A 288,358-nucleotide genomic window follows, 5' to 3' on the forward strand; every position below is an offset into this window, starting at 1 on the left:
AAACAGCTAGCGCCTTCTTCTCCGTAATTTGTCCCTCATCAATGATGCTTTATTTCAGCTATATAGATTACTAAAAATTATTTAGCAAAAAAATTATTCATAAATAATTTAAGTATTTGTTGATTGTTTGTTTTATAGTTTCTACTTTCTAACAATAACATGCATGTTACTTGATCTTTCTAGTCTGGTTAGGTAAGAAGGCCTTTTAGAATTAGATTCTAGATGTAGATAATCAGGTGCTCCAAGTTTGTTTTGCAATAATATTTTCTAATTTTTGCAGACTGACTTTTGCTAGAAAAAAAAAATTTGCTAGAATATAGAAGATAGATATTTTTAAAATACTTAACTGATTTGGGTGCAGAAACTCAATAAAGTCACTAGTGAGAGAGGAAAAGTGAGAGGCTGTCTCATGTCTACTTTAGATAGGGAAGCCTATGGACTTTCTGTGTCAAATCGTGGCTTATCACAATCAAAAAAAGAGAGGAAAAAGTCATCCACCTCCTTGGTGACACTCAAAGCATTTGGGCATTGAGTAAAATGTCTCATTGCCAAAGTCTTGTGTGCACAGGCCAGTCAGATAATTATTTTCTAACAAGAGCTACTGTACTGCCTGCAAGACAGGTAAAAGAACAGTCCCTTAGATGTGCTGCCATGGATCAGCTGCTCCATGCAATGAACGGTACAAGTGAGAGTTTGCCTACCTAGAGAAATAATCCAGAAATGCTTTGAGAAGGGATAAAGTTGCAAGCGCTCTGCAGGCTCTGAGTTCCTATGTGGGGAGTTAATACAGAAGAGCTTCAGCTTCACTCCTGCTGCTTAGCCCACACTAATAACCCCCGGGGCAGGGGTATTCCCCAGGGCCACTCATGGAAATTGGGGGTTTCGGAGCCTACCAGATTAGGCAGTAGCTCAGCAGGGGCTTTTAAAAATGTTACTGATCTCTTCAGTGTTGGCTCCAGGCACCTAAACTATCCTCAGCTGCTTAAATCTCTTTGCAAGCTTCAGCCATGGTGTTGCTGCAGGTCTGGAGAGAGGAATGAGCATTGTCGAGGCAGCGATGTGGCTCTGCCTGTCTGCAGCAGCCACAGAGAGCTGCCGGCGGCGAGGACGCGAGCCTCTGGCCTGCCATGCAGAAGTGGCCTGCCACTTCCTTAAGTGGCTGCTGTCTCATGCTCATTAAAGAAAAGATAAATTCCCAAGAGATTTTTTTTTAGCAGAATTTAAATGTAATAGATCATTCAAATACCTATTAAGGCATCTCATTCACTTTGACATTATCAAATGTAACAGTGGATATTTCACACTAGGAAACTGGGGTTTTAAAGGAACCTACTGGATTATAGCTACTGCTAACCTTAAAAGTCACTGTCATCAGAACTCCTAATATTTGGGTTACTTTCAGATTCCTGCTTTTTCCTTTTGTGTGTACAAGACTTTTCTCCTGCATGATAATCTTGGGCAGTCAGTGCTACAGCCTAAAGATGCTGTTATTTCCTCTTTATATCCTTTTAATAATGCTAATAGGAATAGGAATTAAGTCATAGGACCTAGACCACAGTAGGTCAAGAGGGTCATTTACTCTTGGTATCGCATGAAGGGGGGAACCAAAACTGGGGGAAAAACATGCCCAAACTGTGCCAGCTACAGCTGCCACGTTGGAAAGGGGGGGTGTCCTGCAGGCTCAGCAGAACACAGCACCTTCAGTCTCAGCAAGAAGGAAGGAGGTGGGCAGAAGGGCTATTCTGGTCACCAAAATGATATGTGGTTAAAACAGGAGGGCACATTTCCCTGGGTTATTTATAATTGTTTTCTATATTTAGTCTGCTCACCCTTGTGCTGGTTCTTGCAAAAAAATCAAATAGTTCGCCCAGCTGCTTCTTTGACAAAAAAATCTATTTCTGCCTTTTGTCTTGGGGCAATTCTGATTTCAGCAATACTATCCTTATTAATTATTATTATTACTGCTGTTGTTGATAATACTTAGAGTATTTTTTCAGGTTTCTGTTTCCCCAGAGGACAAGGGACAGAGGACTTCATTTCTGGTCAGTTTTGGAGAGCTCAAGGCTTGCACAGAGAACTGAAATAAAGTAGGCTGCTTTGGGGCCTCAGGGCCATCCCTTCCCTCAGGTGGTCAAACATCGTCTCCATTGAATTAGCCTCTGATATTTAACAAGCGTGAAAGCTTTTGATGCTCACTGTGAGCTTAATCTATGCGTATGTACTATTTCAAGCTCTTAGAACTGGACCTGCAGTGAGATTTAGGCACGTTCGCACTATCCGTAGGAGCAAATATCCCTGGCTTGCTTTCACGGGCTGCGAGGAGGGAGAGCAACACGACGATGCAGTAGCCAGGGTACCCAGTGCCCTTGTTCAGGCAGATCACGCTGGGCGATTTGCCCTACTTGTGGGCAAAACCATCTCAGCAAGCGCTTGGGAGAAAACTGCAGCCACTAACTCAGGGCTGAGGGTGCCGCTTGCCAGCAGAGCGCTTAAAACTATGCAGGGCCCTCGAAGCAGAGCACATTTTGCAAATAGAGGCCTGAAGGGGTTAATCCAACCTGTTATTATATCAAAATCACACCGGCAATAAGACTAAATGTCACACGAATATTTGCCTGACCTACTGTATAAATAAGCTCTGCCATCAAACACAGAAATCACACAGAGTTACTGGATTAAAAAAAAAATCAATATAATTAATGTATAATGAAACAAAGCAAAAAGCCAAGATTAGATTGTCAAAGCACTTTGTTACAGATGAAAGCAGAGTGCCTCTCTTTACAAATAGCTATTTGACTGCATTCAATGAATCACTATCATCTTGCCTTCTGTAGCAAAACCGTGTGGAAAAGAATAAAATTTCTAGTGACCCACAGCTCAGTGACTATGGGTCAGTTGCAAAATTTAAGATAGTCACAGACAGGAATTATTAGAGTGTCAAAAGCTGCTCTCTCCTGAAATCTGACTAATCAGGCATATGTAAAAATGCCTAAAGGGATAACTATAAATTTAAACCTTTGATTTGATTTTTGTTGTTACTGTTGTTATTGCAACCAGTGACTTGTTGACTGTGACATGTTTGTTTACAAAATATTCCACACACACACACTACCTCCTTTTTAATGCATTTTGCTCTATTTTCATTTGAGTATGTAGCATTCTTTTTTCCCCTGATTTGACAGCTTCCTTGGCCTCAAAGGTATCCAGTGAAAGCAAGTGCCCTAGACTCATTAAGCATATGCAACACATCGTGAGAAACCAGAACAGCTCATCTGCCGCTTAGGAGTCCTGAGTTTGCTGCCTGTGTTTTTGCTTGCCTTATTCATCTCTTCTCCAAATGAAGCTATCCCAGTCTCATCATTTGGCCAGTCTCATCTAAGGATTTTGCTCTGTGGTTTCCTTTAATCAAAGTTTTTCATCACCTAGCTGTGGCCAAAAAAACCCACCTGCTACTGAATATACTAGTCAAGGTCAGGATACACTATTAATTTATCTGCTTGCATCGTAACACTTGTAGTATAGTTTCAACTCCTATGCTCTCCGTGGCCGGTTTTCTCAGCTACCCAGGGAGATTTAGGATGCCAAACAACACTTTTCCTTTCTCCACCATCCCAGTTGCACCCCTTCTTTCTTCCCTCTAGCGCAGTTACAATTACAACACGTATCCAGCCACATTAGGAGAACGTCAAATGACTTCCCTTGCAGCATGGCAAAGCCTCTCTCTGTTGCTAAGTTATCCCCATCACCCGTCTAGCTGGTTTGTGGTGCAGTTCGTTTTTTTTTTTTTTTTTTTTTTTGAGAGGAGCAGAAAGTGCTGAAGCACCAGTCTTCTTTCTATGAATGTTCTCGTTGATCACTGATTTGATTTAATTGCATACTTTATGAGGCAATTAATTGCTCAGTGCTCTCTCAGCCGGGAAGTATACTTTGAAGCCCATTTTTCTAGGCATTTTGTAAACTTTTTTCCTGAGCCATTTCCTCTCCCAGTAATTTTGTCAGCAGTCCTGCTCATTCTTTCTTTCCTTTATCTGAAAACACACCACCTTTCCATATCTAGAAAGTTGGATTATTCTGTTTCCAGGACAGGAACCCATTTGCTTTCCTATCCTAAAGTCATGAAATACTTCTTTTTCCCCTTCATTACTGGTATCTCCTCTTTAGGAGAAGATGTAAGATGTCAGGTTTAGGAAGCTTACAGTATCTGCCAGTAGAAGAGGGTCCCTACAGGGGACAAACCTGCAATAAGATGACGAGCTGAAAGCAAAAGCCAGTTAGAAGAGGACATGTAGAGCTAGGAAAGGCCAAAAGGAGGAAATGGAGGACAACAGAAGTGACCAAAATGGCAGCAAAGGTAAGGAGCAGAAAAGACATGATTTCATTATTTCTTCTCCCCAGGAGTAATGAAGGATATCCCTTCCCTTTCCATTTCTTCAGTAAACATGAATTTTAAACAATCCAAGAAATAAAATATCAGAGATGCGAGACGGTGAGTCACTGACCTATGATGTAAGTTCAAGCTTCTTTTCTAATGAATACCTGGGCAAAGTAGAACAGCTCTGACAAGTGACACTGAAAAGCTCTGACTGCAAAATAAGGCTAGACGTGGCGATTACTGTCCTGTGACGCAGACTTGGTTTCAAGGTCCTATTTCACAGGAAAAGGGGATTTGGGATGAAATCTCCTACTTCCCATTTAGTTGTCTAGGGCCTTTAGGCATCTGTATAGTAATAAAACAGCTGAGCAACAGAGCTGAGGTTTACTGGACAGGGCAGGGATAACTATATGCTAGGAGAGGTGCCAGGATCCATGCCTAGATTTAGTTTTTAACTACATTGGAAAATGTTAACTGATAGCTTCAACTGGACCAACTTTTCTGAGGTGACTGCTTCAAATATTCCACATCTAAAATCTTGATTTGTTTGGGGTTTTTTGTAAATTCAGAAATGTTGAGGAGCAAGCAGTTTAAGAGGCATTGGTGACGGGAGCCACAGACGGAGCTAAGGGAGACTCTTGTGCTTGTATGTCTTATAGAACAAACTACACGGAGTGTGGACACTGCTGTGTTATTTATTACTCAAGGTTTTGTCTATAGCAGGAATGAAATTATGTTGTGATTTTCAGGGGGAAAAAAATCTGTTTTTATTTAAGAGAGTTGATTTTTCCACTTTTCCTTGTTATCCTAAAATTGTTCAGCTATGATCAGTTCATCTGGATCACCTATAGCAGCAATCCAGATGGACAGAGAGCGCCTAACTCTGTCAACAGTAGTGTTACCATTTCCTTCAGTGGGAACAAAACTGAGCTCATAAATCAAGGGTGAAGACATATCTATCTCTTCTTTCTGCTCTTGGTAGTGTTTTTTGTTTGTCTCCATCCAACATCATGCTTAGTCACCATCAGCAGGTAGATTGTGTAATATCCGTTCAGAAACAAATGTACTAAAAACAATTCCCTAGGTCAAGGTCATAGCTTAGCTTCTAAAGGAAAAATACTGCCCTAAAGGGGGACCCTTGGTGGGAAGGCTGTTCTGAACGTATAAACACGCTCCATGTTACATTTGAAAGAGCAAGGCTGAAGAACCTGTTGCAATTCTTGCTTCACATTCATCCATGCAGAAAATGGGCTTTTTATGTTCCTACATTTTTTCAAAACATGATGTTTTGGGGGCTAGGTTCTGATAAGAATCTAGTGTCTATATGATCTTTTCCAATCTCAGCACCTGCAATCTGTATTTGGGCTCGCTAATAAAAAATGCTAATTTTTTGGAAGTTTTGGAATCCACGGCTCCCTTTAAGGTTTATTTTTACACTGGGGCAATATTGCAATGTAAACATGCATAAAGGAAATGCAGATGAAATGAGCAGCTAACCAAACAGTAATTCATGGTTGTTGCCACTGGAGGATGAACATTAAACAACATTGGAACTGCATATTACTAGTGTCTCTCTCAAAGCGTGTTTTTTATATGTGTATACTGCAACAGAAAACTAACTGTGTCACTAAAACATTTGGAAGTCAGCTAGAGAAAGAAATGAAAGTGCAAACCCTGTAAATAAAACAAATGTTACTTTTTTCTTTTTCCCCCTTGTGGATATAGCTATATGTGAAGCATAACAATAGCAGTTATATGTCAGAGTTTCATATTCACTAACATCCTGGCTTTTAAATATTAGAGACAAGCCTTTATTTGGGAGTATCTTTGACTTGGGGATAACATGTGGCTTAGTACTGTGTGGATCTCATTGAAGTCCCCTAGTACTATAAATGACAAGTAACAATAACGCTGTTGATGTAGACAGTATATCAGTCACATTTCAGCAGTGCCCTGGAAAGCCAACTAATTCTATTCATATTTTCTCATAAATCATAAAAGGCTATCAGAGCAATAGTGTGACTTTTTCAAATTCATGAGGATCTGAATTACTGTGAGAGAAATGCTACAAAATATTTTTGCATTTCTTTTTAAACTTTCCACACAAAGGAAATAGAAGTGTTTTCCAGAATCTTGAAAGCCATCAGTTCTGTGCATCTGTCTGTCTAATACAGTTTCAGGACTTGCAAAGACCCAGTCAAAGTCAAGTCTGTGTTACCACTCTGAGCAATTTGTTTCTCTCCACTGAGGAAATCCTTTGGGACTTTACTGGTACCAACCAGCTCCAGAAATTTGGCAGGGAGGCAGCCGTTTTGTTCCCAATCAAACTCTCCCAGTGTTTACCATGTTCTAAATCTTAGGAAGTTTTACATTGTGCTTGGCACAAACCTGGAGACTTCCTATATGTTAGTAGCTATATTCCCTGGGTTTTTCCTCCATTTGACCTAGCCAAAAGTAGAGCCTGAGCAGGAAATTCCCAGCAATTACATCTCTGGCTTGCTAAGAGCCAGATCTTGGTGTAAACAGCCATTTATGACCTTTCTGCTTGGCCTAGCACCATGGAGAGGTCAGCCTAAGTACACAAAGGCACTTAGGGCTCTGACGGATGAGATGAAGAGTTTTGCTGGAAGACTGACGTCAAATGTTAGAGGGGGAAGCTCTGAAAGGCAAGGAATCCAGTCATGAAGACTGGGCAAAAAGACAAATAAGGAAGGAAGCCACTACAGGACAGACTGGATAAGACTTTTGATGGAGATATGTTAAGGTCGAGGGGCTGGATGGGCAGGAGCCAAGAGTGGCTTTGAGAGGTGATTTGGGGAAAGAACTGGCAAAAGTAAGACCAAGACTTTCTGAGATCCAGATGAGAAGCCTGAAGAAGGAACAAGTGGAACTGGCCATCTGGGAAGGTACAAATAAACAGGCGACAGAAGTGGGTCCTTTGGATTAAGTGTTGGGTCATGCGGTCAGACTAATCTGTGCTTGTCCCGGGGGTAGAGGAGGGCTTTATGATAACCTTGCAGTTGCTTGATCTTAGTTCAGCCCCTGGCGCAAATCATAGCTGCTGATGAAATGCCTGCAAACCCAAGGGTATAGCAGCACATCTGCAACCATGCCTATTTTATCTCAAGAACATCTTGGGATCTACATCAGCCAGGAGCTCTCTGGTTGCCAGAGGAACCTGAGGAGGCCTGGCAAGCAGCCGGGGTAACACATACAAACAAATACCAGAACATTAACTAAACTTCAAGCCAAGCGAGGGTGCCTTGGCCAGTGACCTGAGGGCAGCATCACTCTGCTGCCAGGCTACCACAGAGAGCTGAGACTGAGGACACTCTCTTGAGAAACCATGGAGAGTTTCATTTCAGGAATTGTTAGCAAAAACATCCTAATTCCTCTTAAATCCTGGGAAAGGTTAAAAAGCCATAACCCCCCTTGTACATGGGTTTTTGAGCATAACAACACAGCTATTTATTGGTCAGCATGTCTTGTAACACTGGTGTGGGCCATGTTTCTGCTTCTCTGCCATCTTGGGCAGGAGACATTACAAGTTTCAGTGTGTAAGAAGGAAAAGCAATGATTTCCCCTTTCCTTATTTTGCAGCTTGTGTTGAACAGAGACTTTCCTCTTAGCAGAGCCAGGTGCAAATATATAGTGCCTGGGACAGGCTGCATACCCAGTACTGTCAGGAAAGAGTATGTGCTAAAGCCCTGCTCGTGCAGGTGTGGGTGGACATAGTGCCATCAGATCCACGCTAGGTCCCTGTTGCTGATGGTCCATAAGTCACTTTGAAGCTTTAGGGTCTACCTTAAGTAACAGACAGCAGTAGGAACTAACATTAGTGCTATGCTTTTTGTCTTTCTTCTTGACTGGTGCTCCACAGCAGACTACTGCTGAGAGATAAAAAGCCATTTTGCCAATGTTGTCATCAGGGAGCCCTCCCTCACCCCTGCCCCATGCCACAGCTCCAGAGAGAAACAGAAAATCAGGAGCCCTTTGACAGGCACAGAAAAGCACCGAACACTGCCAGTGAGACAGTGTGGTGCACTTGCAATCCAGAACCAGAGCAAGTTCATTTAGAACCAACCATTCAAAACAAACTGTCATTAATTAGTAATCTCCATAGGCTGTCCCCCTCCTTGGTGCCTCTCACTATTTCCTCATCGCCCCAACTAGCAGCAAAAACATTCCCGATTGCATCAGTTTTGATTACTCTTCAGATGAGGAGATTCTCCTTTGGCTAACTAGCATTATACCCTCTGCAGCTACTAGGACAGCAGCCTCTGTCATTTGAAGAACATTAGCAATCCTAGAAGATTTGAGTACTATATGAAAGAAGGTGCTTGGCGTGAGCTTTGACAAGATCAAGAGCGATTCTTGCACAATATTTCCCCCTTGCTTCCTCATGCCAGGCCTTCAGCTGTTGTAAATTAACATTGGCCCCCTTGCGGAGGCAGTCCTCAGTTTTTACCTGGCACCTCCTAGATTTAGGAGACAAAAACAGAATTGCAGAACACCAAGAAGGGGGGGAGGGGGAGAACTTTTGGAAAGAAAGAGGAAGTCTAAGAAGCACTATAGTCTAGTCAGGTATGTGGTTTATTGGAACCAGCTATTCCTACCAGAAGGATGTGGTAATATTCATTCCAAAGATAATTCAGTCAAGCTTCTTCAATTGTAAGTTCATGTTCAGCTGCTTCCTCAATATTTTTAAACTGGCGGAGCTCCCATTCTCTTTGCTTCTTCTTCTGTTATGGAGAAAAAAATATTATTTAGCCAACCTAATCCACTCAGATGTCACATGTTTAAAACAAAACAACAATAAATGCAACAAAAACATTAGGAATAAATCCAACTAGATTCGGGATGAAGATTTCAATTCATTTTAAGCTAAGAAGGCTTTACTAGCAGAGCAGGTAGGTTTTCCTATGAGTTTCTAGGCTCCCCCCCCTCCCAACACACATATGAACAAAGCATTACAACTACACTAAAATAGCAACAGAATTTAATGGCTTCACACTGATACGATAGCCTTAGAATCTAATTTTGCTCTCTCCTCTTCCTTTGTATGGGCTTTCCACAGGGCCCTTAGCAATAACTGAAGCTGTAGGAATTTGAGATCTCACACTTCACAAAAAAAAAAAAAAAAAACTGTAAAATCTATTAAACTAAACTTTCCCCAGAAAACCCTACACTGACCAAAGGACTGCACCCAAGATATCATTTGCAACAATTGGGATGCTTTTTTAAAAAAAAAAAAAAAAAAAAAAAAAAAAAAAAAAAAGCACTGCCAAAGGAATTAAACAAGAATGTAGATAATTTCTTTCTCCATTTTTAATTGCTAACATGAAAATTCTCAAGTTTATTAAAGCCAAATCACTAATTTCTTCCCATTCTTAAGCTTCTCTTTAAAAAAATTATGTTTTTGCACTAGTGTACACAACTGGTCATGCAGGTTCACAAGGTGAAGCAAATACTGCTTTTGAAAACAGCATTCCACCCTGTCTGTGATCAGGACTGATAACACATAGCCCAGCTGGTTATGACCCAAGTCATACATTTATGCTCTGTGGATACTCATACTGCTAAAGTGGTAGATGTTCTGTTAGACATGCCCATACTACTAGAAAGATCTGGATGTACTCAACATTGTAGGAAGTAGCTTAGCTATTTCATAACATTGGGAATGTAATTACCACAAGAGCTTTAGCAATTTTCTTCTTTCTGTTTTTTGCTATTGGGGGATCTTTTATCCCTGGTATCCCAGTAACCAGCCATGAAAATCCACGCTTGGGAGCTGCTGTGACCTCCTCAGTTGTCTCAGTGGGAACTTCAGTTTTCACATCTAGGACAGCCTTGCCACTTGGATCTCCAGTTGATTCATCTGAGGCCGATACTGTTGAGAGTCTCCTTCTAGAAAATACAGCCTGAGAGCTTTGGCTTATCTTTTCACTTGACTCTTGTGAGTCAGATACTGTTGAAAGCCTTTTTGGGGACATAACTTGAGGGAAGTATGCTTCAGCACGTACTGATGATACCTGAGCTAATGATCTGCTTAGAACCGATTTTGGCACTGGGGATCCATAAACTCTCTTACTGGCATCTTGGTCCTTGATTGACTGATTTGTCAAGTCTGTAAGAGATGGCATTGTTCTCGAGAACATCGAGTCCACTGGAGTGCTGTGTTTCACCATTCTCTTTTTCAGAGATCTTTTAACATTTAGAAAGGAATCTTCTTCCTCTGACATCTCCAAGTCAGGTTTGTTGTCTTAAGAAAATAAAAAAGAAAAACTGGAATCTCCTGCTTTGAACAATGACGCTAGTGTAAAATACCTAACTATTCAAAAAACAAATCCAAGGTGTTCCTATTTTCATTGTGACAGTCTGTCTTTGATTTATACAAACAAAAAATTTCATATAATGTTCTTCAAGGGTTTAAAAGAGTCATGCTGAAAATTGAACACTAAAGGACAGCTTGCTACACATATAACACTTGCTCCTGTGCCAGCCCTCTGCATGTAGAGCTCCCCATACACTAGAATTTTTTTAAAATCAGTTTAACTGAAACTTCATTAAGACAGTGGTTTCTCCTTCAGAATATAGAGGTAACATGTTTTTGGGTTGCAGCTGCTAACACTGGCTAGGTAAATAACTGCTGCATGCAAAAGGAATTAGCATAGCATAGCAAAAGTGAAAGTCCTCTAGAAAGATGGGTGAGGAAGTTCTGTATTCAGGCAAACATCTCTTACTAAAATTTCCGTTTAATTATCCTAAAACAGGGGTCACAAACCTCTCCTTCCCTCCCACTTGCTCACTGTTTGACTTAGTTCTTATGCTGGCCCTGAACTTGAGCCTAATACAACTGTTTTATGTGCAAACCTGTTTTCTACTGAATCTACAACTCCAGCAAGATGTTTTTTTTGTTAAAGTGTCTGCTGCCCACTCCCACCTCCCCTTAAGAAAGGAAAGGAAATTGACTGCCTACATGTGAAGAAGACTAAGAAATATATCCAGTTATATAGATACAGTTAAAATAAATATCTTAATTAGGTGGCCAATTAAGTATTGCTAGTAATTGTTGAGCTCCTAAAACTCATAAAGGAGGTAATAGCTTGTAAGTTTATTCAAAACCCCATAGATCAAAGGCCTTTGGCAGAGAGGGGGGCAGAGAGAGACATTTGCTGAAGTCAAAGGCCTCAACTCTCCGCTCCTCGGGAATATCTTGCACCTGTGCAGGGTGTACAAGTTTAGCAGAGTTTCACACCCACTTTGTATTTCTAGAGAACACAGAGCAAAGAAAACAGAAAATTTAGACCCTTTAAACTCTTCAATATAGCAAAACAGTCTGTTCATACTCAGCGGGTGGGTGGGAGGGGGAAAAGGAGAGAGGGAGGGGGGAAGGAGGGGGGGAAGGAGGGGGAAAGAACCCCCTTTTATCAGTTTCATTCAAATAGCCATTTCTCCTTCTCCCACTCCTTAATAGAGATAGCTTGTGTGATGCCTTATAAACAGCACTTCCAACCAAGAGACACTACTTTGTCCTCAACAGACTTCTTTCTCCCTGTTTTGCTAGGTTGACTTCACTTAGTTGTTATTATAGGAGCTTGCTGGCAGTAAGTTTGTATGAATAATATCAGAGGGAATCAGTATAAGAAGGGGTTTGCAACTTTTTTTTTTTTAATCTAATCTAAAACATTTCTCAGCTGGACATTTTGATGCCTCACCTTTATTCACTAATGAAAAGCTTAAGTATTCAATTAAAAGCTACTTCTGCTTTTAAAGTTAACTTTTTAAGAAAGTTTCCTAACAAAGCTTCTGACAGTAACATTAAAAAGCCTTTTTTCTTTTCACAGCTCTTTTTGCACTGCAGAGACACATGCGTGCAACAAGCTTTTTCAGTTCAGCTGTTTTAATAAGACCATTATAGATAAAGTAGGGGAAAAGTCTAAAACAACAGAAAAGAAGTAAACATTTAAGAACGTTAGAGTCTACAGTTGGAGAATGTATCTTGCAGCAGCTTTCACAAAACAAAACAGCCTTACCACTCCTCCTAGGACCCCCTGATGTTTTTCACTGGTCTCCTAAATCTTAGGTGATCTGGCTTCAGCTGCTACTTCCATTCTTATAGCCCTCGTAGCTTCCCAGCATCCTTTGCTGCAGAGAGTCCCTAAATCTCACATTTAGCATTTTTGTAGAAGTTTCACTAGGAGTGTTGCTAACTGAGCAAACTGCTAAATTGAAGCCTAGGATGAAGTAATCATAGGGAAATGGGCTAGCCAGCATATCTAAAAGCTACATTTATTGCTATTTAGTGTCTGCTGCTTGCTGCTTATTTCAGTCATAGGAATATATCTAGTGATTTACTGGCTTCACATAGCTGCTTACAGCACATTGAGGCTCTGTCCCAAGACCATTGTTGATATAGTGTATCTGTTCCCATCCTGATTTTATTTTCTCTCTGTTTCTCTTACCCTAAATAAAAATGAGAAAATAAATGCTAAATCTGCCATGAAAAAATCTCTTCTTTTAAGAAACAAAGGTAGTCAGAATAAACTGACAATTATTTTGCTGTGTTCTGAATTTCACGGTGTTTGCAGCTGACGATTGTGGAAATGACTACGTTTTGTCTTGAAGCAAGTGGTGCCAAAATATCAGCTCCTAGATGACCATTGCACTGGTCTGAAATGGTATGGTTCAGGTGGAGGACCACGATTTTCATCAACAGAGAACTACAGCTGGTCTGCACACAGCGCCACTGAATTGCCAGTCTGCTCCCTGCTGGAGGGCAGTCAGCAGCAGATATAAAAAAAAACAGATATGAGGGTGTCGCGGTCCGCGGGAGTGACGGGAATGAATCATACGCATTCACAGAATGCAGGTTCAATTCCATCTTTATTCAGCAATTTGCCTATTTTATAAGTACAAGTATTCGGCGCTCTGGCCCTTGATTTGTGGTTCATACAGATTATGTCACAGGTAGCCAATCATTGCACCGATCACGCACGCAGCGGTCATGCCTTGTACCTTGCTACTTGTTTAGCAAAGCTGTCTAGCCCTTAACCTTGGTTCCCACTGGCTTCTGCTAGTTTATCTGTACTTTCTCAGGATGTATCATTCCCAACTGCACCGGTGTCCTTGGTAAAACTACTTCAAAGCACGTAGCAGTGGCTATAGCCTGAGGCCTAAGGCTTCAGCAAATTTAGCTACTTATGCTAAGCAAGTTGTGCTAAGCAACTAATCCTAAACAGTGTAGTTCCACAATCTATATTTCATATAGATTGTTGTTCTGAAGTACCACAAGGGCCCCAACACGAGGGAGCACATGTATAGATATTGGGGTAACCCCTCTCAACAAAACACAACCTGTAGACCTTTACAATCTTGGCTGACCAGACAGATCTAATTTCACAGCTGACCTGAGGTTGTAGAGCGCATTGAGCACAGCGAGGTGAAGGGCTGAGGTGATCTCGCCAGGGTTTGAACCTGTGGTTCCAGCGAGTCTAGGCATTTCGAACCTAATCACAAACCACCCTCTCTTGCTGTATTAATAATTGCACTATGAATAGAGAATTGGAGCTACCAGTTGAATATTTAGGAATAACAGTCTGTCAGTATATGGGGTAAGTCGCTAGGTTTAAATTATGTGCCCCTAAGGAACTGAAAGAGAGCTTGAGAAATGGAAGCACTTTACAATCACATGGATTGCACAAGTAAACATCCTGGAAATAAATAGTCTGTCCAGGATAAGCTATTTATTTCCTAAACTCCCAGGAGAGGTTCCTACAGGAATATTTCGAGAACTAAACAAAACCTATTTTGAGATATTTGTGGCTGGGCAAAAATAAATAAATAAAAAAATCCCCTGCAGTAAAATTCTCAGTCCTTTATAAACATAGATGAGGGTAGACCAGCCCTTACCTCATTTTGAATATTAGTAGTTAGTTTTCAAACTAGTGGCCTTGTGGCTTGGTGAGCAAAGCCACTAGGTCAGCGGCACTGTGCCTTGCAAAGCTCAGCAAGCCAGTGCCTTATATAGCACAGAGTGGGGAGTGATGTCTTGTCACAGTGTCGCAATGTTTGCACTGTCCTGCTGTGTCAGTGGGACATATCATCGCCTCTCCCAGCAAGGCAGTGATGCAAACAATGCTGGGCACTGTGAACCTCCACCAGAGCCTTTTCGGTGGGTCTGGGCAACATTGGCGTCGTTTCACAGGATCCCGTCAAAAACTCCTGGCCATGTCTTCAAGGCTTGAGGTTGCACTTTGCCCTCCCCGCCGTGTTTGCCTTCACTTTCTGGTACATCCTCTTCTTGGCATCTCCTGGTCCACCAGCACTGTCTGTAGTCGCACCATGTTATGCCAAGCCTCCTGCCTCAGTGCCTTTTCCTGCAAGCCCCGTGGAAAAGACCTCCCTCTCTCCCTTGTGAGGCCTTTACTTGCTGCTTGTTCCAGTTCCTTCCTGAGTGCTCTCAAGATACAAATTAAGAGTTTTGCAAGTTGTTTTCCCTATTATCCATGGCTTCTCTTACGTCATACAAATTTAGTTTTTTATGAAGTGATGTTACAGGGGACAGGAAGGACAAAGCCATCCAGAGATCAAAGAGAAAAGAGTCCAAGGTAAATATAAGCATGCTAAGCTCAGCAAACCAGCTGCAGTGTTGATATTACCTTGGCCTTAGTGTACTTGTAGCCTGGACATGAAATACCCAAACTTGGACATGAGTGGTGTCTTGTATGCTTCTTGCTGATCTTTAAAAAAGGACACATCATGAGTCCTTTCCTCACTCCTTTTCATTACGAAACATTCCCTTACTAAAATTACAGACCTACTGCAGTCTGTGGCATGGTCATCTTACTTCTCTGTATTCTCTACCTCATATGCTGGAGCAATAACTCATGGGTCTGGATCCAGCTGTTTGGTCTACGTTTATGTACCTTCTCCTCTTTTATTGTGCCATGCGAGATGGCACACAATTCCACCAACTTTATTATGCAGTCTCCATATATTTTATATCCAGCTTCCTGCTGCTTTATGTTTATGGCTTGAAAGATTGTTTTGTTGATCTCATTTTAGGAGATAACTTCACCTCCCATTCTAAACTGGTTCCAAAAATACAAAACCCAGATAGGAAATGATTTAAATGTCTTCAGTGCACTCCCTTGTGGGAAATATTAATTCTTAATTTCTTCCAAAACCAACAAAAGTGGGGAAAACAAAAGAAAACAGGGGTTTGTTCAAATTTCAACCCTTTCATTCCAATTCAAATGCAAGTATTCACTTCAGAGACATGGGAGTCTGTGATGACTAGCTGGCCTCATCTGGAAAAGGACAAAACTGGAGTTATTTATCAATATACCAAGGAATGGCATACATTGCTGTAGAACACCATTTCCCTTAGTGCTCTGCCCTAATCTGAGAAACCACCTCTCTTCAATTGCTGGTCCATTCATTGCTTGATTTCCAGCTCTGATGATGCTACCAACCAGTGCTTTCCTGGAAGGAACTTAGTACACTTGATGCTGAAGTGACCCTTAGTGCCTATGCTTCCCTAACATACTATGTTGGATTGGACATGTAGTTTTAGCTTGAGAAGTCATAAATCTTGCAAGTGTCCAAGCAGTTTTGAGCTAGGTGCAGTTTTGACTGCGCAGAACAGTGTTGTATTACTCTGAAGTCTGCCCTTCTTGCCACTCTTGCTACTATCCTGATGGCTTTTGATGCAAAGGGTGATTCCACAGAGATGTTTATAATGGACAGTGGGGAAAACTGTTAAGTGCAGCTCAGCCCTCTGCTCTGTCTGATGAATCATGATGGGATGATCATTATTTGGAGAAATGAAAGGAAGGAGGAAGAACCAGAAGAAAAATACAAGTGGTGGTGGTGGGGAATAAAAGGACAAAGAAATGAAGAGAGGGAGACAAAGAGGGAAATGTTTTCCGGAATTTACAGCCATACAGAAAGAATAAGTTAGAGGAAAGACTAAAGGAATGGATGAGAAGAAGGAAAAAATACAAGAAGAAAGGAAATTAAACTTTATTTCCTAAATGATTTAGATGACTTAAGCCCAGATTATTAGTTGTTTATGGATGAAAATCCCACTGAAATGCAAATCCAGTTGAAATGTTCGTAACTTCTTCTTCCTGTGTCAGTGTTTTTTGTACAGTCAAATCAAATAGGAATGCTCTAAGAACACTGGTCACATTGAACTCCTCAGTGAAAATCGGAGTGGAACATCTCATTTGTGAATACCAAGGTTGAAAGCAGCAGGGAGCTTCAGCATGAACTAACATCTACAGTTTTATTGCTTGCATTAGCCACTCCAATGTTATGATACAGTGGGCTACATGACAGGAACAGCATCTTCATCCCATTTAGTTGCAGGTTCCTCAGGAAGCCGCAGACATTGCAAGGGGAGCAGCCGAGCACTCCTTGTGGCCTTAGCCCCTCTACATGTACAAAGTTGCACATAGGAGCCCAGTGGCATTTTTCAAAAGCACCTTAGCACTTTATTTCCACTTATTTCAGTAGGAATTACATGCCTGAGCACCACTGAAAATCCTAAGATTCGTGATAGGGTATACAATAGGGACAGACATTTTATATAAGTGTTTGGAAGGCATTTTGCTGAAACCTTTGGAAGCCAAGGATTATATGAATCCTTCGTTAAGTAAGTTCTGTACTTTTCAGTGCTCGAAAAGCACCTCTGTACATTTTAGATCTTGTGCTCCAACAGCTTTAAAGTTTGGGTCTTTTGGAAAACTTTTCTCAGTCAGTGGAAAGCTGAATTATGATGTTACTGTCATCAGTGAAACAAATGACATTACTTATATCAGTAGCAGGGAAGCGGTACCTGTTGGAAAAGCCTCCTTTTCAGCGTACCAGTGACTTTTTATCTGGCCAGAGACAAGGTCAATATCTTCAGCTATGCTTTCCCGGAAAGGCCTAAGTGTGATACAATTCCCACTCCAACTCCTGCCATAGGAGCATCTCATAAAGAGCCTGAAGGGAAGGCTGTAGGGAATTCTAGACAGATGGTTTGGTGGTTTCATAATCTACCAGAAAAAAAAAAACCAACTCTCTACTAGCAATATACCAAGTTGTGGCTTGTGTTTCAGGTTATGTAGTTCCACTTATTTTGGGTAGTGTACCCCTGCTATGGCACAAAGACTGTCTGACTGGATAGCAAATCTGATTTTGAACACTCAGAAAGAGAGTCTTGATACCCTAATTAGGTTTTGTGGCTGCTCAGAAAGTCAAAACCTTATTTAAATGTCTTAATCTCCTTCCAGGTCAGTAATAGTTAGAAAATCAATGGGGTTTGGGTCATTGCCTCTGAACCATTGCAAATATTCTTAAGTGCTTTTAATTTAGACATTGAAGTTTGAAAATTTTCCTTTAGGTCCACCAATTGTAGAGAACTGAAGTTAGCTTTCTACTAGCCATTTTTTTCTGCTTTAATGTAGCATTAAGATTGAGTAAACAAAAGCCTTAAGGAGTGCACCTTTACCTGTGTGTTTTAGTTCACCTGGAGAGTATCAGAATTCAGAGGCAAGGACAGAAATCTTCAATTCCCTCTCTTCTGCAGGGCCCAGCTCTCCCATCAGAAACAGTGCTTAGCATCCATGTGGGAGGAGGATTGAGTCGTAAATATTTAAAGATGCTGCTATCTTCTAATCCAAAATCTTATAGGCATTAAAAATTGTTGACTGTTTTGGTTAAACAAGTTTATAATACACAAGTAGCCATTCTGAAAACATTCCAGGGAATGCCAAATTGAGAAAAGTCTCTTTTTTATCCAGAGGTCTGTCTGATTAATATTTGACTTTAAAAAGTCTAATTACCTCGGAGGTAAGAAACTAGGTACACTTTAATAGTCATAGAGGTCATTAACCTTCATAAAATCAATGTGCCACCATCTGCCTTTGTAATTACGTCAATGATTCCTCTTCATTTTATGCTTACCCACTTCAGTCTTAGCAGAATGCCATGATGTGTTCTATCTCCACGTTGTTTATTCACTAGACGGTGTCCTATACACTTTTTACATGTTTCTACACCCCAGAAGTCAATCTGAGTTAATATTCAACAGGGAGCTTTCCTCACTAATTTGCTGTGTGTTTTCTGATATGACTGCTCCTTTCTAATTATGTTGGCAGTGCTGCTGAGGAGCACAGAATATTATTGCCAAAGTTCAATAAATATACAGAGTAACTATAGAGTTTGGGGGAAAACAGTCGATGATGCTTTCATGACCTTTGGCAACAGTATGAGCACAGTTTGGCTAATGCCAAACAAATGTCTAACTTCAAATCTCTCAGCAATCAGAAAATGATGGATTTACTTTACCTTATTACATCTAATAATAAACAAAAAATGCTGTGTTTGTGCAGTGCAGTAGCGTGGCCAGACTGAGTGTAGTCCTGTGCAGGAGGTCAGGCCAGATGACTATCAATGGTTCTTTCTTGCCTTATTAGAATCACTCAGACAAATCCCCGGGTGGTCTGAGATGAGGGAATGCTAATGAAGTCATCGGAGTTGCACCGACTCAGGGAAGCAGAGCATTTGTGATCGGGTTGCTCTTCCACTTCGTCTGTGGTGGTGGAGTAATCAATATGGCATATGGTCTCTATGAAAGTACTCATTGGCATCTTCAGACCATGCCCACTAAATGAAAGGGCAAACATTTATAATAGTCATGACTGCTTCTTCATCACTAGCTCATTCTAATTCTTCATCGCTAGCTTGCTTTGGCTAAATCTAGCAATAGCAGACTAATGTCTGATTAGAAGTATGGAAACAGCAGAAGCCTAGGAGGTTCACATTAAAGCAACATTAAATGTGTTCTTTCTGTTTCCTCTGAGCCTTGAGCCTGAAAATGTATTCAAACCACAAAAATCTATGCAGCAGATAGCAGGAATAATTTGCAGAGGACTAGATGTTTAGGATCAGACCAGGACTCCTAAGCAGCCTGGCTGTACCTCCAGCTCCCCATCCTCAAATGTTCTCTCCACAGTTCAGTGGGTTTAATGAGAGCCAGAATTGTCACAGACAATTTACACTACATGGCTCCCTTTCCAGCTATGGCTTTTTTTCCATCAGAACAGCCCAGACCAGAATAAGGCCCGTGACTGGTACCTGTATATTTATTTCATTCCATTATACTACAGAACATCGTGTTCCACCAGCAGGAATAGTGAATTAGGTGACCTACTGACCTAGGGAATGGCTGCAAAACTGGAATGCTTTGACATAGATAAAATGGCAATGCACCAATAATGCCTGGACAATGTACACAATGTTCTCATTTTCCATTCTTCACTTCTCCTTGTTTCCAAATAACAATAAACCATTCCAGAGACTGCATTTCTATAGCATAAACCACCCAGGACTGGAACTAGCTTTCTTGTCCAGAATTGTTACCAGAGGATATGAGCAACCCACTGCTGATAGGACTCATTATTTACGCAATACAAATTCTCATAGTGTGTGATTTGGTCTCTGAGGTGATTCAGCTGTGTAATGGGGCATGACAGAAAACTGTTTCAAAGTACCTGACCATAGCCATTAATCCAGAATTTATACAAAGTACCTCATTAAGATACGTGTGTGTGTGCGTGCACGTGTGTATTAGAGATATATAGCTATATGTATATTTATACACATAAAATCCCCTGAAACAACACAGTGAGATTTTCACATTTTAATATTAAGAAAAAGACATAGAATACCAATATGACAGAATATGTTCAATTATTAAATATGAGGAGTAGATTTTGAATTTATTTAATTTATGGTATGGTCCTTCTGGCTTTAGCAGAACATTTCCGATTGACAGTTCTGAAGATCTGGCACATTGTCTTCCAGAGGGGAAGGGGAGACTCAAAAATGGCTATATAAGGGCACAGACAACTCTTCTCACTGGTGTTAGGGTAACCCAAGAACAGGTCCATCACATTCACTGTCATCACACTAATTCTATCCAAGCCACACTGTGCTCTTTCACCTGCAAGAGAAACAGCTGGGGAGCCTTTGTCCAGCATTTGGAATAAAAAGCCTTGCATCTGAGCCCAGGCTGTTTTCCATCGCAAGGGACTCTGCATTTCCAAGTTATCTCGGGGCATATCTGCATGGACAGGCGTGACGGACCCAAGCACCTCTGCTTTTGCTCTGAGCTGGCCAGATGGGAGTCTGCTGTGATCTGGAAGCAGTACAATCGAATTAATTTGGTACTGTGCCCAAGCTTACAGGCTCCCTTGAGGGACATGCTACCTGATATAACTTTATTAGTTTTCAAAACAATTTTAAGTTAACCTATGCAATTTTGCATGTAGGCCTGTTTTCTATCTTCTTGCAGTATTTGCTCCATATGAGTCGCCTCCGTGATCTACCACATCTACATAACTGGATCAAGTTGGCCAATTACTTCTGGCTTGTGGAAAGGGAGAGAGAGATGAGCTTCCCCTCCCTTTCTTCTGGTCTCTGTGGCCAGTATTTGCACATGTTTACTTTCTTCTGCTTGCACAACGGATGGAGCATTTGGCCCAAGTCAGCTTCCTGTGTAGTCAATGCAGAAAGTCCACATGACTCAAAAGGGAGCTGAATTGGTCCCATAAGGTTCTTTAGTCCAAGGCAATTGTGAAAGTAAAATTGCAGGATTTCTAGATGTTTATTCTTTGCTTGAAACCTTAAAAGCATCCTTTTGAACCCTCTGAAAGGCAGCTTAAAGTTTTATGTATATGTTTTATGTATATTACTTATGTAAAGTAATGAATGCAACTTGGTAAAAAACAAAAAACAAACAAAAAAATACCCAATCAGCTTTTTACTCAAGCAGATCTTTTTCCTTTATTTTTAATTAGATTCCAGAAATTATAATAGTGCAAACACTCAGTATAAAAGTTGCAATAAGAAATTTACATTCACATTTAACATTTCAGTCCATTCACTTTTTAACATAAAAATAGGACAAATATTCAATTGCTTTTCTCAGTTTAACAATCCTGAAAAAGACTGGAAGATACTCTACAATATTCTATTTACATAAAAATAGACCCGTATTATTAATGCAAATCTATCATTAGAAGTTACCCAGTGTTAAGTTATTGTATTATACTGTTTATATCACACATATATATACATATATATATATATATGGTGTGTCTGTGTGTATGTGTATATAGAAATATAAGCTATAGCTATATAGATATATAGCTATATATATCTATATAGCTATAGCTATATAGATATAAAAAATACTTATAGGTGTCAGTGGACTACAATATTTGGAAAAATGACATCTTGACTTACTAGTTCATTCCTTAAAGCTAGGACTATTCATTTTATTTACCTATGTAGATGTTTCTATTATGATACAGTAGACCTCTTCCCAGTCCCTTTGAAGTCAGTGGCAATACCCCATTTGACATCAGTGAGAGAAGAACAGACCTTGAAATAAGTTCTAACATTCACTGAAGTTAATGTTTTCATCAACCTTGCTGGGCTTTAAATAGAATAAAAGATATTCTGAAAGCTCTTATGCCAATTAAATAAAGAGAAGAGTACATTTGGTTTCCCTTTGAAGGAATGGAGTATCTCTACCTGGTGCAATCAAAGTCTAACTCAGAAACTCAAGATAGTTTGGAAGCAATATAGAGTTTATTGCAAATATCTGCAGGTTAAGCAGCTGACAGGATTCCTCTAGAATGATATTACTGAATAACTCAATTCAACCAACCTCATAAAACTCCAAAACTGTACAGTCAAGTATCTGTCTTTACTCTTACTTTTTGGATAAAAAGTGATATCAAGACACAGACTAAATGATGACCCTTGAAATGGGTTTGCATGTGCTTTGTGAGAACACTCACACATGCAGCTAAATAACCATCTAACATGATTTAGGCTTCTTTTCCCTTAACATGTGTTCTTTGAAAAACCTTAAAAAAAAAAAAGTTTGACAACCATGTGATGGAGGACCTACAGAGACCAACAGTAAGCATGCCTGAGCAGACAGTAACCTCCTGAGACAAACGTGTGAGGGAGTTGAAAAGCTGAGGGTGAGAGAGGGGCAGCAGTGACACAGCTACTTCTTAGCAAGCTGCGCAGGGTTTATGAGCTGCAAGTCATATTTTAATGTCCAGAGCAGAATTCGGTTGTGTTAAGAGGCATGCATGCATGCCTAGCTCTTTTTCCTCTTAGTATTATCGTGTTTATTGAGATTAAATATTTCTAGGATGCTTAAAATTATCCATATGGCTACAATGGAAATTGTACTCTCATTTGCAGGCAGACCAATTTTGACTGCAGAATACCTGCTGCATTTTTTTTTTTTTTGCTTCTTAGCTTAGTCTTTTCAATTAACAGAGCAGAGAAATGATTAACGATATCTCATTTCCAAGCAGAAGCTATGAACATATACCAATAGGGCAAAAATTAACTTCCTGATGCCAGAGAGCATGAGGAAGAATCAACAAGACAAAATCCAGACAGATAATGTGAGTGGCAACACAAGATTTAGTGGCAGGGATTTTGAGAGATGGGTCAAATTTGGTCTAGCCTGCTGAAATTTTGAAATCTGTGTGTTACTACTGTTTTGCACTGTTATTCCAATTCTGTGTAAAACCCAAAGATTTGCATGCTAATCTACAGATAAATATATTACATAAGATAAAACTCCAAGAAGAGCATAGTAATTCTATAAAATTTCGACTTCAGAATTCCACTGAAAATAGTGTCCCTGCTCTAAATTTCTCTATGTAGGGTTAAATTACTCTAGAAATGATAACTGCCATTGGACTCTGCTTTTTAGAGCAGTACCTATGAAAACATTACTTTCATTCCTACTGTACTCTATAACATTTTCCAAAGCTACCTCTGTGTAATAATTGGCTGCTTGAATGCCAAACAGAAAATTCACCATTTGCTTTGTCTACATCCAAATTTGTGCACACAAATGCATTTAAAAATGGGAGCAAGTTACACAATCACTTTACACTTTGGCTTTTAATTGAACACAAGTAGTATCACTGTAAAATAACAGCAGGAATTCTAAATGCAGAAGGATTTCTACTGTGGCTTTTAAAAAAATGTAATTATCATGATGCAATTTTGTGATTTTGTGATTAGTTCATCCTTATCTACATTTAATTGAAACTTCCTCATATATCACTCAAATGCCATTAGAAATGTAAAAACAGATACCCTTCCTGCCCATGCTCACTAAAGAGAAAAAAAAAAAGTGAGAGATCACCTAAATCACTTCCATGTGCCAGCTCAAATTTCCCACAACTGATGCCACCATTGACAAGTCTGGGATCAAAGTAGCAGGTCAGGCACTTGAACAGTAAGACACGATAGCGTGCACAACTGCAGTAATTAAAGCACACCTTGTCCTTGCCCACAATGAGAACTGTTAGCTGTTTTACCACCAGTAGTTTAACCTGCATAGGGCAAACATGACAGAGCAGTTATAAGCTATAGATAAGCATTCTGGATTTTTTTAATCATCAAGTTGTGTAAGACTGCTCTCAGGATGAGGGGAGCCAGCTCTTCCAGAGGAGCTTCAAACTATCTGGCCAGATTTTCTGCAAAACTCAGCTCACTGTGTACACTGAGCTTTTTAGAAAATTTGTTCTTATTTAGCTTGGACCCACATATAGCTGTGCGTGGCCTCCCTCTGTGAACACTTGGATCACCCCTTGCACAGGCACAGCTGCGCTGGTAGTAAACCAAAGTGGGAAAGGAAGCAGTAAAAAGGTTTCACAGTGATGCAGCACTGTTTGTTCCTTCAGTTTTATGCTTGTGTGACATGTCTAATGCCACAGAAGGCATAAAACGGGGATCCCAAGATAAAGAAGCAGATCCTCCAGCATGCAGTAAGGCACAAGCAAAGCAAAGTCCCTTCAGCACATTGGCTACATGTGTTAACTAATGCTAATTCAAATTTCAAGATGCTTCCCTGTGATTAGAAAACAGGCATCAGAGATAACAATCCCCAACCATTTCCAATGATTTTGTCTGAAATTCTCAAAGTAGCTCACTGAGAGATCTTGAACACTGTTGTGAATGTAAACAGACATGAAAACTCAGAAATGGATCCGGCCATGCACTTAAACACAAGTTTAAACTTTGCTGCATTAGGAATCTGGTCAAGTACTTTGCCAATGCAGATGCTCAAGGCCTGCCCTGTGCCACTGAGAGCTTTGCCATTGACTTCAGAAGGTGTACTGGTTTTTCACCTTTCCCTTTCAGCAACTGCTTTCTTGTAGTCTTCTTTTTGTTATTTTGTACCCCTGCTTGCTTTGTTCTTTTTTCCTTTTCCTGTTTTTGCCCTTGTTTGGATCAGATGCCCTTTAAGTCACACCATCAACCCATGCAGTGTGATCAGGAGTGAGTGATGTGAAAGCTCAGGGATAGATGGGCTTAAAAGAAATGAAGAACTAAAAAAGCCAATACAAAATTCTGGAAAAAGCCAACCATAAACAGGGGTAGGGGTAGAGAAGCAGAGTCCAGATTCTCATTAGTCACAACACTTACGCCCCACTAAAATTCAAAACCCGCTGAATTTGAGATGAATTAATTTATGACTGTTAGAAACCCTGAACTGCTCTATGAAGCCAATCATCAACGCAAGGTAATGGTTCTTGCATGCAGCCAACCGAGACATAATGTATAAATCTACATCTTAATGTACGATGACAAGGTTACTTGCAGAAACTGTACTGCTTAGTTAACCACAGAGTCATCTGATTACTTTAACTAAAGAAATTAAAGGATTTGTAAGTCCTATTGTAACAATAAAATCTGTAAAATGTAAGAAGCTCTTGTTAATCCATAGCAGACTATTCCCAGTCCACATGCTTCTCCCCCTGCAACCAACCTCTGCGTTCTGCTTCTACAATACTCCTGAATTATCATACAGCAGTTATTTAAGTAATTCATTGGGTAGTCCCTAGCTGTAGTGACATAGATACGATAACTTTAAAAATGATGCATGCAAAATATCTTCAGAATTTAAAGTTTTGTTTAGCAGCAATATGGGAAGAATCAGCTAGGAGACTGGATACTGATCTGTTATTCTCACATCACCAACTGATGTCAGGCTCCAGTTCTGGGCTCCGCTATGATATCTAAAGGACTCAAAGCCAGAGAACTCAGTGAATTTCTCCTAGAAGTTCTGTTCAATACTTTCCATTTAGCAATACAATTTATTTGGAAAATGAGTCAAGAAGTTAACAAAAATAAGGCATTAAAATGAATTTATGTGTGTGTGTGTGTATATATATATATATATCAATCATATATCATATATAGCTATATATCTAGGAAAAGAATCTATTTGCATTGTGTACTTTTCAGATACAATAACTTATTACCACATTAAAAATATACTCTGGGTAACATCAGTGGGCCAAATTCACCTCCTTTACCTTCGATAGTGTTGCACCTGCATACAGCAATGATGGATTTGACATCTGGTCCTTCTCCTTGATGACTGTACTACATCAAATGCAGTATCAGAGAGTACCCTTTGAATGTCAGATATTACACCATAATGAACTAGAATATCTGCTTGCTTTTTATATTACAGTAAATAGAGTTTATTGCTTCTAATGACCAAAAGGTACCTTATAAAGATAGCACAGATGTTGATAACACATTTCATATACTGTATTATGGACCTTGGAACACTGAGGTTGGCAGATCATGATCATTAAATTATTTTTCTTCTTATTTTGCTGTTTGCATTTTGATTTTGCTTTGCTGAACGCACATGCAACTAGTGAATTTAACTCTGTGCCAGAAGTGATATGTCAAAAACATTTAGGAAAACTTACTGTTTTGTTTTGTTTTACTGAAGTCAGGCATGAGTGGCATGCAGTAGATTGCAAGGAAAAGCAAAGGGATGTCCATTTCCAAAGGATTTATAATCTCCATGCACATGTAAAATGTCTGTTACAAAAATCATTAATATTTGTTAAAAGTGTGCCTTTTTGCATCTTTTTATACAAGTGTACATGCAATTACCTGTCAGAGCTAAAACTATTTACAAAATTTCATACAATACATCTTTTAAAGTGAATAATACATGAAAGGCCAATGTTGTTTGTTGTTTTGTAACACTGTACAAGATTAAAAATAAATAAGGCATTATAATACAGATTTATCACAAATTAAAAAATGTTGGTTTTCACTGTAATACAAAACTCTAACTTGAAAGAACAGTATGGCTAAATAGTCCTCCTGTCTGGGCAGAACACATACAGAATCTGGACTTGCTGATGTAGAGAAAATGTTTTGTTTCTGCTACAAGCCAGTAATCCACAAATGAAAATGATTCACACTACTTACTAATGTGTTCAAACTCCTCAAAGCACTGAAATGGCACAGGTCATATACTGCTTTCTTACAGTGACTCTCAAGTACTTTCTTTTGCCTTACAGCTACATTATAGGCAAAAGTGGGAAAGAGACTCAGGCTCATAATCTATTCTGGGTTACAGTGTTGTAAAATAGTGACCTTGGACCAGTACCATAGCGAGGCATCACTGTAACTCAAAGCAGAATTTTGCCTACAGAAGTTCAAATCCTGACTTTCCTCACCGTGCTAAGCTCCGGGTGATTTCTGCAGGCCTTGTGGGTCCATACGGAATGGAGGTTCAGCCCTAAAGAGCTGAAACGTTTGGCTCTCAGTCTCACCTAGAGAAAGAAGGGCGAATTTGCGTGTGTTTCGGCGAAGACCATGGAATGAGAATTGTCACAGCGGGAAGCCGCTACAAAAAAGCATTGTACAGGCTGGACAAAATAGCTTTCTAGTCAATGCAAATGCAAAATGTCTGGAAATATCTAGCCAGTAATTCCACTGAATGCCAGTTTGTAATCTCAGCAGTAGGACAGTAATTAAAAATCATTTAAAGATAAAGGTAGCATAGGAACATTTTGAAATTAGCTCCCAAGACAGTGAAGTAAGTTTGAAGATCTCTGATACTTATCTGCTTATATAAAGAACGAAAGACTTAATTTATTACTATTATCTTAAAGAGAAAACGTGCAAACTGATGTGAAATATTGTGCTTGCTACTGACAGACATTAACATGCCATAATGGCACCACTTTGTTGTAGGGCTCGTATCTGTTAATTGTTTCAAGCTAGCAGTTGCACAAAAGATTAAATAGAAATGCAGGAGGCTATTCTGCCCACAATACACCCAAGTAACCACCCTCAGTTAGAAGTGAGGGCCTTTGGGGCTCTGTGGGGCAGAAGTGACCCCTTGCTGGGGCTACAGCAAGATCACCCAGTCAGAAGTTACAAAGCTTGACCAGAAAATTAATGAACGCAATGTAGGAAACACTACTGCATGCGTTAAGGTGGGCCAGAACCAAATCCCACAAAACTCCAAGGAAATCGTTCAGATTGTTTTTATGGGTTTTGGAGTGGGCCACATATTATCTTCAGCCAATTACCAGTAGAGATGTTAGGACCAGCGTCTCAAATTTGTCAGATAATGTGCATTTGTGGGGTTAGCAGAATTATTATTATTATCATTATTATTATCTCTTTCCTTTCCTTAAATAAAACTTGCTAAAGATATCAAAGAATACAAAAGAGAAGGGAGATTAAATCTGTCATTTAAAGCCATTATATGAGAGTTGAAGTAAAACAAATGTACACAAAAATGAAATGAAGAAAAAATGGTATGAATAGGGAGGGAAATTATAAAGGCAAGAGCACAGCTTTATTATATCAAGATTTCAGTGGGTGTTTAGTCTTCTCTGCTGGAACAGTTGCTAAACACTTCCTATCAGTTTCACATGGCTTTTTATTCATTTGTGTCTAGGCTGGACTTTTTCATGGTTCTGCACTGCTCAGTCCTGGGCTACAAAGAAATAGGAAAAACATAGTTTTCCCCATGGTCAAAACAGCAACAGCAACATCAGCAACAATCCGAAAACGTTAAGGGTAGGACTCAAGCAAACAAAGTCTGCAGCCTGACTCCAAATCCACCATCTCTGGTGGTGCCAGCTAGTCTGTGCTATCTGGAGCGGCTGTGGCTCCAGAACCCGTCCTGGTCCACACGCCCTACCCCAGAGGCACTAAACTCCTGCGAAAGGACCCCATGAGGAGCTGGTGCTAGAGAGCCTCTATCTGATCCTTTCTATTCAACATGAAAAACGTCCTTACAGAAGACACGTCTTATCTGACCGTTGGAGAGAAGGATCAGGCCTAGAAAGACTTCTGAGTGATTCCACTAGCACCGGCTAATCTTTTAAAAAATTAAAATGGATGATCTACTTTTACCTTGTTTCATGACCTCCCGCACTAACCTTACTCCAGGACTAGACTGGGAATGAGTCTCCAGCTTTCATGTTCCTGCAATGGGAAGGAGTTTATCAAGACCTAGACAAAATACACAAGAATTCTTCCAGTAAAACTGCTGTTGCATTAGTGACAGCTGAAATTAGTAGGTCTGACACATCCATGCTGCAGTTTTTGAGGCATCTGCCACATGCCATTGTATTGTTAATTGGCTCTGTAGAACAATCCCAAAAATATTAGCAAAGGGAAAAGTTCACTGTCAGTTTAGTGATACATGAAACAATGGCAATATACTTCTGTTTTAGACCCATTCAAAAAGTAACTAAAAAATACTCTCATTGTAAGCTTTTTGAAGGGAGTCAATGGCTATATTTTGCCTGTGTGATCAGGTACTACTTGACCTACACCTAGGATCCAAAGATGTTTTGTGATAACAGCACATGTAAAAATAAAGTTTAATTAACATCAGTGAAGTCCACTGATTCGCAGATTGTGTAACTTGGGCTCTTTGTGAGTGGAGTTAGGTGATTAATGCTATTGCACATAATACTTTCCATTTTGGTTAAATATTTAACTTACTGTGGGATGGTTTAGTTCTTACAAACCTATTAGAAAACATAAAATATGCAGTGCACATTATGTGGATACCATTTATTCAGTTTAATTATGCAAATATTTGTTCTTTTAAATTTATGTTCTATAAATGTATTTATTTAAATGGCTCTGAATGCCTCAAAAACAGAATTTAATTATTCTAGAAGAATGCTTGTGAATTGGATAGCTGCTAGGAAGATAAAGAAATTCAGTGACTTTCTGCAGGTCAGTCAGGGTGCATACACCTAGTACAGCTAGGAATCAGTCCTTGGTTTCTTCAACTCACTCTAATCACAACACTAATTTTGCTGGTTTTGTAATGAAGCACCTAGCTGACAGTCAGTTAAAAACCCTGCTGAAAACCTGTGGAATCCCATAGCAGCCTGACGTGGCTATATGGGAACTGAAAACTGAAGTTTTTCTTTAATGCTTTGCATCTATTGACATAATGTTTTTCCATATAGTTTTAAAACAGAAACAGTGACTCCTCCCCCCCCCCAAAAAAAAGAAAAAAAAGCTGATGGCAGGACAATCGCACCCTGAACCCTCTTTCCACTGAAATCAGTTAACAAAATAGGCCCACTGAATGGGAAGGTAACATCTAGGACATGCAAGTTGTCAACTGTACATTGTGGACAACTTCAGCTTTTTTTTTTTTTTAAGCTAAATGGAAATTTTGCCTTTTTTTAGACAAAGTAAAGTTTTGCTTCTCTTTTGGAAAGCAGCAAGGCTGGTTAGCTTGCGTATCCCCACAAGGACCTTATGGCAGCAGTCTATGGACCACACCACCAGCCATCCTCAGCAGGATGACCTGGGACTGCTTTCACCTCAAATACAGAGCTGCACTCGACGTTTCACATCCAGATCAGCGTTTCAAGATGAAACCCTGCACAACAGGATATGGGCTGCATTAAAGGAAAAGCAGTCAAGATAGGTTCCCTTTTATGCAGATTAAGAGCAGCCCTCGCTCTCCTGGCAAGTTTACCAATGAGCTCATCATTTGGGCAAAGTTTGACTGTGCTTGTTTCTCAGAATTATAACTTTCTATAATTGTACAGCTTTGAAGAGTGAGCCCAGGTAGAATCAAGATATAATAAAACTGTGGCATCAATTTAAAAATCAATTAAGAAGGAAGAGTATGTTGGCAAACGTACAAATATCACAAGTCTAACAACAGCACATTTGCCACCAATATAGGACTACTCTTTGAGCTGTTTAAAGAGATACAGCTGCAACTGAGCCCCAGGACCTATGCTGTTTGTAAAAGTCTGAAATAATACCATCCTTCTGTTCTTCAAAAAAATTGGCATTGAACATAAAGCAGGAAGGAATGTTTCTATATTGTGTAAGCATATTGCTGTGCTGGCAGGCTGGCACTTTTGTCTCACACAGAATCAAATGACCTGTGAAGAAGCAGCAACTTTTAAAACTTTACCAACTTTTTTTTTTTTAACTGCACAAATAGCTATTGCTATCCTCACAAAATTTGAAGCCCTGTCATTTATCTACTTCATATCCTCATGTTATGATTTGAATTGGAAATTTTTCAAAGTTTTTGGACCATGCAAGTAGAATTTTAAAAAATACATTGGGTTTATCAGTTAGCTGAATCCAACACTCATTAATCTGTCACTGATAAGTTTTCATTGCTTGAATTCAAGCACTGGGAGCATAGTTTCTCTAATTTTTGCTACAGCCCTGGAGAGCTTCCAGCTGCCCAACACTCCCCAGTTAAATGCAGCTTTGCTAATCTCAGACCCAACAGTGCTGGCTATGACAGGAAGAGAAATCTCTTTGCTGTGTCATTGCAGGTGGCTGTGTAAATAAATACATTTTTTATATTTATATATATAAATCTCTATTAAGTCTACATAGGAGTGTTTGTATATGTGCATATATAGATTAAAACATATATATACACACACACAAAAAGAATTGCTTGCACGTTTGTCTCAATTTTTTTCATATACCCTTTAAAAATGCCAAGAAAATATTCCTTATTTCCAGAAAATCAGGTTTTGACTTTTCCTAACAGAATTGCTAGCCCTTATATGTTCCATCCCAAGAGTTCATTAGACGGTCCCCCAGTTCTCTTTGGTTGGGTTGTAGTGGTCCTTGGTTAATGCCACGGCCTATGACCTTTGACCTCTTGGTAAAAATTCAGGCAACCACTGCTCTCCAAATTCACTGCAAATGGCACAACCAAACCTCCCTTGCTCTATGCCTCCTTCACAGCTGGCACAGAAGGAAGATAATGTAGTGTTTGATTTGTGTGAGTAGCAGATGCTTGAGCTGCTCCAAGCCCAGCTTTTGCAGTAAAGCCAGCAACTGAGGACGCCGATGGACAGCTGGTGCCCAGTTTTGTTTGAATGTTTGCTCTCCCATAAGGGTACATTTTCCGCTCTAAGTTTAAAGACCGTGTTTGTGAATTATTTCCACTGGCCTTTCCTTCCAGGAAATAGGTCAACATTTCGCCTTTTCCCTTTACACTGACTTTACCTCGGCACACAAATTCATAACTGCACCTCTTTAATATCCGCTGAACTTCTTCTGTCACCTGAAGACAGAAAAAAAAGAGCTATTAGGTTTTTCTATTCATATAAGGTTAATCCTAGAACTGCCCAAACTTTCCTTGCTTTACTTCTGCTTCATGAAACACGTGGAGCAGAATGAATAAGCAGCTACTGCTGTTCTTGGGTTCACCGAGAATTTTCTTAAGGAATTAGGTATACCAAACTGGAATCTGAGAAGCAAAACTTTTGGTCTTGAGCTAAGTAATTACACAGGCAAACTAAACTCTGTCTATCAGAAATATGTAGCCATATTCTCTACTGTTGTAGGTTGGATCAGCTCCAGTGAGCATAACTTACTCCAGAAGAAATTTTGGGAGACAAAGCAGGTATTTTGGATAAAAGATGCCAAAAGTTCATTGAAATTTTCAGAAGTGCAGTATTACTTCTAGCCAAGCTCTAGTAGACCAGTAATGTCCTCTGTCTCTGTAGCCCCTCTGATCCAAAGTAACCTAAGAATTTTTAAAGCTACATAAAATGCAGCAGGATGGCAATGGACGTAGATCTCTTCCTTGTAGTCTTTATTCAGGCAAAATTCCTGCAGCTCAAGAACTGGCCCGTGCAGTGCCGGCATTCTCAGGCTTGACTCCAACTGAATAAAATGCAGCAGAGAGTTAAATGTGAAATCTGTTTCTTCAGATGGGAAATGATTTATGTGGGGATTTCATCGCCTCCAAATAGTGAAGCATATGTAATGGGAAATAACTATACGTCTGATGCCTGAATCATCTGGAGAATGTTGCTCTTTTCATAAAAACCACAAGATCAAGTGAGGCTGAATTTTCTAAGCAGTTTTGAAAATGTAACCAAATATGAACCAGGTGGTATATAAAACTTGCAAACTGCTCTCAGAATGCACTCACCTGAATTTTCCCCTGCACTCCAGTACTATCCATTCGGCTGGCAACATTTACAGTGTTCCCCCAGATATCATATTGCGGTCTTCTGGCTCCGATGACTCCAGCCACTACAGGCCCAACGTTAATACCTAAAATCAGAATAATAATGCTTTTGTTATTCTTTCAAAAACTACAGCATGTTATCTGAAGGAAACACTGATCCTGTAAATTAGATTTAACACAAGTGCCTCAGAATTTTTCCTGGTCATAGAACATAATATACGTTAAATTAATGCCATTTGGACTTCTGGATTTGTAAGGGTTTTAGAAACAGAACAAAGATGATGCAATATGATAGACAACATAAAAATTTTGCTCATCTGTGGATTTTCCTATTTGCTTGTTTTAAGAAAATAAGAAAGGTAGTGGCAGAGCAGAGTTGAGCTGTGGACGAAGTCAGGACAATTTGTTAAAAATCTCTAGTTGCTTCCTATGACTTCCACTGTGGTTGCTCATATAAAGCCTTCGAATGGGGGATTTTCCAAGTTAAACAGAAATAGTAGCCTGGGGAAAACTAGCTGTGTTAGAAAAGTTAGTGAAATGGGAACAGCACTGGACATACCATTGGAGAGCAGCTGGATGGATGGAAGCGAAGAGGAGAAACTGCCTTCTAAGCAGGCTGGGAGAAAGGACTCAGAAAGGTAAGATATAAGATAACATATAGGGGATTGCATGGGAATTCTGTGTCATGAAGGCCAGAGGATTTGATTTGTTGGAAAAAATAGCACCCATCCACCAAAACAGTTGGGAAGACTGGCAAAAAAAAAAAAAAAGCATAATAACAGCATAACAAAAAAAAAAAATCAAAGGGAGAACTTTTCAAACTATATACCTACACCTAGAATTCAACAGGAAAGTTTCCTTGTCCAGTGAAAAATTTCAAGATGTCTTTTTTTTTTTTTTAATTTAAATGAAATGAAATATGCATCCATATATGGAAAATATTCATATATCCCAATATGTCTTGAGCATCCACTGAATCTGGATCAAGTATTATAACTCGTGGGCTGCAGATTTGGTCATGTTTCTCTTTCAATCAATCAATTAATTAATATTTCATTAGTTATATGAAGCAGAGAAATGCCAATAGAAGACATTGAGAGTGCTTTTTGCCAGCACAGCACAATAACTTGGGGACTAAAACATGTCAGGGATTCAAAAACTTGGTCTGATTCTTCATGCCAAGAAACTGCCTTAGCCAGTCTCTTCTCTCTCCTCCTGCTTTCTCCAGCCAAAAATTCCATCTTGGAGCTAAAAAGTCTTTCCCATCAGAAAATTTTTCAAACTATGTCCTGACAAAGAGGACAGGTGATTTGTCATCTGTGGATGAAAAACTCTTGCCATGCTTTAATGCCAACACAGCTTCTGCACATGCAGGAATACATAATAGTTAAGTACAGCAGCCCCAGTTTGCAGCAGTTTAGCAATGCAAAGCAATGTGAGTCACAAGACTATGTACACTAACAATATTGTACAAAGTTATTAGTGCAGTTTCCTTTGAGGTGTGCTTTGATTAAATAAACACACTAGAACTGGACACAAGTATAAATCCTTAAAACTGATGCCCACCATTTAGCCTGCTTGTCTTCTATATGGATGTACATCTTCCACTAAAAGAGGCTTTTCAGCTCTACTCAAGAGTGCAGGACAGGCAATCCTTTGCAGAAAGCACAGGGAAAGCCAACAAACAACAGTGTTCCACTTGTGGGATAATTGTAGAAATGTGACTTACCAACTCGTAGGACAAAGTCGTTGTAAGACTGATAGTTGATTTCATCAAGAACGTCAAACATCTCTATTGCAAAATCTGCCAGTGTACTCAGATGGGAATAAATTGATTTTTTAGCCTAGATACAAAATAATGTTGCACATTAGATTTGCATGGTATTGAGAGGCAGGTGAAATACTGAACTGAAAAACAATGAAAGGCTCAGACTGGATGGCTTAAGAAAGGAATCTAACCTATTTTGCTGATTGTGAAAGGGAACTTTTGATGGTGACTAGAGCACATGCATTCTTTTCTCAAGTACTGAATTCTTTTTTTTCTCTTTTTGATTTCTGGGAAGAATGGAAAGCAACATTCCCGTGGTAAAGTGTTTCTGTTGCTAGAGAGCTGCAGATGTTTGTTGTGAGCATGATAGGGAATATAACCTGCTTTCTTACAAAACTGCTTTGCCTGATGATTATTAATAACTCTAGTTTGTGCCCTCTTCTCCCTTTGGGGCTTTTTCTAGCTCTTAGCTCCATGGGGTGCATGCTGTTCCCATTGACAAAATTCCTGTTAAGTTTAGTCCCATGAGAGGCAGAACATCCCTATTTGCTTTCCTTTTCCAGGCAAGCTGAAGCAATTTATTATGAAATATACCTAAATGAATGACAGCAAAAGGATCATAAGGAACCAAATGAAATGATGAAGTATCAGGCTTAAAAAAAAAATCACAAAGAAATACTTTTTATACCAATGGTCTAATTAAACTGTGGAATTCATTGCCAGAAGATACTATGGATCCCAAAAGTTTAGCTAGATTCAAAAATAATTTGACAAATTCATGGAAGAAATATTTGTTATATACTATTAAAAAGATACTATCTCTAGCTCTGGAACTTCTAAAGCTGCACATTGTTAGAAGCTGGAAAACAAAGATTTGCATGTTTGTCCTGTACCTTATGCCCTTCCCCCAGGAGCTTCGGCTGGCTAGCAAAGACAGGTTACCAGGAGGGACCTTTGACCTGATGCAGTATGGGTGCTCTTCTGTTGTGCTCTTATTCGAATAATAAATATGAATTCTTGAACCGCTTTGCAAAGTGAAAGTGGGCTAAAGGTAGGAGATGGTGAAAGCAATGCAGGGTCAGTGGCAGTATAGCTGCAGTAGGGTGTTGCACAACAGGGCTGTGGCAGCTGGCATGAGATGAGAGCTCACTGGGTTGTTGTCATGATAATGAGATTTTATAACTGGAGTAGCTGAGAGTGGCTGAGGAACCTGAGAAAGAGGTTGCTTTTTGCTTTATTTGGCTCAGCTAGAAAGAGATCCTTCAAATGGCTGGGAAATTTAAAAAAATTAGAGCAAAGCTTTAACAAAAAACGATGAAAGCCAGCCTTGGGCCATTCCCAGTTTTTAGGAAGGATATTTTTAAATACCTGCCTGGCTCTCTGGCATCCTGTATCTTATAATGTCAGCTAATTCCACTCTTTTACATCCCCAGCAAGACAAAGGAATAACAGGAGTTAAATTTAAAGGAGCTAATGGCCACACTTGCAACAGTGATGGTGAAGAGTACTGAAGGTCTGGAGGAGGAAGAGGGAGGAGTCTACAGTTTTCTTTAATCCTCTATTGTTCTTTATATTGCTTTTCCCTTAACATCTTTGCTGCCTCATGCAAACTTTGGTTTCCTGCAATGCCCTACATGCTGGCAGGAGAGAGGATTGGTGACAAATACGGGATGAACTCCAAGAGACAGACGTCTCTTGAAAGGATTACCACCAAATTCTTTTGCAGCCACGCTGAAGAACACTGTGAAGTTGGGACCCCGGTGAAAACACAGACATAATTTCAACGGGCTCCACATGCAGAAAGAAGCTATATGTCTACAAGGAGCCTGGTTTGTGTGCTGCCCTGGTGGCATAACTGGCAAGCAATTATTTATTTAATATTTCAGAGGAATAGTTATTGGAAAGACTGCCCAGAGCATCACAGCAAAATCACTCTGACAGAGGCAATATATATTTATTATAGTCACCTGGTGAAGCCAAGCTGCAGAAACAACAGTCCTGTAAAAAATGTGATTTAAACATTTAACTCCATCCAGTGTGCTAGGTTGTTATGTGCACCAGTAATCTTAGTTAAGAACACAGCTAAGCGCACCTACTGTCTTGTGCTCATGACCAAATCCTGGTACCAAATTGGTGTCACACAATTAGAGGCTGCACCAGAGTTTCTGATAAAGCTAAGACATCCCTAGCACAGGGCAGATCAGAAGCACTTGGATAAATTGCAGCTCCCCAACAACACGTCTGGCTCTGTGAGGTAACTACTGCCTAATGTAACAGCAGTCCAGGGACAGTGTGGACTCTTGGCAGTGATCCTCTGGGGATGATGAGCTACCCTGGATCACCATGTTTCTAATACACTGCTGCATGCTGAAGACCTAGCAGGAAACTGCCCACAGGAGGTGGATAATTTCTACTTATCTGTATCACACAAGCAGTAGGAAAAGATCACAGAAGAGCTGGAAATCTAAGTTACAAGCAAAAAGAAAGGCACAGTCCTGTACAAGACCTTCTGCAGTGATTTAAAATGCATTACTGTCATAAGCTTAGAGTGGTATCTTCAGTACTGGACTAACTCAGCTGACCCTTCAGTTAGCAACTATAAAATGCATGAGATAAACATGTTTAGGTTTTGGAACATATGCTGCCAAAGTTACCCAATAACACACTTGTTTTCAAGACTGTAGTTCAAAGAGCATTTATAGCAGACACACAGGCATGCCTTTGCCTGTTTGTCTGACACCACACTGAACAAAATTCAAAGGATCTTTTTTTTCCCTGACTCAGGACCCAGGAATCAAACATTTCTGCATAAATAAAATGTTTTGAAAACACATTTTTGTAATGTCTAGTTTTCTAAGCTAAGAATGATACAAAAAAGCATCAGTTGTAGAAACCCTGCAGATCAGAAAATTATGTGATATATTCCAACATGATTCTAACAGTTGATTCCGATGTGTCCTTGTTTTTTATTTACTTAACAAGGATAATTGTTGCTAGTAAGTTCACAGGCCATCTTCTGGCCCTTTTTTGCTTTTGCCCTTTAATTCAGTGTTATTTTGCAATGCTAAACCGTATGAATCAGCCGTACCTCTGCAACATATGTGCCTGCATATCAGACCAGCGGAGAAGCCTCTGGAAGTTCTGGGCAGACTGAGGACATGGACTGCTCTCATTTGCCTTATCCTACTCATATTATTAATTTGCATAATGCTCTCTGTGCAATTGATTCAGTACACTGCTCACAGGGGTTTCTGCTGTTCAAGATGCTGCATGCAAATTTAGGAAATCTCAGGACCCAACCTGAAGGTGAAAAACATGCACAGGAGCAGTAATGAGGAGACAGATGGAGAATTGTGCCCCAGAACCGGCAGCTCTGAAATTACTCTGACTTTTTTATTGCTGAGTCATTAAAGCAATAAAGAGAATGGAGCAGTGGAGACAAAGAAGAGCTAATTTGTAAGGGCTGGGATAAAATGCAGTAATGTACCTAGTGCTAAATTCCTGTCTGTGATGGGGGTGAAGAGGGATGTTTGCTTTGACTGTAGGATGCACCCAGGTTTCAATGTAAAAAAGAGAAAGAAAAAAAAAAAGAAAACTCCACACATTTTATTGTTCTTGTGTTTGTTTAGCAGCAATACATTACATCTAGATTCTTCCTTGCCCTGCATCTTTCAAGGTCATCTATGATGCCAGGTTTAAAACACCACCATTCTGACTTAGGAGCTTTTTACACCAGTTTGCTGAGAATCCAGAGCTACAGACAATCAAATCCCAAATTTAGGCTGATGAGGAGCTGCCAGAATAGCAACTTTTATTTGCAGGCTAAGGTTGCTATTTGAATTTCAGATTTAAGCTGTTGCAAAAAAATAAAGCAAATGTACATAATCATATGGAACTGGATGTTTCACATGTTCCTCTGGAAACTGGAGGAGCACAGTTTGTCCACCAAAAATTAAAGTTGTGTAAGATCTACTTACCTTGGTTCCCGAAGTAGGTACAAGTCCCACAGCTGCCATATAAGTACTTCCAATTGTCTTGATCTTTTCTATGTCCTTATAATATTCTTTGTCCATAAGCTTTGTTTAAAACATAAAACTGTTAAATATTACATAATATTTTAGACAAACAACCATAGTTATCAGATAACATGTGCACAGTTGATTAAACCATATTATTTCTGGTAAGTTAAGGCTTTCTCTCTTTGAGGTCATTGGGAAAATTACCAGTAACTTGCATTTTAAAGACTCTAAACATATCAGAGGAATTTGAGGACAGGTCTGGGTGCCTAAAAGTACAAAACAAACTCTTGGAGAGGCCCACTGGGCATCAACTCCCATTAATTAGGAAGTTCACAGATGTATTTTATTAGAAAGTGCAAAGTAATCTAAATTCCTATAAATAATTCTTGTTTACAGCAGTCTGGTAGAACTGATATGGTCAAAAGACAATGCATTTAGACCTTACCTCATCAAAATCAGCAATAATCTCATTTAACAGGCGTAAACATTCCACTCCCATATTATTGCCATCCAGTTCGATGTAGAAATCATTGAAATTTGGGATGGAAGCAAACATCACTCCCACTTGTGAATATGACTGGTAATAAAGGTCCTGCGGTTCATGAACAGATATAATTTTTATTTTAAAAGATTAATTAAAACAGAAAAGATTATTATGATATCTATTCTAGTGCTAAGCAACAAGAGAGGTTGCTTTGCTAGCTAGGACAAAAGCCATCAATTTTGCTAGAGAGAAAGTCAACAACAGGAGTTGCAGACTCCCTCCCTTGAAAAACACAGATGAAAATTAATGCCTAAGTTATCAATCAAATCCATTTAAGTCAACTTAGTGGTTTTCACTGCTTAGGCTGGGAAACACTGACTGAAAATGTAGTAGGAAATAGAAAGTCTGAAGAGTTTTAGAACTTTTATTGTACGAGAAATTTCACTAGATTTTCCCAGTTTTATTTTAAAACTAAAATAGGAGACAAAACAGTTTATTTTTTTCACTGTGGTACAAAATCAGCCTCACTCCTTTACCTCTTTCTCCTCTGAGTTGCAGAGACCTGGATTTGGCATTAACCATATAATGTTGTTCTGCATTGTAAAGCTTCTGCATAAGAATTCAGAGAGTGCACAGAAAGTAAAACCACTCTTCTATGGTCAAACACACTTGGCCAAATTCTCAAGCACAGAGATCCATTGCTTGGAAAAGCAGTGTCATGGCCATCGTGGCCACACCAGATACTGCAGCCACTCTAGAAGGACTCTGGCCAGACCTGAACCAGTTTATTTCATCACTGCAGCCTTTGAGATTAAAGCTACTGTATCTTCCTTCCCAATTTTACTTTTAAGTTGATAAGTTTTGTAATGAAAGCATACTTTCAGAACTAGAGCAGTTCCGATGGAAGTACCTGGCAGTTCACACGCTTCACCATCAGAACATAACTGACCTCTGTGAAATACTGCAATAAACTCAAGTCTTTTCACTTAATTGAAAAAGGAATTGCATCTTTTGCATGTAGGCATTCAGCTGCATTGATGTTGAATGACACAACATTCACTTAAACAAGAATTTATTAAAATCCTTCATAGAAGAAGGAGGACACTACAGAGAAGGCAATAATCCTGATCTAATTTCTAAACACAAGTTTTTACAAACCCATTCATTTCAACATGAATGATAGTAAAAAATTCCAACATTTTCTTGAAAACATATAGTTGAAAGGTGACCTAAGCTACATGGGGTCACACCCTTACAACATTCTCATGTATTTAAATTTTATCTTGTCTTTACCATATTCCTTGGATTAGACATAAGAAAGTGCTGTGCAACATGTGCTGGCAACAGGTTGAAGAGAATTCTTTTATTGTCCAGCTTGACTCTCTCCATATCGTCTCTCTCTTCTTCTGCCTGTTGGGACAAAGGAAGAAGAAAAAATCTTTTCAAAAAGCAAGAAGTTATCTGAAACCATCAAATAACTATTTGCATGTAGCATCTATTACTCCATGCTTTGAAATTAAACTGGACAAAATAATACGTATGAAATGGAGTGGGAACAGTTCTCCTACACCATGCTTTTACCTCTGGGACAAAATCCCTTAAAGGCCTTATTAATTCAAGCCGAAGTCACTGGGCAATCACTATTTTTAGGGCTTGACCAGCTAAGTGTTCTGGCATCTCCCATAGACCTCTGTTCTTTTAAATAGGCCCCACCTGATATTTTTATAGACTAAAAAACTGGAATAATCCCACTTAAGTCACATTGGCCTTGGAGAAGCCTGGAGAATCACCAGTGTTTTAAGCAAACCTATGTCATTTTGCAGCGAAATGGATCTGATGAGACAGTAGCTTCAGCAGAGAGAACTGTTTTACAATTGAACATCCTTAAGAAAGACATGCAATTTTAAAAATGATTTTGATAGAAACAGTATGCATTTCTAGAGGTGACTTTAACCATCCTGGTACTTGTCAGGAATGCATATACAATTCCCGTGCACAGAAATTCCTGTGGGCAAAAGCAACAGGGATTCTGCCATTCTTGTGAACAATGACATTCAGAAAGAATATCTGGGAGTTAATGGTTTGGGGTACTTAACCAAGGTTCTGGTGTCATATTTAGGTGACTTGACTCACAGGAGTCATTGGAAGCTACAGATTAGGAAGCAATTCTGAAAATTAGATACCCTATTAAAAAAACACTAAATCTTTAGGGATTGCATCTGGGGTACCTAGGTTTGCAAATTCCAGCCTAGTCCTTAGTAAACTCTTCCACAAAATTACTTTTTTAGAATCTATTCCTTGTTATCAGAGTGACTTTGGTCCCCAAATTCTCATTTTCAGCTAGAAAATGCTTGATCAGTACTACACAATTCATCTCATGAAAATCACAGCAAATACAGTTTTATTCTTTGCTCTTCAATCACACTCACAGAATTGTAACACAAAATCTGCAGTGATCCCAATATGCTTTTGTTTATCTAGTTACAGTCAGCAGAAGACTGGACGGCCAAATTCTCAGGTGGTATCAGTGAAACTAAGACATATAAACCACTTAAGGATCTGCTGTAATCTTTATTTGTGTCCCTTTGTATCTAGAATTTGCTATCCTGATCTATTGCAAAGTCCACATACTTTTCTCACTATCTACTCCCGTCTAAGTAGGAGAAAGCCAGTCATCTCGTGCCTGTGTATTCTTTTCATGTGAAAAAGCTTTTTTAGTTTTTCTAAGAGTTTATTACTCTGAGGACAAGAAATTAATTTTTGTTTTTCATGATAAAAATTTGGGAAAATCCTTTTTATTCACATAGCACAGTGATGCCACTTTTCTTGGCAGTTTTCTTTTATACTCTTAAAATTCTTTACAAGAAAAAAAATGCCAAAATAAAACTGTTTTTATAAATGTAACTTCTTCAGGAAATATTCTCTTCTAAAATAAATTATCAGCTTCTCCTCTAATTTGCATAATAAGGATTATAATTTATTCCAGAGATTCAGTAACCATTAAATAGCAGTTAAGCCCTGCAAGGAATATGCCTGAAATCTGTATCCTAAGCAAGTATCTGTCTCCTGCTTGTGAGGTGTTTTCTTGACACTTTTTTTGTTGCTTAAATTTGGTATGCTATTTTCTTAAAATATCATTCCTTTCTCCTATTTTGGAGCTGTAAAATCTGCCTCTGACTTATTGCTGCCTGTAAATGTGTGTAATGGCCCCCTGCATTGTATAGTATTATTGCTGGACTTTAAATATTTTAATAGTGGAATTAGAAAGCTTTTTCCACCTGAAAATCCAACCCAAACTTACAACTCAGTTTTTGCAACATACTGGAAATGGAGAGTTTGATTATGATCACAGCAATGAGATTTGTGAATTCTTGAATTCAGGCTCTGAATCAAATTCCAGTTTAGGTTTGGCATATGCCTGTGTATTCCTCTATTTTTTTAATACAATCTTTTTTTGTTACCTTCTTCCTAGGAACATTTGAGGTATAGTAATCTGCAGCTCCCGATACAATATGTGGCAGAATAGCAGTCTAAGGAACAATACACCTTTGGGTTGGGACATGGATATAAAAAGTCAGAATAATCAAGCAAGGGCTTGTAAGTGGAGTAATCAGTTTGACACAGCATGAACAGCAATATTGTTCAATTGCTGGTATTTGCTGTTCATTTCTGAGCTAGAAGTGTGCAGTCAGATTCTTCTGCCTTGCCCAGTCATGGACCAAGACTTTTGGATGAAATGACTGAGAAAGTTCTTCAGCAATGTGTGGTGTTTCCTAACATTGTGGCTGATTCACAATAAAAGGCTCAGAAAAAGCCATAGCACAAAGACAGAGCTGCTGGCACTGAAACATTATCTCCCTGTGACCTTGCTCTTGTTGCTGGACGTCTGTCCAGCCACAAGGAAATAAGAAATCTTTCTAATACACCTACAGAAAATAGTGGAGAAAGGACAGTGCAGCCTATTGGGTTTCCAGTCTTTTCCTTCTGCAGAATTTAGAAAGCAGTGATGGCTTTTCTTCTCTCCGCTTCACTTCTCTTCAATACAGTCATGAAACTACTGTGTGAGAGATGCCAATGATACTACCATGTTCACGCAGGTATGGATGTGACAATGTTCACAACAATGGGACCACAGTCATATCTAAGAGGCTGGCACCGAGCTCTTGGGTGAAGAGCTAATGGTTCAAACTGAACCGCCAAAGACATGACTGAAATGATGTTGTTTAGAAAGGGGAAATCCTCTAAGAGCAGGGAAAAGCATCATGAATGTCACCATCGCTATCATCACCTAGCCCATAGGAGTGTACTCTTCCCCTGTAGCTCAGGGAGAGATTTGCACTGGTAATGCCTATGATAGGCAATGTAGTGCCATGCAGAAAAATCTGCTAGCTCTGCATGGGCTAATGCAAGCATTACTTTCATGAATTAGCATAGTGCTCCAAGTCTCTTAGTCTTGCTGAAATGCCAGATACATTAGCCTAGACAAAACACTGGGTTAATACTGCTATATTGCTGCTAGTACCTAGACTAGAGCCTCTGCATGAGTTGTACTTAAGCCATACAGACACGCCAAATTTCTAAAGTTAGTGTGGATAATCCCAACTTTATCAAAATCACCTGCCAGGAAAGTGAACTGAAGAGTACCTTTTCTGCTATTACTGCACAGAATTTGAATATCCATCTTCTCTCCCTGTTCTGCCTAAGACAGCTCTCACATGCACTTCCTCAGGAGTTCCCTGGGAAAAGAAGAAAGATTCCCCTGTGCCCCTTGCAAGGGAAGTTAAGAAGTGAAGGTGAGGTAAAAAAGACTTGATTTCGTTCAGCAGTGAGGACTCTAAAACTCTCTATCTCTGGGCTCTATGGGGAAGAAAGTAAGCTGCTTACTTGTATTTTCTGGACTTTTTTATGGCTCTCTGCTTTCCACCCTTCAGGGGAATGCAAATGAAAACTGTCTTTCCTTCTTGTGACTCATGAACTCCTAGTGCCTTCTCTTTGAGTAGCTGAGATAAGGGAATGTGTAGGCATCACCCTTTCCCAGGCAAGACAGACACTGAGAAGGAAGAAGGAGTATGTGGGGCTGCAGAAAGAAGATTAGAATAACACAGATCACAGATATTTACATTCCTGGTAGAAATATTAGCCAGGCAGCTAAATAGCATCCAAATCTTCATCCATTTGTCCCTATTTCTATTGGTTAGCTCAGGAAAGCTGCCAGCATGTTATTTATGCAATAGCTGCTAGCTCAAAAAACAAGGCAGATTACTATGAACATGCACAAAAAGGAAACTCTATAGGAATGAGAGACATCATTTTTAATATTCTGCTTGTGCTTGTGCCTGTTTGGTATTCATGGCAGCTAGGTCATTTTGCAGAGCTTACTGTATTTGTAGAACTGCAGTATTTAAAAGCAGACTTGGCTTTTGTTTCAGGTTTGGTGATAAAATTTAACATGTTCTTTGGTACTAGAGCTTTTGACATCAATGTGATAAGCACCTACCACATTTTACACAGTCACATAACAACGCACTATTTTACAACACTGAGAACTTGTTACACATTCTATACTCAGGAAGTGACCCAAACTATTGTATCACCTGAGATATCAGGTGATTATTAAATAGGCATAAAAATGCTGTAGCAATGTCACTGACTAAAGAGTTATCTCAAAAATCCAGTGTTTCAAGATGCAGCTAAAAAGAAATTGGGCACCGGTACTTCAGAAACATCATTTTACCTGAAGGGGGCACTAAAACCACAGGAAGACACCCATGAAAACAGTTTCTATAAGGCCAGATTTTAAACACGAAGTGCAAGCCAGCCTTGAAATTACAGCCTGCAGATTGCAGAACAAATATTTTGTACAGGTGTCATGGATTAGAAAAGACAGCTGAATGATATTCTAGTATTCCCTAAAGAATGTGACAATCAGTCATGGCATATAATTATTCTTATTTTCCTCCCATGACAAATCTTGGGCAAGCAACTCCGTTTTTGGCAGTTTTAGCTTCTTCACAGACTTGTTACTTATATTTATTTGTCCATTTTTTCTAATTTTGTTGAATAATTTGTATAAGTAACATTATCAGTCACAAATAAGTAAAATGCTCCTACATTTGCTATTCACAATGAAGCATGTAAAGTTATTCAACAATTTTATTGAGAAATTTGTATTCCCCTCCCATTGCCTGTTAAAAAAGCAGATTTTTTTACAAAAAGAAAATACTGTGATATTCAGAAGAGTTAAATTTGGCACAGTATAGAAGTAACAGAAACAACAAGGACCTACATGACCCATGAGATGTGAATAGTAAGAACACATATAAATGTTTTAACAACTTGTCATCAATCACAAAATTTATTCTTCCAAATGATGTGCATAAATCACACTGTATTATCTCAGTTCCGGTTATGTGACCTAGATGCAAGTGCACTAGATTAACTTTTGCTTGAAAAGTATCATTTTTAACTGAGTTTTGCTTTTCTAAAATCTGCTTTTTCTCAAAACATGATTTTTTTTCTGATGCTGCAACTGCAGCTACGTGGGCTAAGATAAAGTTTGTGGAAATGGGTTTTCCTCAGACCTTAGCTCCTGTTCACTGAGAGTAGATAATCTGTCTATACATTCTTATCTTAATGGCAATACTTTCAGGATACTTTTGATGTTTAAAATATCATTTAGTTAGTACTAGACTCTTTGTTGTTCAGGATGCAGTAAAAAGAAATCTACAAAATCCTTTATATTGCAGCTTATGCCACAAATGGATTTATTCATCTGAGAACATTTTACAGGATTAGCCCCACAATGAACCTTAATAAAGCTAAGCAAACAAAGTGCTTCCAACTTCCAGAACAGCCCTTGGGCCTGGAAGTTCTTCCAACCAAAAGCCAACATCAGAGAAACTTCCATGTTGGCTTCTCACAAGTCTTTCATCTAGCACCAGCTGGGAGATCTGAGTCTTCAGCTCTATCAGTAGTTTGTGGAATTTAGTGTTTGCACAAAGAACCAGCAAATTCACTCCATAAAAAGGAAGAAATTCTGCATGGTCCCTGTGGACTAAGCAGTGGTGCTTCTAAAACTTTTACAATGAAAAATGTAACCAAGTAAAGACAACATAGTTCAGAGAAAAGTGATACTGAAGCCACAGAGAAACACAGCAAGGGATATTGTTAAAGCATTCATAAGGATCCTGGAAATCACATATAGGGATCCTGGAGTCCAGCAACTAGAGAAAATTGTCTCTCAATATGGTTCTTTTTTCCTTAACTCCTCTTAAAGATTGTTAAACCATTAGCAGTTTGGAACGTGCCAATTATTCACAGACAGTTTGAAAATACAGATACTTCCTACTAACAGTCTGCACAGAGCTTTTAATACTCAGGTTATTATGCTGAAGAACCTAATATGCACAAAGATAATGTTTTTTACTTATTCATTTGAACAGATAAGAACCATAAGCACTTCTATAACATCTATCACAATAGTATCTCTGCATGTTATGTTAATTAGCCCCAGCATTCAGTATCATTTCCACCTGGTACACAGAGCAGAAAACAGTTCAACATACCTTACAATATGGTATCCGCCCCTATTTATTGTACATAGAATAGTCTTCCACGGAGAATCAAGTAGAACAAGGGGGTGGTGTCTAGACCAGTAAAGAGGCTGAGTATCTACACAGGGCACTGATTTCAAAGAGTGGCAGTTATGATGATCCCTACTTCTGAATTTCCTACCTACACTGATGTTTTTCTTTCTGATTTTATCATGCAGATCTCACAGACAGGATGGCACCATTTAAGTACCTGTTTTGTAATTGAGGAAATCTGAAAATTGCATTCTATCTTCAAGGATGAAAAGCCCTTTTTGAAGTGAAGTTTTCTAGGTACCCGAAGATGCTGATAAACATTACTGAAATTTGATAGGCACCCATATCTCTTAACTCCCTTTATTGTCCTTTGGAGTAAGCGCACAATGGTTTTAAAGATTGTGGTAGATTGCTAGGCATTTCTGTAAAACCTGGCTCCAAGAAAACAGAAAAAGTTTATACATCTTCCTTCAGTATTGTCTAGTTCTGCTCTTTCAGCAGACAAGCCTCCCATTAGTTTCCTGGACTTTAATTTTTATAACTTACTAATTTCTAATTTAAAACTAAGGATCTGTAAGCAGTACCCTCCTTAGGGATGTGCAATTCACCATGCAAATCATGGTAGCTGCAATGATGAGCAGCATTTAATTCACTATTGACTTACAGACAGGCAACAGGATGGCAAAGCAGTATCTTCCTGCTTGTTACTGAACTTCATGGCTAGAAATACATATTTCACATAAGTAAGACTCATAATCGTTGATCAGATGGTGATCTCAAACCTCCATCATGTGCCAGCATATGTGAAGGCAGCTGCTATCCAGTAATTCTAGTTATGTGCTGCACTGAGTTGCAAAGTCAGGGGATATTATTTTCCTCTTGAAAACAGTATTTGGCACCACAACAAACAGAGACTACTATCAGTTGGTCCCACAAACTTCTGAGGCCAACATGCACAGCACCTATCAATACTGTGGGTCATATGACAAAAATGAAATGAAGTGGTCATGCGTTGTTGACTAAGTCAAACAGCACAGAGTCCACAGTAATTATAGAACAAGATAAACTTAAATCATAAAGGAGTTGGACATGGTTCTGGGCATCAAAGCAAAAAAAACATCCCAACAGAACATAACTGTTAGGAAAAAAAGCTTTGAGAGTAAAAGATAAGTAATATAATCTTTTATTAATATTTATTATATTTAATAATATAAATATAAATATATTTATATAAATAAATATATTTAATATATTTATTATATTTAAGACATATAAGATATATAATATAAGATTATTATATATATTATATTGAAGATATAAGTAAAAGAACTGAAATCTCCTGGTTTCTCCATCCTAAGCAAGACAGAAAAGTCAAGGATGTGTTTAACCCATGTGTTGCAGTCTTGTTCTTAAATGTAAAAGCAAGCACTATGTTGATTTTTGCAGTCCTCTTAACAACATAGTTAACGATGTAGGTGAGAACAGGATGTGACCACTAGGAAATACAGGAGTGTAAGATTTATCATCCAGGCAACTTCCAAATTCCATCAAACCAAACTTCCTTCTTTTCCAAACTTTATTTTCCACATTGCCAGTGCCAAACACTCTGGAAGTGGGAATAGGACAGCTGGGATTAGGGGAAGGTAGTCAGACATTTCCTAAAGCCCTTGCTTACGCTTAATATAGTTTTCATAATTTTTGCTGTAATTTTCTAATCAATAAATATATTTTTCCCAAAAAAGGTCCACACTCTTGGTATCTAGTTTCTGATCTTCCTTTGGGAAAGAGTTCCACAGTCTTATTCCATAATATGCATATAAGTATTTCCTTTTATCAATTTTATTCGCTAGTCTTCAGTTTAACTGAACATCAACTTCTTTCTGTCCTTTTTTGCATTAGAAGACAAAGTAAACAAAAACATATTTAATATCTCTGTCTCAAGTTTATGTTGATAATAGTCAATTTCCCACATTTGAAATTCTTTGTATTCATAATGTACCTTAGATATAAAGATATTACTTCATTGATGATGTACTGTTATGGAACAATTACAAACAAACAGAATTACTTCTCCAAAGCATATGTATTTTATAGGTCTGTGGAAGGAAAGCTGCAGTAAGTTTTCCACTGTAAACCCCAACAAATATGAAGGATCTTGAAAGTGTTTTAGTCCAAGCAAATTGTCCTGGAAACATTTGCAAGCAGTTTCAAAAAATCAGAGAGCATTTTGTGTACAGGAGAACTGGAAAGAAAAGTCCTGAGACTTGCCTGCACAGCCCAGAGGTAGTCCAGACGCAGCTTCAAGTCCACCTGTCTGGAATGCAGTGCCAAAGCACAAGAAAATAGCAAAATGGCTAGTATTGGTTCATAGCCATGCATATAAAAGGAGCCACCCCTTTAAAAACAAAAGGAAAGTAAACAGGTTATTCCATTTTTTTTAATACCAAACATTGGATATTTTTAATACCAAATCTTTCGTTTGGAACATGTGGGTACCCCCAATCACCAGCCTTTTTGGAAGAGGCTCATAGAGGCGGGGACACAGGTGACAGTAAGTCTGATCACTGCATCATACCAACATTCAACTTTGTGAGGAACTTATGATAATATGCATTATTGTAATGTGTGTGTGTACTTTTAATTAGGGACATAAAAAAATTTAAAAACCCAGAAGCTTAAATGAAATTGGAAGTAGCTGAGCGCTGTCAAAATATGGAAATGAAGGTTTTAACAGTTCTTTTCTATTTCATATTAGAATTAGACTGCAATGTGATCAGCTGAGTTATGTTAGGAGAAAACTACAGAATAACAGGGCAGCAGTTACTCATTCCCAAGAACTGATCTCCTGTTGATGAGTATCACCAGGTCCTGCAATTGCTGGGAGACAAAGGCTCAAGTATTTCTCAGGCACTACTGAGTTTATAGCCCTATCGCAGGCACAGACTGCTAGAGAACAGGTCACAGATGAGTAGCCAATGTTGTGACTGCCTATACAGAAATACTCGTTGCTTTAGCTTTGCAAGACACTTACCCCACTGCTTTTCTGTAACCACTGAGTTCCAGAATAACTATGTACAAAATTGTAACAAAAAGCAGGAGGATCATTTTTGGCAAGGAAGATACACGTAGAAATATTGCCAAGGTGAGAGTCCCCACTACGCAGGAAAGGAAAGCATAGTGGGCTGTGTCGCATGGAAGTTCATTCATCGTTTTGTTTGTTCCGCCAGGAGAAATGATAACTATGGAACTGCTGGAATTGGTGTTCCAAACCCAAGGCATGCAGCCAACCTAGCAAGGACAGCAGAGGAGAGAAAGGGAGAAAGTTAAATATGAAATAATCAGAAATGCAGTTGCCATGGAGGCTGACTGTAGTTCATTTCTGACCGGAAAAATATGTCTGTGGAGTTCTCAGATAGCCAGCTCTCTGCTTTAACAAAATCTCCCTCCTTTCCTGGAACGCTGTACCCAGTTTTAGGTGGGACACAGACTCTTTGTTCATTAGATGCCAGCAAGGCCAAGCAATTAAAGTCTGGGCTTAGTTAAATAGTTTCCCTTTCAGTGCTCAAAACCAAGAGATTCTAAAGCCAACATCTTTCTCCTAAACTAAAGAACTTCAGTAAACATTTTATGTGGCCATTTGGGTGAGAAAGGTTCTTGCACACATTACAGAAAGAATTGTGTTTGTTTTATAGACTGGGCAAGCAGTTCCAATTTCAATTAATCAAATCTAAAAACATATTTTAATCTTCGATGGACAAGCTAAGCATGAATAATGTCTTTTCTCCACCTTAGAGCTGCTTCAGCTATGACATATGATTCAAACACAAGGCTTCATCTTTAATTATCCATGCCATTTCAAATATCCAAGGAGCTCCGTCTCCTTCCTAGGCTGGAAAAAAAAATGGTGCATTTCCTCTGGGAAATTTGAGGAAATTTGATCTTATTCTTCCAAAGGCACTATCAGATACACATCCCAGATCCATTAGGCAAGGAAGGGAGGAATCTCTGGAAAACAGTGTAAGTCCCTGGAGCTCCATTTTTTAATTGCACTCCTATGTTCACCCCTTTATCAAAGGAGAGGATAAGAGTTAAAATAAAGGGGGAGAATGGGATGGTAGTGCAAAACTAATTTTAACAGGCACCTCCACATAAGCCCCACCTGTACTTAAGCATCTCTTTCAAAGTGTGTTATTAGACCTTTTTATTTCATCCTAGCCACTGACAATGAAATTTTATGGCATGCTGTAAAATAACTGATAACCTAAAAGGTGATTAAGCAGTATGTTTTACAGGGAGTTGTCATTTAAAAAGATGAGATGTAATAGATAAAATATGAGTTAAATTCATAATAGCTAACATTATGAAATGAGATCAGAAAAAGTGAAGCAAAAAATCCATTTAATGTCATTTTGTTCAGTGTTCTTAAAAATGCTGTTCATACTAAAGTCATCTGAAAACACAGGCATGCATGAGGGCTTTGTAAACGATGTGCAATCCATCCAGGAAAACACCATCTGCTGTGTAACAAGACAAGTGAAATCTCAAAACCTAGCTCCTCTCATAGCTGAGAATTCTAGAGGCATTATCTTGCAGGAACTAATAATTTCTACTGACTACACATTTTTCCTAAGCATTTCAGTGGTTACAGGATATTTTTGCTTCACTAAAGGATAAAATTATACTTATGAGGTGTTCTAAGGTAAAAACTGAACGACCACAGGTCTGCTGGAGGCCAGAACTTCTAATTTCTAGTCTGTGTTCTTCCACTGATGTGCAATGTTGCCCTAGGCCTTACAATGTCTATATTCCATTTTCACCGTCTTCAGGTGGAGACAGTGGTACTTGTTTCGCTTAGTCAAAGTAAGTATCAGATGTATTGGGGCTGATCCACAAAAAGTCTTAGCTGTCATAATATTCATCTAATAGCAAAGTAACAGAACCCTTGCTCAGATGCTAGCTAGCTTGGAGGCACTGCAAATCTCTATGCACTTAGCATGTTAGCAATCACATGCATGTCTATGTGCTTAGGGCTGTGTGTTTCTCACACAGCTGGTGTTCAGGAATTCCCAGAAATATCTGAACATCAGTAATTCCTGGTACCTCACTCAGACCATTGGAATTCACAGGCAAGAGATCCACAGGCAGATCGCTGCTGGTGATCCCAGGTCATAGGGATCAGCTTGGCAGATAGTCTAAGGAAGGTCCATGGACCAGTGAATACACAAAATATAAAATAAAGGTCTTAGCACTTCAATTGGCACCGTGAATCCCTCATGGAACGAGTGCCTTTCTATTGCTCAGAATACATTGCCTGTCTCCCACAGAAAAGCATGATGGAGACATCTGCCTCCTCAGCACATCCATTGCTGTTTAGCATGCTATTTTTGCATAGATTCTTTCCTTTGGGTGCCTTAACACGCTTAATTCATTAGCATTAGCAGCCAAAATGCTGCAATTGAGTGTTGGGAATCCTACAAGGCAACCAAATGCCAAATATTTAGGTGAAGTTTAAGCCCCATTATGACATGAAACCACCACATAGACTGAGCTGCTAATCATCAGTAAAAGCAGCTCACTTTTCAGAAGGATTGAGCAAATTCACTTCATACAAGAGAGCTTCCTAGGCATTAGATGCTAATGGATCTTCTAATTAGCACAGGGTAAACACCTCTTCTCTTTACACATTATTGTCTTGATTTTAAGATGTGATCATTTGTGATCTGCCTGGATTAAAAATATTGTGCTGTTATTATACAGAAATATGTTCTGTAAGTTGCCACATAGAAACAAGTAATGTTCCTTGACACCATGCATTCTCTGTCACAAAATATTAGCCATTAAACTAGTAAGCAAGCTGAATATTTAAAAATAGTTTTCCCATGAATAACATAACATCTGCATACTATGTAATGCTAAGGTCTGCTATAAACATTTCTATAGGTGTTGACTAGGTATTATCTGCACATTTTGCTAATGGTTTTGCCACTCAACACCCTGATTCATGGCAGTGAAATTTCAAATTACAGCAAAGAACTTTAAATTCAAATAAATGTCCTCTGCAAGCATAAATAATAAAAAGAGTAGGAATTCACAGAACAGAATGTGATATGCATTTAATAGTATCTGTAACTAGTTGTTCTTAAAAAGAATGCTAAATTATGCAATATTTGATTTAAATACTCACCACACATCCTTGAGCCACAGAGTATATTAAGATCACAATGAAAATACACAAAATGGTACGAATTTGTATAGTCAGGCACCCTGGAAAACACTAAAGAACAGAAGAATAAAGATTTAAAAATAAAGATTTAAAAAATATTTTCTAAAGTGTGGTTGTTATTGTTTAGTAGGCTACAAAAAAGAAGTGAAGAAAGGACAAGGAATTTTGCCTGCACTGTAAGTTGTGAAAAAGGCATGCAGTTATAAATGTGTACATGTGTTTTAATGGTAATTGCATTTTTGGAAATAATAAATGTGAAATTTTTATTACTGTATATTATTTTTCACTATACTTAAAATTCTTTGAAAGGTTAGTAGGATGTCTGCTCACAATAAATACATTAAATTAGGATGCCATTTGATTTTGTTCCCATGGGGAAAATACCCAAAAGATCTTTTGCCTTGCAAATTATCAGCTACAGACAGTGATCCAAGAGAACATACTGCAGTAGCATGGAATTTGGGAGTGATATTTCTGTCTTCTGCTATAACAGCCACATTAAATGCCAGGGTAGTTTTAATTATCAGGACCCATTAAAAATATTGAATTTCTTAGAGCGGAAAGAGTAGTAGAGGACAAAAAAGTCTGGTGGAGTGGAGTCTTGTGAATCTCTTGCTCATCTCCAATTTTACCCTCAATCCATCAACGGGAAGTGTGAAGTGCTGTGAGCACACATGAAGCCAGTGACAGAAGGTGAGAGAAGAAGGATGTGTCTGTCAAGCACTAGTACTTATGCTTGTTCTAGTCATACTGAGCTACTTTGATCTCAGGGAAAGCTGCTTTCCTCCTTCCCCTTCACAGAGGGAGTTTGGGACATCTAGGGGGATCTAGGGGATCCACAACATGTCTTTGAGACTACAGGAATTCTTTGGTGCCTTCAAGGGGCCAGAATCAGCTCTAGGAAACAATGAAATTTAAAGGGGGGGACAATTGTGTTTTGCTGAAAAGGAGGGGGCTCAGACTCATCAAGGCTGGATTTGACTTAAGATCAGATGGAGTGAGAGAAAGACTAATTTTTGGATGAAAGTCATGAGTCCTGAATAAAACCTGTCTATCTGCTGAGTAACAACAACAACAAAAATACAGCTTCCAGCAGGCCACAGAGTAGGGGCTTCTGTGGCCTTGAGACAACAGAAATCATGTATTGAAATGCCTCCTCTTCCTTTCACACATGCACAGAAATTTCCGCTGTGTATGTGACCAGAGTTCAAAGTCTGAGAGAGTCACCAGTGAATTGGCTTCACCTGTGTTGCAAAGCATCGAAATACAGCAAATAGAGAGGCAACAAAAAACATGTGTGTATTATGTGATTTACAAATACACTCTGGCTTCAATATGGATTAAGTCCACATAAATATAGCTGGGAAATAACCAGTGTAATATCAGCAGTAGATTTATATAAACACAGGAAAAACAGAACGGGCCTGAGTTAAATGGGTTACACCAGCAACTAGTTTAACTGTTAGTCAGCTTCATTAAAATACTCTGGGATATCTAGGGTATATCGCTTTTAATAAAACAATGATCATATTGTAGAATAAAAATCCTGAACTGTAAGAATCTCACATTGGAACAATTACTGTGTCTCAAGGAAGAGAATAGAGCAGTGTCAAAAATTACGAGAAGAAGGGATAGAATATTTCTGCACTTCATCATCATCATACCTCATCGTAGGATAATTCAGGTTGGAAGGGAGGCCCAAGAGTGGATGCAGTATACTGGATACGGCCTAATGAGTGCTGAGTAGGAGGGATAATCACTTCCACCGATCTACTTTTAATACCGCCCAGGATATTATCAGCCACCTTTGCTCCTGGGGCACACCACTGGCTCATGTGCACCTTGCGCTCTGCCACAACCCCCAGGGTCTTTTCCATGGAGTTGCTCCCCAGCTAGTTTGTCCCCAGGCTATATCATTGCAGGGGGGTCTTCCCAGGTGCTGGGCTTGGCATAGGTCTCTGCTGAATTTCTCATGTTGGCTCATTCCTCCAGCCTCTCCAGGTCCCTTTGAATGGCAGCCCTGCCTATGAGTGTGTTGGTTGTTCCCCCTAATTTGGTGCCCTCCTCCAAGTCATTCATAAAAACATTAAACAGGACAGGTCCCAGTACTGACCCCTGCAGTATTCCACTTGTTACTGGCCTCCAGGTAGAGTATGACCCATTAACCACTACCCTCTGAACTTGATCATCCAGACTGTTTTTTATCTGTTTAGTTGTCCAGCCATCTAGTTGTCCAGCATCTTGACTGAAATCCTATGCACATGTGACATGAAACATATGCATCTTTGTCCCTATAGCTAAAATGCCTTTATAATCATTTTGTACAAAGGAAATACATATATTCCATTAATTCACTTTGCAATAGAAGAAATTTAAGAATGAATTCCTTATCACTCATAGAGGTAAAAGCAGTAATAACAAAATGCTGAGAATCCCCATAGTTTGAAGATAATGTTCCATGGTTAATAACGACAAGGCAATAATGCTGATTCAAAGAGCTGTCTGACACATTGCATAGGCATTTTGTTTTGTGGTGCATATATGTTATAAAAGTCATCATGTTAGGCTACTGAGTTAAAAAGGAAAATAAAACATTAAAAGGTAAAGTATGAGAGACATGGCTGAATTAAAGCTCTGCCTGGCACTTAAAAGTTTATACTTCTGACTTTTGGTCCTTCTAAGATTGCATCTGCTCTTTTATGTTAGCATAGCATTTAGGGGGATTTTAGAGCAATTTCCTACAAACTTCATCTGTATTTCTAGCATTCATTCACAGAACAACAGATGATAAACTACTGTGCATTTCTGAGACAAAAGAGATCATCAAAATTACTCCCAAGTAGTTGTGTAAGTTTATAAATAAAGATCTGCTCTGTACCAGATACTCTGCTAATTAAACTATTTATGCGTCCATGAAAACAATTACTCTCCTCTTGCCAAAGGGCATTTTTTCTTAACTAAAACTGAGTGTGTGCTAATCAGCAGAACTGATTAACTGTGTAGGTGTTTTGTCCTGATATTTGTCTGAAAGGACTAAATTTAGATCAAGCCAGTAAAGATTTATTTCACCAGAAAATTAGTCTGCAATTCCTTTATTCTGACCTGGCAGGTTTTCTCTTTCTACAACTAAATGTCCTTCTGCTTCATTACTGTTGTGAAAATGTAATGTAGGAGAATTAATCATTACTAAAGGTTTTGTAAAGGCCAGGGGTGCACATGTAAAACATTGTCCTTTACAGTCAATGGGAGCTTTGGCAGGAAAAGTTTGGAAAACAGAAAGGAAGTTAGCAGGACTTTACACTCAGACATCAGTCAGCATGGAAGGGACAACTAGCATGTTTTGTAGTCAGAAAGGAGAAAAAGTCAGGTCAAAGCAGTTGTTTATCTGGGCACTGTAATGATTCTATAGCTAGTGGCAGATATTCAGGTAAGATGCTGCAAAAGAAAATGCATAGCATTAATGGCACAGAACTCATTCTGCGCTGCTGTAATGATGGCTCATGTAAAAAGTCTACCTTCATGGGAATCATCTTTCTTTCTGGAGTTCCTAATACATTACTTTGCAACAAATTAGGACACATAGATTTCAGAACAAGACTTCAAACTCTCTGATGCTGTGAAGCAGGCACCGATGCTCTCTGTTCCAGACAAACAAAGCATTGTCACCCAAAGGAAGAATAGTCATAAAATCTTAAATCACTTACTTGTACTCGTGTGACATGTAGGTACATAATACAAGCCACTAAGAAGCATATGCAGAACACCAGGAGAACAAGAACTATGGTACTCCTAGAATCAAAGCACAATAGAAATAAAGCAGTGCAACTCTGTAGTAGATGAGAACCAACAGAATAAGGGTCCTTCTGAAGGAGTATGTTAGATGAACACTGGAGGACTTCCCCCCTCACTCCTGCTGTAAAACTAACAGTCATAGGGGAAATTCTGCTAGTTTCTTTCCCTGTTGTTTTACTTCAAATCTGACAGCAAAATGTGCTGCTCTCAAGAAGAAGAAATCTGTAAATGTTCTTGTATGTGGTACCCACTAGGACCTTAGCAGGGAGATCAAAGCATCTCAAAAATTCAACTGTACAATGTCTCAGGAGTGAATCTTTCTAATCTTAGGTTAATGAAGAATATCCAGCACCATATCTCCTGTAAGTGGAGAGTGCAACCCAATTACTTGGCCTTCAGGCCTTGGCAGTTGTATAACAGATACCAGATTCTTTTCTTTTCTCATCTCTCCTCAAAGATTCAGAAATCAGAGGTCAGTCAACTCAGTCACTTAACAGGTCAAATACAATCAGACCAGACTGTGATCTCTTCTTTTTATGAAACAAAGCAATCCCTTCCTTTTGAGACTTTCTCAATGGTTAAAAAAATCTTAGATTTTACAAAGATGCTCTAATAAATCTTATAATTCTTAATCTTCCTTCTCCTGATCTTCCAAAATAGGTCTGCTCTATATGAGAAAAAGGGTATCGGCCTGGCATTTCCCTCCTCTAGCAAGCCTGTTATTGAAATAGTACCTTATGGATGTGAACAGCCCGGCTAAAATTAGACCACTAGTGCTGGTGCTCTGATTTATGCTAGGGAATATCCTGGTCCCATGCCAGCTATGGGACCAAGACTACATAACAGTAGCATAACATGACCCTCACACCTTTTTTCTAGTCTTGTGAGAACAACCCAGCCAGACCAAAAGATGTGAATCATGGCTGCATCTCAGAATCACAGAATGGTTGAGGTTGGAAGGACTTCTGGAGATCATCTAATCCAACCCCCCTGCCCAAGCAGGGTCACCTAGAGCACGTTTCCCAGGACTGTGTCCATACATGCATGCCTGTATGTATATGTGCCCTTGACTATCACTGAGGTGATAGTATTATAAGGTTATAACACTGGAAGAAAGAGAGGGCATCCCTCCTGCTGTAGAATTTCTCAGTATTTGGCCTTGATTCCAAACTCCTATAAGAATTCCCACTAATACACCAGCAGGGTAAAGGCTATTGTGTATTATGCATATCCAGAATAGGGAGGTGACTCTAAATGCTGTCATAGTACGAATTCTAAATACAAGTAATAATAGACAGCAGGCTCCCCAATGCTTTTAGACAACTGGCTTTTATTCAGGATGGTGGTACGCTACAAAAAAATGCAGGGGGTATGATTGCAACAGCGTCTTTTAAGGCAGCAACAGCAAACAACTGCTGCTTGTGCCGATTTGGACCCTGACAGAGATTTGGGTTGGCATTTGCAACAAAGAGTCACATTGTTTTTTAAAAATAAATGCAGCACAGGACATCAGAAAGGTTCATCACCAGTGCTTTTAGTGGCTACGCTGTATGTGTGCCTCCATAACTGGACAGCTTAGGTTGATGTGAACATAGCCTTACTTTCACCAGCTCCATCTGGGGACATAAATACCTCTTGAGCTGAGAAACTGTTTTGCTCAGATGATCACAAGAATTGTGAGAATGTCAAGTCCATTGCTTTTTGTGTATTTATGCAGCAACTGGCTTTCTTACAACATTTTCTCCTCCTTAGATTTTGAACCTCCTCCTTGGAATATTGTGATACATGTCAAACACCATTTTAATCACCTCTCCCATTATAGTAACACGTTACACTTCTTGTCTTGGCTGTTGCATTCTCTCATCATACTCATAACTACTTTTGGCAATCTAAACAGCAACTTAAAGTTCAAAGTTTTGTGGAGAGGGGAAATTTTCTGCTACATCCAAAGTTTCAGTCTATCTCATTGTTGCATCTGGTGTCACAGCTAGAGAAGGATAAGCCCAGGCTGGTACTTTGACGGTCTAAGTACATCTCCCACAGACACTGGAAGAAATAACTTTGACAATTCAGCAAGTGGCTTTTCTAACTGACCCAGCAATGAACCAATCCATCTGTGTGGCATTCAGTGGTCAGGTTCTGCTGGAGCTCCTGTGCCTGTTGGATTAGAGCTTCAGCTGTATCTCTCTCCAGCTGGTCTTTAAGAAGTGATGCTACCGTTTGGAAAGATTACAAACCTGCCATTTATATGATTCACTGAAAGTCATTCTAGTTTCAGCTAGGCTACTATTCTTTGTCTTTCCCTGTTCTAAAATGCTATGTACTGCAGCAAGTCTTTGCTTCAGAAGTAAGTGAAACAGTTCTAAACTATGCTTCAGCTAGTCAGCAGAGGTCTATGGTAATTACATGATTTCTGTAAGTGGCTTGGAATTCTTCAGCTGAAAGGTGTTATATAACAACTTCAAATGGTGACTATTACTATTTAGCAATAATGGTGTCTCTCAAACTTTCTTTTAAAAATAATAAATCCATATAAAAGTATTATTCTAACTGGGGATGTGTAAATAGAAAAGAGCTGGGCTAATAATGAGATTTTCAAAAGCATTATTCTGTGGCCAATTCTATCCCCATTGAAATCCGAATAATAAGTAAAAGTGGCGTAAATCTAATTTTGAATGTTTTTGATACTCTCAAATGAAAAAGGGTATTTTTAATCATTTTTATAACCTGAAAAATAATTACAGCTACTTATTATAACCCTTAGATGTGAAAGCGAAGTGTAATTAATTTTTTCTTTAATAGGCATTCATACAGAATGGACAAAACTGAGAATTAATTGCTAAATTATATCACTCAGAAATAAGGAATCGGTTAAAACACACCCCCAAATATGTCATGAGTATTTGGCTATGTCTATTTTAGTGCAGCCAAGGTCTGACTGTAGCTCATATATGAATGGCCAAACTAACCTTGCATTAGGCAGCTTGGGTAGTGAGAGCTTTGATACCAAAAAGCTCAATGCAGGCTATAAATTTGTGTTGAAAAGCTGGATGGATACTTCAGTGCTTAGTCCCTGATAAGCTCTGCATAGCTTTATCTATATTGCTATCAATATCCAAACTAATTGGTTCAAAGCCAGCTCACACGCATCTAGAAAAGCTACAGTAACACCTTTATTTTCAGTGTAGAAATGTTTTAAATTAAATCTAGTTTTGCAGATTTCAGCATTTTCTTCTTCCAAATGCATCTTTCCAAAAATTATAAAGACAAAAAGAAGAGAGCAGGGAAGAATTTGTTTTAAACAAGCCAGCTATGACTAATGCCACGGCTACTTTGGACAAATGGAAGAGATAACAGTCAGATTCAGGATATACCAAGAGAGACTCTCCAGTTTGAGAAGCTGCAGACCTGGCGCTAATAATCACTGTTTGAATTCTCATTCCAGAGACTTTAATGTTTTGATTTGTGTAGGATGCCTGAGGACGTTCCACTTTGAATTATAATGGCAAAAGACAGAAACTTACTGTGGTATTATTAGAAGGTAGACAAGGCCAAATAAGGCAGCTAGAATTAGTGAGAGAACTACAGCACTGGTGAAATACTCATCCTGAAGCTGGTGATACTGTTAAAGAAAGGAAACAGATTAAGACAGTGAGCATTTTACGTACACTCATCCACCCAGTCTTACTGATTCTCGGCAAGAAAGAACTATAGCCTAAAATAAAACAAGCCTCTAGCCTTTTAAAAACATAGGAATAAACATTTCTCAACTTACATAAAAAATGGATGAGGCAAGTCTACGTAAGATTTTCCTTGATAACCACCTGTTTCAGCTGTTCCTATCGGTCCAGACATTTATTTTTCAACTTGGAATTAGTCAGAGCTGGGCTAGGCCCAAGTATGAGTTTGTTTTTCAAAGCAAAAAGGATTCAGACATTTTGAAGCAGGAGGAGGAGGTGCTCCCTCCTTCCTCCACCTATTCTTCATAAAAAACCCACCAAAACCCCCTATGGCTGCCTGCAAGGGGCACTGTCACCACAGATGTTCTCAAAAGCACATTGAAAGGTAGAGTGGAAATAGCTCCTAATGGGAGACCCAGGGCTATTTTTTAGCAATTATTGTTTCTGATTTCACAAAATCATGATGCTTACAATAGAACACATTTCAGGGGCTAAAATTATGTCAGTTTTCTCAGAAATACTTGGATTTCAATCTCATTTACACCACCATAAACTAGAGTTTATTTCTATCAGTTAGACAGAGTTATTCTAAATTTACACCAAAACAACTGAGACTGGGCTGTGATTATAACCTTAGAAGGCAAGCAGTTGAGTGAGAATACATGCATGACTTTTAAAAATAAGTAGAAACTGAGGCCAGCATTTCACATACTCTAACCCTATAATACAAGTATAGCATAGCATCTTGCAACATCCTCAGAAGATTTTCTCAGGGAATAGAGTTTACAGCAAATAGTTCCAGATTATAACATGTCCGTATTATTGTTATGTACTTGCTACGCTCATGTCTTGTTTTAAACAGGAAAAAGTGTGAAATACAGACCTGTCTGGGAAAACACATTCTTTGCATTGAGAAATGACAAGCCATCTCCTGGAAGTTTGGGGGTATTTTGTGTTGCAAGATTAAAAAAAGAAAAAATCATCCATACGAAAGACAATTTTTGAAGTTCTAAATATTTCCAAAAGACACCGTATACTTGACCTGAAACATTCCATTCCCTTCAGTAAACCTCATTTACTTTAACTGTCATACACAAAGAACTTTCTTATTTTGAAAGCAAACAGTTAAAATTCAATAATAAATCACTGTGGAAACTTGAAACCAAAGTTAAAGCTCCAGACTTTAAACGAAATTCAGCCTGATGTGGCACACAACCTCCTGACTTGAAACAGTATCCTAGACTATCTACACATCTAGACTATCTATGGTATCCTAGACTATGACGTGACTTGCAGTAGAAAAATAAATTAAAGGCTTCTGCCAAATTATTCCGAAACCATATTACTTTCACTTTTTTCTCACTTAAAATAAAGCTTAAAAACCCAAACAAAACCCATACAATGTAGGAATCAACAACTCTACTTTGATAACTCTTCCACCATATATATACTTATAAAACTGAAGCAACTCCACTCCCTCCAGCACAGTCACGCTGGCATGAGATCACAACCTTTATCTGAGTTTTAGGCTTTTCTTTATATTTTATAGGATGGGTGGGATCAACCCTTATCAGGCTATACATGCAGAGGGAAGCTTCCTGCTGTCATTCTCCAGAACAGACAAGAAGGAGGCAGCCACATTGCCACAAAATATCATTACACAGGTGACACAGACCAGGCGCTTCAGGGAAGTAATAGGAAGACCAAAGCATGGGAAACATAATATAATGAGGGGAGAAGCTTTATGAGGAGAAAGATACAGATCTTTCTTTTTATCCCCTCCAAGTGCTTCCACAGAAGGTGGAGATATCGTCTTCCTCTTAGTTAAGAGAGTGCAGAACATTATTTGAAGACAGAGAGCAGAGTTTAGGTACTGTCTGAAAACAAGCAAGCAAACAATACTAGCTGGCCCATGGTCAGCAAAATCAGCAAAAATAATTTAAAGAAACTTACTTTATTCTCACGTTCAATTTGTTTATACTTCAGGGTAATGAAATTCAAGTCAGCCATCTCGGATTCTGTATGCCGGGCCTCTATCAAACGGCTGATATATCTGTTTACTCGAGTTCCTGGAGTGTTGTATACAACATTTGTAGAAAAAGAGGAACGATTCCTGAGTTTTTCAGAGGCTGTCCTTAATGCTCTCCTCTGTAGCACAGATGAAGAAAGGAGCATATATTTTATTAATATTGAAATTTATTATTGTTATTCATACTATCGCAAGTTCACAGACAGGATGAGGATTTCATTAAGCAAAGTACTACAAAAGTTGGAGATCTTGTCTCAGTATGATTACCACCTCTTTAAAATTCCTTAGCTGAAAACCTGATCTCATTAAAATCAATGACAAAATTGCCACTGCTTTCCAGGATTTTAATTCTCATCCTCAGAAGTTCCCTTTACATACTGTCCTTTCTGAAACTTCTCTTCCATTAAGGAAATAAACAGTTTGACCCCAATCAGCATGACTTTATCTAGCAAAATAGTTGGAAATGTTTACATCACGAAAGATGTGAAACTCTGGACATCATGAAGACAAGATAACCAGGCTATTCATGACAAAAGGGAAGTCCTACTGTCCAGAACTGTCCAGGTAACAATACATATCGGAAATGAAAATTTTCCTTAACCTCTTGCATGGTGATCATATATGACTTCAAAGAGCCCAAAATACCAAGTATTCCTACTTCTAACTCACCTGAGTGGCTCTCTTTTTAAGACCTCTTGGGCATGCTTTGAGGGCACTTGCAGATCCATCTGGAGCAGTCTAACAAATGATCAGAGTTATCCACAACTGCGTTTCACCAGGGTTAAGTCTTCCATGACAGCACAGCTGACAAGATGATCACTTACAGTTCTTTAGAGTGCAAAAAATTTATCTCAAAACATATCCAAAAAGGATTTTAGAAAATCTGTCTCACTTTTTATTGAGAGATACTAGGGCACTCACAGAGATGGTGAACAGCATCTCAGCCATGATGCTGTTAACCTTCAGCTGAGGGAGATGTAATTTACACCACTAGGGCTAGATCTGCACTAGTAGGTCTGTCCATGCCTCAACACACACTAAAAGGATCAGGACCTTCACAAAATGCTCTTGTAGCTGCAGCATTTCTTAAACATGGAGTAAGAATGATGTAGGCCAGTCTTTTAACAGAAAAAACAATCACCTAATGGTTATCATATTGAGCGGGAAGGAAGGGACATCATTAATTAAATATCCTTTTCACCTCAAAAGGGGTCAAGTCTTACTTTCCAGAAGGGTTTTAACATCCAGGCTATAGAGACTGTGCTGGGCTTGAATCTCCACACATTCCTACTGCAGGAATGATACCATTGTAAAGCAAATAATCGGAGATTCTTAAAGAGTGAGCAAGGAGACAGAAGTGTGACTTCACAGCACAAAATTTAGGGCATTCACCAAAAGTAATGAATGTCCTGAATTTCAGACCATCCTTCACACACTGTGCATTTTCTCTAATCACTACCTAAGGTGAAATAACAGATATGGGGGAGCCAGGACCAGGACACAGACTTCTCCTTTTGTCAGCTGAATGCTGTAAATGCAATTGAAGAGTCAAGGTGCCTCTTGTTTGCCCTTCAAAATAAGCCTATTCAGGCAAGTTAAACTACTTTTGTATAGTTAAAATAATTTTTTTTATCTAACACCTGCAGAGTTCAAGAAGACCATTCAAAACATGAAATGACAAGTCTGCTCAGGGGACAAGACACTTTTGGCTCAGGATATAATCAGTAGACTCTTTGGTGCTTCTGTCATCAAGCTGTTATAAAAGACACTTAATTTCTTGGTTCAGAGCAGTCATCATTTAACAGCCTACTTTTTAAAGGCTTTATTACAAAATATCCTTCTAAACCAGATGATAAAAAGCAGTGGTCATCACCATTCAGGTAATTCAGTAAGAATGGCAGTTTCCTGTCTTATTCCACATGAAGCAGTTCTTGTAAGATTCTCACTGAACAAGAAATGAACGACAGTAGTCCATTAACTAACATATCAGTTTGTATTACATGTATATGATATTTGAATACTTATGAACAGTGGAAAGGGGTAACTGCTGGCTGATAACTTAGCTTTGTGATCCCAAAGATAATGAATCTTAGCAAAGATAAAATACCTTTCCACGTCCTGTTTTGCTGGCTAGATATGTAGAGAGAAGGTAATATCAGTATTAAATGACTATGAGGCTACTTGAAGTACTTTTCTTCAAACTATCAGATCCCATTACTTGTAATGTTGTCTGTAGTGTAAGAACTAATTATTTCAGCATGGAAAATACTCTTGGGGATATACATGGATAAGGGCTTTCAAACCTGAACTTCTATTTTTTGTTGCCCACAACAGAAATCTTAGTCTGTCAGTGATCTACTTTTATAAACATTTCTAAGCCTAGATAAAGATATTCTCTCATAGGAGAGATTTTTTGTAATCCAAATGGAAGCCTACAGCATAGTAGTAGCAGTGAGAAAAACAATTTTTAATTAAAGAAAACACATTTATGTGAAAATCTGGAATAAATGGAAGTTATTCTCATATATGGAATAAACTCTGTTATGTATTATTCTATTCTAAATAGGGTTATAGTTACCATGCTTAATCAAATTAGCTATTGCTCACATATAATTACTTTTGCTAGGTCTCCTATTCTTTTTTTCTAATATTATTTCATACAGTAGACTTACATGATGTTCCATATGCGGTCAAGATACAGCATTTTGCCAGAAATTAAATAGATAAATAAATGCTCTACAGTATTGTGCTGGCTTCAAAGCCTTAACAGCCATAGCTAGTTTTACATGATTTGAGGACTAATGGTCTCTGAAGAGACCCTGGATTGCAACACAGTCTATTTATATTAAAGCCTTATGTCACATTCCATGATAAAAGTCCCCTATCAGGTACAAATACTTGAAAGAACAACTGGTTCAGTTAAAGATAGCATTTTAGAAATTCACTCTGAATGTTCTGACATGAGAAAATTTACATCAGATCCCTAGCAAACCCATATCTGGATTTTCTGTGTATACTACCATATTTATACATACATACACACAAGACACATCATAAAGGATTGCACATGTTTCAAAGAATGTGTGGGTTACTTTTTTTAAATACTCAAAGAACAGTACTAATTCACTATTGAAAGATCATATTCAAGCTATGTCTGCCCTGTCTATGGACAATTTTAAGAGCAAACTTGGTGTTTCTGAACATCTTCACTGAAATTCTATTTCAAAGGAACTAACAGAATATTTTACCCCCCAGAGGAAACACATGCATATACAAAATCCAAAGTAGAAAATTTATAATGGTGTTTGAAAGTAAGATTTATATTGAAACTTCAATAGATGTCTCTTACTAAAAAAAAGTAGAGTAACCAGTCAAGATGTATTCATCTGCTGACTTGGAGCATTCACGTAGCAACCTATGTAATATTGCCATCTGCTGGCAAAGAAAATGAAACCAGCAACTCTTCAAACTTTTTTTTCTTTCTATACAAATTTCTGGTTAGATCCATGCACAGAAAAGCAATTATGAGTTATAGCATTACACGTCATTCAAGACTGCTATGTTTAATATCTGTATTACGGACTAAGAGCAACCTTTTTTACAAATCACTTGTCTTTCATTTTTTAGAGAGCCATCTAGTGATACAAAATTACTCTGTTATTTTACATTTGGTGCTATGAGCTTGAACTGTGGTGGACTCAGGATACAAAAGACTAGCTCTTGGTAACTGCATAAGTAGCCTCAGAAACTCTAATCCCTGTGAAAGAAGTCCTCAACAGAAGCCACATAGGATGCCCGTGCTGACTCAGTCAAGTGGAGCTTCAAACTGGAGACCAGTTATATTTTAGCTTCATCTCCACTGCGAAACCCCTACATGCATTTCCTGTTGCTGTGAGCACCAGATGGCTCTAGGTCCAGGAAGAATCCCAGAAACTCTGCTATCAGCTGGCCAGGTCACCTCATGTTTTCTCAGAGCAAGGCTGGTTCATGTGGTCCTGAAACCCATGCCTGAAGAGCCCACAGGAATTACCTTATCGTCATCCTCGCATGTCATGACATTGGAGAAAGGGATCTCTGCTTTGAACATCTTACGACAGTGCATGAGCTGAACGAGCAGGTAGCAGACTGTCTTGAACTTCATTCTTTTGGCAGGCTTTATGTCTGAGAGAATCAGTCCAGGAAATATCTGTTGGTCAGAAAAATAATATTTATAACCATGATTACAGTCACATATGGACATACATACCTACAGACATTGACACCATCTAGTGGTCAGAATAAAGCAATATCATAACACAGTATTCTGATCAAGCAGCAATGCATCTTATATCTGCAGGTAGACTACTTCATTTTTTTTAACCTGATGTATAAAATCTATTGAATAGTATTTAAGCACATACCCTACATTTTGGAAACTGTTTTCCTATAGAAATAAAGAGTATTAAAAAAGAGCATTAATAACAAACACAAAAGAGGCAATATTTGTATTTCTTTAACCTTAAAATAATCTCTTAAAAAAAAAAAAAGGAAAAGTAAAGAGGAGATTAGCATTCTTATTAACTGCTTTTAAAAATATATAATTTCAGTCTTGTTCTTATGTACTTATTTTCTTAATTTAGCTTCTGGGAAGCCCATTAAAAGCAGAAGAAGATAGCTTTTGCTTTTAAGATACATGTGCACATGTGCCCTAAAAGGAGACTTTGAGGCAACTGTGATTACATCTTACATCCCATTTCTTCAAAGCAAGAAGCATTATACCACAGAGAAATATTCTCACAGGGTTGTGCATAACCTACTCCCTTTACCACAGAGCTCCCAGTTCAGCAAGAACATGCTGACTTTAGCACACCCCAAGTACCTGTTCAAATGCTTTCATAGATCTGATTGAGGACCATCCTTTATTCTGTCCTCGGAATTTATACCAATCTTATTCATGCTTATGGCATGTGAACAACATCCACGAGAATTGTGAAAGGACCCCATACTATCACAATGTAAGATTAATCTATTCTGGAACAAAAAGATAATAAGAAGCAACACAGGATTTGGTGCATGTGTTCCTAAATACAAAAGACACAGAGCAAATCACACTTCAAAATCATTTTTGGAATGCTCTATAAAAGACAAATGGCATTGAGGATTTGCTGTCCAGTCTTCACAACATTATGATTTACCAGAACACTTTACATCACTACTTAAATGATCAAGGAATAAAGAATGAGGTAAATTGGAAGCATTTGCTTAATGCATTTTTTCATGGATGTCTAAATTCAGAGAGACTGGGGCAAATGACCACATGCTTATATCCTGAATGGCATCTCAGATATTGGTTTGCTATGCTGTTTAACACGTACAGCTATGCGTTTGCATCTTCTAGAGAATCAACAGTGTATCCTATTGAGCTATCAGAGCTCTGTTCAGTCAGTTACACCGTAACCATGAAACACAAAATGACTTGTGTAAGAATAGTTGTACATTTTTATTAGCATATGATTATGTTATAAACATGTGACATGTTTTAAATGGGGAAAGGTTTGTAGGTGTGCACGTGTACTACACTGTGCACTGAAAGGCTGAATAAAGCCAGGTAACATAACCTGCACTGTACTGCACAATCACCAGCTGGAGTCTAAAAGGACACTAGTGTAATGCATAATTTCTTGATTAAGTATAGCTTTAAAAGATCTCCATTAAGAGATTTCCAGTATGAACTCTCTCTTTTGAGGACTTTCTGGCAGAACACTCACTGCTGGATTGCAACAACTACCTATTATATTTTATAATACTGTAATACTATATAAGGGTATTCACATATTAAATAGCTTGGGACACCAAGTAGATTATTCCTAGTAAAGATGGGTGGTAGGTTGGAATATGGCGAATATGATCTAACATTTGCACTATCTAAAACATAGGTGCTAATAACTCTATTTACAAATGTTCCTAATGTAACTCCTCTCAAAGCACTATTTTGCTCAGTCTCCCTATCAACCTTTTGATACAACAAAAACAAGCAAGACTTTCTTTCTTGAAATTCCTTCCAGTTTTGCCTTTTGCTTCATTTATTAAGACACAGAGATAAAAAAACACAGAGATAAAAAGATGCAGATGTTACCAGGTGTATTACATCTCAAGAGATCATGAGCTCTCCCTTCTATACGTTGGTGACAAACAGCTCAAACCTTTCCACTGTGGACATTGCATTAGTTAGGACATCTTCATTTTTAGGACTCCACTAGGCTGGCTCAGAAAAGATGCTCCTAAAATGAGTACAAAGAGCTACAGAGACTTCCTGAAAGCCTTCATTAAGGAAATGCCACAGAAGAGATGCAAGAGTGGCAAAGACCAGGTACAACATCTTGCTAGTAAAAGATCCAAGAAGGTATGATTGAGAAAGGCAAGCACATGGACACAAACATAGTCTCCCACATGGACTGGAAGTCCTACAAAAAGAACAGAAATTAAACTTTCCTTGATGTAAACCTCTTACGGTAGCTGCATTTCTGTGTATAGTCAGAAGCTTGAAAACTTGCAGTGAATACATTTTCTCTCAGGCAGTGTGCTCCCTGCACACATGGCTTTCCCTCAAACATATGTTTTTACGTATTCCTGAATATATCTTTGAAGAATTAGGTAGAGCAAACATTTTTGGCTGACACCATCCACTGTTCTGGTCTTCTGTAGAGTTTATCAGCATATATTATTTCAATGGTGTACAGCCTTTGGATGCTGGAAATACAGCTGATTCAAATCAAAGTCTTTCAACTCAGATCACTCAAAAAAATGAAGTACTGTGTCCATTTTGGGGCTCCTCAGTATAACACAGACACTGACAAACTGAAGTGAGTTCAACAGAAGGTCACCAAAATGATTAGGGTGCTGAAGCATATGACATATGAAAATTGCCTGAGGGAATTCAGTCTGTTTAGCCTGAACAAGAGAGGGCTAAGGAGGAATCTAATAGCTATCTTCAGCTGCCTAAACAGCGGTTATAGAGAAGACAGAGCCAGACTCATCCCAAAGATGCACAGCAAAAGAACAAGAGGCAACAGACATAAGTTGAAGAATGGGAAATTCCAATTAGACATAAAGAAAAGGTTTTTTAACCATGAGGGTGATCAAACACTGTAGCAGGTTGCCTAGAGAGGCTGCAGGATCTTCACCCTGGGAGACACTCAAAACTCAGTTGGACAAGGCTCTGAGCAATCTGATGCAATTTCAAAATTGAATCAAACTTCAAAGTTGGCCTTGCTTTGAGCAGGGGTTTTGGCCAGATGACCTCCAAAGGCCCCTTCCAAATTAAAGTACTGTCTGATTCTGTGAAAACAGGTGGAACATGTATAGATTCTGCTCTTCACAGCAGGCCTAGGCCCTAATCACCCAAGTGACATTGCAGTACACACAGCAGGGTACACTGGCAGTTCCCAGATCATGTGTAATTTATATATGGCTTTTTTTTTTTTTTGATCTGGTGATTGCAGGACATACAAATTCTGCACTGGGAGTGGGGAACTTCCATTCTACTACTATATATACAGCATAAAAGCACACATAAAGAAAGGAATTCTCTCCCACTTTAATCTCACAAATCTCATCCCTTTAATTTTTTTTAATACTATTTTTACAGCAGAACAGTACTTTTGCCACAACGAAATTCCAAGCAGAATATTTCAATGAGCTCACCTTCTGCAGTAAGCCTCTGATAATAGCAAGAAACGCGGTAGAGTCTGTTGAAACAGACTTTAAAAAAAAAAAAAAAAAGCCATCTTTCACTCTGCCTTTTCTCTGAACTTGCTCCAGGCCAGCATTACAAGAAAGCCGGACTGCAGCATTCTCATTCCAGCTCATTCTGTCAATGCATTTTACTTTCACAATTCTTGTTTTGACCCTAGGGATCATCCCTTATTCTGTTCTCTGTTCATTTGCTTCATAATTTTAGGAAAGGTTGTTTGTTTGCTGCAACACAGCCAGCAAATCAGGTTAAGAGCTGGGATTTTCTTCCAGAGCACTATGAAAGCAGCCAGACAGACTATCTAAAGGTTTGTGAGGCTCTTTAAGCATGCAGAAAACAAACAATCGCTGATTAAAATTCTGGGAAAACACCCTAGTGTTTGAATCTCTTGTAATGCACTGGTAAGGGATTCTCAGAAACAGCAGCAGGCTGTTGTTCCCCTGACTATATTCAACCCTGGTGCTTAAAACGGCATGGGAAAGAAAATGCTAATGACATTCAAAATACATTAACAAAAACCATAAATGCTACACACTATGTCTGTCCTTGCTTTCAATCTTCAGTTAGGCAGGACTCTGTCTTTTGCTAGTAGTATCTGTTCCATTACTATCTGCAAACTTTTCTGGGTATTACTTTGTCCAGATATATGTGAGCAAACCTTTCTCTTTTTTTTTTTCTTGCATCTAAATCATTAGGCATTTGCTTTTCTGTCCTTCTCTACTGCCCTTATAATAGGTTTTGCTTATTACTTGGCAGCTAACCCTCAGGAAAGTATATTGTATTTTTTGCCAGTAGATCATACTGCTTCCATAAGACAAACTCCTCGCTTCACTGTTCAGAGCAGGGTAGCTGCTTTCTCAACACAGATAAAGAAAATGTTTTAAAGCAGCTGCAAAAGTTAAAACAATTTCTGGAAGATCATGAACAGAGAAAATCTTTTACTGATTCCCTATATTTCTCCCTTCCACAGATTCCACATTTCTGGAGGAAGAAAAGGAAGTCAGGAGAAGAAAACCTTAACTCCACCACCGCTGGCAGTGATGTAAAACCAGAGCATTTCCAAGCTGTGAGCTGTCACATTGGTAATGTAGCATTAGCTGCAGGAAAGATCTTGAAGCTGTAGAGTAGCACACGCTGCAGCACAAGCCTTGTTCCTGCCTCTCGTTTGCTCCGTGGCAGCACAAGCAATCCCGCTTCCAGTGCTGCGGTGTGCACGCTCTCACAGCCTGGGCAATGCACAGCCGCAGTAACAGATCAGCCACCGGCCGGAAATAAAGCAGCGCTCCCACTGAGCGGTCGAGTCTACCTCCTGCATCAGATCAGCTATGACCGGAGCAGCAAAACTTGAAATGCCTGCGTTAGGCATTCAGATCTGCAGCTCAGTTCCTCCGTGGGAGCTGTCAAGATGTGCAGAGCACCGATCACTCCAGCCTCACCCAGGCGTGATAGCAGTGGCAGCTGCAGGCCGTCATCACCTCTTAGAAATCATCAGTGCATGCCCAGCTACGGACTCGGATGCCTAACTTTGGGCATTTCGAGTTATAACATTTTTGCCAAATATACTTCTGCTTGTTGCAAGCTAGCAAAGAAGAATGTTTGTCTGAGGAGCTGGGAGAGCCTTCAAACACCATGCATTTATTATAAAGCTCTCCGGTCTGTTAAATATTAGTCAGAGCTCTCCTGCTACAAAAGTACTGGTAAACAAATGTCACCAATGTCAAAATATTCTCAGAATGAATTAGTCCAGAAAGCTGGCAAAGTATAACGACCGTGAAGACTTTCTTGAGACAAAGTGGACTGGACAAATTTAGTATAGCCAGGTACAGAAGGTCTTAGGGAACTGCTAGCAGTGTGGATGGATTTACTGGGCCGCAAGTGCTCTGAAGAAAACACAAATTTAGCATGCTCGAAAAAGAAAAGAATTTGAGAACAGCCGAACATGTTCACGTAGACCTAACCAGAACTATTCAATCAAATTTACTTTGTAGAGAAGGAAATTTCCTACAAATATTGATGGAACTTCAATTTGAATGGATATAATAAATTAAAAAGAACAAAGTGCAGTAATTTTAGTTCTATTACTTCACTCAGTTTACTCCTTTTCCTTCCCTAGCCTTCCTTTTCTTTTTTATTGCTCACATGAGGATGCTTAGAAATTTTTCAGCCTCTAATTTCAGATTATTCTTGAGAACTAATAAAGATTTATTTCCTCACCAAGACAAAATCTTTTAAATAGGTCAGAAAAGTCCAACAAGAACCTGCTGTCAAAAATCCAATTAATACATATACATCAAATTGCAGTAACTTTAAAACACTAGATGAAAGATTTTTTGAGACATGGTAGAAAACATCTCAAGAGAGTATATAAGCAGGTGTACATGTAAAACATGCTAGTTACTAACAGCGATTCACAGATAAAAGTTAAATGGCAAGCGCATGTAGTAACTGTGTATCCACCTATACAAAGCACAAAAGCAATCGTGAAGGAAGCCACGTTTATCACCAAATATTGCATCAGATCCTAAATTTGTGAAGTGTCTGTATGTGGTTGTTTTATGCTTGAGGGACCTCTGATTTAAAGTGAACACTTCAGTGCAAGATATGCTTGGCTAAATAGTTAAAAAAAAAAAAAAACCCTCTGCATATCCCAAAAGAATAAGAGCTGTTCTGAATGCTGACAGAGTTGTGTCTGCTCCGTGTTGTTTGCTCTGTGCTATATTGCATAAAATTCATTCCATGCTGCGGGGAGGGGAAAGAAATTAAATCAGCCACAGCAAAGACATAAGAAGACAAAACCCGTTGCTTTGTGGCAGAAAGATATGGAGCCTAGTAATTTATTTTACATAGAAGGAAGATCATCTGCTTCGTGCAACAAAGCTATGCTGATTAACAGTAGATGAGGATGCTATACTCCAAGTCAAAGTATAACACTGCCTTTTCAAGCAGCAGAGTGATAGAAAATTTGTTTACTTCCCAGCTACTCCTTGGTGACAGGGCTGCAATGCAGGAAGTTTAAAATCACATCTGTTATGCTAGATGAAACAACAACGTATGACAGTGATGTGACAGCCTTTGCCACTTTTCTTGCAGCTGCTGTCATGCAAGTTGGAATGAATCTCAGGTTGCTGAATTTCTGCCTATTAGATCGTAAGTCAAAGAAATTAACTGATCAGCCTTTTAAGCTGTTAAATGCAACTCTAGCTCATGATAAATTATGCCACAGGTGTGTGCTGCAGATAATTGCTTTAGATATTTCTGACATTTACATCAGTTTTTAAGTTTTAAACAGCATTTTCCAAAGAATGTTCCTAAGTTTTGTTGTCTTATTGACAGGATTCTTGAAGTTTCAAGTTTCCAACAGATTTTTCCTAAAAATCAGAAGACAAGGAAAAGTGTTCTCCACTTCCCCAGCTATTGCTTTAACTTCTATTTTCAAATAAACTGGGTTTGGCTATAATTATTTTGGGGATAAAAATGAAATAAAAATTGTAGCTGTCTATTTTGGAACGTTTTGGGAATGCTTCACCACAGCAAACCAGACTGGATACAGAGCGCCATAAACCCAACTGCCATTTACTTCCTACTAGGTGAGAATTTAGAAAAAAAAATTAGATCCTTTCACCTGAGATTTTCAGCATGGTCACAGTTTTACTGAGAGATCTCAGATAACAGAACAGGGAGGTCAGAGCTAGAGAAAGAATTTTCTGAGCTTGCCTGGCATGGCTGTGTTACGCACGGGGTAAGATAGGAAGGACAAACGCTAGCCCTTTCAAAGAAAGCAGAAATATTTAACAGAGAAAAAGTGAATATAAATATAAGTTTATATAAAATTTATATTTATATTTTTTTTGTAATTTCAATCTTTTTTTTCCATTAAATTCATTTTACAACAGTTTCCAAAGGATGAGCAGATGTTGTAATCACTCTGAATACAACTTTTCATAGGCGTCCATCAACATGTTCTATTCAAACAGTAGATGCAGATACCATGCAGTTTACATTGCCACAAATAAAAGTTAATGAACATCTCTGAATACACAGTTGGTGAATAACTCACCAGCACATTAGTAGAAATGCTGCAGATGGTGATTGGAAGCTAATTATTTATTATAATTGAGGGACAATTTAAAAATTCATGAGACTTCTATGAACATACAGGAATCACTTTTATGAAGATATAGGAATCATTTATAAAATGTACCTCTACTGTTTACATATGATTTTTTTAATTTTTATAACCCCCTTTGCTGGGCAGAGTTCTACTGTTTCCTGTTAATGGTCGATGGAACTATTCATCTTTGCTTTAGCTCTGGAGCCAGCAAAGTTATTCAGTGAAGCAGGCTGCTTTCACCTAGCAATGACTAACAATGACGGCAGGCCCATTTCTGTAAATGCAGACATTAAAACATGCTGAAAAATCTTTCACCTCACTAAAATTTGATCATTTCTGACCACTGCTTGGCTACCTGTAAAACTGCCTTAGGACTGTTGCCTAACAAACTCTGCTGGGCTGTTTTCTCAGCTAGTGAAATTAATGAGGCTTTTCAAAACTAGACAGGTACTGGCAGAGTGAATTGCTGCAACACCTACAAAGAAGTAAGGCCAAGAACAAAACCACCTGGCTATCACTAAGGTTGTAACCAAACCTTAGGAGGTGCTATACTGCAGGAGAACAGTACTTCCCAGAGCTGACATAATTTAAGTAGACGGTCCAGCTAAGCTCATGACTTCAGCTGTGCAGCTGGGAGCTAGCGAGAATCCATGCCAGAGGTAAAACTGAGGCAAAGATACACTGACTAACTCCAGTGGTGCCAAGGAAAGACCAATGAATCAAACAAAGAATTATGGTGAAAGCCAGATCCACTGTAAAATTTAATTCTAAGCACATAATTTGAAAGTCAGAACAGGATAAGTCAGATAGATTACTAAGGAATCATTAATGGAGAAAGTTATTTAGCTGGGTCTTAGCGGAGGTAGAAAGTTCTTGTAAGGAGCTCTGAGACTGACAGGGCTTGGCCTAGATTTCATTTTTTTCCTTCTGAAATAACATCCACATACTGTAACATTCACAGTATTTTAGAAAGGTAGAACATTTTGAAAACGAAGAGAATATCCACGTGTCTAAAGCATGGAGTTTGAATCTTCTGAATATTTGATATATGAGAAAGAAATGTGTTTTTCTAACATCACCAGACCTGTTTTAAATGTCCAAGACATTCATGTGTATGTTCAGACCTGTGGCTATTTACCTTAACCAAATCTTTCAAATCTTGTATCAGTACAATATTTTGGTCACAACACAAAGAGATTTGGTATCGGTATACAGCATTGTGAAGAAATAATTACACTTACTTAGAGAAATGTGTTGGCACTTTCATAACTAGAAACTTTGGCAGAGGCTTATATCATTTTGTATTATATTTTAAAAATGCTTTTGCATGAGTTTTTAACTACAAAGGCCAGCAAAATAATTGGGTTTGATTTGAAACAGTGCTATATGCCTTTGGACATCAAATGAATTATTTCAATGGGTTTAGAAGCTGAATGCTAGCCAGTCAAACTTGCGTAATTATTGCTGAATAATACAGTAATATCATTTCCACCAAAATAAAAACTGTAACAAAATAAAAAGAAAACAAAAATTCTCTCAGTGGCCATTTATAAAAGCCTTTTCACTTGCTAGCCTATATACCAAGCTAACAACCACATTAGACCACAAAATTCTGGTTGTTAGTGGATTCAATAAAAGATTAAAAGTTGTGAATATTTTATAATTTGCTCACATTTAAAATGTAACTGGTACATGAATGAGTCTTCATATACTGTTATTCTCCTTCTTGGCTTAGATGATGCTTGCGATGAAAGATCAGTCTGTGAGACCAAATATGGAAGAACGTGGGGTATGCATCTTCTATATTAAAAAAAAAAAAAACCACCTAACCGGGGCCTATTTACCTTTCAAATTCAACAGATTCTTGGCCATCTGTTGCTGATAACATTGATTTTCATTCCTCTTGGCATCATACCTGCTAAAGTCAGTTCATATTAATGTCAGAGATGATGCATAAAGAATAAAAAATGTGGTTGTGTTTCAGCTACTGAGACTCCAGAAGAAGAAATACAATATTAAACCAGCAGATACCTGAATTCACCTAAAGATACTTGATCTTGTCTGTGCTTCAGGGGAAACCTTCTGTTTCTATGTCTCTGAAGATTTAATGGTTGAATCAAGGTAGGAGGGGACAGCAGGTGTTTATTTTGAAGGTAAATATACTATTATGAATGTATTTATTAGTAGCTTGTGGTCCACCGATCAGTATGCAAGTATACAGCGCTCAGGGAAGGCTGTGATATACTGTGACAAACTGCAAAGTGACACATTGATTGATAGGTGAGCCCAGTGGAGAAGCCAGTCAATACCAGTAAAATTCATGAAGTGTTTTTTTCCTGCCAGTTTCCCAGACAGTCCGTTGATGCAACAGCTATTGTTGTTAGCCAAGCTGTACGGCAGCATCTGCCACTTCCACAAATCAATCAGTGGCACCGTAACGAGGAAGATGCCGTTTGGTTTCTGCAGCAGATGACAAACTGATCAGTAGTTTCTCAGTAGTCACCATGTTCCTTGCAAATACGAAGAAATGTGTGCTCACCTATTATTAGCCTTCATCCTTGCAAATAAAACATGTATTGGCCTGGATTACTTGAATATGTGAATGTCACACTTCCAGCGTAAATTCCTTAATCACAATTTTATATAGTGGAGAAGACAGGTTCTCTATGTAATAGCTGTATTTACCCGCTCTTCTCTCCACTTGTCTCTGTACACCAACCTATCAACACTCTTCTGAAATTCAGTTCTGACTTCTCGTCTCAGCATGAAATGAAATCCTATATATAATACAGTAGGAGTGAAAGCAGCAGAGAAACAAGACAAACAAATCTGGCACCAATAAGCAACAAACCTCCTTTCTTACTATTTCTTTAACTCCTTCCTTACTTTTTTTTCCATATAAGTGTTGGCTAATTCAGGAACTAATTTGGGGTTCAGAAAAACACTCACTGACTAGGGAAACAGAATCCAGCCCAGCGGTCCTAAAGTAACATGGCCTATTTTCTTTCATACTATGTAAAAACTAATCTAGCCATATATGCCAACAGAAGAACAAACCATGAGATTATACGATTTTCACAGTGGATGAGAACACTCCATCTCTCCAGTAACAAAATGTTTTAGAGGAAGTGCATAAAAAGCCCTTGCAACAGCCCTTCCAGGATAAAATAACAGGAGTTTTCACTCCCTGATTCAAATACCTCTGGGACTTCACCCCAGCATTTCTGTAGAAACTCCCTGAGTCACCAAGCTGAGACCAGAAAACTGACTGTAGGCCTGGAATTCAAGATTCTCAGTTTCCAGCTCAGTTTTCTAACCATTGGACCCTCCACATCCCCTAAAAGTTTTCCATGATCCCATTTCTGTCAAACACCCATTAATGGAAATTTGGCTAACACTCTCAAACATGGAGTTTTAACATGACTTTAAAACCTCTTCTTTACTGTTTTCATATTTACTTTTACAAATGCATATTATAATTTTCCCCCTAAAGATCAAATCCCTGAATGAAACTTGTTTAGGCAGAGTCTCAGAAGATAAGAGTGCAGAAGCCTGTATCCCAAGTTGTCTGAAAGAGATAAAGAGTAATAAAGTTCCTCTTGACCTGTAAACATGTCATGGAAGATGACTTGTGAGCTAAGCCTCATTTGATGTGGAAAAGGTTGAAACAAACTGAACATGTTTAAATGATGATTATGGACTTTCAAGGCTCCTAGTGAGGTCACAAAATATTTTTGTAGCAGAATAAAAGGTTGCCCTAAACAGGATCATTGCCTAGTTGTTTGCAGTGGATAATTCCAACGGGATGAAATTTCTATCCTTTTTAGGATTTACTTTTGAGATGCACTCAGTAACTGGCTTGAGGAAGAAAGGTGTGACTGTGCATGAACCTGTTTGTTTGAACACGGCTGCCACCAAGTTCATTGCATGCTGAGACTCAAGAAATTACCATCACACTGCTGGGCCTTTGTTCTCCTTATCCTTAAAGACCTGGCTAGAGCAAGGAGTCACATCCATCTCTCCATCAGGTGTGGCTAAATCCTGAGCAACATCTAAGAAGGGAAGTTCCTGCTCAAATGAGCTAAAATCTTCTCTTACCTTTTTCTTTCCAAACTTCCATTTTCTGTTCTCCACCAAAAAGAAGAAAAGAGCAGAAAACATTATTGCCCCTTCACAACAGCACTGACTTACTCCTCTTTTCCCCATTCATCTCTAGGGGCCTGACAAAAGGAAAAGGCTGAAGGGAGAGGGGAGCTTAAGAAAATTTTGGGGGAAGGACAGTTAGGATAGGAAAGGGATCACCAGCTCTTTGTAGGAATCTGTCTGAGGTAGAAGAACAAGCAAGGAAAATCAGGTTGAGGTTTTCGTGAGCAGCTCAGTTTAGCAGGAGAAAACACAGGCATGTTGCAGACAGAGTATATATTATTTGTTGCAATAATCTTAGAAAAATTGCCCTACTTCAGCATGAATATCTGATCTGCTGTACACTGGTATATACATTTGAAAGCAGCCTGGTTAACTCCAGTCATTTCCCCTCACCTTGATAAATAAGCTGGTGCTGTAGAGCTTACATGCCAACTTTTTCAGACTTTTAGGGGATGTTAGTTCAATCACTGCTGAATTAATTTCACTAACTTTTCTGCTGTGGGCATGACATGACTGTAAATGCTATTTTTTCTGCTTCTATTCACTTGGAACTCCTTCAGGCATAGTAAATGGACCACTAGTATTAAAAATGATTGTAGAAAGGGTTAGCAGAGCATGAATGAAAATGTTAACACGTCCAAAGGAAAAAAATGGGGATGGGAATATGGGAAAGAAAGTAAGGAATAATAGTCAAATTGTCAGCATTAATGTTCTGAAACTTTCTTTTGAAGGGAGGTGGAAGGGAAGAATGAATTAAGTTTCTGGAGTAACACTTTTGCCACATATAATTTTTGAGAGAATAATTACAGAATCTGAATAAACCAACAGTTTTGCTTTTGGTGGGGCAAAGAGGACAGTAGCTTTATTTTTAAGCTTCAAAGTAAATTGATCATCTTCTCTAAGTATCATTCAAGGTTAACATTTTTAGCATACCCTCCTCAATCAAAACCAAAAGATCTAATTTCAAGAGAGTTTGAAAAGCTTTTAAAACTAAGAAATACCAGTATTGCCTCTGCTTTCAGAATATGACAGAACAGTTGTTAAACTATGAAATTATACCACAGACTAAACTATAATTTTGGAGCCTACCTTCCTCCGATGGGATGGCACAATAAAAAATGTTTCAATATTATGCTTCTTCAAGAAACTATTCCTTTCATGGCCATATCCTGGTTCTACCTCGTAGTCCCCATTTAGGCACTCTAAGGTGGTCTTTGTTATGTGAACTTTCCTGGAGAGAAGAATTGGGTGTTGTCATTTAAAGCAAAGATACATTATGAGCTAGTTACTACTGAAATACACTCCTGTGCAGAAGATTATCACAGGGTCAAACTACATGCAAAAAATATTTTTGTTGTAGAGCAGATCTGTGTTCTCAGCCAACTAGAAAACAGAAGTATTTTTATTATACACATTTCCTAAACTTAAGCAGATGCTTTAAGCAAAGATATAAAACTGCTGGCTGTCCAAAATCTTGCAGAATTGTTGATTTGTAAACAGTGCAGGCCTGCACATCATCTTCTGTATTTAGGTGCTTTCTTAAGTGTTTATCTATCTGCCTGCTTGGGATAACAACCTGCTGTTTGAAACTTGTGACTTCACACTCTCAATCTCTGCATTCTTTTTCCAGTGCATAAAGGAGAAACTTCTTGTTCTTCTCTCTCTGTTCCCCTTCACAGCTCTGACTTGTTCTATTTATTCATTTATTCAGCTCTCTAATCCACTGTGCTATGGCAGCACAGCCATCTTTGATACTATTCATGAGTTTCCTTATCCCCAAAACTGTCTTCACACTTTCTCCCGCAAGACCCCTTATACATGAAATTTCTTCCCAGAAGATATATGAAAAGCTATTACTGCTTTCCTCTATTAAACATGTGCTCAGATTTTTTCACTGGGAAGCCTTAAAGTAAGGAACATACAAAAATACACTGCCAAAATTGTCTGAGACAAATACATATATAACAAAGTCACTCATCTAAATGACAAAAATTAAGAGATTCCACTGTCCTCCTGTTCAGCAGAACATTATCTTGTAAAAATCGAACAGAGGATGGTAGGTCCCATTCTGAAAGTGAGTTGCACACAAAAGCACATCTGCGCACCTGCACAAAAGTGTACTGTGTGCATCTAAATGGAGTCCAAAGAGTACTTAAAATCCCAAGACATGCCCCACGGAATGACTACAAGTTTATGTGCTAGTGTATGATTTACATATATATCTTGAATATTTGAGTGTGTGTGTGCATGTGTATATATGAATACATACACATATACACATATATTTGTATATATAAAATGCATTAAAATGCATGTATTCTTGCTATAGCACACAACTAGTTTTGGAAGTCTCATCTGGTAAAAGGAATAAGTCACACACTCCATATGTTTAGAGTTGCAAGGGAACAACCAGAGAGTTTTACTTTTATGAGATTTTCTGATGAAGGTCTAGCACTGCCTCATTCCTACTCTTTAAATTTGGCAGCTTCAGACAAAGAGTTTGTTTGGAGAATGTTTATGTATCAAGAGAACTTTTTAAAAAAATAATTTACATCTAGTCTAATCTATTACTAACAGAAATCTCAAGATCAGTTGGAGAATCCCACAGGAGACATGACGGAACACAGTGATAGCTCTTACCTGAGACAGCCCTTCTTATCAATTGCAATTAAATTGCAAAATGCCTCAGAGAACAAAACAGCTTCTTCACCTATACAGGTCTAGAGTTTTTTCTCAGACTTACCCAGGCAATCCTCCAGCTTCCATTACATTGGCTAAAGTCACGTCATTTGACCAGACATCGTATTGCCATTTCCGTAGACCCAGGACCCCACAAAGCACCCTGCCTGTATGTAATCCAACTCGCATGTTCAGATCGACCTCTGTGGCTTCTGCAACAGATCTGCAATAGATAGCATCAGAATATTAATTTTTAGGTAATGAGATTGCTCTCGATTTTCTTTCTATTTCTTTCTCCAGAAGTTAACACATAAATACATAACTGAAAAGAAAGGATCTTTTAAAAATCTCAAATGAATGATTTATCCAGGCTCTGCTCTTTTCCTTCACTCCCTAGGGTAGTTTCAAATCCCCAGTTGTAACTCTAAAGAAATAATTTTGTTGGTCATATTTTATGTGCTGTTGAACAAAATTTCATTATTCCTTAATTTCTTGGCCCAATTGTGTTATGATTTTATCTTCCAATTTTCAAGTAAAAGTCAAAGATATTATGTTTCTCTACATTTAATTCAGAAAAAAATGACAATAAAACAAGTGTGGTAATTAGCTTTGTCATGAAACTTCATTGAGACTATAACTTTGGGGTTTTTATTTGCCCCTTTTTCAGTATTTGCTATCATGCTCCTACAGAAATGTAGATATTTTACTGTGAGGTAAACAAAGAACTTTCTAGTTGCAACTCAGATAACTCAGAGACAGCCAGGTTAACTTCTGCACTTTCCTGTTTATCTTGTGTCTCATACGTATTTACTTTTTTTTTTCTCTATCATAAATGTTTCTTTTTCTCAATGCTTATTTATCTTAGGCAGGATGAGAGGTAACCACAAGGCGATTGCTGGAATCAAAAGAAGATTTTTTTAAACTATCTTATTGGGTTTAATTTTAACCTGAAAGGTAAGCAGACAAACATGTTTCAGTTCTCTCATTACTCAAGATTTCTTTCAGCTCAGCATTAAAATGGACTACATGACTCTCTAATTTTTTTTTAAACCAAAATCTCTGTTTATATGTCTCTTTATTATGATCGTGGTTTTATTGGCTCGTGGATTTTTCTCTCTCTAAGAGAGCTAAGGGCACAGACTTACACTTCACCACTTTCAATGGTTTCTGCAAAAAATCAGGTAGGCACTAGTTGAGAAGGTAAATGAAAAAGCAATGACTCCACTTTACCATGCTCAGGTACCCAGTTATGGGAGTACAGGACAAACAAGATGAAATCACTACAACACTTATGATGTATTCAAGAACAGTAGATAAAAAGTGATTATAAATACTAATATCTTTCAAAAGCTGCTACAAGAGCGGCCCAGCAATCACCAGTAGTTACGGAGCTCCACCTGTAAATTACACCTAATCTTCAGAGATTTTCTTTGTATAGCTGGGAAAGGAGAAATCAATTTGCAAAGTCATTGTTATAGGCATTTTTAATTTTGGTGCCACACTAAGGAAGGAATCTTCACCTCCGTGAATGGAGAACAAGCTATAACTCTCACCCTACACTGATTTGTGGACTCTTAAAAGGAGCCTTGAAGCTAATAATCTTGCACAATACATGTAAAGATAACACTGTGCATAAGTCTTTGCAGCTTTTTCTCCTACAGAGTCACCTGGCAGCAATTCCACAGCTAAGTTGCATTCCAGAAAGAAATAAAATGAGGGATGAAATAAACTAGCTAATCAGTGTAAAATTTAATTTTCTGTAGGGCTTTTAGATTTACTTTCTCTAACACATTTAAGAGGAGAAGACCTTAAACTGAGGCTCTGGCTATAATTTTCCTGTGGCCTTCATTGACTAATATATTTTTAAAAATATCATCCAGATACCCTGGACTTGGCAGAGAGGTCTTGGAAAAAACTCTGCAATGATTCCAGGCATATTTATTGTGTTTTTCTGTTGTATAGTTGTACTTGTTTAAATACAATTAATTAAAAGGGCACATGTGGCAAAGGTCAAGATGTGGGGTGAGCTGAATGAGATTCCTGGTCTTGATTTAAGTAGGGAGCTCTGCAGCCATGAAGTGAAGAAGTACATACCAAGTCAGCCATCGCTAACATGAGGAACATGGAAATCTCTTCTGTTCCCATAGGGAATCTTAGCCTACCAGATTTTTTCTGGTCATAATTTATGCAACAGCAGAGAGAGGCTTATGCACAGCTTTCTAAAAGTTTAAATATTTCCTTGTCCTATTTCTACCCACTGCAGGTCTGCCTTCCTTTCTCTTTTCAGGATCTGCTTCCAGTCAAGCCTTAGAAAGGTCTCAAAGAGTCCTAAAAAGTCTCTACCTGTGAGCTGTTGCAAGGGTTGCTGTGTACACAGGATGCTTGACAAAGCTTCCAGGAAAAGAAAGGAACTAATAATATATGCCACCTAACACTAACTTAATCTTTGTATCTTCACATGGGCACAAGTGTTTTACCTTTAGCAGACTTACCTTACACCAAGACCATACCCTGTAGTCTGCAAGCCAAAGCACCTGAGGATTAGGGCCTTGTTGCCTGTCTGTATTTTATCACATAACTAAGTAGCTGTGTAATTATCTTCACTGATGTACCTGCAGATGTCTGAGTATAGGCCTTTCTCTATTCACAAATTAATGTTAAAAAACTTTTCATTTTAAAAAGTATGTAAAAACTCAGGCTAAAGGTATCTGGAAACAGATATCAAACACTGGTAAAGAACTACCAACACTCAAGACTGTTCTTTGCTCCAACTGGTTCCAGAGGTTGTGGGGGGGAGGTTGATGTGGTTTAGACATTTAAATATCACAATAGAAATTAAATGAAAAGAAACAAGAAAAATACAACATGACTGATCATATTCCTTGTTAAAAAAGCTGGACTGTCTAATGTACCAATAGACAATGAAGTAGAATGTGAAAACATTTTGTCTTGAACAAAGCATTTCTAAAAGTTGTCAGTTAGTTAAAAAAAAAAAAACAAAAACAAACAAAAAACCAAAAACCTAAATTGATAATACATCTCTACATTTTTCCCAGAAACTACAATATGTTTCAGTGATGCTTTCATTGTTATTAAATTTGGGTATGAAAAAGCTCACGAGGAGTTCATTAAACTTTTTGAATGTACTTTGAATATCTGTGTGCCCTTTATGCAATTTTTTTCCATGAACATACTCCACTGAACAATGAAAAATGAGCCATATAAAAAGAATACGCTCCCAAATATAAAATTAGAACATTTCTATCTAGCATTGCAATTATATTTCCAATGAAAATCAAAATATCTGTATGAAAATGTCACAAAAGTATATAGCAAGACATTTTAAATTATAAATACATTTGTGAAAAAAACAGCAGCAATTCACAGACAAACCATAAATAGTAAAAGAAGTTTCTCAAATAAATTATTCATAGTAAATTAGTCACACCTAAGCTCAGATATTATGTGCTCAAAAGTTTTCCAAATGTTAACATAAAACTAGGCCCAGAAATAAATGGATATTGCAAAACAGTTTCTTTTTAAACTAGAAGTATGTAGAGTCTATGCAAATAACTTATAAGAAGATAACCATCTACCCTTACAACTCAAGTCTCCTAACAAGCCTTTAAATTTTAGTTCTCTATTTAGCTACAAATATTTTATGTGCTGCTACAAACTATCAAAGTGATTTAGATAAGCTGCAGAACAGCTATGTGATGTAAACACATTTCAGCAGACCTGTGCTGAATCTGAAGCAATGGAAGGAAAACATAAAAGCTCTGTATCCCATTTCTCCTAAGTTATTTAGGGCTCTTTTTAGGTCCAAAAATATCTGCATAGAAGTAGATGTTTCCTGGTAAAAGCATAGACAAGCTTTTCAGTTCACTTACTTAAATACATTTGCTTTTTATGTACACAAAATTCTGAGATAATAGAGCCCCTTAATCATAAGGAATTTTGCCCGTCTCTCTAAATACTGCTGTGACAGTTCCACTTTAATATCATCAAGAATTGGTTAGATCTTGGATATTAATGGCAAAGACCATCTTTCTGTGAATTGCTTCCAGATTATTTGGAAGCATTTGAATTAACTTGCTAACTACTGCAGCAGCAGCCATGACTAGGAAGACCTGCTGTTAATGTTCTCTTAGAGGGTACAAACAAAACAACCACCATGCAATTAACAGACGCGTGATACCCTGTATACCCATTTTTGGGAGGCAGATACCTTAAAATACAGTAATAAGATTTTTAACAGTAAAAGCAGAGTATTTGGAGCCTATATGGGAGTTTATTACCGGGGGGGGGAGGGGAGGGGCCGGGCAGCGCTGTAGCCCACAGCACTCTGTGACATGAACAGGCACCAGCCCGGCATTGAGCAGACTCACAGCAAACGCCAAGAGGATGCTCAGTGCTGCCCTGGGGGGAGGGAGCAGGAATTTCTACCCACTTTCCATTCAGTGGAAAATTCAAACAAGGGAGCAATGCTCTCACAGAAATCCTTTCTCAGCCTTTCTGCTCTCACTGCTTAAAACCAACCTCAGGTGGGAGGCTGCTCCAAGACAGGAGGTGAAGCAAGGGGAAGCAAACACTGGAGGTGGTTGTGGACAGGATCACCCCGGACACAGCGCGGGGCTAGTGGCATTTCTCAGGCCAGTGGGACACCAGGCTTTCAGGGAAGTGGGAAGAGGAGGCTTCCGGGAGGTGGCAGGGGTCTCCCCCCACAGCTCCTACCCCATGTCCCTTGGCACTAACTGGGAGTCAGCCATGAGAGCAGGAAGAAGGTGGCTGACCTAACCCCAGAAGGGGCCACCACCTTAACTGATAGCTGCTTTATCTTATCCCCAGTCCCCAAAGGACCTAATTTGGCCTTGGAGGATACGGCAAAGCAGCAGAAGAGGCCACTGGGGACTGTGGTGGCTGTTCCCATCTTCCCCACGGCCACCCTCCAGGTGCTGCTGCTTCTGCTAGGCCACAACCATGCTCCAGGGTTGTCGGCGCTGCCGAACACGCGGACCTCCCCCCTCTCCTGCCTCAGCAATGCTAGGCTCCATTGTCCTCTCCTCTATTTGTCTTCCCACAAATCATGGGTCACATTGGCCCTCTCAAGCAATTACGTTTTGTTGTCTGAAAACCTTTGCTGCCCCATTTCTGCTTAGCTGTGGCTGTTTCTCCCATTCAGATTTTTGGGGAAAAATATTGCCTAGAATTGCATGTTTTCCCAGGACATGGCTCCTCTGGAGTATAGCAGCAGATAGCTAGGACAGAGAGCCTGCACCATGAAGGCTTGATAGCTTCAGAGGTACAGAGGCTCACTTTGACAGAGGTACAGGCTAACTCAGCTTTCCCCAATTCTGGTGAAGTCAGCTCATGGAAGACAGCCTCCTCCACATCTAAAAATTTATGTGCCAATTGCTGATTCTCCCAGAGCTCAAGGTCAATGCAATCCTGCCAGTCCAAACTTTCTTGGCCCAGGACCTCTGGAGAACTGCGGGAAAAGCCATCACAGCACTGATGACATTGAGAAAGTTACTGCCTGTGTCTGCTTCCTCAGACAAAAGAACAGGCAGGAAAGCTCAGGATGTTTCACCTGGGATTCACTGAAGTGGCTGCTGTAGGTCCTCTCCCTTTCCCGGTGCCTGTGGTCAGCTGATGACTGCACCCAGGTAGCAGATGGTTCAAGAGTTAGCCTCCACCATGTCACATGCAAACAAGCAGGAACAGAATGTGCAGGTGCAGAAATAAGCTCAATTTCTATTTGTGAGGCCTTAGATGGATAACTGGTGTCAGCAGCAATGTGATATTGTCCCCTACGTGACTTAGAGAAAAGGTGATCTGTCTGCTGGCAGACCCCACTGAGGTGCCCAGCATCCAGAAAGCAAAAGTTCATGGAAGCTTCCCTCCAAACGTCTTCAAACCCATATGTGGTAGGAACATCCAGTCCAGGGGACTAGATTAGATCTAGTCCTAAGTAAGCTCTCCCCTGCAAACACACACAGGTTAAATCAAAGTATTCAGCACCAACTGCTGTAACCTACTGATGTGCTCCTGTTGTGCCATGCTACTTGGCATTGCCAGTGACCCAGCTAGAGTTGCAGTTCCCTCTGAGTCACTGCTAAAGAGGCATCCCAGTAAGATGTCAAAGGAAGGAGTTTCATGAAATGTACCATTTATATGATGATATGAATGATTGCAGCATCCCAATACACTTTCCACAAGCTTATGGATGTTAAACCCAGTATTCTGGCCCAGTCCCAGATCTAGTATTTATGTCATGCTCACCCAGAGTCCCTCCTTATTTTCTATTGGAAACATTACAGTTCATTTCTTGCCCTGTGGCTTTCAGTGCATTTGAATAACTCCCATATTTCATCTCCTAAGAGGTTATATTTCTGGACTGAGCAAAAGGATTCTTTAGATATAATTTATACCAGCTGATGAAGTGCTCTGGAAGGAAAGACAAATTATTATTAAAAATGTAAAAAATTCCCCCCTCTAAAACAAGCCAAAACTAGAATTCCATTCCATTATATGGGGGAATGGGAAGAGCTTGGTAGCTTGACAAAATTTTAATGCATGGCAATTAACTAATAAATATACCCATTTAGAAAGCAAAATATTGTAGCAAATTGACTGGAACCTTCAAATGTGGCAAGTAGTTTAAATAAGGTGAAGAGTACACTTGGCCTAACAGTCTGTTCAAAAATGAGGCAAGGACAAAATCTGCTACATTAGAGATGCTAATGAACATGAGCATTTTAATTATATTACTAACACAATCTGACAGTAAAAACTCACCTGACAAAAGCAACATAGGTCATATGCAACACTTAACTCCACCTTAAGAGCTGCCATGATCATTTAAGTGACTCTGAAGTGGAACAAACACCTGGCCTGTATGGATGCACTGACACAAAACTCACTGGCAGCACAAATTCCTTTGGAGAGTAAACAGAATATAACACTCTCCACTTTATTAAAGAAAAAAAAAGGCTCCTGTAATGATTCTGGTCTGACTTTAATTGTGCCCTTGCAAAAACTCCTTTGTGGAAGAGACTTTATGTTTTTTGTAATGTATCTCAGATCATATTTACATACAGCACCATATTCAAGGATACTGAAACTACAGCTAATCAGAGCATGAAGAGAATATTTTCACAGAAAGTATTGATTTATATGAACTCATCACAACATTCTTCTCAGCCAAATCATAGAACTATTGTACACTAACAGCTAGAATTGTACCACTAGAAATTTCTAATCCTTGAGTTCCTGGAAACTGGAAAGGTCAATGATACTTATCTCTGGGATAGGTACATTTGTCAGATCCATCAGATGAATCATAACTCAAAAAATATTCTTTATTTATCCCAGAAAACATAACAAAGTTGTCACTTGGAATGATGGCTTCTAAACATACATTTACAATTTCAGGGCATGATTTCTGCATTAGAGTGAGCAGACTTTTAGAAGACTACTGGATGACACCCAGCTCTGACACTGGATGAAAGGGAGAAGTTTAAAAAACAAAAATGATTCTACATATCATGGGACTGATAAACAGCAACATCTAATATTCATACTAATGGAAAATATGATGCTGCATTTCAACTTTACCATCATAAGCTCTTCTCCTTTTAATTTGCTTATTATATTTTCAAACAAATTAATTTGGGAAATCCATCTTCTAACCTTAGCCTCTGTGAAGGAGGGAAGATGTTTTTCCTAACCTTCAACAGAATCTGCTTACCAGTTTCTGCAGTTCTCTGTACAACTGGCTTAGCCATATGCTTCCACCACCAAAAGATCTGCACCTTGAATCCAATAATATCTGAACAGATGACACTCTACTTTGAGTAAAAGAAAAAAAATATTATTGCCATCAAGGGCAACAGTACTTGGAATTTACCCTCTTTCCATTTTTTAACTTAGGCAGAACAGACACACTGATTTAACTATGAGAAGAAATATGCACTGAGCCAGCATCTTACAATACTTACACTACTAATTCCTCATTTACGGGCATAAATCATTGTGCTTATGTACAAAGGATGCAGAAGAGATCTTAAGCCATTCAACGACCCTAAATAAATCTGGTGCTCTCTAATAATCTTGACTCTTCTCCATCTTGCCCTCTCCCACCATGTTCCAATCTCTAGATTAGAGTGACTCACACACTCTTCAATCCTTTCCAATTTATAAATGCTGTTAAAAATGCCAAAATTGCCAATTTAATATCTTCTACCTCAACTTCTGACTAAATGTGTCTAGATAATACACTACAGCGCATCTGCTTAGAATCACAGAATAGTTGAGGTTGGAAGGGACCTCTGGAAATCGTCTGGTCCAAAAACCCCACTCAGAGCAGGGTCACCTAGAGCAGGCTGCCCAGGACCATGTGCAGTTGGGTTTTGAATATCTCCAAGGATGGACACTCCACAAGCTCTCCAGTCAACCTGTTCCAGTGTTCAACAACCCTCACAGTAAAGCAGCTTTTACTCATGTTTCAATGGAATTTCTTGTATTTCAGTTTGTGCCCACTGCACCTTTTCCTGTCACTGGATACCACTTAGAAGCGCCTGGCTTCATCTTTTTTATTCCTTCCCATCAAGTATGTATACATATCGGTAAGATTTCCCCAGAGCCTTCTCTTCTCTAGGATAAACAATCCCAGCTCATTCCTTCTTTTTTAATTCAACTTCTTTATTGAAGCTCACATTATCATGACAGCAGACAATAAATTATAACACAGAAAGGGAGCATGTTTCATTTTCAATATTAGCAAAACTGCAAAATTGAAACATTCAAAAAGGGAAAGTTTAAGTAGTTATATCAATACCTTATTTGTATACACGAAAGACCGCACAGCTACTGAAATAATGATTAATGTTACGCTTAAAAGAGGATGAGAGCAGCAGCTACAGCTTTCCAGGGATGAAAAAATATATATACACACACACACACACATATACATACATATATATATACACACACACATATACATATACATATATATATGTATATGCTTGTATACGCCTATGTTCCTAAAGTGCAAGGCTTCCTTAAAAATGGAGAGTCTCTCTGCCATAGGAAGAACACATGCATATGTGACTTGCGTGCTTGGGATCTCCTTTATATTTCAGGATTTCTTTCTGCATGCATCAAGTTGTTAAATACTCCATTTTGTTGTGTTTACAGGGAGTAAAAGTGGCTAACAAGGGTTCTTTTAGGATTTTATAATATCATAGATTCCAGTGTCTTTTATCAGTTTTACAATGCTTACAAAGATGACAGGAATTTATATTCAATGAGAGGGAGAATACGGACCCATTTACCCAACTCTTAACACTGTAAAATATTTTATAAATGGGCATTATAATAAAAATACCTGGATTGGGCTGAAAATGGGAATCAGCCTTCAGTTCTATTAGGTTCTTCTGTCCTTTTTTTCTATGCTTTAAAGTCCTCTTCAAAGAAAGTTCAACAGATCCAGGTAAACATAAAAGTTTAAGGTTGATACGGAAGTACAGAAATGTGTGTTGACGTTCATGTTCCCCTCAGGCATCAGCAGGATTTGAACAACCAGCCATTACTTCCACAGAGACAAACCCAATTCTCAAGAGCAAAACTTATAGTAAACTCTTGTTACATTTTTCTATAATACCAAACCTCTCCACAAAGGAGGATGATCTTGATTCTGAAAATCAACTATTTTGTGGATGCATCTGTATATATGTGCACGCACATTCTCAAATACATATGGAAGACATGGAATCTATGGTGTGGCAAAAGCTTTATCAGAATAAGAAACAAGGTGGAATTCTCCAAATCTGCCTGTAAGTTTTTCAGTGACCAAGACCTGAAACTTGATTTTCTGTTACCTGAAGAATAATAAATATTCATTTATTTTATTAAAATAATAAATACTTATTGAATATATGGGGGTGTGTGAAAATTCCATCTCTGAGATGAAGAGGAAATATTTCTGTTGAAGGCTGATTTACATGCAACAAGACATGGCAGTTGCTTAAGATCTGCTTAGAAATTAAGAATTTTAGTGCAAGTCCCTTGACCGGGGGGGGGGGGGGGGGGAGGGGGAATGACAGACGGCATGAACATGAAATGCTCAAGTTACATGACTGATCCTTTTATCAAATTGAGTACTACTATGTAATATCACGTGAACATACATAAAATAAAGACTAGAAGACAGACTGAGACAAAGAAAGCAACATGCAGCATTATTGTATAGATTTATCAGATTGTTTCTTTAATATAACACTCAAGTGTTACTGAGGACTAGCTGGAATTGTAAAATGCATAATTTGAATTCATAAGCTCACAGTCTTATGTTTGTTTGTTCTATTGAAATATTCTTTTCTGTATTTAATAGTTTATTATCTATTTTTAAATTGAGATTACGCTGTGGCCTCTTCACCTTGCAGAGAAGGCAGAGCATTCTTTGTGTGCAATGCAGAAACATGGGGGTTAACAGAGGGGAAGCAGAACCTTGAACCAGCTCCTGATTCCCAACAGTCCAGCTAACATCAGAGCGAAAGGGAAAAATTGGCTACTGGAAAGAGTGGCCAAACACTTCCCACTACAGAGCAACCTAAGGCCCCTGATGTGACACACTTGCACACTGCCACTCATACAGGATACACCGGAAAAGCAAGTTCATCCCAAATGTAACAGCACTATGCTAACCAGTATTTATTTATATACAGAATTAATGTGTGTGTGCACTCCCTCCTATAGCCTCTCTATAAAACACACAAGCACAAAGCACGACAGTAGTGAAGGAATCTCCCATCCTTATCCCTTCCCTCCTATGTAATGAAATAGATTTCCGACTCTTGCTGAAAGCTGGAGCCTCATTCACAGTTCTCTCACATTCACACTTTCCCTTTGCTAAAGTGATGATCAGTGCAGAGCTCTCAAGCATTAAAAAATTCTTCTGATCAGCAAAGTGAATTTCACATTACATTTCTGAAAAGCAAAATAAAGGTTTAAAATGACATACGGAAAGGAGGAATCAGCGAGTTATCCTTTGGGGAATACAAACAACAAGCATACATCAGGGTTGGCTTTGAATTTACATGCTGATGCAAGATGAACAGTGCTTATCCTTGTAAGACAAGAAATTAGACTCCTTTCTTAGTGGTAAATGATAATAGGAATATTTCATGATTTCTCAGTTTCTATCTCCTAGTCTGTACATTTATGTGTCTCTACATACTCATGCTTCTACATTTTTTCCTCACAGTGATTAAAAGGAGTGGACAATCAGTGCCTAGAATGACCCTGCACAAAAACAACATACTGTAACCCGAATTTAACAGTGTGAATTGTTAGCTGGGCAGCGCTAGCAGACATTGCTATTCCTCCAAAAATACACTTGCTGAATGCCACAGAGAAGTTGCTGTGGCACTCGTGTCCGGGTTCACCGCAGGAAATACTTACGTGATGGTGTCAATCATATCCAGTCCCATTTCAACACAGCAATGGGCATGATCTGTTTTGGGTTGGGTCAATCCTGATACACAGTAATAACAGTCCCCTAGGATTTTTATCCTTCTGCAGTGGTTTTCCTTTAATAAAAACAGAATGGGAAAAGTTTTACTTTTCATATAAATATTCTAATATTTACAGGAGAAGATCTTCTCCAATAATAGGAAATCATTCAGGTAATCCTTTTGTTGTCAAATTAAATAATCTATAATTCATGAAATTTGGATTCCCTTTACAGAACAACTGACATATATAAATAGATATGTATATATATTTGTGTATGCACATGCATGCATATATAGATAGATAGATATAGATATATACATATATACTGGAGATCAGCCCAGCACTGTTCAGCACACATGGTGTACCATTCATTGACATGGTTGTGAACAAAAATGACCAAAATGAAACACTATCTATTCTCTTCCTCTCATATTAGGTCAGTATGAATTCAAGATTTGCAATGAGACTTTATGTCAAACCAAAAGACTGAAGCCAAACACCTACTGAATTTTGGGAAAAGTTCATATTGTTAAACTCTAGTGGGAAAAGTTTGTATTGTAAAGTTGTAGGTTTTTCATTCAAATCCTGTTCCAGCTTACAAGGAAAGATGATGTATTTATCTCTAAAGGTACACAGAGCTGTGCATTACAAATCCATAAATCACAATTTACAACATAGCATGCTCATTCCCAGTTGAAATATGACACACTTGGAGATCAGAAGATAGAGTCACCTTTCATTACCATTGAATTTATCTCCTATTTACAAACAGTGTAAATTCTACAGCCAGAGAAATCTGGCTAAATCTCTCAGGTTGGGATGTGATGATTGCTGTATTAGCCTGAGCAGAAAGTTCATTTCTCAACACAGAGCACATAAAGTGCCTTTAACAAAGCGTTGGAGTGGGGGTACTTCTACAGTCTCTGCACTGTTCTCAAATACATATCCAAGAGATCCAATGGTCCCTTCCCAATCACACCTGTACACAAATTTACTACTTATTTAGTCAGAATACTGAAGAAACCTATATATCTGGAAATTCAATGCAATTTTACTGTATTGTAGCACAGAAAGCTATAGGAACAAGTAAAATATGAGGAGACAAGAATAAGTGATGGTATCCCTTGAAGCTAGACTATGACAGCTTCTTCCCCATTTAGAGTCTGGCACAAAAAAGTAAATGACCTGGTTAAAGGAATACACCTTACACAGCTGGGGCTATGCAGATAAGTTCCCTGCAAAATTACCTGGTGTGAATATGATAAGAAAGGATTAATAAAAAAATAGTTTATTTTCCCCTGAAGCGGTTTGCTCGATAGACTTGACTTCAGTGGCACAGAAAAGGGAAAAAAGTCCCCCCCCCCCAAAAAAAAAGGGGAAAAAAAGTTTCAAAATGTCTAAAAAAATGGCCTAATCATACCAGTTCAGGTTCTCATATGACCGCATATTCTCATTCTGTCTCCTGCCTGCAAGAATCAAAGGCTTCCTGATTTGACCACGCTCTCCACATCACTACCCTTAATCCAGCTCAGAAGCAATGGTTGTGTCTACAGCGATCCCCTTCTCTCTGACATGTCATATACAAGTGGTCAGGGCTTGTTATTGCACACACTTTCAGCTGCAGGCGTTCCCATGCCTGCCTTCTTTGTAAATGTTTCTCAATATTGAACAAATATTATAAAATAATAATTACCTCTGTTCAGGCTTGGAAGAGGGCATGCAAACACTGTTTGGGGAAAATGGTCTGTCCCTTTTTTTTATGTGCATGCTAATTAAGCAGGAAATCCACATCTTGAATCAAAGAAGAGTCATCTTTTGGGTATGCTTAACTAGTATGGAAGGCTTTTCTGACAGTGTCTGCTTAATGTTTCTTTTGCTGTACAGCAGGGCTTTAAATATACCACTATTTATCATTCCTAATATATATTTTAATGAATGTGAGCATAATTATTCTGGAAGCATTATCACTGGGGTCTTGGAGTATTCCTGCAGCCTATAGTCAGGAAAGGCCTCACAGATTTTACCTGGAGTTTTATTTCATTATTCTGAGATACTTGGCTAAATGGTATTATATAAGTAGAAGAATTATTGATACAAACAAGTAATATTCAGACCTCAAAATTCAATCGGACACAAAACAGGCCTTCCAACTCAAGGTTTTTGAATAGAAACCACTAGGTTTTTTAATAGAAACCACTAGGTTTTTTAGTTGAAACCACTAAATTACACTGCCAAAATAAGCCATTTTTTTAAAATTGTGGGCAAATTCTGAAGCAGTAGAGGGTACTTAGTAGTTAAGGCTGGAACCTGCTTTCCAAAATAAATCCAGTTTTGGCCCACACCTTACAGTCCTCTATAAAGCCCTTTTCATCTTCAAATTTGGTATGCACGGTCTGTGGCTGGGCAATGACTATTTGACCCAACTGAAAAATATTCAGAAAAGCCATTTCAGTAATATAGGATGTAGACTATGCATGTGTTAATGGACCAGTGATCTATCCTCTTTAGTGCCTACCTGCAAAAAGGCTTATTTCAAAAGACTTGGTTTTCTTAGACAGCTTACTGCGCTAGATAGCAGTACAGTGGATTTGATAAAGGATTACCCCAAATTACCCTGGCACAGTACAGCCTAGCAGACTGGGAGATGTTTCAAGAAAGGGAAACCAGGACAGAGCTCGATCCATAACTACTTTTCCAAGTCACTTCACTCCTTATGCAAGAGAAAAAGAAAAGGAAAAGGAGGACTAAAGCATTTTCTGGAGATGTACTAATTTTGATGGAGGACATGTGGCTAAATCACCTGCTGTTTTTGAAACCACCACTCTGTTCCTTGTCAGATGTTATCCTCAGTGTCTTTATTTTTAACAACCAATTAATATACAGTAATCTCTAGCAAAATTGTTTGTTTTCTTATTCTCACCATGTGAGGCTGATTTCCAGGAAGGATAAGCAGTGCAGCTTTGCAAGAACAATCTTTTTAAGGATTGATATGCAAATTAACAAAGCAAACCCTTTTCCTCTCTTTGTTTTGTTTCCTCAGCAACTGCCAAAAAAGCCCATGACTCAACAATATTTCTCAGATTTGGTGATATGAGATGAATTCAAGTGTGATAGTTATAAATTCCAGTCACATTTGATATAAGCAATGCCTGTTTAGAAACAGCTGATAATTTGGTTTTAGGCACATGATAAAAAGCACCCAAGATTGCTAGCATTTTCAGTACGCTGCATTAGCCAGGCAGCTTGCCCACCTGCGGTGTCTCACTGAATTATTACCAAACTGATCTGCAGAATTCCACCCGGCTAAGACAGAATATGCAGAGGATCCTTTAAAGTTGTTAAGAGCTTTCTTTACACTTCCAACCAAACACTTTATAAACCAGTTCATCTCTATCCATTAGGTAGACTGGGGGAACTTTGTGTATCAAAGAACTCTGCTGTTTGTTGTTGTTGTAGGAGTTATTTTTTTAATGTATTTTGCAAAAAAAAAAAAAAAAGTCTGCCAACTTCAGATGTAAAGCTGGAAATCCAGACCATTAATTCCATATCCTTGTACTACACAAGTCAAATTTTGTTTCATACTCTAAGGATAAGGATTATTAAAAGCAAAATAAAGGGAAGAGAATTTACAGGCTGTGAAAAAAGACTGTCTCAAAGCTATAGCAAAGTTTAAGGAGTTTTCAGACCTCTCCCAGCAGAATACATAAGTGCACAACTAGGTGTTCTCTTGAACAGCAATGCTGTGTTGAATAAGTGCTTAGTTTTTTAAATAAGGATCTTCCTCAAATGCCAAATTCTAATAATCCAGAGACATTTTTAGACCTTTTACTGTTGTTGCTGTTGCCCTTTTTTTTTTTGGTGGGGGGGGAGTGGGGAGGTTATCCAGGTAAGTAATTGCTTCTTACATGAATAAATCCAAAGGCATTTATGCTCAGAACATTTTTTTTTTCTTGTAACACTGTGTGGTAGAAGAACAGCCTCTTCGAAGCTTTTGTTTATTTTACAAATGGCAGATACCAATGCAGGAAAGAGTCCCTGCTCTGCCCTCTGCCACTGCAACAATCTCTTTATGTTCTTTACATATTTGTGTGCCATCGTGGTATACGAGCACCTATCAAAGTGAGCCAAAAAGGAAGATCAGGTATACAACAACTAAAATGAGCAAGATTTTAAAAGCTAAACAGAATTTCTCTTTCTCTTAACTCCATTAGCTGCAGTGGAACTACACCAGGGATGAACCTGACTGTGTGACTTAATTACAATATATTTTATGTTTGCTGTACACATCCATCTCCTTTTCTGCAAGCTTCCAGCAACCTGATTTGTGTGTATGCTCTTCAAACTTTTATTGTCATGCCCTTCTGGAATCACAGTCTATGAGTAGGAGGAATTTTATTTATCTATAAATTAGAAACACATTTCTTTGCTGTTTCTCCCAATAACAACTAAGCTAAGGCACATCAGCTAAGGTACATGAAGAGCAGCTTCATCATATTCAGCCAGTTTGGACTTAGCTATGCTGTACAGAGCAAGAGAAAAGATTAAGAGGGCCTATGAAAAGATGTAGATGCAGTAATTCACAGTTTGTCTAACTCAGACCCTACCAGTCCTACACCCTTTCCTTGAATGCTCTGGGACATGATCAGCAGTAACATTCAGTTCTGCTTAGGCTAGAGAAATGTGAACAACAGTTTGGTCACTACCTTGGATGCCTAATGATTACAAAGCCAAAACCAACATGCATGCAGGTTCAGAGCATTGGAGTAAAAGGCAGGGAATCTTTTAGGCATGGACTTGCACTGAAGGCCTCTCTCTCTCAGAGGCTCAGGTATCCTTGCCAAACCTCAGACTTTTGGCCACAGGCGTCTGCTTCAGTGAGACCTCTGGGTACAGCCCTTGCATAGATGCAAAGTATCACAAGAGCAGGTCCGCATACAGGGGAGAGAGGTGCTCTGCCAGTGCAGGGAGCAGCTCCCGTGTTCAAAAACCTGCCTCCCTCCCCCATCCATTTGTTGTCTGAAATTGTTTCAATGAGGGAAAGAAAAACATTTCCTACTCCCTTGAAAGGGACACTATTAACTCAATGTTTCCTTCACCTAGCAAAGAGACATCTTGGGGAGAGGGAAACCACCAAAATGAAAATCTCAGATGGCTCAATTTCTCACGGGGAGTAGAAATACCTCCAGGAGTGATAGTGGTGGGCTATGAAGGATGAAAAGGACATTCACATCACTCTCCTGACCCTCAGAATGCTGCAAGGAGCTTCAACACTGTGGCAAGCCAGTACCGCAGAGGGGGAAAGAGCCCATGGTCACCTCTCTCACAGCACATTCAATGAGCCAAAGGAAAGATCAGTGACCCTGAGAAAGGAGTTAGGGCACAAGTACCTTCATGTTCTTTCTTTCCTTCCATATTTTTCTTATGTTTCTCCCTTCTTGGTTTATCAGTCAGTTTCTTTTTTGAAAGCCCTGTTCCAGAACTTCCTTTGGGCAGTCTGCTGTGCTCAGAGCCAGACTGTTTCTATCAGGTAGGCAAAGCAGATCAAATTTGCAGCTCAAATAATAAGCATGGCACCATGGATTTCAGTGGAACTACACTAATTTATACCAGCTCTCCCTCTACTCCTCAGGGACCCAAGACCTAACTCAATGGCCCAGACCAAACACATCACAGTTACAGTTCTTGCTTAGTGATTACAGAATAAAATGACTATTAGGAAAAAAAAAATTGCTCTAAAACTCCCCCCAAATGTAAATAGCAATAAAATACACTCGATATTTATCTGTCTTCACAAGTCTAGACTTAATGTTGCTTCCACAGAGGTCAGTGAAACATTACAATTAGAGTGAGAACAAGATAAAAGTTACCACTCAGACATCAGTCTATCTTATTTTCAGTGTACTCAGCATATTCAGCATATTTAAAATCTACAGCACATTATGCCAGAGTGCTATTAATCTCAATAGAAAATTGGCTTAGAAAGCTTTGAATCACTCTAGAAGTTAGCAGTTTATCTATATTACAGAACTGTATAAAGACACTAAAGAGACTTGCAGAATGAACAGTATTTTCTACTATATTTTCTAAAGCTGGAATGTTATCTCTATTTGATTTTATTGAATTTTTCCATAAAATTAGAAAAGAAGTGAGAAAAACAATATTTTGGCTGTTATGCTGCACAAATATATGCATCCATACATATAGATGTGTGTGTATACACACATGCCGTTCTGCAAATTTACCCACATCCTCTCACATACATATACAATAATGCAAATTTAAATATTCAGCTTCTGGATTACTATTAACCAAGGTGGTTCAACTTGACAGTTGCATGGGCCAGAAGCCAGTTTTAGGTCCCTCGTTCAAGACATATGAACACAGCCTGTTAGAAGGTATATGGGTGTTGATATCTGTTTCCAGGCATTGCTAGTCCACCTCTTCCTTTATGCAGAGGTATAGTGACTTACAGTTTCAAATGTGAACTTACTGTTCAACTTTGAAATTATTCAGAGGTCTGTATTTTGTCCGTTGAGTGCAATTGAACAACACTGTACCAAGTTATTAAGTACTGTGAATTGCGAGAATGAGAAATCCTTTGTAAGAGACCAGTTTATGTTCTTGATATTTATACTTTCCTGCCATATTAAATTTTCTTATAAAATTAAACAAAACAAAAAATCTACATAAAGGAGAACCCAGTGAAAATCTCTTAGAGTGTGGAAGTATTCACAAAGGATGCAGAAAAAATACCAGATCAGTGAATTCAGAAAAAGAGTAAAAAGAAATGGTTTTAGATTCATATGAAGACACTCCTTAGAAAGGGCCCTCCTTCTCTATCAAGGAAAAAAAAGAGCCTAGTTAAGCTCATCAGCTAACTTAGTCTGTTGAAAATCCTCCAGAGTTGCCTCACAATACATGCAGCTTCCATTAATGACAAACAATAGTTTCACTTTTCTTAGTTTACTTTCCCCCCCTCCTCCAGTAAAGCAAAAAAATTGCCATTACTACTCTTTGTAGTATCTAAGTCTATTTTAATAACTGTGCTGAATATGAGCCACAAAATGCAATAGATTATTGAATCAGGCTCATCAGATAAAGTAAGTTCGTATTCAAATTCTGACTGTAGTGAAGCGATGTGGAAATTAGCAGTAGTTTCACTACACCGCAATCTTCCAATAGCAATAACAACTTTGAAAAACTCTCTGGACCATAAGAAGATTTAATTTTATCCTGTCAATTACTGTATACACATTTTAATATTTCTTCTGACCCAGTTTTTGAGATGTGGATTTAAAATCTGAAACAACTATTCTGCTAACCTCTTAACAAAAAAATGCCTGCAATAGTAACTTTACTAAGTTACACTAGTTCTCTCATGTTCACTAGTCCCAGCGTAAAATATTCCAGACTGAACTAACTGCAATGCTCCATCGAGTTCAATTTAACAGGGTAATGGAGACATTTTATAGCACTAACAGTGAGTATAGACTTAACAAGAAGAGCTTTAGCTTTTACAGGATTATAGAAATAATAGAAAACAAATCTGATTACAATATAGGAAGGACCACAGCAAATGCCTCAGATGGTTCTGACTGAGGAAAATTGGCCATGTCCAGTTGAGCATATAAGGCCTGTAATTTAGTAATACATTTGTGAAGTCATGAAACATTATCTGCCATCGTGGGAGCCATACAGTGCATGAAAAAATGTAGAATTATTTAGGATAGCAATAAAATGGAAGACATTTTGCTTCACGTCCTTTCCCTCAATGTTATTGGCAATTTTACATGTTAATCTGCAATAACCTACTGGCTCTTGGCCTTTCTCTTCTGTACATTTCCATTCCCACCATAATGTTCCTCTCTTCTCCACATGGAGACTAATTTAACAAGACTAGAAGGTTAAATGCTTTCAGTCCTTGAGGATGAGAACCTGTTTAACAGTCATGTATGTTAATTTACCTGCTTGAAAATGATAAAGCGTCTTAGCAAGGAATACAATCATCATGACTGATATGCATGCTTGTCCCCCAACCAGCTGCTCTTAAGTATCATTTAAGATACTCTCTTTTTATGAAAAAAAGCATATCCCAGGAGAAATAGTCCTAAACCAAACACGTTACAAAAGGTTGAAAAATTAAGCTCTAAAAGCTCAGGAAATGGAAAGGATATTTTTCCAAAATGCTTCTAACACAGTAGAGAGTATTTAAAAAGCTGTCACTTTTGTGTAGAGACCAAAATACGAAAAGCAGTCATGCTCCAAAGGGAAAAGCAGGGAAAATCTTCAAGGTGTGATCACTAGAAATGGCCATTCCCTTCAACTTGGCAGAATTACTGAAATATGCTGCCGTGAGAAGAACTAGCGAGATGCTGCAACAGCTGGCTATAAAGGAAGCAGTTTCTAGAGACATTTCCAGAGACTTCAAGGAGATAAAAAGTCTGGCTTGAGAAGAACAAAGGTGACTCTCTGAGGACAGTGCTGCAGGCGCCCAGAGTGAGAGGCATGGTCCTCCCCGGCCAAGCAGACACCCTGATGGCTGCTGCCAAGGGCCTGCCCTGCATAACAGGGCTGTGCAGAGCACTCCTCCGCAGGCAGGGTAATAGTCACCTCTTCTAATGTTACACAGCTAAAATGAGGCACCTGGGTTAATCAACCAAATTGCCTCGATAATTAATGAAATGAAGCAGGCACTTCTAGAGTGCAGTTAGACATCTCCCTTGGATGACACAGATTGAACCTTAGAAATACCTTTCTCTATGCCGACTACAGTTGTCTAAACAATTGGTTTCAGTACAAATGCCCATGCTGCAGGTATGTACAGTTAATCAGAATAATCCAACATGGCCCTATATAAAGATGCAAGTCTCAAATTTCCAGAATATGAGCTCAAGAAGAACTCGGTAAAATTTTACCAGGAGCATCCAAACCAAGATGAGAATTATGACACACAACTGACATACCAAGCAAAGTATCTTCCAACACAAAAGGTACCATAAAGAAAGTCAGGGTGGTACCTGCCCACGGGTATATTCTTTACATATTTACATAAAGTGTGTGATGTAGCTTCCCCCAGGGAAATTGTCCCACAGATGCTGCAGTATAACGGCATACACATTATCCGTCACTGATCGTATCAGTTATATAGGCACTTGCACAAAAGACCACTTTGATTTAGGGTAGCTAGCTTCCCTAGGTTTCGCTAGAAGATCTCTCCAGCGGGCAGTTCAGAAGGGGACTCAAGCTCAGCAGCCTGACCTGCCTCGGAGGGATCCTGTCACTGCCCTGCCTATTAAAGGGGACCTGGGGAGACAGGTCTCCTTAAAACTAGCCTTTGTAAATATCGCTCCCCTAGTGCACACTTACCACCGCCACAAAGAAGGGTTAAGTGTGGTCAGTTATATCCACCTTTTCTAATATGAACTTCCCCATTCAAACCAGCCTGCAAAAGTTTATATATTTTATGTTTTAAAAATATATCATAATTATCAGCATATAAACTAGAAGTGTTGTATAGACTCTGTAGATACAACTTCTTAAAATGACTGCTTCTAGGAATAGCTACTTCTATAGCACAGCAAAGGACTGACTGCTCTTGACACAGTCCAAAAAAACCCACAGGAGCTGATTAAAAATGTAAGTTATTGATGCTTTGCCTAAGACCCAGTGGCAATGTTATTAAGTTCGATATCTTTGAGGGAGAACAGGTACAAAAGCCACTGCAGCAACACAGAAATTTCAAATGGAAATATACTTAAAAGCAAAGAAGGTAATCAGGAAAAGATCCTAAATTATGGAAATAAATAAAAATAGATTTAGCCTACAAATATTGACAGAGCCTGAAGGCATATTTCACTGCAAATGGAAAGGACAACAGGAAGTTAAGTGTGTCAGTTTGGCTAAGTGATGAGATCCCCAAAGTGACATGAACAAAATCTTTCATTCAGAATACTGAAATCCTACTCTAGCAGTGTCCTTGTAAAACAGAATAAAAGCATTTATTCTTGACCTCTTGTAAAAGGAAATTCTTAGAAATCCAAGTTGCAATAAGACAGAAGTTGAAAGGGAAATAGCTAAATCTGTAAACACAAATGGATTCTCCACATAGATCAGACACAGGAAGTATGTGAGGAAATCTACCAGGGAGAAGAAGAATTAAAACAAACCAAAACTTCTGTGAAATGCATGCTTGTTTCTTTGCATTCATCTTTACCATGCAGGATGCTCTGGAAATGCCTCTTCTTTTCTATTAACATGACTTATCATAGTGAAAATATTTTGGGTATTTCTGAAATGTATCCAAAGGTGATGGAGTTGTGACCATGACAGTACCTGACCAGAGGCATGTGCAATTCTGAATGATGCTATTTGGGTAACTGTAGCCTTGAAAATCTCCCTCATTCACGGTAAATCCATGCCACAGCTCAAGCATCAAGAGAAGATACACTGAAATATGTAGTGCATTAAAGCAAGAAGTCACCCAGCCTAGATGCCGTATGTCCAAGAGTTTCTCATGAATGTAAGAAGAATACAATGCAAATGATTATATTTCTCTCAACAAGAATTTTTATATGTTCCTCTGAAGCATCCAAGTTCTGGCCAAATTCAGACACACTGCCAAAAAGCGGAGACTAACTATTTTGGTCCTGAATGGCAAAGCAAGATCAGGAGAATGAAAAAAAGTTTTGCAGTTTTCCATAGGTTCTTCAGCGAGGCAGTGGTACAAACCATCCAGAGTCAAGACTCTGTGTGAGCATTGATCACTATAGGATTTTAATTCTTTTGCATCAACAGAGAGGAAAAGTGCTACTAAAACAGCATCTTCCAATGTGTCAATGCCAAAAAATGCCAAGACTGTCTTCATGAGATTCCCAACAAATATATGCTGCATTACACTTCCTCGCTCCTGTTACTATACTTCCCACAGTGGTGACAGGGATTTTTTTAGGCATTACAGTTGTAAGACGGCACAATTATTTTAAGCAAGGGCTGTCACAACTTGCCATTTGCAGTTGCCATTCCTTCCTAAGAACCAGCTCATAGATCACAGGGACCATGCCCATCACCGCTACCTTATTCTTGAGATTTCTTAGAGGTTCCTTCCTCCCTCATCATTCTGAATACTAATGCAGAACACTATTTTTAAACCAGCACAGTCCGTACTTTGAACTAATAATGAACATCTAGAAGTTGTTTAATCAGATCAGAATCCTTCCAAAAAATTACAGATCTCTGCACATTTCTTCTGACTGCAGGAGACACAACAACTCGTCTCCCGTTACTACGGCAGAAGGCGACAAAGAGAAGCTCATACTTTCTGCCCTTAATCACACTCTGATGCAGCACAGTATGAACTAGAATGACATGTAAATAGCAGTTCTTTCCCACATTGCTGAAAGAAGGCAGGAGATTTATTTTCAGATTTGGAAAGAAAATGCATGCAGATTGAACAGAAAGCTAAGGCTTTTTTTTTTTTTTTTTTTTAGCTCCTTCACTGTCTCTGATCTATTTCTTCCCTACAAAGAACTAACCCAGCGGCAAGAGCTGGCATCTGCCTGGTACCCTCGCGTCATGTGTCATTAACACTTCCAGTTAGCTGCACCTGCCCAGGGCTACAGGAGCAAGTGTGGTGCAGCAGCAACCTCCCTGGCTTCAGTGCCATGTCATATCGGAGGCGCGTGCTTTTGTGCGTGAGTGTGAATGACCCTGTGTTGTGCCACAGCACTGCCATGTACAGCACTGCCTTGTGTTTCATGGCTACAATTACTCCACAAATGATGGGTATTGTAAGTTTATAAAGGGTTTACTAGATGGCTTGTTGCCATTTGGAGGATGAAATTCAGCAATGAAACGAAAGTGAGAGTGGCTATTTGAACTTTTCAAGACATTTCTTGCCAATGCTCAGCTACAGGGTAGTCCCATTCATTTCAAAACTACACATCTCTGACCTATTCTGTGCTGGGGCCCTGTGATGAGCATGGCCAGGCATTCCAGTCATGGATTTGTTACACAAGCGTTTATGAGTAAATCTGTTACAAATTCACATCAAAAAATGCCTCCATTGTCTCTCTACTCAGCATCTAAGTTAGCCTTCTGTTTTTCCTAGAAAAGGGAGCCATAGATGCAAAGCATCCACAGTATTCAGAGGTCTCATGTGGAAGGCTATAATGAGGAGAAGTGAGCTCGGATGGAGGAAATGTGGATGCTGTTTACGTTCGAGACCTGAGGAAATACATGCTCTAGGCTGCTGTGCAGAGTCAGAAGAGGAGATAGGTGCATAGTGGAGGGGTATAGGTTATGCAGAGGTGATATTTTCGCACAGCAAAGGCTATGAGGACAAGGCTGGCAAACAAGATAGATTTGATTAAGTTTCTCTTTGTCCTAACAAGGCTGTTTAAGGGGAAAACACATTTTCAGCATATTGTTAAATGTAATTTGAAATAAGATGTGTGAATTTATTCAGGCACATCCATTCCTCTCATTTCTTGTCAAATGCTTGTCATGCTCATGTACTATATTTCTGCAGTACCATTAGACTGGAAGAAGTCATAGACAGGGAACATTTCTCTCATTTTCTTTTTCCTTGGGGAATCTGGTACAATGCGAGTGCAATGACCAAAACATAAGCATCAGTAATAATATGGATCCCATTTTGCCTGCAATAGTCTCTCTGAAAAGCTACAATCATTTATTTGACACATAGTGCTCTCTGTGAAGAGCCAAGTTGAGTCTCTAAATTTTTGTCATCATGGAAAGTAGTTTTCTGTTGTTGTACCTCCAATATTCATACTTTCCATTATCCTATTTTTTTCCATGCAGGATAGAAATGTAAATATTGAAATATTCTTTCCATTTTGTGTAAACAAGACCAATGAAGAACACTGATGGCCTCCAAGGAGGAGGAAGAAAAGCATATTTAAAAATAGGAACTTCAGATTCTTTCCTAAACATTTAAAATGTGTTGTTTTCTCTCCAGAATATTAATCAAGAATAGAAGTTTTAGAAATTCATGACACACAGGGCTAAATCAGTCTATTACAGATTTCTAACATATGTAACTCATGTATCATTATGCAAAAGGAAATTTGAATTAAATTGAAAAAAGAATGCTGTACTTACTGTGGCTAATTCATCAAACTTGCCAAAGAGTTCATTCAGCAGCTTCACCAGTTCTTGGGCAGTGCACTGTGATGCCAGACTAGTGAACCCCACAATGTCTGCAAACAAAATGCTGTAAAGAGAAGGTAGAAAGCACAGAGATATCAGTACAGAAGACACCTTCACATTTTCATTATCCTCTTTTACAGCCCAAATGTGACCCAAAGCACAAACCCAAACAAGTTCTGAAATGCTACCAGTAAAGTGCTACCTGAAATAAAAAAGCAAAGACTAATAGCAGAGAACTGGGCATGAGTTTAGTGCTGATAATTGTTGGGCTGCCGTGGAGAGAGTCCTGGGACACTGCTCTATGTCTCTGTGACCCATCTAAGTTATACGTAAGGCAAAACACCTTATTCAAGTGTTTACCCTCCGAGTACTTCAGGAACATAGAGCACAATTACTTTTCTTTACAGAATGTGAATCAAGACACAAGGGAGGCTAAACAGCTTGGCCAAGTCTTGTTAAATCTGTGGTAGAGTAAGGAAAGAAATGTAGTCCTCCAAGTCCATGGCTAATGGCTTCAACTTCGGATATGCCTTAATACTTAATGGGAGGTCTAACTTTTCGGCATTTCAGTTAATCTTTGCAGATATTGTGAGGCTTAATGACAAACACTTGCAAAATAGTTGGAAGAGCTAAGGTATTGGATTCAAAACAGGAAAGCAGTGTTCAGCTATTTCCTTGCCAGCCACAGCGAGAGCCTGCAGCACCCTGTGGAAGTGCCCAGGTGGATCCCAAAGACGGGTCTTGTGCTGATATGGTTCCACGGCCAAACTGACAAACCTGGCTCAAGGTTTATTAAGCACTGCAAGACATGAGTAAATAACTTGCGTATGGTAGCTCTGTGATGTGGTTACACTGCTCCAAGTCAGGAGCTAGCACGCACACTGCTGGGTCAGACTTCTTTCACTGTGCTGCATCGCTCAGGTAAGTGTCCAGCTTCCATCAACATTCAGCAAGTTTTAATGTACAACAGTTTATTCTGCTTTAATAATACATCCCTATCCATCTGTGATAAGGGAAGAGACTTGAAAAAAATACTACAGTTACAGAGAGAATAAAAATTCCGCTGTTGACCCTGGAACTGATCCTTTTAACTATTTCAATTCCTTCATCCAGTGGCACAGGCCCAGCGCCAGCTGCAGAAACCTAATACATTTATCTCCAACACCCAGATTATAAACATCAAATAAGTGTTTATTTATCCAAATGCTAACAAACAGTCCCATGCCACATGGCCTAGGTATACTTGACATAATGTAAAACATGGCTTGGGAACTATAATTTAAGTTACACATTACAGACTCCTCTTCCCCTCAACAAACCTTCACTCTGTGGATAAAATAACTGGTGCTAGAAAAGCAGGACTAACAAATCTACTATTTCCAGGCCACCATCACCCAGCCTGAACTCTCACACAAAGCCACAAAAAAGAACAAATACAGCCCCATTCCGTTTAACCCATTAACCCCAAAATCCTTTCTCCACCAGAACAGGTTAGCTAACACATCCCAACACAAAACTAACTCCTCCAAAGTTTAATGGCTTTAATCTACAAACATGGCATACATGCTGTCATATTAAACCTTGGGGTGCACTCTTCACTCTTTTCTTCCTTGAGCACGCTTTATGAAAACGCTGATTAAAACTGCCCTGGTTCAAGAGAAGAATAGCTATTTCATTCTTACACTATTTAAACATCAAAAAAAAAGACTTCTTAAAATAAGATATTCAGCATTTCAGCATTTAGTCAATTGTACTATTTTGTGCCTCTGCTGTCGTGAACGTGAACCACCCTGGTAATGGATGAGGTAAAAGGTATTAACAGAGTACAATAAAAGCAATAATGCCAATGAAGTGCTCTGCGTATTTGCCCATGAAGATCTAGTCATTCACTTAATTATGGATTGACATCCTTGTTGTCTGACAGCCCTAGGCTGATCTTTCTGGAAATTCATCAGTCAATGTCATATCATCCTTCTAAATTCCTTAAAGGTTTTCAGATGTACTTAAATGTACACCAAGGTCTTCCATACAGTCATCTAACCCATTTGCTTTATGATCTATGTTCACATCTCAATTCATATAGCCACAAAGAAAAAGGCACAGGGGAAAAAACAATTGTTGCAAACCAACATATCATGTAGTATCCAGATTTTAATTAGATATTATTAGATGTGGGAAAGAGTAGCTGCCCAATATTTCCCACAGAACCAACAATTTCCACTCGAAAAAATTAGCATTGTGTTTTTTTTTAGACCTTGAATGTAGTAAAACTGTATCTGTTTACCAAGGTGTCTACAAATAAATCACTCCAGTGCTGTCACAAACACACAAAACAGAAATGTCAAGCATTTAAAGAGACTATATACTCATGTGTTAACAACTAACAGAGCAACCAATACACTGCTGATACATACAGTTACATCAAAAAGTCTCAATTACTTAAGCATGGAGCACAGGAAATGTATTCACATATCATCATTCATTTAAAAGGAAAGTTATTTTACATACAACTACCTTAGTAAGTCAGTATGGTATCCTTACTCATCCTTTAAACATTTTAAGAGAGTATTTATTGGTGTCTTTATTAATTCTTAGTGATCAGTGTTTGATTCAAAACACTGGTAATTATGTGCCAAACTGAAGTCCAACCCAAGGACACACAATACATAACTGAACATGTAATACAAAAATTTTGGTAAAACATGTAATTATAGTGTGCTGAGACAAGACCAGGGTTATGCTTGTGAACAATTTTGTACCATACTATATATTTTAAAGCTAATGGAATAGGTTAGGCAGCCTGACCACTGTTACACTTCTTTGGCATAAGGTGTTTTTTTAATATTTGTAGCTCATTTTTTAATTTTTAATATAATATTCTTAAAACTTGCAAAATATAAAACTTCTGTGCCTGAAAACTGTGGAAATATCTCAAGTGCTGGACAAGGCACAGTGCAAGGGGGGGCAATGCTTTGAGTATACGCCCTGCTTTTTTTTAAGAGCAAATTCTGCTCGCTTCTACCACCACAAAATGTTAAAATCATAGCAGTTGCTGAATTTCTTTTGAATGCCAACTGAAGTACACAAGAGCAAAAGCAAGGTCTCAGCATGGAAGGTAGAAAGCCTCCAGTGGATGAGCAGGGGCTTTACAGACCCAAAGCGTGTCCCTGTCTGAGAGCCTGCTGTTTCCACAGTCTGTTGCCATGCAGGGGGTGGGCAGTGCTGAGGGCTGTGAGTTTGTTTGATGCACACTGAGCTCTAATATCCTAAAAATAGAATTGAAACTCATTAGCCAGTTTGTTTTATTTTAGCTAGCATGCTGACCAATATTATCTTCCGCACTCCTTCACCTGTCTGTGTCCATCTGCTATCTCTTCCTTTAGTACTTGGATTACAAGTGTTTTGGGCCAGCAACTACACTTGTTCTTTATTTTTACAATGCCTTAAAAAGAGAAAAAAAAAGTGAACCTTGGTCTGCAACAACTGTTTTTGACTATGGAGGTAAAACACCCACCTGATGCAATACACTTTTTTTTTCTGTTATGCCTTGCTCAGGTTTTTGGAACATAAAAGATACAGAAGGCAGGAGGTCAGGAGGTGGTAAAATCAACTACATGGGGTGAGAACAGATTATAATGCTTGGTAGGGCCATGGAATTCATAAGGTTACTAAAGAGAGAAATTATAAGATATACAATACCAGAATTACATTGATAAACCATGCCTGAACTGTTTCCAAGGCCAAGCAATATTTGAAAAGTCCAAGACCCTACCTATTTGTTAACAGAACACAATTCAATATTCAAATTCCCTTTCCTCTGATTTGGATATATTAACCACACGAAAATAACGAGTCTTAAACTTAGGCCAGGTCTACATTGGTATACTTAGGAAAGTTAAGACAAATTAACCACAATAGTGACATCAATGTTAAGGCATATTGATCTCTCATGTAGATACGGTCATTCAATAGCAAAGTAGCCTTGGTTCACTGTAACTTAATTGCTAATCCCCATGGAGGTCTGCATCCTCAAGAAGCATTAGTCTAGAGTGAACTAGGGCTACCCTGCTTAGGCATGAAAGCATCCATGCAACGGTACAGTATACAAAGGGACGCTTCACACTGATTGCCAAGGGCTTTTTCTTTTTTAAAGGAAAATAGTATTAAAGTATGTAGCAAAAAGCAATGACAAGCTACACATTAACAATTGGTTCTCTTAATGCCTTCTCAGGGATATGACTCGCCCTTCTTTAATTCCACAGAATTCTTAACCATGCCTTAGAGGGGACACTGATTAAAAACCAGCAAAACAATCTCAATTAAACTGTGTCTGTTAAAGAAAGAAGAGAAAAGAAAATGAGAAGAAAGTGAAAACAATGAACAAAGGCTACTTTTGTTTGTTCAGCAATGAGACTTGCACACGATTCAAGAGCAGCTCTCCGTGACAAGTGATGTATGATGTGATGGTTAGCCAGGCTAAGTAGTTCTTAGGGGACTAAGACTGGCATTGCCTCGTTACCCAGGGACTCAGAAATGCTCTCATTCCTCAGTCCCACAACTGAACCGAGGGGACCCTGAGGAGCTATTATTCTCTCTTGCTTGTGGACTATACCAAAAACGCTACGTTCCTTATGCTCTCTGGGATATTCAGTATTTGTCCTGTAGTTTTCAGTCATGTGAAGATTTTACTAAGTTGATAGGGTTGGGAAGTTTGGCTAACCCAGTAAAATCTTAAATCACTTTGGCTTTTAGACAGATAAGTTATTAGTGTAATACATTACAATAGCATATCAATATTCCAATTAAATCCTAGGGGAAAAAATAATCAGTTATTGAGCAGTGCTTTGTAAAACTTTTGCTCAGTTCTTGATTTTAATCCCTGAGCGATATCTTTGTGTTGCAGGAGCAGCGCTGTGCTGGGCTGGAGGTTTGCTTGCTCCTGATGCTGCTTGCTTCCTTGAAGGAGAGCAGAGGAACAGACCGAGTATTACTAAAGGCAGCAGCAGAGCGATTTCAAATCTTTTTGCCTGATGGTTCTATCAGAGAAGTAAGACATACTGTTGTTACTGGTTGTCTATTTTCAAGTAACAACTGTGGTTACCCTTGCAGTGACTTAAAACTCTCCTGAATGGTTCCAGTAACACCTTCTGCCCATGAATAACAGCAGCTTGTGAGCACAGATGCAGTTGGGTTATTATTGCCCTTGTTCTTGTGGCACTCAGAGCAGGGCTAAAACCCAGTTTTTACTCTAAATTTGTGAGGCTCTTTTCTGAAACATCCTACCAGTTTTACTCACACTTAGCAAAGCAAGCCTAAAATTACTTGCTATTTTGTATGACAATATTTTAGTTTTAGCATTTTTTTTAATGTATAGATTCCTAGAGCTTAGCTTAAATACTCCCCAGTGTAAACACTGCCTTTTTTTTTTTTAAACAATTTTTCAATAGTCACCTTTCTACATTTGATAAGAAAATGAGCTTATTCCTAATCAAAATACTGGATAGCTTTCTGTCAGAAATATTTTATACTTAAATGGCTTTAGTTACCAATATTACTAAATGATCTTACAATAAATTATTCTAAAACATCTTGAAATATACATAATGACGTCAAGAAGTTACTTCTTGAGAAGTAACTTCTTGCAAATAAATCTCAAGCTTGGGTCATTTCAAAACACTTACAGGTTTGCTACAAAACATTTCCTGCAAATGCTAGCACCTGCTTCTTTCTCTCTGATCCTAGAATGTTTCCTCCTTCTTAATGAAACTCATCTAGCTTTCTGATAAGATAACTTTTTCAAAAAAGCTTGAAAAAATAGTTCCTACAGTTAAAATGTATAGTAACTTCCTCTACAATGACTGATGAGTAGTTTCTACTACACACTCTTTATGCAGACAGAATGCATAACCTCTAATATCCACATAAATTTAGCACAACCCAGTAAGCCACGCAGAATACCGCAACAAAGCAGAGAAGACTATTTCTCTTAGTATGTAAAAGCAGATTTGTAAGTACTGAAGAGGAATGTTCTTCTTTTGACTATTAGTTTACCTCCTAAATTTAATGAAAGTTTCCCAAGGATTTTTTAAAGTTACCTAGAGATTTGACATGCAGCCCCCAACTCCAACAGCTATTATTTTCCAACTGTTTCTGACACAAAATTTCTGAATACAAACAAGACAGCATTCCAATAAGCAACTCAAGGGAAAAAAAAAGCAGTGTTATCAATAGCTATTCCTTGCATCTATATCACAAACAAAGATTTGAGTTGGTTCAGCAAAAGCACACAAGTTTCACAGCATTAGCTAAAACTCCTTGACTCTCTGGAGAATTTCTGCACCAGCAAGCCCTGAGTCATCCCTCCAGGACCTATTACATTCCTGGTTTTCTCCCACTTTCCTGCAATCCCTGTAGTCACAAATAAGCAGCACCTGCCCTGGTGACTCAGCAGCCCTTCTGCAGCCCTGGAGGAAACCACTCCACTGGCTAAAACTGAACGTGGAAACCCTGTTGCTTAGTTTCAGAGACTCAGGCTGCTTCCCCGCTGTGCGCATCAGTCGAGTAGCTCTTTTCTGTGGCACTCGCCGGGGCGTTCTGGACGAGAAATCCCGCCATGTTCCATAGGAGATTTCAGAGCGCGTAGGTGGTAAATGTTCGCTTTCAGCAGCATTCATTCATGGGCTTTATTCACAAGAATAGTCCTGCTGGCTCCAAGGGAACCAGTTGTATAAATAGATGCTCAGCAAAATAAGGAAGCATTGTGTGCCCTGCTCTTTATTTCTGCTTAGGTCATTTTAATTAGAGTACAACTTATAATAAGAATGATATTTTAATGGAACATGCTGTTTCAGAAAGGAATCTGGTAGGAGTAGTATAAAGCTACTTCCTCAAAGATCTACCATAGGGAAAATCATTGATAATTTTATCTGTAATTTACTACACTGAGCAAGTAAAAAGTGCTCTCAAAAATTAAAGAGGGCTGTTAAAGCTTAAATTAAAAAAAAAAAGAAATTTTGTTTTAGGAGAACAAATGTTGAAGAAAACTAGTTCACTGTGAAACCTATGCCTTATGAGCTTAAAAAACATGGGGGGAGGGGGGAAGCCTGTTCCTAGGCTTTATGATCAAAGGCTTTTAAAACATTGGAATGGGTAAGCTAAATTCAAAGTTGTTTTTGACAGTTCTCATGCTTTCTAGGATATAGGACAAAACAGAAATACTCGCATGTAAATAACTGTAGACTCTATTCTAGCCTCAGACTGGATCACAACAACCTGTAAATGGCCACAAGGAATCTTTTTTATTCATTACTTCGAATCACGGATTACTTTGTCTGAAATTAGTATCTCTTGTTACATGGCAGTCAGCTCTACTTCTCACTTGTAAAAATTAGGTTAAATCAAATTCCTGTACTGGAAGCTCAAGAAACTGGTAGCAGTTCAATACTTACTTTCCATTTATGTCTTGAATGCAATTTGATTTTTAGAGTAGTGTGAACAGTTGTCTGTTTAAATACCAAATCAGCCATATCCTTGTCCGTGCATACATTCAAACAGTTCCATTAGTATCTGATGGAGTGGGAGAAGTCTACTTCAAAACAGACAAACAATGAAATATGTTGACAGCTCCATAAAGAGCATACATTTGAGCTGGAACACAACCTTAAATTATTTAGTTCAGTTACAGCTTCATGGAGAGATTCCAGTCAGGACCTGCATATTTTTATGGTAGCCATTGTACATATATATGTATATTTATACATGTATGTATGCATGCCTGTATAGGTATATAACCTGAAAAGTTCTCAGCCCTACAAAGTCAGATGAGGGGTAAGAAAATGAAATATGAATCCTACTTTACTTACCCTAATCTTAGGAAAGAACTTTCCCTCCTATATTACAACCCACGGAAAATAAGTGAGCACATTCCTGAGCATCACAGAAGAGGTGGCATGTTAGGGATTCTCCACACACAAGTTGACATATGGTCCTCACGTGCTTCATCGTGAGCTTGGCTGGAATTGCACCAGTAAAAATAGAATCTATGCTGTTCTGAAATGGCTCCTGAACTGCACATGGACTATTTCCTTCTTGTGCGGCACAGAAATGATTTCAGTCCATGGTTATTTTTCTTTCCTGGTGCTTGAATCTTGCCTCCTCGCTTGGTCCATACTGTAGTAATCTTGGATGCGTAACTGCTTGTTTTGTTTTGCATACTGCATTTGCCTTATATTGTTTGTTTCCATTTAACACATGCAAACTTATTTTCCTGCTGTTTGGCAATCCTTTCAAAAACTTTACAAGGCAATACACAAAAAAGCCTCTCTTCTTCCTCTTTGAATGACACAAAAATCACATCTATGAGGTCAAGATTTACCCACTTGGCAATATTCAACTATTCTACACAAAATGTAGAAAGAGAAGAAGCAAAGCCGTAGAGAAGAGTGGAGAATTTTTGGCAAAGGACTGATTTTCATCAGATTATGAAAATTCCATTAGACCTTTTTTTTGGAAAAGTTCCATATTTTCTATTTTTAGTCATTATCCTTTATGCATTTCAGTCTACACTGGAGATAATTAAACTTACCTGAGAAAGATTTCTTGTTCCCTCTTGCACATGCACAAATACACTCACAGGGTTGGCATGAATAACAGCCTTTTCTTGTATCATTATTTTGCTTCCAAATGTAAGGTCAATTTGGGCCTATTTATCTTTCACATTTGATATGAAACTGATGCTGAACACAGATCTTCCATGCTCTCAAATTTTACAGTAATGGATTAGGACAGAATGGGGTGGGGTGGGAAGGCAGTTCTTTATATATATTTCATTTCCTCTGTAAATACAGCAAAAATCATGATCAAATCATCACTAAGCTGTATTAGGAGAAACCTAGTGATGGAAAGGCAAGGAACATAAAAAAATACAAATAATAAATGTGATTAGAGTTGATTTAAATACAATTCTAATATTTAGAGCAATGAATTTAAAAATAAAAAGTTAAAAGGGAAAAAAAGAGAGAGTAAGAAAAGGAATATCTGAAGTGACCAAACAATACTTCAGATTAGTGTGGATTGTTAGTATGTTATGAACTTGTAGATTGATCTTCCCTAACAAGCAAGTCTCATAAACCTAAGAAACAGAAAGTTAGTTGAAAAGAAAAAGTGAGGCAAGCTTCTTAGATGTTAAAGCTTGCCTTACCTTTGGTTTGAGGTAGACTCTGAGTTGCCAATGCTTTAAATATTTATCTCCCAAGAGAATTATGATACTTAAGCAAGTAATGTTCATAGATCACCATTTGTAAAATTCTTCAACAGTGGCAGCTGGCAAATGGCTATTATTTATTCAATGACTTAGGCCAGATTTTCATGCTAACTCCAAGTTTGTAAAACTTCTCATTCAAAATGCAATTTATTTTATTTTTTATTTGCTAGATGTGATCATTCTGGAGAAGGGGTTTTACCCCACAGTCTAGTGCACTTAATAGGGGCCCCTCCAAGCTTCTGTGATGACACTGCAGTTCTGTGAACTATAGAGCCGTATATTCACATACCGAACCCGAACCATTCAGAAGTACTCAGTGCTCATTGATGGGCCATATTCATTGATGCCCACAGATCAGCCTCAAATGGAATATAAAGCAAGTTTTAACTGGCCCTCCCAGAATTCTTCAACTGATGTTCAAGGAGTTTAATGTTTTGTACTGCAGAAAGAAAAATAAAACCCTGGGGACTATGGAGGTCTGAAGTGATTTATGCCTAAAGACTTATCCGTGAGCAATAGAAATGCCTTTCTTTACTGGAGATCTGGAAGAGCTCGCCACAGTGTGACACAAGCCTGAGGACAGCTCTGCCCTCAGCGTGAAGAAGCTGGTTCCTGGTTCCCTGCTGGAGGCTCGCTCTCCTGGACTGCAGGCAGTCGTTTACCAACTGTTTGATAGCTGGTAAAATATTTACCAAGTAATTGATAAACCAGAGCTGTTGCCAAGGTAGATCTGAAATATAATGAGAGGAAACACTGTGTCCTGTCAAAGCCTGCCATACAGTGAAGTTATTAATAACTGCACCTGCACGGCCTACCATGACACTGCAAATGTCCTCCTTAGAGATCCAGCATGACTCCTACTTTCTTAGCTCTTTTCAAAAGCTAGCCTTTAAGAATATGCTTGAGCAAGGGGAAAAGGAGCGCTTTAATTTTTTCCCTAAGTACTTGAAAAAGATCAAATACTCAATACAGCGAGGCCAACAGAGAAACTGCAGCTGCAGGAGAGAAGAAAGACTTTCTCACAATTATGGGTGATCAAGAAAGTACTCTGTTGCTATATGGTCCAATTTGTCAAGCAACAGGGAAGGCAAGGGAAGGACTGTTGTGCATAACAAACACTCTAGTAGATTTCCAGAGAATTCCTTATAAACTGTATTTATTGATTTAATAAAAGCAAATAGTTAATGTTTCCCAAAGCAAGCTAAAAAATTTAAATAAAAAGTACATCAGAAAAAGGTTAAAAGAAATAAAGAACTCGGTGAAAATTGATGACTAAAAGCTGCAAAGCATGGCAAGGTATGCCAGCATCCAAAGGGCTTTATTCTCTATCATGCCTCTAATTCTCTATTCTCTAACATGCATCCCTCATAACCTCAGTTGAAGGTAGTGGGCAGGAGATCTCATTAAGCTGATTTGAAGGAGACTTGCAGTATAATGTGTAATGTCTCATACTCTGTATGTTGGGGCACACTGTATCATCACAGCTATTTGTTTTGCATCATTGTAATACTTTCCAAGGCTTTGCATTCACTTCCAGGAATCATGTGTTCATTTTATTCTTCTGAGAATGCTTCTGGAAATCTTTCACAGCTCCATGGAACATATGTAGTTTAACCCTCTTTTCTTCCACAGAAACTTGGAAAGTCTCTCTTTTGATAATATATCCCAGAGGCATGACTGTATATTTTATTATTCCTTGCTGTCTACAGGGTCTCTTCTCACAATCCTGGAGCAACAATATCTTTTCCTAGTCCATGATTCCCTTCCTATAGGTATATCTATTTTCACTTTAATGTATCTTCCTGCATTTTTCCGGGAGAAGGTAAAGAAGATAGCTGTGTGAATAATTTATTTTCCACATGCAAAAGTTAGTGATTGAAGATTTTCTGGGTTTTGAGGTGGATATTTAGAAGCCTGAAACAGATGGCTTTTTGCTGGTATTTTTTTCTTGGTCTTTTTATTTTTCTTCTTATTATTATTAATAGGCAAAGAGCGGGAAAATCATGTACCTTCCTAATTGCTTGCCTACCTCCTCCAGCCTATCCTTTCTGGAAGATGATGGTCTGACATTCCTACATGTTTGTTGGGAGAAGAAGAAAGGGTTGCTATAAAAAAAGGTAAGAGTGCAGCGTATTCTTCATTTTCCACTGTATAGTGTTGGGATTAGAAGCTCCAGAAATTTAGAGATGAAGAGGGTTTTTGTTTGTTTGTTTTAATAATGCTGTTTTATGGAATGCTTGGTATAACCAGGTCAAGTCTTGAGAATATGGGGATGGTCTCTTAGCTCTGCCCAGCATGGCACTGAACTGCCATTACTCAGGACATAAAAGTTGTTTCCATCTCCCTAAACAGGTAGGGAACATATCTTACTTACTGGTCTTGACCTCCGCAATTAAGAGCTACCAAAGACTGTAGCCATCAATGCTAACTATGCAGCATCAGCTCCAGGGTGTTTGTACGCTTACAGATAATTTAGAATATGAGTGTTAAAGACTAAGAGTTCTGTGTATGTAGTGATGATGATTAATATTATGTGAGATTTAACCTTTAGCAAGAAATGTGTTGCAAATGAATTATTTCAGTAATGTTTAGTTTTACAGTGTAAAACCAGCCCAATTTGTCATTCTTCTAAACACTCCCATCACAGCAATCTCTAATGCCCTAGCTGACACAGATATATTCAGTTTCAACTGCTCAGTCAACAGGAAGTGGTCCTTGCAAATATGAGAGTGAACAACTCAATGGGAGGTAGCCTGAACCCCAAAAGAAGGAGCTTCCTGGTGGGTGAGGGAGAGGAGGAGGTAGGTGCTCTGGGAGTTTACTCCCTCTTCACTGCATAAGCACACAGCACAAGTCACATGAGACAGCAGCTTTGTGGCATTACCTAAACCTCTTTGAAACTGTTTCATATATGGAGGCAAGGCACTTACAGAAAATGTAACCACAGGCAATGTGATAAAACAGCTCTGAGTAGACAAGGCCTGAGAGGAATTCGTTTGGAGGAACAAAGGAGAATAGCAAACAAGGAGAATACACTCCACTTTAACAATTACCAGCATACATGAGGCCACTTGCTGAATGTCCTGTCACTGAACAAGAGCAAGAAGCAGAATGGGGCCCCAGTCAATATCCTCTGAGGAGGAATGCTCATATGATGGTGACTGATGTATATTTTCTTAAGTTTACAACACACTTTCTTTCTACATTTCCATGCTATTACCCAGCAAAGCTATTGCACTAAAAGTAATCTGTTTTATTTTCAGGAAGTAAGAATGTGGTGTTGTTAGCATGCAACACAAATATTCCTGTTCACCAAGCATATAATACAGTACACAAAGAATTACCACCCATTTGAAAAAGATTTCCTACCTCCCAGCATTACTATTCTAAGCCATTTATTGGTTCATCATTATCTTCTGAGAAGACTATTCAGTTTCCTTAGTGGGCCCATTCTCCCCCTGCACATAAACAACAAATCTTTACCGTACTGCTTGTTTTTTACGCTCTAAGATCTGATTGCAACTGCATGTCACTATATCTGTACTAAACATTCTGTTTTAAATTATTTCATGGGCTACATCAATCCTACCTAACATTGTCATGTCTTTGAATGTAAATCTTGTGGAAAATCCTTTCAGGAGGCTTCAGGAAATCTTCCTTCATTTCCATTGCAACATTCCTGGGCAAAAGACTCATCAAGAGACGTTCCTAAAAGAAAATGTAAACAACATTAGTTTTGTGGTATAGTATGTTCCCCACTATTCAACAGTTTTGAACTAGTAAACTAGACAAACTTTTCCTAATCTAGCCTGCTTCCTGAGAACTTCAGCTCCATAAACAACACAAACCGCTTCCCTCAAATTTCTGCAGCCTTTGTGGGTGTCTTTCTGATTTCCTCCGCACCAAAAAAAAATAAAAATAAAAAAACCTATGCAGAAAGGGAAGAGCCAGCTTCAAGAACAGATAATTGTCCATAATTATCATTAACATCACAATGCTAATAATAATAACTTACTTTATCATTAGTACCATTTATCTATCTGTGAAAGAATTTCCAGGATCATTTGCTATCCTTGTGTGTACTACTTGGGAATCTAATGAAAGTGTTACATTACAGGGACTATGACAGCTGGTTATTAAGCAGCGAGAATGGATGATAGATTTATCCACGCAGTCTGAATCAGCAGAACAGTAATAAAGGTACAGTTTTAATGGTGTCTTATCCAGCATGGAAATGCCTGTTCAAGGAAGCTCAGTAATAGAATGCAACAGCATAAAACCCTGGTTAAAAACATTTCTGCTTGCTATACCCACAGAGAGATTTTAGCAGGTGTCACTGACCCTCTTAGAATAAAAGACCTCTAACATTTTGGATCTGGTTGGTATTAACTACAAAGGTTTATGTAGTTATTCCACATATTCTGGCCCATTCAGAGGTACCTAGAGAGCTTGTAGCAGGTACTGTACTTACATTCCTACCAATGCTCTGTTCTCATACAGAAAACATTTGCCATTTAAAATGCACTATGCCCACTTTTGTTGCTGTGTGCAGTTCCCAGTTTATCAGTCAGGTTTCCTAGCTTCAGTCACTGTAGGAGACAGAAGGAATTCACATTACCACGTCTGATCTGGTGCCAAAGTAATGGCAGTGATGAGACACTACACGAGCGCAGATCTTGGCCAGACTGCAACCTCCTTTTATTTGAATGGCATTAAATAAATAAGGAGCAACAATTAACACCAAGAAGAGGGTATTTGCACAGACAAGTTCTCTGTATTGCTCACATGCACATGTTCACCAGCCACAAACTCCCAACAATGCCAGACTACTCAAACGGTTTCTCATTTTACAGTTCTGGTTTACACAGTTGCTTCTGAAAGATGACACATTGAATATTTACCTCACAGATGAGTAAGTTAAACTTTGCAGAACTGTCCCTGTCCTTATTTTACACTAAAGTGCCTTAATATGCCTGAGGCAGTACATTTGGACTTGAGGTTAAAGGTCATTCACATTGATTAAATCTATTTCCTACTGTTCTCACATATGTACTAAGAATGTTGCAAAGAACATGATGGAATTAAGTATTTACGAACAGTTTATGTATAAATCCATTTCAAATTAACCAAATAGTCTCAGATCTTGATGGGAAATGGTAAATTACTACAATTTTTATGTTAATTAAGCATAAGCATACATATCTCTGCAACAGAATTATATAATGTTGGTTAAAATCCAAAAGAAATAATTTTGTCAACAGTGGAATTTTTGAAGCTCTCTTTCCCATTACTTGTTATCTTGCAGTTGATTAACTGTTTTAACTCAAATATACTGAGTCTGTAACATGAGCTGACCCCTTATTAGGCAACAGAGAATCCACACAAGAGAGAAGTCTTGCCTGAGGATTAAATTCTCTGGTGCTTAAGACGGTATAAACTCCAGATGATACTGGAATTTCAGAAGTATTATTCTGGATGTCAATTTTCTGTTGTCTGATAAGGACTAAAATGCTTACTGTAGCTTCTCTCAGTGAGGGTATTAAAGAAGATCTTTGCCTTTCTGCTGGAACAGACAAGCAAATTCCAAAGCTGTTACGGGGAGAGAGTGTGGTTTCAGTTTCTTTTTCCTAGAAAGCCAAACTAAAACAGACAGACAAACAATCAAACAAAAATTATATGAACAGGCTCTGACAGGATCTTACAGAGACCAGTGCTAACTGATGAGCACTTCTTTGGCCTGTGCATACAATTACAGTAAAGGAGGTGAATAAAAACCTCACAACTAACATCTGCAGTGCACAGCCAACAGCACAGAGGCCAGGGAAACAATAACAACCATTGCTCTGAAAGTAGCATCGGGAGAGCTGCATCATCTTACAGCTTTGAAACTTGCAGCGTTATGCTGCCAGATGTGTTAAGGCAGGCTACAAAATTGGTAATTCCTATGCATGTTAGTATGACTATTAGAAGATGTGAAGGGAGCTGATGAAAATCCTATTTCAAATGGTGGTGGTTTGCCTTTTCATATTACAAAGTGGTTTAAAAAAATTAGAGATGAAAAAGAAAGTGATGGATTAGTGAGGAAGAGCTGGACAGGCTTTACAAAGAGGGCTGGCGGTCTGAACTCATTGAGTGAGTAAAGACTCAATTAGGGCTTTATCAAAGGGCCGTCATGACTGACCTCTCAGGCCAAGCAGGGAAACAGCAGTGTGGTTATAAAGTGTTATCACTGGAAGAGAGACTGGCAAATACAAGAAACAATCCCACAGTGGAAATTATGGAAGTAGTGAAAAAGAATGAAAGACATCATCTAGCTCTCCAAAAAAAAAAAAAAAAAAAAAAAAAAAGGTAAAACGAACCTTTTTTATTTTGGCAAAATCTCATCTGTCAAGCAAAGTGGTGTTGCCTTCCAGGTCACCCTAAGGAATGATTAAGGACTTAGATTTGGAGTGGTAAGAATTAAATCATATACGCCAAATACAGTTGGGGGAAGGTTTGGGAAAGGGCTCCATTTGGATCTCTATTCAGCAGGTCCTACCATCATTGTCTGATTTTTTTCATTTGCTTCTGCGAGGCTGATCCACTTCAAAAAATAATCTGAAAATCAGACCAAAAGGAAAACTAGATGTGCACAGCTGCAGAGAGCATTGAATAGAACAAGAGACAGCACAGCAGCCAGGCTGGTCACATTCGTGATGACATTCATGCTTGAGTGGCTGCTGCCTCTGACAGCGATGGGTGATGACAGAAAAAATTGAAAAAGTGAGACAGATAGGGAGCACTAATTAATTAACAACAACTTTGACTAGAATAAAACAACACTCATGCTTCAGGCCTTCTTCTCAGTGATAAATGAACTTGTCTTGGGGTAGCCTCAACATGTGGTATATTCCTGTTTTGAATCCAAAACACAGAAGCTAGTAGAAAGATACAAATGGCTTCATGTTTTCACCTTTCTCTCTGATCTACAATGTTGTTTAAATTTATTACAGCTAGTTTCTACCTGGAGAATGAAATTTTGGCCCCATGATCAACTTCTGCTATTCCAGGAATTTGTACTCCCTTGTTCTGCATTAAATTTTCACTCAGCATTAACATGATCTGAAGTGAAATCACATACTGAAAAAATGATTCTTTTCAGAGATTATTGCCTGCTGAGGATTTTGCATTCCCTGCACAAATCTCATTTAGAAAAGGAAATGACAGATGAGAACCTATATCACCTTCATTCAAAGTGGTTTTTTTGCCAAACTTGTATTTTAAATTGCCAGTGCAGCCTGGGATCTGGAACACCAGACTGGGCTGTCTCTGCCAACTGTCTTATCCCCACTAATGAAGATTTCTGCACCACTAATGAAGACTTAGTTAATTCTTATGAGAACACTCAATTTAGAAAAACATCCATATTTCATTCTCCCACAGCAATGAAGCATTGTTAGAGATAAGAAAAGGAACAAACACATACATTTGACTCTGCATCAAGTCCAAATGTGTATATTAAGCCAATAAGAAATTACCCAGTGCTGCATTGGCAGTATTCAACAGCTAGTACCATTATGCACGTGACACAGGGAAAATATGTAAATGGTAAGTAATTCAAATAAACTTTTCTTTTTCTTCACATAGTTAATGATCAAAAAGACTCTAAATTACAAATTGTTTTTTTGGAACATTCTCAACCGTAATTGCAAATACAAACTTCTGTACTGCAATTCTCACTTCGGGCTGGACTTAAGGAAAAGTGTCTTCAATAATTAGTCCTGCAGTTATTCATTCAAGACTTAGCTAGACAAAGCCACAGTTGACCTGATCTAGTGTTGCTGGCAGTCCTGTTCTGAGAGGGAGGCTGGAGTAGATCACCTCCAGGGGTCCCTTCCAAACCACGTTTCCATCAGTCTGCGATATATGGTAAAGGGGGGCACAGCACAAGCATCAGGCGTAGAGGGTATCCATGGCTTCTGGGAAGCTACTGAATCCATCCCACCACCTTACAATACTCAAGTGAGGCTCTTAACATAGAAGGGGAGCTTAGGGCTCAGCAGGCTAGAAGCTTCTCAGTACATCTCCCTCTTCCATCTCCATCAGCTTTTCCCAACCGCAGCCCTGCTCTGCTCTTACATGTTCCTAATACATTTATTGCTCCTCTCTTCAAATGAGGAACAACCCCATTTTGAACACCGCTGCTGTGAAAGTTCTCATTTTACTGCTTTCTCCAATCACTCATGACTTTCTCAAAGTCCCTTTGAAGTTTCCACCTTGATTTATAATCATTTTATGCAGCTCCCCAAACAATGCTATTCAGCCTAGTACCACATTGTATTACTATTGTATGAAGTGATTTATTTCAACATCTGTATGGAATATGACTGTGGCACATTTTGAAATCCCTTTAACAAACTGTAACTCATACCCCCTCATCAGAAGAGAAGCCTTAAATGCAGTAAAATGTATTAATGTTGCTAGACAGCATTCTTTCCTCTCTTCTCCATTGCCTGCTGTGCAGTTGGATGGCCCCTTACAACCTTCTACCCATGAACTGGCTGCACTTGCTATGCTTCTGCATGCTGCTTTATATTTCCTGTAGATTACCACATGAGATAAATAGCAAACAAAACGGAAGTCTTATGTATGGACAGTGTAGATTATTTTATCAAGGAAACAACAGTTTCCATTGTTTCTGAGATACAGGAGAGAAATAACCAGATAAACAGCAGCATTACTTCAAAACTGAGAAATTTCATGTTTCCCTGGATCTTCTGAATGTCAATGCTTACAAGATCCCTGTCCTCTCGTGCTGGTGTTGTATGCATACCTAGCAGAATTTGTACAGTACAGGCTGGAATTGCCAAAGAGCAGTATGGAAACTCTTCACTCCCTTATGTACCTCTCCATCCCATAAGAACAGGCCAGCGACAGAGGCAACTCAGTCTCTTTTAGTCAACTTCAACTGGGTCCTCCTGAACTGCCCCTTACGACCAGCCTGCAGAGTAGAGCTCTGCCTACTGACACTGCTGCCCTCACCCACCTGGGAGCCAGGGTAGCTATGCCTGGCTCAGCAGACACTTCTTCCTCATGAAACTTGCTCAGATGGGACCTAGAGACACCTAAGCTTGTGATAGTGAAGGGAGTAACTCTGGATGGTGCACCAGATCCCAGTCCCTCCTCACCCTCCCTGGCCTCTGACTCTAAGCCACCTGATTCAGGAATGCATGTCTGTGGTCTGCTGCCTTCTGCATTTTCATAGGGGCTTAAAAACAAACAAACAAACACCTAACAAAAAGCAGGCTCGGCATCTTTGTTTTCTGGGTGATAAAATATGGATATTTGTTTACTGTAGTTACACTCCATCTATGGTGACAATTAGGAAAAGGAGCCTACAGACAAGAAAGAACCATTTTGACCATCTACTCTGTCAGGACTTTTACAATACAAAACATGAAATCCTACCCATGAATTGTGCAGTCAACCATAGAACTTCTTTCATTATTGCTATACTTCGGTGAAAAGGGCCACCATACTTAGATATACTTTTTTCTGGAGAAAACAAGCATCAGACATGCATATAAAATTAATAAGACTGTTTCAAAGTCAACTCTTCTATAAATATGAGATTCTGCTTCTTAGTCAGCAGAGACTCCAAAGTACATCCTAAGTATTATCACTTGCTACCTAATTCTACCTTGATAAGTTCACTCTTGCGTATTTTTGAAAGCTACTGCTTAGTGGTTTAATGGTATCTATCATTCCTGTATTACACTGCACAGATATTTTAATTCCATGGAAGGAAAATAAAAAATGAGAGAGAAAGAGAGTACAGAAGCCTACTGCAATGCCCTGAAGGACCACTTTGTGTAAAACTACTGGGATCCATTTATACTTCCCGTAAGCTGGCAAACAAAGACAGCAGACTTTATTCATGCATTATTTTAAATTAAACTGTGCTACAAAAAATGAAATACTGCCCTGTCTTCCAAATAAGTATAAGAAGTATAAAAAAAAATACACGATTAAAGATGGTGATGCTTTTCTTAGACAGCCACAAGATGGCAGTATTTCAGAACATTCTTGAGATTTCTTGAAAAGTTGTATTTATCATAAGTCCTTATTACAATCATAATCATAAAAGACCATCCATAAAGTTGCATTCTAACAGCACAGGCTTTGAATACTGAGAGGATGGCTAACAGCATACTATTATGGTAGGTGATCAATATCTTATGGATAAAATGCAAGATGGATTCACCATGAGTAAGTAGACCTGTGCCAGACCAATCTGGTATCGTTCTATGGTTAACCACCTTTTTTTAAAGGAAGGAAATGCAGGATAGGTCATCAGCATACTGTTTGATAATGCACTGACATGGTTCCACATGGAAAATTACTATAACTGAGAAGGTAGGGATTAGGAATTAGGGGAGACCTAAGTCTTGGCTAAAACAGAACAACGGGTAGCATCGAGGGCAGAAATACTGGGCTGGAGAGTGGGCATAAAAAGACCATAAAATTGCTTGAAGGTACAAAGTACACAGGAGAGCATCCAAGATGTGGAATAAGAATGAGAGAAATTCCACAGCACAATGTGAATTTTAGATGTCATCTACAAAAACAGCTGTGATAAAGAGGGGTAGAAACCTCTGAAGGTGAAAAAGTCCCACAAACCAGCTGAGCACTGAATGGCTATGGCATATTTATGTGATGTTACCCTAAGAAGGCAAATGTGATTCTAGGATGTAGAGAGAAAGATCACTAGCAGGATAATACTTATGCTTTTGAGATCAGCTCCACAAATCACATTCAAAGAGGAACAGGAGCAGAGAAAGACTAAGAGGGCAAACATGGAAACAAGAAGGCTAAAAAACATAGCTTGCATGTCTGATTGCCCTCATACGTAGTAAATCAGAACTCTCTAGAAATATATCAGTATGGATTAAACCCCAGAAAGGCCAGCCAACAGTGTTAACACAAGGTATAAACTCACAATGAATAAATGACTGCAGCATCAGCCTACTACTAATCTTTTTACTTTCACCCTATACCCTTAGCATTCTCCCTCTCTGAAACCTAACTGGCAAGGTTCGATGTACCCATACAAGGATCACAGAGAACCTAACAGGAAAGGGACGATTCTCATTTCAATTAATGGAAATCCTCCTGCTGGAAGCAAAGGGGAGGGAGGAGAAGCTAAATTCACATAACAAAATGGAGACTTTATCCTTAAAGCATCTTTATTTGCTTCACTATAGGGCAGGCAAGAGCTGTGCATATTCTCGAGAGCAGATAACTTTCAGTGAAACCCTGCTCATGCTTGGCTGGAAAGAAAAGCATCTCTCCATTGCATGGCTAGAGACAGCAAAAATATCTATTTCTTGAGTCCAAGTTCCCCTCCTATAGTGATATTTTTTTCCAAAGCGACACCTTGAAGCTAGGTGTGGAATGCTGCATTTCACATTGTTTTTTGCTCTATGAAGGCAGAAGCAGATGGAGGACAAGAAGATAAGGCGGGGGGTCGGGGGCTGGGAAGCATTGGCAAAATTCTTTGCATTTCTGCAGGGAACATGGGGAAGGAAAGGAGAGGAAATAGAGGAGGATCTGGCAGCATTTTGGTAGGCTGAGAGAAAGGTTCTTTCCTGGCTCAGCTACTAGCACCAGCTTTGCATTTCAGAGGAAGAAAGGCCCACTGTGACCACGGAGTGTTTCCCCTCTCCCTCGCAGAAGGGAACTCTGCTTAAACAGGTGAAGTTTTCAGAGAATAAGAAAATCAAAACACTCCACTGCGAAAAGTTTCCCACAGATCTGATTCTTGTCAACTTCTGCCTTGCCTGTAACCTGGCCAAAGCTCAGAGTCTGTTTGGGAAGTGCACTAGAGGAGATCTCTAGATGGTGCGTGTCAGAGGTCTGACAGCTTCCCTCGGTGCAAACACCAGTGCCGGAATAATCAGGAATTATGAAATCATATTGCTTGAAACAAATTCTGGACATAGTCCAGCTCAGTGCTCTTCTTTTGAGAATAAAGTGACATAAGTTATGAGTTAAAACATGAAGTCTCAACAAAAACTGTTTCTATAAGTCTTGGTCACTCTTCTGTGCAAATGATGTACAGGTCTGTAAAGACATGGTACCAATCATGGAATCAATCATTCAGAGAAATTTAGTGGGTATGTGAAGGATATGAATGTGGTATATCTCTAAAAGTTTACTAGTAAAGCCACAACATTTCAAAAAGGGGTCTTGAAATTGACTTTATTTATTAAATGCTAGTTTAATAAACTTGTTTCTATCTATCAAGCTTCAGTGGGTGCTTCAAGAGCAGGTTCTTGAGCGTACATCAGTGAAGATGAAACATTTTGGGCACAGAACAGCTGCAAGTATGCGGTTCTAAATCTCCCTCTGTGGAAAGGTAAATATTTTGCCTATTCTTTTGCAGAGTCTGGCCGAGCAGGTTTCAGTTAAATGATCCCCTTATATTAGCTCTGACACGATGTATGTGTGTTGAGTAGAAACATTAAAAACAAAAAAACCCCACCACACTTAAAACACAACTTAAAAAAGAATTAATTCCTTTACAAAAAGGATTTTCTGTTTCAAATGAATAGACACTTAAAAATGATCAGAAAGAATACCACTGATGTGCCAATGTCATGATCAGAGAGAACACGGAAGCGCTACTGCAATTTCTAGGCAGGCATTCAATAGTGATACACATGAGCTCAAGTGTGCTATGGATTGAACCATTGCACAGAACAAAGCATGGCATTATGAATAGAATGTGGACAATAATTCTGTCACTGTACCTGCTTCTGCCTCTCTCTTGAAGATGCTAAGAAGACAGCATTACTAGCAGCAATTTCATTGACGCTACTCACTTTCAGGATAAATGGAAGAGCAGACAACATTTACCTAGCTAACCCATGCTATGCTAAGTTTCCTCTCCAGTTAATGGATCTCTCTGTTTCTATGTCTTGATCTGTTCCACTAACACTGAACACCTGGGGCTGGCACTTGTGTATTCCTCAGCGAGCAAAAGTCACTGAGTTCAACCCCCAGCAACGCAGACACCTCCTCCTCTTCTGCCCTCACTAACCCTCCAGTCTTCAGCTAGTGTGAATTTTTCCTGGAAGAACATTGTAGATGTTACAGCTCAAGATGCCGTTGGGACTGCAGCACCCTCTGCTTTTGCTCTGTCCAATGAGATATGTCACCCCACATCCACACATTTCTGTACGAGATTCCACAGATGTCCAACAATTCCACATAAATATACATGGCGAATCTGCTGTGCTCTGGCACCTTGCTGAGAAATGAGGCCAGCATGGGGGAAGGGGGGAAAGGACACAGTCATCTCCAGCCCTTCTCTTCTCACTGCTGGAGCATAAAGGTTGTACCGTCGAGGGAGCAGGACGGGAGGAGACAGAGGAACACTAAGAACACACCACTGTGGTAGCAGTGGAGCTTAATAACATTGCTACAGCACACATTCAGAACTGCAGTAGCCACCTAACATCAGTACATATCCTTTCCTATAACAGATTTTTACCAACAGTGGAACAAGCAAGAACTCTTCAGTAAAGTAAAACTTTGATTACTAGTGATAGAAACCCATCTCAGCAGCACGTGTAAGCATACTAAAGGTTTTAAAAAACCAGGAACCTAGATTCTAAAATTATTGCTTTAGACCTTAAGTAAGACATATTAGGGGGTAAACACTTAGCATTTCCTTTTTCAAAAACCACAGATTACTTTCACATGGATATACTAAAGCTAACTACAGCAATCTGACAATCTTTGTCCTTTGCTATTTGCCCACGTTTTGTCTTCAGCAGAGCAGGGAATTGACTTTAACCCATCAGCAGAAAACTTGATTGCTTTTCAAAGAGAAAAGCCACTAATATGTTAAGGAACCCATGAGTGTATTCACCCTCTTAAAATACCAAGTTTCATGAAGACTTTATTCATGCTTACCTTGTCAGACTGGGAAATTCCTAATCAGATGTGTCTGCTGAAAGGGAAGCTAAACCCAAAATGAAAATCAGCACGTATCAAAGAGGTAAGAGGGATCAGAAACCTTGAAAGAATTTAAATTACATGATAGAAATTCTCCACTCTAGAACAGTAAACCTAAACCAAAAGAAGACCTTAAAATGCATTCTTTCTGTAAGTAAAGGGGATGTTGCTTAATACTTTTTTTTCTTTTTCTTTTTTTTTTCCGCTCCACAGCAGGTTGACCAAAAGGAACAGGCAAAATGTCTGGAAAAGCGTATGTGCTAGATCAAGGGAGAGGTACTACCAAGCAGTGTATACTGTCACACATTAGGATGAAAGCAAAGTGCCTTTCTCAATATCCCCTTCATGGACAAAATCTGTTATTAAGCAGTGATACAGCAATTAATGAACCATTTGGGAAACTGCACATTGGGCTAGACCCATTGATATAATTTGAAACAGCTTTATGGCAGAACTGCCTTGAGGTTGAGGAGTGGCATGGGAAAAGATGTGCTAAGCTTGTGTTAAAGCATCAGTTTGCTTTTTAATATGGTTTTAGGAGTGAACACAGTTCTATGGACAATAAGAAAAATACATGTAAGAGAACTTTCCTAATAACATTTTAAAACTCCCCATGGTTTCCTACTGCCGAGGGAAGAACCACAACAGACCTCACTCCTGAGGCTGTATTACTTTATGCCTTTTAGTAGGATGCCACAATATAAAACACTTCATTGATTTGAAAATATCTACTTGTGTTTCCATTGTGCTAGCCACTTGTAGCATATGCATGTATGTGAGGCTTGCTCTAGGCACAGAGAAAATGTAGGCTGTGGCCTGGGGGAACAGACTCCTGAGGCCAGGAAAGCAGCCTCAGCTCTCGCTGCCTTCCTTGTCTGTACCAGAGCTAGGCTGCTAATACAGAAGAAGTCGGAGGGCAGCTAGTGCTGGTGATGGGTGGCACCTCTCCCAGGGGAAACAGCTGCTGTCCCTATCCCTGTCCCCATCCCTCTCCCTCCACCAGGACCAGATAGTTCACCTCTGCAGGGATCTTCATTTCAGCTTGGCACCTTAATCCTGTCCTTCCCCTCCCCAGGACAGAAGCAGAAGAAAAATTAAATCTTGCCCATATTTTGAAAAGGCACAAGCTGGCTCTGTGTGCATCTTTGCATGAGAGTCCACACAGCATTGCTGTCATGAATATTGATCTAAATTTAGAAATTAACCATAAGAAAGTATATTTCAAGCATCTGTCTTACTATTTAACTTCAGGATCTAACATACTATCTGGTGTTCTAACATATGATTATTTCCTTTAGCAACTGTTATTCAAGATGTTATCTATTGAAAACTATATGGTAGTATATTTTTAATCATCTAATGACAGGTTTGTGTGTTCTTTTTTATCCCTCCTCCTCCACTCTCTCCAAAGGAAAATAAAGGAGCAAGTAGGAAAAACAAACTGAAAAATTCACAAAAAGCCAAAACAGTTCCAGCATATTTAATTGACAGTTGTTTGGAGCAGAACATATTTGAAATTTCCCAATATTTCTTTCCAAACTTCTAATAGCCAAAGTATCAACAGGTTTTAGAATGATATAACTAGTATTTTTAATTTATCTATTTATGTTTGTCTATTCAACTTAAGGCAGCTAAGAATTCATTACAACAAATAAGAGCTTAATGTAGTAGCATAAAGATATGTCTATATATCTATGAGGAAAAACAAAGTATGAGGGAAAACAAACTGCAACAAACACCAGTCTAAGACATATCCCTGTTATACTGAGTATCAATGATTACATAGACTTATCACAGAAAGCAGACTTAATATGCCAAATTTTCAGGCTTTAAAAAAAAAAAAAATTTCGTTGGCACAGCTCAGATCTTGTGTCAAAAAATGAAATGGCTGGTAACTGATTTAATTTACTTATTTACTAACATCAGGAAGCTTACAGGGGATGAATTAAAGTCAAGCCCAAATGTTCTAGTAGTGATTTGACCTGCTGTTATAAGTGTCTTTTTTTTTTTTTAAGGCTTTCTTTTATACTTTTCATATAATACCATACATTACATTTTGCAAATTAAAGGAATGTGCATAGAGAAACACAATTACAATGCAATTAAAATATACATACTTTGCATGATTTACAACTGTAGATTATTTCTCGTGCGTTATTGAGTCCCTTTGCACTTTGAAATTTCAACTCCAGTTGCAAGGAATTTCTCTCTCTTACTATACAGCTGTTTAGCCTAAGTTTTAATCTCCTTCTATAACTACACCCAGGAGAAAGAAAAAAAAACTTGAGCAAAAAAAAAAACATCTTGAGCAAGGTGTTCAGGATAGGAGGGCTGAATTGCTCTTGGATGTTTCTGTTATTGCCAAGAAGCCTAGAAATTACAAGGTTAGTTTATATGCCTCACTTTCAGATGGCCAAAGTTAGGTGAGAAGAAACCCATTCATAAGGCAAATAATGCTGCTTCTGGCCTGACGTGCTTTCAGTTGAGATGTTTATCTGCCTAAAACCAGGTGCAGTGGAGCTGAGAAATTAGAATACATTTATCTGGTAGCCATACCCTGCACTGCAAAGGGTATCAAGCGGTTCCTATGGATAGAAATGTGCCCCTTTGCAAAAGGGATAGAATTTGTCCCTTTATCTGAGAAAGGAAATGGGCCAGGCGTACCACATAACAGGAGAAATAGCCTGCCTCAGCTCCGTGTAAGGATCTGAGCAGTCAAAAGTAGCAAATGATGCAGAGACCAGGACAAGTTCCCATCTCTGCTGCTGCTGCTACTACTACTATTTGGCTAAGGGACATTGCTGGCCACTGCCTGAGTGGGCCTGAAGCCCAGTAGTTTACACTGAGTGCCTGAAATGGTAACACTCATTATTTTCTCTTCTCCCTGATCCTAGAGAAGGATGAATGGATTTCTGAAGGTGGATTTTACTGTGCAAGGCTGTAGTTTAATGGTACAGTAAATTCAGTTTAGGTGTCCTTGTACCATGGCACAGAGTGCTAATGTAGTACAGACTCACCCTGCCAGCTAAAATTAGTTCATCCACCTACATTTTTCAAAGATTGTACTGGCTGGTTTTTACAGAGCATCAGATATCATCTCTTGCCCTGCAATTTGTGTAAAACCAGGATCACGTCCCTGTTGCACACTCTGGATAATTTGACAAGAACATGTTCTTGTGCCCACACATGATCCAGATGAAATTTTTGCTGCAGGGTGATTTGCCGATGCACAGAGCCAGGATGAATGATTATGGAAACAGGACCTGTGTTTTAGTGATAAATTTCATATTTTGTTTTGCACAGCTATGAAAAAAAGATGCAAGACTGAGAATAAAGAAGTATGGGAAACATGAGGAGAACCTGATTAGCCATTGATAAGCAAGCCGTCAGGCATCCTAGAAATTACTTCTGCCTGAAGCTCTGAAAATAACTAATTTTTCAGTTAGGTTGCTGAATCAGGAAAAAAAAACAAAAAATCACGAATGGCCTGTTATCCATTACCATAATGAAAATCCAACATATTTTTTTTAATCAAACCAAATGTTCTATTCTTTTTCCTTTTTTCACAAATGAAAGGTGAAAGGTGGATGCCACCACCAAATACATTTCTCCAGTCCCAATGGTTTGACAGGTTAAATGCAAATTCACAAACAGTTTTTAAGATGATCAGAATGCCATTTTTGTCAATTTATTATTCTCCAAGTGTCTTCCCACCACCATGCTCTAATTCTGCATAACTACAAATGTGAGATTTAGAGGGAAGGAAAGATCTAAACAACTTGCTAGAATGATGGTTCTCTTTTGAAAACATATTTACTTGTACTTATGCAATAAAAAAAAAAAAACACTGAAGATATCAAAGCTGCTTTCTGGGTTTTGGAGGTTTGCACAAAGTCAAATATTTTTCCAGCCTTTCTCATATGAAAACAACAGGCACTTTTTGCATCAGTCCATGCTGCAGGCAAGTGCATTTCACTGATGGAAATTATTTGCTTTATCCCCAAATTCAATGCATGAATATGCATAAAATACCCAGGAAAAAATCCCAGTGAGCAATATTTGTCACAAAGTCAGCAGGTGTCATGAAGGCAAACGGGATATAGCACAAACAAGTCAGCAGGGTTAGGGGGAAGAAATAGCTTCCATCCCTGCAGAGACTAAATACACTACAATTCTTCAGTTTGGAAAGAAAGATGGGCAGGGATATGAGTGAAGTCTAGAGTGTCATGACTGGCATGGAAAAGGTTACTGTGGATGATTACTCATAATTTAATCACAAAACAAGAGCTGGAGTCATCAGACAATAAACCCATAACAAATAAAAAGGAAGTTCTTTTTCACAAAGTGCATAATTAGAATGACATTCACCATCACAGAATCATGTGGAGGACAAACCTATATATATATTTGCAGAGAAAGAGACTAGAAAAATGGAACATTTTAAACACTATGGTCCAGTTGCACTTCTAACTTAAGAAGACCTTAGAATTATAACTCTACCATTTGCTCTCAGGAGCAGCCAGAATAGGAATTATTATATCATGAGTCACAACTGCCTGGTTTCCCCTCTGAATCAGGTGGGAAGTTGTCTAGATCAGTAGCAGATCACTTCTCTTTCTATGCTGAGAAAGATGTCACCCATTCCCTGTCCCACCTCGTTCCCTTTCCTACTCACTTGGAAAGGGCTGAAGCACTACCTGGAGACTACTGTCATGATTGGTAGGGACCTTTAATGCAAGAAGTCCTCCTAGCGAGCAGGGTGACAACGCCATGCTTGCCATATGGGCAAAGGACAATCTTAATTTAATAAAGTGAGCATAGAGAGAAGATATGATGAGAATAAAGGGGAAGAGCTCATGAGCTTTGACTGAAAGCACAATGAAACATGGTCCCAATTACAGGAGAAAAGGGACCCACCTCACAATATTTATTTTTAACTTCTTGCTCTGCAAAGGTTGGTGTTGCTGCTGAGATTTATAGACAATGACAGCAACAAGATTTTCCCAAGAGAATGATCACAATTATTCTCTCATGTTTTAAGACTCATTTGGTCTGTGGCCTTGGCTACTGTTGTTGCTCTTGAATCATAGTCTAACATTTAGCAAGATAACAAATGCATTATGCCACAGTGGAGGTTACTTACTTGTCTTGACCACAGAGAACAAGAAAAATGGTGAACATTAAAGTGAATTAAAAACAAAAAAAACCCAACACACACACACAGCCAGTCTGCTCTCCTTCTTCTCGCCAATACTCCTCCTTCCAAAGCCTACTTGCAAACTCTTGCATGAGGACTCTGAAAAGGCTACAAAATGAGGTCTTTGCTCTTGCTCCTAAAAATAGACTTATCAAAATTATCATGTGTGACTATTACTACAAATGTATCCTACAAAAAGAGAATCACTGTAAGTAGGACACAGAGGAAGCAATCTCACTTACAGATACAGCTGTGGTATCTGTCACACAGAGTCAACACTTGAACTCCAGAAGGCTGTGTATATGTTCAAAAGTCAACAGCATCTTTTTTCCTGTTCCATAAGAGATTTGCACAGAAATATCAGCAAAAGGCTTTAGCATTTTCGTTTACACTTCTTAATGTAAAAGGGTTGCAGTATTTAGGTCAGAGCATTTGAATAAGACAAAAAGATTCTGATGAAAAATTTCAGTCCTTTTAACGTGCAACATTTGTACTTCAGAAAATGAAAATACAGGAATGTCTGTAGCTATTGGACCAGGTCAGCACAGTCTCTTCATCCTCTGAAATACTCCAAGTGTTACCAGCTGCAAACTTGGGCTACATTATGCCACAATATATGCAGAAGAATTTTGTAGCTTGTAATAAGGTCTTAATTCTTATTCGGGTTTTAGAAGTATTCTAATGTAGTTTAAAAGCAATGACTGAAGGTTTTTTGACAGTACTAGTGACGTGTCACTACTGCATTGAGTTTTGCACTGTAATGCATAAAGTTAATCTCACATTTCACAATTGTAGGGGAAAAGCATATTCTCTTCATTGACCTGTGTACTGCCTTGGAAAAATATTTACAGCATTCTTTAGGCATACTATAAACAATAATGGTTTATGTGTAATATTTTTGCTTTCTTGTGGTTCTGTAAACATGAATATAAAATAAGACAAATTGCTAATGATATAATTAGAGAAATACAAAAATCAAGCATAATTTCATGTTGGAACCCATAGGCAGGTTTTCAAAGGCATAAACTGCAAATAGTTGCCTAAATCCCATGGAAATTCACTCATCTCACATTTTTGCCTTTGAAAAGTCCACAGTTTTGGGTTACAAAAGCTCAGAATCAAACCTAAAGGTTTTGATCCTAGTACTATGCTACCCTGCCACCCAATGCAATTGTTCAAAGAGGAGTTTTCTCTATTTATTATAGGGTAGGTTCATGTTAAAAATGCGTTCACTCAATCCATATCAGAACAATACTTAAGTATATGCATGATTTCAAACACAGAAATATACCTGTTACAGAAATTGGAAGTGAAGGAGTGAAGTACATAAGCCTTGAGGACCCCAACACCTTGTACAGCAAGGTTTGAATACCACTTAACTTCTCTATTGGCAGAAATTACCATAATTCCACTGAAGTCAGAACTATATCTATTTACTCCAGCTGAGAGAATAGCCCTCTATCATCACCTAGAGAGAAAGAAAGGTCTGATCCAAAGCTCCAAAAAATCAACAGATATGAGTGGGTTTAAGATTTAGACCTATAAGCAATAGACCTATATGAACAGCAAGCTCTGCTATGTAGTGACTTTTCTCATTGTTTCTGAATTTGCTTGGAAGGTTGATTGATAAAACTGAGTGAAATAAAACATCATATTAGTAATGTTGCTTCTGAGAAAAGGAAAGATTATCATGTTTATTCAGGTATATTAGTTCAGTCCATTCTCCCCAAAACGTAGGTTTTGATCATAGGTGTCATGAAGGCAAATGGGATATAGCACAAACAAACAGGAGACATTTTTACAGTGTATCTAACACTAAGCCAATAACATATATGCAGGAAAAAAACAGGATATTAGATTGCAATGGTAACTTTCCCTCAGCCCTCAAATACTTCCACTGTGGTGTTGGGACTGACAGTAACGGTGGGCTGGGATCTGCATGTGCTGTGCGCACTGCAGATCAAGCGACAAGCATGCACATACATTGGGGAGGAAGAGCTGAACCAGGCAGGGGAGGAGGGAACATTCCCCTTTTGCAGGGGAAACACACACACTTCCGATCAAGTACTCAGAAGCAATGTCCTGACCTTCAGTTCATGTAATTGTAATGATCTCAAAGGAAACAGAGAAAAGAAAGAAAGCTTTGACACTGACCTGTTTTTCATTTTCATCCTCCAGCCTCAGCCTGTCCTCTATGCAGTTCCTGGCCTGAAGGAATGCCTTCCTCTGAGCCCTTTCTGTCAAAATCCTCACAAAGACCCCATACAAATTTACACTGACAAAAAGGATTGCATTGGCCACAAGCTGTAAGGAAAAAAGAAAAATAAATTAATATTTTAAAATACAGATTTTTATTTTACATTTCTACTCAGCAAAATAGAAAATTCACAGTCCAAAATTCCTGCCTTGTTAGCCATATTACCAAGAACTGTTCCCACAGCACAACTACACAGAAACAGTAATGATACCAGCTACCACAAGTCCAGAGAGACAATATTCAGTATTATAGAATTTCTCATCTTCTGAAGTTAATTTCTCTTATGATAACTTATCATTTTCATTCATCATCGGGTCTTCATCAGCCCATTGTAAGACCTGTCCATCTACTAGAAGGAGTAGTATCTTCAGCATTCATTTAATTATGAGACACTCAGAAGACAGAAAATATTTTGTAAGGCAGGGAAATTATTGTCCCTTTCGTATAGTTGAGAAGTAAGACACTGACAAAATCTGTGACTATATCAAAATGTAAGCCTGGGTACTCTAAGCTTTCATATTGTGCAGGTGGCACTTGGAAAATCTGCTTCTCTTCCCACATCCCTACTGATAGTGACCATACTGAATTTTTGAACAGTTTCCCCAAAATATCACTGACTCAATACTGCATTGTGCCTCTGAGAAGATCCCGAGCGCTTTCAAACGACACCCTGTGGCACAAGCCAGCTCTGCAGGAATGTTACAAGCAGGAGCAGTGAATTTGTAATTACCTGTATGAACAGTGCCCTGATGAAGAACACACACGTGACCCAATTGCCCTTTTGGTTTATAATGTTTTTAAAATATGTGAGTTTAAGTTAATTAGCTAAGCTAAATAACTTAACACTGACTTGCACCCAACCTGAGACAATCCTGACCAAGTTTCTCATCATAACTGAAATGATGCAGTTATAGCATAATGGTGTTAATGAAAATTTGTATTATCTAGATGTCTTTAGATGGTAAATTCTGCAATGCAGTGATTGTTTAGAAAGGAGGTAAGGAGGCCTGTTTACCTAATATCCTTTTGGCCTGATGCTCCATATTTACCATAGTTACTACCACAGCATCATGAGGTGAAAGGAGAGGGGAAGGAGATGGTATGAACTTCATAAGTTCCAAAATTTTAGATTTCAGGTAGAACATAAACTGGTCAAGATAGGGCATAATAAGAGCAAAGACAGACATTGTAACAAAAAACATAATTTATGTAAAATTCCTGTCACAAAATCCATATAACTGACACTTATTTCTCAATTTCAGGTAAACATAACATACTACAGCTGAGCTAGTACCTCTCTACTGTCACATGCTCCGTTAATGTAAATTGAAGCATAGTCCACTGCCCAGTGCTTGCATTGCATAGCAAGCCCAGCTGTACCAACAATGAAATCAAATTAAAAAAAAAAAAAATCGCACTAATATTGCTGTAGAGAATGAAGAAAAAAAACCACTATGGGGTGAAGACTGAATGTTAATTCAGCCAATATGGTAAGTAAAGATCCAAAACAATGACATCCAGGAACTTCCTACTGATTTTGGATAACCTTTCGAAAGAGTTTCATTCCATAAAAATAAGAAGGAAGTTTCTCATGTGTGTAACTAATGGCAGTACACATCTCCATCTCCCAGTGGTCTTAGTATAGTGGGGAGAATTGAAAGAGTCCTTCTGGGCTTCTCCAGACCTCCACGGATTCACAAGTCCTCTAATTTTTACTTTCTTGGTAAAAGAAGGTAAATGCTACTTACATAATCACTTCTCAGAGATAGTAATACAGAGGAATTACTATTTATAAAAAACTTTGAGGAAGAAAAGCAGTACACGAGCATATTATTTCATGATACAGACTGAACATAAGCAGTCCGCAATTCCTATCCTGCTTTATCTTGTTACATCACAGAGAGTTATTTGAGGTATATCAAGTTTCAGCACAAGTTAAAACCCACTAAAATGAAATTACTACAGAAATTCTGACAGAATCTTATTTTCAGAGACATGAATGCTGCCACAATCACCTTATGCCTGCATTTCATCATGCTGAAGTGTAGCAACAACAGTGTATTGCAACGCTAATTCTTAGAAGTGCAATAGAATAAAAACAGAAAGGATTTGTAGAGGCCATATGCAAAGGCAGTGAACAGTGACCACAGAATAAACCAATCAAGACATCTACAGACAATACAAATGCTCGACCCTACCCATATACAAAGCAGCTATTAATAGTACAGAGTGAAAAACTAATCTTTACATACTGATATCAGAATGGCCCAAGAAATAGATTATTACTCTTAGAGAGAATAAAAAAGAGTCAACTCATTTCCTTCTCTTCAACTAGAAGCAGTAAAAGACCATATATTTTAACAATATGCCAGCTGTTCTGGGACTATCATTATGATTTCCCTCAAACAATGGTGATCACCTGGACCCTGAGTAACCAGTAGGTGGGTTCCTGCAATCAGGCAACCACTTTCAAACACAGCAGGGTAAGTCATTTTCCAACAAACTTTGAACAGTTTAAGATAAAACAGAGGCTTAGATATCAGCTCTGGCCTGCAGGGAATCAGGAAAAGTGATAAAGCAAGTAAAAGATTCATAGATTTTAAAATGTGAGAAAAGAAAGTAGGGCAGATTTTCTCCTGAGGTAAGAATTCCTCCCCTCCACAACCCATCTTCTGCTTAATTACTATTTTTTCCCCATATATATATTCTCTCTCTGTAGGTTTCTCAAAAGCATACCATTTTCTGGTCTATTTCACTTTAATATGTAAATAGTATATCTCGCTCTCTCTCTATATGCACATACATATATAACCCACACATATTATCTGACATAACTCCAGGAAAGACTGAGACATGCATTTAAAACTAAGGATCTTTTTAGAGGTATTGAGGCATCCAAAACTGCAGAAAGATCAAGGAGTTTCATTTGAAATCCTTCCTACATTATTCACTACACTACTACCTAATATCAAAAAGAATGCTCTTCTTTAGGTTTCACCATTATCTTCTACCTATGGAACTATTGAAGAAGAAATAATTTCTATTAATGCAACACAAAATGGCTCAAAGACATTTCTTATCTGCAACTCCTTTCAAACCTTGCTACCTGTAATGAGAATACCCATCAGCTGGAATAACAAAAGGGCATCAGGGTCATGAAAGCTATTTTTGGTATTTGATTGTTGTTACTGAATCTTGTTCTGTGCATGAAGTCTGCTGCACTTAGGTACGAACATCCTGACCTTTAAGTTTCCCTAATTCTTAGTAGGATACAATCTCCATCTCTGGATGGACTCTGTGGAGCAGTACATTGTGGCGCAGACTCTGGAGGACGTTAAGAAAGGCAGGCTTTGAACACAGACAGCTGGTCTGCTATCTAGTCACTGAAGAGGTACTGACAGCTCCAGCAGGTATTTCAGCTATATTTCTGTCTTCTTATTTTCCCAGCATTGACTTTCATAGGTTTCAAGTTAGGTTTGTGACATTTCCACATCTTTGTCTGCTACAACTCAATGGAAAAGGGATCAGAAAAGCATTCAGATGCCCTACCGCTTTTACTAAGACTCCCCAAGAAGTTGACACACCTTACAATTCAACCATTGTACTCAAGGAACCTGCCTTCCTGGTTTGTCCAATTCCTCTGAAAATTTAAATTCTCAAGCTTGACAGTGATGCTTTGGTCTGTGGTGCTCCTAACCTTATACATGCCCGGGGAAGCAAAGTGAATATCACTGCTCCTGAGCCTGCCCTATGTTTCTCTAGTGCTAATGGGGCAATTGGCCCCACTTCTCAGCCTGGTTTAGGAGTGTGCTGAGGAATGGAGGCTACACAGTGCAGCAATGCCCAAAGAGCAGGCAAACAATTCTGTAGGTAAGAAGCATGTAACACACACACATACACAGCAGTCTAAGAGCACTAGAGAGATCTAACTCTTTTCTGAATCATTCTCCTACTTCCACTCTTGAGTGTCCCCTGGGTCTGGGTCTTGCTGAGAGACTCTTCGAAAACTGGGAACTTTTCTCTCTCCCTACTATTCTAGATATGGTTTATTCTCCACATTTTTTTCTTCACAGCAAGATTCTTCATGCGTGCATGCATGCACTCATGCACTTGCTCTCACTCGAACAAGTAGTGATTACTCCTTCTACACATAACATCTTATCTGCCTTTTCAGAGGACTCTCTGCTTCACCAGCAGCCCAGTTCTGCTATCTGATAAATGGTTGCTCAGTAGCCAGTTCACACTTGAGGCTGGTTTCCACCGTGGAGCAGCCTCCTCTTTGTTTCACAGAAGCCTCGTAGAAAAATGTCACTATTTCATGAAGGCCTAAATAGCTTATGGATTCCTGAAAGACTTCGTTACAGAGTGGCATTCATATGGATGGATATTAAAATACCCAGCTAAAGTAGACTAAATGAGAACTATAAATTCCCAGAGAATAAAACTTAAGGAATTGCTCCCCCAAAGCCTCACTCCACTTTCTAAAAGTTGGATTTATGGTGTGAATGGAACTGAGGATTTGTTTCAATAATTAACCCTCTCGGGATTAGAATTCAGTGGATGATATCAAATATTTGATTTATTTTCAGTGGCATGAACTGTCATGCCATCCCACGAGAAAAGGAGAACAGGTAGGAAACACAGCCAGTAGTTCCAGATGAAGGCTGAAATTTGCAGAAAAAGCAAGATCAAGACAGTTCTTGTACCTTAATCTTCAGCTGGCTGATAAAGCAGGAGGTGCAGAGGGTCTGAATTCTATTTCCAGTTTTGTCTAATAATTGAATTTTACTACAAGTAATTCCTGTGCTGCTGTTGTTGTTCCCATTATGCAGACAAAGTAACATTTACTCATTCTGTCAAAATACTTTGAGATATGGCAATGAAATGCATTATCGTGAAATATGAGTTTCTATTGTGAGGCATGACTCTAAGGAAAGAGTCGTGAACTTCTTACCAAAATGAGTCAGTGCTTCCACCATTAAAACTGCTGAAGAGCAAGGCAAGACTGCACTGTGTATGAAAATGAATGCTATCATGAACAAGGCCTATTGTAAGTTTAAACAAAAATCATTTCTCTTTTTCCTGTTATGGGAAATGCTACCATTAGAGCAGTGCTTTGTTTATAGCTCAAGACTGCATAAAAGAGAACTTCAAGATGAAATCAATTCTAATATTTTCAGATGTGCAATTGCCTCTTGATCCTGACAGGGCTTTGTTAACTCTAGTAATTCACTTAATCAACACACTTTGCAACCTTTTGAGAACACTTAATTACTACATCTGCTCCCTCCTTGTACTGAAGTGGCATAACACAGGAGCAGAGAGCTGTTCCTTTAGTTCCTGACTGCTTCCCAAAAAGCACTCCCCAGTACCAAAAAAAGTCAGCCAAACAAATTATCTCCAGATTATACAAACTCTTTCCTATTTTCAATAGACAATCCTCTCTTATTTCTAATAATTTTTCTCCTAATTGGCTTATGCCACTTATTAAAGAAATGTTCTGCTGTGCTATTCTCCCTGGTTTCTCTCTTCCTGCACTTCCCTCCTTAGCATATGCTAAGAGGGAATCAGTGACTAGTTATTTCAGTGATCCCACAGGTGAGCCTGGGCAAGCCTCAGCCTCCTTGACCATCAGTTTTCTCATTTCTGTGGTCATAATCCTGTTTTATCATGCATAGATGAGCATGCAGGGAAAAAAAAAGGGGGGGGACTGCAAATTTCTTGCAAAGGAATTAAAAAAGGAAGGCAAACTTCTTGCAAACTGGCTTACATGGCATTTCTCACAAACTATTCTCCAGCAATGAGAAAGAAACTGCTCTACATCATGACTATCCAACTTACACAGGTGGGGTGAGTGCTTAAGGACAAACGGAGCCAGTGTTGAATGACAGCTAATGTCATCGCTGAGGAAAAGCCAGTATCATCAGGGTCACCCCTGCAGACAAGTGAAGAGAGGCCTTTAAGAAATCCAGGATGCTCTGTTAATTAGTCACAGCCAGATTTTTTTAAGTGTACACACAAAATGTATAATAGCAGAAATGCACCATGTATTTCTCCCTCTGTTTACCTGTTTGACTAAGGCACAAGATGCAACTTATGACCACATTTGAAAATACATGCTGTAAAACATTCTAAAAAAAAATACTACAAAAATAGTGTCATCAAAAGCCATCAAGCTCCATAGTGTTAAAAAATAACAGGGTGTTCTGTTTTATTTTTTGATTTCTTGTACCTTTCTCAGAAGTGCTTTCAACTGTAAAACATGCACTGGAAGAATAGTTGGCACACATTTCTCGCTGAAGTTACACTGCTGGCTGATTATCTGGTGTCAGAAGCAATTACCTCTAAGATGAGGTAGCAGAGAATTATGATGGAATATCAGAACTGGGATCGATTGAATCATAAATTTGGGTTCATAACCTTGGGTAGTTCTGCAGCTCAAAAGCTTTTCAAAAAAGATATTTTTGACTACCTAAGCTACCAAATATTTGTTTTTTCTTGCTGAAACCCCTGACTGCTATTTGCCTGCTCGTGCAGACTTTCACTCAAATGTGTGAAATATGGATTTATGAAATTAATTTTAAACTCCTACTTTTGAGGTTCTGAGCTGTTGTGCCTTTCTTACTGAATTTCTGAAAGGAATTCATAATTCCATCACATTCCATTTTACATACCACATTAACAACAACAACAAAAATTAATTGGTGTACAAAGACTTCTGGAAATTATTATTTTTTTTTTTAAGGAAGAGAGAAAGATGCACTTATTCACAATAACACCTTTTGTTCCTGCCTGCATATTTTTATTTTATTTTAAAGAGAAAGTGGCAGCTGATTATTAATTTTTAGCTATCACGTTGGGGAATAGGAAAAATATACGACAAAGGATCTATGCTTAATATACAACAGATCACTGAAATATGGAATTTTATACGTAAGAAATAAAGGACTAGATGGAAAAAAATGCAAGCAGCATACAGGCTGAAACATCTTCAGACATAATTTCCCTATTACTTCAAGCCTTTCCAGATAATGAACAAATTCATAAAAGCTGTATTTTCAGGAAAGAGGCTAAACATATAGCAGTACTCCATTAGGAATGGTTGGCCCAGTCACAACCGTAATGTTTGAAACTTGCTAAGTATAGCACTAGGCTGTCACATTACAGAAATTCGGAAAAGCAACAAGAAAATGCCCAGATTTGCCTCCATCTGAAGCCTACTTTTATACACGTGTGTACTAATACACATTTTTTAGTGGTCATTTGATAGCATTCAAAAAATTTTAATTTCTCTTGTCTTCCAGTAAGCCCAGCTGAGGTTAATATTAGTCATATCTCCATTTATCAAACTAGATCTTACCTATGGCTAATTGCACATTAGCTCTACACAAATCAACAAACTCTCTCCAAAGCCCAGAGAAGTACAGGGGCTATTGGGGACAGAAGAAAATATTTGAAAAATATCACATAAGAAGCCAAAGTAGCTTCGCAATATACTTGAAAGGTTTTCTTTAAAAGGTATAGGATTTTAAATACACAAAAATAATGACTTCTGAGGATATACAATCCAACCTAGTTTTGAAACCTTTGGTGGCAAGGTAGTTGCTAGGTGACTGGACCTTAAGATCTTAAATGCAATTTCTCTTCATTTGAGTCCTATGCATGACTGAGAAATGACACATAGCAGCCTCACTCCAGCCCCTTGCAGGAAAGCATTTCTTTACTTTGTGTGCACTTCTGAGACTACAGAGACACAAAACGAGGCCACGACTTCAGTGCAGCGAGGGGCAGCACAGCGTTAGATTGCCTCTGTAATAACTCGGGAAGGAGACTATCTAGTTCCAGTGTGACAGCTTCATAGGGGAGGAGTAGTCATTCTGTAGGCCAGTGATGGAGCTGATTACAAAGCACGGGCTTCCAAGTCTCATTTCTCTTTTCCAACGGCTCTTTTCAAATCTAGGAACTGTACCTCGGAGGACAAAATACTGTCACGGTGTCATATTATGAATGATACATAGACACTGAAATATCTATTTGCTACTGCAATGGTGTTATTCTGCTCTGTATATAGCCTAGTCCCAAAGAGGGTTTTGAATTTTATTCTTGGAAGGTCAGGCACCTGAAATCTAGGAATTGCAACCCCCAGCATTAAAGCCTCTAAGAGTCTTTTTTGAATTTAGCTTCAGGGGACTTTCTCAAGCTCTAACAGGGTATCTTGGATAGGGCCAAGGCTACAGCCAGATTTCCAAGTCAATGTATACCAGATTTGTAGGATCATAGTTATATCACAGATGAGAAAATCAACACAGGGTAAGTTCAAGCAGCTGTCCAAATGTTACGCTCTAATGAATTCATCATTAGGAAATCATGTAGAAATGCGTTGTTTAAGGTTAAGGAACCTATATAGTAAATGCAAGTAATTTCTGGTGACCCACTGTCAGGCACACATTTTTTATATCAAGCCTAGAAATTCATACTTATTTTATGCCACTTAAAAAAAAAAAAGATTGCTAAATAAATGTTAAGAAATACACAGAAGTCTTCTGACAACTCACCTGAAAATTAAACTGATTGATCAAATTGTAAGGCCTTGGTTCTTACTCACTGCAAAAACACCTGCTCCTTTTCCAGATGAATGAGGGCAGTCAGAGATAAAGAGAGGAAAAAGTGCATACACAGCTCTGGCTGCCTGCATATTGCTAAGTGAAAACACGACTGCATTAGGATTAAACTGATCTCAATCAGTTTCCTTTTCCACCAAAAAGATTGCCTCCTGGACCTGACAAATGTCCTCTTGTGTCTCTTTTCTCTTTTTTCCTCTCTGTGCAGATATCTGAAGCTGTCGGTGAATGATGTCACTTTTGGTCAAATGTCCTGAAAAGATGAAAGCGTTTGCCTGAAGGAAACTATGTTCTATTACACTGAACCCGTTTACTTTTCTCCTATTGTGCTTTACAATTTGCAAGAGCTGTCCCTGCAGATAATAAGGTTTTCACTCTGCAGGGTCATTTAAGCTATGGCATCTTCTGTCAGTGTTGGCACTTGAGAGCTTTAATTCTGAGAAAGTTGCGAAGTAGTAATTTAAGCAGAAAAAAAATAGAGAAGGTTAGTCATTTTTATGTTCAACTTTGAAAATTATTTTTGTAAAGAGAACCCATCTATATAGTATGTCAGTAACCAACTGATCCAACAATAAGTTGATGGAAAACTTTTAAAAGATATATTTTCTATCCCATTTTTATTTGACAGACTTATCAAGAAAACAAAAGGATATACTTCTGTTTAATCATTCTATTTAACAATTCAAGTCATCAGTCAATGATTTCAAGAGAAGTCAAATAAATTCTAAAGATAAAACATTAAGAACCAAATTCTGCTGATTTTAAAGAAGTGATTCTACAAATCAAGTTGGTTGTTAGAAACTCTATAAGTTGTATGATTAAAAATAGTTGAACTGTGCTAAAAAATGGAGGCATGATTCCATGGTTGGAAATCTGGGTAGCACTCCAAACAGATGCATACAAATCCCACTGATGGATCAGGAGTCTAGAAAGAAATGATATTCTGATTTTGTGAGCAACAGGATGCTTTTAAAGAAATATCATGAAAGCGCATAATTAATAACTTATTGAGTTGGGTATGATCATCTTGTCCTGTGTAGATTTTCTGGTTCTGTTTTAATGCGTTGTCATTTGCATGCAAAAAAAATATTTGGGGAAAAAGGTACAATATTGTGGATGCTAAGCATTCAAAATCACAGAGATAACTGCATGAATAAATAAAAACATATAATCACAAAACTGGAGGAAAATAACAGATAACAGGAAAGAAAGCAAGTATGTTTTTAGAAAAGGAGGAATGAATGGGGGTAAAGGGAAAAAAGGGAGAAGGATTGAAGAGAATGATTAAAAGTAGAAGTGAAATATGTCTACTCAGAGCAGGAAGGAAGAGCTGAAGAATAATAAGGGGATTGGAATTACAGATATGATGCTGTATTTAGAAAAATCTATAGTACCATCTTGAAGAAAGTGGGTTTTTTTGGCTTTGTTTGTTTGTTTCATTTTTTGCCAATGCAAAAAATTATTACGGAGTTTATTTCAAATAAAAGAGAATGACAGGTAAATTGTTTTCCTGGTTTTTTTTGTTTGTTTGTTTGCCTGTTTTTTGCTCTTATAGCTACCATATATCCAAAAACTCTTCCCAGCTCTCATTTAAACAATGAAAGTCCTCCTTCCTGCAGACTGTCTGGTGGGTCTATTTTCTACTTTGAATGTCTTGTCCATTCTGATGAGCCTAATACTGTCCATCAAATTAAGAATGCACACTCTTAAGAGAAATGGTCGTATTTCCATATACACATTACAAGAGATTGCAAACAACAGAATTTCATGCCCTGGAAAAGAGTAGGATTTAACTGAATTATTGAGAATTCTGAAAAGTTCAGGGGAAAACAAAATGCATCTGTAATTTCTTATTCTGCCTCATAAGATATTGTATCCCCTGTTTCATTTGTTAAGCCCCAAAGCAAGCTGTTCACTGCTAAAAAAAAGTATATTGCAACTGCTCTAATATGTCCTATTATGTCATATTACTTCTTTCTTAACTATACACAAAACTCCTCTTAAGGGTTTTCTGACTGCGCTCTTGTGCACAAAGAAACTAAAAAATAAAAAGTATGGAACAGAGCATGAACTCCTCAGCGCTGCTTTATTTTTTTTTCTTCTGGTGTAGACTCCACGTGTTCTTGGTCTGATCCTGAAGATGCAAGGGGAATCCAGGATTGTGCTCGACTATGTGTAAATCAGCAAGTAAAGTCCCCAACAGGTGTGGACTTGTAGAGGGAAAGAGGTGGTGATGAGGACCTGATGCCCACACTACATGTGTTTTGGGAGAGGTTACTCTGGACTAACTCAAGTTTGGTCCTATGGACTGAACACCATTTAGCCCACTTCCCACTGAATTCCATGTTCTTAAAGGTACAAGATGTGTTATCAGAATAAAAAAGAAAAACAAAGACAAGAGATTCATGCTTTTTTCTTCAATATGGCACAAATAATGATTACTTTTTTTGAAAGGTCCACTAGCTTGCAAGTCTCAAAGGATTTGTATCATAAAGAATGCACAGGTACAGGAAAAGATGGAACTTACAGCATAGAGATATGTGCTGAAATATATTAACTGTAAATCTATTTGAAAAGATAATAAAAAGGGCTCATAATAAAAGTAGACATAACTATTCATTATGCTGCATGTATATGAGCAAGCTAAAATATGCACAGAACTCTGGCAGATCCTTATTACTCTATGGGAAACCTTTACCTACAGAAAGATTAAAGTATTAATCGCCAATGCATTCAATAACTTGCCAGTCTCCTGAATGGTCTAGAAAAGTAAGTAAAGAAGTAGTCCCTCAATCATTTTAGGTTGATGTCAGAAACAATCCTGGAAATTACAAGTCTATATCCCCATAAGAGGGGATTTAGCAATAAGATATGTGGCATTGAATTCAGGCTTCACAATAATTGTGAGGATATTTAGGACTTAACACATCTAGACCACAAATATAAGTAGCAAAATACAATGTCACAGTAGACTACAACTGCTCCATTTTTATCCTTTCTTTTCCCCTATCTATTACTGAGAATAAAAATAGATGTGAAACATATATTCTTGCAACAAAAGTGTAAGTAAAGAATTGTACATATCAGGTTATGTTAGGAAGATTTTGCTTTAATGTTATCATTATTAATACTCTTTATTGGATTTGTTTCTGATATGAAGATAGCAATAAATATATTTTTAAATCTTTTACATCAAATATGTGAAAAATTTTTTTGGCCAGATTCTGAGGCATTGAGCATCTCTTGGGTGACTGCCCCAAATCCATTGATAAGGTATCCACATGAGCTGTTCATGAACTCTTATGTAAGAAATCCTGACTTACACAGACAGCCTCATTAGGAACAGATCTGCTACCTGCAGAACTAAATACTATTGATCTGATCCTAAATCCCTCAATGAAGTTATTTGAAGTACTGACTTCAAAGAACACAGCATTGAACACTGTGTTATGGTTACTTGTAGATTCAGCCAATAGTAGAAGTTCAATAGGGACCTACTAAAAATGGGGGTGTTGAATCAGTAGCAACTGCAGAGACTTTTGGAGCAGGATGCGCCCTTTCAAGCAGGATGAACTTCGTACAAATAAAAAATGGGTCAAAGCAAAACTACAAACTGGGGAGATTTTGGCAATGTGGAAGATCACACATTTCTACAGAATTCATTCTTTATAGGTGAAGTAATGAAAACCCTCTAAACAATGAAGAGCAGTTTGAACCAATAAAGTCCTGTCTACACAGAACATAGAAAGTAGGTAGCCAGACCAAATGTGTATGTGCTCTCATACAAATATAAAATGGGAGAATTGGAATGAGTTAGAACTGAATATAGAATTAGAAATACCATATCAGAATCACACTGGAAAGAAAATAATCATGGGGACACTGTATTTCCAAACTACAAACTACATGGGGAAGAAAACAAGAGGCAAGGCTAGAGGAGTGCTGCTATAAATTAAAGAAATCTTTCTCTCCAAACAGATAAATAAATTAACTGTATTAACAAGTAACAGAAACACTATGGATTAAAATTTGATGCTTAAATAGGAAAAGCATATTAATAGGGCAAAACTATCACAACCTGAAGAGGATAAAGAGAGGGAGTGTGGTTCACATAGGAGCTCCCAAAAAGGCTGTCACTATGGAATACCCAGTAATGGGAGCCTTCAGTAGGTCCCATGGAGACTCAGTAATGATTACATTGGGGCACGAAACTAAGGCAAACTTTTAGATTCCCTAAACAACTGCCTCATGAAGCAGCTAACTGGGCAACCAACAGGAGGGGAAGCCCTCCTGAAAAGTCATTCTGAGCACTTCTCTAGCACTTGGTTCAAAATGTAACCATCAAAATAACCTCAATGTACCCATGGACACCCTTTCAGGGAAAAAAATAGAAATAAAAACAAACACTCCCAGCCCTCCCTCCCCCCCAAAAAAACCACAGAAAATCTACAATAGTGTTTAACTTCAGAAAAAGGAACTACACAAAAATGAAGATGCTTGCAAAAACGATATCAATTAAAAGAAACAGTCAGAAAGGTATTATCCTGGCCAGGGACACGGAGATGATTTATAGGCACACTACTTGTCAACTTCCCCTGTAAATTCATCAGTGCGATTTAATAGCAGAGTGAACAACTTTATAAGAAACAAAGCTGTTCCTCAAGAAGCTGACAAACACAAAAAACAGACAAACACACAAAAAAAGTACACAAGCTTTGATATGTCAAATGTAGAAACCAATAAGATTCCTCTGTTCCCCCCATGCCCACCCAATAGCTTGCTAATGGCATAAAAATAAATAATAAATCTTCTTGTCAAAAGCTTCCAGAGCAGAGAGCCTGTATGCAAAAACTAAATGGATTTTTCATGACTGCATTCAGTATGGAGGTGGTCTTGGAGGTTCCCACTGCTCAAATTCTTCTTTATAAGGAATGCACCAGGGAAATCTGTTGTAGATCGAACCACCAGTAAAAGAGGTTCTGACAAATCCCAAATCACGATGCCAGGACCAGGCCGTATTCTGCTAAGCATTCCTGCAAAGCCCAAGTATGACATTCCTGAACTATTGACATTATGCCAGGCAAACTTGTAAAAACTATGAACAACAACAGAATCTCTAGAAAACAGACAAATAGCATAGTCAGGGAAAAGTGAACACAGTGCTTTTAGTAGTAAGGCATGCCTCCGAATTCTGTGAACATTAGGTCTGACTCAGCAGGGCATTCTTATTTAAAAATTAATCTGAACTAACACAAACACCTACAACAGGAACGCTACTTCCATTCCTTTTAGGGGTCTCCAGCAACTTTGGCAGTATTTTTTGCTAAGTCCAAATGCCAGCTTAAAATACTAGTAAGGGATCAAATTCACCACCTTCATTCAGTGTTCTGACAACTTTAAAGAGATACAACCCTATTCTTTACATTAAGACTAATGCTCGCCCCAGTGCAATTATTTTGATCACCTCTAAAAGCCGAAATGCAATGTAAACTCTATAATCAGTGGACTAAATTCTTCTGCTAGTCATGTCACACAATCTCACTGACTTATGTGTCTACATGCAAGTCAAAGTGATAGCATGGTTTCTGCCTTAATGGCTTAGGGCTTCCACACTGTAATCTAAAATCTGAGTTACTGCAGCTATGTTACTATTGCCAGCCTGTCTACATCATTTTAATATCTTGAAATTTATTTCACCCTCTCTGTTGTTTCCTGTTGCATTTGCTATATTGTCTTGTTTTGTCGTCTTGAAAAGACAGTTCTTTAAAATAGGCAGATTTTCATATTGAATAACTACTAAGGGGTCTATTTTTATAGTCAGAATTAGCTAAGTGCAAGAGCTGAGGCAAAGATTGAGACTAAAGTTTTAGAAAGAAGTCTAAATAACTTTATACATGTTAATAAATGTTTTTAATTGTGTCCAGATTACAGAAATTATATACAGTTCTATCCTTGCAGGCCTATGCTGATAGCAATGGTAAATGAGGCATTGCATAGTTAGCTCAGTACATGAAGTATACTAAGTAATTACATTTTTGCCTACCTAAATTTCCCCTGTAGGTTCAGCTGATTATAGGATTCTTCCAATTGCCAAGCAGCTGCTGTATTTCACCTCAAAAGCAGTGGCTTTTCAGCACTGCAGCGGGCAAAATGATTCCTCTAAGTCTGTAAAGTCTCACCATGCTTTCAAAAGGACCAACATACGTAAATTGTAACCTATCTGTATAATTGCACAATTAGCTAAACCTATCTGTTGCTGTCTCCAGAAACATCACATGATGTGGTAACAACTCAGTACCTTAGAGCTCACCACTGCACTCTTGTGTGTTGCTTGTAGGGAACATTGTCAGTTCTCTGGGTTTCTAATAACTCATATACACACAATATGGAATGGTATTTTGACTAATCAACACATGACTGATGACAGGAGGGGGATATAAGAATAAGTGGATCAGTAATCTGATCTAGCAATGCAACATTTTGGCAAAAAGCATTACATAATTTAATGCGTCAGTTTATTTAGGAGTTAGATTTCTTCACACAGTCCAGAATAGAAAGCGAGTCACCTAACACAGTTCAAAGGTACAGGTCCTAAGGCTGACCAGTGCTTTTGCAGCCCCTGCGCACAGCAGTGCTGCAAAGAAAACTCCAGCTGAGGTCTGAGAACAGTTTAGCCACATTAGCACAGCTCTGCACAAGAGCTTGAAAATGTCTCTTAAGAGCGTTTATCCTTCCGGACGCAATGCTGTGGTGCTGTGAGTGCTGCCTTCCCCTCTGCAGGCTCCTGCTCCTCTCCTGTGCCAGCTGATGAGCTGGTGCAGCCACGTCTTGAACTGGTTCTGGGAACTCACCTGGCCAAAACTGACCTAGCAAAAAAGAGGGGCTGTTTCAGGGATCAGTTCTCTGAATCACTGAGTGTACAAGGGAGCAAGAAAGGAGTGGTAGGTACACAAGATCAGACCAGAAAGCAGCCGCCGACTTCGATAGGCTTTAACTGTGGTGGAACTGCATCATTAGGGTCTTAAATAGTTTAGGTGGTTTTGAAAATTTTACCCACTCTTTACAAATAATCTTATTTTTCAAAACTGTGTGCCTTGAGAGATCATATGCTTTTCAACAGTAAGCAATATGAGATGTGCTGCTGCATGGAAACCTGTTCCAGCTGGCTAAATTAATAAAGCCAGATGCCACAAATGCTGCTATTAAGTCATAAAATGTTGGCCCTGCTTATTTCCATGGGGAGATTAGTGACAACTATAAAGGTGCTGACTTGGAAGCTGTATAGAGCATTTAAGTTACAACAGCAGAAGAACCTAGAAAAGGACTTCAAACATCAAGGTTATTTAACACTACAGGTACAAAATAGCAAGATGAAAACTGTATTCGATGTTAAGCCTCAACTCTGACAAGAACACCCACTTAAGGAGTATAGTTCAGCTTCTATCTTGAATTGATAATAAACCTGGCGTTCTGAACCCTACAGTCACTTATTAGAGATCTGGACCCCCAGCCACAGCTCTCATGCACGGTGCCCATGACCACTGCAGGAAGGGGCAGGGGGGAATTACCTCCAAACCCTAAAGTGAGGCCAACTATGAACCAAGTGCAGCATTTGCCCACTACCACACTTGTTGCCTATGGACCAAGAAAGTTTGGGATCCACTGCACTGGAACCACACTCTTTTAGAAGACACTTCTGAAAAGTCCTACATATGCAACAAAATAGTTCACTATAAAGAGGAAGAATAGTTTGGATCATGGTTGAGGGCTACTTTGGCAAGCAGAGGTGAAGCCTGAAGACACCAAGGGCCAAAGCAGAATGCTTTAGGAAGTTTCACAGATTCAGAGCACAAGGGAGAAAAACTGAAGAGTATTTCCTCAAAAAAAAGTAGATGCTTCAGGGAAGAAAGTTTAAAGAAAAGGTGTTAGGTTTTTTGTTGGTTTTTTTTGTTTGGTTGTTTTTTTTACCCAACTGAGAGCAGTAGAAGTTTCACTACTGGATTACACGGGAGATAGGATTGGGCCCATAGCAGAAATAAATCTACCAGGTAATATTTTAGTTATTCAGAAAGTCTCTAAATATTTCACACCATTATTATAAAATATATAAATTTAAAGTGCTGTTCTGATAAAGGTGGGCCAAACTGATTTTTCCAGGTTCAACAAAACAAAACAGTAAAGGTACACAGATTTTAGACACAAGTGCTTGAGAGCTACGGAGACTTCAAATCTGCAGTCATGAAGCTGCAAGTAAAAAAGTAAAAGAAGCAGTTACAAACAAACAAATGTTCATTTCAATTTTCTAAGCTTACTGATACCGACAAGCAATAGAGAGCCAGCCTGCTTCTAAGTCCTAAAGACAGAAAGACAGACACAAAAGAGGAATAGTGCCTGATAGCTAGTTTTCATCTGAAAAATCCAGTCAGGAAACCAAAATCCAAGAACCTCAAATCAACCATTCAATATACACAGTAAAAACAGTGTTGGTAGCAGTCAGCTAGAAAGCAAGCCAAGCCCTCTGTCACACTTTCTAGGACCACCAGAACTAATCAGAAGATGAGGGAATGAACCAGCTAGCAGCACTACCTCCTCAAGAGCCTGGACAGATGACCACCTGCCACAGAGTTCTCTGGAAGTGTTACAAGGTGAAACAATCAAACCTACAGTTCCTAGCCTAAATAATTCCTCACAAAAGAATCAAGCTCAAAATGAATGTTTTCAGCAGTTGCTGAACATTATTAGTATTGTGTAGTATTTTGATAAAATTTTTCATTTAAATAAGCACTCCAGGAGAGGAGTACAAATATCTAACTTCTCTGGCAAAGGTATGTACTACAGTTCCTATTCAGCAATATTTAGTTCAGCTGTTTTTCCCTTGCACAACTCCCTTTTTTAAAAGAAAGCTTTCTCCACCCCTCTGGCTGCCTCCACTGAAAAGCACTTCGCTCTGGAAATTTTCACCCTGCAGTGGCACGCTGGCAAACATGGTGAGGAATTCAGTTCTTCTCCTGTGTGATATATAGGATGGCTTAGAATCACGAAAGAGAGATAATGTAGAGCTCACTAGCTGTGGCACTATAGCAAACAACTGCACAATGCATTCTACTTTGTCCTATGCAGCCCGAAGTAACTGCATTTTATACTACATTATGATGGTACCTGTGATGAAATATAACCATGAATACATGCAAGAATTTCATATTTTCAGCTTGATCCAAAAAATGAGTTATGCATTTGGCTTCTCAGATGGGATGAAACAGTTTCTGCAACCTGACCTCCAAGAGAGATGACAGCTCTGACACTGATGACAACACAGATCAAATGGATCTAGCAGCTCAAACATTTCTTTGGACATTTTGGTTTGTTCTGTTGTACCACCCCTGATCAGCAATTCTGACAAATGAGAAAAACAAATCAAACCAACCCCAAAGTTGGACAGACTGGGCCAGACAGAACCAGGCAGAGAACTCCCCAGATGCTCACAAGTAACTGCTGAGAACAGCAGCACAGCTTGCTCTGCACAATGGCTTGCATTAAGCTGGAAGAATAATTTGTACAAAAAATACATGGGGTATATTCTGTTTTCACAACCTAAAAAAGATTTTGGTGGAGAGGAACACAAGCTAAAAGTTCAATGCCCCTGGGTTCAGCTGTGCTCCTGAACAGCTGTACTGTTTCAAGGGACAGACTCAGTACCTCAGTGCTGCCTTCGCAGCTCCACGTGGAGGTACCAACCCAGGCAGCCAGGACTAGCTCCAGCTGAGGGAAACACGCTTTGCTCTCAGATTGCTCGCTGCAGACTCGTTCTCACCTAACATTAGATGAGACAAAAGGTGGCATGCCGACTGTGAATTAGAATCCCTTTTTCCTGCCAATTACCGGTTTCAACCTCCAAATTACAATACTTGTGGCTGAGGAAGTGGTTTGTCAGTGCTGGGGTTACGGGTGCCTGTCAGGAAGAAAAGCGCCTGGCCCGTGGCTCATCTTGTCGCAGGAGAGGCGGCTGGTGCGCAGCAGGCAGTCACACACATCCCTGCCTGTGTGTCACTGCAGGCAGCAGCACAACAAAGAGCTACGAGACACTAGCTCTGAATAAAACAAAAACAAAAAACAAATAGGTTTGGTTCCATACTATTTTGTATAGCCAAGCAAGGTCCACTATGTTGATGATTCCATCGTGGATATAGATACATGTTTCTGAAAGAATCCTGAAACTCCACTTCGAGACAAGACATGGCAAAGGACCCAGGCCAAAATTAGGTCAGGGAGAAAGAAGTGGGGCTAGCCCTGTAACCCTGTCAGGAGATCCAAAATAGCACAGAAGGAAATTCCTAGGAGATCAAATCCCTTTTATCCCATATAGCTATCCCCTGTTACACAGTTGGTTTTGGTTATCTCCTTTCAAGCTGTAAAGGCCTAGATACTTTTTGGTGGAAATCAGAAGTCTGCCTGGGCAAAATACGATAATTAATAATTCTGAGTTATCTAAAATGCAAAATAGGCTGCCAGATATGTTCCATTAATGGACAGTATTTTCCTTAAATTTTTTCTTCATGAATGTAGGTCAGAGAACAGTGACTGTATTTCATTGATCAGATAACTGGAATATCTTAGCCTAGTTAAAAGACTTTAAATTTAAACTTATTTCTAAAATAGTCCATTGTAAAAAGATAGATATAGATAGAGAGATAGACAGATAGATAGGGGTATGTGTGGGAGTGTGTGGGAGTGTTCCTAATTCCAATTTAGAATGACCGAAGAAATCATTCCAAATATTATTATAAATTCACAGAATCACAGAATGGTTGAGGTTGGAAGGGATCTCTGGAGATCATCTAGTCCAACCCCCCTGCTCAAGCAGGGTCACCTAGAGCACGTTGCACAGGATTGCATCCAGGCGGGTTTTGAAAATCTCCAGAGAAGGAGACTCCACAACCTCTCTGAGCAACCTGTGCCAGTGCTCTGTCTCCCTCACAGTGAAGAAGTTTTTTCTCATGTTCAGATGGAAGTGTCTGTGTTTCAGTTTGTGCCCATTGCCTCGCGTCCTGTCGCTCGGCACCACTGAAAAGAGTCTGGCTCCATCCTCTCGACACCCTCCCTTCAGATACTTGTACACGTTGATAAGATCTCCTCTCAGCCTTCTCTTCTCTAGGCTAAACAGGCCCAGCTCTCTCAGCCTTTCCTCATAAGAGAGAGACTCCAGTCCCCTAATCATCTTTGTAGTCCTACCCTGGACTTGCTCCAGTAGTGCCACATCCCTCTTGTACTGGGGAGCCCAGAACTGGACACAGCACTCCAGATGTGGCCTCACCAGGGCTGAGTAGAGGGGGAGAATCACCTCCCTCGACCTGCTGGCAACACTCTTCCTGATGCACCCCAGGATACCATTGGCCTTCTTGGCCACAAGGGCACATTGCTGCCTCATGCTTAACTTAGTGTCCACCAGCACTCCCAGGTCCTTCTCCGCAGAGCTGCTTTCCAGCAGCTCAACCCCCAACCTGTACTGGTGCCTGGGGTTATTCCTCCCTAGGTGCAGGACCCTGCTCTTGCCTTTGTTGAACTTCATGAGGTTCCTCTCTGTCCGCCTCTCCAGCCTGTCCAGGTCTCTCTGAATGGCAGCACAATTCCAAACACATTAATTTAAACCATGGATGCAAGAGCCCTTGACCACTTCTAATTACAGCCCAAACCAAATTGCCATGCTCCCATACCATACTGCCCACTCTCACTTCATGTAGCCAATCTTCCACAGAACTGCCTTGGAAGCAAGAAAGAGATGCTAATACTTTGATGTCATTCTACACACTGACAAGCTTTATTTGTTTTTTTAATCACATGCTTGGCAATCCCACACAGCAATATGGACACATGTAATTCTGTGAGCGTACCTCACCTTCTACACTCCTGCAAATGACTCCCACCTTCCTGGAAGCATACATGCAAACCTCCTACCTCCCAAATGCAGATGGTATTCATAAAGGACCTAAATGTTTACAATAGAGATTTAGCATTTGGATCAAAATGTTTCTTCCCTGAGTATTAGTAAAAAAAATAAGTGGAATAATGAGTGCTTGCCAAACTAGAATCAGAAGTAACACATGTGAATTTATAATTCTCATGCAAAACAGCTACTCAAAGGTGTAATTATTGCCAAGTGATCTACCATATACTTATCATAAAATAAGGTCCAATTTTGATACAGCACTCAAATGTACCGTGACCCCAAGGACTACCTTTGCTTCTAAAATTGGAACCCAGAGGATTTCTACTGAGAGTAAGAAGAGCAGAACTGCAGTACAGCCTATGGATTTTCAGATTTGTGTTTGTTGTGCTTAGCTGTTGACCCTGTCAATGATTTATTGAGAATTTACACAGAATGTAATCCACAAATGCAAAAAAAGTCAAGTTCACAATATGTCAGAAGTATAAACTGGCTTAGTGGTCCTTAAAACTTAGTCATCACAGGCCATATATGATATTTGCCCTGACACAGACCTCATTCTGACCAGCAGGGACAACTAAAGCGAAAGACCTGGCGCTGCCTGTGTTTACCATCATGGGCTGTCCCTAGTCTTCCTACTGATATTAGCACCAGTGTGGCCTGTTTGCAAGAGGGACACCAAATCATTTTAGTTACCAGACTAAACAGCCAGCAAGTGGTAATTATGTGATGATTACGTGTCAGAGTTGACACTAAATCGTCTTTTCTTATTACATATATAGAATTATAATTGTATCTAAGAACCAATCTAGATTTGGGGTCCACTGGACCAACCAAGTAGAAAGACAGAGCAATAGTCATTGCCTTTTGTGGTAATAATCTACTCAGACAAGACAAATGCAGGATGGGGAAATATGTATAATATATTAACAAAGCAAATCATGTGAAGATAATAAATGGCTTGATTTTTCCAGGCTCTTTTTTTTTCTTTTTCAAGGGAAGTGAGGGAAGAGCATGGGAAATGGGATGCTATGTCTTAAGAACATGGACAAAAGAAAAGAAAGTAATGGAGGGGGAAAGGACAGAAGAAATAAGAGGAAGGAGACCAGGTGTGAATGGTACTTGGAGGCTATAAGAAGGCAAAGAGCACGTGAGGGGAAAAATTGTTAGTTAATGTAGGTCAGAGAAAGTTCAGTGAAAACCAGAGGAACTTCTATGAATGTCCTCATTTTCTAAGCTAATGTCTTTGGTTGCTTGCACTTTGCAATTTTTCTTTCTTCTTTCATCCTCATCCTCATGTAAGCCTCAGAATCAAGAGCAAGGGGAGACATCACATCAGCTCTAGTCTCCCCTGTACGTGTTGTCCACATGCATGTGTGAGCAAGAGAGACAGAGAAGAAGGTTATAGGGTGTAGGTCTTGCAGAATTCCTACACCACTTCTCAGCTCTTTGAGATCTGCATTGTATAGGCTCTATATTTAATGGGGTGGAGAAGGAAAGAAGATAATACATTGAAATACATTAAATATGGACTATTTAATGTTCCATAGTACACTTTAGAGTTCACAATTAATCAGCCTGATGCAAGCTGTCTGTGAAGCCAGGAATTTTAGGAAACAAAAAGAGAACATGCTTGCCTCCATGTATACTTTTGACTTTTATCTGTTAGTATCACACTTTTGGTTTGTTTGGGATTTTTTGTAACTAATATTGATTAAGTGTATGGGGTGGTTCCATCAAAAACCTTTTTCATATTAGAACTGATTATGCACAGCCACTATTTGAGTTGGCTGTTACCTTACTCAGGATTTTGTGCAAGTAGCTGATATAACTTTTATATTGATTTGGAATTTGTGTTACCCTTGCAGATCACAGTGCATTGCTTCCCACAGTGTACTGTAGTCTGACACAATTCAAGGGCCTGAATTAACTTTACCGAAAGATCATCACATTCTGATGTAAAGGAAAGGAAGACACAGATTTAAAAAAAGGGAGGGGGGCAGTTCAAAGTCTGCTACCAACACCATGGGCATCAATAAAATCTCTTCTAAAGAACTCTACTGAGAGCATTACTGAACGTGCCCCAGGCATTGGGCACAGTGAGGTAAGCATAAAACTGTAAGTGGGTAACAGTCCATAAAATAAGAATTTCTTTGACAATTAAACATATGTTCTTGATCATAATCTCCATGAAGGTAATGTGATATGAAAGGCTAGATATTCAGACACAAATCTACCAACCACATAGACACGCACAAAAAGCACAGACTCCACTTCTGTAAGAGACAAAGGTCTCATTCAGCCATAGTACACATAGCAAATACCTAAGATGAGGTTCACTTCAGCCAAGTTCGAGTTGAAAAATAGCAACATGCTGCAATCCTCACCTAATATTCAGCTGGCTTCTTGAAGGCTTCCCTTATGCAACTCTCAGTTTGAGTTTAGCTTCCCCTCTCTCTGGCTACAATCCTTTTACAGTGTATTTGACCTCACTTTCTGCTGTAAATATTCCTGTATTCATAACAGGCAACTGTGACCATTCCTCTAGCTACAAGGGAATACGCTTTTCTTGGAACAAATAAATGCCTGAAATCTATACACACAGCAAACCATCAACAGTATTAAGAGTGCTCTATCAAAGAGCCTGTACCCAGCTGACCAAAAGCATACTTGCAGAGAAAAGTAAGGGACAAAATATCACAGTGACTGGCAATAAAGACAGAAAAAATTACTTCTAGAAGACATGGGAAGCTTATGAGCAGAGGTGGCAGAGTTCCTTACCCTTCCTGCAGTCAGGTTCTTTCTAATATATAGACATTAACAACCTACCTTAAGGCAATGCAGATGAATTAATGATATGATTGCTACGATCATTTGTTATCAAGCTTCAGTGCCTTAATATTTACTATTTACTATCAAGCATACAAATAAATCATTTATTTGGGAGGAGACAGGAACCATTTTTCTAGTCTATGTTAACACAGTGCATAGTTCATCACAGTCCTGATCTACGCCTTTGCTTGGGGAATTTGGAAGGTTTTTTGTTTGTTTGTTTTGTTTTCCGGGCAAAAGGACTAAGGAGGTATTGCAGAAAGGAGGGTGTAAGGTTTGGGGAGTTGATCTGCTTGTCTGATTAGGCCCTGCCAGCCCCTCAATTCCCCTTTTAGTTCTCTGCATGACATTAATTTCATAGGGATTACTAATACAATGGGTAGTACTATATACCGTGATAATTGAATAGGAAGTGACTAAGAAAGATTCTCTACTATAGGATAACCTACAGGCCATGCTGTCTTTCCCATATCATAGCTTAAGAACCTAAAGCTTCCCCTTTCAGGAGTATAAAGCTTATAATGCCATTTTAATTCTTTTTCTAGAGGAGTAACATCTCTGTACCAGCTTAACTCATCTAGACCTCCAGTTTCCACAGATTCAGTAGACTCCCTAGCATGAAAACTTAGCATGTGCTTCTCATATGCTCTGCCTTCAAACATTGCTAAGGCTCTGGAAATCCCCAGCCTTGATGCTGTATTGCTTGTGCTCATCAGTGTGATTAAGAACAGAAACGTAAGCTGTGCAGTTACAACCACATGATAGCCCAGACATGAACCCTCCTGGTAACACAGATAGCACTTATCTGTGCCATTTTCTCTGATCATATCTTTCTTTCTCCTCTGTGTATGATCTCAACCTGGCAAGCTATATTCTTCCCTGTTATTGAGCATATGGCCATAAGAAAGGTCTTAATACTTCTTTTCTAATATATTCAGAGTACTAATTCAGTGATGGGAAATGTATCCTGGGCTTATTCAATAAAGAGATATAATCAGATACAGAATTAACAAAACAAAAAAACAGCACAGGGTAGGTTTTCAGTTTATATAAACTAAAGTGCTATCGTGGTAAGTATATTCTGGATCAGGGAATAAAGTTCAGTTCTTAATAGTGGAATGTATAAACAAACCCAGATACCTCTCCTGTTTGGACAGGCTTCTGTAATTAATGAAGCACCTACAATTTAGTTTACTGCCTGTGCCTGAGCAAACAGTTGCACTATCACACCAGTACCATTTTAGTATACACTTTTGATTGACTGGTACCAGTGCTTCTTACACCGACCTTTGAAACACTGTGTCTTACTACAGTCTAATAATTAACAAAAGCCAATCACAAACCAACTAGATCTGCAGTGCACAGTCAGTGCTCATGTGTACATCTAGGAAATCATCAATCTGTGGTCCTCATGGAAATTCCCATGGGAAAGATGCGACTCAAATGGCCCAGCAGTAGGAACTCGGTCCTATAAAGCTGCCATGACCTTTCGATATGATATAATAGCTCAAACTTTAAAAGTTTTTTCTGCACTGCTCTGTTCAGCATTGCAAGAACTAACACTTAGATTTAGAGGATCGGCTCCTCTGAAAATCATGAATCAGTCATGCAATTTTCTATGACTTTTCATGATAGCTTTCAAGCGTTTCAGCCTAAATTGACTTCACAGCCAACACCTAATTTCAGAAGAGGTTTATACGCAACCCTTAGAGGTGTTCAAAGAAATGCTCCTGGCATGGTTGGAATGCTGTTGTAACATAACCCCTGCAGAGGAAGTCATTGGAGGTATCCATCTCAGGCCCACGTTGGAAACCCAAGGTCTTCAGTCAAGGAACAGGGATAGTCAGGCTTCCCTGGGAACCAAAGGCAGAGGGAAAGGCACTTAAAACAGCCTCCCAGAGTTTAACCATCTTTGCCTTCCTGTGCCAAATAAATACCTGAAGTAACAGGGACTCCACGAACCATTTCTATCTGCATTACTTTTTACTTCACAGCTTCAGTATGGCCCTCTTGATGTGGGCTCTGACAAATGCTAAGTAATTCCTGAGACATCATTCATCAAACTAAGCCCTACTAGCAAAAAAGTGATTTTCTGCCTTTTCTTAGAATTGCTTCAGTGTGAACCGGAACTTTCACCAGCATTTAAGTTTTTCAAGATGTCTGCTTGTGAAAACTTGGTTGTGGAGAATACTACGAAGCAGCTCAAAGTCGTCAGCCCAGCATGATTGACTTGGATACAAATCCGTATAGGTATTTAGATACCTAATTGTCTCTGAAAACAACCTGTGGGCTCTGAGACATAAATACCCTTGAGGATCTGTGCCTCACAGTCCAAGTCTCATTGAACATATGCATAATGTAGCATCTCAGTGTATAATGTAGCCATCAAAATGTCTTAAATTATTTGTAAAGAGTTATTTAGCCTTCATAACAGTGAGTGGAGGACACCTATAAATATTTATGCTTAAATGCCTTTACATTTACTGACTAGCATTGGTTATGAGCCCTGACTAGGTCACTGCTTTTTGTGGGGAAAAAAAAACCACCACCCCCCCCACACAACCCTAAGCCAAGTATTTGTTTCAAGCCTTAGATGCTAAAAAGCTTTAATCCGCGGAAGACTACAAGGAGCCAGAAGATCAAATCTTGAAATCTGTACTTCATTTTTACTTAGGCTTTTCTAGTTAAAATTCCCACTGAAGTCAGCCTCAGACCACATTCCTACAGAAGGTCGCTGGCTTCATCCCTGTACCATTCTTTACAGATTCTCCAGTGTGCTAGTCTTGTGCTAACCATTATCTGAGCAGAACATGAACAGAGTGAAACATGAACATGAACAGAGTGAAATCAATATTTGTACCCAAGGGAAGAAAATAAATAGCGTTTAGTTTCTTTACCCTATCACATCAGAAAGAAAGGAGAAAGAGAGAGAGAGAAAGAGCAAGAGAGAGAAAGAACGAGAGAGAGGAACATATGGATAGACGGACAGACAAATGTGTAGAAAAACAGTAGGTAACAGAGTCCCTAATCCTGCATGAACTAACTTCAGTGGAGACAAAGTATAAAATAAAGTCTAATTCTCATCTCTCCTGAAATTAGTAAAAGTCTGGGCTAACTCTTTAAAAAGTACCAAATTATTTTGAGTATACATAATGAAAACAAGCTTTTAATCTAGGTCATTCTTTTGTATAGTACTCAGATATGCGTGAACAAATTTGGTACAGAAATCAGGAAGAGTTATACAAATATAACTGAGGACAAAATCTGGTTCATTTTCCAAAATTACTGTGCCTTAAAAAACTCTTTAGTTGCAGCAGAAAACTAAATAATGTTATTACAGTATTTACCATGTTCTCTAAATCTTACCAAGACTAGTTACAGTGCAAATACGGAAAATACATTATCCATGGCAAAATTAGAAAGCCATTCAATTCATTTACAGCATCTTTGATTTGGACTTGATTTTCAATCTACTCACAAGTTATTTAAGTCCAGCCAACTCAATTAATTATCTGCTCAGACACTACATTGATTATCCCATAGAAAAAAGGTAGGGTTAACATACTGTCTCTTGGTCCTGCATAAAGACTTAAATAGGATATCCAAAGACAGGCTTGTAATGCTGTTGATCGTACGGAGTGGTATATCTATTCCCCCCTTCCTCCCCCCCCCCCAAGAAAAAAACAGTAAAGAATATGGTTCAAAGCCTAAAGGTCAACAGTGGTGCTATTCATTGAAAAAGATTAAATCGTTCAAGAAGGAGGTTATTTAAGTGATATAAGGGTGTATATGAAGTGTCTGAAACAAGCTTGTTAAAACAATCACTTTTTTCACATGAAAGGTATACAAGTTCCTATCAATAGCAAATTATACTATTATTTGCCATTATGCTAGCAAATTTATATAAATAAATAAATATATAAAAATAAAATAGCATAGCTACAACCTGTATTCTGTCAACCAAAAAAAATCTTCCTTTTCACAAACTAACAACAATAAAAATTTCACCTGGGCTTTAATGATGATCTTCCGATAGATACAAGTGGCAAACAGCACCGCGTTCAGAGGGGGCTGTTTGTCAGCCTCCTCATTGGGTTCTACAGAATGATACTGTGCCAGCACATGGGAAAATCTGCCAAATATCTTGTATCATACTAGTCATATTTACAGTCTAAACCTCACTTAGAAGAGCAGTTATACAATACATTTTAGTCCCTTACTTTCAAATAATCCAGATCTGAGTGAGTATGATAGAGGCATTTTTTCACTGAGGGATACGATTTTAAAATGAATGCGCTTAAATGTAAAATAATCTTCCTGAAGACAGACAAATGCTTCTACTTGAGAGCACAGTGTTTATAAAACAGCAGGCCCTTTAGTTGCCCTGGAAACTATATTTGTAAAGGGCCACAATTTATATTGTCCTGGAGGCTTTTAACATCTGCATCAAAGCTTCAGAAGATGAGAATTGTCCGGGAGTATTTATTCATAAAAGAAGCAAACTTCACTTTAAGGAGGTGGAGTGGTATATTTTTTTTTTTCCTGGCTGACGATAAATGATTTTTCAAGAAGCAAAATAAAAAACTATCAAGTTGTACATTTGTAATGTGTTTATGGAAAGTCAAGAGCAGCGCACTTAGGATGTTACACTTGCTGCCCAGGGTTACACAAAGAACTTTCTAACCAGATAGAAGAAGATGAAGACGACGAAGAAGACGAAGACGAAGACGACGAAGACGAAGACGACGAAGACAAAAAAAGTAACATCAACATTTTTAGTATCGTCAGCGTTTCTGTTTACCACCGTGCAGCAATGACACTGAGCTCGCACCCAGATGTCTCAATCAGATTACTAGCTAGTGTATAATCACAGAGTAAAGGAGAGCCCCTTACAAAAAACTTAAAATTCAGAAAGCTAAAATTAAGCAGGCAGCAAAACTTGATTAAGTTCAAATACTTAACTGACAAAATGGTGATAATGACAGGAACAGGAAGGGCTTTATTTTTTAGAATAATTATTTTGAAATTAAAAAAAAAAAAGCAGATACTATCAGAGGTTCACAAATTTAAGTTGTAGAAAACACAGTACAGAAAGAGCCCACCCACCTCCTACTCTTTCCTGAACTCAGATACTGAAAACGGTTGAGGGAGGAACCTTGATGCTCATACTCAAGCATAACTGAAGTCAGTGCATGAATTGCTTATTCAAGAAGGAAGTAAAACATTTGGAGAGTTATCCTGATTTTTCTCATTTCTGCATCAATTTCCACTCTTGAAAAGAGTAAGGAATCGAAGTGGCACCAAGATGAAGTCCTCTTCTGAGGATCTTGCACAAGAAGGAGCTGTGGACAATTTGCAGAAATCCCTATTTATGGCCTGTGGAATAAGGGAGTCCACAAAAAGATATCAAAAAAGAGACGTTCCTTTATTCATGGAGATGCTCCGAGATGAATGGAGGGGAAATCTGTGCGTGTTCTGTGCAAGAACACTAATGAGAAAAAGAGACAAACAGAATACAGAAATTAAGAGGCCTCTGACTCATTTCCTTTGGGAGGGAAAAACTGAATGAGGAAAGAGAAAAAATAGAATACCGGCAGGATACTTCTTTCAATATCTTTCAGAATAAATCTGCTCTATCTTTGTGTAGGCAATTGTAGACTTTAGACTAGCATTTACCATATTCAAATGTAATATTCAAATAGACAGTAAAACAGGCATAGTGGAAGTACCATAAATGAAAGCAGACAAAAGAAGGGAAATGGTAATTTTGCATGATATTTTATAAAATAAACCACTTATATTCCTCATATCATAAACTTTTCATCTACTCTTTGGTCAATTTAATTTGCTTTTCTGAGGCATGCTTCAACCATGTGCTGTCAAACACAAAGCTACAGGTAAAAGGCCATAACACGTACAACAATGTATTCTCCTAATACAGAATACCTTAAAACATCTCCTAGCAATCAACATCAACATAATATGGGGTTAAACAGCAGCTTCCCCTCTTCTTTTTGGTTTGACTAACCACTGACTCCTTTAAGCTTCCCCTCCACCTGGCCAGGTACACACAACCTACATCTATCTATTTTGTGTACTGGAGCAAAAAGAAACCAAAATTCCTTGCAGGTAAACTAATGAACTGTCTCCAAAAAAAGTATGTTAATATTTCTTTAGAAATATCAAACAGAAATTAAAATTACTTTTCTAGAAAACACAGAATTTAAGGATTATGGGTTTTTTCAGGTTTCACATCACTTAGTCTTACAATCTCAGCTTCTCAGCACTGTAGTAATTAAAATACAATATGTTCTGGGAAAAGTCCATTCATCTATATCTCTGCCTTATATCTGGGATGTAAAATTATAATGAATAGCCATTATAAAGTATAAACTATAGCTGGTTGCTTCTCAAATGTGATGGAAAAATATTCAAAAACATACTTGTAGCTTCAGTTTGCCCAAGACAGAAAAAATGATGAAGTGAAACAATTCCAACTATTATTGGAAAATATATGTATGAATAGCTATTCTTGGTTGTGTGCTTTGATGCCATTGCTTTGGGTAAACAAGATCAACCTTTCAGCTACAGCTTGTGCCGTTAATAACAAAGCTACTGAGGCAAAAACATTGGAAAAAGTTTAAGTGGCTCATAAATGTGCTCCATTTAACTGTAACATGAAACTCCTCACTCTTTTATAACATCCTGCCCCAAGTCATCATGCAGACCAGAGGAAAAGGTTCAACTCAAAGTAATTGAAAAGAAGAAGACCTGACAGTATGACTTAGCCCAGAGTAAATGGAAATATCTTAAACTATTCCTTGCAGCTTTGTGATGCGCAAGATGAACCCTTTACTTTATGAAAACTTTGTCCCAGACAACTGCAGCTGGAGTCAGGAGACGTGCTCTATTCTCATTGCCCTCTGAGTTTTGCCAAATCAACTCATTTCTCTATGTCTCCAATTTTTTTTTTCCTATTCTTTGCCGTGTCTAGCAGAGGACAAAGGATTGCCTGTTGTTTTTGCACTTGTACAACAACCAGCAAATCGAGAAACTAATCAAAGTTGACACCTGTAGGCAACCATAACATGAATGTTAAATAAAAATAAGAAAAACTGAATTTCAGACCAGAATTTGATGAGTAAGGTTCTTGAGCATCCCTTGTTTGTTTTGTGTTAATATTGTCTCAGCTGTAAGGAGAAAACAGTGATTTAGAGACAAACATATTAACCAAACAGAGCTTCCCTGAAACACTACTACAAAGTGAGACTGGTTTCAAGATATATACCTAGTGTATTTTAAGGCACTGCATCACTAATTTTCAGTAAACTCTCTTTTGCCTTTTCCCTGAATTAGCTGTAAGACATTTATATTTAAATACATGCAACTAAACTACTATGCAAGGCCTCTTCCTGAAAAATACTGCAAGCCAAACTAATTATACTACGAGCCTACTTCTGCTCTTGACTGTATGAGAACGCTTCCACACTGAAGAGCACAGGCAATTACAGGGTGCCATCTTTGCTACCATAATTAAGATTTTTTGGGGTGTCTTTCTTGTAACTCAGGTGTTCAGATCCAAATACAGTCGAAGTAATAGTAAAAGGTAGAAACTATTACATATGCAGAGTAGCTAGTTTCTCTCTGTTCTGAAAGAAATAACTTAGTCACATAACATTTCCATAATAACATGAAAAGCCCATTGGTTTCCCATACCAAAATACAGCATCTTGTGTAATTGGTACCAGTGACACCATTATCTTCAACTTCTCCAGAGCAAACAGATTCTTGTGATTCACTCATTGACTCCACCATAATGGATAGCCATACAAAACTTCTTTATGGACACTGAGATGATTTTTAAAGTTTGGGGGCATTTAAAGATGCTTAAAATGTATGAATTCACAATCTTTAACTCAATTTCATTTGCTAAAGCCATTTTGAAAAGTTACTGCCTTCTTTTGGCACCATCTAAAAACTGGTCCCTCTGTACAAATAGCTAAAGTGGGCAGTCCTTGGATTACTTTTACGAGGTCTTTGAAACATAAGAAAATATGATTGTTGGTCCTTAGCAGTAATTTATGTAAGTGAATTGTTTAAAGCTTGGGCACCTCTGCTAAAACAACAGTTTTCACAGACAGATCCGTGAACATTTTTCAGAGGATATACAAAATCAACTCAACCTTTAAGTATGTCACCAGATTTACCTATTTTCCAAACACCTGGATCTAAGCACTTGTGCTTAGCTATAAAGTGAAAAGCTAGGCTGCCTTTACAAAAGATGTCACCAGGGCTAACTCTACCCCCACTGAAGTTCACACACCAGTGAAGTTAGCATGGCTGTTGTTGCAGCACTTCATGAGGGCATGAGCTGACTGAACAGTCAAACCCAGCAGTTCCACCCTCTCTGCTTCCCCAGTTCCTCAGCCCTGTTCCCACCTGATCCTGCCAACACCGAAGTTCCTGCAGCCATGATCAAGACCAGCAAACTCATCCATCTGAGAGCTGTTGCTGCTAGGCTGGTTCGAACCTGGATCAGCTCCCTGTGAGATGCTGTGAGATGTCTGTGAGATGGTTCCATCAAATCTGGTAATTTTGCTGTCAAAACACCTCCCAAACACTGCCCAAGAAATCCGTCCTTCTCAGCTGCATTGCAGAGCTGTGGCAGCGCTCTTTTGCTGCTTTATAATACACATAGATGCACATTATAATGCACATAGATGAGATTACAACAGAGAAGGGAAAGGCTGAATTGCCAAAAGGAAACTGGTTACTTGACGGAGTTCATAAACTCACATACCTAGTCTTGACTGACAGATTCCCAGCTTATAGCATACCTGTAACCTCAGACGGGACTGTATAGAGCACTGTACACACTTCCCAATGTCACAGGCACAACTAACCTAAAATGAAAGCTGCAGGGAGTGACTTCAGAGCACAGAAAGTGAATGCACCAGCACTGCCTCAGCATAGCTCACCAAGGTATGCTACCCAAACCTTTCATCTTCTATATACAAAGCCCTATGGTTTAGTTTCCCTAGCCAGAGAGGAAAATCTATTAATTGGAGTTACTGTGATATTTGCACATATTGTACAGCTGGTACAAACATGGGATAGCATTCGTACATAGAACACCCAGAAGTGGGACAACATGCTTTAGACCCCAAGTGCATTAACAGGCTAGTGCAAAGAGAAGTTTGCCCCTTGCCTTTGGCATTCGGTTTGTCACTGGCAGTCTTCTATGTCCATCAGTTTAGTAAGGACTAAATTAATCCATAAAATGGAAGGTGGGTCCAAGCCTCTGGTGTTTATTAATTGTTAAAAGGAAGTCTCTGTATCTGATTATTTATTTAAATCTCAGAACTTTTCAAAAAATAATTTCAATAATGTTACACTTTAAGGAAAGTATGAGTTAGAAGAATACATGAATTTGTGTACTATGAAAATAATCTTGTTTTAATGCAGTCTCTATAATGAAATGGGTTAGGCTTCAATTTGGTTACAGCTGTAGAAGACCCTTCAAGGGTAACGTCTGTTTGTCATGCAAAAAACATTTGCTTATTGTTAAAAATGTTAACTAACAAAAGATCAAGTTAATTTTGCCCATGTATACTTCTCAAACACATTCACACTTAATGCACTAATGCACACATTTGCACTACTTATATTAACTGGGGTTTTCAACTTCTCCATGAGATGTGCCCTAGAGAGTACATTATTTTAGCAAGTGTTTTCTGAAATTTTCCCATCAAAGTATTTAAAGAACTTGAAATTTCTGAAATTTCAGAAAAAGACAAAAGCCATATTTGAGACCTCAGTCTTCTACTTTTGTTTTAAGTCTACACTTCACAGGAATACAGGCATCATTTAAAACATGCATTGTTTAAATCTAGAGTTCTGCTTGGAATCAGTTCATAACCCAACAGTAAAAAGAAGTCATTCAGTCTCAAGAAAAACATTCCCACATTCTTCCTAATGCTTAGCAGATCCTGTGCGAGGCTGGAAATCCACCCCCAAAGAGAGTTCGTGAGAGGTGTAGGGCATAGTATGCACACATGATGCATTGCGCTCACTGGACAAAGATGGAGAAAGCTAACTAAAGCCAATTTTTCCTGTGGTACTCTCCTATCACAGCAAAATCCCTAAAAGAACCAAACTCAGAAACTGCTCAGTCTACAGATAGGCAAATATCTGTCAACACCCACAGTGATGCACCTAAGCCACAGCTAGACCTCTGAGATCTACCTTGATCCCAAGAAGCTTTCCAACAGGAGATAATTTAAACAACTCTGTGAAAACAGCTGTGAGATCTCCAGATGCTACAGAGAGAAGTATTTTTGCTGAGGATGAATAACCTGACCCTCAGGGCTTTCACTGTTCAGCTACTCCAAGACAGCCTGCTGCGTGCCTGCTTTTAAGTTATGGTACCTGATAATTTCCAGACGACTTACCCCCTTTCCTTAAAGAAATAACAACCTAAAAATACTTTGCATTTACTGCAGCATGCCACAGGATGAGATCATAGTGTAGCCAATGTCTACTAATGTGTTACACTGCTGTAACTTGTTGACATGTCAAAGCCCTCAGTGCTCCCTTGGGATTGATTAGGCTCAGTGTGACTTTTGCCAGAGTAAAAATCTTGGCCTTTACCCAATATATTAAAAACAAAACAAGACAGCAGACTCTATAACAACTTGAATGGATGCTTTCCTCCCATTCTGCTGTCATGCATGTTAATACTATCAACCAGAGGTCTTGTGAACTTTCTTTATAATTACATATAAGATATATGTATTACCTCATAAGAAATTTTAGTAAAGCAGCAGTTAATGTCTACCCACAGACTAAGAAAACAACATAAAAAATAATCTAACCTAATCTGGCACCAAATAAGCAGTCTTACACTTAGGGCTGCAATTTGTTATGGAAATAGCTGTAGAGAAGATCCTAGGTGCAATATTGTTTTGCTCAGGCAGCTTCTACATTGATAGGTATGTGGGAAGTCAAATTTCACAGTCTTAGTGAGGCAAGTACCATAGAAATGTAAATGACTAATTCAGTATGGCACCTAAATAGGCACGAGCTCATGGATCAGCTCAGTCTGGGAGGTTTTTATGAAGGCGATTAGCATCCCTTCAGGCCCGAAAGGAATTCCCCACAACAGCCATCAATATATATTTAATGGCAATGAATCTGATGCTCAGTTTTCCTGGAACTCTTGCTAAAGCCTAGTAAGAGCCTTCATTCTATGTCCTTTCAGTATTAAGCATTTTAATACTTTGCTAGCAAGCTTCTGGGTCTCCAACAGTGATGCTAGGCACAAAACTCACATTTGTATCTCAGAAACTGGACTATTGTCATCAGTCTGTCTTACACATGTTGGTAGGCTACCAAAATCCCTGAAGATGGTAATAAAATTTCAAACATTATCAATCTAAATTTCAACTATGACTCTAAAGAAGAAGAAGCCTTTCCATCATACAGCTCTACTCTCGAACCATTTAGTTGCAATAATGAAAAATACATTTACCAACATTTGTACTGTAGAATAAAAACATCTACATCAAGGACTGTGTACAGTGAGATTACTGTAACTCAGAAGTGCATGATGTATCAGCTTTAGAATAATTTTTCAAAAATTATACCCTCAGAAAAAAGTTTTCAATTGTCTTGTACAAGGTAGTTATAAATCTTGGATTTTTTAGCCTTTTTTTAACATATGGAATTGCAGCAATTATCAGACACAAAGCAAAAGAAACCACCATAACACTTCATATTTCTCCATGAAAGATTTTCTTTGAGAACATTAGATAGCAGATTATGTACATGTCTAATCCTTGCCTTTTCAGAGGGCCAACATAAGCTCTACATAAACTGCAAAAGGCAACTCTAGGTGCATCTAAGACTTTTTGTGAGAAAGACAATTTCTTCCTAGTTTAAGTTTCTTACATTTTTCCAAAAGAAGGAAAAATCCTCATGATCAGTAACCAAGTTCAGTTCTTCAGGACATGACTGCGCCAGAGAAATGGGGGCTTTTGCAAATGACATCACAGAGATTTGGGGCTAAGGTTCATGAATGCAGATTCACAAACTGACAAGACGGATGAAGTCCTGCAACTGAATGTCGGCCCCTCCTTTAGGGAACTTAGGAAAGATCAGCATCCTCTCTGCAGTCATCCCAGTCCCAGGAGAATGCTCTGTCTTCTTGTATCTGGTTGATGTTCTCATTTGGGGCAAGTGCAGTGGAGGTCACTGGACCAAGAAATGCAATAGTTAGCACACAACTAACAGGGACTGGTCCAATAAAAGCAGCAGCAGAGAAAGGAAAAAAAAAACAGCCAGCAAGCAACACTTTTTTTTTTTTTTTAAATGATTAGGTCCTCAGATGACAATCCAGTAATGTTATGAAAATATCAATTAGGAATGCAGAATAATACATAGCTTTGCAAGTGGTCATTGTCCATTTCAGTACTTTTATTCACTCTAACTGAATAACAACTGTAAAATTTCTCAGCATATACTTTCCTAAGTCCCAAGAGTCAGAGAAGTGTTTTTTTCACACCCCTTGCCTGTTAGCAAGCTAGGAAAATCCTATGGCTTACTCCAGATACTGTCCACCAAATAAATATCTTAACTACACAAAAGGTTTGCACTAAACAGTCAGCAGGTATTCAGAGACTCATGCACATGAGTTGCTTAATGTTTCTGTCAGATATCAAGTAGGATTTAGAAACAATGCTGTTGAGATAAAAAAGCTATGTCAAACAATTTTATCAGTCACCCTCTTCTAGATTTCAAATTTAGCAGCAGCAATGGAACTGATTAAAATCCTAGCAAATGAAGCTTGCTTTCCTCTTAAGCACAATTGTCCTTTTCAGTGTCACAACAAAGCATGCACTTTCAGTTAGAAAAGCACATTATCTTCCTGTCAAAGCTATTTCAGCCTTTGTGTTAATATTAACACATATTGTGGAGTGCAATTTAGAATAGGAATCCCCTCTTCAGGATGTGGTCTCTTAAAAGAGTAAATCAGACTTTTTTTTTTTAAAACAGTGAAAGCAAGAAGAAATTGACTACTGATAAAGCAGCTTATTTTGGACACCAGATGAGGCAAATTAACTTGGCTCTGATTTTCTCAAACTACTGCTGCCTAAAATAGAGAGGGTTGCACAGAGAAAGTCAAAAAAGCTAATGTAAACTTTCAAATTGGGGAGCATGAGCAGTTACTGTTCACCACTTTCACTGACATAACTGTGTGGGAGGAGAGAACTCTCCTACTGAACATGAAGATAAGGCTTATTTTGTTTGCTTGTTTTGTAAAGCATCACTGTTTCTTATATTACAAAGCACAGCTGAATGACAGACAGAGAAGTCGCATCACCTCTAATCCAGCCATGGAGTAGAAACCAGGTTTCTTCCAGCTCCCACAGCCCACTACAACTGATCTGCATTAAAACTGCATGGATCAGCAGAGACATAAACACAGTTATTGCAGAGTCCGGTGCCAGGTATCATATAGGACACCCATGAGGGGTGATCATCCATCCTCAGAGCACAGCACCAAAGCCCTGGATCCAGGAGTCCATGGCAGGAGCAGCATCCAAATCCCTGACAGCCGTGACACCGATGACTCCACAGAGTCAACAGCAGCAACAGTGGGAATTTGATACCAAAGTAGCTTCCCTGTCTTGCTGGCCAGTTTGTTCATAAGGAGAGGTTCCTTTCAATGTAGTTACTATTGTAATTAAACAGATCTTGATTTCCTACATAATTCACATTAAATGGTGTGCCACTTTAAGTGCATTCTGGGATGAAATTCTTACAGGACAGAATAATTTCTGGCACATCACATAAATCCTCCCAAAGCCCTGTGCGATAGCTTTCCAGGTTTAGAAATGGTATGAGGCTGAGGCCCATACTCTTTGGTTTGGATGAGCATTAATCAATCTATCTCAAAGCTTCATTTTGTCACACTATATTTTATACAGATTAACTCCAACCTGTATAGAAAGATGCTATTTTCTTAGAAGACATAGGCCTATTCTCAACTTTATATGAGCAAATTACATAAGTTCTGATCAAGCACAGTATTTTTTTCAGGTGGTTAATACTTCAAATTAAGGGTATATTTTAAGTAAATCTCTTTTATATCTGTGTTTATTAATGTTATTTCATTTTCTAATTTTGTGGGGGTGGATAATTACTTTTGTCTTCTTAGAGAGAATCACGAGCAAATTTATGGAAATTGAAAAACATTTCTCTGCTATTGTAGTGTATGAATGAACAACCTATGCAGAAAAAAAGAGAAACTGGTAGATTGGCTATAAGTACCCTTTATTTTTATGTGCTAACCACTGTAAAGAATAATTAATTATGTTTACTTCTATAGCCTTATTAGTTTTATAGGAGGATGCATAACTATCTGTTATTGAATCCAATAATGAACAGAGCTAATGTCTGAAAGGTAGTGTTATACTGGAATATTGCTCTATGACATTTTTTATATTAGCCATACTTAGATGAGTTCTTGCAGTAGGCACCCCTGGATCTCAAAGGATTTCTGTAGCTCCTGAACCATAACTAAAGAAATAACTGTATTTCTTACAGCTTTGCCTCACATTATTGCCTGCCTTAGAGCCACACGGGATCCAAATTTCTGGGATTTTCTGCTCTTTCAAATCCTGCTGAAGAAAACAGCTTTTCCCTCTATATGCTGTATTTGGTGGATTTATTTTTTTTCAGGAACAGCTCATCTGGAAATTTCATGTAACATAAATATTCCTGTATTATATTTAATGCGTACTTATATGAATAAAATTTCAAATAAATGCTTTAAATATTATATATTAATTAAAATGTATATTGTATTAATCTGCCTTAAAGGGAAGTACGTGGCCCAGATTACACTGGAGTAAAACAAAGGTAATGCTACTGTCATCGGTTATTCCCATTTCCAGATGGAAAGAGTAGTGGCTATGTTGTTTCCTCATATTTCTCCAGGTACGTATCTTAAAAATTTGGAGCAAAGACAACCTCTCCCGTGAAAAGTGGTCCAGAGGAAGAAAGTAAGAAAGAAGGAAACTGCATAGTTCAGAAATTTTAAAACAAAAGATTTGAGTTACTTTCTTTGAAAGTTTCACAGACTTATCCATCATATCAAGCCAAAGACAGCTCTCAACCCTAAAACTTGAACCAATCTCTTCCACTTGTGTTTTCCGCTCTTCTTTGCAACAGCAAGGGTCTTCCAGGAATTACCCTACGTGACTTCTTCCTGCCAGCAATGTTCAAGACTTGTAAACCATGAACTTCTTAAGTCCTTGATGAAATTTTCTTATAAAATATTATGAATTAATCACGATATGAAACTTGCATAGATGAGAATCATGCTACTCCTTTGCTGATCTTCTCTACCCTCATAGTTTCTCAACAATTGTTCTGTTCTGGCACAACAATAAGGAATAATGCTGTTCAGGCTCACCTCTATCCTTCAACACATGACATTTGCACTTGCTTATGATTTATACTACTTTATTCCTGTAGAGGAGGCAGGAGCACATGGCCTTTTTAATCTAAGAAAGCACAAGACAATAACTAACGGCAGTAGGCAGAAGACATTATTTTACTAATGTTTTCTGAAATGGCAGCAGCAACATTTAACATTGGGAATGCAATGCATCTAAACTGAAAGAATGAGCTAAGAAAAAGTCCAGAAAGAAAATTTTTGCTCTAGTTAATGAGGACCATCTAACATAGACATGCAGACATTCAGGGCTGTGTTTAAAGCAGATGAAAACAAACTGAAACCCACCCTAGCAAGGTGCTGTATCACACTTGTTCTGTGCAGCAGGGCACTGTACTACAATAATACCTGGGGAAAACGAGCTAGAAAAAAAAAAAAGTTTGACTTCAGAAGACATGGCAGATCACAAAGATGATTATTCCTTAAGTTCAATATCTTCTTGTATGAAGTTAGCACTGAATACATGCAAAATCACATCTTCAGAAGCCAGTTACTAAGTAGGAGGGTTAATGAAAGCAGTGAATCTTCTACTGTGCAAAAGTCTTGGCACAATTCTAAGACTGTGTCCTCACTGCTGCTGAACTGAGCAGAATCTGCTAGAACAGGGTGCATAGGTAAAGAAAGGAACAAATATAATAAATTCAGTAAACTCTTCAAAACAAAAATAAAAACCCTCAATAATTTTTACAACACAAGCCTCAAAGCCTCTTTAAACTCCAACTGGGTGCCCTTGAGTTAGGAGCTGCACAAACACATATGAAAACTGAGTTTTCACATAATAAGTATGAAAACTAACTACAGGCCCTAATTCCTAAGGTTATGTGCAAGTTTTCCCTATTAACTAGGTACTAGACAATGAAATTGTACCATTTTGAAATGAGGTCGCCATTTGGCCCACTTTGTTAGCAGCAAAATAAAAGAAAGAATGAGACAGATGGAGACAATTTGAAACACACATATATTAACCAAAACTACAACCGTGTAGCCCCGTAATACAGTACTGCCATTGCGAGCACTAGGTCATAAGCTTTGTACTGAGTTTGCAGAGCCTCTGCTCTGAGGCTTGTCAGGCTTGCTCTGTTCTGAACTTTTCTTGACCCACCTGCAACTTTGTTTTACTTTGTTTAGATCTAACAGCAATTTTTCCAAATCACCAGGTGTCTATGGCTAATTTGTGCTCCTTTTGTTTATCTCCGCGTGGTACCACCATGGTTTTATGATTCTAGCACAAAGTTGTAGCATACGGAAATACAGGCTTGGTATGATAAGAGAGGCCTTGAGAAGTGGAGACATGGTGCAGTGTAGAGGAGTACAAGCAGGGGATGATAAGAGGTGGGGCACAGGTTCCAAAAAATTCACCAATGATCAGTTAAAGAAATGCAAACCTGAAGATGGACAAAACTGGTTTTAGGGGTAACAAAGAGAATATTTAACATACGTAAAAGGCACCATATAAAGTAAATTTGGATGTAACAGAGCCACAGAGCAACAAAGAAACAGCAAGGTATAAAAGCATGTTAGCAAACATGTAAAAATGACCCCAAGTGAAGAAGAAACTGTCAACATGAACATCACATTCCTTTTGGCGAGGGACTCCAGGTACTGACCACTTGCTGTAACACCACCTCCAACACCAGAAACTACCAACCTTGATACCCACAGAAGCAGGGGAACGGTGAGCATAACATCAGGAAAAGGGGAAGAAACTAAGGAGTGTGGGTATACCAGTTTTAACTGTATTGTTACTATTGAAGCTTTTTCTGCACAGAAGTATTCTTTTTCTTTCTCTTTCTGTAATAGTTCAATCTAGACTAATAATAATTCTTGCATTTGACTGTTAAAATTTAAATTAAACTAAAAATAATTCCTGGCTTTATATGTAAGATGCGTTTCCTTTTTTGCCCGTACAAGATTTTGAGCATAAGAAGACTGAGATATGTTAGAGATGTTTGACAAGTCATTCAGATCTCACCATTAATAAAATTAATGCAAGCTTCCTTAGGATTTTTTTTCCAAAGAAAAAGTACAAAATGGTAGAGGAAGAGGTGGAGCCAAGGAGAAAGGAAGAGTGAGCAAGCAAGAGAGGGAGAGAGTGAAGAGAATCACAGATTTACAAAAGTAAAGGATAACTCTTTCGAAACCACTTACAGTTTTATTCTGTGAATGCTTATATTTGTGGACTGTTTGAATAAGAAATAAAACAGGAACATACTGAGATGTTAAGAAATTATGTGATTTGCTGAGCGCTATGCATTTACAAGACCATAACACATACTGCTTGTACCTTGGAAGTGCAGGAAAGTCATATCCCAGTGAAATATATTTACAAAATCCAGAATCTGTTTGCTAGAAGACCACCTTTTTCTACAACTGATTCAACTATTAAGTCTTAACACCACTGGGCAGATCAGCACACTGGATAATAAAGATAACCTAAATGACCAGGCATACCGAATGACTTACAGTATCAGTAACCGTACAAAGAAATAAACGGTAATATAAACCATCATTTCAATTCACCTCAGAAGTACCTTGACAATGCAGGAAATTTTAATGAAAAATGAATATAAAGAAATAAAAAAAAAGAAAAGATGCAGATGTTAATAGGAGAGAAATAAATACGAAAGAAATAGCTTGATATCTTAGGGAAGGATCCAGAAGATCCAGGAATAAAACAAACTCAAACTCATGCAAAGTGTTTGTGAAGCCAAACACCGCAGATAAGATGCTTTACATTTTTCATATATTGAACAATGCTGTTGGGATCAGCTCTTCCTTAATACATTATGAAACAAAATTACACACAAATGCATTATGTGTGTTTTCTGAATTCATTTGCTAAACAACGGCATTGGATAATAAGTTGCACTTAGTATTAACTTTTGACCACTCTACCTGTCTATATTCTGTTCATAAACCTCTCTCCGGAAGCAGCAACAGAGCTACAAATTGGTGCTTAATACTATTAGATAGCTGGAAAACTCCAATCCAACAAAGCAAGACGTGTCATCTTGGTATAGCAAAAGACATGATGAATTTATTTACAGGGAAAAAAAAAAACTATATGGGTGAATTTTTGGAGTTTCTCACCTACATTAGTTTAGTATTTCTTGTCCTCTGAGTTGTGTGGATTTGGACACATGGTATTAAAGGAGCTGTTTTTTCTTAAAGTCATTGTGCTCAATGAGTGTTTTGCAACAAAATTATAAGCACTTGGGAGAGGGTCTGTCCTTTCAGTATGTATTTGTTCACTGGACCAGTTAACAGGCATCTGGTCCATGATGGGGACCCACAGATTTTACTGCAATACAAACAAGAATATACTAGCCACAGGTGTCCATGTAAAGGCTATGCAGCAAATCATTGCAAAGAATTGCTAAAAAAAAAAAAAATAATAATAATAATAAATCCAATTCTTTGAAAATTGAGTTTGTGAATAAAGTAAAATACACTGGAGGGAAGCAGCATTCTCCCCAGCCCATTAAGGAGGAAAAAAACAACTAAACTTATCTGATAAATTATTTGTTATTTACTACTTCTCCAAGACTGCATGATTCTTGTCATTTTCCCAAAGGCTCCTTGTTTCTCAAGCATGCAGGACCATTAGCATGCTGATATTGTTTAGAAACCCATGAACAACAGCAGCGTCAGCAGTCTGCAGACTCAGGAAGCCAAAAGCACATTAACCTCTACATGGAAAAAGATAGAGAGCTCGACACTACATAGAAACTCCTGTCCTTCAGCATCTAAAGAAAAGGACCATGGTTAATCCCTGGCACCCTCATGCCACAAATGAAAATTAAAATCCCTTTTTAGCTAGGTGCCTTTCACACATTAAAAATGGAAGTTTAACCAATGTTTTAATGTGGGCCAAATGTCAATGAGAAGCTACAGTTACACATGGATATTGATAATCTTTAACAACAGTGGCCCCAATGCCTCTAAGACATGCAAACAGTAAATTTAACTGGATTATCAGTGTATAGATGGATTTGCAAGACTTACAGATATTCTTAATATTGAGGTTTGAGAAGCACCATACAGAACCAACTAATACAGTTCCTCAGCTGTATTTCATACGTGTGCAGCAGAAAAGCTAAGCTTTGCACCAAGCTATAATAGACACTGGAACAGAGAGCTGAGCTGTCTTTGCTTTGCAACCCTTTCATTAGGCTGCTAGACTCTACCTTCTGTGTGAGAAACAGAGGTGTGGAGATTAACAGTTCTTTCAGTGATGTGTTCATTAATTACATTTTAAACACTAGCAGAAGAAAAATAACTATACAACATTATAACAATAACTTCTTGTGTTACACCAGCTTACTATCACACTGACCTGGAAAGAGTTAAGATAACAAACAAAATGGTAAGTATTGAATACATTATTTTAACCAACTGTTAAGCCATCAGAAAGCTGATGGCTTTCTCCATTTTACACTTTTTGTAGTCTACCAGTTCCCTACCATGATTTTGTTACTTGCTGAAATCAATAAAAGCACTAATCTCATAAATAAATAATAGATGCAGAAAACTTGTTTTAAATACAGCCAAAATACAACAACTCTGCTGAAAACAAAATATCTTTTCACTAATTTATGATAGCACCTTTCCTTCTGCTCTTTGTTACTCAAGTTTGGTTTTCCAAAAGAACTGGGTCAACAGGGTGCTAATAAATCTCTGCTCTTTCACAAAGATTTACATGATGTGTACCAATACTTCATAGGTTTAAGATTTGCTTATGAATTTTCTGTCAAAAACATACTTTTTTTAAAAAAGGACAAAAATATTCAAAGGGTAAAAAAAGAATTATTTAACAGTAAGTCATCAAAATGTGTGCATGCCACAACTGAGTAATTTCTGTGAGCAGCCTTCACTTTCCTCACCCCATCTGCCCTTAATGTCTCTAACGCCCGCACACTGTATCACAACAAAAATTAGATTAAGTTCCTTGGGGTAAGGCTTTGTGTTTCTGTAACTGCTCTAAAGCACCTAGCATATAGTCGGACACTACAGGGAAAGAAAGACTAGAGTAGCTTCCTTTGTAACTTCTGCCTTCTATGGGAACTTCCTCACACTTTTGCCCAAGGCAACATTTGGCAAGAACATTTTATTCCATGACTCCAAAAGGAAGTGAAGGGGAGTATGTCTAACGTGACTAATATGCTGTTGTTTACAAACACTATTTACACCTTTATCACAGTGTCAAACAAGACATGCAAAAACAGATGTGGAGTCAACACACCTTCTGCCATGAACTTACTCCAAACGGGGGCAAAGTTGCCAGCCAGTATCTTCTATATTATTAATACTCTATGTTTTACATACATGTGTTATATTTTATTATGTTTCAGTTAAGAAGTCAGCAGGAAAGATGGGCAGACTGGAATCTTCCACTTGTCCAAAAAACAACTACTACCTGGAAAGATAAAGCTCAAGTTCTGCCATGTTATTCCCTGCTCTCCCTTCTTCTCCACGCAGTTGCGTTCCTCTCCTTTTTCCGCATTTGTGTGTTTTACCTCTGACAAGACAAATACTCTCTAACAGTGGAGAGAACTAGAAGCAATGAGCCTGCGATCTCCACAGACCACCCACAGACAACACTGCACTGTCAGAAAACTATCATTATGCTCGAATTAAATGTGCTTTACAATGTAAACCTCATAACAAACTTTTCTCACAATGAGCTGATCTACTGATTTTAATACACTGAAATGTTTGTACATTTATATGAATGCAAATTTTAAGCACACCATGGGGCCCCCTAAGGGTCTGATTCAGCACTATTGAAGTCAGAGACTTTTGGCATTCAAGGAGCTGGATACAGAGATTCTTCATATGGCATGGAAAGGAAGACGTACACCAAAAATCCATTTCAGAATAAACCCCTTAATTTGTCTATGTCTGTTTTTAATGAGTTGAACTTGAAACATCATGAAATACTCAGTCTTGCTGACTACCTGTAGAGCTGGTTCAATTTCAGTGGAATTTATTAGATCTGTACTTTCTTACAGTTCAGGCCAAATAAAATTCAAATTGGGTCCCAGCCTGCATCGCCCAAAAATCAGAGGCTTCTTTAATAGAACATTGGTCTCGGTGGTGCTGGTGTTTCTGCATTTCTGGATACAGCAGACTTTAAATAAAGATTGAAATGTACCCCTCTGTTAGGGGCAAGGGACTGGGGAGAAGAGCACAGCCACTCATGCTGTGGCAGCTCTGCATAGGGCAGTCCTACCTCCTTGACAGGCTGACTGCATGCTGTGCCTATGCGCACTGGGACGGTCATGGTAAAAACCAGTGGCTGGAAAGCAGATCCAGGCTGAGAGCGAGCATTTATTCTAGCCTTTACAAAAAGAGTTGTGATACTCTCAGGATGGGCAAATAAAATTCAGATGATGTGGCCTTTACACAGCTTTAAATTTCCAGACATTGTGAAATCGCTGTTTGGAAAAAGAAAAAATTCTGTGTAAAGAACAGGTCCCTTCTATAATCAGGGTTAGTCTTCAAATCAGAAGACATTTTGCTTGCAAATGTGCGACAAATCGATGTGCATTTCTGTGCAATGTAAGGTCACAGACCAGTTATTTTGCTTGACTCAGAACTGGTTTCTGCCTCCTGTTATCAGCAAAGCATACTGCTCAGGGGACTGCATACAAATTACTGAAATTACTTTGGTTGGGGGGAGAGGGTGGTGAAGAAGAAAACTACACGTGCTATATCAGCTGCTAGTCACATATTTTTATGCATTTTTAAGACAGCTTCTTGCCTGTTGAATAGCTAAGTTAAACTAGTGTGAAGAAAAAAGTTAGCAGCTTTCTCCTCTTCAAAATATCTCTCATTCAAGCCCTTGGCTAGATAATTTAGTGAGCAGACAAAATTGTCAGCTTCTTTATGTTGTTTGTCTAGAACAGCAGGTGCCACGCCGAGCTGCAATTTACCATCACAGAAAATTTGCCTCCATGTCAGGGGAGCCAGGACAGCCTGGACTTCCCTAAGGACTAACTGATACCTCAGTAAAAAGGGCTCTCTGCAGCCCCACTCAAAGGGAAATGTGTTAGTGTTTTTAGTATCCTTTTGGATGCTTTCAAAGAAGACTCCTGTCAGTGCTCCTGCATTTCATCAGCTCTCCCTCTCATGGAAACTCTAAATCATGCATTTAAAAATAGAACATCAGATTATCTGGGTAAATCATAAAGCTCAGCTTATCTCTCTCTTCCCCTTCAAAATATACAATTTATTTTGTCCACCAGCTCAGCAGCATCAAGCCAAGAATAATCCTGTATGTCTCACCAACCCCACTGTCTTGTGTGGCCCCCCGTTATGGGCGTATATGTCATGTTTGTGTGCGTCCACATGTGCATGTAAGGAGGGAGAAGGAATTTACAATTCTGGGCATGAAGGTGTACAAATGCACGTCTGCTTATGGCAATGCTTATGCCCATGCCGATTGTGTATGTCCTAGCATCACTACACAGCCCCACACGGCCAAGGAGAATAATACGAGGATTCAGCAGAAGTAATGTATTAAGTACTTCAATTATGCACTAAATTATTATTTAACACTAATCTAGACCCTAGACCCCGTGTGCTTCCCCTGAGGGCAAACACAGTCGATGCAATATGAGAGAGAACACATATATTTTCGATTTCTCTTTCCCAGTGGTTCAGAGGCACCACATAATGGAGCCGTGAGCAGCAAACCCCGACTCCCAGCCCTTCACAAACACACACACACACACACACCGACTCCCAGCCCTTCTCTCTCTCACCCCCCCCACCCCCCCACACACCTCCTCATCCTTCTCCCCTGCCAGTACGGCCCATGAGGCCACGGGAGCCGGAGAAAGCCCTGCAGGGCTATAAATAGCTGCTCGGGGGGGGGGGGGGGTGGAGCAGCACGTTTCCAAAGATGTTTGCTGCAGAGGGAGGTTTTGCCAGATTAATTCAGCGGGGGGGAAGAACTGCTAGGAAGTTCACCGACACGCAAAGTACCGTGTGCGGAGGGAGAGGGGGCAGCAGCTGCTTTGGGGACCCTGACGGGGGAATGCCTCGCACGTTGGGAGAGCAGTGGAAGGGGGCTCCCCCTTGGGGTTTCCTGCCTCTTTCACATCTTTTCTCCAGCGCTCCCCTGAGCTGGGCTATGGGCGCGAAGGGCCCAAGGTGGGCTGTGAATCAGCTCGAAGCGGTAGCAGCACACGCAGCTTACTGTCCACGCCAAGTTTGCACCGAGTCCAGGGGTGCTTCTCGCACGCACCGGCTCTGCACCGGCCGCGCGCGCCGTGTCGCCGCGCTAGCCCCCGCCGGAGCCGGGTCCCCTCCCTTGCCCGCAGCTTCTCCAAGCTTTCCGCGGCGGAGTTGGGAGTCCCCGTGCTCCGGGGGCCGCCGCGGCCCCCCACCCGCCTTGCAACTTTCTGTAACTGGAGGTGCCGCGGGAGACGCAGCTCCGGGCAGCCCCGCTGCCGCCGCCGCCGCTGCAGTGCCCCGGCCCGGCCCGCTTGCTCTCACCGTCCTCCAGAGCCGCTGCCGCTTGGCACTGACGGAGGTGGCGGTGACGATGAGGTGGGAGACGGACACCACCAGCCCGAAGACGATGGCCAGCAGGGTCCGGACGGGCAGCAGCGAGTAGGAGACGAAGGTGACCAGCATTAGCTGCCACATGCCCTGCTCGGGGGCGCTGGGGGGCTCCATGCCGTAGGCACCGAGCGAGAAGGGGCAGCAGAGGAAGGAGAAGGTGAAGCTGAAGAGCAAGGTGAGCTTGACGATCTGCTGCAGCTGCGTGACCTGCAGGTACTTGACATTGGTGACGATGAAGAGGGAGAGGAAGATGATGCAGTGCACCGGGTGCGAGCCTTTGGGGATGGTCAGGCTGGGGCTGGAGAGCAGCTCCACCAGGGCCAGGCTGGCGGTGAGCACGATGAGGACAGCCAGCGCCTTGAGGGTGGACGTCTGCTCCAGCTTCAGGTTGTAGCTCTGGAAGAGAGCCTCTAGCTCCTTGCAGTCAAACTCGTCCTCGCAGGCGATGGCATCCAGCAGCAGCAAGGGAGGGGGGTCCCCTAGCCCGGCGTCCGCTCCCGCCGCCGCGGCAGCCGGCGGGGAGCAGCAGCAGTGGCAGCACTTCTTCCTCTTGGTCTTGACTTTCTGAAACGGTATTTCCTCCATGTCAGGGCCATTCATAAACCCCGGGGAAGAGATGCTCCTCCTGGCGTCCCCCGCTGCTGCCGCCGCTCCTCCGCCGCGCTGCTCATAGAAGACACGGGGGCTGCGAGCCGGAGCGGCGGCCGCGCGCCGGCCGCCCCCGCCGCAGCGGCTCCGCGGGCGCCGGGCGCAACGCGGGGCGCCGGCAAACGCCCCCCGCGGAGGCCGCCTGGGAGCCGGGGTGGCTGGGACGGCGGCAGGAGGAAGAGCCGCGCTGGTGTCAGCGTGCCAACCTTGCCGTCTTCTGCCTCGCCTGCTCGCTCGCCCCTCCACCCTCACCCTCACCCTCACCCTCCTCCTCCTCCTCCTCCTCCTCCTTCACCTCCTCCTCCCCCTCCCCCCCGGTGCTCCGGGGATGTTAATCTCCTAATGACACCAAAACACCATCCCCAGGTTTGAGAGCAGGCAGCGGGAGGGGGTGGGGGCAGAGGGCGGGTGGAAGCGGAGAGAAGGGGAGTGGGGGATAAGCAACAGGCGGGTCTCCCTCAGATACCGCTGTCTGCAGGAGCTACGCGGAGCTGGCGGCAAACGGGTTCCCGGCATGCGGGCAACACTTGCAAAAAATAACATAAAACCCAAACGACGACACCGGAAAGAAAAAAATAAACAAATAAATACGGGAAACCCAGCCGGGGGACGGGGCTAAGCGCAGGAAGAGCGAGGCAGAGGGGCCGGAGAAAGGGCAGGAGGCAGGGAGAGGCAGGGAGAGGCAGGGCGATCCCCTTCCCACGTCCGAGAACATCGCACCGGGGCCGGGGAGTGATAGGCGCCTGCGCACCGCTCGCTTGGGAAGCCGGACACGTCCCCCGCCGGGGCACCGCGACACCGACACCGGACCGGGACCCCGCGGCGGCGGCGCGCCCCGGGCAGCGCGCCCCGTGCGGCGCCGTGCACCCCCGCCCCGTGCTGCGCCAGGGGCCGCAACCCGCCGGCGCTGCCGCCGGGCCAGCCTCCGCGCTTCGGCGGCTGCCCGGCAGCCTTGCGTGCCCTGTCCGCCTTCAAATCTATAAATAAATATATATATATATTTAGAGGGAGAGAGGTGAATCCTGATTCCTTTGAGAAATAAAGTCTATCTGCCTGAATAAACGCGCTGATTTACCAGTTTTGCCTCCTAGACTGTGAAGCAGTTGGAAAAAGTGCAGTGAAAGAGTTTGTTTTTTTTTTAAAAACCCACGTTTCTGTCAGCACTTCTGCCTGTCTGAGAGTACAAATCAGTCAGGGGTTGTGGACAGCCACTCTTGTGACAGGAGTTAATTATCATCCCACACAGAATTGCACTCGGTGCCTCATCAAGAACACGAGTTGTGAGTTTGCTTGTTCTGAAAAAAAACTTTCAGTGCTGCCTATAGTGCTACTACTCCACACCACTACTGCCACATTGCCACCCAAGAATACAGCACAATATGATTTTCTGTAAGCACTGCATCTAATTTTGACACTATGAGCCTGATCCCAAACTCACCAATACTAGAGGAAGGACTCCTTTACTTCTGTGGGCTTTGGATCAAGCATTTGTAAGGAACACAGTTAGGAAAGCATAGAGGTAGAACACTTTCACAAATTATGGAGGTAGATAACAAGGGGTTTTTCGAAAGTACTGTAGGAATACTTTCCAAAATCCAAGCAGAATCCTACTGCCATGGGTATGTTGAAGACCTAATTGCTGATTTTTGTGTTACCAAAATCAGAAGTAAGATTCTGGTTCCTGATCTGAGCTGAAGAGCCTTAAGACCAGCAGCAGGCAGGGCTTCTTTAAAATTTGTTACAGCTATGGAAGACAATCATATTTCAGTTCTGGATAGTAAAGTAGTGTTAAATAAAAACTCTGATACATGATCTAAAGCAATATAGTTTTTCACGTTAATATTTTAGCATTTTATGTTAATTTTAGCCCTCCAGACTTGGTATGTAATTGTTCTTTTAAACTTGTACGGACCTCATTAGGAAAAGGGAATGAATTAACATTGCTGGAGTTCGTGTGTTACAGACTCAAAATATTTCATGTTTGAGGCAATGATTGTCACTTACTCTGTGTTCATGCGACACCACTCACAGTGGGTTCCTAGTCTATGAATTAGTCCCTCAGGCAGTGCAGAACTGTAAAAATAAAGAGTTAAAATTTAGTTTTCTGTAAACAAACTCCCTGAGGAAGAAAGTAAAGGATTTGGATTTGCTGACCGAAGTGCTAGAGACAGGAAGAGATATTTAATTGAAATGAAATGAAATGTAACAAAAAAGGCTTCCTCTACTTTGCAGTATTTCCATTGTGTTTGGAAAGCTCTGAAAATACATCTCATTGTTCATTTTGGTGCATAAATTCCCCTCAGTCACACAAGTTTTAGGCAGATACACACTGTTGTATTTTCACCTGTCCTTAGCTTTCTTCTGAGCTTATGTATCCTGAGGGACAAATTAGTATTTTACCTCTCACACCGTATAAGAGGTGGCACCTAGTTGCCCAGCCCCAGGAACAATCTTCTGAAAGAGCTGTCATGCTAATAGTTATCATTTCTTTCTTCTGGCTCTCCACTTGCTGCTGGGAAAATTGAAGGGGCGTAATTCTCTACAAGACACCATGTGATTTAGAATATTTTCCTGCTTCTTACACGCTCAGGTTCGATGCAGCAGAGAAGGTCCATATGTAGGAGATGTATACATCTCCATTCTCATCAGGTCAAGAGAAAGCAGCGAACTGTTGAAGCTTCATCTTCCTTAGACACTGTAGGAATATGGAAATGCCACACAGTGATTAATGGAACTCTTCCATCCTTTATACACTGTTTCACATCACAGGGCAAATATCTTGCCTTAGCCTGCACAGTGAAGAGCCCAATTTGTACTACCTGATAGCACAAATATAGAAGAGGAACCTGAAAACCTGTCTCTGAAACAGAAATGTTCTTAAAACAAATAACCAGCTGCAAAACTGCTGGACTGCACTTGACACAGGGCTACATTTTCTGACCAAACTCATCTGATACAGATAGCAGCAGTCTGGTTGGGGTTTTGTGAACTATGAACAACTCTTTGTGGTCTGTACTGCACTTCCAGTTCATTTCTAAGAAAAATACGTGGTTGGTTTTGATATATAACGCCCTTAAAGTTTTGGATGTTGGCCAGATCCAAGCCAGTTCTTCCTGTTGAGTGCCCTTGCATTTGTAACCAGAGACCACTCTGGGAATAAGTGTAGTACTGACAGGAAGGCACAATTAGAGCCCAACTTTATCACCTTTTGCACTGCAAAATCTGTTTTTTCAGCCTTTTCCTAAGAGGCAAGCTGACATGGTTCTTTGAGTCACCAGAAGTGGAAAACATTTCTTTATGGAGAGTTGGGCAGTATATGGATCTAAGTTACACTGAGCATGATACACAGCTTTCTACATTTTACTGGACCTCAGAAGCAGTCCTGAATTAGTGTCACAACTCAGAGTTTCAGAATCTCTACTTTTAGTTACCTTTTCTGTATAGATTATCCATTTGATAATGATTTAGTCTTCACTCTCTAATCTATTCTATTTACCTAACTTCATTATCTGCTTTTTGTATCTCTTCCTCACCTCCAACAGTTTCAAACACTCACTGCCTGATGCATTTGCTGGAGATCATCTTTATTCACAGTTAGTATTGCCTACTTGAAACAAAATGCCATGCTCTGTCATCCAAGACAGGGATACAAATCTTTCTCCTCCTCATCCTCTCTGACAGCAAGAGTAAGAACACCGCATAAAGCTACTGAGAAATTTCTGCAGACTCATTCTAGCAGGTGCAGCTTGTTAATGCCACCACAGAAACAGAGAGGTCTGTGTGACCCTCTGGTAAGAGGAAAGCAGCAACATGGGCAGGACAAAGAGGTCCTTCTGAAAATGGTAGGAATTGTCTGGCTTAAATCTAAAGATTCAGCTGTTTTCCCCCTCTCCTGGCTCTTTGAAATATATTAATTACTGTTTTAGATTTTAAGGAAAGCCAAAGCTTGGAAAAGGGGAGAGTTTGTCCTTTTATATCACACACATTTTGTTTGGATCAGTACAGGAACTCCCTTCATTCACATTTATATTTCAGGAAATATAGACTGGATTCCAGTAAGGCTACTGAAATACTGTTTGAATAGATCTCAAAATCATCATACTAACCATTCTTTAAAATTAATTTTAAAGTTTGATTTATGTTGCACATATTCTGATGAAGAACAAATGACAAAGATATCTCTGTTACATACCACTTCCACAGATAGACAACTTTTACCTGCAAGTTTGAATTTACCTAACTAGAGAGTTTGTACCACAAAGCTGAAACAAACTTTCACCAGCAACAAGTGAAAAATCTTACAGCACCTACAAGTTCAGCTGTTAGGAAACATTACTGTTTAACCTCAACAGGGTACTCCAAAATATCTTCTTGGTTTCAATTTTGCCTTTAGTGCTTCTTCCCACAAGAACAAGTTTTAAGGGATAAGCAGTTACCTAAGGCACCCAGAATAGACTTCAGTCTTTCAAAGGTAAATTAGGTTATAATACCAATCACTCAATGAGGAACCTGTTCCTTAGCTTCTGCCCAGGTCTAACAACAGCACTTTTGCTCACTCATTCTCCTTTGGACCACATAGCGTTTCTGCACTCAGACTATTTTAATCATTATTTTATCTGTATAGGAGTCTATTTAATTGTGTAATCTATCAGAGACAAAAAAAAATATTTTCAGATTAGAAGAGAATTACTTTAAGGGCTTGACCTCAAGTCACTAGTCAGACAAGACTGCTGCTGAAGCAAATGGCAGATTTGACTGAAAAATAATATGGTTAAAGGGGCTAATTTGCCAGCAGAAAATGGGGATGGGTTTTCTCCAGTTCTCTGCTGAACAGAGAGTACAGACAGTAAGAGCATTTGAATCCTTTACCTCTCTCTTCTATTCTAAGCCTTCCAGGAGAGCGTGAGACTTCTGTGACCTACTGAACTTCTATATTAATACTAATGAATCTCTCCAGTGAGCAAGCAACATGCTTTTCAGCCAGCACGAATTTATGGCAGGTCAGCTGGATCCTTCCAGCCTTTGACAACTCATTCATCTCCTCCATCAGTACTGCATCAACTCTGATTTATCTATTCTTCATCTAAAATTAGAGCTGTCCAAAGACTATCAAATGGGCAAAATTTCAGGGGGTGAGGAGGTTGGTGCATTTTTATAAGGAATTCACTGACCATTTCTTTTATAGTCTCTCGTAAACAATGGCTCTGTGCTGCTTCCCCAAATACCACTTGCTCACCTGGCTATGCTTCTGTTTCATCACCCCTCGCTGCCTCCTCCCTGTTGCCTCAGAGAAATCTGAGGATTTTTCCTTCATAAGTCTGTGGAAACAACAAAGAAATGACACAAAGAGGTTTCAAAGCTTCTTCAAAACAGTTTGCTTCTTACTTTGCCAAGAGCTATAGAACAGTGCTATATATTGATTAAGAAAACTAACAAAATAACAGGAAAGATACAAAACAGAAATCACCAACCACCTGCAAAAGCTACACAGCACTTAGACCATCTACTTTCAGCATTTCATTTTAGATGCATAAGTTAGAGCCTACTCTTTTTTCAGTGGAGAATAGTAATAGCAAGAGTAATAGCAAGAGGGTGTGATGCAGCAATTCTCAGGTCACAGAATCGCAGAATCACCGTTTGCTATGACTATTCTTGTACATCCTCATGGTGCAGTGCAGGCCCAGGCAGACATACCAGCTTGATTACTAAGAATCATAAAGCTGCATGTTACACGGCCTTGTACCTGCGTAACAGTTTACTAGCTAAGGCTTCATACTATGCTAGCATGGCTGTGCAGTTACCAGGTCTGGAGACAGCTTTTTCAGTGCTGCCTTGGGGATCTTTGCATGCAGTCTGGAGACTAGAAATAACACATGCTAGCCTGCAGCACCTGACAACCTTTTCCCTCCTTTCCTTTCAGTAAGGCAAATCTTTCAACACATTGGTATCTTTGGAATCACATTTTCATCCAAGGCTAGGATGCAGCCCAAGCATTTGTGTTTGAATGTTCGTTTTTAATACAGCTATTACTTTACCTTTCCTCCTCCGTTTGCTTAACAAACTCTTTCTCAGCCAATTCCACAGTGGAAACAATAAGCACAATTATACAAAGCTGGACCAGTTCTCAAACAAAATACAAATATTTTTGAGTTCCCAGCAGTTTTCTTCTGCAAGTACTTTTGGAAAACCAAGGGAAGGAAAACCATCCCAATCCTTCTCCCCAACACCTCAGTACTCATCCATGCAATAGTACAATGATGATTTCCCAAACTAGTTAGCAAATTTGGTACCAGTTTCCATTATGCAGGTGATCTGATTGACCACGGCAGCCTTAAAAATCCCTTAGCCATAAAATTATACTCATTAAAAGTAAGACCACAGAGAAGAAAATATTTTTCATCTCCTTGCTTCCAAGTCAAGCATTCAATTCTCATTTTAGGAGTTCAGCAAAATGCCCAGTATCAGGGTACTAGCAATGTTTGACAGCCTTATAAGGCTCTGATCCTGTTCCATGAAATCAAGAAAAGTTTTGATACTGAGCATAGCTAAATTAGCCTTGGTACTAGAACCATACTTACTTTCCCACAGAAGCTCTCTGCTCTTTTTCATATTCATATTGACATTTGCTAAGGTAAGAGTATACTTCTGTACTGATCCTATAGCATTTTTTTTTGCCTAACAATATGCTATTTGGATGTACTTGAGAGTGTGTGCAAGGACAAGTATCTTGCTTAGTGTAATTCTTTGAACATTTAAAAGGAAAAGTCAAGAGGTAAGCAAAAATAAAGGTAGGAACTATAGCTGAATTTCAGTGTTCACAGCCATATTTCATCCATTTTCATAAAATAGACATTAAATAGTAATTCATATACTGGCCAGATCTGGTCTACTCTTATTTTGCCATCTCAAATTTGTTCTGCACACATATTCTTAAAACAGTTATGCTGAAGTTTGGTATTATTATTTATGAACTGAAAGTTTTTGTAAGCAGCTTTTTTTTTTTTAATTAAGGCTATCAGTTCCTTAAGTTTTTCTTCTCCTGTGTATGTTTTCCTTTTCTCAAGTTTTCACTCGTGGTATTATTCAGGACGTGATCTGCTATTACTTTCCATCAGAGTGCATTCACTAGCAGTTCTGTCAAATAGCTTCTTCAAGTGCCAGACCTGGGACTTCCTTCTGGACTTCTGATTTGTGTAGAACTCAACACTGATTTTATTTGGGAGTTTTTCTTGAGTAAGGATTATGAAAGCATGCATATTTTCATTTGCTGAGCCTCCTGTCAAAGAGTGAAAAGTACATTGGTAATGTGAGTTTAACAATAACAACAAAAAGTAAAATAATTACAGATAGTTCTCACTGGAAGAAAAGTTTGCTCTTTTTATACTAATTCTAGTGTTTCCTGATAACTATAAAACTAATAATAGCTTCAACACACAGCATCCTACAGACAATCAGTGTGTTCTCTACCAGTTGCTACTATCAGTCTATCAGTAGGGTGTAAACAGATATTTTGCTTTTTTGTGCTTTGCTTTTTTTTTTAAATAAACCTAAGCAAACAACTGCGCAAAATGTTGAGAATTTTAAATAAAAATCTTAATGATGCCTTTCAATTAAAAAGCTAAGCTTGTCACAGAAGGTTAAGCTTTGGAAGACACTTACTAGTGATTTATCTCTTCCAGTGCCCCCTTGCAAGTACCACACAGACAGTACCCAGAAACTGGGTATATCAGCTTTCAGTTGCTATTCCACTTGATCTTTACCAAGGGCCAAGATTCCATCTATTTTATATCTAATCTATGTAATGAGATTCTTCACATAAGTCCTGCAACAGGTAACAACTAATTAGGTCAAATTAACAGCACATATGTTACTGGTTCTATTTTGAGTTTAAACCCTCAAGACGAAGCTTTAAGGTAACAACTGCTGGACTGCTCATATTAAAAGACAACTTTATGTTGTCTGTGTTTACTATCTCTTTAGTCAGACCATTACTCAATATTAAAACAGATTTCCACTAGCTTTCAATGCTATATTTATTCTTTTGTCATTTGTGCTCCCCTTTCATCCTAAACAATTTGCATAAATCCACATAATGCTATTTAGCTTATGTCCCCATTGTTACTATAAATAGATGAACTGGAAATTCAGCTTAGTAAAGCAACTTAATTCTTTTCTTGTCTCATTCCTTCTTCCTGCTTACACTCTGTGTGTGGGTGTGTGTGTGGGTGTGTGGGGGGGTGTGTGAAGGTGTGTGTGTGTGTGAAGGTGTGTGAAGGTGTGAAAGAGAGACCGTACGCTCAAAACAAATATTAAGCAGTAAGTAAGTGTTATTGATCTTATTAATGATTAGCGGAAGCACAGAATCTTTTAAGCTAACACAGAAGTAGTAGCCCTAAGAATAACCCTTAATATTATCTCTGTGTGTGTGTGTTAAGGGGGTAAAATTTAGAGAAATAGGCTTTTTTTTTTTTAAAGACAGAAAAGGGAAACGGTTTTCCTTACATAAGACAAGCTGAGAGTAGTTGGGTAGTGATCTTACTAAAATTACATCTAATATCCTTCACACACAACCTTCCTTTTGTTTTGGTGTTTTCATTTGTTTGCTCAACAACCTGTTTGCTTATCAGGCAAGTTTCCATTTGAAAATTAGGTTGCTTCTTTAAAACTCTACAGGAGAAACTGAAAATCTAAATGGCTTGAAACAAAATAAAAATGACATTGAGATTTTATTTTAAATGTAAACTTTTTTTCCCTCACTGATTTTTGTTTGCAAAAAATCACAAAAATGCATTAGTTTAGATATAGCTCTGCATGCCTAAAAAATTAATTGTATATTTGGAAGGGCTATTTTTATGGCACCTTAACAGTTAATCCCTGCAAACACTTCCCCTCCTCGGTGCTGGTAGTGTTTTATATTATAGAGATGATCTAAACAGATTTTACCATTGTTTTTTCACTCCAGACTGCATATGTGCATCTATTAAAGACTGGGTTTTATCCCCTTGGCCTGAAATACATCTTCCTTCCCCAAACAAGGTGAAAGGCTGTTTTTCCTCGCCTAATCCTGATTAGCAGGACAGCCGCTGCCATAGTCTGGGTGGTTTAAATATTCCCAGGAAGTGGGAGAAAGGTTGGCACCAGATTAGCTCAGGGGTGTCAGGTGGCGCCACGGGGCCAGGGCTTTTTCCTGAAGCATTTCCAAAGGATTTTAGGGAAAGAAAGGCAATGCTAATATTAAAATAATAAAAGAAAAGGTAGGAATGTTCAACTACCCTCACAGCGATCCAAGCCATGTTTATTTGTGCGAGGACATTTTGGAGTTTCAGACAGCCCTTGAGGTCATCTTCTGGCCCAGCGCTGACCTCCCACTGAAACGTGGGGCAACCTCCCACCCGCCAAGCCCAGGCGCTGCCCCGTGGCTCCCTGCCATGAACCCTACATCGCCACCGTCAGCTCTGCCGACCCCACTGCCCAAACAACACCAGCTGGTTTTGGTGGAAACTATTCCTACGGTGTTGAATCCAGAAGGGGCTGGAGTCAACGGGATACTTTCCATTGACTCTGCTGGGGTTTTATGTCTGCCCTGTAACTTTTAGCCCTTCACATCCTCTCTGTGTGACCGAAGAGCCTCTGAGCAGGATTCGCAGCAGCTGCTATATTCAGCAAGGTGCTGCCTAAGGTCAGCGTGTCCATAAGATAGTGCTTAGACTCACAGGCGAATGCTGAGGACAGCTGCGCTGTTGGCTAAGCACCCAAAATTCTCACTTGTAGGTAATTCGCCTTTTTTCCCCCAAGAACGACAGGGGACTCTGTCTTAGTGGGAAGAGGGAGTCGTGATAATCCCAAAAGTGGCAGGAGTAGGATGTAGGACACTCAAGCTCCGTGCCCCGATACACGTGAGGGGACTGCAAACCCCTCTGGGGCTACCCCACTCCGCAGGGCAGGTTACTTTATGTGCAGCAACCACCTCCCCCGCTCTCTCCGCTGCGTAAAAAAAAAAATCCAGCATGCACTGAATTGAAGGAAAAACAGGTTGGGCAGTAAGAGATCTGCCCCAATACACATTTATCTGTGGTATCTAATGCCTGCAAAATACAAAACTGTCACTGCATTTTCTAATAAACCTGACCCTGTAGGGGTTAGCTGTATTACAACTTCTCATGGGATTAAAGCAACAGTTAGAAAAACAACTAGTTTTGAGATGCTGGCTGAGCATACCCATGATCCGGGTGACAAAAAACAAACAAACAAACCAACCAACCGACCCCCTCAATTCTGTCAAAATAGGGTAGTTCTGAGAAAACAGGTGAAAACCTGTAGGAAATAATATACCAAAAAGAAAAAAAGCTCTGCAAATGTTGGCACTCCAGGATTATGCTGCTGAATAGGAGGTTTGAGGATTGCAATTTGTATTTAGGTTCTTAAATTGGTCAACTGCACCATTTGTGGGATCTGACGCAGAGCGTGAAAATTTGTGTGCATGAACACAGAAAAAAGAAAAATGACTATGTGCACTATCAAAGCTGACCTTCTACAGAGACTTTGAAAAATTCTGTCAGGAAATGATTTCATACCATAGTTTTCAAAAGTTTTCATGTGTAATGATCTCATTTTATAGCCTTTGTACCTTGCACAGAAGCAAGCATTATTTCCTCTTTTAAATATATTATGATTTATGCAACTTGCTGATTGACAATATTATTTTTCCCCATTTTTAATCATTCATATGACTAAACTAACAACCCAATTGAAAGAAAGGAAATGTTAACATCATGAGACACTAGTCAGCCAACAGATCTGCGCAACATTTGTTTTGGTTCAGCACCATCCTTGTGTGTGCTCCATAGCTCCATGTACTTGACTTCAGCGAAACTCTTCACAGACCCTTTTACACAAAAGATTTTTTTTTTACCTCATATGATATCTCAATTACACACAGGAGATGAAACACCTTTCTAAAATTTCAGTATTTGAAATGGATCAGCCTGGGCTTTTAAATAGATTCTCAAAACGAATTTATCATCAAGGGAATTTTTTTTTAACATAAGGATTTTTATGCATACATTTATGGTAATGAGTACAAGCTATTATGCCTGTCACAATACAAAGCAATTCAGCTGGTATTATTTTCATAAATATTTAAAAGTTGGCACACCTACAGTGTAGGCTAGGGGTATTCTAGTACAGTCATAAAAAAAAAAAAAAGTGTGTGTTCTTCATCTAGACCCACTTGGTTAAAATAGTAATGAAGATGAGGCACTTGGGCTTTATTTTCAGTTAACAGGTTAAACTTGTTTAGAGATAATTAGAATGAAAACCTAAGACACCTTTTCTTCATTGCATTTTTCATATAATTTGACTAGATCAGCTTAGTCACTTCTGGTCTGGAACAAGTTTCCCTCCCACAGTGTAAACACAGTCTATTTGAGAATACATACCACATCTCCCAGGAGACTGCAACCAAGACCCAACTGATGACTCCAATTAGTGAAGACAAAAGAATATCGCATTTAGTATCCTGTATATTCAAGGGTGAGAACAACAACGGGCATACCTGGGATACGTAACGTCTCATCATTGCACAATCCTGCGGACGGAAATGTAAAATATATGTGGAAGGACCAGTTCAAGGAGATGGCTCCAAAAGAACTCTCTTTCCTAGGGTTTAAATTTGTCCAAAAGTAGTGTTCAGTATTAGACCTTGCTTTTCCTTATCACTTGACTTGTAAACTTCATCTGGCCAGATTTGTTGTAAAACATACTTTTTTTCTGAGACAAGAGTAAAGAATATAGGTTTTGGAGTCTTTCAGTTACTTTTCTGGGTGTCGTCCCTTATAGGCCACATAACTTGCAATGGCCTTGGACAGGACCTGAAAAACTATTTTTAATCACAAAGGCATACCATGTCAATAAATGGAGTAAGTACTTTGTTCTGTTCTTCCAATTGTTCTGGTATCATTGCTGTCTCCTGTAGGGAATTAGAATAGTATGTTGGGAGCTTTTGCCAGTGGAACAACCTTATGTATATTTGATGCAGTTGCTAACTGGTATTATGCTTATTATTTGTGAATCATTGAAGCTTGCATCTGTTTCCTGTAGCTGGGTTTTGGGCCTAAAGGTTTATTTTAATGGCCCATTAAATTCCCACCTGGCTATTTTGTTGCTGACACTAATTTCTATTCGTGTGTTTCATCTGTAGGTTTTTTAAGGCAGGTAAGAGTTCATAGTCCTTTCCATAATGCACTCTAAGACATTGTGGCTGTTATTAATTTAAAATAAACAAAGAGTCCATGGCAATAAGCAGCTATTTTAAGGTAGTAAAAGGGTGGTATTCCTCTATGTCCTTTGCTTCTGCATCTAGAACTCATGAGATAAAAGGGTGACAAAAAAATGCAGCTTCTTAAGAATGATGTGAAGTACCAAAGACAGCAATAATGAACTTTGTATTTATAATCTTGGAGAAATGACTGAGAATGTTGCTTACTTCTTGTACAAAAATCTTAGCATTAAACTATGGCATTATGGCAGTTATTATTATTAGGAGGAATTGTATTCTCATAATACCAAAAATAATACCATAAGGAGGTTTAAAATTTAGTTGTGCAAAGTTCTGTACAAGTATGTTGCATAATAATCTCCTTCCTGAAGCATTTATAGTTGAAATAAACAAGACAGATGGAGTCTATAGAAGATAAAGGAAATGCCAAATACAAGAAAATGTTTAAGGAAGAATGCTTTATAAATTGCAAGGAAATTTTCAGAATATGTTTCATCTGCAAGCAAACTCAATTTCCTGATTTTGTTTTTCTAACAAAAATCATTTCTTCAGTTCAGAGCAATTGCTTATCGGGTACACCTTACCAAATGAACTATGGCTGATTCTCAGCTGTGGCTTTGCAATGGCTTTTCTTCATGTACAAGTTCACTTTCTCTTGTGTTACTTGCTAGGAAAATGCTCCCCCTGTCTCACTAAGCATGTTATGCAAACTACTCAATCACATGTCAAACAGCAAATGTGTGTATTTTCATTTTTCAAAATTTAGTCGTATTTCCAAGCTATTCAACCACATATTTCCTGGCATACTTTTATCTGGTCACACAAGTAGTGCCCTGGAAGACCATTGGTAAGCCATCTAATCTGTGACTTATCAGAAGCACAACATGGTGAAATAACCACAACAGTGGAAAATGTAATGGCTGAGTCAGGAGCTACATCCAGCTTCCCTGTTCACAGCACTGGTTAGGCTACACCTCATCTGAAAATATTACTTTTCACAACTGTGAACGGACACTAAACATAAATAAAGAAGTATAGTAATGTTCATAGCATCAGCAGTGCACTGGGTGCTTAAGCAGCAAGATGGATCCCTAAAGACTTCAAAGTCTATATAAGCAATATTCAAGCATGGGATTTATGAAAGCAATCTCATTTAACCTCTGTCTATTCCTGTTCAGTCCTCACCATGCCTAACCTCTCCAGTCACTTGGGTAAAATAATTATTCAGAATATATACCATTATCGTTCATCTCCTCCACCCTTAACCCTGATCCATTTACCTTTTTCTATATGCAGCTAATCTTTAACATTTTGCAAGAGGTATTTCTCTGTTAACATAATTTATCCCCCCCTTTTTTTTTTAAATCTTAGATGTTCGCTATTCCACTTGAGATCAACATTTCAATAGTGTTTGGACCAAAAAGACTGTCAGCACCAGCTCAATAACCATGCACATGGCAATAGTTGTGCTCACATCCTTATCTGAGAAGAATGCACTGAACTTGCTATTTCCGGCTGCACATAATTCCCCACCTCCAAGGTTTATACCCATTGGTCTGCCAAATTAGTGCAGAAAGATATACCTGCAAAAATCTAGTTATCTTTGAAGAGAAGATCAAGGTTCTCACTCTTTGAATAATGAGTAACTCTCTCAACAAACTATCAAAAAACTTCTCAATGTCAAGTTCTATAATACTAACCAAACTAGAAATCAACACCGCCTAAAATACAGATGGGAACAGTCCTGAACATTCAAGCACCATTCATGCAAAATTTATGCAAAACTTGAATTTGCATGAAGCTGGAAAATGTAAAAAAAATCCCAACTCAGGAAGAACATGATCTTTAAAAATAACATTTAGGAAAAATCTTTTCAGTGATTTGGAAAGGTTTTGAATCAGACCTAGAGAAACCACCATGCTGATACCTTCTCAAGGGCATCTGGAAGCATCAGAAGGGAGCTTCTCAGGAAGACCAGGAAGAAATCCAAAAGGTTTCAACATTAAAGGAGAGTATATATTCAGTCTGAGAAGTTTCCAAAAATATGAAAAGCATCGTTAACAACTGGAAATCACAGGAAAAATACCTCTCAGTTGGGAGAACAATTGATATGAAAGGAGGAAAAAATAATACTCATGAAAACAAAGGGTTTTTAAAGAAAAAATGTGTGTTGGCATTGTCAAAATTGTATGAAGCTACTGAAGAAGAAGTAAAGACACTGCACTGTTGACTTGCAGTCTATGAACTTAATTAACTGGATCTCTCATCAGATTTTAATTTGGAAATCAAAGGAGTTCATCCTGTCTACACACAGGAGATGCTTACCGTGCATTGAAGGACACAAACTCATGAGAGGTAATTGTGAGAGAGATGACTCTGAAGACAAGAAAGTGCCCTATTATAGTATAAAAAAAAAAATCAAGATATATTATATACAGTGACTGCAGGACATTATTTTTACGGTGTGCAAATGTTCTACACGTGACAGACTGCCTGTACTTCTTTATCACAGACAAAACAACCCACCATGCTCTTTTCTCCATGCCATTAGATGAAATACCAAGGGCAAACTCTTCAGCTTTTGGAAACACTTGTATTCATACTTGGAACCAAATTTGGTCTAGTAGCTCCATCACTGAAAATCTTCTAGAGGTATCTTTTGTTTTTAACCAAAGTAGGCTTCAGTTAGTTTAAGAGTAGCATTACTGGGTGACTGCTTGACCCTAGTTGCCTGGAAAGTGGTATTTGAGGAAATAGGGAGAAAAAGATCTGCATTGTGCCAAATTCCAAAACACATTGTTTAGATTTCCTGCAAGGATGTAAATGAAGATACATATATATATATATATATATATATATATATATATACACATACATACAAATCCACGCACAATCATCACCCACCAAAAATAAAATTCTCTTTGTTGTCATAGCAAATATATCTTGGTCTTTCTCTTCACAACCTCAGGAAAAGGAACCTAGCTTTTAAATTCTGTATTACCTTCATATGCAGAACTGATTTCATTTCTGATGCTTGGGTAGGAAGCAACTTGGCCAAAGTCAAGGAACTGCTTTGTCTCTGCTGACTGAATTTCCTTTCCTGTTGATACAGCATCTGTATTTCATAACAAGGTTTTCTTCACCTCTAAAGCTTCTTTTAAATGGAATCTTCCAATATACTTTTCTCACTGGCTCAAGAGAAAAACAGACATATTCCTAAGAACGTTTTGGGCTCAGAGTTCACCTGCAGACCAAAATGGAGACATTTTCATTTCTAAAACCAAATAATCTAATCACCATCATAACTAAATATCTGGTGTATACTGCTGCTTTCTCTTCTGTTCCTGCTATGTCAAGCCATATGACTGCACTGTCATAGGAATAGGTGTTACCATCTGATATTACACAGGTGTGAATGCATTATTCCTTTAAAAATCACTTTTTTGAACTTTGAGGTAATAGGAAACACCGTAACTGCAAAGGTAGTAAATATAGCAAAAACAACAAGATATCATGAATATCCAGAGAGGTTTGGCCACATTTGCTTAAAGAAGTAAACAAACTAAATGTGATAAAGTAATTTAAGTCCTCAAAATAGTACAGCAAAACCAACAACTTTACTGCATATTATCTAAGGCAGATATATTTTAAAAAGGCATTTATTTTCAGGGACAAATATAATAGATGGAAGTTAGCAGATCTAAATTGCAATTAAGTGCATAGAGTTTTTACTGAATTTGAGGTAGCAGAGGCTGGTTGGGACCTCAATCATATCAATTTACTTTCCTTTGCAGAATGTTGCGCTACAAAATAATAGACTGTAAAGGAAAAAGAATAGATAAAAATCAGAAACATGCTGTTTGTGTTATAGTTGGTAAAACAATGCTCCAGAGCCTAATGGCAGCAGACAGGGCCTGTAAATCTTGTCAAATATAATAAAAAGCAAGAATATAAAGAGAGATGTGAGCAATCAGTTAGAGTAGGCTTAGGTCATACATACTTTAAACTACTTTAAATAATGTTATCTAAATGTCTAAACAATATTTCCAGCTTAAGTTGCCTTCCGAATATTAGCTTGCAGCAGCTAATATTCCATTAGAACCAATAGGAGGATTCAATTAGAATACTAGTTTAGTAGAAGGAAAAAAAAAAGAAAGTGATTTCAGATAAACTACCTTCCTTTTTCCATGTCTACACTGTTTAGAGTCAAGTACCATTTTCTTGGCAATTATTAAAGGCAAAATGGATGCAAAACATGGGCTAGAATGATTGAGTAAGCAAGAGTGAGGTTTCCCATACAAACTCACACTGAATAATATCTTCCAGTGAAGCCTGCAGGTTTCATTGCAGTCAGTTGCAACGTGACTGAGGGAAGAAAGAATTAGAGAATCTGGTCTTTTTCAGGCACTGAAGGAACAGAAGGACAGACAGCAGAATAAAAAGCACAACAGTTTTTAGAAACAGTGTCAATACCGCTATTTTGCTCTTATTATTATAGTTCTTATAAACACACAGTGTTTTGAAAAATCAACCAATCTTCTTCCTATATGGATAAGCTAAGACACTGGTAGGGGGAGTGACATTACCCTAAGCACTTGCTAAATGCTAGAAATCTAGGAACAGAAGAAATCTTACTATCCTGTCCCCTGAGTCACTTGACATAGGGAAAGCCTATACTTAATGTATATAGAGGAAGTAACTGACTTGATTTAAAGTTCTGGATATAGGGACAAATATTTTTAATTTCATATTCTGTGATTTTTTTGAGTGGCCAGCTGCTGCCTTATCTTTCTCTGCATTCCTTCAACATTAAAAAAAACCCCTCAAACTGCTGCACTACCCGCCCCCCCCGCATCTCAGCTTCCATATCTAGTTCAACGTCACTTACCTGCTTCACATAAATGCTCCCTATTTCTATTAATTCATATGCACACATACCTTTGCCAGAAGCAGCAATCTGGAAACTGTGCTTATAAGCAAGCACAACACAAGCAAAGGGCATGTAGATCTATGATGGGATCTATCACAGACAAGCAGAGTAATGTGAAAGATGATTCATGCCACTTTTACTGTGTGCTTTCACAAGTCTACTATGAGCTATTCAGGGAAAGGCAGAAAAATTTAAGTATATTAATCTTTGGACACTGTTATTTGACTCTGATATAATGGCAACTCTTAAAATGCACTCATCGATATTTATTACTAGCAATAAAGAGATAGTTTAGCTTCCTTTTCTGTACATGCATACAATTACATGAAAACTATCAACAGGGATCTATCCATGTCTTTTATTCTAGCTCATCTCTGGAACTTCAGACAATAAAGCAGCCTCTCTTCAGAACAGCAACTTTTTTCCTTTGGCACAAAGTTCATTATGGTACTATTTGATCAAAATTGGATGCATCATATAATTAAGAGACAACATATTGGCTGGATTATTCTGTACGAATTTCTCAAGATATCAAAGACTGACAGCTTTCATATTCATGATCTGTTGATGAATACAGCAAAGGGATCAGCATATATTCCTCCCAAAAAGATTTCTCCTCCTTTTTTATAATAATTTTTGTAATCAATATCCTTCCACAATCCACAAACTCTTTTTTCTTCCATTTTCTTTTCCTTCCCCCTCCTACACACACAGTTTGGTGAACTGGAGAACGAAGTGGTCTTTCCCCTCCCAGTTGTTTACTTTTGATGGTGCCTTGAAGGCCTGTCTGCTCAGGACTCGGCAACTGGAGTGTTGTGTTGGTCTTGCCAAAGTCAGGGGAGTTCTGCCACTGGCTTCCAAGCTGTCAAGATCTTACACCTTGACTTTCTTCCTTAGAAAATTCCCTACTGCTGCTCTGACTGTACTTAGAAGGTAAGGCCAAACCAGAAAAAAGGTTTTATTTGGCCAATATATTGGCATATAAAAAACTGACCAAATCAGATGTCCTCTTGATATTTAAAGCTTGGATTGGCTTCTCTCGATTCCTGTTGAATCTGTTTGAGGAAGAAGTAACATCACAGCCAGAAGTAAACATTGCAGTCAGAAGAAAATCAACAGACTAACTTGCCCATGCTATTGAAAATAAATTCCCAAGCTGTAGCTCCTGGGGCTACAGCACATACAATAAAATTATATGGCAAAGGCCATTTTGACTCACTAACATGAATACATCATTTATGTATTTGCACTGGCAAATATCCATGTTAAAAATCTGGCACAGCTTCTCCATTGAAGTTTCTAAATCTTAACTGAGTCAATAAAAGTGAAATATATTCCTAATGTTATGATCTCTATAATTTTAATAGTTTATCTAGTAGCAAAACAGGCAAACTGACCTTTAAGAATAGAGTCAGTGACATCAGGGAAGAGCCAAATTATTGCAGAACTAATTTGGATTTCAAACTCCTGTCTTCTTTTCTCTCTTTGTTTTCATTAATGAAAACTGTAACTTCTGAATCTTAAAAGATGCTCATTTTGTCCAGCCAGCCTCGCTGTAGACTAGAAAGGAGCAGGGGTACACGTCTGGATTTTGCTGGGACTTTTAAACACAGTCTGAAGCAACAAAAGACAACTCTGCACATGGGTTCAATTAACTGTCTGCTGACATAGCTACAGGTGTTGATGGTGGCTCAAATGAGATGGTGTTATATCACTTTATCTGATGATGCACAGTTGACTAGCAGGTTGGAAGAAACTAGTAAAATGTCATACAGCTCATCTTTAGAAAGGATGATGCGAAAATCACAAGGCCACATCAAAAGCTACAAGTTCTCTTCTGATGCAAGCTGATGGCCTCCTTCCACAACGGATTCACAGTGGCCCCCTTTTCTTTCAGTCTTACATGAGCTGAAGAGCATTTCATTTTGTGTCCCTAGAGGCAGTGAGTTGCAAGAAGTGCCTTTGGGAACTTCCATGACTTGGAGAGGCAGTGCAGCTGGCACTTCAGAAAAAACAGATTAGGAGTTGCAGTTGCCTCACTGATTTTCTCTGTATCCTTATGCTTTTTTAGTTAAAATCCTTTGTATGTTCAGAGTATGGACACTACCTCAGAGAGGCTGAATCTATACCCCTCCATAGGCAGGCTGTGCCTGTGCTGTTCTCTTCACTCAGCTTGCCTCCTGTGCACAAAGCTGTAAACACAGGAAGCCTGCAGACAGCCTGTCCAGGAGAGCCTGGAGACATCTAATGGCAAAGCTTGCTCAGGCTGCAGGGTTGCTGCTTCAGATGTTGGAAAAATAGGCACTCCAGATCAACTTGAGCTTATGCATCTACAATTTCAGGATGAACTGGAATCACGCTAAGTATTCAAAGGTGGATGATGTGTCTGGTCATGGAAACAAAGCTTCCAATCAGCCTCTAATTTACCTCTACTCTTCTAGAGCTTTTCTACTTGCTCTATCATCCTGTCAAAAAGTGGTTCTTTAATTATTCTCAATCATGTGCAGAAGTTAAAAAAAAACCTCCCTTTTTTTTTGTTTTGGTTTTTTTTTTGACCCTAATATCTCCAGCTCCAGTGCTGTTCCCCATTACAATTAAGGGCCAGCATTTTGTTAGAATTCTTATCATCATTATTAGTAGTAATTATTTTGTAAATGTCTCCATTTGTCTGAAGTTTTATTTTGCCCTGGACATACGGCTGCATGTGTGCTTTATTTCTAAGGACAGAAACAACTTGCATCTTGTCGGCTAACAAAACAGATGTCATTTGCCTACACATTGATTACCAGTAGTCATCACATTCTGCAAAATCAGTGGCACTGTAAAGATCTCTGTCCTTGGGTTTTATTTTACACAGCATAGGTACAGATTATGGGGTTGGGGGCGGGCGGTTGTTGTTTTCTTGGGTCAGTGTGCGTGTGTGTGTGTGCATGTGTGTGTCTGATTTTGTTTTGTCCTGGAGACACTACAACTTTGCATTTCTGCTGAGCACCACCTGATGACTTGCAGCATCAAGGCCATTAAGCTCATCTTACTTCACTGGCACAAGTGAAGAGATGAACCTAGACTAAAATGGTATCTGTAACAAATGGCATACTGCTATCAACAGTATATACCCAAGTTTGCACTTCAATTTTAGACACTAGCAATCAGTGTAGTTACATAGGGAGGAATTTGGTCCAGTGCCTACTGTGCTCAGAGGCACCAGAGTGGAAGTTACACCAACTCAGTTTTTCCCAAATACAAACACAGTCAAAAGGAGTATAGCATATGCATTTGACAACTCTGGAAGCAGCTAAGAGCTAGATTTGTCACTAGTCATAGATTCCTTTCTGCAAACACTTAGCTCAGCCACAGTATTCAAGCTTCAGAAACACTCTGTTCACACTGAACAAGCTCAAAGTTTAGTGGGCCAATTCTTATGGCCAGGGTTGTGTTTGCCACTTATCAACCAAAAAATGAAAATATCGGCTTTGACAATAACGAAAAGTACAAGGAAAGGTTTTAATCTAATTTCGCTGTCAAGATACCCTATCACCCTCATTTCTTCAGATACATGCTACTTAAGATAACAGTCTATCGCATACAAAATGAGAAGTATGCTTGAACTCTAAGTTTTACAGTATGAAGGGAATGTTTTCTCTTCTGACAAGAACTCAGAAGTCAGTAACATTTCCTGATCAAAATCAGTGAAAAGAGGTTACTGTGAAAGCCTATGAAATTTGTTACAAAAGTCAAGTCTTTCCTTTAAGACTTTAAAGAGAAGAAGCTGCCACCAAAAAAAAACAAAAAACAAAACAAAACAAAACAAAAAAGGAATTCTGAGAGGCCTGTGCTGCACTTATATGAGATGGGAAAGGAAATCCCGGTCTCACTCATGGTATCTTTGGATAGTTAGAAAAAAAGACAAAAGAAAAAAGGAAACACTTCACTTAAAGGGTAACAATGCTAGAAGAAATGGTTACCAAAAAAAAAAAAAAAAAGGAAAAAAGGATCATTTGAAATGGAAGTTTGGCTAGGACAGAAAATCAAAATGCTGAGAGAAAGCCCAGTTCATAGTTTGGAAAAAGGAGGAAAAGAAGTTGAAGGCAAGAGCTGAGGAAGTTTAGCCCTGAAGTTTCTGTTTAAACATAGGCCGTTAAAAAGTATGAGATATTTTGCTAGTAAACATATCATGTCATGCATAAACCACCCAGAAGTTGCAGACATTTGTAGACAAAATCTCAGCCAACTTCTGCAGCAACTGTCTAGCTGAAAAATTTCCCTGGAAGGTTCACTTATTGGCAAAGTCTACTTCTGTGCAAATGTCCCTGTCCTTAAGGGCAGGGACTGCAGTGGAGGTGAGACTCTCCACTGCACCACAGCTGACTCCTGCTTCTTCAGCTTCTTTCCCAAACTCCTAAAATTTGGAGGAACTACATGGCATTTGTCACTCATTCTGGAGTTACACCTGGCATAGGCCAACATGTAGAATCATCATGCAAAATTCAGTTCCTCAGTGTTCCACTCATTCCCCTGGGATATCTGTCTTGCATCCTCATATTCAGCATATGCTTCAGTAGGGGGGAAAAAACAACCAGTCTAGTTCATTGACATTACTAATCCACTATGACAGCACAAGCCAAGCAGACACTGACAATACCAATATGCATACCTATTCACTCAGAAAACACTCAGCAAAGAGGTTAAGGAAAGGAGAGAGGAAGAGAATTTAAGAAGGCATATTCTATATAATACAGCATTAAGTATTTATCTTTGTTTTTGCGCAGTGCAGTCAACAGAATTGACATATCATTAAAATGTGTTTTCTTTTGAATACTAAATATCATTCTGTCCTCCTGCAGCCAAAGAGGATTCGTTATATGTAAAGCACTTTTCCAGTGAGTGGTACCTGCATACTGCATTCCAGCAGGTCTGCTTGGTGCAGGGAGGACTGGCATTAATGACTCACATGCAGGAATCCCTTGGGACTCTGCCAACACTATTACGTTAACCCATGATATTCCTGTTAAAGACAGCTACATTTTACTGGCTGGCGATGCATGGGTTCTACAGAGCACTGATGCCTGCTAATAAAATATATCTAGGAGCCATCTGCTTAAAAAGAACAGGCTATTGAAAGATCCAGAAGACAGTGGACCAAATTCTGTCAGCTTCTCCCCTAGTTCGCCAGCTTTACAGCTGAAATAACACAAAAGAGACAGAAAGTTGGCTTTGCTGACTCTACTGGATTAATAGAAGAAAATTCCCTAACCAACAGGAGCAAACCCAGCTCTGTGCCATACACTATGCCATACAGCCTGGACAGTTTAGCAGGGGAAGAGAGCACAAACTTTAAATTATAGCTATTTCTGGCTGTCAGAATGAGTTTGAACTGATAATCCCATATAAGGTAGAGCCCTGTGTTTCCTCCAGTTTGTACTGAGGACTAAGATAACTCAAAGCAGAGTGACACCCTCTTTGCTGTACACACAGACCTACACTGAGCTTTTGCCACATGAACAAAATTTCTGCCAAAGACGCTCTTATTTGTCAGCATGACGAGAAATGGTAGCACAGACCTGGCCAAAAGATTAATAAAGGGTAAATACATGCATATATACTTATGTCTATCAAAACTTGTGTTTGTGTTACAGCAGCTTGAAGTACAGTTTCGGTGGCAGAATTAGTTTTTAAACATCAAGTAATATGACTATGGTTATCATGTGATTTCCTGTAAAGCATGAGGGCCCAAAAGAAGTGCATCCCTTTCCTGAATTCCTTTCATTTGCCCTTTTTTTTAAACTCCTCAAAATGTTCTACCTTCGTATTATATAATATTTTTCCTTAGCCTGTCATAGGGAAACAAGGCTTGTGTAATCACTGTGTTTGTCCACCTGCCTGTGTTCCCGCAACATGTAGTAAATTAGGAACAATTAAACAATTTTAACTGTACTTATTATGTATTTATCTGGGAACATCTTATGTCATCTTCACATGAAAAAAATATATCGTGCTGCTCATTGCTACTAGGTATCTGCATTTCCTTCATCACTACAAATACTGCCGTCTTTATTAGCAATGGACCAATACCATTATGGAAATTTCTATTGTTCCTAATACATCAAGTGAAGATTCCCCCTAGATAAACAATTTTTATAAGCCGTCAGTGCTGCCAACTATGAATTTTTGCCCTCCCTAAAAATTGGAGAGTTCCCGTCTTTAGGGTCCCTTATCAAGTCTTCTTCCAAGACATTCCTGCTCCCGGGAAAGGCCTCAGACCTTTCGAAATGCTTTGAGGAAGCCACTCGCCACTTGCTTAGCTTGGCAGGTTACTCACAGTCTGCCTCTAATCCAAATTAAAATGTTACATTTCCTGGTAGAAAAAGCCATAATCTGGAAGGGCCTGGTGTTTCAGGCAAACACTGCCAAACTTAGCGCAAACTCTCCAACCATCTCAGCCAAACCTTTACAGGAGGGGGAAGAAAAACACATTGTTAGCACAGACTAAAGTGCAAGGGGTTGCAGCTCAGCACAAAACCTTTGCACAGCGCTAACACGACTGTCTCTGTACCAGTCTGAAAACATGTTCTTTGTGTTTTCTTTTGCTGTAAGTGCATGCTGCCACCATATGTGTGAGAGCACAGTCTGTTCCTGGAAGCAGCTGTTCCTTATTTTTAAATTTGTGTCCAAATTTACTCAACTTACTGCTGGTACAGGATTAAAAGAAAATATCCATACATAGCAACTCGCACAGTAACTATATTCTCTGCTTGCCTCCTCTGACCCCCAGCTCTTGCTTTTTTGGTTCAGATAGAAAAGTCTGTGATATCATCTGTATATTTTCAAGGGAAATATATCAGGAGCTTGGTCACAACTATCTGTTGCTTGCAGCAACCTTTCTGCTTAAGAATTCTCCTATAAAAGTAAGCTTCTGTGTCACTGGTTGCCTAATGAAGTTTAAAGAACAAAAGATGAAGAGGAGCTATCTCTTTGCACAGCCCAGCTCGTTTACTGCATAGTCATGAATAAGACCTCAGAGAAAAAGCATCATTTTCTTCCCCTGTAGGTTCTTTCTTCAGTTCCCAGGTGCAGTAAATTTAAGATTCGGGCCAAACGTACAGTGCAAATCGATTTCTGATTTTATTTGTAGCATAGCAAATACATTTGTCTTACTATGTTACAGCTCAACCCACAAGTGGGCACAGAAATTAAAAGCAGAAGAAAAAGATTTTCTTAAAGAGTACATTACTGTTATAACACTATTTAAACTACTTTCTGTAGAGATCTGAAAAGCACAGATCTGTGAAAAGCAAAGTTTATTCCTCTGCATCATTCCCTGTTTTCCATCTGATAGTAAAAATGCTGCAGAGAAAATTTCTAACAGTAGTTGTTGGTTGATCCAGGCAGTGGGGCAAAAGTTAAAACTGTTTTCAGAGTGGTGAACTGTTATCTGTGTACAGCTATTTTCAAAGCCATATTGTGTTCAGGATTTGCCTTTCATTTTGGGCTATGTACCACAAAAATAGAAAGGCAACAATTTCCCTGTTTCCCCTTTCAAAATTTTATAGCTATTGCACAATATTTGACATTTTTCTTAAAGCTGTAGTTCCTGGAGTCCGGTGATTTAATAAAACCTAAGACTTTTAGGTAAAGCAAGAAGTATTTAGTCTTTGTAGTTTCAAAGGAAGTTTGTAAACCTGACCTAAGAGTTCTGCAAATGAAGGTAAAGAAAAGGGGAAGAAAAAGAAAAAAAAATCATGAAAAATTCAGTTTCATGATTTGAGGTGCAATTCTTAATATTTAAATTCTCCAGACTGGCAATACTATGTAGCAAGTAGGGAAAAAATAAAAGTTTCTTTCTCTTACAGCTTTCTTTTATGCAAACATGCGACAAGTAATCTGTTTTCTTCTTCCCTCAGTTCTATGTACACTATGTCTATGCAAGCTCCAGTCCAATTCTGCTGCTGATGGTCATGATGGTGAGATGGAGCTACAGTCTGAGGTGTTGGCTGAACAGCTCTTAACCCTCTCACTTGACATGAAACATATAACATAATGGCCATGAGATGAGAGGCTACAATGAGAGGCTACAATGCGCTGGCCAATGAGTGATCCCAAGTATCCCAGCTTATCCTTCCATTTTGTGGTTCTCTTCTTCCTCTCGTTCAACACTGGGATCAATTACCACATTCTTCATCCATAATGCCATTTATACAAGCATAAAATGGGTGTACCAAATTAGACACCAATTCAAACTGACAACCCTGGGCTGTCAGGAAACCATGCCCCAGCATGACCAGCAGATCTTCTGCTGACTGGAAGCCCCTCAAGCAATAGAAATGGCTCAGTTCAACCTAAACAACAGAGACAAACAGCCTCAGTGAATGCATTTAGTGTTGGTTGATCCCATACCATTCTAAGATAAGGGCATCGGAAAACACGCATTTCCGAGTGGTCTCCTGTGCAGAGAGAAAGGAGGAGGAGTTAACCCTCTCTGGATGACAACAGATTTTTCTTGAAAGTCTGTTTATACGCTGCCATGACAGAAGTACAATCTAGATGTTTTGTTCTTCTCTATGGGCATCCAAGAGTCATTGTTGGTTTGCATATAGTGAAACAGGGTTTTACAAGCACTTTTGTCCTGGATTTTATCCTTTTCTGGGGGAGTAGAGAAGGGAAGCTAGGGAGAAGATAGAATTCAAGGAGGGAAAGAAAAAAAAGTATCCAGAGTCTGACCTTTTAAGTTTATAAATCTTTGCACTAATGATATATTATGTATGAACATAATTACATATATTAATATAATTATGCAATTATATTCATAGGAACAAAAGTCTTTTACTGTATTCACATTAAGTAGTATAAACCGTCCTTTTAAATTAGCCTTACAGTTTGGAGCTTGGTCTCTGAAGCCATTACTCTTATTAGAAACAAATAATAGTCAGTAAGGTTATGGGGACACAGTACTTAGTTAAGTATTACAGTCTATTTCAGTCTGCTGCATATTTTAATCACTTACTGTCTAAATAAGTTTTGTGGAATATAAAGGTTCTGGTACCAGAGACATCATATCAAAATAAATAAAAATGAAAATGTCCTCAAATAGCAGCTTGATTAAAAACAAACAAACAAAACCCCACTTCTCTGGCTCTGTTGCAAATATCTTTCTGGTTATTAGTCTAGACTGGGTTCCTAATTCTTCCCAATATGCTTAACCTTTTCTAATTTTCATTCAGGCCTTGGACTCTGTATGCATGGTTTCTGGAAAAAAGAGCATATTAATCATGTTTATGACCAGTCTGACAAGGCATTTCTAAAATATGGGCATTAGAAATAGTTGTAAAGTCCCGATTTGAACATTTTTATGCCCTCGCTCAAGAACAGCTGCAATAGGAAACTTCCAGGTTGAGCAATGATCTGGGCCTGTTCTATTTTTCATTCGCTTTCTTTCCTTGAGGCTGTTTGGCAAGTTGGGGGGAGGGGGGGTCAGTAACAATTTATTTATTTCAAGACTGATACAATGTAGATAGGTTTTGCCAGATTTCTAAAGAGGGGCATTAGCCATAACGAATTGCCAGTGCTCTCTTCGGTGTTTGTCACCAAGGGTCAAAGTGATCCATTCACAGGACAAGTTCTGCGCTCGATCTGCATCTCTTATGGAAGCTTAGCCTTTTAGCAGCCTTGTTTCTAGAGACAATTTACCAGCAAGCTATAAAAGTACTGAGGCAGGCTGCAGTCAACACCTTGAACCAAAAACCTCCCTGTGTTTGGCTAAAGCAGAACTGGCTCCATTGCACCATAAGACATCAGTAATTAACTCAGAAAACAACAATTATGTCCCAGTTGGCTGTTTTCTCAGAGCAGGACAAATAGAGAAGGAAAAATAAACGAAACAAACAGAAAATACAAACCCAGTGAGCTGCACAGTAATGGATCCCAGAACTGCAAGGAAGCAGGTCCCCTTACTTCCCCTTCATTGCAGTTCATAGGGTTTATAGCTGAACTGGCAGAGAACTGACCAACTCAACCGCAGAGCCCCCCTTGGGTTTTCCTTCCTCCTACAAATGTAGCACCATAACAGTCATAAAGGCAGACAGGTCAGACTGAGATTCCCTCTCTCAACTCCACTGGTAACACCGTTCAGGGGAGGAGGTTTTGTGTAGCTTTTGTTTTGTGTGAAGTTGCAAACACAGCGCTGGGGACCTTTGTGCCTCTGTTTCAGCAAATACCACACAGACATAATTGCTACAGTTCCAGTTCAGTATGTTTCTGGAACAACGTTTCTTGTTTCCCTCCTTTACAGATGCTGCCAAAGAGCAAATAACATATTGTGTGAGCACAGAGCAAAAGATCTAGGTTGAATATTATTATGCTAGGCACACTCTCTAAATGTTGGCAGGCAACCCACGGCATTTGGGAGCCCAGCAGTAAGTACTGTTTTGTCCTGAGATATCTAGCGAGTGAGCATTCCAAGATGCTTTCCAGAGGTATTCAAGTCCTTCCTATTTCTTTTGTGTCAGATGCGTTTGTATCTATTTCTTATGTAATGGTTGTGGTTCAGCTTTTAGGTCATATTAACCAGTGCTTGACCTAAATGCTGCTAGTTATGTGCATCTGGGTGGGTTATTAACTACTCTGCATTCGTCACCTTTGCTAAGCACAGCCAGTGTGCCATTTTCTATTTTCTACTTTTACATGTGACCTGACACAAACAGAGAATTCTCTGGTTTTAAAGTTATATATGGTTTAAGAGCACAATGCATATCTTGGTCTTCTCTCTTCCCCTTTTCTTCTGACCACTACCTTTTTAAAGAATTATTTTAATTGTTTCTCTGTTTTAGTTAGAAGCATCTCACCAGCACTGCATCTTAATCATTACTTAGCATATCAGAACTGGGATACCAATTCTAGGTCAGTCCGGAAGACAAGCAAAAACACCTTGAATCTTTGCTTATTATAAGCTAAAAGACAGAAAAAAATTCCTGAAACACCTAGTGAACAATCTTTCCCCTTCTCTCCCCACATACACTGCACTTCTTGCTGCTCACAGAAGATTTCTGAAATTTCATCTCCTACTGAACTCTGTTCAGCCACTGCGATATGACACGTTTACAATGCAAGATACCTCTATGCCATGGATATCAGTGTTTAGATCAAAGTTTGTAATAGATCACAACTGTCTTTAATTGCAGTTATGTAATATTTGATCTTTTTACTCTCTCTGTATTATTATAAAACCAGCCAGGGTTTATAGTGGAACAGAAGCACGACATGAATTAACATTATTATAGTTTCCCCAAGTCTCCTACCAGAGACTGGGATATAAACAAGAGTTTCACATGTGAGATATCTCTAGCTCATTTCAGCCAGAACATAATCTACTTTGGGAAAACACACTTTTAAGAAATATGCGGAAGAAGTGAAAAGAATCCAGAGGATGAAACTCAGAGGCCTAAGGAAGTGACAAAAAACATAAAGACCAAAAAACCCCGCATACTGAGTTTGAAGAGGAACTGAGAAAAAATAAGAGGAACTGAGAAAAACTATCATTTCCCTATGAATGCTTCAGAAGGGAAGGGAATAAGTTGTACCCCAAATCCATGACGATTTGCCAAGAAATAACAGACTCAAATCAAAGCTTTAATAGGAACGGGAATCTAAACATAGTCAGGCACTATACAAAGCAACAATCCACGTTCTAAAGAGTTTACTCCTATCTACATCCTCATAAGAGAACTACAGGTTAGGGGAATTAAATGCTCAGTGTATTTACAACAAATCTAATCAATATGTTTGCACTGTGCAGAAGTATACATAACACCATCTCTGCTACTAAAGAAGCAACACAATTTTTCTTCTCTTTTCTTTTCTTTTCAATCTTCAGAGTGCTCTGCGAGCGCATGGTTGTTCTCTCCTCAATGTTGTTCTGGCATATGAAGTCAGGTTAGATCCAGATTCCCTAATTACAAAAGGCTGGGGGCGAGGGGGAAAGGCAAAAGGCCAAAGTGTCATACTCAGCTTCCAGTAGAAGGGGCAATAAGGGGGGTGTGGCAAGTCAGTAAAATAACTTTGAATTGGAAAGCTGGGAGACTCATTTCAGGGTTATGGTAAAAGACATGTATTTTATACACAGGCACTGGGGAGGCTGAAATTAGAACCATAGCCTGCAGGCAGCTCATCTCCCAGACAGAAAAGAAGATTATTTCTCCTAATGTTTCAACAATACTACAGTCTGTATTTGTCCCACCTCTCACACATGGCACTGTAAGAAAATATCATCTGCTATACCATTACTGCATTCCGTAATCTATCTCCTTTTGCCTTGTGAGAGAACACCCAGGGAATGATACTGGCAGCCTCTGTCCCTCCCTTTGCTTTTCCACAAACCTATCAACCCAAGATAAGCATGCCGTAGCGGGTCTGGACCTTACCTTGGAAGGGCTCTTCATGGGTCATCTGGCATTTCAACAAAACTTTGCCTGCAAATTTGAGCTTGCCAGACTGGGGTGTCACAGCGCAAAGATAATCTGACACCAAAACCCAAATAGTAGTGGTGAGGTTCATTAACAAGGAAGCAGACAAATGATCCTTCTTCAGTAACAATTTAAGATGGCTTGTTCTGCAAGCTGTTTTATCCAGCAAGATTTATGTGCACACATCAATTTCTCATGCGTGCTCAAGTTGGAGGTAAGTTTTTAAAGAAACACTGACAACTGGTAGATTTGTTACCCTGTGGTGATATTTGTTATTTGACAGCTAGATTGGTAATCCCTATTTAACTTGATTCAACATAAATATTTTATTTATGAATATTAATAATAATAACAGTAATAAATCTCTTCAGTTACAGAAACCTTTTATCTGTGGAGATCTCAAAGACAAGATATGCCTGTGAAAATTATCAACTGAGCTTTGCTGCTATGTGCTTGATTAGCCCATTTCTGTACCTAGTCCAACAGTGGCCTATACTGGTCTAGTACTGCTGTAATAGACACTGGGTTAAAAGGTCTGAACAAAACTATTTATGGGCACTGAAAATTTTGTGTACCCAATCTGAAACAACAACTACCTTACCAGGTGTACCTGATGATGCGGTCTTAGCTGGAAGTGTCCATTTCAAGATTAATTTTCGTGTATTCCTTTGAAAATCTGGGTTGAAGAGATTCAAAACCCATTAAAAACCACAGAATGACTCAAGTGCATATATCTTACTAGAACTAAAGTATGATGCTCCTAGTCCCCTTTCTGGAAGGTGCTGGCACATTCATCCATGAGCCACATTTGGGAACGTAAAAACTTTTTAAAAGAATTTTATATAACTGGGTTCCTATGCAGAGGATAAAATCTCATGCTCAGTAGTTATGCTGTATCAAACTCAGAAAACATTTCAAATTGAAAGAATTTATTTTTAATCCCTTAAGTTTTACTAATTTTCATGGAAGATTTCACTTTGCTTTTTCCAGAATATCAGTATTTGTGCCTAGATTCAAGGAGCAGAAGGCTGAAAGTCTTCTGTGAATGGGAGGATCACCCCTGACAGATTTCTAAAGGAAGTACAGCTTTCTGAAGAAAATAAACTGTTAGATTTAGATTAGACCATCTTCCTTATTTGAGCTTTAACAAAATCTTTTTTGATTTCCACCAGCCACTTATGAAGAACAAAATCAATCTCCAACCTGTATAGTTACAGTGAAGTGGGCAGATTCCTATCTACCCTTAGGCCAAAGTGCACCATTTGATTAACTTCAGAAAACATGTCTGTTTTGTTTCCAGTACCTTTTCTGTATTTGGCAACTTGAACAAAGCAGACAGAATTAAGTTGCATCTTTGTATTCTGAATTATCTTCTGGTGGGTACTTACTGCCTACTTGAAAAGTTCACTAACTTCAAGTGAAAATCCAACTAACAAAAGTAAGGCAAGATATTCAAGAGGTTGGATTTGAATTAATTTCAGGTTTATTTTGCCCATAAACCACCCTTATGCAAGTCAAAATATAATTATTTTGTTAGTGCTAGGCTCTCCTTATACAGCTCAGAGCAAAGAATACTGAGCAATGAGTATTGAGGCCCAAGAAATACTGACCCTCATAAACCCTGTGAATCATTGCTGGTTCTGGAAGGGCAATTTAATCCATCTCCCTTTTCTAGAGTCATATGTGCTGACTAATATGGAAGAGATTCAGAGCTGTAGCTGTCACCTAACGCACACCTCTCCAACCACGGTATCAGAGCTGCTTGTTCTTCCTTACCTCCCTGGAATTAGAGTTGTAATATTTAGCTTCCAGCATAACAGCAAGGACTGTCATGCACCGTAAGAAAAGTATCAGGCCTCCGGAAGGTTTTTTTCACCCTCATCAGTCTATATCACTATTCACGACAATATTTTGCTAGATTTACACATGGTATCATTACATTGCTTTAAGAGTTGCCTACTGGTATATATATTTGCAAAAGGAAATTACTGAATGCAAGCAAGGTCCACTTCATTTACACCAATGTTAAACAGAACCATAATGCAAGATAGATGGGCTGATCCCAGACTGGACTATACTGGATGCTAGCAGGTCTTCAGGTATTTGCACAATATAGATGTTGAATTTTGAGGGTGTATTAATACAGAATGGTCACGAACACAATGACAACACCATGCGGTGTCAAATAAGATCCCAGGCTTTTTTAGCTATCAGAGCACAATATTGACTATGATGGCTTGAGACTAAAAATTAATTCAAGTTTACCATGACAAAACAGAAAGTCAGTAACATGACTGTAAGCTGGCGACAATGCCCTTCTCTTCCTTCCTCCTTCAGATCATTTGCTATAAAATACCAACAGGTGTTTGGAAGTCTTCCCCTGGATATCATACAGCCTTGTTGACAGAAATCTTTGGCAGATGGTACACAAGTGGTATGGAAGATGTTCTAAAGTCTTCTGGGATAACACTAGTTAAAAGCAAACACAGCATGGGACTGTTCAAGTGTCCATCCCCTTTCCCCTGCTCTGCAACACAGCTTAATGTTTGGAGAAGCATGAGGAAAGGAGGGCAATAAAATAGACCTGTGCAACAATGGGGATGAAGGAAAGCAGGGAGTGTGGTAAGAGACAGAAGCAGAAGGCTTCTGCCAACAAGCTTTAAAGAAGAAAAATGCTACTGATGGGCCTTCATGCCTTATCTGTTAGTCAAACTGAGAAAACCTGCCAGGCATAACTGCATATAACCTTCTTGATAAAAGTGATCTGAAAAAATCAGTCTATTTGCCTTTTTTTCTCCTCCCTCTACCCTCAAAGAGGACTTATTATGCTCTTCAAAGATGTCTTGTGATTCACTAATAGTTTAAGAAAAATCAAAATGCTGTCCTGATTTCTTTCAGGCATTTGCCTCAGGGAGGGACGTCAAACTCCCAGCCTGTGAACTGAATGTAGCTGTGGAATGATACCATTTAGCTCCCTGACTTCTTGCTACACTTGTGGTGTAGCTATGCCATACTAGAAAAAGTCATGGTAAGACCCCCCAGTAAGCAAAAATCCAAAGCATCAGGTTTATATAATGATGAAAAGTGCTCTGAACCACACTACAGATATATCAAGAAACAGGACAGACACACTGACATGGTTCTGTGCCAATGATTTTTCCTTTTGAAAACTGTAAGGCAAGCAGAGAGAAAGCAAAGAGGGGGGAGAAACCACCACAGCAAAGGTTTTAGAGCAATCCAAACGATTTTGTGTGTGAGACCATATCACCAGCTGCAAAGATCACTGACTACTCTAATGCAGATCATGTGAGCTGCATATCCAGGCACCAAAGCAAGAGCAATGTTTCTGGTGCAGACAAGTGCAGTTTTAGTCTCTCTCTCACCACCCTTACTCAGTGGAGTAGTTTCCCCCAGTGAGCCCAGCAATTCTACCTGCAGATTAAGCCCACTCTGTGGCACAACGTGCCTCACAGGATCTCAACAGATGTTTTAGAGTGACACACATTGATCACAACTCCAAAACAGGGGTGAGGGGGAGAGTCCAGCAAAAAGGAAATCCTAGATTTAGTTACCAAAAGATCTTAAATCACAACAAAAAAAATATGCCTGCATCATGGCTCAGTATTTTTTTCAGAGCAGAGACGTGTGGAGTTACATTCTCATCAGACTGCAGGTCACATACTTGCTTCTGTGCTAACTGATCATACCCTCATTTCCGTCAATTAAGTGCCCATAACCAGTTGCTTTAGTATTGTGCCAACAATATGGCTGCTTTAGAATGGTTTCATTTATTTTCATAATTCTTTACTTCCACTAATCACAAACTATTGCATGAATGTCAATGAACTAAGCCTAAAAAATCCCCAGTGATATGATTAATCATCTTCTCTAGGAGGGGAAATTGGGTCACGGAAAGGTCCGGTGCTTTGGCTAAGGTAATCCATTTGAACTCTGGCAGAAGATAGAACAAGATACAGACCTCCAGCCTGCCAGCATATCAGACAGCATCCCCTTTACACAGGCTGGATCTTGCTTTCATATGTCTCATACATGCAGGGACAGTCTGTACAGGAGTTTCCCTTCTTTCAATGCAAGGGGAGGGAAAACAGGAAGAGAAAGGATGAGAGTAGGGAGGGTCTTCCAAAAGGAATTTTTGTCTTTTTTAAAAACATCAGCAACAAGGCCTGGTGCAGCAGACAAAAATAGGAACAAGAAGGCTTGGTATGTATTCACATATTCTGCCCTGTCTCTCTGTCTCACTTTGAATGAACTAGGCTAACTTTCTGCTTCTTTTGCATCTTTACCTGAGCTATCTTCAGGTGACTTAACCTGGGGGTTAAAAGTCTTGAGAATATAATTTTTGAGGGAAGAAAAAATACTGCTATTTGGTATCAAGTATGGACAGTCAGGGTACCCCTGCATAGGGTATTGTGTCACCAGCAGAGGGAGGTGGAATGGGTCCTTCATTACTCATTCACAGGACAGTGGGAGGTACTGACAAAAGTGTAAAGGGTTGTTTGATGAACTGGCAGCCAGAAAGCACATTTCAGTTGGCTCTCGCACTGTATTAAAGGTCTATTTTTATCCAGCCATTTAAGTTCAAGGGCATTTTTCCTGCAGTTTTGAAGCTCTCTGTTAGCTCTTTGTCCTACATGATTAAAAGAGAAGACTGAGCCTCCTCCTTATGGGCAAGTGCAGCAGGGATAAACAAAAAGGGGTGCTGATAGGGGGAGGCATACAGTTTTTCAAGGACGGATGTCTAAGGCAATGGCCCCTTGTAAACAGACATGCAAAAAAAGGCCATACCTAACTGGCCATTGGCAACACAACAAAAGCCTTCCTTTTCTGTCATCCGTTCCCCCAATGCCTTGGAGGTTGCATGGAGGGAAGGAGAGAGGAGTATAGAGCAGAGTACAGCCAGCAGGCACTCCTGTGTCCGTGCTGAGGGAGCTCTGAGAGGCATCCTGTGTTAGAAGCCCAATTCCTCCCCCTGTATCAAGGCTGGTGCAGGCTTGAGAGAGCCTGAGCTTTCGGAGAAAGCCTCACTGGGATTCAGTCCTATATATGAACTATCTTCCTGCACTTCCTGAACATTGCTTCCATCCTAGCTGTCGGGGAGCTGAGCTTTTTTAAAGCCTTTTAAATGCTCCTAAAGTAATCTGGAAAAACAAAACAAAACAACCAAACCCTGCTTTGATGTCTACAATATGCAATTCCTTCCCTCAACCACTCCTTTCACTCCAGTTTTGATGTTTGCGATAATGCTGCAACATGTATCACTGCTTCCCTTTCAAAAGGGATCTAAAGCAAAGGTAAGCTGGGCTAATACCAATAACTTTTCTTTATTCTTAGCTTCCATACTCTTCTTGCTCTCAGATTTCTCTCCTGGAGCCTCCAGGAGAGAGTATTCATGAAAGTTCACAGTTCCTTTGTTGGCTTTGTAATTTATAGGCCTCCAAAGAACAGAAGTTACCATGAGCAGCAAGGCAATGGCCTTGCCTCAAACTGTGAAATATTAGTAGTAGTCATGTCTCTAATTTATTTTCTAGAAGGTACATTTAAAGCACTCAGCAGAAGCCTTGCTAAACCTTAACTCTTTCCTCCAAGCACATGCCAGACCTTCTCAAGCAGTATCCAGCTGTGGGCTGTGAAAGCAAGGGCAACTTCTTCCAAAGTATGAAATGAGAGATTTCTAACTTTTTACTAAATTGAATATTGACAAATGAGTGTGCCATTGAGCTCGTATATTGAAAAGGCAAGAGAACATAGGAAACATCTTTTTTTTTCCCCCCGTCTTCAAGGTTGTGGGTATGAAAGGCCACCACCTTAGTTCTGAAGCAGAAAAGAGAAGGTTTCTCTGTCAGTAAAATCACAAGGCCATTACTGAAATAATGTCAATACTAATTTGTGAAACATGAGGAGGTAATTTCTCCAGTAACAGAATATAAGAATATGCAAAAAGTAGTTTTGCATACGAGACTGGATGCTGGACACATTATGGGCGTGTATGAGCACCACATTCCTTGCCTGAAAGATTTATCATCCAAGCAGCATGTACAAAGAAAGGAACAGAAAAAAAAAAGACCAACCATTGAATAAGGATGTGTGTAGGTATTTCTCATCTCGGTCAGATGGCAGATGAATCTCCAGAAAGGCATACACATCATCAAGTAATCTACTCTCTTATCTATTCTCTAGTAGGTGTGAATCAGAATGGAGCATAACAGGGATGGACATCGTCCCAAACAAACAGGGGGCAGAGGGAAGGACGATGTCAACTCACAGGGGCATACACTGCAGTTGTTAGTGATGACTACAATAGGAAGACTAGTATCTACCAACAAGAATTTGGGCAAACATTCTGTACTAAAAGAAAGACAGTAATCCCATCTGAAAGCCAAAATGTCCTTCATAATTTTCTGTAAAATATCCTTTGCTGAGGATCCAATCCACAATTCCTTTTGCCTAAGTGGAGTACTGGGGGAACAAATGCTTGGATGATACCACAATGGATGGTGTATCACTCGCAGGCTTTTCCCTTAAGCAGGAGTTTGCAAACTTCTTTCCCCCTGTCCAAATATAGCAATTGGTTGAAAAGGTGAAATGAAAGTCACTGAGCAGTTTCTAATTTCTGTAAAGATTTGCATCATGTTGAATAAATGGAGATAGGCAAGAATTCTTTCATATGGTTTGTTCATCATCCAAACTATGCTTATGCAGCATTTTCCCTATATAGAAAGAGTGGGATGTGTTTCTGAACACACAATCAATGCAATCATCTGCTGCTAATTATGTCTTCTGTTTCTGGAGCAGTCTCCACAGGAAGAAGTCCATGTATCTTACAGACATAATTGAATTAAACATCACAACGCTTCTTTTAAATGATGAAGCACTAGCTCTTCCAGCTGAAAAAGATGGTACTGAGGGCTTAAGTTAGCTGCCCAGCATTCACAGATTTTTTACATAGTTCACCCAGTCTGGCCTGTTCATCTCAGGCCGTTACATTTCAGTTTGTTGCCACCACACTGAGCCCAGGAGCTCTGTGCTAATAAAATATACCTTTCAGAAAGGCAGCCAGTCTCCATCTGAGACTGGCTGAGACCAAGGGATAGAGACCCATTACTTCTCTCAACATTTCTTCCTGTGGTTAAGGACCGGCACTGCCACAAAAAGGTATATTTCCTTTCTAATTTATTAGACTTCTGATTCCTTTTCCTAACAGATCAAAAAGGCCTTTGGTAATGACATCTCGCCATGGAGAGAGGGCTGGGCTGGAGGCAAGCTGGCCTGGCTCACACAACAGTCTGCTTAAAAAACTTTCTCCAGCAAACTCTTTTCCCAGCATTCTTGCTTCCTCTTTGGGGAGCTTCACTTTACAGTAGGCACCTGTTCTTCTTCCTCTTTCCACTCATTCAAACTTGACCTGGAAGTCTCCATTTTAACTTCATACTTCAGTTACTATTAAGAGTATGCTTGAATGGAAGCATGTAATAATCTAATCATGTCACTTTATCTTCTCCAGACAACACTCTTCAAGTCTTTCTTCTTAAGCTAGTGTTTTCTTCAGGCCTTAAATCATATTCATATCTTTTCTTCATCTACTACAACTCTTCAATATGTTTTTCTTAAGTGTTGACACTGGGATTTCATAAGTTACTCCAGAATTACTCTGATGGATGAATTTTCAGTTCTGTACACAGCAGTAAAAGTTATCTCTTTACTCCCCCTGCTTTATTCATCCAAGAATCTCAGCGATAGCATCACAATGAAAGCAAATATTATACCGAAAATCTATCATCTTGTAGCTGTTTAACCATGTTATGCCAAATTCTTCAAAGTTAACATAATGCAAATATTCACATTAACAGTCCTGTCTAAATTACTAGAACTATCGACTCAAGGAAATGCCACTTCTTCGACTAAGCATTGCAGAGATAGCCCCAGTTTAAACAATATGATAACAAACTTTTTACTTTTTCTTACATAACTTTAAAAAAAGATGTTCATCTCAACAGTTCTATTGATTCCCAGCCTACTTGTATCCTTTCCTATGAGTTTACGCTGTCTGCATCATCTTGCACTAGAAACCAGCTCTGATTGCCAGCAACAGCCCTCTTATACTGGTTTATATAAATATATTTCAGCCCGCTTCCTGATTACAGGAAAGATTTCAGCAGATACAAGTTAGAACAATGTAGGAGTTAACTTAATGCCTAAAATACTTAGGTACCCAAAATCCTATTCCCAAACAGCTGGGAAGTTTGTTTTTAAGCACTCCATCTTCATGCCCAGTTGACATACAGAAGACCTAAAACTGCTTTCAAACAACTGGAGAGACATTTTAATGAGCACTTCTAACCACTAATAGTTAGAACAAGTTGTGAGAGAAAACATGAATCCTGAACTTTCAAAGAAAATGGGCATCTAAATGAAAAGTCAAATTCTTTATGCTATTACTACATACTAGAAGAACATTGTTTTACTGAGATAACTAAAAGAAACTGCACTTATCCTTTTGCCTTATTTGGAGCTGTAAAGCTCATGAACTTTTGAGAGAACGCTTATGCAGCAGTTCAGGTAAGAGTTTTATTACTGTTGGCCAGAACTGCAAAGTTCAAATCCAAGTCAGATAATCCTCTGACGTTCAGTTCAACAGGCTAAATTATGAGCTTTCTCCACTTGCATGAAACCTATGGCTTCACTGTGTCACATCTGATAATGGAAGGAAGACACAGCCCCAGTGTAAGGTTTAGCCTTGACTCACTAGGGGCAGGATTACACCCTTTCCATTTCTCATCTTCATATATATTTACTGAATTAATTGAGCCCTTGCACTGCTGCCACGTGCTAAGGAGGAAAGGGGAGGAAGTCTTCTGAACAAAAGCAAAAGTTCTGTTTGGAACATAATAAAAAGCAACTGAATCTATTAAAGAAGACATTTATGCTCTGTTCACACCATAAGTGTGAGTAGACTAATTCTTGATTTTAAGTTAATGAGGAGTATCTATTGTGCAATGTCATGCGCTTAGAAGTACTGGATTCTAGTAATCTAGAATAGAAGAGTTCAATCTGGAAAAGTTATAAACAAATAGTCATAAATGATCAGTAGAATAAAGAAGCCATGATAGGAGGAAGAGGCTTTTTTAACCTAGCAAATACTCTCTGCAAGTGGCTACAGGATGACTAATAGGGGAGCAAATAAGCTTTTAATCTGATGCCTGACACCTACATGAGGAAAAATGAAATGGATACGTAACTATGAATACATATAGCTGGGAAATGAGAGAAAGATTTTTACTTAAGAGAGGCGACATTCTGGACCAATCTTCCAATGGGAAGTATATGTGTACAGGCATGGTAGAAGGAGGTAGGAACAGTTTATGAAAATGTAAATTGTTCCCATTCATGTACTAACAGGAAACCAGACTCAGCAACCCAGAAGGTCTATTTTGATACTTTACTATTCAGCACTATTTGTTTTTTGGGGGTTGGGGGAAAGAGAAGTGAAGAAGGGAGCAACAGCAGGAAGAGGAGGAGAAGAGAAAAAGGCAACGCTTTGTTAAGGTTTAACACCCATAATCAATTGTTACATATATCCAAGAAGACTGCCTATTCAGCACATCTCTATCCTCTCTATTGTTTGTCTTAGAATAAATGACTTTAAGGAGATAGCAGCAGATAAAGCAAAGGCGTGAGAACCTGCATCTGCACTGAGTGTCCTAATATAGCATTAATTTGAAAACTAAAGGTTTAAAACAGAAGGAGATATGGAATATACCCTATTTGAATTATAGCATGTGAGATTTTTAACCTGCCTTGGACAGCCTCAATGTTCCTTTATCATTATTAAGCTTCAGAAAACCCTGACATCTTCCTGAATGGAATGGTCCTCTGGAGAAACATTATGCACCATTTTTTCCTATAAAAACATTTCTACCTACAGTGGAAGAATGATGTTTCTGGATTACTATAGTTCTGGTGAGATACTTAGGACAACCCCGTTGCAAGAGCAGGAAGAGGGAGATGATTGGGGTAAGAGGTGTTCCCTTCAGAAGAAAACTTTCAGTGTTTACATGTTTCTCAGCTGAAACATGAGAATTTGTCTAGATCTCTAACCTGCCTAGATTTCTTTACCATACCTAGCACTGGATAATCAGCCTTTTATCACCCAAGTCTCACAGCAGAGAAAGGAGGAAAGCTGGCATGCCTTTCCTTTCCTTTTGTCTCCCTATTTTCTACAGAATGGTCAAATTGACAGTTAATTGTTACATTATAAAAATATTCAGATTAAAAGTACCCATTCTGCAGTGTAATGAAGGCTGATACAGAACCTTTGCAAAATTCCACTCAAGCCAGCAATGCTCTGCTGAGACCTGTCTCCAGAAATTAAACTGTTGTAGATGGACTGCAACTATCAGGTATTCACATGCCATAAGACATTATTCAGTTGTGAGCTTTTGTTTCCTGAATATATCTGACTTGCGAGGGAAAGTTCACTCTCCATGCCATTACCAACTCATCACTAAATTCCCTCAACAATAAACAAAAGTTCTTTATCATGTAGTTGCTCAATCCATCAGACCCCCCCCCATGAATTGGTATGAGTGTTATTTAAAAAAAAAAAAATCCAGAACACTGCAATAAAAAATGTACACTGAACACTTCCCCGTCTCGAAAAATCTATGCTTTTTTGAAAGTTGTTATTGCGCCAAATGTTATATATCATCCTTAGCATAGTTCAATAGTATTTACTCTGGAAGCATCGTTGAGGTTATAAGACTACCTCTTCACACATTTTAGGGTGTTTTATCCTGTCAGCTTAAATTCATGTTTCTCTCACCATACGAAAGTGTGGAGGAGGTACTCAAACAACCATGAATGCTTTCAAGCATTCTTACCCACAGAAACCTACTCTAGAAATAAAATTAATATTTTTTTCAACCCCAAACTTCCATGGCTAGCCACTTTCCTTTGAAATAAAAGCAACTAAATGTTTTCATCTCACAAAATTAGACATATTATCAATCTGTTTCTCATTAATACAAACAGTTAAGAGCCTCTGATCCGTAACCCTGCTCTCAGAACTCTATGTGGTAGCATTAACTGTGATTTCAGTGAAAGAGGACTGGGCCACTTTCAAATTACACTTTCTTTGGTCCATAGTGATTTTTAGCGTACCTTGGGAAGGTTCAGAGTAGAGGGGCCCAAACGTTGTGTCCGTTGAGCTATGGGTTTCTGAAATGTAGCTCAAAGAAAACATTTTTTTCATACTATACCTCTTCTTATTCATTTTCCTTCCTCCCCCCACCCCTTGTGTTTCAGGATGTAATTGTATTTCTCAATGTGGTACATATGGCCTCAGTTGCTCAAACATTTACCTAAGGTAGGGTTTATAGGGTAAGGAGTGGAATGAGTGTGTTGGGGTGCAGGAGGTGTGGTGCAGATGTGGCTAGATAAATACTTCTTTAGAGAAGCAAAATTGAAAGCAGCAATCAGAGAAAAGCTGGATTATCTAACTGTTGGTCTAAAAAGATGACACTGAGCATGCACTATGTGAGTGGGGTATCGTGCGACACGCATGGCTGCCACTGAACCCAGGGCAGCCATCACCCACCGAACCCAGGCGCGTCAGCTGGAGCCAGACTCAGACATTTGGCAAAGAGCTGAGCAATATCTGCCGTTTCCTGTCAAATATTCCTGTTCAATTTTCATTGATTTAGGTTTCATTTTGTGAAATGTTTCTGCTACTGTAGAGTATTCAGAAGGCTTTTAATTTATTTTCAAGCAAAATATAAAGTGTACAGCTAAAACATCACCAGAAAAAAAAAAATAAAATAAAATAAAAAGGATGAGAATTAAGATCTGGGAAGTAAAAATTAATTACAGAGGGATCCTAAGTAAAGTGAGAAAGGGAAAAGAACAGTTTGGGACCGTAAGAAGAGTATTACAGAAGTGAATATATGAGCAGGGTGGGACACTGGAAGGAGCAAGAAGGTGCGGGCAACAGAATGAGAGAAATGAAGAAATGATACAAATGGCATCTCATGGCCACCTATTTTTGTCTTCCACCTGTGCTGAGATAAGAAGGTGATACTCTTCCACAGGAAATTCAGATTCATATGAGCTTCCTCCTCTTCTGTTGGCACTTGGGCAAGGATTTTGTGATATTTTGAGAACAGCAAAAGAAAGAGACAGAAAGATGGGCATTTCCCTTTCTGTTCATGTGCTTAAAATTACTGAAATCAGCTTGTAATAAACTACTAATGTTTGGAGATCAATCTGTTACTTTCTTCTTTGGACTTATTAGCTACTACACAGTTCAAATATTTCAAAGTACACCCATCACCTCACTAGTATATATATATGATGAATTAATTTCATTAATCTCCTAAACTGAGGCTATGGACAAGAGATATATGTGAGAAAAACCTAGTAAGAAGTCCCTTAGCACCTTTTAGCTTGTTCATATTAGTGACACAGCTTCACATGTACACAATGACTACAAGTGTAAACATCTTTATCTGACGAAATATCTTTGTTATTGGAAAAAAAGAACTACAGAAGTCAAAGAAATAACCTCATTGACTGCTTAATAAACTTATTTTGTTCATGACTAAAGGAGGAAAGAGAGAGGAAAAAAAAACTCCTTGATTTTAAGTACAAAGAGTCCACTCAGAAGAGATACAGGTATTGTGTTCATTTCTGTAAGATGAACATTCAGGTCATTTCATCTCCATCCTTCTCAAGGCAATGTTTCTTGTGAATAGTGTTCAATGAACTTTTATCAAGTCTTCTCCAAACTAAAGACACAAATCCTAAACCAAGCTTAACTCAGTTATGAAGTCTGAGCAATACATACTACAATCTGTTTTTCTCTCTCTAATTCTCACCATTTCAACTTCAGCAACTCAGCTTATTCAGAGGGGCAGATGGCTCACATCATGAGAAGCAGAGCACATACAGCATGTTCCAGAAAGACCATGCACTATGCTGAGATTTCATTTTTGTTGTCATTTGGATATTAAGATGATGTTTTATTCATACTGAAGAAAATTGGTCTGTCCTTCCCCCTTGCCTATCTTTCTCTCTGAACTCTTTTAAGACATCCTGAAAAGTTTGTTTTGGTTTCATTAAGGGCTCTCACTTCCACGTGACCAGTCATGCAGTACCTGCCCCTTCCCACTCGCTTCCTAATCTTCATTGGAACTGTTCCTTGTATGGAGAGACTTTATATACACTCTGCTCTGTTAAAAAAAAATATATATATATATATATATATATATATATATATATGATGTGAAACTTCCAGAGATCAACATTCTTTAATTTCATTCAGCTCAGAGGCATTACTTGAATAAAAATGAACCCTGGCTTCAATATTTATATTCCTCAAATTATAACACACCCTATCAGTTTCACTTTTTGTAGTTGTTGTTGGATTTACTTTAGCATTTGACCTCTTTATACTACAGAATAATAAGTTAGAAATAGAAGACTTGTTAGGGCATTTAGGTAGTCCTCAAAGGAAACAGCAGGTCCTGTTCTAGCTCCCACAGGCTTATTCCACTATAGAATTTATTATATTATTGTAGCTCTCTCTACATCCACGTAACATTCTTGGAAACTTGTGTCTCAAACCAGAAAATATGAACAAGCACAGTAAACAGGTTTTTCTTTCCTTACAACTTGGGAGGTACCCTATGCTGCTTAGCTAGGGTGCTAAGTTTATGCATATGGAAAAAACTCCCCTCCTCAACACTTACCCATTTAAGCTTATACTAGTCTACAAGATGGCTTTTTCTCTTACCCTGTCAGTGATTTTCTTGGTTCTTAAAGATGGAATCAAGTATCTTTGTGTTTCACCTCTCAATCTTTAACTCCTCATCTACCCTTGTGGTACCAATTCTGCTTTGAGGGCTTTTCTAGTCTTTTACTACAGAAGTATGAGTCAGCTGAATGAAAGAATTTTAAACACCTCCAACTTCTTCAAAGCAGAGTAAAAGCTTAGTCTTCCTAGAGCTCCTTCTGTTCACCTTTGCAAATTAAAGTGTTCATTTCCACTATAATTAGTTAGACTGGGGTGGAGCTGATTTAATATCTATCACAGTGAAAATAATTTTAAAATTGAACCGAACTGTTTTCAAGGCTTTAAAGACTTAGGGTCCACTGACTTCAAGAAAAGTTACAAATGAAAAGTCTCCGAAAATGCAAGCTAACTGAAAATGAACAGCCTGTGTTCACATCAGAAGAACAAAGCTATCTATTTGAAAAATTAGTCATCTGCCAGTTGTGTTTAGGGATGCACTCGATGTTTCAAGTTCTAACAATCCTTCTTCAACTTTGAAGAAAATACTGTGTTCTTTTACAGAGCATTCCTCATGAACCTTTACATCCTCTGTGACCCTTAAATTATTTACAAGGCACAGCTATCGAATAACCATTTAATGGAAACCATGAGCAAAAAGAAAAGTTTGTGCTTGTGTAAAAAAGTTAGATAGGAAAACCTCTATCTATTTCTATTTTTCTGCTGTTGTAGAGAAATAAATAATGCTTACTGTGCACCAGTTCTGGTATTCCTTGGAAGCTTCCATGAATCAGATCAGCTCACTAACCAAAAAACAATCAGATTAAAAACTAAATCAGGAAAAAAAAGAGCCTACAGATCATTTTCTGATGGCTCAGTGGGCTGAACTGGTTCATGATGAGTGCCAGACCTAGAGGGACCAGTTGCAGGGGAAAGAAGCTCCAAAAACAGAAGTTCTGAGATCAACTCAGCTGTTCATGAAATCCCAGTCTCAGTTTCAATTTCTGGGTTGATTAAAGCGCAGAGATGCTGTCTAGCAGTACTACGGTACTACTGGTTAGACAAACTTCCGTCTGTTCCAGGCCTCTCCTTGTGCAGCTCCTCTCTCTTGGCCATATGGCCCCATCTTAGCCATAGCTTAGCCTAGCTTAGTTGTCAGACCATTCAAGTCAACAAACAGGGGAAAAAAAAAATCTTTTTTCTCTTTTTTGCCAAGTCAGATATCTGTTGGGATAGTGAGTTGAACTGGCTGTTGATGGGTAACAGTCAGCACCAGAACTGGTTAAAGGCAAGTGAAACTCCAGTAGTTAGGACCAGTAAAGAGGGAATGCATTCTCTTATCCCAAAACTCAGGACACAAACTATTATAGCTATGCAAGGAAAGCAGAACAAATCCTCCCCCCAAAATGTTCATGCCAAGCTTATTTCATAATAGCTTGGGTCCAAAAACATTCTTAGATGGCAAGCACAAGTCACAAACTGCTGGCTGTATGCAGACACATCACCTCGGCAGCAGTAACATTTCATTTTTTTGTTTTATCAACTCTTCTGTTTGTTCACTCATATCTATAAACATTATCTTATTTTTAATTCAAACTGAGTGTGCTAGCCAGCTGCATTTCAACCTAATTTGGAAATATGCTTTTAGTTCATTATACTTAGCAATATTTTACTGCATAGGGGGTTGAAAGACCACTTTGACTTGCAACCTGGACTCTCAACATTTTGGCTTGCAATAAACAGTCAAAATTCAGAGAATGGCTATTCTGCTTCTTGTCTCAAGTATGTGCTTTGTTCCCAAGCGGGGCTCTCTCAAGTATTTTTCCCCAAAACACTAAAAAAAACAAACCAGTAACATTATTTTATATGCTACAAAAAATTTACACCATGTCAGACCTACTATATAGGTGTAATATCAACATTTCTCATGAGAACTACAAGTTTAATGAACCAAATGTCTACTTCTGCTGCAGTGAGAGCTGGGTGGAAGAATAAAGTGACTGTTCCCCAGATGGAAAGGTGCACATCTCCTGCCTAACCATAGCTCAAAATCTTTTGGGATGAAGACGGTTTACTCATGAAGGAGATAATTTGACATTTAGTGCTGATGCATGTCTATTGGTGAGCCGCTGTTGCAACTCACTGCAAAGGTACTGATTTTGAACCTACTTGCAAAATGCTTTATTATCAAGTAGGCACTCCCAAGGCAACTGGAAATAAAGAGTAGTATAATTAAACCCTGAAGCTGTGTCACAACATCTTCAAGGCAAAAGCCTCTGAATGAACTCTTCTACTCAAGTACAAAGGAGATGCCATTTAATGGACTTAAATCAGAGAACCAGTGTGGCCATAAATAACCAGAGTGCAGGTAAGGGACTGTAAAGCAGAGTAAGAGAGTAAGGGTAAGGAAATGCTGTGTTAAGGATACAGACACAAAGCTGTCAAGACATATGTGGAGGAAGAAGGAAAATATCTACGTAGGGAGATGGGGAAGATCAAAGATACATGACCATATCTCTGTAAATCAGTGTAGCTCTATTGACTTAAAAGGAGCTTCGCAGATTGACTAGCTGGAAAGATTTGCAATTAAGAACTGTCTTTCCACTAAAAAAGCTAGCTCTATCTGTAAAACAGTGTGATTTTGTTTCTCCTTCCACTCCTATTAACACTGTATCAAAAACAGTTTAAATAATTGTTTGCTTTAAAACAATTGCATACAAGCAATCCTTCCTCATTTCAGTCTTAAAAGATGATGTTTACTCTAATGTGATACAAATTTCCTATCAACTTGTACACATTATACTATGAACCAGCACCACTATTCCTCTTCCTGCTTCCTATAAATTAACTATTAAAGTGCTAGGAGTTTTCACTTTAAGAGGATGGCTACCCTGGGTTACCTATAGCAGTTTTGGAGATTCTACTTTCTCAGGTCTCAAGATTAGTATTATTTCTTGAGAACCAAATAAATATCATTACATATTTCTTTTATCACTCAGCCATGGCAAAGGGCAGGCATATAGCTTCTGAATCTGGGTGGCAGAATTCCATAGTTATTTAAGAGACTGAGTTAATATATACTACTTACTCCTGTGACCTCTGTTCAGGTCTCACTAGAAGAGTAGAAAATTTGGGGCAGTGGGAAGGGAGGAAAGTCCCTTTCAGCAAAACACACCTTCAGGGGCAGGGAGTACTTTTGTGAGGGTCAAGTGAAATCTTGCAAGAGCTCTGCTTGAAATCCCAAATGTCAAACTGTCCATTTTAATAAAATACTTCATGTTGGGTTCCCTTGAAACCTCTCATTAAAACTTACTGAGTTCCAGTGAACAAAGAGTCCAGCTCTGAGTTCTTTGCAACCTTAGGTGGAAATTTTCTCCCTGGTTCAGGACAGTTCACCATCTGAAATTCAAAGTCCCTTGGCACTTAAACAAGGCCCAATACAATTATAATTCAGCCATCCACTGCTCAGATACAAACAGATGTAAGAAAAAGCTACATGTATACAGGGGATTCTGGGAGGGTAACAGACCATCCTTTGTCTTACTGCACACACCACAACAAGGTCAAGAAACTTTGCAGTTCCTATGCATGGGAGAAGATTAGATAAGTGCAAAACGTTCCCCCAAGACGATATTCAGTGACCCAGTGCAGCAGGTAACAGAGAGCAGTGGATCTGTGCCCAGGCCTAGCCATTCTTCCCAGTTCAATGCCAGCACAGGGACAGAAATTAAGGAATGCAATGTTGCATTCCTTAAAAGGCATATAAATAATCTGATGGTTTTTGCACACTGGTGTGTTCCCTCTGGCATGTTTTATTTCGTCCTGAAAATATGGCAGAATATTAAGAGGGCAAACAACTGATTAGTGAGTAGAGTCCATTCAAACATGCTCCCTTTTGCAATTCCCCGTAAGTGGTTGCTTATTTGCACAAGTGGACAAGATCTAGGAATTCTCAGCAGTCAACAGGGCTATGACAAGTAACACAGGTATTAACTGACCGTAGGGAAGCTTTAGGTTGACGGACAGGTTGATTATTAGTAAAATGCTACACGTTTCAGGTTTTGCCAACAGACAATGTGTTGCTAAAAAAAAGTTGTGGTTCCAGTTTACCGGAAGCATGTCCGGACTAGTCTCAACTTGAAACTACTAGGCATGCTTCCATAATGCAGGAATCACTCCTGCAGGCATCATCAAGATGCCTATTCTAAATAATTCATGAAATATATCTGCCTGTTATTACTTTAGGACATTGCGCTGCATGCCCATAAGAGTTTAACTGCAATCTGTTTGTATCAGACCATATAAACCTCTCTTTCTAAGTACAGTACATTTGGGGAAAAAAGGAATGTCAGAAGATACTCTTGAAATCCTTATTGGCCAGAAATCCAACAGCATTTATTTTGAGCAAACAGTGAGAATAAAACGTTTTCAGAGGCACTTTCAAGAACCAATGAGCTATACAATTTCACACATTTACATTTGGGCATCAAAGGCTACAACTAACTTAAGCAATTGTAGAGGCTAAATCCCTTACACCCTTCACTCTTGCTGATGGCACTGAAATGTGGCAGATAGGTGGAAGCATTTAGCTATTTGGAAAAACATTTGCTGCTTTTTCAGTTATGCCCCATCTCCTCTGTAAAAAGCAAGCAAGCTAATGGAAAGCTTCTCACAGATGAATTTGGCTTTTGATCTGCCAGTTGGATTATGTTGAATCAGGTACAAAAAAAGAGCTTCTCATGTTGGATTATGTCTACATTAGCAATAAGTACAGCTCAACAGGAGCAGAGGTGTAAAGAAAGACAGTTATTTATCTGAAGACTTGACATCCACACTATCCATATGTGGGTGGGAAGGGCTATTTGGACTAACTGTAGTTTGGTCCCATTCACTGAACACATATTGGTGTTTGGAGGGCTTCAGGTACACTGCTGGAGCATGTATTCTAACTGAGTTTTATCCAAAAGGAATGTAGTTCCTTGTGCCCTGAGACTGCTCTGTGATGTAAAAGAAAGCATGGCAAGTGGGAATGATCAGATTTCCTTCAAAAGCAAACTCCTGAGCAAAACTAAAACAGTAACATGGATAACCTTCGCACCACTGCTTTTGGATTCTGCAATTGAAGCAACAAAGGTTCTTTTTTATATTAATTTTAGCACTGACAGCATTTTAACATTGAACGTCTTCAGCTAGAATAATCCCCCCACAGAGGGGAAAATTTCTCACGATTTGCAATATCAAACATGCTTTAATTTGGATGCTATATAGCACCATATCATACATGCTATAATGCTGCTGTCTACCTACTAGAGATGCCTGCTGAGACACTCCAACATATAGCTTAAATATGCCCAAGAGAATTCACAGAGTTTCCTGAACACTATAAATAACTGTGTATGGGGACATGTTTAACAAAAGTCTCTCATGACTTTCTAGTTTGTTTTATCTTGTGATAGCAGAGACCTTTTCAGTTTACTCCCTTGCCTTCCTTTTATGCTTTTGGATATATCTGACAATTAATGATTAGCTAAAGATGAATTTCTGTAGCTGGCAGATAAGCCCTTTTGACCTTCTTCATACCCAAAGATAAATAGCAAAGGATTATGAGGCAAAGTGGAGTCTAAAATTCAAAGCAGACAACAAGTTATTAGGTCTTTTACAACTTTGAACTTGCTGGCAATCTGAGAGTATACATCCCAAGAAATGCTTCATTTCACTGTGCTTCTCACTTATTAAGTGACTTGCTACTGAAGAACAATTGCTGACATTTATCAGATACCAATATCTGAGTTAATGCTCCAAATTCATCACATGCCCTTCATGGCATCACGTATTCCTATGTTCTGCAGTAAAGGTTCCAACATCAGTTTCACAGTCCCATGCATTTGTCAGCCTTTTCTCATCTGCTTAATAACCTCACAGGACTGAGCTGACTAGAGCAGGGTTAAGAAGGCGGCACTAAGAGCATATGAGGATGAAATGACTTTATTTTAGAATAACTATTGGACGTGGGCAACAAAACAGAATTCATGGGCTTTCTGGCCAGACAACTGGAGTTCTTTGCAGTTACGTCTAAATTTATCTTTATGGTTGTAGTAAAAATGCTCGTTCAATATATGTTGCACCATTACTACACTAAGCTGTACTCTTAGCATTGTACTAAGAAGAGGAATGGAGATCTGCTCTGCATAATTAAACATATTGTTCCTTTCTGTTGTGATCTGGCATGATCTTCGGTAAAAACAGGTGAACTTGAAGAAGACTTGCATATCAAAGGTCCTGCAACTTTTGCAGAGAAACTAACACAGCTCTGATGTTGAATCTGACCATTGTAATTCATGCACCTGAAAACTTAGCTGCTTTTCTAATAGCTAGTTAATCTCTTTAATACAACTAGTAACTGAAAACAATTTCTCTACTGCAATTTAGAATGGTAGCAAGATCCCAAATAGAAAGACAAAAGACATCTCTAAAACAGTATTTAAAATTTGGACTGAGCAAATTAAAAAAAAAAAAATCCATGTCTCTCTGGATCATCAAGGGGGGCAAACTGCATCTGTGACCATGCTGATATCTTCAGTAATGCTGAGGAGTTCCTCACTGGGACACAGCTGAGTCGAGCCTTTTGTATAAACATTGCCATTGCAAATAAATTTGAAAGTCTGATTTCATTCTGTTTCTTCCAGCATATATGAGGTCAGTCATGCAAGGAATACTGAACTCTGACAGATAGAAAGCTAGCTCTTTCTCTCTCCAAAGCATTTTAATTTACTGTAGAGTCTGTCATAATCTTTTCCACACAAATACACAGACTAGTGTGACTGTATACAACCAGGTTTGTATGGCAGGTAACTGAATACAGTCCCTTTCCTTGCCTTTGTTTTGTTCTCATCAACCTTGACTGGCTGCTACATTTGTCCATCACTCTCTGAAAGCCTTTCTTTTCAAAGAAAGGTTGTTAGAGCTAAGACTTCACTTGAAAATCTTATTGTGTTTCTTTCCTCAGACTTGATACAGCTGAACTGATCTCAATAGTTCAGAACTTTCTTGTTGACTGGAATTTTCTCCCCTGCACGGACAGTAGATAAGGGAGTTATGATCCCTGCTGCTGGATTACCTTGCCCAGAAATTTTGTTGTACTTCTATTGTATAGTTTACACTGTAACTATAAATCATGATATTTGCAAGACTCCAGCTATAGCAAAACCAGTGTCTTGGCATTGTAGTCCTTACAGTAGGAGACTGTGATGAGAATATTTTAAGAAACTTTTAAGTAGAGTCACAACACCCTAAAATGTTTGGGTACTAATGGGGGCTTACATTCTGAATATCACTAACTCATAGAGCAGAAAAAAACCAAGCATTCTTAGAAAAGGCTGACTACCTTCCAAATAGCTAAGGCCTAAGTTTGCCACACAAGTTTGCATTTGATTCAGAAGACATTTAATGCTTCCTAAATCATACAGTCTATAAAACATTCTGTGTTCATTCCACTGCCACAAAACGTTATGCAAATACATTTGGCCAGCTGACATTTATCAAACATGTCCTCAAATACTAAATAATATTTCCATACATCCACATGCACAAAATTGAGGTTTCCTGTATTTAAATCTGCCTGCCTGACTTCTGAATGTTTGATGTCCACTTGTGCGACCTGTGAGTGTTGACCTGAAATCACTATGCATGAGTATTCAACACCTGTTCTTTATAAAGTGTTGGCCTTATAAACAATTTGGAAGTGCCAACACTAGGTTCACATATCAATATAATTCAATAAGAATTCCTGAGAGAAAAAAAAAAAAAAAGCAGATTATTTTGACTTTATTAAAATAACCCCAATTCTGAGCTTCAGGATGCATGTGCAGACTTTACCAAAACACACATTTTTTAAAAGATTAGCAGTTACAAATAGATGGAAGTAAGAAGATAAAGAATGTCACTGTGGTGCGTATTTCCTATACATCTCTTTGAAAAGCTTTAGGATTTTTTTGAAGATTAGTCAGACTAAAATTTTCTTTTAGTAACAGGTAGTTCCTTCAGGTGCCCATTGCAGAAAGCTATTTAGAGCCTCTGATGTACTGTAGGCTTTATAGCTATAGATAATCATTACCTGTGGTGAGCAACATAATCCACAGCCAACTAATTGTAAGGATGCTTAGCACACAATATCAGAACAAGCAGCAAGACCCTGAGAACTGCTGGGGCTCATTTGCCACGACAATGGCTTATACTGTGCTACTGCCAACCTAAAAATATCCCCTTACCCCACACTTTCCCCATGCACGGTATAATTTAGCTGCTTTTTAATGGATGTCATTTTATACTTCAAAGGTGATCATTTTAAATCCAGTATCACATTTACAAGGTATCATTCCACATTCTGCAATATAAATCTAGAACAATTTTTATCTTGCTGTAATATTAACATATGACTTGCTGCTTTTGCTATACACAACACATGAAGTGTGTATGTGTACAAGTGCGCATGTGTGTGTACATACAATTCCTTCAATAGCTCATCTTCATTTACTAGAGACTGAAATGCTTGCTGCTAGGATATATAGTCAGACACATACCAGTTGGCTTTATTCTGAAAAATATTTAACAGGCAGCCTATAGGTTTTCAGATTAACTCATCTGTAACTAAAAACCTAGGCTTAAATGTTGTGCTCAGATCCACAAGCTTTCCAATGAATTGAACGGGATCAATAACATAGAAAAATAGCCACCTAAAAAACAAACAAGCCATCTTTATAGACAGAAAATCATATCTATTCCTAGGTATTTTCATATGCCATCTTATTTCCTCTCTGAATGTGATTTGGAACCAACCTTAAACAGAAGTGAATAAATTAAAAGCTACGTAACCTTTAGATTTCAATATTACTGTCTCACTAAATTCATATTAATGAACACATTATAAAAAACATTATAAGATGCATTAGTTGCCCATGTGGGCATTTTTGAATAAAGATAGCAAAGTATTTGATATAATAAGTATATTGAACAATTTTCCTTATGAAAATTCATTTCAATACTTACTATCGTTCTACGTGTTCTAAGAATTTGCAGAGGGTGTATTTCTGGGGGGAAAAAAAAATAAATTAATTAAACCAAGCAGAGTACAGAAAATTCCTATACCTGGAAGCAGAACTGCCTGCTCTCTGTACTGTGACCCCTGAAGAAGTGCAAGACACAGAAGAAAATGAGTTTTACATTCCACCATTTACAGTGCTTTAAGATGTGAAAACATGTCAATTTATCCCCCCAGTGAACTCCAAAGAAAGAAGTGTCAGCTAAGGAGGGCTGTCAGTATTAAATTCAGAAAGGCAGTCACTTATTTTTCTGGATCTATGAACATAACTCCTTGCAGTAGCTGAGAGAGTTTTCAGTCAACAACAGTATAGCACCAGCAGTATTTTTTGTGGGACTTGAACTTACAGGGAACTGTAAGGAAGCATAATTTTTTTTTTCATGCATGGGTGAGTTCAGCTAGTAACAACTGCAAAATTTATTTTTCATAGCTGAAATCCTGCTCCCAAATTGAATAAAAACAGAGTTAATAAATTATTAGTAGTACTTACAGAGCTATACAATTATATAGAGTGCTAAACTAGGAATACTGGGAAACTAAGATATTCTGCTGGTATTCTGAGAGGAAAGACAGTATGCAGTGAAACTCAGGAATCTAGACTGACTTTAGAGGTAAAACGCGGAACAAATCTCCATCACTAACCCTATGCCTTAAGCTCTCTATCAAAGGGGACAAAATACTTTACTACCTCAAAAAGATTTCTGTTGAGAATTACTTGAAAGTATCTCTATATGTTGCTGAAAAGCCCCACAATGGTAAATGCTGTATAACTACTCACCCCCCATCTCTGTGAGCATCTATCTCCCCTGTGTGTTCCTGCCCTGAAACCAGCTCTGCTATTTATGTAACTACAAGGTAAGCTGATCCACCTGACAGAAAACTATTTGTTGGTCCAGCACCAGAGTGAAGCTGAATCATGGCTGAGAAGGGGAGAAGTGTTGGGGGAACAATTCCCTTTCTGAGGGTAGTGTGCATAGAGGTCTACAATATAGCAGTGCCAAGGGCAATTCAGAGGCAAGCAACTTCTTTTCTCTCTGAAGAGCAGGACAAGGCAATGACAACTTGAGAAGAGCTCATCAGAATGCAAAACTGAAAAGAATATAGGGTTCACACCTGTTAACCCGTCATTATTCAGAAAGAACTAAATACAAATAAAAAAAACTTAACAAATAAAAAGGCAGAAAATGCTTGTTCTTTGTTTTCTTTTTAACTAGAAACATTGTTTCAGTAACACTAGGAGAAACAACCAATCCATAAGGTAAGAGAGTGAGACAAGTTGCGACAGGGATGTTCATTAGAGGAGGGATGAGTTGATGCTAGAGCAGATGTGTTTAGCGGTACCTTCTGCCAGAGAGAGGTCATAAAACAGGGGCCTAAGACAGCAATACCTGTTTTTCTAGGAATAACCAATGTCCCACTTCTTTTGCAGTTAAAACAGCACCAGGCAATTAAAACCTCAATATTGTCAAGCTACAGTAGAGAACACTTCACGGTTATAGTACTTGTCATTGGGGGCTGGGGAATAGTTCTGCAAGTTAGATAAAACAGTCAGAGTAGATTGGAGACCTCTGAGGACAGCTTTGTTTTGAGTGTGATGCATGATCACAGTTTTAATCTATGACTATCAGTATAAAGCCTGAATATTTTTCTGGCTTGGTTCTTCCTGTCCTCAACTCATGCTTGTTCAGGACAGGGAGCAGAGCCAGATCAAGGGATTGAGATGAAGCCAGCCAGAACTTGATTAACTCACTTGACCCTAACCATATTAATTACCATAATAAAGAGTAATACATTAATTAGCATTGCAGAAGATAGTAAGAGTCAAGACATTCTTCTGTTCATCCTACAAAAACAAACAAATGTTTAGCTTTAGCCTCCATTAGCCTGTATACTAGCCAAGCACTTTTGGTTTTAACAAATGCAATACTACTGGCACAATCCTTTCTGGATGTGTATTTGTGTGTCAATGATTTAACAGCATAACAATACAAGGTCACACTTTCATCTTTATATAAGAAACTTCTAAGAGTCATGGTGAAGACCCCACTGCTATATTTCACTTAGGAAGGAGAAAACATCACCTCTGACAATCTACTTTATTTTAAAACAAATTTAATTCTACTTATAAAGTAAAACATCAAAAGACTGTGACAGTTTAAATTCATTTCCTAATTTTCTCCCTGCTGCTTTGCCTTGACAAAGCAGAGAGCTGACAGGTGATTACTCCTGATCAACTGAGGCAGAGAGAACTTGTTGAACTCCATCTGAATCCCATCAGGAAGATGAAAATAGTCCTCTAGGGAATCTAAATTAAAGTCTGTGAATGATGCAGGCATAGACAGATCTGAAGAAAGAATGAGGACTGGAGCTATCCACATGTATAAAGAAGGTTTGTTCTGGAGACTATCTCAAATTGTCCTTTTGCTAAAAAAAAATAAATTTACAGGGAAGGGTGACTTCTGATGACACAGTTAATGTTACTTCAAGATCTCTATCAGGTTCTCCCAACTAAACGTTCCCCACAATGTTCTCTTTTACCCCATTACAATCTTATTTGATTTATATAAAAAATTCACTACTGTCTCAAGACCTACAGAATTTGAAGGCAAGGTTCTGACTTTGAAGCATTACTTGCACATAGTGTACTTCAATATCTAACTTTCAAAGGATTTTACATGGTCATATTCATTATTCATAATGGAAATCACTTAAGCCTGTGGCAATACGATATGCTCTACTTAAAAATATTTCAGCTCCTTACCAGTTATGGGCTACATGCCTGTGTAATCTGCACAAGTTCAATCTAGTAAATTGGTGAGTGAATAAGGAAAAATTTTTCAAATAGGTACACAAGGAAAATGATGAAACAAGGCTTTGTGGCATCTTCCCTTTTTTGTATCACTGAAGTGTTGACGAAAATAATGGCAACATTCAGAAGAGCTTTGCTTAAAGGATGGGCAAGGAAATTCAGCGCTTGCCTGGAGCTTGGAACACTTTGGTGTCATTTCCTGTTGAGATACAATTGTTTTTTTTGGTTGCCCTGCAATGATTCATTTCAACAGCTCAACAGTCTCAAAGACTGGGCCTTTTGTCCTTGCCCCTCAGCGCCCCCATGGGTAAAGAGGTGTAAAAAGTACTTTTCTTGCCCAGAGACGTACTGGTGCGATAAAATTATTCATAGATTTGAGGCACTTAGATATTATAACTACTAGTGTCATTGGATTGTAGTATATCAGCTGGAATATTGCCCAAGTTAATTCTTCAAGAATATTTCTAGGGTCTTACTTTTAAAAATTCTTAAGACTCAATATCTAAGTAAATATTTAGGGCATAGCTTGGCTTATGTGAGCATCTGTAATCTACATACTTCCCAACAGGCACTGAACAGACATAACAGCATGAAAATACAGCCGGCAGACCTTTATCTTTTAGTTTCCAATTTTGCAAAGATTTTCACAGATCTTTAATCATACACACCTTGGTAGCCTGGTGGAATGTGTGTTTAAGTCTTTGCAATTAATGCAATTATGATTATGCAACCTCTCTCGAAATTCTTATAGAAGTACTTATAGTAGAAGTAATATTTAGAATTTAGAATTTTTCTGAGATCATTTAAAATACATGCTTACTTCCTCCTACTTTTTACATGCTCTCTATTGTGTTGCAATACTGTTCTTAAGAGAGAGTTCACATTGAGTATATGTGTATGTATTTTTGTGTAAAACAGAAAAAGAAACAAAAGAGTAAAAACATTTTTTTGCAAAGTGTAACAGAAAGGAAAGTGTTTAGATCAATAGCCTGTTAGACTGGTACAGAGGCAGAGAATCATAAGAATAGACATAAAGATGCCTGGTACCCCATGCATAAGGTGATTTACTATGGAATTAGGCAGAGTCTTCTGGCACATTCCTAGGAATGCCAAACCCTTGTGTTGGCACACCCCACAATAAAGCAGTGAGACAGTGAGAACCCAGAATCTTATGCTCAGAATTGTTTTGCTAATATTTTTAAAAACACTACAGCTAGTGCAAGCATCCTTGGCAGCTTGCTTCGTTTTGCTGATTTCCTAACAGTAACTCTTTGCTTAGCTTTATCAAAGAGAAAACGCTTCACCATAATACTCAGCGCACGTTCAGTTACCCCCAACAACCAACAGTTTATTATTTTCCATAGTTACTGATATTTAATTTCATGGTAATGTTATTAACCAGAAACAACTTCTCAAAACAATAAAAACAGCAAGCAGCTGAGGAATAATCTGGACTAGCTTTAATGCATTGATTCTAGTTAGGTTTTTTTGTTTGTTTTGTTTTACCAACCCCATCTTTGTATTTCAATTTGTAGTAAGAATAAACAGAATGAGTCTGTTACATTAATGTGGACATTACTTTACTAAAAATTTATAAGCAACCATTGCTGTGGTATCCTAGTGACTCCAAATATTAAAGACAGGCTCCTCAAATCACAAATCTTTCATACACTAGTTTCATTCAGAAAGTCTCAAACACTAGAATAAATAAATGCTCCTGAGATGTGAAGCAGGCATTCCTAACTTTTCTACAATTTACAGTGTACCGTACACATACAGAGGGTTTTTTTTAAATCAGGCTTATTGACTAATAACAATATTTAGTACAAAAGGTTCACCTTTCCTCTTTTTCTCTTAAAGGCATCATTTAAGAGAAAAGTACCACTTTTGTCCTTTTTAAAGGCAGGAAAGCTGAAGCATAGTGCATTGAAGTGTGCAGCAGCCCTTGGAATATAACTTAACTCTGGCTTCCTCATTCCTAACACAGTCTACCCTAGGCCAAGGACATCCCACAGTATCAAAGAGTACAGAGGTGGACGTGTCTCCCTCAGGATTCAAGTTTGCTTTGCTACAGGGCTGTTTCAGGTACCAGTCCCCATCCCCTCACACCCACTCCACATGGTGCCAGAAAACCTTTATTTTCCTTGTTTAATCATTTTTAATCTAGAAGAAAACAATTTATAACTGAACAGCCTTGTGTGCTTTTTGACTATGAAGATATGCACTATAAACAGGAAGAAATTATTCTTGGCAATAGACCATAAATACATGCTAAATGTTATTGTGTTAGGACTCCTAATTGACTAATTGCCAGAAATGAACTAACTGAATTCCAGAGCCATGGCTAATTTTATGTCAGCTGGAGATAGATGCCAGCTTTGCCAATACTAACCATAAGATTCAGAAAATAGGAAACTGAGAATATATGATTATTTAAAGGTATCACTGAAATATTAGGGGCTAATCATTCCATCTTCCACACAAAAGCTATTTTAAAAGGCATTTCTACCCATTTGACATGATTTCTTGCTCATGTTTTATAAAGGAGCAGAAAATTAATACAAAAGCCATGAATATCTATATCCCCACAGCAAAACTGGAATGTTAATCTAATAATTTTTGTTCATGTGCTATGTGCCTTCAGAGAGTCAGCTCTTTCGGAAAACTCTAACTGAGGAGAAAGGCACCTTACTGACTAGCTGAAAGAAAAATGAGTTGGAAGGTGAGGTCTGTTTTGCAGCAGATTTCACCTACGCTGCAGAAATTGTAGAATATCAGCACTTTAAAATTACAAACATGTGCCGCACCTGGTTCCTGAACAAACAAAGCACAACATGGGACTCTCCCTTGATGACTTATTTTTGATGGAATCATTGAGCCAAAGCAGAAAGCTTGAATTACAAAAGCAGTAACCTGAATAGGCCTGCTTATTCCTGCTTCAATTACCTTTTCTCAGTGAAGGCTGCCTATTTTGTCAATAGCTCTGTCAACATTTTAAAAACCCCTCAGAGTAATTCAGATTGTTGAATGTAAATAAGCCACCTGCTTTCAAAGATCAAAACAAGATTTTTTTTACTAATAAAGATGGGGCCCTACATATAAATAAGAAAACACTCCTCATCTCTTGCTTTAATCTCTTTTTTGAGATATGCAGATAATGCTCTAACTGAAAACTTCAACTGGACAAATATGCAACACCAAAGGAACTTAAATGCACATGCATTTGCCTATATAACATCAAAAAAATAGATACAACCCAAAATTCGATGTTTGGTAGATGTATCATCCAAGCACTTCTCTGCAGTCCAACTGATCCCGAGAAAGAACACAACAGGGTCCTACAATAGAAGCTGACAAAATCAAAGACTCCCTTTCTGGCAATGCTGTCAATATTACAAGGAAGGCATTGCCACCTATAATATCCTATGGAGGACAGATCCACCTTATTCATCGATGGTGCGTACCAAGTATCTACCTCTATGCTCAGAGCTGGTCAAGGATTGGGAAACATGGGGTCTAGCGTGGCAAAAATAACAACCTCTTCTGGGATTTAATGCTATTTGTGTGTCAGAAATCCTCACAAATGTTTATTGGCTTGGGGCAATTATAACAAGCTCCTCTGTCCTCACTTCTCAACATTTTATGCTGCTGTAAGAGTAAATATAGACCCCAACAGAAATGGAGTACGTGTAGTATGAGAGACTTGTTAGCATCCTCATTATTTTAAACTGGTGCTGTCAGAGCGTATCACGTCACATTTTCATTCTGCCTTCTTTCTATGCTTTCTCCTAGCTTCCCTCAGATCTAGCCCTCCTGAGCAGGCAACAGGAGCAGATTTTAGAGAATATTTCATAAGCCAAAACTGTCTTCTAAATTCTCTGGAGCTTTGTATGTTATCTGCTGATAGAATATACTTGACTCACTTATCTGCAGAAGAATTAAACATTTCACTTTCACCTTTTGCTATCTTAGGAAGTACAACATAAAGCAAATATATATATATATATATATACATATATATTTAATTCTCAGGTGATTTGTATCCAACTTACTATATCAGCACTACAATTTGTAATGTGGATATGAGGAATTTCATACAATCTAAACAGTTCACAGTCTCAAAACTGCTCTCACAGTTGCCAATAGGAGTTGTGTCATTGGCTTCAATGGGGACAAGTTCAGGTTTGATATTTGTGATGCAACAGCCCATAAAAAGTAGTTTAGTATCTTTTTAAAAGCTCTTTTCTTAACCTTTAGTACAATCTAAAGGTATTAATTTAATAATAAGATAATTTAATTATCTTCCATCTGCCAACATGTTCTCTCTGTTTGACTTTTTTCAAATACAACTCTCAGAGCCTTCTTTTCCAAAACATGCATCTTAAGTAGCAGATTTTTGGTTTGAGGGCAAATATTCTCTGTTATTTCTTCACTGTCTCCATGGACATTGTTCAGAATAAAATTGGAGACATAATGGCAACACATAGACCTACATTCAGTGGTCAAGCATATTCCTTTCTCATGGCCAATACAATTAAAATTATAGAAATAACAACATGCAAACAAGGCTTACATGTTTCTTACAAGTGCTAGAAACACAGATTTCTACCACATTTACATCAGTGATTTAAAATGGAGATTTTGATATTTCTAGCATCCCACATGCTTTGGGCCATATTCAAGCAATGTAAAAGTATCTTCACTTCCATAAGTTAAGAAGAAATTCTATGAAAGATGAATACAGTATAATAGAAATTATTTTTTAGCATAGAAAACAGTTTCAGATAAGCTGCTTTATGTAAAGGTTATGAATCAATCTAGGTGAACAAACCAGTCATTGCAGGAGAGGCATTTAAAAGAAAAATAAGCAGATGGTTCACCGACACATAATATATCTCCATCTTCCCATCTCATGCTGGTGGGGGTTTGGGGGGGAGGCTTATAAAAGAAAGAACATTTTGAAGAAAGCAAGGGCACAGATGGGTATTCCAGCAGAAAATCAGATGCAATCACGTTCAAAATTTCAACCTGACTCCAGCCTTTCAAGATGGAGAGAGATAAATTATGAACCTACACCTGAAATTTTTAACTAACCTTAGGACCTGTAGCATGTCAAGAGTAAAAGAGAATGAGACTGGGAAATAACCTCTTTTTCTGAGGTTACTCTCTATCTGTTGGAGTGTGTTTTTGAAGCTGACAGCATGGTAAGGCAATTAGGCACATGCCATACAAGGAATCTGAGCCATTTGTTAAATATCACAAGGTCTTTCTGGTGCTTGGACACTACAGGAACTCAGAAAACAGTGACTGAATAAGGTCACAAATTATGCCCTCTGATATAATCACACAGTTTGCACGCATATTACTTCTAGAAGGATAGTAATAGGCTGACTAGTGGTGTTATATGAAGATGGAGAGAACAAGAAAGAAAGAGAGGTACGTGTATTATAAATATATAATTTAGCCAAGCATAAAGCTGAAAATTACCAAAACTGCATTAACATCCCACGGCAAACTATTTGACTGATGATTGCAGCCTGCCTTTATCACAACTTCCTTGAAACATTGCTGGACTGATTTTTTTCTTCACCAGACACACTTAACTAGTTGCAGAAAGAGATTAATAATTTTAACTTTTTACCACAGTGTGTAATGTTGCTAGTGATGAGCTAGAAGTCCCGAATCTCCTGGAAGCAGTGACATAGAACGATAAACTTTGTACCCAAAACTTTTGCAGAATGGCAAGCCCAAATATTTGGAGGCACCCAAATATTTTTTTAGAAACAAATGGAATCATACTCAACAATTTTCCTCCATTTTTTTCTCCATTTGGAAATCCTGATTTTTTTTCTTTCCATATAGAGGTGACATGTCCAAGAGGACTTGGGACTAGTTGCAGGGGTGGTATTAAAAATTATTTAAAGGCTCACTTAAAATAGATCAAACCAGCAGCAGCCTGAGTCCTTAAGTCCTTGGCCTGATTTACAAAAAGTCTCTGAAATGGATGAACAAAAAGATAACACCTAACTTTCCCTTTAAATATCAACATTCAAAATTTAACACTCCTATTCAGGCAATGCCCTGGAAGCATTTAGGTATAATTTTGCTAGGCACAGATTTCTGCAGTAATGCTTTAAGGCAGACACATTTCTACTAAAGTGCATGAATGTCATCCTCCAAATGCATTAAGCTGCCCTGCTTCTAAAGCCCAAACAGAATTCACCAACGAAGTAAGAAAGGTGAATGGACATCTGCAGGACATGAGCGGGTGTGCACGTTCTCACAGTGTGACCAGCCTTCCTGATCTTCTAACCTGCAGGCCAATATTTTAACACAGCCAAGAACCACAAGATGCCACACTGCGAGCCTCAGGGAGCAGGAGCTTTGGGGTGCCCTCTCACTAGAAGAATCAGACTCCATTGCTGATGGAAATGGAAGGAGGAATTTGGGCTGGGTAACCTTATCAGCCTCTTCTGACAGGTGGGGATTTTAGATTACCAGACCCTGCACCCATAAAACCCTGTGACTTAAGTTGGCTATGACAGCTGCCCTACAGCTGAGGAGTATACAAGCTTAGCTGTCCTTTGAGTACTTACTGATCCTGGGCAGGAAGAGTAAAAGTTAACCCTCCTTCCCTGCTATCAGTGCTCCATTGCTCTCAGTCTCTCTCACGTTCACACAAAGCTAGGAAGAGCCACTTCTGTCACCACTTGCAGCTTAGGCATTACAACACTCACTGGAGACATACGACACCCGGATTCAAATCTCTCAGGAGCTGGAACAGGGATCTGAACCCAGATTTCCCAAGAGAGTGCCAGAAATCATCAGGCTATTCAGTATACAGCTCAAAACCAATGCAATGTTCCTCTTCTCAGAAATAATTAAACATTCATCAGAGCATGACTGATTCACCCACATCAGTGCTTAGCCTTCAAGCTGGAGTTAATCTTTTTCCTCCTCTCACTGATCTACAGGATACTTCATTATCTACACAGAAACAAACAGCTTCCACAGGAGAGCCTGGGACAAAAAAAACTATAATCAGGTGGCTATAGCACCCTTATTGGAAAGCCAAATTCAAATTCTTCCTCTGAATGGATGGTTTCTGTAACTACAGGGTTAACAGGTGCTATCTTGACATTATGGTTTGCATAAGACTTATACCCATAACTCAAGGAGAGACATCCTGGCTGTCAATACTGACAGAAAAAAGGCATCCAGCTGCAGGTTTCAGTCGGATATTGAAGTTCCACTCCTCCCTTATCATATCTTACTGGTTACTTCAGATGTGTCTCTGCTAGAAGGCCAACAGATGCCTAGCTAAAGAATGGAGGTTCCATGCAGTAGCAAGATGGGTAACAGCTTCTCATATATCCAGAGGTGTTAATTGCTGAAGAAAACTGAAAATGTAAATGCCTGTTTTGGGAGTAAAATGAATGTAGCTTCATCATCAAATTGCCAGCTCTGAAAAACTCCCTCCATGTAATGGTGAAACTCAAGGACTGTGAATCCTCGCTAGAGAAGGCTAGACAGTTTCTACAGTGAAGAGAAATCAGCAGGTTTCAAATGATTCTCCCTGTGAGTGTGAGGTGATGCCAGCTGAGAAAGTGGTGGATGTAGAGCAGTAACCAAAACAAGATAAGAAACTCCTGTTTGACCTAATGAGTGGCTAAGATAGCAGATATTTTTGAAGAAAATATGTTTGGCCTGAGTATGCAGATAGAAACAGCTTTTAATTTATCGCACCAAATGGAGATATAGCAAGTCTTGCTGAAGGGCCAGATGGCTTGGGTTCTTAATTGGTATATGCAGTTTGTTATTCTTGCAGATTAGATAGCTCTCATCTTTACATAATGAATTGCTTTTGCACAGGTTTCACATTAAGTTACTGGGAACAGATAATTTTTCAGTGGGTTGTGAGAGTACAATTGCCATAGGTGTAATGGGTTTGTCATTTTATTTATCACTAGCTTAATTCCAAAAATTCTACACCGAATAGTTTGTCTGGACTATTGAAATTCTGTCTGGAAAAAAAACAGAAATACAGAGGCATTTTCCTCACTCTGGGTACCCCGGGGAGTCAGGAAGAAGCAATCTCTGGGGGTGTAGGACAGAAAAGATTTTGTGCTCTTAACATCCACCTCTGGCTAAACTGCAAAATGTCTGGCAGAAGGTTTATAAAGGATAGGAATAGGGAGATTAATCTAAAGATCCACTGAAATATGAGCTTGGATCTCAATTTGGGAACCTGGAACATTTGTAGTGCTATGATTTCCAGATCACTGATGCTTAAGAATCATAGACTTTTCAAATATTTTCTAGTTGAGTATTGTTACTTTTTCTGGTGCTTTGGAATTAAAATGTGTGAATGAGGGAAAGAAACAGTAAGAAAAAACAGTTCAACAGCCATATCGTATCTGAAGTGACAGCTAGGATCAATCTTAAAACCATCAGAAAATCTGTATCTGCTGACCATCCACATTGCAAACATCATGCTAGTGGCAATTCCTCTCAGTCCCAGAAGCTCTGTGGAACAGGATTCAGTCCTGACCTTGCACGCCATATATTTCTTAGCCTGCCAGTTCCTTCGGGAAGCTTGCAGCTTAACTATAGCTTTAATTCTAAACAAAGCCAACCCGTCAAGAGAAATTCTACCATTTCTTGGTTCTTTCTTGATACCTTTCTAGAGCTCTCTTCCCTTTCTTTCCTGTAATTTCAAACAAACCCTTAAGAAGAGACAATACCAAGTACTAGAAAATGACTGGTTCTCACAGCAGAAGGTAACCTGGGATAGCACTTAGCATTTTGCCCAAGGAATAATAAGCCATGTGAGAGTGCCTCTAAGCATAATGAGGACAGGGGTAGTACAATATATTTCACAGTTAATCAACAGTACTAGTATAGGCACACAGACCCACCATACAAGAAAAACCTCATGAAACAAGCTCAATACCCATATAAATCCATGGAAACCTTCCATCAACTTCAGTATATATTGAATAGGGAGATTTTTTGTTGTTGTGCAACATCTTTTAGTCACCTAACAGAGTCTCTCTCTGACAAGACCTTCTGGATGAAGTGTTTGCCTTCACATCCCATTTTACAATGGAAACTGAAGTAATCTCCTGCTGCTGAAGGTAACTCTGCAGGTATTAATATTCCCCAGCTACACTGCAGAGTAAATAAGCAGCATAATGAGGACACCTTTAATACAAGACAGTAGTTGTACGTTAGGGCACGTCAAAATATTCATTTCTAAAACCATCACACAATAGGGATCTTCCTTATGCTGATAGCTTTTTATTAGGATCTTACCAGACTTCCACTGTAGAAGAAACTAGCAGGTTAAGCCTTCACAGTTTTCTTGGTTGATTTCAATAACAGCAATTTTGTTCTTATCTGTGTCATGGAATATGAAGCAAAGAGAGCAAAAGTGCAGGAAGTTATAGGCTAAGCAGAAGAAAATAATTCTGCTCTGCCTCTGTATCTGCTCTTTTTTTCCCTGATAATAGCCTACTTTTTTCCTGATAATAGCCTAAAAAAAAAGTATGACAAAGAAAACCAAAACAAACACATGTACACTGATAAATATATGTATTTATTGTTCCTGCTTAAATCTTGTTTTAAGGCTCCCACTGTTGCATAGAAAAAGAGTTTTTAGTTTAAGCCATTCTCACATACACTCCAAATATTTCAAAAAGCAAACATTCGTTATTTGGGTTTGGATGTCCTTTTCAAATATTAGCTAAATATCATGAGGCTTTTATCTTTACAGCCCTCTTTCATGGGAAAGTGTTTTGTTCTGTTTGATTTAGCTAGATGGTATATATGAAACTCTTGCTGAGAGTTGCTTTAAGAGTGAGCCATCCAATTCCTAAGTCACTTCTTCCTCTTAACTCACAAGGCCACAGCACTGCGCATGCAGATGGTGGCAGAATGGATGAGCCAAGACACAGTAGCACTCCAGATTTTCTACAGCCCACATTTTCCTTATCATACAACAACAATAGCAGTCTTTGCAGCATGTTCTCTATTGCAATAAGAACAAAGATTTTCTGATCCAATATTAGAAACTTTCTTTTGCAATCAGGCGCATACAATCTACCAGATAGACTAGCTATTCTGGTACCTAGATAGTACCGACCTTGGACTAGATGCTCTGCTGTCATCAGAAAAGGAAATGCTGGCACAGGAAATGAGATCTAGATTGATGAGATCTCACCGAGATCTGAATCTTGATACAGAGTGACAGTTCCTGAGGATACTGTTCAGGCCCTGACATATCTTGAAGCTTGATTTAAAACTGCCAAGCCAATTTAAGCTCAAAAATGATCCTGGTCATGTCTTAAACTTGTATTATATCTTGTTTTTACAGAGATACTTTCCTAGTGTATCACTGTATTGTCACAACTTCTTGCACAGACGCAGTATACCAGCTTGGGGTACTTTATTGCAACTATGGCAGACTTTCTTCCCCAAACCATTATAATATTTTGTACACCGGATAATATAGGAGATTGTATAATTTACCTATTCCATATTCTTCAAATCAAGTAATTTTTAGGCATAACTGGAAAAGGAAGAATACTCTTCTTAAAAAGGTTTAAAGTATTTTGGCAAAAGTTCCATTAAGACACCATGGAAGCCAAGAGGAAGGGGCCAGCAAACAAAGCTGGACAAAGGAACAGGCATGAGAGAAAGAAATTGCAGTAACTTAGATCCCTTCTCCCCCATCTTTAGCAGCAGAAGCATTTTCTGGACATTCACTTGGCTGGCACACTGTGTTTCCTCTCCATTGGCCATTTGTTCTACTCTTTTAGACCCTTAGAGTTGTACAAGAACTGAAATATCTTTGCTTATATTCATGTTGCAAGATTAAAGAGTGGTTTTAAGAGAAGATTTATCTATGCTAAGCCCCAAAACCAGTGCTTCTCTTTATCATGCTCATTAGATTAATTTGGGTTGTTCTTAAAGAGATCCAAGCTCAGGTCACCTGTTGGCAGACTATGTTATAGCATGAAGAGCCTTAATTGTGCCATACCCAACCCATCCAGGATTTATTAACAATCCGTGGTTCAAAGCATGCTCAAACATTCCCTCCATTGTACTGAGCATGGCTTGAAGACCTGTCTTTATATACAAACATAGGTAAATTTATATATGTATAAATGTGTGTGTGTGTGTGTGTGTGTGTGTGTATACGTATATGTAAATGTGTATATATGTGTATAAATAAATGCAGACAGGTCAGATATGTGTGGACAATGTACCTAAAAGCTTGTTATTTCTTTGACCAAACTCTACACACAGTGAGCACATCCCTCTTTGGAAAAGACTGGCTTAGTAAATTAGCAGCAAGAGGATCTTTCAACACTTCCAAAAGAAAAGAAAGGGCTAGAAAATCATATTATTGGCTTGATTAATCCAGGCTTTAAAAATTTTGCCCACTTTACTTCTTTATTTCCACAGATGTGAAAGCTTTAGACAACAAAATAGTTGTTCTCTTGTAAAACAGATACATTTTATCATAGGGACATAGAGTCAGACCTTGAGCAACCCCTCCACTCTATTCCAGGTTGTTGCAGTGTTTATTTGTATATCAAGTAGCACTGTTAAGACTGAGGAACTCAATGCCTTCTTTGCCTCAGTATTCACCAACAAGGTCTCCCAGACCTTTCTGCCTAAAAACATTGTTCAAGGAAGAGATGGGCTACCAGTACTGGAAAAGGAACAAGTCAAAGATCTCTTGAGAAATCTCAACATATACAACTTCATGGGACCTGCTGGGATGCCTCTGAGGATAAGAGACTAAGAGAGCTGGCCAATGTCACTGTGAGGCCACCCTCTAACACCTTTGAAAGGTCATTTAGATCAGGATAGGTCCACAATGACCGAGGAAAGGCACCCATCTTCCAAAAAAGGGCAAGAGGGATGATCCAGGGAACTAGAGGCCAGTCTGCCTCACTTCAGTGCCTGGAAAATCATGGAGTGAGTCCTCTCAGAACACATTTCTGAGCACATGAAAGAAAAAAATGCTAACTGGGAATAACCAGCATGGATTCACCAAGGATGAATCAGGCCTGAGCAAACTGATTGTCTCATATGATGAAATGACTGGATTTGTGGATGAAAAGAGAGCAGTGGGTGTTGTTTACCGACCCATTAGCAAGGCTTCAACATGGTCTGTCACAGCATCCTTAAATCCAGGTTAGAACACTATGGTCTAGATGGATGGACTACTAGATGGGTCAAAAACATGGCTGAAAATGGTAGTGGTTAATGGTTTATATTACACCAGGAGGCTGGTTACAAGCAGAGTACCACAAGGATCTATACTAGTTTAACATCTATATCAATGACCTAGAGGAAGTGACAGAGTGCATTCTCATCAGCTTTGCAGACCACTTCAAATCAGGGGAAACAGTCAATATGTTCAATAGCTAGGCAGCCATTCAGAGACACCTAGACAGGCTGGAGGAATGGGCCAGCAGGAACTTCAGGAAATTCAGCAAGAACAAATGCCATGTCCAGCGCCTCAGATGGACTAATCCCTGCAGTGACACAACCTGGGGACTGGCTAATGTCATCCTGGGCTTTATCAAGAGGAACGTAGCCAGTAGATCAAGAGATGTAATTATTTGCCCTTACTTGGCACTTGTTAGACCATGTTTAGAATACAACGTCCAATTTTGGGAGCCCCAGTCCAGGAAGGGCATTAATAAATTGGGGCAAGTCCAGTAGAGGACCACAAAGGTAGTGAGGGGGCTGGAGCACTTGCCCTGTGAGGAAAGGCTGAGAGACTGAGAGATCAAGGCTTGTTCAGCCTGAAGAAGAGACAGCTTTGCAGGGACTTGACAGCAGCCCCCCACTGACTGCAAGGAGATTATCAAGAAGACAGGGCCAGGCACCTTACTAGGTGCATGGTAGGAAGATGACAGAGAATGGATATAAACTGAAAGAAGAAAGGTTCAGACTTATATGTTTTTGTCCCATGAGGACAGTCAAAGCAGTGGAACAGACTGTCCAGAGAGATTGTGCAGTCTTCAACCTTAGAGGTTTTCAAGACCCAAGTGAAAAAAGCCCTGAGCAACCTGGTCTTGAGTCAGTGTTGATCCTGCTTTGAGCAGGAGGTCGAATTAGAGATCTCCTGTGGTCCTTTTCAAACTAAAAGACTTTGTGGTTTTGTGATTGTTACAGACACATGGCTGTGTAACCACCTTCTCTCTTACACACACACACACACACACACACACACACTCTCTCTCTCTCTCTCTCTCTCTCTCAGGCTTTCTGCTTAAAAATACTGAGTTGTCTTTTACCATCTAAAGTCATCTATTGTAAAAAATAATCCACTGACCTATATAGTGCCAGAATAAAGGTTGTCACTACTGAGCTGCTTCCCCTTCCCTTTTTAAAAAATTTCTTCTTTGTGCAGTGTGAGGGTTATAAATTTTACACCTAAATTCAGTTGTCATTTTCCCAAAGCAGTTCTTTAGAACTGACAAAGAATTCATGTTCAAATCAAAATGAGTTTAATGGAATTTTCTATTCTTAACTGTGAGGGGGGGAAGGAGTTTCTACTGAATGTTCTAGTTTGTTTCATCCAGATTATGTCAGTCATCTACTTCATAAATAGAGTTAGTAGGAGAAAAGGAGGCATTTTGCCAGGCAAAGATGACCCAGGAATACAAAACTATGATTAGTTTCATTTTAAGAAATTAACAGTAATGAGGTGGATAAGATACATTTATTAAACATTAATGACACATTTGCTTAGTTACAATCTCTTCCTACACATCTACACAGCTCAAGGAACCTACTCACTTGCTTCCCCACCCACTTCACTTGTTGCAGCACCACTAATCTAGGTGGCACTTAAAGAGAATGTCTCCTGCCACTGCAATATTGTACTACAGTTACTAATTTCTAAGTATGTGAGTGTAGGAGGCTTTGGCCTCAGAAATTCACGTGATTATCTGAGCCATCCAAACCTCTCGAGTGTGAGAGATTGGGCCAAAAATCCCAAAAGATGGCTGTTCTTGTGAAATTGCCTCTATTACTTGCTTAAGTGAGGCGGGAAAACAAACAAACAAAAAAGACTTACATGAAAAAAAGCCAAAGGGCTTTTACAAATTACAAGTCAGGATCAGTATCATTTCAGGTCTCACTTTTCTGAATTGTCCTCTTGGGAAGAGTGGGAATATAATTTACTTCTAGTCCATCTCTCACTCATAGGCAAAGTCACTGAGAAAGTAACGCCAGGCAAGCTACAGCAAAACAGTAAGTCTGCCAAAATCCTGACGCCTTTGCAATCAGGCTTTGAGCCAGGTCACAGGATTTAGGAAGCAACAGCAGCACTGAAAGATTGTCTCTCTGTGGCAAAGGATAGGCTATTTCTCAATGCTGATATTACTCAACCTCACAATAGCTTCCAGCAGTCAGTCCCTCAGGGCTGCTGTCCCACTTAAATGACATTTATAAAGGTAGCCTTTATAGTTGTACAATGAAGTACTATTATGAGGATCCAAAGAGTGGTAATGGTCAATTGTTTCTCTTCTAAGGACTACTGGAAAAAAACTAAACAGGGTCACAGCTGTACTCCATTTAAGAGATGTATGGGTTATTTTGGAGTCTGAGAAATCCTGTTCTACACTGGTACAGGTTGCAAGTGAAAACAAGTGTGGTGAATGCTGACTTGTGTATGCGAAAGCACAATACCTGTATCAAATCACTTCTGTAACCCCAAGGCCCTCCTTAAAGTCCAGCAGAAGCAGAGCCAGGCCAGCAGGTTCCACATTTAAGTGTGGAAAATCCCATCCCCCTGAAGCACAGAACACCACAGACAATACTTGACTTCAGTGGTTAATGGCTGGAGCTGAGGCAAAATCTAACATTAGCATTTCTTAGTCCAGGTTAGATAAATGCCAAATTAATGCATTTATAAAGTTTTTTCTGGAAATTCTTTAAAAGTCTGTTCCATGATAAAATTTTGAGTTTTATTTGTATCATGATCTTAGAGTTACTTGGGGATGTCCTAGCATTTCCAACCACAGTTTCTGCCATAGCTTATCTGGCAGTCAGTTGACTCAAGGTAAAACAAACTCCAATTAGAAAAGCCCCTAGAAGTGCAACTTTAACTGTCGCGCTAATTTGTAAGCAGGACTTGAGTTTTGTGAAGGAAAAAAGAGTAAGTTTTCTTTCTTTGTTTAAATGAAAAAATAATGTTATATTCATACAGAGAAACCTCTATAGTTAGAGAGTTAATGTTAGGCTTATCTATGTTAGAAGCAGAAGCAGTTCAGCAGTAGAACAACAAAAATAAATCTAAATAAAGTTAATCTAAATCAGACACAAACACACACAAAGTAGTTTAGGTTAATGCACTTCAAACTCAATTTTGAAAGATATTTCAGTTCCAGCCTTCTACCGAATTTTCACACCACTCCTGTTTTCCAAAGTAAAGAGTCTTTTCCACAAGATAATGTCATCTCAAGAGTCCTGTAAAGATTTTGTCTGATTTCAAGAATGTGAAATATCCAAAGATTTTATTCTCTGCATATTGTCTTATTTTGAAGAGAAAAACAGACCTACAAATCCTTTTTACTTTTTGTATATCCTTGCTTTTCATATATTAATAAAATAATTGTGGAACCCAGGGGATGCTAAATATTTTAGGTAGACTTTGATATGTCAGTGAAAAAACTAAGCTTTCCCTTTGTTGCATCATCATGCAGTGTTATGAAGTTTAACACCTTAGATGTGTAAGTGGTAGTTTTACCACTGTAATGGGATTACCTAGAGTGATGCTGTTTCAGTCCTAGGAAGTAAAAAATAATCATTTTATGGTTGAAATTCAGAGGACAGAGAGACTGGAACATTTTGGGGACCTCTGCTCTGATCCAGACCTCCAGCACAGTTATGAGCACATTCCCTAACCTATCTGCACTGTGTTTCTACATTTATTAATGAGGGAAAGTGTTTTGTTTCCCTTTTCTATCCCCTCAGTTTTTACTCATCATTTCTATATTTTGTTCCAACCCAAAAGAACATCCCATACTAAACATTCTCAAAACCAGCGGAAGTATTTAGGGCATAAAAAACTAGATGTCTGAGTAAGGGCAGGTCTGTGTGAACAGCATTTTCTTGGCATAAATTTGCCAGTGTTAGAGGCAGAAAAGAATCAGTTTGTGCCCTGAGTTTGTGTCTAATCTTGGAAACATCTAGCTATATCTAGGTCTCTCCTATCCCAACTGACATACTCTGCTGGTAAAAGCATAGCGTAAATTTCATTTAAGATTACACGGAAGTGGGATTCTTTATTGTAAACCGAGGAGAACATGTTTTATTATTTTGTACATGTACTGCATCCAGCCTAACAGAAATCCTGTCCTAGTCCGAACTTTTGGGTACTTCCCTAATACAAAGCATTTCCAGTACAGACATAGTTTATAATAGCGTGAAGTGATAGAATAGGAGAAGTAACAGCAGTGATTTAACAAGTTAACAAAAAGGCCAAGTCTACTTTGAACATATCTCTGCATTCAGAGCCTGACTCCACTGAAGTCAATGAAAATACTCTCATTTATTTCAATGGCCCATGGATTACAGAATCACAGAATCACAGAATCGCTGAGGTTGGAAGGGACCTCTGGAGGTCATCTAGTCCAACCCCCTTGCTCAAGCAGGGTCACCTAGAGCACATTGCACAGGATTGCATCCAGGCGGGTTTTGAATAACTCCAGAGAAGGAGACTCCACAATCTCTCTGGGCAACCTGTGCCAGTGCTCTGTCACCCTCACAGTGAAGAAGTTTTTCCTCATGTTCAGATGGAAGCGTCTGTGTTTCAGTTTGTGCCCGTTGCCTCGCGTCCTGTCACTCGGCACCACTGAAAAGAGTCTGGCTCCATCCTCTCGACACCCTCCCTTCAGATACTTGTACACGTTGATAAGATCTCCTCTCAGCCTTCTCTTCTCCAGGCTAAACAGGCCCAGCTCTCTCAGCTTTTCCTCATAAGAGAGATGCTCCAGTCCCCTAATCATCTTTGTGGCCCTTCGCTGGACTTGCTCCAGTAGTGCCACATCCCTCTTGTACTGGGGAGCCCAGAACTGGACACAGTACTCCAGATGTGGCCTCACCAGGGCTGAGTAGAGGGGGAGAATCACCTCCCTCGACCTGCTGGCAACACTCTTCCTGATGCACCCCAGGATACCATTGGCTTTCTTGGCCACAAGGGCACATTGCTGCCTCATGCTTAACTTGGTGTCCACCAGCACTCCCAGGTCCTTCTCCGCAGAGCTGCTTTCCAGCAGCTCAACCCCCAACCTGTACTGGTGCATGGGGTTATTCCTCCCCAGCTGCAGGACCCTGCACTTCCCTTTGTTGAACTTCATGAGGTTCCTCTCTGCCCACCTCTCCAGCCTGTCCAGGTCTCTCTGAATGGCAGCACAGCCCTCTGGCGTATCAGCCACTCCTCCCAGTTTTGTATCGTCAGCAAACTTGCTGAGGGTGCACTCTGTCCCTTCATCCAGGTCATTGATGAAGAAATTGAACAAGACTGGACCCAGGACTGACCCCTGGGGGACACCGCTAGCTACAGGCCTCCAACTAGACTCTGTGCTGCTGATCACAACTCTCTGAGCTCTGCCATTCAGCCAGTTCTCAATCCACCTCACTGTCCACTCATCTAACCCACACTTCCTGAGCTTACTTATGAGGATGTTCTGGGAGACAGTGTCAAAAGCCTTGCTGAAGTCTAGGTAGACAACATCCACTGCTCTCGCCTCATCTACCCAGCCAGTCATTCCATCATAGAAGGCTATCAGATTGGTTAGGCAGGATTTCCCCTTGGTGAAGCCATGCTGACTACTCCTGATCACCTTCTTTTCCTCCACATGCTTGGAGATGGCCTCCAGGATGAGCTGCTCCATCACCTTTCCAGGGATGGAGGTGAGGCTGACTGGCCTGTAGTTCCCCGGGTCCTCCTTCTTGCCCTTTTTGAAGACTGGGGTGACATTGGCTTTCTTCAAGTCCTCAGGCACCTCTCCTGTTCTCCACGACCTTTCAAAGATGATGGAGAGTGGCTTAGCAATGACATCCGCCAGCTCCCTCAGCACTCGTGGGTGCATCCCATCAGGGCCCATGGATTTGTGGGCGCCAGGTTTGCTTAAATGATCTCTAACCCACTCCTCCTCCACCAAGGGAAAGTCTTCCTTCCTCCAGACTTTCTCTCTGGCCTCCAGGGTCTGGGGTTCCTGAGGGCTGGCCTGAGCAGTAAAGACTGAAGCAAAGAAGGCATTCAGTAACTCTGCCTTCTCTGTATCCTTTGTCACCAGGGCACCCACCCCATTCAGCAAAGGCCCCACATTTTCCCTGGTCTTAATAAATTAGGTCTTAATAAATTTCTAACTTTTCAGTTTGTTGTGCGATCTGGTTAATTCTAGATGTGATATCACCATGAAATTGCTGAGTATTTGAAAGGTTATTGTCAAGTGCAAACATGAAATTCAACAGCATAAATCTGCCCTAAGCAGTAAGCAATAATGTCACTTTTCCCACAAATCTCTCTCCCGTATTGCCATTGACATTTTTGTGTTACCAAATGAAGACAATGAATGGGATTAGATGCCTTGTGCTTTTTCAACCCAGACCCTACTGTTTTAAAACTTTGTTTTCCAAATAGATTGTGCTCTCTCCACTTTCTTATTCAGCACCGGTACCACAAGAACAGATACAAAACACCTAGCCCGTTACTGGTGTTTCTGTTACACAGTGTGCAAAAGGTTCATATGGAAATTGAAGTCAAGCAAGAAGATGTTAAGCACTGTATTCCTGGTTTTGATGGGAATTAAAACAACAGGACAACAGCAACACTACAGACTGGCAGAAACAGACTGAAAGGTCCACAATAAGTTTTTGGACATTTTTCTGAGCCGGGGTTCTTAGCAGAGAAAGTCTTGGGATTTTACTGCTTGTTTTGCTTACTGCACTGGGCTAAGGCAAGTATAAGTATAGAGATATAAATAACAAATAGTGTATTGCCACTAGCACAAGGCTGACTAGGTAGACCCGTATTGCTGTGGACAGATTAACATCCCCTAAGAAAATCAGTAGCTGATGTAAACACTGAATGTAATGTACCACAGTGAGCAGGACCCTCCCCAATTCCTATTATTAGTAAAGCCCCAAAAGGATCACGTTTCTCTTTAAAACCCAAAACGCAATGTAAATTGGTGAAACCCTCACTGTGTAGTGAACAGAGCTCAGGGCTTTAAGGTCAGGACAGCTGGGTGTCCTTCTACACTTTGTAGCCTACCCACAGTTGGACTCTATGACAATGTACTCACTTCTCTGTGTGACAGGCTTCCCTATTAAAATGTAAATGTTGTAGGCCAAGATCTACCAAGAGGCCCCCAAGTACGGTAAGGGTCCCAAGGCACCAGTGAGGTGCATTTTATATGCAAACAACAGATGACTGACCAAAATTCCACTTAAACTTTCTTATAAGTTCAGACAGAAGTCCATCTGTCCGCCAGAAAGCTGGAAAGGCAGATGCACAAAAACCTCAGACAAAAACAGATAACTCTCTAAGATAGGTTCTTTGTATTCTCTTAATTTTTTTTTTTCCTAGTTACTTCCATTACTTTCTCATGAGATGGATGCCCCAAATTATCCTTGCTACCACCTCAGTTACTCCCCATCTATCTTTTATTGTGCAAGTTAGCTCCTAAAAGCAAGTGTTCAGCAGGAACAACTAAGGTAACTTAAAAGAAGTCAACAGATTTTGGTTCTTTTGTTCCCATCTTCAAATTAAACACATTACAGAAAGGAAAATAAGATTTGGCTTAGGCAGGTAGACTGTGGTTTTGCAGTCAGAAATCAATAGGACTTTCCCCCCCATTATGAGTTAAGATCAGATGCTTAAACACACAGTTTGCACACAGAGTTTGCACAAAATAAAAGTAACTCTAGAAACAAGGCTGAGTTTCTTAATATGAATAGAATCACCTAACTCTGGTCAATGCAGTCATAAGGTTTGCTAGCTTAAGGTGACAGAATGAATAACACTGTACTGTATTGAAGTAATATAACTTATTTATACTAGCACTGTTCTACAAAGGTGGGATTTTGTACTAGCACATTCCTGGATGATTTTGCATTCTGATAGTGCTTTGTTAAAATCCCTTTTGCCTTCTGGGTAGTACCACTTGAATGAGTACAATTTCAAGAAATTAAACAAAATGGATTAAAGAGAGCATACCAGTCATAAAGTACATAAACCTTCATCACTGGAAAAATCAGTCTCCCCCACTTTAAACAGATGAATGCTATCTTGGACAAAAATGTTAGGCAATGGCAGGGTTTGTCCTTCAGAATAATAGGAATGCATTTGAGGAGATGTGAGAATTGCTTTTTGTCTACATGAGCTCTAGGGTTAAACAAGACGAGGAAAGATTAGTTGCCTTGGGAACTACACTGCCTCCTCTGCTCCTCACATTACTTACTCCCTTAGCTTGTTGTCTATTCAACATACGCTTACAGGAACACAGGCACACAAACAGACTCTGTACTACCGTTTTCAAACATTTTGTGTTCACACATCAATCTTTTGCATTGTGGAAAAGTTGAAGCCTAACAAGAATAAAATAGCACAGTGAAGAGGGTGGCGACTTATCTGAATGACAAAGCATGCAGTCTTAAGTCTTATAGGTACAGAGGACTGGTGAACTTGTCAATGATCTGGTCTCACTTGGAAGCTGGGAACAGACAGTGCTTATGCATTTTCTACGCCACTGTAGTTGACTGTGTGAGGGCTTCTATTGCTAAGTTTGTGCCAAGTCCAACAGATTAGTTTATATCACTACCAAAGGCTTAGTATTAACCTCTTTTACTCTGCTGCAAAATTGGCTAGGCAGTACTCACACAGATGCAGAAAGAAGGAGGTTTAAGATAATAATATATCTCCCTGTTTTTACTAATCCACTCTTATCTGAGGTGCTGAACCAGACTGTAACATTGTGAACTGGCTTAGTATGCACCAGCATATCTAACATGGCCATAGATTTGGTCTTGGGATGGCATCCAAAATGTGATTTTATGATACACTGCATGATTTCAGTTGAAATAACTCCTCCGTATGTTAAAGAACTCCTACAAACTAAGACCCTAGTGGTCCCACTTCTCCTCCACCTCAACTCTTTGCTGCATGATAAAAAGTCAGTCATAAAAATCAAGAACTGAAAACTTCAGAAATGCTTAAGTCACAGGGCTTTGCACAATCCGGTGTTCACTTACACCTTTCCCACTTGCACAACAGTGCTAGGAAATGATTCTTTAATCCTATGTTATTTTCTTCACAAGGTCTCTGCTCCTCCATGCAGTATCTAATAGGACAGTCAATAGGTTGGCTTATTCCCAATGATCAATGAGTGCTCCAGGCTTTTACTTAGTATATGTTGTGCTTTGAAAACAGAAGACCAAAGGTAAGGCAAGGACATCAGAAGACCTATCGCCTAAAATTCTAAATCTACAGATGAAGAAATAGTTTGGTCTTGACAGTTTGGCCCCTTGCTCCGTTCTGTGTTCAGTTGGGTCCAGAAACAGAGCCCCTTCTTCCTTGAGGGAATCAGGTTTCACACTTGGGGTAGATGGTGCTTTCTTCTCAAGCACGGGTGCTTTACAAGAGGCCATAGACTTTATGCAATTAGAGCACTCACCCAGGTTTGGGAAAGCACAGATCTCCTAGGCTGTGGGTGCAACTTTGAGCACTCTTCCCAAACTCAGCAAGCAGAGCCTTCAGGATCCCAGAGGGAGCATCCAGAAAACAAAGAACAAATAGTCAGGAATTCCATCTGAAAACTTTAGTGTACACACTCTGCCCTAAGCACATGTGGGCCTCCAGAACAGACTTCCATGAATTATCGAAGGAGGATATTCAGAATATCCAATGTGCTTAATCTCCCTCCATCCTCTCTGTAGGCTACAGAGAGAGGGAAGCTTCTCCAGGGTGCAATCCAGAGCAAAAACTTTATCAACATGGTTCTCACCCGGAGGAGTTAGAAGTAACTGAGTATAGGAGGAACAAATGGAAAATAAGTAGCTCAATTCGGGTCCCAAAGGTGGGTGGTCTGTGTACTTCCCCTCACATTGTATTACTTGTCTAGATTAATTTTGCATGTGACTTTTAAAAAGTCACTATGATACACAATTCAAACAAGAAAATAAAAAATTAACAACTGTTGCTACAAACATAGTCCACACCACCTCAGGATACTCACAGGAAGAAGAACTGCCCTCTCTCTCTCCCGCCTGTGCCTTCCAGGCCTTTTTCCATCTACTGCTTGTGGCATCACAAGCTTTTGCCTGACCATATGATAAACTGGAAAAAAATAAAATAAATAGTGGTGAAGTTTAATGCTTCTCATTTCCCTGCGTTTGTTGATCAAATGATCACAAAAATGGTTTTGCTGGCATAAGGGAGGGAGACAGCACTGGGGTTGGAGTGTGGAAGGGTGAGAGGGCAAAGCCAGGATAAAGCATTTATGATGTTATGAATGGCATATCTACATAGACAATTTTCTGTAAATAACATAAAAATGCCCTTCAAGGGCATCAGCTGAGAAATAACTTAAAAAAGTCTAAGCAAATGTGAAAAATACTGAAAGGGCAGTACCACATGCTTATTAGTTAAAAGCATAATTCAGCCCAAAGGCTTCCTAGTAATAAGAGCCTCTATTTAGTTTAGTTCCACCATAGTCAGCTTAGTCATGACTGGTTGCGCTCATGAGGCAGAAAATACAAGATAGAATAGTATTTATAATCACCATTTAGCATAGTTCAAATGAAACTCAGCACTGGACTGAGTAAATATATACCAAAACCATACATGTATATACTCTGTTTACCCCGTAATTAGCATAGGTGCTTTAAAAAGCAAAAAAAAAAACAAAAAAACCCCACCCAAACCAAAACATATAAGGCAACAACCCACTCACTGACAGTGTCCTGCATTTCCCCTTCAGTCTTCATACACATACTTAGAAATCAGAGAAGGGAAAGACAGAAAATGCTTTCGGCAAATAGGCAATAGAGGTAGTAAAGATTAAAGGTCCGAATTATTGTTTCTTCCTGACCTCACTGTAGGTCACTTACATCTTACACATTAGTATCTGTGAATGCAGTTCTACAGTTCTGAAACATAGTAGAATCTTGAATGTTGAGTGCTACTCATTGGAGGGGGTGAAGTGGCTGAGATATAAGAAACACCGTTCTGCTGGTGCAGCTATTGACCTGAATTTTGGAACCAACCCAAAGTAGAATTTCCTGAAAGTCAGAGAAAAAACAAAATAAATAAAGCTGACTTTCTCAGCAACTCTTTATTATTTGATCATGTATGACTTTTTAACAAAGCGTTTAATTTTGTATCATGTTCATATGTGAAAGGCAAAGTACATCGACTAAAAATCTGAGGTCAAGACCTTCCTGCCTGAAATCAACAGTAAAGCTGCCATTGCTTCAGTAAAGCTACAGTTTCATCCAGAGTTAAATTTGGTCTTTTGATGCAGAATTTTAGTGATTAATTCCCTAAAATAATAAGGAAGAATTCTAATGTTTCCTAGAGTACAAGAAAAGAGAAACAGGTTCGCGATGAAAAAGAAAGGCAATAGTAGAAGCAAGACACCATCAAGATTCTATGTTATTTTTAACATTTTTACCTACAACTTCCATTGACCAGAAATGCTAACAAAATCCCACTAGAGGCTGATCTTGTAGCATTTCAGCTGAGAAGTATTAGAATATGATTTTCAGTCCACATTTGCTGAACCATAGCATGCTTTCAGTTCAGACAGTTGTAATCAACAGGGCAAGAAAACCCACTACTGAATGTGTATTAAGGAAACACATGAACATACAGCTTGTGGTGGGTATTGATAAAATTGTTGGTATAACAGCAGTTGGATCTCATGTATTTTGTGAGGGGGGTTAGCGCATGATGTTTAAGTGCTCTGTGAAGAACACACTTCACCTCTGGCAGTTCCTATCTGGAAATCACATAGTCTTTCAAAATCTTTTTGATGAATACAACTTTTCAGGATGTATAAAAGTAGTATTTCTAATTGACCTGAGCATATTCCTAGCTGTCCTTTTTATAGATATGGTAGAGGTATTCATTATTCATATCAGGGAAGCAGAATACACCCACCTTTTTAGCCCACAGGACAACAGCATTGTCACTGTGGTATCTAACTTTTAAGAGAATAGGGAAAGAAAAAGGAAGAAAAATTTTGGAAAATGAGAAACCCAGAAAATCAAAATCCTTTCATAGTTAAGCTAATGTGAAGTTTAAAATTATCATCATTTTTCACTCATCAAAACAAATTTTCCATCACAGAAGAGTCATTTTTGTACAGAGCTTTACTTAGATTATATGAAGTTTTAAGCTATGACATGCTGACCATCAAGTAGCTAAACTTATGTACTGAAAAAAGACTAAATTCAATATTAGTTTAAATCTCTCCCATTCACTTTTCAAGAAGAAATACTTTCAATAATGGCTAAATATGGAGTAAAAATAGGGACCAGTAAGTTTCAAATTTATGGATAACATATTCTCTTTCTTCATACATGAAAATTAGAGATTACTTTGACTTTATGCTAACTTACTTCCCACAGTGCCTCCAAGATTTTTGACTATGATATTGTATTTTATTTCACAATGTAAAATAAATGCAGTTCATTCATTTCCAATCTCATATTCATTTACCATCTAGAGTTATACAGCACCTCTGCTAGTTAACCATTTGTTTCACTAACAAATTTCCCTGTAGAATCTTTCCAAGTCTCATTGATGCTGCACCATAATTAAATTATATTGCACACTTCAGATTTCTTTTTTTCAAAGCATTCAGCATTCTGAGGAACAAAAAGAAATTCCACTCCCTAAGAAACACTCTGACTTAACACTGATTTCAAAAGACCTATCTGAAAAAGCACTAAAAATTTAAAGAGAAATGATGAGAAGACAACATAGAAAAAACAACACACTTAAAGAATGCTTGAGAACAATATCAACGGACTGTCACTTTCAGGAAGTTCTCTATTTCAATTATTCTCTGGTGTCCCTAAAACACTCACCATGTTTTCAGAAGACAAGAGTACGATGGAAGAGCTATATGCAATGGATATTTGGTTTGCTGCGTTTCATTACAGCTGACTGTACTACCCACAGAAAACATCTTATCAAATGAATATTGCCCCTTATTTTTTCTTCTTCCTGAATAGAGTTGAATTTGAAAAGTTTTTTAATAAAAATTCATGTTTAACGCAACCAAACGAAAGAGGACAGGAGACCACAGAGCCTGCACCTCAGAAAGCATAGCCCTCTCAAGCTGCTTCTCCTTTGAAAGGCAATGCCCAGCTGGTCCAAGTGAGAAGGGAGGCCAAATGCCAGCAGCACACAAGGTGGTGGGAGGCAGCAGGGATTCAACAAGGGCAAGTAGTGCTGGGACACACCTGAGAGCTTGCACTGAGGAGATGACTGGCCCAGGGGGACAAGGGGAGAGCCTGCAACAACAGGCACCTCTGCCCACAGGTCCTGCTTCAGCACTCCTGGCACTGCTGCTCTCCAGACTTGCTGTCATTGTTGCCTCTGGGGCTCTCCCTGTGCAGTTGTGCTGGGCGCTCAGCATTGGGTTTTTGGACCCTGTATACGCAGGATGGTCTTTCTGAGGTGTCTGTCCACCTGGCATCCTCAGCTTCTCTCTCTCTCCAAAGAGGTCACCAAAGAAGTCAGCTGTGTGCTACTGAGACTTGGAGGTTTTTCTCAGGAGAAATGCAGTTAGGTCTCGTGAAAGGGTCTGTTTCCTTGGGCATAAGGAGCCTCTACAGAGAATGTTTTCATCCAAAAACATATTCTTTGGCTGCAGACCATCATCAGCACAGCCGTCTTTGGTTTGCGGAAGCTTCCTGAATGGTTCTTTTCTGCAAGAGTCCTAAAGCAATTCCTACTAGCTGGAGTTTGCTGTGGGATTATATGTTTCTACTCCTGGAAATAAGTTGCAGAAAAGCTTGCTGCTCGTTCACAGCTGCTTGACTCCTTGAAAGTGGAGGCCAGGTTCTGCTCTGGCAGCACCCAACGGAGCAAGGCTGCAGTTCTTGGTCTGTCCCTCTGAACAGACAGACCCCTCCCAGGGATTTTGTTCTTTACTTCTCTTTATTGTGTCATCCAGTCCCGCAGCCCAGACTCCTGTGTGAAGAGGGCTGAAAGAACACACCAGGTAGCCTAAGAGAGAACACAGCTGTAAGCAATCACCTCCAGCTCCATTAGCACAACTCAGAGGCTTTGCCATGGCTGTAGAGACTGTAGGAAAGCGCAGTGTCAGGAGAAGCGGCAAACAAAGTACTGGATAGCTTCATACCTCCCTTTTTTCCTCACGACCATTCCTTAACCTTGTCAACTGTCAAATTCCCCCTAGCAGAAGCAAAGTGCTATCAGTTGGGTGTGCAGGGGATACCTCCCCTGCAAAGGCATTTGGGGAGGAGCAGGTCATGTGGACTTTCCTGAATACCCTGTGAACCGGAGAGAGAAATCACCAACTCAGCTGTGCAGTTTGGCTCTTCCCTGGGGCACCAGTGAAGTTACCGTGGTGCTTGTGTAGCCCACACTCTGCAGAGCAGTCTCAAAACTTATTTCTTCATATCTCCCCTTCTGTCATAGTCTCTGCTGAACACAGTCACAGCCAGTATCACCATATATTCAGGAACAGAGCCTGTCCCTCAGAAAGCATGGCCCTCTCAAGCTGCTGCTCCTTTGAAAGGAGTCCAGCAATACTGTCCAGCAAATGATCAGATACTTGCATGCACAGCTGGGCTGTTTCTTTGAGGGAGGGCTTTCAAGACACTCAGTGGACACAGCTGGCATAACTTTCAGGTGTGTTGAGCCCACCACAGCTGGGTTCTCTGCCTCAATGCGCCTGACTCCACCACTCTTCAGTTTAGGCAGGCCCAGCCTAGTTCCATGGCAGAAACACCTGTCATGGCTCTCCAGTGTTTTCTACAAGGCAGCAGCTCTCCTTTCTTTCCTAAGGTCACTCACTGCTAGAAGAACAGGAACCTCAAAATAGCTCGCAGTCCGAATCTCTCAAATGCATGCCAATCACTGCTAAAGCTTGAGGGTATGATGGGAGCAAGCAGGTGCTTTTGTATTGCAGATTACTCTGGCATCAAACTTCTCGCCTTCCTTGGATCTTTGGACTCTCCCAGACACTCTCCGTGGCACTCCACAGCCATGGATTCAGCCTCAACACCTTCATCTGTTGTCCCGCCAGTGGACCTCAGGAAGTTCATACCAAGTTTACCACAAGTGTCCGAAGAGGAGGTTATCCACAGAGTCAGCAGCTGTGCTCCTGCTTCTCCTGCTTGCCACCCTCTTGAGCTGGCACAGGGTGTACCCTGAGCTAAGAGCGCATCTGCCTTGTCCCTTCTGGATTGCAGGCATCCTCCTGGCAAGGGCTGATGGCAGATGCAGCTGCATCTCTATTGCTCACACACCACATGCTATCACAAGACCCTTCTTCCTTGTCCGTCATGTCAGTTGCTCTGGTATTTCCAATGCACTCACGCAAAGCACCATGGAAGATGGACACAGGGAAGGAAGGAAGTCTTTTGCTTTGTGCCCTTTGCCATTGATCTGTGAGGAGAAGAGCAGGAGAGTCAGCCAATGACTTCCCCAGCCGGAGACAGCCCTTCATAGGAAACTGTTAGCTAACAAGCACCGTGTCAAACCACGACCTGCTCCCCTTCCAAGTCTCCTCTGCAGTGCCATAGTGCTGTGCTTTTCATCTCTCTCGCTGTAATGTGCTATAGTTCTCTTTAGATTTTGCTACTTCCCCTGTTGAGCATTCCCCCTGCAAAAATACACTCTGACTCAACTGGAAGCTCTCTCGGGATCAGAACAACTTCCCAGCCAGTTTGGAGCCAAAGATGGGATCTCAGACTGCTCCTGTCACACTACTCCTCCTGTGAAATGTGCACTTGCCAAGGGGGAGAGCATCAGATGCAACATGTATCATGACACAGAGTTGCTGTGATGTTGCAACACTTTCTCCAAAGTTGCACAGAACCAAGGAGTCCGCTCCTGTTACCCATGAGACAAAATGCCCTGATCCCCTTGGAAAGGCAATGTGCAGCTGGTCCAAGTGAGAAGGGAGGCCAAATGCCAGCAGCATACAAGGCAGTGGGAGGCAGCAGAGATTTAGCAAGGGCAAGTGGTGCCAGGACACACCTGAGAGCTTGCGCTGAGGAAAGTGACCGGCCCAGCTGACAAGGGGAGAGCAGCAAATGTCACTGTCCCTGGGGCACCAGTGAAGTTTCTGTGGTGCTTGCATACCTTATGCTCTGGATAATATGATTACTTCTTCATGATTTCATTGGAGAAGAAAAAAACACTCTCTAAAACTCCACCCATAAATAGTATTTGAACCTGCACAGTAAACTCCGCCCTGTTGTCTGCACATGGAACCATGAACAAAGTCTGTTCTTCCACAGATTCGTCCCCTCAACAGATGCACTTCTGCATAGCTGATAAAACAAATTGTGTCAACTTATACAACAGACTATACCTTTAATCTCACTTCTTTATGAAATCTGGATATTTTCTTTTTCGTTTTCTCAAGGTAGATACCATCACTTCTTAAATAGACGCAAATACCTATCATTCCTTTTACTGCTACAATTTTATCATAACAATGTCAATATTTATCTTAGCAGTGAAAATCAATTGATGGATAGTTAAAAAGAAGTTATTTTGAACCCAGTTTTAAAAGAATAGTTGGTTTCGTTTAAAAAAACTTACTCTGAGGTCAAGTCCTTAAACTTGTTGTAAACCAGATTTTAGAAGTCCCTTAGGCATGTGTACAGTGGAAAGCATGGTGTGCAAGAATTCACAGCATTTCTTCCTTCCGTAATTTCCTAAGAAATACATGTCCCTAGAGTTAGAAAGCAATAGCTAAGGCTGTGACACCTTCTGATTCTGTGAAGAGCACCATGATGTTCAAAAGTCATAAAAGAAGCACATTCTGAAATAAAAACAATAGCCCACACCAGTTCAGATACTGGGTATCAACAAACTGCCATTCCTTTAAAACAGAAGGATTAATTCTGAAAGAAAAATATTTTTTAAGCAGTCTACTGTTTATGCATCATACTATAATGTTAGCAGCCCCTGAAGGTAGCCTAGATGCCTACAGAAGATGGATATCTTCTAGAGCTACATGGCAGAAAAAGCAAATTGATACTGCTACCAGACTACTCCCTCTCCCCACATAGAGGAGAAAGCCCCTTACTAAATTGTATTTCTTATTCTGATTCCTAGGCTTTTTTCCAGCCTCCTCATAACAGCTCTCATAACAGCTCTCAAGTGTTTGCTGTGAATGGCCTTATCTTCTTGCTTGTTTTTCTTACAGTGCCCATTAAACTAAATCAATGTAGTCATATATAAACTTTCTAATAAGGCACTCAGTATTCGTGGCTGTTCATTTCTATCACTGTCACAGTCACAGAAATTTTCAAGAAGTTTTATAGAAACTGAATAAGACTCAGGAAAAAAATACTTGAAAAAATAACTAATACTATTAGAAATGTCTCTTTATATATAAGCACATTTTTAAGTCTTTACATAACATTTAACAAAGAAGCATGTTTTTGGAAATATGAGAACCTGTTTTTTTTTTTTTTTTTTAAGCCTACTGAAATCACCAGCAAAAATAAACTGGCTTGAAAATAGAATAGATTGTTCTATTTTCAACTCTTGCTGACTTTACAGAACTTTTCTATCAAGAATCATGATACTTAAAGGCAATAACTCAGATCAACTCAATCAGAACAGTGAACGAGAACCAATTTTCTAGCCTGAAGTTTGATCCTATTATAAGGCAAAGGAAGAGTTCCTAAAGTTCAGTAGAGGGTTGGTCTGGGCTTGTAAGCAGGTGTGTACTATTTTGGCTGAGAGAAAATGCCTTTGTGCTTGCTGAACATGCAAGCCCATGAGAGAGGGAGACAGAAAAAAAAAACAGTATCGGTAGCATGGAATTCATAATTTGCTTAGATTTGTATAGTATTGGCCGAGTTGTTTAGACTTTGCACAACTACAGATGTATTACTTAATCAATATAGCCTCTATTTCTATAGCATCTGAGAACTTCATAACCCTCATTTATATTTGTAGCTTCCACTGAAGTAGAAGATGCTGTTTTTCTCATTTTATAGGTGAAAAATAAAGGCGCAACGGTTTAAGAATCAGACTTTAAAAGTGTTTAGTCCACTAAGAAAGTAACTGATATGAGTTTTCTCCTTAGAAAAGCTAATATTTTCATCAGGAATCTAGAATCATTCCCTCCTCTGTACGTTTTTCATCAAATTTTTTTTTGAAAAAGCAACAGAGTACACTGGCTATTTGCAACATTTTCTTATGATAAATGAATGTGGAAAAATAATCATCAGTGTTTGGTTATTTACACTAGAGCAGCATACATTTTTTGCCATAAAACAATGTGAGCAGTCCACCACTTTTTATGTCCTAGCCTTTAATGAGCATTTGAGGTTAGAACTGTAAATAAATTATGGACTTATTATCTACAGAGCAGACACTAATCAATTAATCATTGTTTTTTGGCTGCCATAAGTGCTCTGAAGAAATTGGTTTTATGAGATATTTATCATTTGCCAATCAACACAGACCGCACAGGATTAGAATTAATTGTTGTATTATTTGTAGCAAACCAGATAATGCAGTTCAAGTTAAGTAATAAAAGAAAATTAACATTCAGCATGGTTTTTGTACAGGGTTAGTTCATGTTTGAGTTGGAACTCAACTTTGCAGACTAAAGGTAGACAGGACAGGCTTTTAATAAATGGGCAATAATAATAATAAAAAAATGAATAAAAGTATTGCAGGCCAAATTCATTCCTGAAAAGACTATCTTTAAGGAACCAAAATTTTGCTAGGGAGTTAACTGACTTATTTTACATGGACACGGCAAGCATAGTGTTGGATTGGCACAGTGAACCACAGATATTTCGTCAGTGATAGTGGTCAGCACTAGTTGCTTCAGGAGAAAACTTTTTGTGGTTGTGGTGAAATCCTTTTCTGTGGGAAGGATGTTTGTGATCCATGATTTAACCCACCTCAACCATTCACTGTTTTCTGTCTATTCAGCAAGTATTTTTAAACTTCAAATTCAATAGTTTAAATAGGAAAGAAATAATCTTTTCAAAACAGCAATAGTACTTAGTCATGGACCACTCTATTCTGAAAAGCACAACAGAGAACAAAATGGTTCCTTTTACAGTCTGTGTAGCTCTTGCTACAGATGAATTTCTCTGCAAGTTAGGACTCCATTTACCAAACAGATCCAGTCAGGAAGTCATAACAACCTTGGACGGTGGGAAAATCATTTGCTTTCTTGTTGCTTAGGAAGGAGACCGCAAAACTTCGTCATAGCACCTCAGAGAAATGTAGAAACAAATACATTATGAAAAAAAGCACACATCTGGACTGAAAGAAGAAAATTTTTAGGTGGCCTGCTTGCCACACTGGACTGAACAGCAACATCTCCTCTTCTTTTAGTTCTGCCCAGAGATACCATCTTACAACAAGTGTTATAGAACAGAAAACATCCTCTTAGATGAGACAGAACTTTTAAGGTTAAAACAGGGAGACTCTTTCCAGTCACAGATTAACAGAATTCCAGACAATCCTACATCCTTCAAAAATGAACAGCCACCTACTCTCCAGGAAGTATAGAGACAAACCTGAATAGTTTAGATCTCTGTCCATCTACCCTTGAAGGAATACGAGCATCTTCATCTTCCACTGACAATGGTGAAAATATAGTGAATGTTACCAGAAAAGACAACATATCTTGCCTCCTGCTTAATGCATGCTATTTACCATAACCTACATTTCCAACAGGAGGCTAGTCAGTCCAGTAGCTACCTGAACAGCTTTTTCTTCTGTGTTTCTACTTTAACCTTGGCGATACTGAGGAAGCACAATGTAGATTATAAAGGTTGAAAGAGGAAAGTGCAGTACTTGCCTCAAGTACTTAAAATCTGCAATTGAAATGTCTCTTTGTTCCTTCCCACACCCCTGTTACACATTCTGAAAGCTATTTGCAATTCTTGAAAAGCTGTCCTTCCAAATGTGTACCAAAAACAAAACAAAAAAAACATACATTTTCTTCACTTCCTTGCAGATCAGTCTTGAAGAAATCAGACTTCAATTTCTATATCAAGATTAGAGTATAAATCTCCATAATGAAAAAAATATACAGCCTCTTCCCCTTCCATCTTTTTCAGTTTGCTCAAATCAAAGAATTACAGAATGGTTGAGGTTGGAAGGGACTTCTGGAGAGCAACTAGTCCAACTCCCCTGATCAAGGCAAAGTTAGGGTCTTGTCCAAGGTTCTGAGCACCTCCAAGGATGGAGTCTTCCCAACCTCTCTGGACAACCTGCTCCAATGTTTGACAACCTTCAGAGTAAAAAAGGCTTTTCTTATGTTTAAAGAGAATTTTCTGTATTTTAATTTTTGCCCACTGTCTCTTGTCCTTTCACTGGATACCAATGCAAAGACCTCGCTCCATCTTCTTTACTCCCTCCCAGCAGATAAGCATAAACATTGATAAGATTTGCCCTGAACCTTCTCTTCTCCAGGCTAAACTATCCCAGCTCTCTCACCCTCTCCTCATATGTTAGATTCTCCAGTCTCTTAATAGTCTTCGTGGCCCTTCACTGGACCTGCTCCAGTACGTCCATGTCTATCTTGTACTGGGAAGTCAGGAAGTCCAGCACCAGACACAGTACTGCAGATGCAGTCTCACAAGTGCTGAAGAGAAGCGCCTCTCCCCTATCCCCAAAACCCTACCACCATTCCCAGCTGAAGTGATAAATAGCAGGTCAGCTCATGTAAATCAGTGTAGGTCCACAGAAGTCAAGGGAGCTACACCAATTTACACTAGCTGAAGAGCTAGCTCCAAGCTTCATGATTTTATATATTTCCTAGCCATTCACCTTCTGGTCACCTTGTGGCTGGTCTGCTTACAGCTTCAGTAAATGCTAGAATATTTGAAGGCACGTTTCTTTTGCCACAAGTCTCAAATGACCTTTTAATGAAAGGCTGAACTGGTTTTCAAACCCAATTATGTTGTTAATTAAACTTCTATTTTTCTCCTCTTTTTGCCACCAGCTCCACGTTTTCATATTCCTGGTTTTTGGTACAGTCCCTGGAGTTCCTGCTTTCCTGCTTTCTGACAGTTACCTTTATGAGCACCTCTGAAATATCACCTCCAGCATTAACTTTATTAGATTATTCTTGAAGCGGTAGTGAGTCAGTTTCAGCAGCACCATTCTGATCTCCTCAGCCAGCACCCTCAGGGCAGACTTATTTTAGTTTCCAAAGCTAATAAAGTAGTACAAGTGATCTTCCTTCTGCCTTCTAGTGGGTGTGCTAACTGACTTGAACAGGTTGCCAATAATTTGTTTCCCTGAACTGCTCACTGCAACCAATATGTCTGCTTAGCTGTATTCCTTCCTCATGCTCACAAACAGATTGGGTTTTGATACCTTTGCTCTATAATCGATGCTTTTACGGGAAGCTTTCCTCAATAAATCTCAACCTATGAACTGCCCCTGGACTGCTGGTGTCAGCTATCCATTGTGAAGGGGGAAATCCAGCTGTTCAGATCAGTGGCACAACCGTACATCCATGGAGCAGAGACTTCCACTGAGGATTTTATGGCTGATTGATTGCATAATTACACAAGTACATTACAATGCTGTCTGTCATCACAAAATTATATACTGGCATCCATGTACCTAATGTGTACAGGTAACAGCAGCAGCTAGGTCTTAAGATGAGCTCTGGCATTTTTTGCTTTAGGGAATAAAAGTTCCACTGAGGACAGGATTTCATTTCTTGCAATTTTAAGTCTATGTGACCTAAGTCACACTACACTCTTTTTCCTCTCTAGTGGATAAGCACTGAATCCAAACAAGGGACATGTCATTCCCTATGGTACGACGAAGGCTACAAAGAACATTTTTCAAGTAGTTGAGTTGTGCTGCTTTGCTGCTCCACACAGCCTAGGCAAAGAGAAAAGGTGATCCTCTGATTTAGAAGGCAGTTTAAAACTATAAACACTGTATAAATTCTAAATAGTTTGGAAGTATTTAAGAGAGAATTTTATTACTTTAATTTCAATGTTCATTATACAAACCTTCTTCAAAGAGGGCAATGTTAAAGCCAAATTCTAGTTCTCTCATTCTCTTTAAGCAATATCAGAAAGACCACTTGCATATTCAGACACTAATTAACATGGGAGTGGCAGATAAATCCTGTCCTAAATAGGTAAAAAGAGAAAAAGGATCTTTCAGCAGTGATGCCATAAATGGAAGGTTTTATACAGAGGAAGTTCTCAAACTGTTGTCCATGACCTGGCTGGTCACTCACAGAGCTCTTGCAGGTAATCTGTAAAGATTTTCAGCTGCTAAATTTCATTGAAAGTCAGTGAAAGAGATGTGAAAAGAGTGAAAGATAACATTTTCAAAGGTTCTGGGCACTCCTGGTTCCCATGGACTTCATCAGAAGCTGTCAGTGCTCAAACCTTGAACAAAAAAATCCAGCTCACTTAATAGTAGTTTTCCAAGTAGCAGTTACTTTATACGTTACAAGTATGTTGTAAATATTAGAACTAGATAGTCTGGAAATAAAGTAGGGGCAGAAGTAACCTACAAAATGGACTGTCTATTAAAGTGTCTTTCACACTAGGATAACTTTAACAAATCCCTGTTGTACAGCATTTCTTTCCTTTCTCTGCTGTCACTATAACATGAGCACAGCGTATCTTAGGAATGTAGTTTCCATAACCACAGCATGTTTGGGAAAATCAACCAGTGAGATCCAGGAAGGAAAACCATTAACCTCTTTTGTTTACAATGTCCAAATGGCAACTCTCTCGTTCAAATGCACAGGTGATAAAGATTCATTTATTTCCTTTTGTTTTCTATAGACATTTTCACATTTGCTATAAATAATTACCAGTCTTGTACTAAATGTTATAGATACAAGCCTTTTACTTTTCACTGTGTTCTGCAAAGCATTTTTGGGGGTGCATTTTCTGTACAATGAAATAACTGGATCAGATCTAAGCACCAATTCTTTTTAAGCTATATATTCCCAATCAGTTAGTGCTTGTAATATTTAAAACATTTTAATCCTTGCTTAATCCATCAATATGCACAGTTACATAACAAATACTGTTAAGATTAGCTGTTTGATCTGTGTTTAATTTGCCCACTTTCTATTTAGCTCAGGCTCTGTTCCCATTATAGAGAAAAGAAACACTGGAGTAATTTTATGTTACAGTACAGAATGGAAGAGTCAGATGCTGAGATGTTACCAGATGTTTAGTCTGCGCAGTTGCAGCTTTGCTGTAGGTCTGATTTGTATGTGGGCAGCAGAAATTACAGCAAAAAGGTAACCAGGATAACATGCACTAGTGCAAGTAGTGTTGTACATACCAATAACTAAATATTCAGTGGAGAAAAAGCACAAATACCTTGACTGGAAAAATGAAGCGTTATAAAAAAAGTAAGTATCTTGCAACTTAGGCCAATCTTCTTATCCTGACAGGAAAGTTTTCAAAGGCCCCATGTTTAAAATGTAAATGGGTGTTCACCTTTAATCAAAGCAACTGAGAGGTAAACAGCCAAATGCCAAAGCTGATAAAGGACTTAGGTCATATTTACAATGCAGCTATAAAAGTCTGAATGCCAACACTGCTTAAGTAGGTAATTTAAAGCTAGCTTGCACGTGTTTACAGTACGTACCCATCAGTACTTTACTGTCACCACTTTTCCAACCTATCAGTTGCTTTTAATAGTTCTGCAGGATAGATACACCTAAGCCAGCTATGTATTAGCCATCTGAGGTGCCAGTAGTAGAACAGTAGTCTAGATTTCTGCATAAGCTACAAAACCTGCCTGGATTTCTAAGGATTCACCCAGGGGACAAGTCAGAACTAACTTTGCACTACCACAGCCAAAGATCCAATTTGTAGGCAGTCACTCATTCAAGGTGGGAGCTGTGTATTTATATCCTCTCAGGCTGAGGAGGGAATCAAGGAGCCTGGATGCTCTCAAGGCTGGATGCTCAGGATCATAATTCTCAGTGTGGGTGTGATACAGGGCCTAGAGAAATGCAGCTTAGTGCAAACTTTAGGTCACAAACCAAAAGCAGTTTAGGGGCTTAAGCAGTTAAGCCTTTTTTTGATTTGTATAATAAGAGAGAGGTGTAAGAGCCAAGACAGAAATCTTTTAATGAGTTTATGTGTTAGATTAGGGGATAAGGGCATGAATCAACAAATATGTTTTGACTTCAAGTGTTCACGTGTAGTTTGTACCACCTATATTAACATAGTTGTGAAGTCAAGCTTTGACAGTGAAACATTAAGTGACCATAAGTTTCTGCTACAGTTGCAATTCTTTAACTTTCATAAGCTATCCCTTATTGTATTGTCAAAGGCATGTTCTTACTAAGAAATGAATGCAAAAATTGGATTTTTCAGAGATAAAACGGTGCATTTGAGGGTTTTTTGTAGTGACTCTTCTGCAGTTAGAGCCTTGACATCTGTCATTCATCTGTCTCCTGCCAAACCAAAACAGGTAGCAAGCAAGATAAGAAGCAACTATATGCTTTGCATTTTTGAAATGATTGCTCAATTTTAGCATCAAAAGTGTTAAATTTGCATGTTTGTTTCTGCTGTTCAAACACACAATATGCTCTATAAAGACTGTAATAATTTTCAAGTGACTTTGTAGAAAGATAAACCTAATAAAGGAATAAACACATAGCTATCTTTAACTAATACACAAACAATATCTGAAAATTCTGCCGAAGTCCACTTTAGATACCTACTTCCTTTATTGAATCTGGCTCTGACTCCTAATGCGCTTTTGAAATTTGGAGATTTTTCCACTTTAAGCAGTCAGGCCATAAGACAAACACCTGCTACACTATGCAATGAGCAGAAGGAATAGAGGCAAAAAATAACTTTTCTTTGGTTTGTGGTGGTCTAAAATCTAATGCAGATGAGATGTCTGAAACCTAGATCAAAGAATCACTGATATTCAGTGACAATCAGTGAAAAATACCCCAGATACGATCATTCATGCTTAAAGTTGGAAAGGCAGAGAGATTTGTTTGGAATGATCCAGGAATCTGCATTTTACATATCCTGTGTTCCCAAAAACATATACAGAACCTTTGAGCAAGATGTCATTTTTCCGCTTGCGGTTCTACACACAGGACACCAAGAATTCAGAAACAGTTTTAAATAATAAACTAAAAGCATTGCTTCATGCTTTATTTTACTTAGCTCAAGTATTTCACAATAATGGTCTTTTAAAAAATACATACTTTCCTTAAATATAATTTCAGGCACAGCATTGCAACACATTGCTCTAAGACCCAAGTTACAAGAGAGGGGCAAAAGGAGGAAAGGGCAATTTTGCCAAAACCTAAGGTGGAAAAGCTGCAGCCTAATTCTCACAGCCCTGACAGACTTTTTTAGAAGAGCAGTGCATCTGAACTTTTTAAGATCTGTTTATAAGCATTTTCCAGTAAGTTCTTAAGTTCTTCACTGGCACTACAAATTTTTAGAAATATACTAAAATTAAAGCAAAAATTCTCACGTAATCATTTTACTCCAGGACCTCCGCTGTTGTTACTTTAAAAAAAAATAAAACTGAACCTCCATGTATCAGACTGTCATGATAAAGGCTGATAGCAAAACTAGTAAAACATGCACTCTCCAAAGGTAAAGAGCCCTGGTAAAAAAAAAGCTAAATAGCAAATCTTGCCTAACCATAGCAACACAATGCAGATGCTCTTTAAACACTTTTAAATCAGGCATTTCACATTGTCCAGAGACACCAGGAGGGAAAACAGGATATTTAGGTAATCTGGGGCAAAATATCACAGCACTGTCTTTCTCCTAACCAGAAATGACTACTAGTTTCATTAGAGTAATGACCTCCTGGTGATTTCCCTCATGGCTTAATCAATATTATACTATTTTCTATTTTATTTTGCACTATTATATATCAATGGTGCTTTATCAATTACTTTCAAAGCTCCCAAAAGAGGCAGAATCCCTGTTTAATGCACTAAAAAAAAAAAAAAAACACTTCAAAAAGACTATTCATTTTGTGAAAGGACTTCCATGCTGGCTAGTAAGGTTTCTTCTGGGGGCCCTAGCAACAATTTTATCAGCCATCTCCCTCCCCTACTTCCACTTAATGTCTCATCAAGTAAGGTTACACCTGTGTTAACACTGAGAGCCATCAAACTTTTAAAGGCTGACCAGAAAATGAACTTAAAATCTAATGGACAGACAATTATAGCAAACAAAATTAGATTTTGTGACTATTTAAGAATAACAAAACTGGAAAGAGATAATTTCACAGACAACAGGCAGCGTGAGGGACTAACCCAAAATTAAAAGAGAATAACGGTCATTTATATGCTGTCAAAGCCCAAGTTAAAAATGAATAGATTTAAGAGATCTAAATATCAAACCAATATCTGCCTAAAATTAAAAGGTTAGCCCATTGTTTTGCTTGATCACAAGATGTCAAGAGTTTGCAACTTCCATTAAAGCCAATTGGAGGAAACTTAAGGATTCTCAGTATCTTTCAATGTCCTTGTAACATTAAGCTCTTAAACAAGTTCCCGTTTAGAATAGTTTTAAAATTTAATTCCTTAATACTATATAGATTTCTTTTTTTTATTTAAATCTGAAAAATATCCATACACAAATACATCTTTCCCTTCCACTGTTCCAATAAATGTCATAACTTTTGACGGTTTTAAAACATTCACACCAAGATGATCTTCAAGGCCAGTAAGTGCTGCTAGTGATGACCATTCTTCCTCATTCTCAATATAGTAAGGATTCACAGGGAGCTCCAACCCGCAGGATATCATATCTGTCTTCAGAGTTATATTCTGCTTTGCCAGGATTTACTCCTCTGGTTCCTGTTTGGAACATGCATGACCTGTCTGTTAACGTACCCTACTGTTTCCTATGAGTTGATTCAGCCGATTTGCTCTGTCATAAAGCTAGTGATTTCCCTGCACCCTGAGGCTATTTACATCCACTGAGGATCTGCCCTCAGGTGGAGAAAAAAGAGCTCACAGATGTTAGCATCTAAAGATGCCAGCTTTGACTTTTAAAACACCAATGGAAAAGTTCCAACTTACTGCAAAGTGTCCAAAGTACACCTCTCTCTGACATTAAAAAAAGCAAAAGCTGCTCTACTCTTGCAAACTCCCACAGAACAGCATTCTGGAGGAACAATAACAACCAAAAAAACCCAGAATTGTTTGTTAAAATCTACTTTTAGGATTATTTACATTTCTTTACCATTAAGCTTCAATTCTGGAGGGGAGGGAAGGTGGAAGGGGGATGGCGTTCTTAGTACAATGTGCTGAACATGTTTGTCCCAAATATCCAGAGACTAATAATACAGCTAAAAGGTAGGCTTTAATTAGTGTGTGTGTGTGTGTCTTCTAGTAGAAGAAATGGCAATTTTCTGATGATTACAGGGCACCTTTTTAAAAAGTGAAAACAAATATGTGTGTTTTCAAGTCAATATAACCCATTGGCATCCATCCTTGAAAACAACAGATGATCTACTTGCCAGACAAAAATTAAGAGCTCAGGACACTGAAAGAAAAAAAATAAAACTTTTTTTTTTTTTTTTGCAGACACTCTGGGTGTGTGGGCATAGGCCTGACAGACTGGCTATGCAGCAAAGACATTAATGTGAACATACAGATTTGGAAACAATAAGCAAAAGGCATTTGAAAAAAGCCCAGTTTAATTGATTGTAACTACTTTTGAGGGGTGAGCACCAGACTATCAGGTCACATTGAGTGCTCCACAAAGCCATATTAAACCACACATTCAGTGGTGTTCTCATTTAAAAGTTGGGAGTGAGAAGCATTGAAAACCAATGGCAGTTCACTGATCCAAACACATCTGGGAACTGGTATATCAAAATGATATACAACATAACTACATTTCAATAGGATGCTCATTTAATTTCAACCAGCCAATGTATGGCTTTCTGTCTTCTTTAAATAAACAGGGTGCTCAGAGAGCGTAGCAGCCTACCTGACTACTGGAAATGGTGGAGCACATACTGCTAGGACTATATTCCCTCCCCTCTGAAATGACAGAGCAGCTCTGCCAAAAGAGCACTGGGGTGGCTACCCATGAAAGCTAAGGATCTTGTTCAGAAATGGCGCCACTTTCGTCTTTGTTGCTTAGTTGTTGTCTGTGTGTGCTCATTTGGAAAAAAACTCTCTCTCTCTTTTTTTTTTTTTTTTTTAAGGGGGTAGGAGAAAAGAGGAGGTTTAGTCTGTCCTTGCTGAAACCACTCCTACTATCTACTAATACGGTAACAGGAGTTTTGTGCTGTGGCACCTTGCCATTTGCCTCATATAATCTGAATGAGTTTGGGCAGGTGCAACTCCACGAAGTACAGCTAACTTATGTAATAGAAGAATTTATGTACCTACCTATTATATTGGTGCTTTCATAATACTTTGAATTAAAGCTCAGAAAATCTCCAGTGAGCAGCTAACTGCAGTATGAGGCTGAGTATCTTGCCTTTATACTTCATTGCTTTGTACTGTACTCCAGACAGCTATTTTTAGACCTGCTCTGCAGTTACACAGTTGTTGCTTACATCTTGTCTAAAGGAAGTAAGGTTGCCCTACTGAGACTTTGCCCTTCTCTCAAGGGTAAACTAAAATCCATTACACTAAATATACGCTGTAAACCCTGCACATTAGTGGCTGTGATGGAAATATTATGTAGTTATTTATAACAAGATATCCATTTGGGGAAGTGAGATAGATAGGCATATCTGCAAATTACTGCCTCTTCATTCTCCCCTTAAAGTCATCGTCTTTGTGCCTAAAGCTTGAAAGTTTGTTTTGCTGGCATCAAGACAAAGTAAAGCAAATATATCTGCATAGAACAGATCACTGCTGCCTACAACCTCTCAATAAATAACTTGTGAAAGGTAGCACAGAAATTCAGCTATCCTATATTGTTCCAAAGCTATCCGCACAAACACTTCTGATCACAGAGGATACTATTTCAAACACAGGCACTCAGATTATTGGGGGCTGAAGACCAAGTAAAGAGCAGGATCAGGGAAAAATATTTATATAATCTATAGCTCTGAAATACAGATAGACAGGCATATAACTATAATGATAGATGTTGGCAAATATGTATCTGCTCTCTCTCTCTCACACACACACACACATTAACTCATTGCAAAATTGACCAGATATAGTCAAGATACCTTACCCTGACACTGCTTTTATAAGTTACAGAGATTCAGCTAAATATTATTTAACCATTGACTTTTGTCACTGACACTAAAATAAGGAACTGAAGATAGAGGAAACAGGAAGGGAGGAAATGGAAAACCTGAACAAGAGATTTCTTCGAGACTATCACATCAACCATGCCAAAAGAAGACACAAGAATCCCTGGACTAGAAGAAGAAATTACACAATCCTGATTTGATCTTTTTCTCTGAGTATATGTTGTGCACCCAAACACATTCAAGTTAAAGGACAAGTATCATATCCAAAAGCAAGGCCCAGCGACTTACGAAGAACACCTACTAGCTGTGGTTTTCCCTGATATTCCTTGGAGGGATCCTGTATAAACTTCACACTAAAGCCATCTCAATGAAATTTATATACACACTGAATGCTGGAACTGACCTACTGAATCTTGCAAGTAAACCACTCTGTCTTCCAATGAGCCTTATCAACCTAGGAGAACATTCTTTATAGCTTAAGGAGAAAAGCAGAGCTGCCCCAACAGACAGCTAATTGATCTTACAAGATTTGATGAGGCCTGTAATGAGGTGTCTTATAAAAACATTAGGAAAAAAAGGCCATTGTAAACTCCTTCGTAAGAAGAGTTAAAATTCTTATGCTGAAATTGTAGCTTTAATTATCCTAGCTCACAATTCTGTACAGGATTATGACTTCTCTGAAAAAGAAGAAAACAGACATGAGCCACACCTAGGTTTCTGGATCGGGAAGCTGTCTTCTGCTTCATGCCTTACTATAAAATAAGGCAGGCATTGTGAGCTAAAATAAAATTTAACTCTACTAAAAAAAAGTGTGTGCATATATATACTCAAGCATGGTGCCCTTCTTGCAATGATTTACTGCTGTTCTTCAGCCTACTTTAACTAAATTTGCCCACTGTCTGCATCATATTCTCATACATTTGAAAACAACAATCACTAAGAAGGCTACACATTGATTTAATAGGATGGCATTGCTCAGTAAGAGAAAAAGATGACAAGTCAGTGGAGGAGGTGGCACTTGACTGATTCTTGGGCAGCTTTTCCTACCTTATCTCCCAGTTTGCCATCAAAATTTTGTTGGCTTGGCACTACAAATGAGTCCACTGGTCTTTTAGCAGATAGAAGAAAAAGCTGGGAAGTATTTTATACAGATAATTATGGGAACAAATCAGGTGTACCATAAAGAACATGCCTATCCAAAATTAGTGGCATTAAACACAGATAATCCTAAACTAGAATGACAGGTCCAGGATACAGAATTATTTTTCTAAGATTTTTTTGAACTTCTAGACTCGGAAAGGCTAAGTGGGAAAATGGAGAGAGATGTTTTGAAGAATTTAAAATAGATATGATTTTACTAACATACGTCTGTTCTGGCAGACTGAAATGTACACTGTATATATAAATGCCCAGAATATGTTTTGCTTGAAGTTCAAAGCCCAAGCTGTCACATTTCCACGGCCATTTACAGTGTCTGAAAAAACAGAGTTCATGTGCAAACAAACCTTGAGACAGATATCTTGAAACAAGACAGACAGCCAAGCAGGGGCTAAGAGGATAGCAGGAGTTTAAGAGGTGCAAAAACAAAACATGCCAAGAGGTTGAAAAAGTTAGTGTCATCTTCTGTCCTACTTTACAAAACATCCTGGATTCAAACAAGCTACTATGCAGAAGCTGCAAAAAAAATCCCCCCCCCAAAAGAACCTCCCCACCCAAACCCAAGAGCTGCAAAACAAATACTACTTTTTTGTTCCTCTGATTATCTATCTCCTTTTTATTTAAATACATACTATAAATAGAACTGTGATTATCATGATTAGTAAGACCATCATACCATCACACCACCATCTTCCCCCCTAAACTAAACGCTGTTCAACACTTCCTTTGATATAAGCATGTATTTGTTTCAGCATGACTCCTTTTGCCCACGCGTATCACCTGACTTGTAACCTTGCCTTGTCTGACGATCCCTGGGCTGTTGACAGTTCCATCGCTAACACCAGCCTGACCTAGTTCGGTGACGGTGGGTTGGCACCCCACCAGTGAGGGGGCAGCTTGTCCCCCCTCGTGGAGCAGCCCTGCTTGTGCTACTCTCTGATGGGTCTGCTCCTGCTCTCCACAGGTGGCTATACATTGCAGTGGTAACACTGGAATTGTTTGATACAGAGTGGCAGAAAAGAAGAAAAGCTCTTTTTCCACATGACCTTTCCCTGTTTTGTTCTTGTGGTCATACCCACAGAACTGAGCATGCCCACTAAGAATATACACCATCACTGTAAAAAACAAAATGCATAGGAAACTAGAATACTAGATGGCAACATAACACAAACCAGTACACTGGAACAGTCTAACCACCTTATGAGACCAAAGTGTTCTTGAGGAAGAGTACAATGAATAAGCACTACCAGCTGCTTCTTTATCAGCTTTGGCACTTTGTGCCCAAAGGGAAGACCCTGTAAAGCTTTTCTGACCATGCTTCTCTTGCAATGGAATTACAATGGGGCAGGAAATAGTTCCCATAACCAGTAGCAATTCTAAATGTTTTAAAAAACACCCTTAACCCAAGTCAGAAAAAAAAGTCGAAATATACAAAACATTCATGATGAAGAGATCCTTTCTCACACCTCCAAAGCAAAGTTAACTCCTTTGTTTTGTTTCAATAACTTAAAAATATTCTATTTCAATATGAATTGTTATCCATTTCAGTTAGCAAAAAGATGAGATTAGAAAAAGAAATCACTTTGAATCACAGAACTGGATTTCTTCATTAGAAATGTCAAGCCAGCTGTACTAATTCAGGATGTTTGGCCTGTGTTAAATTAGTCATTTGCTTAGTGGGCTGGCCATTGGTGAAGCCCATTTTGTAGCACCAAACTCCCCCCAGTCCCTGTATAAATAGCTAAAGGCACCCAACTCCACACTGACTATTCCATTATGGAACCAAGCATTTAAAAGCTAGTTCGAAGGTCTCGTGTTAGTGATTGCTAGAGACACAGAATGCCCACTTGCACCCTAGTGCCCAACGACCACAGCCCGCCAGCACAGGCAGAGATTAAAGCAGTTTGTCAGGGACTTAAACACTGAACATCCTCTTCTTTGTGCAGACATACAAAAATCAATGCCATGCTTCTTGCACACAGAAACATCCCTTTGATTTTCTATTCTTTGACATGAATACACCAGTATTTACCTGAATATTTAATAAATGTGCTGATTTCTGTCTCTAGATGGCTGTACAGGAAAATCCAGTAACAAACAGAACAGCTCAGGAAAAGAAAATCAAACAAACAAAACACCCAACAACTGTTCTCTCCTAAGCTCTCTTTTGAATGAGATGCTGGCTGAATCTTTAAAAAGAGGTATACCTATTCTATTAAGTGTCTTTCCTCTTTCTCTCTCTCTCTCCCCCCCTCAACTTCTGCATTGCATGAGGTTAATTTCTGGACAACTTCCTTTTGAGAAGTTTCTAGCTTAGCTTTTTCAGAGGGCTAGTCTGGCACTGGAGTTTCTCAGGATCTCTTCCTAGTGACTACTAGGAAAAAAATCTTTTGCAGGCCTAGTTTTTCATAAACATATTACTAGATTAGGATTTTTTTAATGTCATTTATTATTTAAAGCTCTCTTTTTTTGATCTCGTTATATTTGAATTGGATTCAAAGCCTGTCAGTTAGGAATAAACATTAGCAGTTGGAAGATAGCCACTGTTTGTACTCAGAGAGGTTACAAATCCTTTACCTCTTTCTGTGAGGAAATACAACATGCAGAAATTTGGGAGACTAAGCCAACTGTGCTCTTTACTAATCATGACCGATACTGTAGCAGTTCTCTCCCACATGAACACCATTCACAAAGACTACTGCCAACAAACAGGATCAAAATGTCAATACTGACATACCACAAAATATCCAATAGGACAGGAAAACAAATCTGAATCACTGTTTCAGGGACTGAATCTAGAGCTGAAATATTAATTTCTGTATTCATGCCCCAGAAAGATACACTCAGGTAAAAAACGGAGCATCAAGGTTTATAGAAAGAGGAATGGGAATCAAAATTTCTGTAAGGAATTAATATTCACTGGGAAGCGGTTTGGTACACTGACTCTCTTCTGGCAGAACATACACTGCCACCTTTCTCTTTAAGGCAGACTGATCGCAGTGTAAGTGACTTGGAATTTCAGCAAACTGATGCTGCAGTGGAGAATGCCTTTCACTTTGCAAAGCCTTTGTGCTGTATTTGGAAGAAGTAAAATGGCAAATATCATTTCTTTAGTGAATAGCATTTAAAAATATTTCTCTCCTAAATAAACAACCCAATAACATTCTACGCATGGATTAAAAAAGCACCTAACATTTTACAGGAATACAAGCCAGCTGTCACAGGTAGCAAAATCCCTGTAGTAACCGAGGGTTGGAAAGTACCTATATGTTTTTGTTACCTGCAATAACAACTGGTATTTTGGCAACACTTGTAAACAGCTGTTCTGTTTCTTTGTTAATGAAGTAAGTGTTATATTGGAAAGCTTCTTTGTGCATGGTTCTAACAGAAAGCAAACAGGAAAAAAATGTTTATCCTCATGGCATTTGATGATAATCACATTAGACTACATCGTTGCTGGATGCTTTGTTGGGGGTAGCAAGAAGAAATACTGTTGCTGGCTTTTCTTTCTTTATCAGAACAATTATCATAGGAAGGGATCACATGGACTAAAGAGTTCACTTTCATCACAGTCTTTATCACAGGTACAGAAATACACTCTATAATTAGACACTGTAAGTTTTCCCAAAATACTTTTAGTTGTCTCCTCCAAATATCTGATGATATAGCTGCAATACATAGTGCCTATGACACACACTGCAAACAAAATACTCCTGAAATCTGGACCTGTATTTCACATGCTATCTAAGTAAGCACTTTCATAATACACTTCTTTTTCAGACAAAACTAGGTGAGAGGATATTAAATCTATATCAGGCTCTGCTTCTGATATGCTGTGTGACTTGAAAGTTTTTGCATTTTTGCATTTCAAGCTTGGCAATAAAATCACCAAGAGTGGATAACAGTGAGAAAAAACATTAATAACACTAGAATGACACGCACAGATGTAAGCATATCAGGTTTGGAACAGTTACTGTGTTTTTCATGGTTTTCCTGAGGGTTATACCGGGAGAGGCTAAAACCTTATCTAAAGAACATCACCTCTTGGGTCAACTCAAAAGAAATCAAAATTGCACCTAATGGTCATTTCTCTCTCTTTCAGCCAATCATGGAAACACAAAGTGACTTGTAATCACAAAAACACTGTATCTTGCATTTGACCTCACAAATCAGTTTGCTGGTGAACTAAGTCTCACACAAATCTCATCTTGATGATGGCTTATGGTTTTTACACAATGATGTTGCCAACAGCTCCTTCCTTTCCTTCAGGGTTTGGTTCAATCTCTTGAGCCTTCAATTTATTTCCTATTTCAGAGTGTACTGTGCTGGAAATTTCCCATCTTTGGGGAGGGGAGAGGGAGAAAGAAAAGAGTTTCATGAAACAGATGAACATAGTAGAAATAGCTGAAGTCTATGATTCCCTCCTGGGTTGGTCAAATAAATGCTAAAGGGAATCTTTTTTTAATGATTTTAAAAATGCTGTGACAGAATTAACCATTTCAGAATTCTTCCTTCTTACCTACCAAGGCTAATTACCAGGAACATTTGTTAAGCACATAGTGATATTCACTGGAAATAGAAAAGATGAAAGTAATTTTTTTCCTGTAAAATGTTTACAAAAAATCTTTAAAATAATATCCTCCAATCAGGATTCATTTTCTGTGAATGTCTGTATGCTCTGAGTTCATTGGAATAAGTATACACACAGCAAAAACTTAGAATATACTCTACAAAATAGTTTTCCATGGGCAATATTCTGCAGATGGCTTAGATCCAAAGTGCTCGTTTGCACCAGAAAGACTGATTTGTGCATACCAATGAATATCAATACAAGGAGGTAAAAATCTACATGAAACCAAGTATCTGTAGTTATTCTGGACATAAGGAGGCAAAACTCAATGAGAATTTGGCTCTGTTTACCCACCCCAGAATCCAAGTACAAACGGATCAAAGGGAACACTCAGCTCAAATTTAGCAGAGAGACTTGCAAGTCCAGCATCTTTCAGCTTCCCAGTAAACTTTTTGTCTATTCAGGTAGCTGCCCATATTGCATATTCCACTGGTATCAACAGAAAGAAACAGTTGGAGCTAGGGTAAAAACACTTTCAGACTTCTCTTGATTACGTATGTATGGTTTGAGCCTTCATCTATGCAGCTGAATTACTTCAATTATTTCATGTATTGAAAGTGAAAATAAAAAGCAACAGTAGATAAAAGCATCTAGTGGCATGTCTACATTAACTCTGAAAGCTTTTATTTTCTTTCTTGCATTACTTTTTCTATAATATGTAAAGCCCACAACTCACTACTGTCATAAATAATTGCAGTCAGCATCTTCCAATAATCATTGTATGTATTATTTGAATTATGTTATTGTGTGTTAGGATGTTTATTCCAATTTATTCTTTTGCCAGCTATACTACTAGAGCAATTTTATTCTCATTACCACAGTATGATTTTTTTATTGCTCAGAATTATACAGTACAAATTCTGATATTTACTTTTAAGGGAAAATAATTTCTGCTTTAAAGATTCATTTATAATGAGGCATAATAAATTAAAGGGAAGAAAAAAAAATCCAGCAACTCTCAATTTAGAAATCTAGTTCAACATCTGTAACGATATAGTATATTGTAGTAAAAAATACAAATGCTTGAAATGATTTGTACATAAGTTAATCTTACATGAAAAAAACATATTTCTATCTTTACTGTTACAAGCAGGATAGGGTGATTTCGCACTGCTGTCTCTAGGCACCTAACTTAAGGCCTAAAACTAAGAGTCTAGGATCACAGTCTCATCAAAGGAGAGGCAAATGTCTGCAGAAAGCATCTGAG

At 39.0% G+C, this 288,358-nt stretch overlaps 2 protein-coding genes across 2 annotated transcripts; both read right to left on the reverse strand.

Moving 5' to 3' along the window:
- Window positions 1-9,027: 9,027 nt before the first annotated feature.
- On the reverse strand, window positions 9,028-14,718 carry CCDC201 (coiled-coil domain containing 201). The gene is made up of 3 exons (XM_067292175.1): window positions 14,667-14,718; window positions 10,063-10,634; window positions 9,028-9,114 (listed from the first exon to the last, which is right to left on the reverse strand). Exons 1-3 carry the CDS (start codon window positions 14,716-14,718, stop codon window positions 9,028-9,030), a joined length of 711 nt encoding a protein of 236 aa, XP_067148276.1.
- Window positions 14,719-31,493: 16,775 nt separating this feature from the next.
- On the reverse strand, window positions 31,494-184,552 carry ADCY1 (adenylate cyclase 1). Its single transcript, XM_013952768.2, has 20 exons — window positions 183,814-184,552; window positions 136,295-136,444; window positions 118,532-118,650; window positions 105,633-105,744; window positions 92,460-92,587; window positions 81,061-81,219; window positions 79,407-79,548; window positions 66,359-66,514; window positions 62,253-62,447; window positions 60,144-60,241; window positions 56,532-56,616; window positions 52,789-52,878; window positions 49,636-49,892; window positions 48,869-48,999; window positions 40,312-40,424; window positions 38,980-39,126; window positions 38,493-38,591; window positions 34,477-34,591; window positions 32,709-32,833; window positions 31,494-31,832 (listed from the first exon to the last, which is right to left on the reverse strand). The coding sequence occupies exons 1-20, from the start codon at window positions 184,480-184,482 to the stop codon at window positions 31,494-31,496; spliced, it is 3,429 nt and encodes a 1,142-aa protein (XP_013808222.1). The 5' UTR covers window positions 184,483-184,552.
- Between the last annotated feature and the right edge of the window lie 103,806 nt (window positions 184,553-288,358).

Source organism: Apteryx mantelli, chromosome 2 (assembly GCF_036417845.1).
Source record: "Apteryx mantelli isolate bAptMan1 chromosome 2, bAptMan1.hap1, whole genome shotgun sequence".
Classification (NCBI taxonomy): Eukaryota; Metazoa; Chordata; class Aves; order Apterygiformes; family Apterygidae; genus Apteryx; species Apteryx mantelli.

Bases quoted from the DNA above. Each gene is read 5' to 3' on its own strand.
- CCDC201 (XM_067292175.1), bottom strand. From the start codon at position 14,718: ATGGTGCGACTACAGACAGTGCTGGTGGACCAGGAGATGCCAAGAAGA. The intron at 10,635-14,666 runs GTACCAGAAAGT...TATTTTCTTAAG, and splicing joins GGAGATGCCAAGAAGAGGAT to ACAACAAACCTGACTTGGAG. The intron at 9,115-10,062 runs GTAATTACATTC...TCTCCATAACAG, and splicing joins AAATTGCTAAAGCTCTTGTG to AAGAAGAAGCAAAGAGAATG.
- ADCY1 (XM_013952768.2), bottom strand. From the start codon at position 184,482: ATGAATGGCCCTGACATGGAGGAAATACCGTTTCAGAAAGTCAAGACC. The intron at 136,445-183,813 runs GTGAGAGCAAGC...TTTTCCTTACAG, and splicing joins GGCAGCGGCTCTGGAGGACG to CTTGTGGCCAATGCAATCCT. The intron at 60,242-62,252 runs GTAAGTTTCTTT...TTTCTTTAACAG, and splicing joins AAATTGAACGTGAGAATAAA to TATCACCAGCTTCAGGATGA.